Source organism: Staurois parvus, unplaced genomic scaffold (assembly GCF_062004578.1).
Source record: "Staurois parvus isolate SC_StPar_1 unplaced genomic scaffold, SC_StPar_1.0 ptg000018l, whole genome shotgun sequence".
Classification (NCBI taxonomy): Eukaryota; Metazoa; Chordata; class Amphibia; order Anura; family Ranidae; genus Staurois; species Staurois parvus.
This window is the reverse complement of record NW_028317814.1, coordinates 6,513,262-6,801,619: the sequence shown is the minus strand read 5'-3', so window position 1 is coordinate 6,801,619 and position 288,358 is coordinate 6,513,262. Positions and strand designations below refer to the sequence as shown.

The 288,358-nt window shown below is 42.8% G+C and overlaps 3 protein-coding genes across 7 annotated transcripts; 2 read left to right on the top strand and 1 right to left on the bottom strand.

The window, feature by feature from the left end:
• The first annotated feature begins 87,469 nt into the window (after positions 1–87,469).
• Positions 87,470–104,841, top strand: PSMG3 (proteasome assembly chaperone 3). 3 transcript variants are annotated; one of them, XM_089682346.1, is made up of 4 exons: positions 87,470–87,535; positions 92,482–92,704; positions 96,510–96,653; positions 104,618–104,841. In XM_089682346.1, the coding sequence occupies exons 2-4, from the start codon at positions 92,489–92,491 to the stop codon at positions 104,708–104,710; spliced, it is 453 nt and encodes a 150-aa protein (XP_089538472.1). In that variant the 5' UTR covers positions 87,470–87,535; positions 92,482–92,488; the 3' UTR covers positions 104,711–104,841. The 3 variants fall into 3 exon arrangements, with proteins under 3 accessions (XP_089538472.1, XP_089538481.1, XP_089538490.1); XM_089682355.1 differs by having other exon boundaries at positions 104,571–104,841; XM_089682364.1 differs by lacking the exon at positions 104,618–104,841 and having other exon boundaries at positions 96,510–96,773.
• A 24,828-nt stretch (positions 104,842–129,669) lies between these two features.
• On the top strand, positions 129,670–216,172 carry TMEM184A (transmembrane protein 184A). Its single transcript, XM_089682335.1, has 9 exons — positions 129,670–129,885; positions 178,075–178,340; positions 186,715–186,880; positions 188,983–189,073; positions 193,642–193,717; positions 205,282–205,373; positions 211,677–211,846; positions 213,174–213,371; positions 213,634–216,172. Exons 1-9 carry the CDS (start codon positions 129,813–129,815, stop codon positions 213,879–213,881), a joined length of 1,380 nt encoding a protein of 459 aa, XP_089538461.1. The 5' UTR covers positions 129,670–129,812; the 3' UTR covers positions 213,882–216,172.
• Positions 216,173–230,085: 13,913 nt separating this feature from the next.
• MAFK (MAF bZIP transcription factor K) lies at positions 230,086–287,638 on the bottom strand. 3 transcript variants are annotated; one of them, XM_089682318.1, is made up of 3 exons: positions 287,516–287,637; positions 247,065–247,144; positions 230,086–241,987 (listed from the first exon to the last, which is right to left on the bottom strand). In XM_089682318.1, exons 2-3 carry the CDS (start codon positions 247,098–247,100, stop codon positions 241,553–241,555), a joined length of 471 nt encoding a protein of 156 aa, XP_089538444.1. In that variant the 5' UTR covers positions 247,101–247,144; positions 287,516–287,637; the 3' UTR covers positions 230,086–241,552. The 3 variants fall into 3 exon arrangements, 2 of the variants coding, with proteins under 2 accessions (XP_089538444.1, XP_089538434.1); XM_089682308.1 differs by lacking the exon at positions 287,516–287,637 and adding an exon at positions 249,496–249,639; XR_016313463.1 differs by lacking the exons at positions 230,086–241,987; positions 247,065–247,144 and adding an exon at positions 284,489–285,074 and having other exon boundaries at positions 287,516–287,638.
• Positions 287,639–288,358: the final 720 nt, after the last annotated feature.

Below are 288,358 nucleotides of genomic sequence, written 5' to 3'. Positions count from 1 at the left end.
GGTTTGAAGTAATTGAAAGGGGTGCATGGGGCGTCATGGTGTTTTGAAAGAACCAGACCGGTATAGTACACATGGGGTACAGAAGTAAGATTATTACAGAGGGTTAACTCGGCAGAAGAGTTGAAGAAAGAGAACAGTTTCGATGGGTAACCAAGTACAGCAGCCAGTCAGTCAGCGTGGTACCTGGCATAGGTAACGGATCCTCCAGTATGGAGGGGGTCGGTGTTCTAGATCCCTACCTAGTGGTTGGTTCCCCCAAATGTGTTTGGGACCAAACCTGCGGTACAAAAACCCCAGGTGTCCAACCGCATGGTATGGGAGAGTAGAAGAAGCTAAATTTAGGTGCATGCATGAGGTCCTCGTTAGTGCACGGCAGGACTTTTATTCTATCTCTGGGAGTGAGGTGGCAAAGATAAGCTGGTGGAGACAGCATAGGCTCAGTGGTGTCCCTATTAAATGCGACAATTCACAGGCAGGGTTTGTAGTTATATGCAGGGGCGGACTGACAACTCATGGGGCCCCCGGGCAATAGGGGATCATGGGGCCCCTGTGTCCTTGCCCAAACTCAAAAAAGCCTATGAAAAAGGTACCAGGGGCATCTCATGGGGCCCCCTACTGACCCCGGGCCCTCGGGCAGTGCCCGAGTTTCCAAATGGTCAGTCCGCCCCTGGTTATATGGGAAAGCACATTTTACAGAGAGACTGCACATATTACTAGTGCACATGGTGTACGGCTCATCTCTAAGCCGGGGTACCGCCATAATATTGACTTTCACATGAACACGGCCCACTTGGTCCCGGGAATTGATAAGCACACATGAGAAAGGTACCCCCATGTGCAGGATGAGCAGGCCCCGCCCACAAGCGAACCAAATTTTCTCTTTGCAAAAGGTATTTTTCACTTAGCTTAGTGAATTAATTGAGATGTGCTGATTCAATCATTCAATAAAGTGCCAGTAATGTTTTTTTTCTAATTGCTTTTGCATAGTATTCTTTATGAAGTGAATTTTCACTTTTTTTTCCTCTTTCACTAAGATTAGTAAAAGTTAACTTTAAAAGATAAAATGTTCTACTTCTTTTGTAAATCATGGTCACCGTGTAGCGCTACCAAGCACAGTCTGCGTGTATGAGTTGTACAGAAGTGATGGAGGATAAGGAAAAACATTCAGAGATACACTTTTAGTGCCCCATCATTAAGTATCTCAATTCAAATTGTTTTATTCATAAGAAATCTGTGGATGAAGCAGAGCTTCTGGGTTTGCCAATCTCCTGGTTGCCTTGCATTGTTAAGTGGTTTCTTCCGTACTGAGTAATGATGTGGAGGTCAGAGGAAGGAACCACTAAACACTGCAAGTTATTGACACTCCTGGAAGTGTCAGTTTTCCTTTGGAACATAGCCACAAATTTCTTGTGAATGGAACAGTATTCTGGCAGAATGGACAGCAAGAAAGGTAGATGCAGTATTTACTTGCTTCGTCCCAGGTATGTCTACTTTATATTGAATTGATACTTATAGTGTATTTTAAGGCAAACCTGTTCTTTTTTTTAGTTTTGGTTACAGAGGGGAGGAGTCAGACCCTTTTAGAGATTTTATTGTCATCTGTATCCCCACGGAGACATTCACCCCTCTATTTGTACTGGTGACCATTATTCCAAGAAAGAAATTGAGGGGAAATTTTAAATTTTAGAGTTGCCCCAGAACAAGTGGAAAGGGGAAATTTTCTCATGTGAACATCTGTTCCAGGGACAGCTGTCTAAGATTGGAGTTCCCCTCACTGTGAGATTTCCACTACTGGATCGTTGTGTCTCTGGAAACGTAAGTTAAGGAAAATTTCCTCAATGATACACAGATAACAGAAAAATAACCTGGCAGGGGTGTTGAAGGTTAAGTTCACCTTTGGGAATAAGTTACATGTTTTTAGGGTGAAACATGTAACATGTCCCCAATGTTTCAGCTGCTGCTCGATCCCCCCCTTCAGCTTATCCCCGTACTAACTATCACTGTTTAAAAACAGCGCAGAGTTCTTTGAATGAATGAACTACAAGTCCCAACAGCCTTAGCAGCTATTGGCTTGCAGTTCTCAATGAATTTACAGGTGCTGTGGAGTGCCGTAGTAATTCATTGATTCCTCCTGTCAGTGTATCTGCTTGCCTGTATGGGCCAGGGGCGGACTGACCATTTGGAAACTCAGGCACTGCCCGAGGGCTTGGGGTCAGTAGGGGGCACCATGAAATGCCCCTGGTACCTTTTTTATAGGCTTTTTTGAGTTTGGGCAAGGACACAGGGGCCCCATGATCCCCTATTGCCCAGGGGCCCCATGAGTTGTCAGTCCGCCCCTGGTATGGGCGCACAGATACACCAACAGGTCTGCAGGAAACCTGCATGGTATCTGCGATTTGTTGATTGCTAGTGAAATGCTTTACAGACTCTTGCAACAAAAAATAAGAAATGCACATTTTTTTACTTTTGTCAAAAGGCAAACTTATCCTTTATCTCCTCTGGAGAAGGAAGACAGCTGATCGGTAAGGTAAGTGTCTGTGCCGTGCAGCTGGGATCTGGGCAGAGAAGATGGTGCTGCTGCAGCCAGATATGCTGGCTGTTGATGGGAGAGGGAGGGAGCCCGGGCTGGAGCAGGGGTCAGCAATGTAAGCATCATTGGTGTCAGTGGGAGTAATAGTGCCCCATCATTAGTGTCAGTGTGGGAGGAATAGTGTCCCATCATTGGTGTCACTGGCACCAATGATGGGGCACTAGTCCTCCCACTGACACCAATGATGGGGCATTATTCCTCCCACTGACACCAGCGATGGGGCACTATGCCTCCCACTGACACCAATGATGGAACACTAGTCCTCCCACTGAAACCAATGATGGGGCACTATTCATCCCCCTCACACCAGTGATGGGGCACTATTCCTCCCACTGACACCAATGATAGGGAACTATTCCTCTCACACTGACACCAATGATGGGGCATTATTCCTCCCACTGACACCAATGATGGGACACTATTCCTCCTACTGACACCAATGATGGGGCACTATTCCTCCCACACTGACACCAATGATGGGGCATTATTCCTCCCACTGACACTAATGATGGGACACTATTCCTCCCAATGACACCAATGATGAGGCACTATTCCTCCCTCACTAACACTAATGATGGGGCACTATTCCTCCCACTGACGGCAATGATGGGGCACTATTCCTCCCACTGACGGCAATGATGGGGCACTATTCCTCCCACACTGACACTAATGATGGAGCACTATTCCTTCCACTGACACCAATGAAGGGGAACTATTGCTCTCACTGACACCAATGATGGGACACTATTTCTCCCACACTGACACCAATGATGGGGCACTATTCCTCCCACACTGACACCAATGATGGGGCACTATTCCTCCCACACTGACACTAATAATGGGGCACTATTCTTCCCACTGACACCAATCATGGGGCACTATTCTTCTCACTGACAACAATGAAGGGGAACTATTAATCCCACTGACAACCAATGATGGGGCACTATTCCTCCCACACTTACACCAATGATGGGGCACTATTCCTCCCACACTGAAACCAATGATGGGACACTATACCTCCCACTGACACCAGTGATGGGGCACTATTCCTTTCACACTGACACCAGTGATGGGGCACTATTCCTCCCACTGACTCCAGTGATGGGGCACTATTCCTCCCACACTGACACCAATGATGGTGCACTATTCCTCCCACACTGACACCAATGGTGGGGCACTATTCCTCACACACTGTCACTAATAATGGGGCACTATTCTTCCACTGACACCAATGATTGGGCACTATACGTCCCACTGACACCAATGAAGGAGAACTATTGCTCCCACTGACACCAATGATGGGGCACTATTCCTTCCACACTGACACCAATGATGGGGCACTATTCTACCCACACTGACACCAATGCTAGGGCACTATTCTACCCACACTGACACCAATGGTGGGGCACTATTCCTCCCACTGACACCAATGATGGGGCTCTATTCCTCCCACTTACACCAATGAAGGGGAACTATTGCTCCCACTGACACCAATGATGGGGCACTATTTCTCCTACACTGACACCAATGGTGGGGCACTATTCCTCCCACTGACACCAGTGATAGAACAGTATTCCTCCCACTGACACCAGTGATGGGGCACTATTCCTTCCACTGACACCAGTGATAGGGCACTATTGCTCCCACTGACACCAGTGATGAGGCACTATTCCTCCCACTGACACCAATGATGGGACATTATTCTTCCACTGACACCAATGATGGAGCACTATTTCTCCCACACTGACACCAATGGTGGGGCACTATTCCTCCCACTGACACCAGTGATAGAACACTATTCCTCCCACTGACACCAATGATGGGACATTATTCTTCCACTGACACCAATGATGGAGCACTATTTCTCCAAATGACACTGGCATTTTCTGCTGGCTGATCACCAAAAAGAGTGGGAAATTTGAAAACATTTTACTTTTGAGGGCTGGTGATTTCTGGTCCTTGTAGTTGTTTTATTTTCTTCTTTGGGTCTTGCTAAAAGCTTTTACTTTTTTTAATCCCTTTTTCTGTCACTAGCATTTTTTTTTCTTCCTTTCTTTGTCTTCCTTCAGTCTGCTGACTAGGGGAGGGGTTAATTGGTTAAAGGTGATACAGGTCCTATATAACTTGCTGTAGAGATCACTCTGAGCTTGCTCATTTTTGAGCTTGCCTGTATTTTGCTTGCCGGACCTTTGACTAAGTGGACCTTTCATAAGTGGAGTTAAAAAAAACGGAGTGGAAAACAAGAGATTATAACAGGAGTCTACTAACCTGTAAGTGACAACTGATATTTCCTGTTAATATTGTAACTGGGATATGAGTGCTAGAAAGGGTTGAAGGTTTTGTGCAGTGCCCATTATGCCATATGTATGCAGCAATGGAGCAATAGCTCCATTGCTGGACACTGCTGCGACAGATGTGAGCGGCTTGCCCTTCTGGAATCTCGAATTGGAGATCTGGAGGAGCAACACTGGGCAGAACTGACAACCTTGAAAGGGTTCTTCTGCTCTCTTACCATGTAGCTAATGGGATTGATGTGGAGGGCGGATGAGCTAATCAGGATTATCAGGTAGGAAGATGGGTTACTGTAACAAGAAGGAGTGGTAGGGGCTCACAGAAAAGGAAGGCTGGCCCTGGGTTTGAGCACCCAAACAGATTTGCCAAGTTGGGTGAAGATGTGGGAGTGGCAAGCTCAGGGGTGGCAGCCCTGGATGTCACTGCTATCCCTAACAGCCGGGAGGGCAGACCATCTGGGAGGGGTGGTGAGGGTAGTGCAGGAAGGCCTAGACAGCTGTTGGTAGTAGGGAATTCTATGATCAAAAGGACTGATAGAATAATTTGCCGCAAGGATCGCCTCAACCGAATGGTTTGCTGTCCCCCTGGTGGCAGGGTTAAGCATGTGGTGGACCGGGTTGATAAATTACTGGGAGGGGCTGGGCATGACCCAGCTGTTTTGGTTCATGTTGGAACCAATGACAGAATACATGGAAGGTGGAGGCTCCTTAAGAATCAATTTAAAGAACTAGGCTGCAAGTTGAAGGGAAGGAACTCCAAGGTGACATTCTCTGAAATATTACCTGTGCTATGAACAACTCAGGAAAGACGGGGAGATTAGAGAACTCAATGCATGGCTGAAGACCTGGTGTAAGAGGGAAGGATTTGGGTTTCTAGAGCAATGGGCTGACTTTTCATTGGGGTGCAACCTATATGCTAGAGATGGTTGGCACCTAAATGGAAGGGGGTCTGCTGTGCTGGGGGAGAGGTTTATGGGAAGGCTGGAGGAGTATTTAAACTAGGATCGAGGGGGGAGGGAAAATTAGATTACAACGGGGTAGACAGATCAGACAAAGGTCAGTACTTATTGGTGGGTGGAATGGGGAAAGATGGGGGGAAGGCTATGACAGATGATTAGAAGGTTCCCATGTTGCAAACAACCAATGGAATTGGTACCATTTGTATGAAAATAAAAAAAATATGCAAAATACAGTACGTGTGAACAAGGTGTCAATGTATTAAAGTGTTTGTTCAACAGAAGTCTGCCAAGCAAAATAGGTGAGTTGGAAGCATTGGTCCATGAAGAGAATTATGATTTAACTGGTATTGCTGAATCTTGGCTTCATTCTTTGCATGACTGGGCCATTAATATTCCTGGCTATGTTCTCTTTCGGAGAGACAGAATAAATAGGAAAAGTGGTGGTGTCTGTCTCTATGTGAGAAGTGATCTCAGACCGAGTGTGAAAGAAGACCTAGTTGATTGAGAGTGTGATGAGGCTGAAGTATTATGGGTGGAACTGCACATGGGGGTGCGTACTACAAAGATAATCATTGGAATTTGTTATAGGCCTCCCAGTGTTAATGAGGAGGTGGAAACTCAGCTCCTTGCACAGATCAAAAGGGCTGCAAGGGCTGGGACAGTGATAATAATGTGGGATTTTAACTACTCAGAAATTGACTGGAGTAATGGTACTGCAGGAACAGTTAAAGGGCAAAAAGTTTTAAACCTACTACAAGACAATATTATGGTACAGTTCATAGAGGCCCCTACTAGGAATGATGCTCTGCTGGACCTGGTAATCTCAAACCATGCAGATCTTATTATGAATGTCTATATAAAAGAACATCTGGGTAGCAGTGACCATAACATGATTTCATTTATTGTTAGCTGTAAACAGCAAGCACATACGGGAAAAATAAAAATGCTCAATTTCAAGATAGCTAATTTTCCAAGGCTGAGAGCTGCTCTCTAAGACTTAGACTGGGAGGGAATATTGGCATCGATAAACACAACACAGAAATGGGAGTTCTTCAAAAAGACTGTATGTGAACACACTGCAAAATATATTCCCATGGCCAACAAGTTTAAAAGGCTAAAAATCAAACCTATGTGGCTTACGGCCAAAGTTAAAAAGGCTATAGATAATAAGAAAAGAACTTTTATTAAATATAAAAATGAAGGAACGCTATCATCGGTTAAACATTACAAAGAAAATAACAGTGTCACAGCTGCTTCCCCCTCTCAGCCCTCTTGCTCTGTCCCTGCTCCCTCTGCCGTCTCTCATTCATGCCCCTCTCACCTCCTGCAGAGATGAAAGGCATTCCTAAGACAGGCTGGAGCCTTGCCAGTTTAAGAAGCTAATGCCCGGCGCTCCCGGAGATTTCACCACTGTGTAGCCACTGAAAGGAGCCCGAGCTGCGGTCATCAAGCCTTCACTGTTGTTTGATAACTTAAGCTGCCCATACACTGAGCAAATGTTTCCAAGTTTGTAATGAATCAACCAAAATTCGAGCAGTGGGTGGTCCTGTTGGTACCACTTCAGCCAACATCCTTCAACAGAAAAATTGAAGGACCTGGGTGGAAATTGTTGGCTGAACATTGCTAGCGCACATTTACAGAATACAACAGCCACAGCGGGATATTCATTCATCTGTTTAGCATGGGTAGAGAAATCTATGAGTGTATGGCCAACTTTATCAAGGACATCTCCTCACACCCCTTTACTTGGACTCTCTAGTGTTTATATGGTGGTAATAGTGCCTTAGTTGAATAAATGGTTGGCGCTAAAAATACCTTAGTTGAAAAGCTAGGTTCAACCTGTCGTGATTATGGCAAGGGTAGGAAGAAATCTTCTTCTTCGCACAGCTCCCAGCAAGTTGTTGAACACTGCCCCACCCCAATCAAAGTGGAGAAATATTATGTAAGCAACTTATTTTGTATACTGCTACACGTATGCAAAATTTGGTATATGATTTTAGCACCAGAGGTGAGGTTCAGCTGGTTAAGAAGATTCATGTGACACATACAGAAACAAAAAAGTCCAGTGACACATACAAAAAGAAGTCCAGTGCCCCACACAAAAAAACTTATTTTCATTAAGAATCTTCAGTGCCAATAGTGATCCTTCCACCATCCACCAGTGCAAAACCAACATGAACCGCACTCACCAGATATTTGGTGAGTATAACGCCTTTCAGGATTAATTAGGGTTCCTGGACCCCCTTTGTGACCTCCAACTATTGCCACCTCAAAGATATTGATATTCCTCCAATTGCTCCCCTCGCCAACTCCACTGGATTCCAGAAAGAAAAAATTTTTTATAGGTAATAAGCAGCATGTATTGAAGATAAAAATGAATTCCACAATTCCTGTAGCAAGACCTCACAGCCTTGTACACAGCAGGATGACAGACCTCAAAGAAAACCTCCCCCACTGAGCAAAAATGGCCACTTGGAACGCACCGCTCGGCGTGCGTTCCACTCACCGGAAATGACGCAGGACGTTGGGACGGCCAGCCGGAAGTACGTCAACGCGTTTCGCCCCACCCACAGGGAGAACGCCGTCCCAAGGCTGTGAGGTCTTGCTACAGGAATTGTGGAATTTGTTTTTATCTTCAACAAATGCTGGTTATTACCTTCTTAGATTCTTAATGAAAATACGTTTTTTTGTGTGGGGCACTGGACTTCTTTTTGTATGTGTCACTGGACTTTTTTGTTTTTGTATGTGTCACTGGACTTTTTGTTTTAATATATATTTTTTTTTTTTGTGACACTTATACTAAATTGCAATGTTTTTTATTAATATTATTTAATGAATACGTTATTTATTATTGTTCACAAATATTGATTGGTGTGAGGTAGTTTGTGTTCTGCGCTGTTTTTTAAGTTGATAATTTTGTGGTCTCTATACCTGTGCACAGCGGCATTTCACTTAAAGAGTGTGTTAGGAAGGTGGTCCTGGGCGCTGTGGTTCTTTTTTGTATTCAATTAAGAAGATTCATGTGAATGAAACAGTTAACATGCTGCACTTCTACTATTCCACAATCAACAAGTCTGTCCAAATCAGAATGGAGGAAAGGTCAGTTTATCTAATTGCCTGAATAAATCTCTCTTCGTCAGCATCACACAGAGGAAAGGGGTCTCCCTCCATATGGAGACACTGTCACTCTGATGGAGACGATTTCATAAACACTAATTTGAGACCCATATTTGTGAAATGACACTTAGCAAAGCCTGGCACACATCGGGAAGAGACGTCCAATTAAATTAACCTCCAACTGATCAACACAACTAAACAAATTATGCCGAAGCCTGAACAAGATTAAGGAGGTTGGAGCGGACCAGGATCATTTGGCGGGAAGGTTAATTCTTTATAACAAGTTTTAACCCAATCTCTTGCAAGCTTCTGCTCTCAGGCCAAATTCTAGCCAGAGTTTCTTCTGCTTCCCAGCGGAGGAGGGACTCTCTGCATTATGGAAAACAGCAAAGCCTACAAAAGAAAGCACAAAAGTATATAATTATACACAGCCAGGAAAATAATTTTTATGTAGAGGAGAGAAAGAGGAGACGTCAGCTAGTGATCTAAGGAGCAGCCAGATGGGATGTGATATCCAATCAAACTCCAGCGGTTCAGCGTCGTGTAACGCACCTCGCATTGCAATATCCAGGTGCGCCCTGAGAATGTTTAACATTCATTATGGCAAACTTTTCAGATGCATTTACTGAAGCACAGAGGAATGTGTACAGCAATCATTTGTTCCAGTAAATTAACATTTGCTTGACTGTCGCTTCCATTATCCAGAAAGAAAAAGATTTCTAAAGCAATGTTGAAAAAAACGGTTGCGCTACAGGATGCAAAGGGGCAACAGTTCTCAGCATGCTCTAGCATCTGAGAGCCACATATTGGGGACCTGCTTTACAAACAACTCTAGACAGCAAGTAAAACCAATCAGCAGACTGATTATTCTGTAATAATCTGCTCAATTTACCACTGACATGAGATTTATATTACCCATTGTAGATGGATTTAGCAGGTTTTTCCCAGTACTTCTTTGGAAATTCAACCTCCTGCCTTCTGTGCTATGCAACTTCCAAAAGGTCATACTCACAACTAGGTAACACAAAGGTCACATGCAAAATTAGGTTGTGTGTGTATGTAAGCAGGTCCCTGATTGGCCACCAGCAACAGCCATGCTGATCTAGGGCACCTGCCTTTGTCATAAGGTAACTTGAATAGTCTAGGTTTACCAAACATCTGCTTTTGGAGAAGATCCACCATTTTGACTACTCACACAGTCCCAGCCAGAGGCCCACAGGATATCTCCAAATCAGTTCCAATAAACGATTGTCCAAAAAATCAGCCTTTTAGGATGCTTTACTTAAAAATTGTTAACATGGCACAAAGCTGCTCCATCACATTTTGGGGACATACAGTATCTCTCCATAAATATTCTGCAAATTCTATTGCAAAAGGGGTTCTTCCAGCTCTTCCTCCCTCTCCTTCCCATGGGATCTCCCCAACTCACATATGTTTCTCCCAAATATGTGTGGGGCCTACCCTAAAAAGGTAGATTCTCAAGGTTTCCTGTGACTCCCATTTGGCTAGTTGCAGGTCGATACTTCCCATAAAGACTTTCAACTCCCACATCCCCACATTGCACTGACATTATATAGAGAGAAGACCCAACCCTCAACCACTCCCAGGGGTAGGGCTTCCCATAAAAGGGGTATTAACCTCTGCTTACATGTATGTCTCTTTCACAGAACATAATGAGAAATCCTGTAGCGTAGAGGTAAGGGGAATAATCTTCTAATGGAGACACCTACCTATGCTGGTGACAACTGTCTAAGAGAGGAATTCCTCTCACCTTGAAGAGATTTTCTCATGCATCCTGTTGTCTTCAAAACAGGAAGTAAAAGGAAATCCCAATGGGACAATGAAATCGAAAAATAAAATGGACAGGGGCTTTTTTCCTTTCTCTCTCTCCAAAATGTAGCCACCGTAAAATACATTTTTGTGTTTATTGATGGAATTAAGCAAGATACTTCCATTTGCTGGAAAAATAGTCACTGAACACATAGAAAACTGAAGATCAGCACCCTTGAGGCTCGAATCCGTCCTACCAGCTCTGTTGGAACAAGCAGTTGAAGGAGAAAACTACGTCATAAAAGATGGGGGAGCTTTGTCCCTTAATTGTTCCTAGACTTGGAGAAAAGGATTTTACGGTGAGTACAAAAATCCTATTTTATTCATTGTCATACACAGCTTGATGATAATTAAGCAACCAAGGGACACCCTAAAGCAGTCCAAATAGAGTGGCAAGCACACCAAAACAAACACAGGCAAACCAACCCAACAAGAGAAAATCAAGGCAAAAGAGAAACCAATAGCATTAAACAGGCACTTGCAGAATCTTTCAAATAAAATTAGCACCTGCTGAGGCAGACACACTGAACTTATGCTGGCCATACACTAGTCGAAAAATCGTTTGACCGTGTTTTTGAATATTGAACACTTGGTCGTGAGAGCATACGATAGTGCCATCATGTAATGACCAAATTTCGAATGATAAATCGTTGAATGGACATAAGTGAATCCACTTTTAGTTTGTTTTGTCACCTATACGCAGTACGAACAGTTTGATTTTTAATGGGTGGAAACACACTGACCTTTCAATTTATTGTCCATTCTACGGAAGTTTTCCAAACTTTCCTTCGATTTTTTACCTCAAAAACGTCAAAGCCGATTATTGATGTGTGCCTATTAACTGGATGAAAAATGAATGAACTGTCTAAATGACAGATTTTCAAATGATTTTCCGTATAATGTATGGGCACCATTAGAGAACGTATGTACAGAAGACAAGGTTGCAACTATACAGATCTGAGACACTAAGGTGTCTTATCCCATCAGAATGAGATAAAGAAAAAATACAAAAAAACAAGAACAACACACTGCAATAGTGGAGTGGGCTTTAACAGGAAAAGGAGGTACTTTACCACGCAATTCATAGGCCTGCACAATAACCTGTCCAATCCACTAAGAAATAGATCTGGAAGCCCAAGAATCTCTTTTAGGACATTCTGGAATGATAAATAGGGAATGTGTCTGTCTAAAAAGAGCAGCAGCTGCAGAGATCTCCTTGGGGTTAACCAGTGCCAGAGTGCCAGACACAGGTAAGATAACACTCCTTAACCAGTTACTGACCACACTATAGTCAAATGACGGCTACAGAGTGGTCGTCCAGTTCTGGGGGGGCGTCATATGATATAATGTCATATTGCCGATCATTGGCAGTACTTTCCTCACGCTGTCACAGCGATAACCAGAAAGTTTGAAAGGAGACATCTACATTGATAATCAGGGCATTGATTATCAGTACAGCCCCAACAGTGCCCATCAGTGCTGACTATCAATGCCAATCAGGGTCCATGAGTGCTGCCAATAAGTGCCCATCAGTGCTGCCAATCAGTGCCCATCAGTGCTGCCAGTCAATGCTACCTATCAGTGCTGACTATCAATGCCAATCAGGGTCCATGAGTGCTGCCAATAAGTGCCCATCAGTGCTGCCAATCAGTGCCCATCAGTGCTGCCAGTCAATGCTACCTATCAGTGCTGACTATCAATGCCAATCAGGGTCCATGAGTGCTGCCAATAAGTACCCATCAGTGCTGCCTATCAATGCCCATCAGTACTGCCTATCAGTGCCCATCATTGCAGCCTATCGGTGCCCATCAGCGCTGCCTATCAGTGCCCATCATTGCCGCCTCATCAATGCCCACCAGTGCTGCCTCATCAGTGCCACCTCATCAGTGCAGCCTCATCAGTGCCCATCAGTGCTGCCTATCAGTGCCCATTTACCTGATGAGAGAGATAAGAGACAGAAGAATGTCCAATACCTCACATTTCATTCTGATGGTTTTCAAAGGACAGACAGCGCTCATTCCTGCTACTGCTGTACCAGTGCTCTTTTGAGCTGGCTATAGAGGGTTCGAATCTTGGTCACTTCAGAAGGGACCAGCTGAGGGTCAAACCATCTATGGGTAAGCTGATTGTACAGATTGCACGGAAAGAGGGAAAGGAGGGCCCTGCTCCTTGGAGCTTACAATCTAGGAGCTAATCCATGCTAGGTAATCCAGTCTCAGTGGCTGGGTCAACAGATCTGTGGAACAATACCCACATGGTAAGAACAGGTTTACAGCAAGTTATACCTCTAAGTACAGGGATTCTGTGCATTTGTCTTTGTCCCCTGCATGACATGGGTGCAGAACAGATTTAGTTATACACATTTACATTATTTGTGAAAGATCAAGCAACCCAATCTTTGCAGGTCTTTTGAACTCTAGAGCAGTGGAGACGCATCCTCTGGAGTGACTAATCGCACTTCTCTGTCTGGCAATCTGATAGACATGTCTGGGTTTGCCGGTTGCCAGGAGAAAGGTACTTGCCTGACTGCATTGTGCCAAGTGTAAAGTTTGGTGGAGGGGGGATTATGGTGTGAGGTTGTTTTTCAGGGGCTGGGCTTGGCCCCTTAGTTCCAATGAAGGGAACTCTTAAGCCGTCAGCATACCAAGGCATATTGGACAATTCAATGCTCCCAACTTTGTGGGAACAGTTTGGGGATGGCCCCTTCCTGTTCCAACATGACTGCACACCAGTGCACAAAGCAAGGTCCATAAAGACATGGATGAGCTAGTTTGGGGTGGAGGAACTTGACTGGCCTGCACAGAGTCCTGACCTCAACCCTACAAAACACCTTTGGGATGAATTAGAGCAGAGACAGTGAGCCAGACCTTCTCGTCCAACATTAGTACCTGACCTGTGCTTCTGACAGAATGGTCAAACATTCCCATAGACACACTCCTAAACCTTGTGGACAGCCTTCCCAGAAGAGTTGAAGCTGTTATAGCTTAAAGGGTGGGCCAACTCAATATTAAACCCTACGGACTAAGACTGGGATGCCATTAAATGTTCATGTGCGTGTAAAGGCAGACGTCCTAATACTTTTGGCAATATAGTGTCTATGTGGCCCCACTGAACTGGGCTTTTTTTTCTGAGGTCGCACATATTGTACGTATCTGTGTTCATGCTGGGAGCATGCTGCAGACCGCATTCCCAGCTCAGAGACTGGGTTCTCACCGGGACGCCCGGTTCCCATACTGATTGGGACACAGGATTTCCAGTTCTGGGTAATCTGATTGCTGTGATAGCCTCTGATTGGCTATCACAGTGATCAGTCAATATACAGCCTGCCCCTGTGTTTACTTTCTCTCTAGATATACATTGTGTGTTAAAAAAAAAATTACAAAAATAAAACAAAAATAAAGAAAAAATAGCTAGATCAAGGTTTGACCTAGGTCAGTGCCAGGGTTAGTGTTTGGGTCAAGTAAGGGTCAAAAGTCATTGTCATGGTCAAAGGTCATGGTCAATATTTTTTGGGCAGGATTTTTCTTTTTAAAAAGCATTTTTTAAGTTAGTATCCATTTCAGTTAGTGTCAGTGTGTTTTAGGTAGGATAAAAAAAAAGCAAAATGTGCATTATTTTGTCTGGGCTGTACTATGGGTACAAACAACAAATAATATGCACATATGTAGTATCTCTGCGATTGTCAAGAGCAGGAAGAGATAAGGGGGAGGGGACACCGCTCAGGACCAGCCCCAGGAGTCCAATGTGCATGTGTAGAGTAGCCTCAGAACCCCACTAGCCATGCCCACTGATGAGTTTCACCCCGCCCATCGGGTCTTGGTCACAGGCGCGTCTGCATAGATGTGAGCCTTCCTCACTTCCACATCCGCTTCCTAAGTATGGATCAATAAATCACTTACACCCCGGTCACACCAGGGGCGACTTGCCATGCAATTTGCCATGCCATACGAGTTGCAAATCGCATGGCAAGTTGCACCCTATAGTCTGCAGTTAAAGAGGTCATATCAGTGAGATTCCGACTTGTTCGGAGCTGCACCGATTTCTAAAGTAGTGCATGCACTACTTCAGGTGCGACTTACAGAGACATCTGTGTCTTGCAAGCTGCAGATGTCTTGCAAGTCACACCTCAAGTTGGAATGACATTCAACTTTGAAATTGTGTGACTTCACTGGATGTCACATGATTTCAAAGTCGGATCCGTGTGACCGGGGTGTAAAGTGTCATAAAAAAACAGTGTTTTATTGTTTCATCGTGAAGAAGCAAAATTATCTATGAAACACGGTGAAGTAGGAGGACGCTCCTCCAGTGGTTATGACCCCCATTTGTGTTTGAGTAATATAGTGATATAAAAGTTGTGGAAACTCATTGGGTTATTGTTGGAGTCAGGCGTTCCTCCCTTTTGGATTGGATTTTCCTTATTAGCCGATGTACACTGATGTTGAGAAATAGTGTGCCATTTTGGGATCCATACATTTTTTTCATCTTGCTAGCAAATAATGGAAATTGATTTTAACACAAAATTGTTGTCTCTTCATGGTACTTTTAAAGTCCATATTTTCTTTGTTTGACTTGGATTTATAAATAACTAAAATATTTGGTTCTAAGTAAATCCACCTCACTATCACAGCCTATCCATTGTCACTTGACAGGAGCTCAACATCTACTTTTTAATAACAAAATGGTTTTTGGACAATCATATAGTTGCTGTATATTATGACATCAGATACAGTTGTGTTCAAAATAATAGCAGTGTGTTGCAAAAAGTGAATAAAGCTGAAATCCTTCTAATAGCTTTTATTTCCATACACACAAATGCATTGGGAACACTACACATTCTATTCCAAATCAAAACATGAAGAAAAATATATCAAATTTGCATTGTTCCTCTAAAAAAATTGAAGAAAAGTGAATATTAGACTGTTCAAAAAAATAGAAGTGTTTGTATTCTTCTTTACAAACTCAAACATTCACTATATAAACTGAAAAATGTTTGAAGATTTTGCTTTCCTTTGAATCACTTAATGAATATTTCGTTGTATAAGCACTGTTTCTGAGAACTGCTGTATATCTGTGTTGCATGGAGTCAACCAACTTCTGTCACCTGTGAACAGATATTCCAGCCCAGAATGATTGGACTACATTCCATAGTTCTTCTCTATTTCTTGGTTTTGCCTCAGAAATTGCATTTTTGATGTCACCCCACAAGTTTTCTATTGGATTAAGATCCGGGGATTGGGCTGGCCCAGGGGTGGGCAAACTTTTTGACTTGAGGGCCGCAATGGGTTCATATATTGGACCCGGGGGCCGGACCAAGAGTAAATGAATGATGTGTATGTGTCATCCATAGTAAGTATAGTAATATTCCCCCATAGTAAGCATAGTAATTAATCCCCCATATAGTAATTCATCCCCCATAGTAATTCATCCCCCATATAGTAATTCATCCCCCATAGTAATTCATCCCCCATATAGCAATTCATTCCCCATATAGCAATTCATCCCCCATAGTAATTCATCCCCCATAGTAATTCATCCCCCATATAGTAATTCATCCCCCCATAGTAATTCATCCCCTATAGTAATTAATCCCCCATAGTAATTCATCCCCCATATAGTAATTCATCCCCCATAGTAATTCATCCCCCATAGTAATTCATCCCCCATAGTAATTCATCCCCCATATAGTAATTCATCCCCCATAGTAATTCATCCCCCATAGTAATTCATCCCCCATAGTAATTCATCCCCCATATAGTAATTCATCCCCCCCTATAGTAATTCATCCCCCATAGTAATTCATCCCCCATATAGTAATTCATTCCCCATATTAATTCATCCCCCATATTAAGTCCCCAAGTCCCCCCTGTGTCAATTCACTTACCTTTGCTCAGCGCGTTCCTCTCGCCGTGTTCCCGCGCCGTTCCGGTGTAGCATGAAAATCTGTCTCCTATGAGGATCTGTCCCCCTCGACGTATCTGCGCATGTGCCAGTTTCAGGCTTTAGCAGCCGATCGGCGATCTCCGGCACATATACGTCGAGGGGGATAGATCCTCATAGGAGACAGATTTTCATGCTACACCAGTCTTCAGGGCGGACTGTGAGAGGAGCCTAGCTCCGCAGGCCGGATTAAAAGGTCCGCCGGGCCGTAGTTTGCCCATTGCTGGGCTGGCCACTCCATAACGTCAATCTTGTTGGTCTGGAACCAAGATGTTGCACGTTTACTGGTGTGTTTGGGGTCATTGTCTTACTGGAACACCCATTTCAAGGGCATTTCCTCTTCAGCATAAGGCAGCATGACCTCTTCAAGTATTCTGATGTATTCAAACTGATCCATGATCCCTGGTATGCGATAAATAGGCCAACACCGTAGTATGAGAAACATCCCCATATCATGATGCTTGCGCAACCATGCTTCACTGTCTTCACAGTGTACTGTGGCTTGAATTCAGTGTTTGGGGTCGTCTGACAAACTGTCTCCAGCCACTAGACCCAAAAAGAACAATCTTACTTTCATCAGTCCACAAAATGTTGCACCATTTCTCTTTAGGCCAGTCAATGTGCTCTTTGGCAAATTGTAACCTCTTCAGCACATGTCTTTTTTTCAACGGTGGGACTTTGCGGGGGCTTCTTGCAGATAGCTTGGCTTCACATAGGCGTCTTCTAATTGTCACAGTACTCACAGGTAACTTTAGACCTTCTTTGATCTTCCTGGAGCTGATTGTTGGCTGAGTCCTTGCCATTTTGGCTATTCTTCTATCCATTTGAATAGTAGTTTTTCGCTTTCTTCCGCGTCTTTCAGGTTTTGGTTGCCATTTTAAAGTATTTGCGATCATTTTAGCTGAGCAGCATATAATTTTCTGCACTTTTTTATATGTTTTCCCCTCTCCAATCAACTTTTTAATCAAGGTACGCTGTTCTTCTGAACAATGTTTAGAACGACACATTTTCCTCAGAATTTCAGAGAGAAATGCACTGTAACCAGCATGTACAACATTTGCTGCCTTCCTTCCTTAAATAAGGGCAATAATTGCCATCTGTTTTTCAAAGAATGAATGACCTCACTAATAGAACTCCACACTGCTATTATTTTGAACACGCCCCTTTCAATTAGTGATTCAATTACACAGAATCAGCAGCATGCATGTCATGACTGTTGGGTCTGTTGGATTTCTATTACTCTACTACACCTGCTAGTAAATTATTTGCCATGTAGAAATATCATTTCTACCAAAAACAGTGATTGATCAGGTTAGTGATGTCTGACTGCTATTATTTTGAACACAACTGTATGTGTTCAGGCAGAAGCAGAGCTCCACCCAAAAAGGGGAAGTTCCGCTTTAAGCCTTTGTCCCCCGCTTCACGTTAAGGATTGGCACCTTTGGGGAGCAGGTGCCCACCCACACTAAAGATGCCAGCGCCAGGGAGAGAAGACGGCCGGTGAAACCAGCGGTGGTGAGGACACCGCTGGACCGAGGGGCAGGTAAGTGGCTGTATTTTAAAAGTCAGCTGCTACAGTTTTTTTAACTGCTGACTTTTATTTTTTTTTTTATTCAACTGGAACTCCACTTTCAGTTACTGAACTTTAATAAAGTAAAATGTAAGGAAAATGACATTGTGTGTTGTACTACTCTTTTGTTTTCAGCAAAGATACAAGTCTGGTGCAGGCATAGGGGGAGATTTACTAAAACTGGAGCACACAGAATCTGGTGCAGCTGTGCATAGTAACCAATCAGCTTCTAACTTCAGTTTATTCAATTAAGCTTTGGCAATAAAACCTGGAAGCTGATTGGTTTCTATGCACAGCTGTACCAGATTCTGTGTGCACCCGTTTTGGTAAATCACATCCATAGGGGTTCATTTACTAAAGGCAAATAGACTGTGCACTTTTGCAAGTACAGTTGATCCAGTAAATGATGGGACTTCCATCATCCAATAGTGTGCATGAAAAAAGGCTGTTTATGTTCCTTGCATGTGATTGGGTATTCTTTGAAAGGTGAAACTTCCCGTCATTTACTAAGTTTTGGAGCAGAGTGCACAGTCTATTTGCCTTTAGTGAATCAACCCCACAGTGTTTTATCTCTAAAGAGATCAGTTTGGTGCTGGAGGTTCTCTGCCGATGTGAACTACATTTCTGAGGAATACAGTCCTCCTTTATCAGGGTTGTAAAATATGCATGTTAACAAAAACCACACAGCGAAATGTTTATGTTCTTAGAAAAGACGTAAAATAATTCTAGAAAGGGATCGATCTTTCAATAAAAAGAATAAAAGCATAAACTGTTTACAAACATACATATAAAACATTTTCTATCCTTGCAAACATGCCTTTTCTTGGATCTAGCATTAATAATTTTAAATATATGATGTTCTGGAAGTAGTACAGCATTGGAAGATCTACTTTGACAGATGGTGGGCCGCAGGAACACCAATCCCTATTAGTGGTGGTCCAGGTTCTGGCACCCCCCTCCACACAAGAAAATGGGTGCAGCTTCAAAGGAAATGAAGTCTCAGAGGACAGTTCATGGGCAATTCTGACCTTGTTCTACAATATGCAAAGGAGCGTATACAGCCTTTGTTATGAATGGGATAATGAGACACTTCATTTTATGTCTGTGTGTCAATGGAAACCCTCCCTAAGGCTAGGTTCACACCTATGCAGGTTGCGTTTGAGCCATTTCTGTATTGCGTTTTGCACTTGCATTTTTGCTGCGTTTTGCATTTTTTTAAAAAAAAATTATTTTTCTTGTTGTTAGGCAGATTTAAAATGCAAAAGGCATCAAAAACGCTGCAAACACTCAGCAAAAACACAATACATACTTTTCTGCAGCATTTCCGTTGAAGTCTATAGAAACAAAAACGCAAATTTTTGCTTTGAAAAAAATCCTCCACCCTTTCCAAAAAATTCACCAGGTGAAAACACACAGGCATGAACATGTCCCATAGGAAATCATGTTAAATGGACTGTACTGCATCTCTGCAAAATGCTGCAGAAAACGCTTAGGTGTAAACGTAGGGTAACTTAAACCTTTGCCCCTTTTTAGTGTTTGCCTTTGCTGAATTCTCTTTTGGCAGATGCTAGTTCCCTGGCTATCAAGGTTACCCCTTTTCCTAAATTATGAGTCACTGACCCAAGAGAAGCATTCAGATAAGGACTTTACTCTGATTTTTCCAATCTGCATACTTGTGCCAGGTCAGTGACTATGTAAGTACTGAAGCCGGATGGTCAACATTACAACTATGGAACAAGTACTTTCAGGAGGAAGTCAGCAATGGCAGCATGCACAAGGCAAATGCAAAGGCAAATTATTATTATTTTTTTGTTCTGGATGGTCTGGGGGAAGGGTTAACATTTATTCTTGCTATTTGTGTCCCCCATGGGGACATTCTCATTGAGATGATTCTGGGATTATTCCAAATTAATTTATGCGTGTGTTTGACTTGCTTTTGGTCTTCTTTTTGACCTGCAGTAATTGGGTTTTGCATCTCCATTGAGATGTAACACTGTATGTACAGTACATGGACATGCTAAACTGTACAAATTAACACACAAGATGGCTTAAAATAGAACATATTTTATTGGACATTATATGCCCGATGACTTACCCACTTGTCCTCCAGAAGATTTACCCCCCTTCCTGACCAGGCCATTTTTTGCATTACGGCGCTGCATTGCTTTGACTGACAATTGCGCAGTCATGCAACGCTACACCCAAATGACATTTATGTGCTTTTTTCCCACAAATAGAGCTGTCTTTCATTGGTATTTGATTGCCTGTGCATTTTGTAAATGTGCAAATGTAAACACGTATGTAGAGTAAATAATAATACATTTAAGAATAAAGAAAAAAAATAACTAGATCATTGATCTAGATCTAGGTCAGTACCAGGGTTAGTGTTAGGGTCAGTGCCAAAGGTCAAGGTCAGGGTCAGTATATTTTGGGTAGGATTTTTTTTTCCTTACTTTTTTAAATGAGTATCAGTTTCTTTCTGTTTTGAATAGGATTAATAAAATGGCAAAATGATCACTATTGTTTCTGAGCCCTACTATGGGTACAGACAACAATACACATATGTGGTATCGCCGCAATTGTTAGGAGCAGGAGGATTTGTTTTGGCTTTCTGGTGGTAAGTTATGGTAATAACAAGAAATATACAGCTACATTTGTAAAAACAAACTATTTCGGTTTTAATTTGATTAACCACTTCCTGTCCGGCCCATGTATATAAATGGCCGGACAGGAGCAGTGCAGGCTGCCATTCATAAAAGGCACCCGCCATTGTAGCCTGTGCGTGCTCCCTGGGAGAATGTGGCACCGCAATCTGGTGCCCGCTGTGACCTCCGGACACAACGGAATACCGATCGCTGTATGTCCCGTGACTATGGTGACACTGTACTGCTAAGGTGACAGTATGTTAAAAAAAACATAAATAATAATATAAAAAAAAAATGTAAAAATATTTTTTAAAAATTATAATTTTTGGTTATAAACTAATTTGGGTTATTTTTTTTTACTAAAAAGATAACTGAATAAATTTTGGCCAAGATTTATGCAGAAAGATTATTTATTTGCAAAATTTTATAAGAAAAACACATTTTTACCAAATATTTGGACTTTTTTATTTATATAGCAAAAAAAATAAAAATCCCAGTGGTGAATAAATACCACCAAAATAAAGTTTTATCTGTCTCAAAAAATGCAAAAAAATTCATATGGGTACAGTGTTGCATGACCGCGCAATTGTCATTCAAAATGTGACAGCACTGAAAGCTGAAAATTGGCCTGGACAGGAAGGGAGTGAAAGTGTCCAGACTTGAAGTGGTTAAAAAGGGGATACCATTTACTAACAAAGGAAAGCTCAATTTGTCCTGAAAAAACGTGGTATAATCCACCTGGATACATGAAGTAGTTGTGATGATATGTACAGTTTTACTAACACATGTCAAAGTTGCAAAATTGTGTTCAGACATTAACATTTGTTTTACTCTCAGTCACCAAGGGGTTAAAGCCCCCACCCCCAAACATACATGAATATACAAATATAAACACGTATGTCGAGCGTGCAAAACAAAAACAGTGACTGTCACAAATATTCAATATCACCGGTCATTTCAGAGTGAGAGCGATAATTCTACAGCCATCATTTATGGTTAACTCTAAACTGAAGAACACCAAAAGTACGGCTCCAGGCGGGTCCACCCTTGTCTTCCGGGACTATCAGATGCTAGTCCAGCTTATGCCTGAAGAACACATAGAACATGGATGGATGACTGCCATCCGATAAAACCATTTCTTTATTATGACAGATCCATAAAGACAAAACTGCTGACCTACAAAAGGCTTTATAGCATCACCTATGGGCAATTTCTGTGTCAAAGTTTGTTGCCATTTCAGGTTTATGGCTTCACATGTTGGGTATCTAATTCATCCAAACCTTACATTTTATATTTTACCAAAAAATTCTATTTTTTGTGTTTGTACACATCAAAATTAACTTTACTGTATTTGTTTTAATTAAAAATATGGGGTTTATTGAACTGCTGCGCTAATATGTTGACACATAAAATATTGTAACTACCATCATTGTATTCTCCAGAGTCTCTGCTTTTGGAAAATATATAATTTATTGGGGATGTAAAGTAATTTTCAGCCCCAAATTGTGCAGTTTAGCCGGTGGGCAAGAAAATGAAGAGTCTCCAGCAGTGAAAGGGTGGGTCAGGTGACCTCCAACTGTCACTTCCTCGGGTACCGGACAGGAAGCGCTCACTCTGCTTTGAGAGGTTGGAGAGGAAGGAAGCAGGGAGACTTGGCTAGTGATTTCTATTCACATCTAAAGCGATTGTTGAGCGATTTTGATTCAGAGAAGACCAGAGGTGACTACTCAACGCCCACAGAGAATGAGTATGTGTTATTTAATAGATTTTAAACCGTTGCTATGGTTACCATTTCTCTTTGTTTTGATGGGCCTGTCCCCAGCAGTGTCCCTGGGAATCTGAATGACTGGGTCCCACCAGTAATCCCAATAACAGTGCTAGCCCCACCTACCAGGCTTACCCCTCCTCTAGAGGACCAGTTATTCTACCCGTGGGTGGGGTTTGGTGTGATAGGCCTGCCCTCTGGTCCCCAGACCCCTCCTATATGCCATAATGTAGGATGTATTGATGGTGCTGAGGCTGGAGTCTGTGCAGACTACAAGTCCCAGCATCCCTTTGGGTATCAGGGCTGTGTGTTATGTACAGCCTGCCATCATCCCTATGCAGCATTCACTGAGAGCTCAGTCTGGGGATGATGTAGAACAAGTGTGCTGTGACAGAAATGTCCTGTTGCCCCTAGCAACCAGTCAGCTTTTAGCTGTCAGTGCTGCACCAGGCTGTGAAAATCAATGAATTCTGATTGGCTGCTAAGAGATGGAGTGATATATATATATATATATATATATATATATACACACACACACACACACAGCTTTCTTTCTGGCTGTACTAACTAGGACTGGGTTCTGTAGTGCCGACCAATGGCTGCAGCAGCTCTGCCAGTCCCCAGCAGAGAGATCTGTGAAGCTGCTCTCTCCCTGTATGGGATTGGCCAAAGCCTTGATGTTTATTTGCACAGTGCTTCTGAGATTACTTTGGTAAGTGTTGTATTTTTCAAATGCTTGAAGATAACTGAAGAACGGAAGATACAGCTGTCACTTTAAAAATAAATTGCTGCCACCCATTTAGCCAATAAAGAGACACATGAAAGGCCTGGGTATGGACCTCCCGGGACATACTGAGGCCAATAGTTAGATCCCAGTGATGCAGTTGAAAAAGTCCCTCCGCAATGTCCAGCTAAACGAAGCTAAATGAAGCCGGACATAGCAGACATTTAGCTGGAGATTGCAGAATTGGCTCTGTGGACCTTCTCAGTTGCACCACTGGGATCTAACTATTGGTGGCTTCATGGGAGCTCTATACCCAGGCCTTTGATGTGGCTCCTTATTGGCTAAATGGGCGGCAGTAATTTTTTTTTAAGTGACGGCTGTATCTTCAGTTCTGCTTTATGGCAGCCCATAGGATACCCTTTATATCATACACCCCTGAAGAAGGAAGCTATTTCTACAACTTGTCAGGCAACCTCATGTTAACAATACAATGTGGAAGATTATTCATTTTTAACAGGGAATGAGGGGTTTTGCTGTATTAATATACTGTAATAATGTGCAATCTTACAAGAATGACACAGCCATAGTGTTTCTTTAAATATACTGTATATATTTTTTTTTTTTTACTGATATGCACAAATAAAGATTTATTATGTGTTTATTTTATTGTATATTGCCTATACAGCCCCATTATGGGGGTAGTCTCTTATTGTAGTTACTGGGATACAGGGATGTTGGCAATAAATAGGTTCTGAATCATGGCCGGATCTAGGGGGGTGCTGTGGTGGGCTGTGCCCCCCAGATTTCAGTTGCACCCCCCCAAGGCCCCCCAAGGGGACCCTGATGTAAGGAGGGGGGCTCTTGGGACCCTGACTGTAAGAAGAATATTGAGCCTAAAGTAAAGGGGGACTCTGGGAACCAGATGTAACTAGGGAAACCTTGGGGACCCTCCTTTGAGGCAGTGACTCTAGGGATCCTGATGTATGTAAAGAGGGGGTTTTCTGGGGACTCTGATGTGAGAGTGGGTGACACTAGGGACCAGAGTCTTTACGGCAGGCTCAGACAGACAAGGTGGTCACTTTTTTTGTGTAGAAAAGCATATGTGATGGAAACATTTAAATGTTTAAAAATGATCTTTCCTTCTAATTTTTATGTGTATCTGTGAGACTGTCACTTGTGACATAGTAAGTAGGAGTATTTTCTGGGTACAAGAACTGATTGTGCAAGTGTATACAGCAACTAGGCACAGATTCTGTTTAATCATCCCTCCTTAACCGCTTACCCGCCGCCATATAGTAGATATACTGCTACACAGCAGCATGGGTGCGCAAAATCACGTACCCACGCCACCATTCGCGGCTGTGGATGTCAATCACCGGGTCCCGGACGATGATTATCCACCAGGGCCAGGTGACTACCGACAGTCACCGACGGGGAGGAAGACTGGTTAGTTTACAAACAGTCTTCCTCCCTGTCAACTCGGGCATACTGCTCGGGTGGCTGTGCACACGCCGCCTAGTAAAACACTCCCTACACACAGTAAACCCTTTGATCGCCCCTCACATTAACCCCTTCCAGCCCAGTGTCATTAGTACAGTGTCAGTGCTGTTTTTTAGTACTGATCACTGAATTGGTGTCACTGGGGATGTCAGTGACACCAAGTTAGTTCCCCTCCAGTGTCAGAATGCTTGCCCCAGTCCCGCTAAAAGTCGCTGATCGCCGCCATTACTAGTGGGAAAAAAAAATCCCAGTATCTATACCGCCATTTGTAAACACTATAACTTTCACGTAAACCAATTAATTTACACATTTTTGGATTTTTTTAAAAAGACATGTAGCAGAATACATTTTGGCCTAAATTTATGCACAAAAAATAAAAAATGCACAGGTGATCAAATACCACCGAAAGAAGCTCAATTTGTGGGAAAAAAAAGGACGTAAATTTTATCTGGGTGCGGTGTTGCATGACCACGCAAATGTCAGTTAAAGTAACGTGGCGCCGTAACTCAAAAAATGGCCTGGTCAGGAAGGGGGGTAAATCCTCTGGAGGGCATGTGGTTAATCTTCTCCCACTGTTAGGCAAAATCTGTCCTCCTCTGCATCACTTACTACTGACCCAGGAACTCTGCCTCATCTACTACTGATCCTGTCCTCCGCCCTGCTAATTCTTATCTGTAACATAGTATTTAGCAAGCAAAGGATGTCATAGCTGTACTTCTTCTCAATGATGTCCAGATGTGACAATTGCGTAGGGCGGGACTTTGGTCGATGATGTGACTTCTGCTCAGGTTGGAATGCCCGCTGGCTCCATGTGATTAGCAGAGCAACGGGGAACCTTACAGCTTTTGCATGCTTCTCTTTCCGGGTGCCGGATCATACACGGGGCAATGTGAATACATATGCTTATGTTTTTATGTGTGTTTTAAAAATAATAAAAAGGATGCTGATTCTTCCTGGTCTGTGTCTTCACATGGACTTTATGGGGTGAAGGTTTGGTGGCCTGCTCTGTGTGTCTAATGCTTAAAGAAAAGGAGAAGACCCCTTGGTGGTACAGATATTGATACCTTCCGATGGTGGAGAGGAGCAAGGTAAAGTGAAACACCAGGACAGTGTGGAGATTACTGTATATCCAAAAGTGCCTTCAAATCTTATTATTATTAAAGTGGTTCTAAAGGCTGAATGTTTTTTTTACCTTCATGCATTCTAAAAAAAACTTTGCGTGTGCAGCTCCACCCCCAACATTTACCTGAGCCCAATCTTAATCCAGCAACGTGCACAACAGCAGCTGCTTTCCCATCCCTCCCTCTCCTCATTAGCTCAGAGACAGCACCAGGAGACATTGGCTCCCACTGCTGCCAATCACACTCAGTTAGTAGGGAGCTGGGGGGTGGAGATGAGCTGCGCTCTGTGTGTCTATGGACACACAGAGCCAGCTTGGGAGCGAGCATACATGAGTGCCTCCATAGCAAGTGGTTTGCTATGGGGGTACCCAGCCAGGGCTGTCTTTAATGCGGGGCAGAAGGGGCAGCTGCCCTGGGCCCAGTCATAGTTGTGGGGCCCAAAGCTACTGCCCCTTGAGCCCCTTGTCTTGGAGGGTCCCGGTGACGGCTGGAGCAGGGAAAGGCAAGCATCGAGGGCAGCTAGGTTTGAGAGCCTGTGAGCGGGAAGACTTCCACTGACACCCAGAGAGGCGAGCAGCAGTGGGCCCAGCATCCCCGACGGCGGAGCTTCCCAGAGCATGGACTCCTCTAACCTCCCAGCTCGTGGCTCCAACAACTGGAGGACAGGCTGACCAGGGGCCTGGAGGACAAGGACGGGCAGGAGCACAGATAGTCAGGGACCGCAGTGCAGAGGAAGGAGCAGATCAACCAGAATGAAAACGGACTCAGCCCGCTGCTGTCATGCCAGGCACCAAGCATCACATACACCTACTGGCAGACAGGGACAGGGAGGCACAGGAGGAACTGCAGACAGGGCTAGGGGTGTCTCTCTCACACACTTCTCCTCCCCTTCTCCCCCCCACCTCTCTAAGTCAACCCTTTCTCACCGTCCCCCACCCCTCTCTCTCTCAACCCCCACCCCTCTCTCTCAACCCCCACCCCTCTCTCCCCCCCTTTTCCTCTTCTCTCACTCCCTCCCCCCCTCACCCCCCTACTCCTCTCTCGACCCTTGCCCCCCCTCCTCTCTTTCACTTCCTTGTATCCCCCCACCCCTCTCTCACCGTCTCTCTCTTACCCCCACTCCTCTCTCCCCCTTCCCCCCCATCTGTCTACCTCACTCCCCTCTCCCCCCCACATCTCTCTCTCACACCCCTCTATCACCCCCTTCTTTCCTCTCTCTCACCACCCTCTCTCTCTCTCACCCCTTTCTTCCCCCTCTCCCCCCTCTCTCTCTCTCACCCCCTTCTCTCTCTCACCCTCCTCTCACACACCCCTTTCTCTTCTTCTTCTCCCCTCTCTCACTCTCATTTCTCCCCACCTCCCTCACCCCCTTCTCCTCTCTCTCTTCCTCTTCTATCTCACCCCCCTCACTCCCCACCTCTCTCATCCCTTTCTCAACTCCCTCTTTCTCTCTCTCACCCCCTCTCTCACCTCCCCCTTCTGTATCTCACCCCCCTTTCTCTAAACCCCCCACTCTCTCTCACCGCCCTCTCTCACACACCCCCTCTTTCTTTCTCTTACCCTTCCCATACAGTCAGGGAGAACTGAGTGGACACTAACTGGCAGATGACAGCAAATTAGTGTTGCTGATCCCATCCCCCCAAGCACTACCACTGATCCCATCCCTCCACTAGCACTGCCTTTCATCCCACCTCCCCCCCTTCAGCACTGCCACTGATTCCATCAACCCCCCAGCACTGTCATTGATCACACTCTCCCCAGCACTGCCACTCATCCCATCCCCCCAGCACTGCCACTCATCCCATTTACACCCCCCACCACCACCATTGCCACTGATCACACTCTACCCCCCCTAGTCCCAGCAACCAATGGGTGAGTGGTAAAGATGTGCAGTAACCTCTAGCAACTGATCAGCAAGCAGAAATTATGTGCTGTAACCTCTAGCAACTAATAATCAGTGAGCAGTAATGATATGCTGTAACCTCTGGCAACCAATCGCAATCACTGCCTCATCTGCTGCAGTAAACTGATTTTCAGTCTAGCTACTATTTATTGTATGTCTCAGGGTAGGTAGAGAGCAAAATTGCATGTAGGGGGGGAAGGAAAATGTTTGCCCAGGGTCCAATCAATATTAAAGACGGCCCAGCAACCAGCAGGGGGGAAGAGCTAGGAGTTCCAGCAGGGGACCCAGAGAAGAGGGGGATCGGAGCTACTCTGTGCAAAACTAATATTGGTAATTTAAAAGAAAAATACCTTTAGCATCACTTTAAAGGGTAAAAACAGTCTGGTGAGTGAGCAATTTATTAGAGAATAAGCACCAAACAAGTTTGTTTTGTTTTTTTTTAAAAGAATTCTGAGCTGAATATAAGCAGCACCGCCTTTGTCAGAACTTGTTTTATTTGGATATGTAAATGAACTTGAAGTTTTTTTGGCACAGTGTGGTGTTTTGTGCTTTATTAATTATTTGCGGAAATATAAGAGGCCCATATTGATACACTTTTTGAAGGGAGCCTTACATATTATTAATTGTTGATTAATTTTCACATTAACAGTTGGACTTTTTCGTCCATTTTTGCACATCATTAAGGTTATACTGACCATATATGGTCTGTACTTTATTTCAATATTATATAAATATAACATTCATAGCAAAGTAGCGATGCATGTACTAATATTTTAGTTAATGTATCTTCTTCAGCTTCAACAAGCCGCTCTTCAAAGGACCCGCCTACTTTGCAACGCCAGCAGGATCATCGAAGGAAGTCAAAGAAGAGACCAGCTGGTGAAGACAGTCAGCCGCAAACATCGAGGAAGAAGGCCAAAACACTTGACCCTACTGCAGCCTGGATCCCAGAATTTGGACTTAGCATGAAGGACAAGGCTGCCATTGAAAATGGTCAGCCTGCCAGCATTGCTGTTGCTAAGGCTGTGATCGCAGTACTGAGGAATCAGTTCAAAATTATGCGACTGAGAATGGTTGGCAAACATGTAACACCTGTGGTAAGACCAACTATTCAGTTGCACCTTGACTTTCAGGAAAAACATGCTTTTGTAACTGCTTGTGATGGTAAACGTGTGTTATTGGCAGACAGTCAACTCGACAGTAAAATAGATTATACATCAGCTGCCTTTAAACAAATTGAGAAAAGCTATAAAGTTCTTCTTCAGGATCCTCTAAAACACATAAAATTTGTAAAAGTGGACCAGCAGGCAGCAAAGGATAAAAGCTGTGTTATGTACTCAGCTGCAAATTTGGTTGAGCTTTTGACTCCTGGAGGTAATCTAAAGTGTACATATGTCAAAAAGCTCCTAAGGCCTCACTTTATTCAGTGCCTAGAAAATAAAACATTTACACCATTTCCCAAGAAACACTAGCATCCATCAGCACCACTCAGACCCACAAAAACATCATTTTGGTTGGACCATCCAATCAATATTTTTTTCTCATATTCGGTCTGCAACAAACCATCTCCTGGATATGGTAAGTTAACCGCATAAGGACCGCACACAGAACATTTACTGCTGCAGCACACAATTACAATTAGAACACTAGGACACATTAAACCCCTTGATCGCCCCCCCCCCCCAGTTAACCCCTTCACTTCCCAGTCACCAGTGTCATTAGTACAGTGTACAGGTTTTTTGCTGATCACTGTATTAGTGTCACTGGCGACTTAGCGTCAGTTAGCGCCCCTCCCAGATAGAGTTAGATTGCCCGTACACCACTAATTACATTTAACCCCTTGATTGCCAGGAACATGCTCACATACACAATAAACCTCCATTGATAGTATGGTGTCTGAATGGATCAATATCTTTGATCAGATCAGCACTATACCAGCGTTCAGCGTATAGTGTCCCCAAAAACGCAGCTTTGGCGGGATCAGTCACCTACCATCACCTGCATTTAGCCCCTATTTTTACCCCCCCTTCTCCCCCAGCAAGTGCAGTGTCAGTAGGTCACTGTCACTTGATACATTGCACACAAATCCACAGTGTTCTCAGAATCAGGCCTGATCTCTGGTAGCACTTGCCGGTACATTTTTTGTAGTGGTTCAAGCAGTCCCTGACAGCCAGGTGCTCTTTTTCCCATGGGTCGCACTAGGTACCTATAAATTTAGTGGCCAAAATGTCCAACAAATGGTACACTAGTGAAGAGGCCTACAGGAATCTGAGCATGTCAGGTGAGAGCGAAGGGGAAGCCTCACTGACAGAAACCAGCTCAGAATGCGAACCTGTAGACAGCAGCGGCACCTTGGCAGATAGCTCAGATGATGGAGAAGAGGTCCCTGCTAAGATCAAGCATACCCAACCCCATTCCCAGGTTGCTGAGATGTTACAAACACATGATGACTCTCATATGCAGCAGAGTGCCAGTACTAGTGCAGCTCTACCTTTTGGTGAACTGGTGAGAACCAGCGGCCTAGTATGTCCTGATCTTTCAGATAACAGCACTGCAGTATCACTTGGTGATGTGGCGAGTCCCATATGTGCAGTACAAGCTGGTGCAGTGGTGAGCACAAGTAGTGTCCCGCAGCCACCAAGAATTCGCACACAGGCCCGTAGAGCCCCTAGTGTCCTTCTGGATGTGCTTGCAAATCCCAATTGGCAGCCCACAAATTCTGCAGCACCCATAGTTCCCTCATTCACTGCCCAACCCGGAAACCAGGTGGAAACAGCAAATTTAAATACTCCCCTTGATTTTTTGGAGCTGTTTTTCATGGAAGATCTATATGCATTGATTGTGGATCAAAGCAATTTATACGCACAACAGTTTATAACTGCCAACCTAGATTCAAACCTTGCCAGACCATTGCAATTTCCGAATTTAACGTTTTTTTGGGCCTAACTCTCAACATGGGCATTACTAGAAAAAGTCAATTGTGGTAGTATTGGTCCACAGACCCAATTCATCATATGCCCGTGTTCTCTGCTGCCATGGCCAGGCATAGATATGAGAGTATAATGCGTTTTATGCATTTCAACGAAAACACACTCTGTCATCCTCAGGGTTGAATTTGACCCTGGATTTGACCGGCTCCACAAATTCAGCCCCTCGTAAATCTCCTTAACCAAAAATTTGCAGATGTCTATACTCCCCAGCAAAACATCTGCTTTGATGAGTCCCTCATTAATTTTTCTGGCCGCCTTGCATTCAAACAATTTCTCCCCTGCAAGCGTGCCAGATATGGGGTCAAGGTGTATAAGACCTGTGAGAGGACAACAGGTAATACATATAAGTTTCAGATTTACAAGGGAAAAGATAGTCACGTGGAGCCCCCCAGATGCGCAGACTACATGGGGAGCAGTAGCAAGACAGTTTGGGACTTGGTGTCATCCTTTTCCAATATGGGGTACCAATTATATGTGGACAATTTTTATTCAAGCGTGCCACTATTTAGATACATTATTTGTACAATCTTGGAATTGCCGCAAGTGCCACCATGCAACCTACTTGCCGGGGCTTCCCCAATTGCTTGTAAATACCCGTCTTAGAAAGTGGGAAAAAGCCTGCTTGAGAAATGAGGAATTGCTCGCAGTGAAGTGGAAGGATAAACGGGATGTTTTAGTCCTGTCTTCCATTCACACAGATACGACCATCCAAATTACCATGGCAGCTGGTGTTGTTGGTGTTGTTTTCCCCATGCCATTCCTGGTACCCTAACCCAAAAGGCACCCCAAAAAAGATGTTGTGTCTGTAGCAGACATGGAATTAGGCATGACACGCGCTTTTTTTGTTCCTCCTTTCCTGACCAACCTGGTCTCTGCCTCAAGGACTGCTTCTATCACTACCACACACTAGTGGAGTATTAGTATAGAGTACAGCATGGCACAGTTCAGGTACATAATTACACAGGGTCTCGAAAGATGTTAGGTAGTCAGGAAACTGGCTATCGCATTTGGAGAGACCCTACAATTTGTTTTAAAAAGTAAAAATAAAAAAGTACAAATAAAAATCCCAAAAAAAACTTAAAATTTAAAAAAACAAAAATAGTTATAGTTTTTTTTTGTTGTTGTCGCTGTTTTATTGTTAACCATTGCTGTTTTCTTTGCAGGAATGCTTTCAGCTGCAGCACCGACCTGTTTATTCTGACAGCAACAGGAACTTACTCTCAGAATATACATACGTCAGTGTGTGCAGTGCTGTTGGATGATATTTTTCATCCGCAGTTAAAAAAGAGCATATATGCCGAAGCATGGGGGCCTGGGGTGGCCAGTGGGTGGATGGCCCCTGTGCTTTGGCATATATATTTTATATTTGTTGGCACATTTCATGTGTGCCCATTAGAAGTGGGTGGATGCAGGGTGGTATATTCTAATGGTGGGCATACCACACACTTTTCTGGCAGGCTTCTCTTTTTTTCATTCAGCCCACAGGCTGCATAAAAAAAAAACATAGCATATACACCCAATAAGGACCAGCGACGTACTGATACATCACTGGACTTTGAATGGTTATACCAGGATGATGCCTGCAGCTGCAGGCATCATCCTGGTATCGTTTTTTTTAGCCAGTGATGGGCTTTCATGGTGTTGTTGAGAAGCCCCTCTGTGTCGACTATAACCTTAACATGGGAGGGGTGAACTTCAATGACTAGATGATGAAGCCGTACTTCGTTTCCTGAAAAGCCAGACACTGGTACAAAAAAGTGTCTGTTTATTTATTTTATTTGGCTCTATATAACGCTTTTGTGCATTACAAAGCAACTAGACGAAGTGGGTCCTTCATAAAATTCCAGAAAGAGATCATCATGGCCCTTTTGTATCCAGAAGGTGCTATGCCCCAAACCCCCAACCCAGATGCAGTTAGCCGGCTTCATGAGAGGCATTTTCCCAATGTCATTCCTGGTACCCTAACCCAAAAGGCACCCCAAAAAAGATGTCGTGTCTGTAGCAGACATGGAATTAGGCGTGACACGCGCTTCTTTGTTCCTCCTTTCCTGACCAACCTGGTCTCTGCCTCAAGGACTGCTTCCATCACTACCACACACTAGTGGAGTATTAGTATAGAGTACAGCATGGCACAGTTCAGGTACATAATTGCACAGGGTCTCGAAAGATGTTAGGTAGTCAGGAAACTGGCTATCGCATTTGGAGAGACCCTACAATTTGTTTTAAAAAGTAAAAATTAAAAAAAAAAAGTAAAAATAACTATCCCAAAAAAAACTTAAAATTTAAAAAACAAAAATAGTTATAGTTTTTTTTTTGTTGTTGTCACTGTTTTATTGTTAACCATTGCTGTTTTCTTTGCAGGAATGCTTTCAGCTGCAGCCCCGACCTGTTTATTCTGACAGCAACAGGAACTTGCTCTCAGAATATACATACGTCAGTGTGTGCAGTGCTGTTGGATGATATTTTTCATCCGCAGTTAAAAAAGAGCATATATGCCGAAGCATGGGGGCCTGGGGTGGCCAGTGGGTGGATGGCCCCTATGCTTCGGCATATATATTTTATATTTGTTGGCACATTTCATGTGTGCCCACCATTAGAAGTGGGTGGATGCAGGGCGGTATATTCTAATGGTGGGCATACCACACACTTTTCTGGCAGAGACTTCTCTTTTTTTCATTCAGCCCACAGGCTGCATAAAAAAAAAAGAACATAGCATATACACCCAAGGACCAGTGACGTACTGGTACATCACTGGACTTTGAATGGTTATACCAGGATGATGCCTGCAGAATTTCATCTCATTTCTTCAGTTTCACAGGATATAAACTGCTCCATTTGTAAATTGGGAAAGTATCTGATCACACCTATCTTGGTGAGATTAGATAATGTAAGGGCAGAGGAGATAGCTAGAGTCTGATAGACCCCAGATTTCTCCAAAAAAAATATGGCAATGCCCATTAAAGTTATAGGGGATATTTGCATTCCTCGTGATAGCATTAGAAGTGATAAAAAAAATGAAAGAAACAGTGTAAAAATAATTAAAAAATCAAAATAACTTAAAAAATAATAAAAAAAAGTGCCCTCCCCTCCCGTGCACGCACTCACCTGCGTGCTCGAGCATTGATGCCTTGTCAGTATGTAAACAGCAGTTGCACCATGGATGTGAGGTATCCCCAGGAACATCAGATCAATGGCAGTAATTCTAGTACTAAACCTCCTCTGTAAATCTAAAATGGTAGCTTGTAAAGGCTGTTAAAGCATTGCCTATGGATATTAAAAATGTATGCAGTTTTTTGCCATTGCACGGGGCATGCCCAGTTTTAAGGCATGTCATGTTTGGTATCTATTTACTCGGCATAGCATCATTGTTTATAAATTACCAAATAATTTGCCAATATATTGTGTTTTTGTGCATTAAAATTGAAAAAAGTGTATTTTTTTTTTTTAAATGCCTTTGAAAAGTAGCTGCGCAAATACTGTGTGACAAAAAATTGCAGCACCCACCACCTGCTTGCTCAAGCGTTGACCCCTTGCCAGTATGTAAACAGCGGTTGCACCATGCATGTGAGGTATCCCCACAAATGGCAGATCAAAGGCAGTAATTCTAGCACTAGACCTCCTCTGTAAATCTAAAATGGTAGCTTGTAAATGCTGTTAAAACGTTGCCTATGGTTATTAAAAAATTTATATATATATAAACTTTTCTTTTACACAAAATTGTCACTTAAATAATTTATTGCTCACACATTCCATGGGTATATGTGGAATTACTCCCCAAAATACATTCTGCTACTTCTCCTGAGTATGGGGATACCATATGTGAGAGACTTTTTTGCAGTCTAGCCAAAAATCCAATAAGCACCTTCAGGCTTTTAAAGGTACTTTTTTCCTCATTACACTTCCATACTACCTATCACAGCTTTGGAGGCCTTGAAATGCCAGGATAGCACCAAACCCTCCCCAAATGACCCAATTTTTGGAAAGTAGACACCCCAAGTTATTTGATAAGAAACATTGTGAGTATTTTGCAGAAGTTACAAACTTTCAGATTTTCAAAGTGGTCATTGGATTTCAGGCTCCTGTATGTGGCTAGGCTCCCAAATAGTCTCATACATGTATTATCCCCACACTCGGTAGAAGTAGCAGAATGTATTTTAGGGTGTAATTCCACGTATACCCATGGCTTTTGTGAGCAATATATAATTTAAGAGACAACTTTGTGTAAAAAAAAAATGTCTTTGTCATTTTCCAAAAACTTGTGGGGAAAAAAAGAAATCTTCCATGGATTCAATATGCCTCTCAGCAGATAGCTTAGGGTGTCTACTTTCTGAAAAGGGGTAATTTGGGGGTGTTTGTACATTCCTGTTATTTTAGCACCTCATGAATGTGTTAGGCAGTCAGAAAGTAAAAACTGTGTAAATTCCATTATCTATACCAAGGGTGGGCAACTGTGGCCCTCCAACTGTTGGTGAACTACAAGTCCCATCATGCCTCTGCCTTTGGGAGTCATGCTTGTAACTGTCAGTTTTGCAATGCCTCATGGGACTTGTAGTTCTATAACAGCTGGAGGGCCACAGTTGCCCACCCCTGATCTATACCATAGTTTGTAGACGCTATAACTTTCACACAAAGCAATCAATATACACTTATTGGGATTTTTTTTCCAAAAACGTAGTAGAATACATCTTTGCCAAAATGTATGATGAAATATGTGTTTTTTGGATATTTTTTATGACAGAAATGAAAAAATATTGTTTTTTTCATCGTTTTCGATCTTTTTTTGTATATAGCGCAAAAAATGAAAAGCGCACTGGTGATGAAATACCCCCAAAAGAAAGCTCTAAAAAGGACATAAATTTAATTTATGTACTGCATTGCATGACTGCGCAATTGTCAGTTAAACTAGTACAGCGCTGTATAGCAAAAAATGGCATAAATTGCAGTATCTTTACCATACTTTGTAGATACTATAACTTTCACATAAAGCAATCAATATACACTTATTGGGATTTTTTACCAAAAACATGTAGCAGAATACATTTTGGCCTAAATGTATGACTACCTTTGAGTTTACTATATATTTTTTATAGCCGAAAGTAAAAAATAATGTTTTTTTTTAAATTTTAGGTCTTTTTTTGTTTATAGCGCAAAAAATAAAAAGCGTACAGGTGATCAAATACCACCAAAAGAAAGCTCTATTTTTGTGAAAAAGGACATACATTTAGATTAGGTACAGCATTGCATTGCATAGCAATTACCAGTTGAAATAGTGCAGCGCCCAATAGCAAAAAAAAGGCCTGGTCATTAAGGGGGGCTAAAACCTCAGGATGGCAAGTGGATAAGATGTGATAGTGTAGAATAGAGTAGCAGCAGAGTCGGGTAAAGTAGAGCAGCAGTAGAGTTGAGTAGGAGTAAAGTAGAAGAGAAGAAGAAATTGAGTAGTAGAAGTATAGTAGAAATATGAGTAGAGTAGGAGAGGAATAAAGTGGGAGTAGAATTACAGTAGAGCAGGAGTAGAGCAGAGATGGAGTAGAGTAGAATAAAGTAGAAATATAGTAGAGCAGACTAGAGTCGGAATAGTGTAATACAAATTAATGATAAATAAGTTACAAAAAAGAAGAAGAATAGAATAGACTAGAGGAAGAATGGAGTAGAGTAGGGCTTGGCCACAGAGGGGATATTTTCATGTAGTGGCCAGCCTAAAAAAAGTATTGCAATTCATGCAAACTAAAAATTCCTGGTTTTATGCAATATTTGCTAGAACGGGTGTACAACACTATGCAGAGGGTTCAGTTGATTTTAGAACAGAGTAGGAGTAGAGTAGAGTAGCAGCAGGGAAGGAGTAGGAGAGGAGTAGAGTTGGAGTAGAGTAGATTTGGAGTAGAGAAGACTAAACTAAGAATAGAGTAGACTACAGTAGAGTAAAGCAGACTAAAGAAGGCTTAGACTAGAGTAGGAATAGAGAAATACAAAATTAAAAATGGCTCAATTTGATCATTTGTTTCAAATCTATAATGCTGTTTTAATTGTTAATTTAAAGTAATGTATGCTAGGTATACTAAGTCATCTTTATGTTGCCAAGTGTATTTTTTGTATTTGTGGGCTCTACCTTATACTTAAAAAATTGTAAATTCTTATAATAAAATATGCTAAAAAAAATAAATAAAATTAAAAAAAGATGAGAGTACACTAAAGTAGAAATAGAGTAGAATAGAGTAGAGTAGACTAGAGCACACTAGACTAGACAAGAGTAAAGTACAGCAGTTTAGCAGAAGACTAGGAGTAGGAATTGAAGTACAGCAGACTAGTGCAGAGAAGACTAGACAAGAGTAGAGTAGAGTAGCGCAGACTAGAGTAGAATAGAACAGGAGAAGACTAGGAGTATAAATCGAAGTAAAGCAGACTAGAGTTGGAGTAAGGTAGAAGTAGAGAATAGTATAGTAGGAGTAGAGTAGAGTAGAACAGGAGTAAAGTAGGAGTAGAGAAAATTTGAAGTAGAGTAGAATAGAGGAGGCATAGAGTGGGAGAAGAGTAATGTAGGAATAGAGTAGAGAAGTTAAAGAGCAGAGTAGGGGTAGGGTAGGGAAGAATAGGCATAAATTAGGAGTTGAGTAAAGTAGGGTAGATTAAAAGTAGAGTAGTGTAGGGCCTGGCCAGAGAGGGATTACTTTGACACAGTTGGCCAGTTTAAACATGTATTGCAATATATGTGAACTAAAAATCTTTGTTTTTATGCAAAGTTTGCCAGAAAGGCTGTATAGCAGTGTGCAGGGTGTTTGTGCAGAATGTTGTTTAGTGCTAACATATGGCCATGCCCTTTTAACACCTGATACATTTTATAATATATATATATATATATATATATATATATATATATATATATGTATTTGAGCAAAGGTATATTTGATTTCTATTGCAAAGTGCAGATCAGTGACCAGACCTGAACCTGTAGTTCCCCTACAACTGGTGTCTATTTGCCCCATATTGGCACTATATCCACAGAAGTATGCTATAAGCAAATAAGAATTTGCATTTTGCAGAGTGGAGCAGGGATTGGCCAGAGAGGGATTACCTGGATGCAGTTGGCCAGCTTAAACATGTATTGCAATAAATGTGAACTAGAAATCCCTACTTTTATACAAAGTTTGCTAGGAAGAGTATACAGCAGTGTGCAGTGGGTTCATTACGAATTTTTAGTTTACGCACTTGGGGGCATTTATGTTCATGTATGCGTGTACATGTACCCCTACTCATTCACTTGAGGGCTAAATTTAGAAAAAAATAAACACACCAGATTTTTGAAAAAAAAATGTAAATGCACAAAAACAAAACAAAGTTTTTTGACAATTCTTTTAATTAAAAAAAAATGGTTATAATGATGTAATCCATCATCAATCACAGTGTCCAGTGTTCTCCAAGTGATGCCAACTCGTCGAAATACAGAAAAACCCAACGCCCACCGACCCGTCCGCACCCGCTGAGCACTCACTGCAATATGACAGGTCTGACAATTGCCAGTCAGATGTAAAAAATTGCCTAGCAGAGTACCCCTTACTCATTCAGGGGAGGGAGGCAGCGTCAGGTTGACCCTTTATTTAAAGGGGTACCCTGATGCTAATGAGCTCCCCTGCGCACAAACCCACCCCCATAGCCACTGGGCCAGGGTTTTGGGGAAGAGGCCCTTGTCCTCATCGGCATAGAAACACAGAGGGCACGTGGTCTGGTAAGCAGTGGGGGGTGCTTGATCGTCCCCTCCCTTTCCTGCCCTGCCAGGTCTGTGCTTAGCTCAAGGATTTGGTAAGAATTTAGGGGGGACCCCACTTTTTTCCCCCATTTTTGGGGGGTGGGGTTCCTCTAAATGTCCTACCAGGTCTAAAGGGCCTGGTAGGACTTTTAGGGGTAACCCCATGCACTTTTTTTTTTGTACTGTGGGGTCCCTCCTAGCCTTCCTACCAGATCTAAAGGGCCTGGTAAGGATTGGGGGGGCGACCCACACTGTTTCTTTTTGTAATATATTTTTTGGGGTGTTTTATTTGTTTTTGGGTTTTTTTTTGTGGAGAGTATTCTCCCCTCTGTGTTTGGCAGTGTCCAGCAACACACTGCACAAGGCTGAAGTGTAAGCAGCCTTATATAGTGTGAGGTGTGGACTTAGCTGTGTGCCATGATTGGCCAAAGTCACCGTGATTTTGGCCAATCAATGGCTCTCACAGTGCATTGTGCTGTGATTGGCCAAAGCATTGCACCTGACCTCATAGCTCTCAAAATGCACTGAGAGAGCGCAGTGCATTGTGGGGAGCTAGGCAGGCGAACAGCCCCCCAAACACCCTAACCATTCATGTGTTCGGTGACTACACGAACGGCCAATGTTCGAGTCGAACATCGAGCCCAACATTAGCTATCCACAATAAAGGATTATGGACTTTTGACATCATGCCCTGTCTTTTCAATTTACGTGGAATTCTCAATTTGGGTAGCTCCTATGAGATTAACCCTCTGTGTTGTGTGTTTGAGCATCTGAAATGAAGTCATTAAGCTTTACTACTGTCTTTTACCTGATGAGAGAGATAAGAGACAGAAGAGTGTCCATTACCTCACATTTCATACTGATGGTTTTCAAAGGACAGACAGCGCTCATTCCTGCTACTGCTGTACCAGTGCTCTTCTAAGCTGGCTATAGAGGGTTCGAATCTTGGTTAGTTCAGTAGGGACCAGCTGAGAGTCAAACCATCTATGGGTTGGCTGATTGTACAGAAATAAATTGTTGTAAAATTTGGGTACAACCAGCTTGTCAGATTTTTCATGCGATTATTGCCAGCACGGGGAGAACATAATAGCTCTGCAGAAATGATTCCCCCATCAATACTGACTATCACAGTCACGATGAAGGACAATTGCATCGTCTATGGCCTGCCTTGTCTTCACTTTCCAGGCAATATACTGTATGTAGGACATCATTCACTTCTTAATCCATGCTAGGTAATCCAGTGTCAGTGGCTGGGTCAACAAATCTGTAGAACAAAACCCACATGGTAAGAACAGGATTACAGCAAGTTATACCTCTAAATACAGGGATTGTATGCATATGTCTTTGTCCTTTGCATGACACGGGTGCAGAACAGATTTAGTTATACACATTTATGTTATTTGTGAAAGATCAAGCAACCCAATCTTTGCAGGTCTGATTGGATAAAAACAGACAATCATCATGCAAGAATATTTCTTCATAGTTATAGTATACTAGAGATTTGTTGCATATATGTTCCAAACATTTAACCATGTATGGAAAAAACTATGTTAATATGTAAAACAATAAATCATTTTTACTTTGCTATTTGAACAGATGCTTATTTTCATTGTTTATATGTTAAGCTCATGACTAAATAAAAAAAAATTACAAATATTATATATTTATACAAATATTGCATATTAATATTTTCATTTTGTAAGCCGGCAGGTAAGGTTCCATACTCCTGGTAAAAATGATCTACAGTATATGAAATCAGAAATAAAAAATGAGTATATGAAAAAATTATATATATGCACATACAGGTTAAAACCATATAAACTTTAAAAAAAACAACTAAAATAAAACTGTCCTAAATCCATTATAGCTATAAAAACTATGAAACCATGTCAATCCCAGTATAGAAATTTAATGAGTGTGAGTTCAAACTTTTCTTGGTATGTATGTAACCCTCCAGACATTGTTGGGCTGTAAGTCCTATCACCCTTGGGATGGTAGGTCATGTAACTCAGCAATGGCCAGGGGCAAAATGTTGGCTTCTTTTTCAGCTACATATGAATAGTGAATATAAAAGACATTGATCCACATGCTGTGCCACTGGCAGTCCTTTGTAATGGAAACTGTACATATAGGCAGACAGGGCCTTCCTGGAACTTGTCCCCAGTCATTTTCCAGGATGCTAACCAATGTGTGATATGTTTTATTCAATACAATGCATACATTTGTGATAGAGTAGATACAGCAGGGTTCCACCTGTGGGAGGGCCAGATGAGAGCCATCTACCCAGTCAGAAGAAAGAAAAAAACAGCTTTTTTCAGAAATAATGAGAAATTTGTATATTTCTGGTACTAACTAAATAGCATTATAAATTCATGATGGTGCAATTTCTTTTACGTTACAGGTAACCTATGTTCTTTTATATTCTTTAGATACATATATGCTTTTATTTATATTTTTCTAAAGGATTTCATCTGGCATTTTTGTATATCTCTTTTCATTATCAATTATTTAATATATTTTAAATATTCTTTAAAAGTGACTCTTTGGAGAGTGTTCTAGACTTAAAGGGTAACTCCACTTTTGTTAAAAAAAAAATTATTGTATAAAAAGAAATAATATAGCGCAGGGCTTAGAATGTCAAGTCCTGAGCTTCTAGCCAGGCCTTAAGAGTTACTCGCCACCAACAAACACACACAGAGACACCTGTACACACACACAGACATGTACATACACATACATGTACATACACACACAGAGACACATGTACACACACGTACACATACAGACACATGTATACACACACAGGCACATACAGACACGCATACGCACAGATACATGTACATACACAGAAATACACACACACAGACCACAGACACATGTACACAGACACATGTACATACATACACAGATACATGTACATCATTGGTGTCAGTGTGGGGGGGGGGAATAGTACCGCATCATTGGTGTCAATGGGGGGGAATAGTGACCCATCATTGGTGTCAGTGGGGGGTTGGAATAGTGACCCATCATTGGTGTCAGTGGGGGGGGGGAATAGTGCCCCATCATTGGTGTCAGTGGTGGGGGGAATAGTGCCCCATCATTGATGTCAGTGGGGGGAGGAATAGTGCCCCATCATTGGTGTCAGTGGGGGGTTGGAATAGTGACCCATCATTGATGTCAGTGGGGGGAGGAATAGTGCCCCATCATTGGTGTCAGTGGTGGGGGGAATAGTGCCCCATCATTGGTGTCAGTGTGGGGAGAAGGGATAGTGCCCCATCATTGGTGTCAGTGGGGGGGGAATAGTGTCCCATAATTGGTGTCAGTGGGGAGAGGAATACTACCCCATCGTTGGAGTCAGTGGGGGGAGGAATAGTTCCCCATCGTTGGTGTCAGTGGGGGGAGGAATAGTGCCCCATCATTGATGTCAGTGGGGGGAGGAATAGTGCCCCATCATTGGTGTCAGTGGGGGGAAATAGTGCCCCATCATTGGTGTTAGTGGGAGGAATAGTGCCCCATCATTGGTATCAGTGACACCAATGATGTGGCACTATTCCTCCCACTGACACCAATGATACTTACCTTACTGACTCCTGCTCCAGCCTGAGCTCGCTCCCTCCCTCTCCCATCCACAGCCAGCATACCTGGCTGCAGCAGCAGCACCATCTGCACGGCACAGACACTTACCGGTCAGCTGTCTTCCTTATCCGGCCGCTCTCCTCTTTACTTGCGCCAACTGCTCCCTCACTTCTTTGATCTTGGCGCTGCTGCTCGGCTCCTCCTCTCCAAGCTCCACCTCCTCGCAGGTGATTGGCCGCTTGTATGCCTTTCCTGAGCTACAGTTCTGGCGGGCAATCTGGCAAGATGACAGGGGCGGCATGTTGTCCCGCCCACACATCACGATCCAGGGAAATGAAGACACCGAACCAGCTGACAACCTCTCTACCCCTCCTCCAGCAGCGCCTCGTGGACCGGATCGACGTTGGACTGGGACACGGAGTTGCGGACCCAGGTAAGACACAGCAGCCCGTCCCTTCCATGGGAAAGAGGGGGGCGGGGTTGCCGCTGCGCCGCCCCCCTAAAACGTGCCACCCTAGGCAAATGCCTTGTTTGCCTCGCGGCAAATACGCCCCTGGGGGACACACTTGTCCCCACCATAATTTCCACTCGCTATTGGTGAGTAGGCAAGTGGAAATTTCAAGGCCTGATATAGCGTATACAATTGCAACTCAAGCCATATTGTATCTGAATGTTGTTAAAAATTACTTTTCCTCTTCAATCTGCATTGCTGTAATTTTCTGTAAAATACAATACAATATGGAAACCTGGAGGAGTTTTGTACACAGATGGTGCACAGAACGCTCCCTAAAAATGTCATTTCATGCTTGTGTGATAGGCTTATCGATTTTACCAGAAATCTGCACTAAGATTTTTGGCATCCCCTGAAACAAAAATTTAATTTTTGATGAGATATTCCCAAAGAGAAATCATGTCTAAACGAATGCAGGCCTTTGACAATTTCCTAATTAGAGCCCTGCAGGTGCTGCAGCTGATTAATAATTTAACCACGTCATGTACGGACACTTTTACCCCCTTCCTGCCCAGGCCAATTTTCAGCTTTCAGCGCTGTCACACTTTGAATGACAATTGCGCGGTAATGCAACACTGTACCCATATGAATTTTCTAGCATTTTTTTGAGACAGATAAAACATTACTTTGGTGGTATTTATTCACCGCTGGGATTTATTTTTTTTTGCTATATAAATGAAAAAGTCCAAACATTTTGAAAAAAAGTGTTTTTCTTATAAAATTTTGCAAATAAATTATCTTTCTTCATAAATCTTGGCCACAATTTATTCAGTTATCTTTTTATTAAAAAAAAAATAACCCAAATTAGTTTATAACCAAAAATCATTATTTATGTTTTTTGGGGGTTTTTTTAACATACTGTCAACCTAGCAGTACAGTGTTGCCATAGTCATAGTAGACACTGTACTTGTTGTGGGGGGTGATGGAGATTTTTTTTTTACTCTGATTGCTCTTACACCCATAAAGGTTGTAAAGACAATAATTTTGCTTTCTCTCTGGCTGCATTCTTGCAGCTATTGAGAAATACTGTGTGAGCTGTGAGTGGTCACAGCTTGTCACATGGTACAAGGCTGTTGTAAATAGCCTTGTACCATGTGATCTCTGTAATCATTCACAGATTTCACACATAGTAAGCAATGATGTCAGAAGTGACATCTTGCTTACTACTATTCATGTGATCACTGATTGGCCAATCAGTGCTCACATGATCGGGACCCCATACAGAGGTCCCGTACAGCGATCTGTGTTCCGCTGTGTCCGGAGGAGTGCACACAGTCCAAAATGGCGGGCACCATTTATGAACGGCAACCCGCTCCTGCACTACCCCCTTCCGGCCATTTATATACATGGGCCAGAAGGGAAGTGTTTAAAAAAACATTCCCATACAGATTCACCCTACACATGGACATGGACAAACAAACTTCTATTTCTTCAGACTAACAAAAGTTTGTTAAAGGTTAAGTTTACCTTTTCACAAAAAATCATAAATGCACATTTTTTTGCTGGGAAAAAAATGTGCATTTGCTATATTTTGTTACAGGAAAGCCTTGCACCGGGGATCAGCATATCACTAATGCCATGCAGGACTCCTGCAGACCTGTCAATATATCTGTTTGCCCGTACAATACAATTAAGCAGGTACACTGACAGGAAGACTCAATGAACTACCATGGCGCTCAACAGTGCCACGGTAGTTCATAGAGAACTCCAAGCCGACAGCTGCAAAGGCTGTCAGAACTTGCAGTTTTCCCTTTCACAGAATACCGTGAATGAGTGACACAACCGGGTGGGCGGAGCCCTGCACGGCCATGTTTTTTTTAACCACTTCCTGACCGGCCGTTGTATATAAACGGCCGGACGGTGGCACTGCAGGGTCGGGTGACCGTTTATAAATGACCTCTCCGCACCTTGCTTGTGCGCGCTCCCTGCCCGCTGTGTCCTCCGAATACAGTGAAACACCAATCATCGGACGGGACCTCTGTACGAGGTCCCGATCACATGCAGAGTAGTAAGCAAGATGTCACTTGTGACATCATTGCTTACTACGTGTGAAATCTGTGAATGATCACAGAGGTCACATGGTACAAGGCTATTCACAACAGCCTTGTACCATGTGACAAGCTGTGACCAATCACAGCTCACTCAGTAGTTCTCAATGGTTGCAAGAATGCAGACAGAGAGAAAGAGAAATGATTGCTTTTACATCCTATATGGGTGTAAAAGCAATCAGTGTAAAAAAAAAAATCTTCATCACCCCCCAAAAGTAGTACAGTGTCACCATGGTGACACTGTACTGCTAGGGTGACAGTATGTAAAAACGAAATAAAAAATAAATAATAATATAAAAACAAAATGTAAAAAAAATGTTTAAAAATTATAATTTTTGGTTATAAACTAATTTGGCTTATTTTCTTTTTAACTAAAAAGATAACGGAATAAATTTTGGCCAAGATTTATAATGAAATATTATTTATTTGCAAAATTATATAAGAAAAACACTTTTTTTTCAAAATTTGTGGATATTTTCATTTACATACAAAAAAAAATAAAAATCCCAGCGGTGAATAAATACCACCAAAATAAAGCTTTATCTATCTCAAAAAAATGGTAAAAAATTAATATGGGTACAGTGTTGCATGACCGCACAATTGTCATTCAAAGTGTGATAGCGCTGAAAGCTGAAAATTGCCCTGGTCAGGAAGGTAAAAGTGTCCGGACTGGAAGTGGTTAAAATTGAGACAGTTATCTTGGGGAGAAGATCCCCCCCTAGCTGTCACAACAGGAAACTGCAAAGGGGGGGAGGTCAGGGGCCAGCACTACAGTAACATGTTACACCCTGAATATGGGTGTAACATAGCATGTTACAAAAAGTAAACTTATCCTTTAAAATCCTAGCAATGTACATAGAGGGGAATGTTTGGGGTTTTTTTGCAACAAAAGTGGAGTTATTCTTTAAGTTCCTGATCTGTACAGTCCCTAAGGCCATTATGAGAGGTTCCACTCTCCATGATGGATTTTGTATGCATTATACACTCACCGGCCACTTTATAATCTGCCAATCACATGGCAGCAACTCAATGCATTTATGCATCTAGATGTGGTGAAGACGACTTGCTGATAATGGATGTGTTTGGATTTTTACGGAACATGAGGATATTGTTTAGTGTCACTTTAGTTGAACACGTACACTCACCGGCCATTTTATTAGGTACACCTGTTCAATTGCTTGGTAACACAAATTGCTAATCAGCCAATCACATGGCAGCAACTCAATGCATTTAGGCATTTAGACGTGGTGAAGACGATTTGCTGAAGTTCAAACGGAGCATCAGAATGGGGAACAAAGGGCATTTAAGTGAATTTGAACGTGGCTTGGTTGTTGATGCCAGACGGGCTGACCTGAATATTTCAAAAACTGCTGATCTACTGGGCTTTTCACGCACAACCACCTTTAGGGTTTACAGAAAATGGTCTGAAAAAGAGAAAATATCCCGTGAGCGGCACTTGTGTGGAGGAAAATGTCTTCTTGATGTCAGAGGTCAGAGGAGAATGGGCAGACTGGTTCGAGATGATAGAAAGGCAACAGTAAGTCAAAAAAACACTCGTTACAACCAAGGTATGCAGAATACGTTTTCTGAATGCACAACAAGTCAAACCTTGAAGCAGATGGGCTACAGCAGCAGAAGATTACACCAGGTGCCAGTCCTGTCAGCTAACAACAGGAAACAGAGGCTACAATTCGCACAGGGTCACCAAAATTGGACAATAAAACATTAGAAAAACATTGCCTGGTCTGATGAGTCTCAATTTCAGCTGCGACATTCAGATGGTAGGGTGAAAACTAGGCGTAAACAACATGAAAGCATGGATCCATCCTGCCTTGTATCAAAGGTTCATGGATGTGCAGCCAACAAATATGCAGCAACTGCGTGATGCTATCATGTCAATATGCACCAAAATCTCTGAGGAAGGTTTAACCACTTGCCTACAGGGCACTTATACCCCCTTCCTGCCCAGGCCAATTTTCAGCTTTCAGCACTGTCACACTTTGAATGACAATTGCACGGTCATGCAACATTGTACCCATATTACATTTTTATCATTTTTTGAGACAGATAGAGCTTTCTTTTTGGTGGTATTTAATCACCTCGGGGTTTTTTATTTTTTGTTAAACAAACCAAAAACAACTGAAAAAAAAGTTTTGTTATAAAATTTTGTAAATAAGTGATTTTTCTCCTTCCCTGATGTGCGCTAATGAGGCTGCAGTGATGGGCACTGATAGGTGGCACTGATGAGGAGGCACTGGTAGGTGGCACTGATGGGCACTGATGAGGAGGCACTGGTAGGTGGCACTGATGGGCATTGATAGGCATCATTAATGGGCACTGAAAGGCAGCACTCATATATGCCAATGATAGGTGGCACTGATAGGCAGCACTGACTGGCACTGATAGGTAGCACTGACTGGCACTGTTAAGCAGCACTGATAAGCAGCACTGATGCGCACTGATAGGCGGCACTGATAAGTGGCACTGACTGGCACTGATAGGCAGCACTGATTGGCAGCATTGATAGGTAGCACTGACTGGCATTGATAGGTGACACTTAAAGGGAGCTCAGATCGGCACTGATATTTGGCATTGATGTGCACTGGTAGGCACTGATATGTGGCACTAATGTGGCACTGATGGGCACTGGCAGGTGGCATTGATGAGCACTGACAGCTGGCATTGATGGACACTGACAAGTGGCACTGTTGGGGCTAGACTAATCATCAGGGCACACTGATCATCAGTGGCCTGATGATCAGTGTACATGTCCCCTCTCAGGAATGACGATTACCAGCTCTCCTCTCGAGCTGTCAGTGTGACAGCTCACGAGGAGAGAAATGCCGATAACCAGCATTTCCTTATTTACATGCGATCAGCAGTGATTGGATACAGCTGATCACATGACCGAGCCGACGTCTTCGGCTCTTTCCATTGATCGGTGATCCGCTGTGTCCAACCCTACCGATCGCTGCGCTGCATTCCCGTGGAGCCACAAATGCACGGTTAGAGTGGGAGGACGTCATATGACGTCCTCCCAGAACGAGAGAACCGCCTTGCGTCCGTCATTTCCTTATATGGCGGGCGGGAGGCGGTTAAAACATCTTTTTGAATCCATGCCACAAAGAATTAAGACAGTTCTGAAGGCAAAAGGGGGTCCAACCCGGTACTAGCAAGGTGTACCTGAGAAAGTGGCTGGTGAGTGTATATTATGGTAAATTGAACAGAAAGTTCTGGGGAAACACAGCGAAGAGACTCCAGTGGGTGTGTTTGGTGATTGGGTGGACCAGTGCACTACAGCAATTTCTGGATGAAAGATCATAATATTGAGCAGGTATACTGTGCCTCCCATATGTATCACTTTTAGTTCTGACCAGAGGCGGACTGACAACTCATGGAGCCCCCGGGCAATAGGGGATCATGGGGCCCCTGTTTCCTTGCCCACACTCAAAAAGCCTATAAAAAAGGTACCAGGGGCATTTCATGGGGCCCCCTACTGACCCCGGGCCCTCAGGCAGTGCCCGAGTGCTCGAATAGTCAGTCCGCCTCTGGTTCTGACTTAAGTGTACCTTAACCACTTCCCATCCAGCCCATGTACATAAATGGCCGGATGGGAGTAGTGCAGGAGCGGGTTGGCGTTCATAAACGGAGCCCGCATTTACAGCCTGTCTGTGCAGCACCGCGATCTGACGCCGATCGCCACTGATCCGGCGCCATCCAAACACCGATCGCTGTACAGAACCTCTGTGTGAGGTCTCGATCATGTGATCGATCACATGAATAGTAGTAAACAAGAATGTTGTGAATAGCCTTGTACCATGTGACAAGCTGTGACCAATCACAGCTCTCACAGTATTTCTTAATGGCTGCAAGAATGCAGTCAGAGAGAAGGGGAAATGATTGCTTTTACAGCCTTTATCGGTGTAAAAGCAATCAGTTAAAAAATGTTTTAAAAAATCTTCATCACCCCCCACATGTAGTACAGTGCCACTGTACTGCTACGGTGACAGTATGTTAAAAAAAAAACCATAAATAATAATATAAAAAGAAAAGAAAAATTATAATTTTTGGTTATAAACTAATTTGGGTTATTTTTTTTTTACTAAAAAGATAACTGAATAAATGTTGGCCAAGATTTATGAAGAAAGATTATTTATTTGCAAAATTTTATAAGAAAAACACTTTTTTCAAAATTTTTGGATCTTTTCATTTATATAGCAAAAAAAATAAAAATCCCAGTGGTTAATAAATATGACCTCGCAATTGTCATTCAAAGTGTGACAGCACTGAAAGCTGAAAATTGGCCTGGACTGGAAGGGGGTAAAAGTGTCCGGACTTGAAGTGGTTAAGGCTCTAATCACATCTATGCTTTGTACTTACATGCATTTTATGGCATGTTACTGCAGCACTTGGAAAGAAATGGAACGTGATGTGTTGTAATATTCCTTTTAAATGACACCCTTAATGCAGCCTTTCTCAACCTTTAAAAATGGAGGAACCCTGGAAATAATTTTCAGGTCTCGTGGAACCCCTCCCTATATTTATTACGTCTACAGCTAATGGTACGTTAGAATGAAGTCATGTGGTGTGTGGAGGATACGCGTGGTGACGTCAGCGGGGTGACGTCAGCGCTCCAACGCTGATCTGACAGGCAGGGTTTTATTCTTCACTGATTGCCTCTGTTGTTGTTTTATGGCATTTTTTTATTGGTTACCATGTGAGTGTATATGTCTATATAAATTACATGCCATTTTAAAAAAGCATACTGCACTATGGTCTTCTTCGTGGTTGTCTAGCTTTACCCACAGAGCCGGCTGTACTGAAATCAGGTGCCATTTGGAATGTTCATCAGTGATTCATAAGGGGAAGATTGCCCACAGAGGAGCAAGTTATGTGTTACCCCCACTTATAGGGGAGATGCTTTTCTGACCTGTGTTCACATACAGGTCCATGTGAGAAGGGATCATGATGGGATCCATAGTGAATACAACCAGAAAAGACAGGTCATCTCAACACATACTGCTCTCTGCTTCTGCTCTCTCTATTTCGCTCAAAATGTCTGAAATAGTTAATTTTTACTGTTTTTTAGTGCATTCTGGGCATTTGGGAAGCCCAAACGCACATAAACGCGGTATGCAAACGTGGCTAAACAGACATTTTTTAACCTACGTTTTCCAGCAGTCAGTTTCCATCGTTCAGAAGTGTTTTCCAAACGTCTTGTGTACATGTAGCCTTAGTGCTAATCAGGGGAGGACTGACCATTTGGAAACTCGGGCACTGCCCGAGGGCCCAGGGTCAGTAGGGGGCCCCATGAGATTCCTTTGGTACCTTTTTCATAGGCTTTTTGAGTTTGGGCAAGTACACAGGGGCCCCATGATCCCCTATTGCCCCGGGGCCCCATGAGTTGTCAGTCCAGCCCTGCTGCTCATCACTTTTCATATAATCGATCAAATGAAATGAACTGGTTTTTTTTATTGTTATGCTGTCATATGTACAATTTACCAACAGGTGCATCTACAGTGTATATCTGTATAAGAAACATGACCATGTAAGTATGTCTCAGAAAGCATGTACACATTAAAATAACTGTAAAAATGACTGCAGGTAGAGTCTGCAACTATAACAATTTGGATAAATGCTGAAAATGCAATAGATCTTTAAGAAATTCTAGGTAGAAACCTGCAAATTGCTTCCTCTATGTCCCTGTACACTAACTGTGCTTCCCAAAACATCTGCTCTATAACAATAGAACAGACATAAATGATGAAAAAAAAAAAACAGGAGATAAAAATTGTCAGCAGGTCCTCACCTTCCTACAAATTGTTTTACTGACATGTCAATTGTTGCTTTGAAAATATCTTGGTAAAACAACCAGTCGCCCAGAAGGAACGAGAGATCAGATCTGGTGTCAATCATCCATTGAACACACCACACACACAAGCCTTATCATAAAGAAGTGCCAACAGGAACACCCAGATTACCTGTCCACTCTGATCAGATAAGAAGTAAATAGAAAATATAACCTACAAATCATAAGACACCTAGTGACACAATATACAGCAGAGTTGTCAATATTTGAATATTGCACCTAGGATAATGAGGATCAACCTGGGTTCACACTGATGCGGTCCAGAACTTGCAGCGTTTTCAGTGTGAAATCCGCACCGCATCTGAATCGTACCCCATTCATGCGATCTGCTGCGTGTCTGTATGTTAATAAGTTAACAACACCCCGAAATCGGTCTGCAAAACGCGGTGCAATGTGCAGAATCTAATCGCATAGGCGTGAATACCCATGTGATCCGATTCTAGAGCGGACCCAAAAAAGGGTCCTGCACCTTTTTGGTGCGGGTGCGAGCCATACATAATGTATGACTCCAATCGCACCGCACACAAATTGCATGTGATTTGCACAGGAATGCGGTGCGGTTCGTGTGCGAATCACATGCTATGTACCACACCGCATTAGTGTGAACCCAGCCTAAAGATGAATGACAATAAATCCAGGGCTCTTATTTATTTATTTCAGGTACTTATATAGCGTTGTCAATTTACACAGCGCTTTACATATATATTGTACGTTCACATCAGACCCTAACCCTCAAGGGGTGTACAATCTAAGGTCCCTAACTCACATGCATACATACACATACAATTTAGACAGGAGCCAATTAACCTACCTGCATGTCTTTGGGAGGAAACCAGAGTACCTAGAGGAAACCCACGCAGGCACAGGGAGAACATGCAAACTCCAGGCAGGTGGTGCTATGGTTGGGATTCGAAGCAACAACCCTAGTACTGTCAGATGGAAGTGCTAACCACTAACCCACTGTGCCGCCCCAAAGGAACATGGGCTTTGCCCATTTGGAGCACACACGCCTAGCAGGATTTAATTACATTTCATTTGTGCCTTTATTTTTTGACATATCATACGAATAATGGAGCTCGAGTTAAAGCGGAGCACACAGCTAAATTTACTATTTTAAACACATATATGGGCAGCACAGTGGCTAAATGGTTAGCACTTCCACCTGGCAGTACTAGGATTGTTGGTTCAAATCCCAGCCACGGCACCACCTGCGTGGAGTTTGCATGTTCTCCCTGTGCCTGCCTGGGTTTCCTCCGGGTACTCCAGTTTCCTCACACACTCCAAAGACATGCTGGTAGGTGAATTGGATCCTGTCTAAATTGTCCCTAGTATGTGTATGTATGAATGTGAGTTAGGGACCTTAGATTGTACACCCCTTGAGGGTTAGGGACTGATGTGAATGTACAATATATATGTAAAGCACTGCTTAAATTGACGGCGCTATATAAGTACCTGAAATAAATAATAAATAAATATACAACCCCTGGCAAAAAGTATGGAATCACCACTCTTGGAAAATGTTCATTCAATTGTTTAATTGTACAGAAAAAAAAACAATCACAGACATGGCTCAAAACTAGTTTCATTTCATATTCCAACCTTCTGGCTTTAAGAAACACTTAAAAAAAATAAAAAAGAAAGAAAACTGTAGTCAGTTGTAAGGTTTTTGCAGATCAAGCAAAGGAAACAAATATGGAATCACTCAATTCTGAGGAAAATATTATGGAATCACCATGTATTTTGCACTTCTAAAAAAAACATCTGCATTAGATTACATCTGCGAATTATGCCCCGTACACACGATAAGAAAATCACCCGAAAAATTTTGTGGAGCCACTGATGGAACGATTTTCTCTTTGTTGATGAGCAGGATGTTTTAACCGATAACGATATTGTGAACGAAAAAATCCAGTTGAACAACAGTGAAAAATGTCGTTTCACATACGAACGACCGATTTTCTATGAAGTGGTATGACGGTCGTACGAAAACAAATCAATCAAGCGCTATCATGCATGAGCGGAAACGGAAGTTGACTCGGATGTTTATGTCCAAGGAATCTTCATAAACACGAACGAAAAATCTAAATGTTAAAAGTAGATTGGCCTAATGAGATAATGAAAGCAGAATTCTGCAGATTATATTTTATGTATCACTATTTATGTATATAGGTCATGTAATAAACTATATTATACTCATTGCTGGGAATTGTTGTGTATATCGCTCGTTCTGGCCGGAAGGGCGTGGCTACAAAGTCACACACACACCGCATCACTTCCACTTGTACGGAAGACGTCAACGCTACGTATTGCGATTTTTTTAGATTGGTTAATGTGGGCCACGATTTCAACCAACGAACGAACCCCTCTCGGTCGTTGGATGACCAATCAGTCGATTTTCTAATCGTGTATTCCCACCTTTAGTCTGCAGTTACAACAAGAGTGCTTGCACACCTCGCTGAACTGTTGCACCAAGCTGATTGACATGAATCATGGCTGCAACACCAGAGATGTCAGCTGAAACAAAGGATAGGATTATTAGTCCTCATGCACACTGGACGTGTTGATAACATTGGTAACGTTAGCTGTGTAAAGTCATGTTAAAAACGTGAGTTTTTCAGCTTTTTTTAGCATTTTTGCATTAGCCTTTAGCTGCGTTTTGCTGCAATTAGCAGCGTTTTCCTGCGTTTTTCCATGTTTGAATTTTTAGCTTTTTTTTACCCCAAAAAAATTGGGGGGTGGTCGAAAAAACATCCAAAAATGCTGGTTTGCGGCGTTTTACCGCGATTTTCAGCGTTAGAGCGTTTTTACAGCAAAAACAACTCTAGAAAGCCACCAGTCCTGAGTTTTTTTCCCAGTCAAAAAAAGTCCCAGTCAAAAAATGTTGATTACAGTCTATGTGTGCATGGACGCATAGGGTAACAAGCTGAAGTTGTAGAAAAAAACGTCAAAAGCCAAAAACAGCAGCTGTAAAAACGTCCCATGTGCATGAGGACTAAGGCTCATTGCACACGGGGTGCTTTGATAACGCTGGTAATGTTAGCTGTGTAAAGTCACGTTAAAAACGTTCGTTTTTCAGCTTTTTTTAGCATTTTTGCATTAGCGTTTAGTGGCAGTTTCCCACATTTACGTTTTTAGCATTTTTTTGGGGTCAGAAAAAGTCCAAAAAAGCCAGTTTGCTGAGTTTTACCGAGTTTTTCAGCGTTAGAGTGCTTTTACAGCTAAAAAACTCCTCTAGAAACCCACTAGTCCTGGGGGGTTTTTTTCCAGCCAAAAAACGTTGAGTAAAGTCTATGTGTGCGTTTATTTTACCGTGTTTTGCTGAGTTTTTCAGTGCTAGAGCGTTTTTACAGCTAAAAATCTCTAAAAACCCACTAGTCCTGAGTTGTTTTTTTCAGCCCAAAAACGTTGATTATAGTCTATGTGTGCATGGACATATAGGTTGACATGCTGGAGCTGTAGAAAAAACATCAAAAGCCAAAAACAGCAGCTGTAAAAATGTCCAGTGTGCATGAGGATTAAGGCTCCATGCACATGGGGTCCTGACGAAGTCACGAGACAGGTGACGTAACGCGTAGATACGCCGTGAAGCAGCTTCTGGTTGGCCTGAGGTGACGCACATCCGGTGCGGCAGCCATCTTCATACACCCACCAAGCCAGAACTCATGCAGTGCACCCAGGCATGAGGTTATTTCCTATTGTAGTGGGACATCTGTGAATGTGAATGTGCATTTCTTATCTATTAAATTTCAAATTTTATACAAGAATACTGCACTATGGAAGTTTTTCTTCTTCACTCATCATGGCTATGATGAGTGATATTCCCAGTTGAAAGCAGTACACAGAGGGTCCTGAATACCTACCTATCAGTGAGGGGTCCATTGGAGTGTCCACAAGAGCGTAGTTGAGGGATCCACCGTTGGATAAAGATCCTTAGTGATCTTAAAGGCTTGACAGCCCTTTGGGTCGCAGATTTAAACTGATGGGGCAATCTAGCCACAGGAGGAGCGTGCTAACACCATCACTTGAGTGCACATGCGTTATTGCCACATGCATGTTTCTTTTCATTCAAGTCAAGCACGAGTGTTTATATGAACTATCAGAAAAGGATTGTTGTTTTTCACTTTAATCACTGACAAGATTCACCAATCAAGTCGTTTGAATGATTATGAGATTTATAGTAAATAATACTCACTATCACGCATGTTAGAGTTGGCACAGGATTGTAGACCATTCATTCTGTTGCATGTTTATCTTTGAGCACATGTGACGTATTTCTTTGTATTGCTTGTATTTTTTACTATTGTGGGATCTTACTAGCGCTACACCATATGAATTAATTCATGCACACGGGGTGTTTTGATAACCCTGGTAACGTTAGCTGTGTAAAGTCACGTTAAAAATGTGAGTTTTTCAGTTTTTTTGCATTTTTGCATTAGCGTTTAGTGGCGTTTTCCCACGTTTGCTTTTCGTAGCTTTTTTTGGGGTCACAAAAAGTCCAAAACACTGGTTTGCGGCGTTTTACCAAGTTTTTCAGCGTTAGAGCATTTTTACAGCTAAAAAACTCCTCTAGATACCCACTAGTCCTCGTTTTTTTTTCCAGCCAAAAAAGTCCCAGCCAAAAAACGTTGATTACAGTCTGTGTGTGCACGGACACATAGGATAACATGCTGGGGGGTTTACTGGCTGTAGAAAAAAACATCAAAAGTCAAAAACAGCTGCTGTAAAAATGTCCTGTGTGCATGAGGACTAAAACTTTTCCAAGAAGGTAAGTCATCACGGAATGTTGCAATAGATGTTGGTTGTTCCCAGTCAGCAATGTCTAAAATCTGGACCAAGTACAAATCAAATGGGAAGGCTGTAAAAGGGAAGTGTACTGGAAGACCAAGGAAGACATCAAAACGTAAACCGAAAACTTAAAGCAAAATGCCTTGAAAACAGAAAATGCCCAACAAAACAAAGGAGGAACAAATGAGCAGAAACTGGAGTCCATGTCTGTGACCGAACCAGGGGCGGACTGACCATTTGGAAACTCAGGCACTGCCCGAGGGCCCGGGGTTAGTAGGGGGCCCCATGAGATGCCCCTGGTGCCTTTTTTCATAGGCTTTTTTGAGTTTGGGCAAGGACACAGGGGCCCCATGATCCCCTATTGCCCGGGGGCCCCATTAATTGTCAGTCCACCCCTGGACCGAACTGTAAGACTTCGTCTAAAGGAAATGGGATTTACATACAGACAAGCCAAATGAAACCCATCATTACACCTAAACTGGAAAAAAAAAAGGTTACCTCGGGCTAAAGAAAAGCACTCATGGACTGCGGATGACTAGATGAAAGTGATATGCAGTGATGAATCACGAATCTGCATTGGGCAGGGTGATGATGCTGGAACTTTTATTTGGTACCACTCCAATGAAATGTATAAAGACGACTGCTTGAAGAAAACATGCAAATTTCCACAATCATTGATGATATGGGGTTGCATGTCAGGTAAAGGTACGGGGTCATTAAATCTTCAATAAATGCACACGTTTATATTGAGCTTTTGGACACTTTTCTTATTCCATCAATTAAAAGGATGTTTGGTGATGATGACATCCTTTATCAGGATGATAATACATCTTGGCATAGGGCAAAAGCCGTGAAAACCTTCCTTCAAGAAAGACTTCAAATGTCAATGGCATGGCCTGCAAATAGTCAGGACCTCGATCCAATTGAAAATCTATGGTGGAAATTAAAGAAAATGGTCCATGACAAGACTCCAACCTACAAAGCTGATCTGGCACCTGCAATAAGAGAACGTTGGAGCCGGATGGATGAAGAATACTGTTTGTCTATAGTTAAATCCATGCCTCAGAGAATTCAAGCTGGTTTAAAAGCCAGAGGTGGTGCAAACAAGTACTGGTGGTCAGGGGTGGACTGACAACTCATGGGGCCCCTGGGCAATAGGGGATCATGGGGCCCGTGTCCTTGCCCAAACTCAAAAAAGCCTATGAAAAAGGTACCAGGGGCATCTCATGGGGCCCCCTACTGACCCCGGGCCCTCGGGCAGTGCCCGAGTTTCCAAATGGTCAGTCCGCCCCTGCTAGTGGTATACTGTAGTAGGTTTTTGTTCCATGATTCCATAATATTTTCCTCAGAATTGAGTGATTCCATATTTTTCCCACTGCTTGATCTGTAAAAACAGTTGCAACTGACTACAGTGTTCTTTTTTTATTATTTTTTTAAGTGTTTCTTAAAGCCAGAAGGTTGGAATGTTAACCACTTCCTGCCCAGTCCATGTACATAAACGGCCAGAGGGGAGCAGAGCAGGAGCGGGTTGCCGTTTATAAATGGCTCCTGCATTCACAGCCTGTGTGCACTCCCTGGGAGCATGAGGCACCAATATCTGTGTGAGGTCCCGATCATGTGATCACTGATTGGTCAATCAGTGATCAGATAAATAGTAGTAAGCAAGATGTCACTTCTGACATCATTGCTTACTACTTGTGAAATATGTGAATGATCACAGAGGTCACATGGTACAGGGCTATTCACAACAGCCTTGTACCATGTGACAAACTGTGACCAATTACAGCTCTCATAGTATTTCTCAATGGCTGCAAGAATGCAGTCAGAGAGAAGGAGAAATTATTTGGCAGCACAGTGGCTAAATGGCTAGCACTTCTGCCTGGCAGTACTCAGCTCATTGGTTTGAATCCCAGCCATGGCACCTCTGGCCTGGAGTTTACATGTTCTCCCTGTGCCTGCGTGGGTTTCCTCCCACACTCCAAAGACATGCTGGTAGTTTAATTGGATCCTATCTAAATTGGCCCTTGTATATGAATGTGAGTTAGGGACCTTAGATTGTATACCCCTTGAGGGTTAGGGATTGATGGGAATGTACAATATATATGTAAAGTGCTGTGTAAATTGACGGCGCTATATAAGTACCTGAAATAAATAAATATTGCTTTTACAGCCTTTATGGGTATAAAAGCAATCAGTGTAAATTAAAAAAAAAATCTTCATAACCCCCACAAGTAGTACAGTGTCACTATGGTGACACTGTACTGCTAGGGTGACAGTATGTTAAAAAAAAAGACATAAATAATAATATTAAAAAAATAAAATAAAAATGTAAAAAACATTTTTTAAAAACTATCATTTTTGGTTATAAACTAATTTGGGTTATTTTTGTTTTACTATAAAGATAACTGAATAAATTCTGGCCAAGATTTATGAAGAAAGATTATTTATTTGCAAAATTTTATAAGAAAAACACCTTTTTTCAAAATGTTTGGACTTTTTCATTTATATAGCAAAAAATAAAAATCCCAGCTGTGAATAAATACCACCAAAATAAAGTTTTATCTGTCTCAAAAAAATGCTAAAAAATTCTAATGAGTACAGTGTTGCATGACCGCGCAGTTGTCATTCAAAGTGTGATAGCGCTGAAAGCTGAAAATTGGCCTGGGCAGGAAGGGGGTGAAAGTGTCCGGACTTGAAGTGGTTAAGCACCTTCCCACTGTCCTCCATGTGTTATTTGATACTTTTAATTAACCAAATAATAATGGTGCCATTTTCCTTGGTCTCCATGTGCCTTTACTCCATGTACCAATCAACTGGCCCTGCCCACATGCAGCCATAGCACAGAATGTTGCTGCATCCCTAGGCAGTGTTTAGCCACCTCTGAATGCAGCAAACTCTCCATCTCTGGTGGGTGAATGTAGCCTTATATCTTGGTTCAGTAATGACGTTTCCTGTGTATTGAATATAAACATTTATAGGTAATAACTCCGGGGGGTAGTTGATCCAGGGAATATCCAATTGCCTCCCGGGGAATCAAAAAGAAATATCTTTCCTGTGCTGGAACAGATTTGATCATGCTTTATTGGGGGGTTGCCATCCTCTGAATCAATTGTTGAGTATAGGATTCTGTATATAGTGGTTTTCTGTTTACTTGTTTTTGTTGAACTAGATGGATTTGAGAAAAAGAGGATATATATATATATTGTATACAGGAAGACTAGGCAGGGAAAAATAAGGGAGAATTAGGTATAGAGGCAGAGACAGATTCCTGAAAAGGAGGTATAGCGCAGGCCTCAGACTACCTCTCAGAAGGGTCTGTGGAGGAAGAAAGGACATATTTCAGACACCTAGGGGTTTATTTACTAAAGCTGGAGAGTCCAAAATCAGACTCCCTTCTGCATAGAAACCAATCAGCTTCTAACCTCAGCTTGTTCAATGAAGCTTTGGCAATGAAACCTGGAAGCTGATTGGTTTCTATGCAGAAGGGAGTCTGATTTTGGACTCTCCAGCTTTAGTAAATAAACCCCCTAGTGTCTCACCTGTATGGTGAGAGAGACTCAACATAACATTTGAACCGTGGGAAATCACCCTTTTCTAGGAAGGTCACATAGAAGGCATTTTGTGTTGTAACTTGTAATATTAAAGTAGTTGTAAGCCCTTTCATATACCTAGTAAAGTGACTGGCCTCAGGTGATTTACAGAGATGAAAAAAATCCTTCTGCATGAGTTGTACCTGTTTATCTGCAGCCATTTGTCCTGTACAACCTTGTAAACCTCAGAGATTAACCTCCCTAGCGGTATGATTATTTCAGATTTTTGGTGCTGAAAGCGGTACCATTATTTTGCATGGAAATATGTAGTTTTTTTATTGCAGGCTGTAATTTAGGAATAACTCACTGAAATCTGTCCGAACAAGAGTCTAGTAAACATCCCGGGTAGGATAAAATTTGAAACACAAAATCATAAATTATAATTTAATAAATAGTCATAAAAAATAATAATATAATAATAATACAATTCAATAATATAATCAAACCAAAAACACTGAAATTTGAAATAGAGCGCCAAGTTCGCACATTGCTGAGCAAAGTCGCAAAATCGTTTTCAGTGTCTGATGACAAATTTCCCCACAAATCATTATCACTCAATTCTGCAAGTGGTTCTGATTTACTATCGCTGTTCTCTAGCTGATCTAAACCCGCTTTTGACCTAAAGGGACACTTTTTGGACGCCATGGACGTTTCTCTGTTTCCAGGCAGAAAGAACAGTCAAAATGCAGGCAGGGCACAGGACAAAGCACTCGGGACAAAATGTATGTGAAATGGGTTGAAACAGCAATGTTTTACTATGTAAAATTTGTTTGGAAAAAATGAAATTTTTTAAAATTTTCAAATTTCCCGCCGGCGGTGCCCGTACATCCCGACGTCACAGGGACCGGAACACAGAAGCCGGATGCCGGCATCGGCCGGAGGAGATGGCCGGGGACGCTGCAGGGGACACATCGCGGGAGCGCAGGACAAGGTAAGCTCTGCAGGGAATCCCTATGCAGCGCCGCATGGTAAGACATTTTACCCCGAGCTACACTCGGGCATACCGCCAGGGAGGTTAAAAGGATTTTTCACAGATTCAAAAAGCAGGGGGTGGGGAGCTGCAGTTACACACTGTAAAAGAACTCTGAGAGCTGATTGAATGGAAGGAACATCCCCCCCTTTCATGCAGCACACAGAGACAGAGTTGAACAAACAAGAGATCCCTGTGCTCAAATCCCAACAGCTAGTGCATGCATTTATCCATCAGGTGCTAAAGGGGTGTAACCACATATTAACACTAGAAATTCTGCTGCTTGAAAGGGTATATACCAGTGTGCAGAGGGTCCTTCAGAATTTCTAGAGACAGAGTTGAGGCTGTCAATCAGCTGGAGATCCCTCTCCTGTCACCTTTTTAGCTCTTGGTGTCAAGAAAACGATACCAAGGAATGAGGCAGCAGACAGAAATGTCAGTGCTTTGGGCAGAGGCAAGTGCACACTATAGAAATATGTGTTTTGTTCCAGGTTTAATGTTTGAAGTTTACGACCACTTTAACCACTTCCGCGCCGGCACCCAGTGATTGCCAAGTATTTCCGACGGGGGAGAGATCTGTGTATGAACAACACAGATCTCTACCCTGTCAGCTTCTGCACACTGCTTTGTATGGCTCTGCTTAGCAGTGTGCTTACAGAGGAACACAGACACAGCCCACTTAGTAAAACAGCACTCAACACAGTTAACCCTTTGATTGCCCCACATGTGCAGTGATGCATGACCGTGCAATTTTCAGTTAAAATAACGCAGCGCCGTATCGCAAAAAATGGCCTGGACAGGAAGGGGGGTAAATCCTCTGGAGGGCAAGTGGATAAACACTTTTAGAGGTAGTGTTGTCATAATCCGAAAAGGTTCTTTGTTTTCTTAATAGTTATTTAGATCTACATGCATTACCTTCTCCTCACTACCTGCAATAGTAGCAGATCTTTTTATTATTTACTGAATTCCTGGGTGTCAGTTTAAACAAAATCAGTACACTAGATCTCACAAAACAACTACTAGGGTGCCAAGCCACATACAGAAAGTACTGAGTACCTGATTGGATGAAGGTCCCTCATAAAAGAGACTTCATAAAGGAGAATTTGATGGTTTCCTGAAGCATGAGGAGAAGTGAAGTTCAATGTATTAAAGTGTAATAAAGTGGCCTGATGTACTGCAGTGTGTTAAAGATGAATGCCAGGTATGGCAATTTTTAACCAGTTACATAGGTCCGGCTTGAACCATGTAAGTTGAATGTACGTTTAGCACTACCCCCTTAGGAGTCGCTGAGTTTTTGGTTCCCCTATAGTTCTGCACAGCTAAGCAACACACATTTTCTTCCTCTACACATGCACATGGGAGACAGTAGCCAGTCCTTAGGCTTGTTTTGTAGTTTTATTAAGGGGTATTGAACTTGGATAGGGTTGATGGATTCATGGGATGCCCAAGGAACTGTGAACTGTGAGGACAACTACCCAGTAATTATGTACATGACGAAAAGAATGTCTCTTCTCTGAGAGCACTCTAGCTCTCTGGTGTACCTCCTCAGACCCCAGATGAATCCTCTTCTTCACCCAGCTGTATTGAGGGAATCCCTGGGCAAGGGGACCCAGAAGCTACCACTTTAGTAAAGCAGGTCCAGATGAGGAGTTAGTTGGGTTTGCCACCTGACTGCCCTCTTCTCTTATCCAGCTCAGGGGGTGTGGGATTACTCACTCAGTCCTCTCCTATGAGATTGTGGCTTGGTGGCTGTCTTCAGGCCTTACACTGGGCTGGCTCCTTCCCTGCTTCCCAGGCTGTCCTCTCTCAGGGAATGGTTGAGGCTGAGAGATCCTCCTTCCCAGCTCCTGCCTGCAGGTAGGCCCCTCTCCTGGGCCCCCTACCAGCCTCCGCACTCCAGCCTTCTCACATCATCTTCCATATGACACTGACTCACTCCTCCCAGGCTCTCCTATACTTAAGGGCTGCCCTGACCCCATACCAAGCCTCCTGCTTGGAGATTGGTCAGAGTCCCTTGAGCATGCAGATCAGCCCCTCCTCATCCCCACCCAGTGCCTTCTAGAAACTTCTCAAGCTTCTAGAGCAGGGGGAGGTATCAGGGAACTGACCTGCAGAGTCCTCAGCCCTGACCTCAAGTTACCTGGCTGACTCGTCCCAGGCTGCAAGCCAGCCTCTAACTAAACAAATCTAGCTAGCACCCCCTGGCTAACTAGAGAGGCGCTACATAAGTATGTTTGTGCCATACCTGTGGGATCCCTGCAAAAGATGGAAATCACAGCTACTACAATGTTCTCTAGCTTCTGCTGCCTGTGCTGACCAGCTGCCCTGCTCCATTGTGGACACAGGAGGTTGTCCTCCAGGAGCTGGAGCCATTCATGAACACTTTACATGTAAAACATTTCTGATTAGATGAGTGGAAAGGTGGGGCAGTGAAGTAAAAATCTCCACCTCATCCAATCAGAAAACACTTTGCATGCAAAGAGAAAATGGGAAATATTTTTTGAATGGTTTCCGTACCAAACGGGTGACCTCCTGTGTTCAGTAAACAGAAGTGCAGCATGGGGCCCAGAAGCTAGTTGTGATTACTGTGTGACTACTACCATTACAGGATAATGGTCAGCCTGACCCAACCTCTTCCCTTCTTTTGAGTATACCATCTGCCCCTACTGACTCTAAACACAGCACACATGAATTTAAATCCTGATCCATTTAAACCAAGCAATGCAATGAACTGGATCTTTCATTCTATCCCCATTTCTTTTTTCCTTTTTCCTCTCTTTGGTTTCCTTTTTTTTTCTTTTCTACATGGATCATTTTGTTCTCTTTTACTAGTTTTTTTCTTTTTTTAGTTTATTCCTTAAGATATACTCCTTTTTGTATTTTCTATATATTTTTTTATTTTTAGTTCTTTGTTATTATTTTTTTCTTTTTTTATTTATTGTATTTGTTTCCTTTTCTTTTCCACCCTTTTTCCTCTTTTTGCTTTTCTTTATTCATTTGTTTTTTCCTCTCTCTTCCATTATCACACCCCTTTACCATACACCTGTTCTCATTTGTGGCCAATGATGCACAATATTAGCTCAGAGGGCCTGTTGTCCTGCACTCTTCTGTGATCAAGCCCCTGTGGGCAAGGCGAAATGCATCAGAGGGTGTGGCCAGCATGGCGGCTGAGGCCATCCTCTACACATGGGACTGCACAGGAGGTGAGAGCTGTGTCTTTTCTTCTCTCTCCATGTAAGTGACTGGACTGACACTGGGGCACCGCTCCCCTTTTTCTAGTGGTGAGGTGATTCCTTTGACATTCAGCTTCCGGGCGGTGCCACTACGTCTCATGTTTCAGATCTAGATCTTCTATTTGAAAAACCCATTGACACTTAACTTATTCATTCATTCAAAAGTGCAGTTATCCATTAAAGTATAAATAAATACTTTTTTTTTTTTGTAGTTTTACAGTTCTGTCTGTAAAATTAAAAAGGAAAAAAAAAGTTCCGACTATAGATTCTCTTTAAAAGACTCCAGGAACATTGCTTCAGGAAGAAATGCAAATACAAGCAGTCCTTCAGTACATCTTCTAGTTATTTAGGACCCAATTAGAGCGTGGATCATGTCCCTACCCTGCCCCAGGCTGGTTCCATCACTTGGGAAGTACGCATGAAAGTTTTTCATGGTGCGTCACTGCCATCTTGTGGCTATTTAATGATCTGCATTCAAACAAGAACTTTACTGATTAAATACTTTCTCAAATTAGAGGTAAAACTTTATTTTCATTTTGGAAACACTAAAGGAGATTTATAATCCCTGCCCGTTTCTTTTTTTGCCATTATGGGGAGATTTTCCTTCGCTTCCTGTCTCAAAGGCAAAACAGCAAGTAAAAGGAAATTTCTCCAAAGTGTTACCAGGGTCACAGAACTGTCCCCATTGGAAGATTTCCCCACTTTTCCTGTTCTCATGACTAATAAAAATGTGGGGTTTTATTTCACTTTTGGTGATAATGGTTGCCAGGACAGATAGAGAGGATGACCCTCCTTAACCACTTGCCTACAGGGCACTTATACCCCCTTCCTGCCCAGGCCAATTTTCAGCTTTCAGCGCTGTTGCACTTTGAATGACAATTGCGCAGTCATGCAACACTGTACCCATATGAAATTTTTTAAAAAACATTTCACACAAATAGAGCTTTTGGTGGTATTTAGAAGCCACTGGGTATTTTATTTTTTTGCACTATAAACAAAAAAAGAACAAAAAATGTGGAAAAAAAGTTTCTTTGTTTCTACCTTTAAAATTTTGCAAACAGGTAATGTTCTAATAGGCAGCACTTATGGGCATGGATAAGCAGCACTGATGGGCACTGATAGGCTGCACTGATGTAATGGCACTGAAGAGGCGGCACTGGTGGGCATTGATGAGGAGGAACTGATGATGATGCACTGATATGCAGCAATTATGATCACTGATAAGTGTCACTGATGGGCAACGCTGACTGACAGCACTGACTGGCAGCACTGACTGATGGCACTGATGGGCGGCACTGATGGGTGGCAGTGCTGGGGGGGGCAGTGATGGGTGGCACTGTTGGGCACTGGTGGGAGGCACTGCTGGGCACTAGTGGGAGGCACTGGTGGGTGACACTGCTGGGCAACACTGCAGGGCACTGATCATCCGGGCAATGATCATCAGTGCCCTGATAATCATTGCTGATCTGCTCTGTGACAGCGTGAGGAAAGTGCTGCCGATAAACGGGAAGTAGTTAAAGCTTTGTTTACCAAACAGCCTGCAATAAAGATAGCCATGGCTGGACTGGGTGATGATCCAGAGTTTATGGGGCAGTATATGATAGTCATGAATGAGTGTTCTCAGGCAGAAAAGCAGTTAAGTAGGTTAAAAAACCTTGACCAATCAATTGTTGTTTTTCCTGATGTCAGGACTGCCCCTGCACAACTTCCTTTGTAACATGTCTTTGTTAACAATATGTTAAACTGGGGGAAGCACAAACTCTTACATTTGTATGACAAAATTGTGGTTCTAGCTCTCCTTCTTGGCTTTCATATAAGTAACATGGATCCCAGTAATGTTTTCAGCTACCTGTAAGGGGACATTCTTTCAATGGATCACCAGTCTAAGGGGAACTTTCTGTCTATATATATATTGTGGGGTTAGCTCAGGTGGGGGATCACCTTCCCTGGGAAAAAGGTAGACCGCACTGCAGGTTTTCTTAAAATCTGACGGGTTGTCAGCTTTATTTAAAAGGTTTGCAACATATCAAAAATAAACAAACATCAAAATAAACCCTTGCCATCCAGGCACTAACTAAACAGGAGACGTTTCCTCTCTCAGAGGTGAAGGGCTTCTCCCTGCCACCCGAAAACCAAACAAAAGCAAACCTTTTCTTGTAGGTATAGTGCATACACACAGCTCTCTCAGAAAATCTCTGACTCCCAGGCCACGAGCAACTCCTTGCTCCAGCCCTGCCTCCTTTATACCACCTGTTGGTGGTCATCAGTGGAGCACAAACTCCGGTCCGGAACCACCTCTGCCATTGTGGCCCCGAAAACCCAGAGTGGACTCCACCTTACACCTCACAGTATGACCTCATGCGAGGTGACACATATCGTCCATCCATCACTTTGCCGTTCATACTGTCACTATATATATATATATATATATATATACCACCATACTGATTTTCTTAAAGTACAACCAGGGGCGGCCTGACAACTCATGGGGCCCCCGGGAAATAGGGGATCATGGGGTCCCTGTGTCCTTGCCCACACTCAAAGCACACCCAAAAAGCCTATAAAAGGTACCAGGAGCATTTCATGGGGCCCCTTACCAGGGGCGGACTGACCACTTGGAAACTCGGGCACTGCCCGAGGGCCTGGGGTCAGTGGGGTGCCCCATGAGATGCCCCTGGTACCTTTTCATAGGCTTTTTTGAGTTTGGGCAAGGACACAGGGACCCCATGATCCCCTATTGCCCGGGGGCCCCATGAGTTGTCAGTCCGCCCCTCCCCCTTACTGACCCCGGCCCTCGGGCAGTGCCCGAGCGCCTGAATGGTCAGTCCAGCCCTGAGTACAACTTAATGCAATTAATTCATTTTTTGCCATCTGTATCTCATTGATTTCCCTTCATTTCCTGTCCCATAGCCAAAACAGAAAGTGGAGGAAATCCCTCCAAATTGAGAGGATCACTAGAGTCACCAGAATTAGTATGTCCTTTGGAAGATTCCCCCCCCCCCTGTTCCTGTTCTGGCTTCAACCCAAAATGTGGAATTTTCTTTTATTTTCACTTTTGATGATAACGGTAAATAGGATAAATGGAGAGGGTGGATCTCCCTAACAGGATCACAGAAGGCAATAAGAAGTAACAGGGGTTCTAAACCCTCTCCAATCTATCCAAAACTAAAAAAACACATTACCATGCATTGTGGCATGCCTGTTTCAAAAATAGTACATGAACCTTTTTTGTTAAGCAGTCCATTTAAATTGGAGTTTGCTCTACTGATATCTGTAAACAAAGGGCTGATTACAACAGAGTAAAACGTTACCTGCTGACTTCCGACCCGACGTGCGGAACTTCTGCACACCAGATCCCAAGCCAACATCTTCATCTGTGATGTCATCAGGAGGTCGGCTATCTCTCCTGGTTTCCTATAGTTACATACTGCTTATATACTTGTATATCTCTGTATGGCTTGTGTAAGATTGTATTGTGCGTTTCCTTGACTTTCTAGCATTTTCATTCAGACACAAGAGGGAGCCTGTGCCTTGTAAATCAGAAGTATATAAAACAAAACCTTAAAGTGTTACTAAACCCAGGACCAGGGGCGGACTGACCATTTGGAAACTCGGCACTGCCCGAGGGCCTGGGGTCAGTAGGGGGCCCCATGAGATGCCCCTGGTACCTTTTTCATAGGCTTTTTTGAGTTTGGGAAAGGACACAGGGGCCTCATGATCCCCTATTGCCCGAGGGCCCCATGAGTTGTCAGTCTGCCCCTGCCCAGGACCCTGCATTCACTCTATCTGGTCTCCCACAGTACACAGAATATGGAAGTGCAATTATTTTAGTAAATATAAACTGCTAAATACCTTTTCTCATCAGAAGTTAGAGCAGTCGTGTGACTTCAATCAGTGTCCAGCTGAGCACTGGTCAAAATGTTACTAAACCCAGGACCCTGCATCCACTATACTTGGTCTCCCACAGTACACAGAATATGGAAGTGCAATTATTTTAGGAAACATAAACTGCTAAATACCGTTTCTCATCAGAAGTTAGAGCAGTCTTGTGATTTCTATCAGTGTTCAGCTAATCACTACCTAAAGCTTGAAGGAGGAGTTTTCCTTCTGCTCTAGGAGGATGCAAAACCCCTGACCTCTGCCTGATCACATGCACTCTCCCAAGAAAAAAAAAAAACCTCTCTAGCAATACACACCAAATGTACAAAATATATGAAACAAAAAGGTTCAGCGCTAAAATCAAATAGATTACAATGCAAAGTTCCTGTCACTAATAGCGACAATTAATTACAAGTCCCAAAGATGACAGAAAGTCCACATGAAGATCAGATGTGATTGTGAAGCTTGATCCGAAGTAGTGATAAAAAAGTAAATAAATAAATCGCGCACTCACCAGAGGTGCGTAAAAAATACGCCTTAGAGATATGCCTGTCTCATTCAGGTGTGTGCGGGGTCATCTGCTTCACAATCACATCTGATCTATTTGATTTTAGTGCTGCACTTTTTTGTTTCATATGTTTTATTGAAGGTGTTGTTTGGTTACCTTTTGTGTTCTAGCTGCTACTACACATTCTTGATAGCGCTCATATACCTACTCTTTCATCAAATGTACAAAATGCCTACCGCTCAGTCTCTCTTATCAGGAGATAAGAGGTGGTCACTTAAACAAGGGGAGGAACAGAGCAATCTGGATCAACCTGCCTTTTTACACAATGCAGAGGGTTAACCCCTTAGGTTCCATAGTGAATATAACAAGCATGCTGTACAAGCATGATTTTACTGTTGTGGGCTTTAAAGGCTTACATAAAATCGAAATACATGCAACAAATTAAATACAGATGCTCAGCCTGCAAATCACTTCAGTCCTGTGCAGTGCATATTTTTGCATAGTGCAAAGGTATTTTAATTATAACCAAGTTACTGCATTGTTAAAGTGAAGAACCACAAACCAAAAACGCTTTAGTTCATTTTTATTACTCAAACCAAACTCCCCCATTCATCCATGTCTCCATGCTTTATTTTGTTGAGAAAACGGAAAACTTTATCAACTACTTTTCCTCATTTTCTTTTTCTATTGCTATCCATAGCAGCCTACATGAGGAAGTAGCCCTGCCTACTTCTGCCCACAGGACCAGTGCATAGCTATAAAGAGCTGACAACCACACTACAGTCCATTCCCTGTACATCACTAGGAACAAACTGGATGGGTTCAGTATGCTGCCATGGATTGGTGCCAGGAAAGGAAAATTATACATTTTCCTTGTTCCTTGCGTCAACATGGCAGCATGCATGTGGTAGGCCAATAACTAGCCCCAGGGTGGAAAGCTTAGGCAAATCTTATAAGAAGTTGAATTCCTGCTAAATTGAACTGTAGTGAGGACTACTGAGCTCACCAGTAGTGCTGAAGGAACAAGCCACAAAACCATCTGTTTGGCTGACCTGCCTCTCATGTCGGTTGACATCTCTGTGTAAGGTGCCCATTGCAAGGTGACTATGTGTTGGCTACCTAAACAACTGTTGTTTCCAAGTGTGCTATCATTGATTTAGATGTATTAAGGGAGTACTTAACCTTAGGCTGGTCAAAGCAATACAACTGTGAGATAGGAAAACAACCACCCACAGACTCATGATGCAATTACAACAGCGAAGCTGTAAACATGCTCAAGGGTTCTTATACCAGAAGCTGGTTTCAGATGAGGCCAAATGTCCACCTGGTAGAAAAACAATTAAGCACCATCCATGATACCATCCCCATAAGCACCAGCATCCATATCTACAGGATAAGCTCCCTGGGGTGCACCCCCTCCTTCAAGGGAGAACACCCAGAAATACTGCTCTAAAAACCCAAATGCCTGTGCAAACAGAAAGGACGCCACAGACTGCACCAACTGCTTCTGTTGCTAGGGCAGTAATACAGCTTCAATCATCTCAAGCCTCTGGTAGAACTTAGAAAAAGTGAAGCCTAGGTGGCAGTCTTGCAGATCTGAAAGACAGTGGTGTGCAGCCAAAGCTCAGGAAACATTCATAAATTTAGTAACGTGCATCCTGTCAGGAGTGGATGGAACCTAAACCCTAAACTATGGGGTTGGATGATGGTCTGCTGAATCAACTCAACATAGTGGAACTAGAAATTGAAGCAACAGCACAGGAACCTTCTTGTAAAACAAGGAAAACAAGAAAAGTAGAAGGATCATGTCAGGTTGCTTGACAGAGCCCAAGCCAACTGTTCCCCTAACAGGGGGTCATCTAATGATCCCACCATAAGAATGTTTCAGGTAGGCAGAATGGCTAGTATTGGCTCCAGCATTCTAATACACAAGGTGCTAATGAGAGGATGAGGAGCAGGACCCCAGATTGGTAGTGCATGGGTCCTATCACAAGGCACAGAAATTGCTGAAGGGATAGGAACATTAGTTATCTTTGATGCCAGCAAAGGTCAGAAAGTCTCCCAGGTAAAGGGAGGCAATGCAAATTTTGTATTTTCCTATGGAAAACTAGCATCTGAACACAGCCCTTTATTGCTTTGAAATGCAGGACAGGCAATCCCCACCATGAGCTTTTGGACAATTAACTGGTTGCCACCACAACTTCAGCAAAACACCTTGACACAGAAAAAAGACATGTCCTAACAATTAGAGGGAGAAAAACACCTTACAATCTATATTCTAGGCTCCTTCTGCTGGTAATGACAGGTGTTCAACCTCAGCTGCATCTCTGATTATGTGACCATGAGTTGTCTCAGAGACACTGTCCCTGGAAGGCCATGTAGGAAATGCTGTTGCAAGTTTCTTACCAAGAGCCTCCTCTGGTTTCTAACCTGGCTCCCCTGGTTTTTCTCAACTCCTGGTAAACTTACCTGCCTGAAAGAAAAATGGCCTGATCTTTGCTGTGTTAGGCTTTATGCAATTGGTAGCAACAGTACTAGAATGCAACTTGAGTTATTCACTTTAACCTGCTATGGTGACTTCACCCAGGGCTAAGAGCAATCCTTTGCGGCTATGAATAGTGGGCAGCAGAGATTCTGTGTACTCCTTTAAGGCAGTCTTGACATACTTTAGTATTTACCTTGTAAAGGCAGCTTCACCCAGGATTCACAGCAATTCTTTGCACTAAGCGTAATAGGCAGGAGAGCTTCTGTCTGGCTGTCCTGAAACACTTTTCAAGCCATAGTGCTGGAATTTGCAGTATGGAGGATTGTAAGATTTTCTATATTTTGAACTGAATTTCCAGCGCTCCTTTCACATTCACTATATAGTCAAAAGTATTGGTACGTCTGCCTTTACACGCACATGAACTTTATTGGCATCCCAGTCTTAAACAGTAGGGTTCAATATTGGTTGGCCCCGCCCTTTACAGCTATAACAGCTTCAACTCTTCTGGGAAGTCTGTCCACAAGGTTTAGAAGTGTGTCTATGGGAATGTTTGACCATTCTTCCAGAAGCGTATTTGTGAGGTCAGCCACTGATGTCAGACAAGAAGGCCTGGCTCACAGTCTCCGCTCTAATTCATCCCAAATGTATTGAGGTCAGGACTCGGTGCAGGCCAGTCAAGTTCCTTCACCCCAAACTCGCTCATCCATGTCTTTATGGACTTTGCTTTGTGCACTGGTGCGCAGTCATGTTGGAGCAGGAAGGGAATGAAAGAACAACCGCTCCAAGTGAGTGCATGGACAGACAGCCCCTCCACACTTCAGTTGGTGCCGGCCCAATCCATAAATGTAGAAATGATGAGCGAACAAATGGGTTGGCCACACTTCAACAGGGTGTTGGATAAAAATTCATTTATTTAAATCTTCATAAAATATACAGTGCAGACACAGCAACTTCCATATAGGACAAAGAACAGTAGACATGTTTCACACAGATACTTGCTTAGTCATTACTAAAGTTCATCTGTCAAAGAACAACCTTAAATAGTGAATACCCAGCTGGTTAAAATCAATTATCTCTCCACAAACCGATGCTGGAAGAATCAATCAGTAGTGAAAATACTGGGTTGATTTGTTAAAACCAAATTATCCATAAACGAAAATGAAAAAGAAAAAGAAATAAATCAAATTAAAGTAAAAAAACTTTAGAAAAAAACATGAACATAAATGTCCCCAAGTGCGTAAGCTAAAAATTCAAATGAACCCACTGCACACTGCTATATTCTCTTCCTAACAAACTATGCATAAAACAGGGAATTCTAGTTCACATATATTGCAATATATGTTTAAGCTGGCCAACTACCTACTCTACTCTGCAAAATGCAAATACTCACTTGCTTATAGCATACTTCTGTGGATATAGTGCCAATATGGGCAAATACAGTTATGTCCATAAATATTGGGACATGGACACAATCCTAACATTTTTGGCTCTATACACCACCACAATGGATTTGAAATGAAACAAACAAGATGTGCTTTAACTGCAGACTGTCAGCTTTAATTTGAGGGTATTTACATCCAAATCAGGTGAACTGTGTAGGAATTACAACAGTTTTCATATGTGCCTCCCACTTGTTAAGGGACCAAAAGTAATGGGACAATTGGCTTCTCAGCTGTTCCAAGGCCAGGTGTGTGTTATTCCCTCATTATCCCAATTACAATGAGCAGATAAAAGGTCCAGAGTTCATTTTAAGTGTGCTATTTGCATTTGGAATCTGTTGCTGTTAACTCTCAAGATGAGATCCAAAGAGCTGTCACTATCAGTGAAGCAAGCCATCATTATGCTGAAAAAACAAAACAAACCCATCAGAGAGATAGCAAAAACATTAGGCGTGGCCAAAACAACTGTTTGGAACATTCTTAAAAAGAAGGAACGCACCGGTGAGCTCAGCGACACCAAAAGACCCGGAAGGCCACGGAAAACAACTGTGGTGGATGACCAAAGAATTCTTTCCCTGGTGAAGAAAACACCCTTCACAACACTTGGCCAGATCAAGAACACTCTCCAGGAGGTAGGTGTATGTGTGCCAAAGTCAACAAACAAGAGAAGACTTCACCAGAGTGAATACAGAGGGTTCACCACAAGATGGAAACCATTGGTGAGCCTCAAAAACAGGAAGGCCAGATTAGAGTTTGCCAAACGACATCTAAAAAAGCCTTCACAGTTCTGGAACAACATCCTATGGACAGATGAGACCAAGATCAACTTGTACCAGAGTGATGGGAAGAGAAGAGTATGGAGAAGGAAAGGAACTGCTCATGATCCTAAGCATACCACCTCATCAGTGAAGCATGGTGGTGGTAGTGTCATGGCGTGGGCATGTATGGCTGCCAATGGAACTGCTTCTCTTGTATTTATTGATGATGTGACTGCTGACAAAAGCAGCAGGATGAATTCTGAAGTGTTTCGGGCAATATTATCTGCTCATATTTAGCCAAATGCTTCACAACTCATTGGACGCCGCTTCACAGTGCAGATGGACAATGACCCAAAGCATACTGCAAAAGCAACCAAAGAGTTTTTTAAGGGAAAGAAGTGGAATGTTATGCAATGGCCAAGTCAATCTCCTGACCTGAATCCGATTGGGCATGCATTTCACTTGCTGAAGACAAAACTGAAGGGAAAATGCCCCAAGAACAAGCAGGAACTGAAGACAGTTGCAGTAGAGGCCTGGCAGAGCATCACCAGGGATGAAACCCAGCGTCTGGTGATGTCTATGCGTTCCAGAATTCAGGCTGTAATTGACTGCAAAGGATTTGCAACCAAGTATTAAAAAGTGAAAGTTTGATTTATGATTATTATTCTGTCCCATTACTTTTGGTCCTTTAACAAGTGGGAGGCACATATGCAAACTGTTGTAATTCCTACACCGTTCACCTGATTTGGATGTAAATACCCTCAAATTAAAGCTGGCAGTCTGCAGTTAAAGCACATCTTGTTCGCTTCATTTCAAAGCCATTGTGGTGGTGTATAGAGCCAAAAATTTTAGAATTGTGTCCATGTCCCAATATTTATGGACCTGACTGTATACACAAGTTTTAGGACAGCTACAGGTTCAGGTCTGGCCACTGACCTTAATTATGCAATAGAAATATACCTTTGCTCAAATGCAAATATATATATATATATATATATATATATATATATATATCTAATGCATCGGATGTTAAAGAAACCCCTGCACACTGCTATGCCTCCTTTCTAGTTAACATATATTGCAATACATGTTAAGCTGGCAGCTGCGTCAAAGTTATCCCTCTCTGGCCAGGCCCTACTTTACTTCTATTCTACCCTACTTTACTCTTATTCTTCTCTTACTCTACTCTACTCCTAGTTACACCTATTCTACTCTACTCCTACTCTACTGTACTGCACTCTTACTGTACTCTACTCCTACTCCACTCTACTCCACTCTACTACACTTCTACTGTACTCCCACTCTACTCTACTTCTGTGCTACCCTACTTTACTTTACTCTTATTCTACTCTTACTCTACTCTACTCCTAGTTACACCTATTCTACTCTACTCTACTCCTACTCTACTGTACTGCACTCTTACTGTACTCTACTCCACTCTACTCCTACTCCACTCTACTCCTACTCTACTACACTTCTACTGTACTCCCACTCTATTCTACTTCTGTGCTACCCTACTTTACTTTACTCTTACTCTACTCCTACTCTACTCTTCTACTTTATACCTATTCTCTACTCTACTCTTACTCTACTGTACTCCACTTCTACTGTACTCTACTCCTACTCCATTCTACTCTACTCCTACTCTACTCTGTTCCTACTCTTTTCTATCCTACCCTACTTCTACTCTACTCTATTACTTCTCTAGTTTAATCTAATCTACTCTGCACTAGTTAACTCTAGTCTGCTCTACTTCTGCTCCTACTCTTCTCCTAAACTGCTGTACTTTACTCTTATTTAGTCTAGTCTAGTCTGCTCTACTCTACTTTTTTAGTATTTTTTTATTAAGATTTTCGTTATTTACAATTTACAAACAAGAGAAAGGGACAGGCCTTAAGGATGAGGTAGAACTCATAAATGTAAAAAAAATACACTTACCATCATAAATATGGCTTTTGGTATACTCCCATGCATGAGTAGCGCTGTGCTTCCTGAATGGTGTCACGTGTCCCAAAAGACTACTAGGCGATCGGATAAGTTACCACCAAAGAGCAACCCAAAATAAATCCTCCTGCTCCTGACGATATGTGTATTGTTGTCTGTACCCGTAGTAGGGCTCAGAAACAATAATGCACATTTTGCCTTTTTAGTAACCCTACCCAAAACACACTGACACTAACAGTGATTTTAAAAAATAATAAAAAAAAAATCCTGCTACATGACTACTGTGATCTTGACCTTTGACCCTGGCCCTAACACTATGGGGGTTATTTACTAAAGCTGAAGTGTGCAAAACCTAGTGCAAGTCTGCCAATCAGCTTCCAGGTTTTATTGCCAAAGATTAATTGAACAAATTATGGTTAGAAACTGATGGAGTACCATGCACAGCTGCACCAGATTTTGAGTATACCTGTAAATCTCTCCCTAACCCTGGTACTGACCTAGATCAAATCTTGATCTAGTTATTTTTTTCTTTATTTTTTTAAATATATTAATATTTTTTTACACACTTTTGTTTGTTTACATTTTATCTCCTGCAGAAGAAAAAGAAAACACAAGGGCGGGCTGCACAGTGACTGATCACTATGATAGCCAATCAGAGAGCAATCAGATAACTGGTACCTGGGCATAACGGGTCCCGATCGTTGGACAAGACCCGGGGTTCTCGGTGAGAATCCAGTCTCTGTGCTGGGGGGCCCGCTGTGCGACACACTCCTAGCAGAAACACAGGTATGCAGATATGTGGCCTCACAGATAAAGACCCACTTCCGTATTGTCACATATCTAAGTACAGGCGGTGCCAAGGGGTTAACCAATTTTCCCCGGTCATCTTTCAAGACGACTTACGAGAGAAGCTCCTCCCACTTAAAACAGGAAACACATGATCCACAATAATATAAAAAGCCTGGGCACACTCTACATACGTGATTACATTTTTATATATGTGTGTGTGGGAGTGGGGAGCTTTAAATAATTTATTGGGTTTTTTAATAATTTTGTCTTTAATTTTATGAAAACTTTATTAACTGCCACTGGTATCTAATAAATTTAGATATCTGGTCCCACGATGGGTGCTGTGGTTCCTCCTGCTGACTGCTGCGACAGCAGAGAACACAGTAGTCATATAGCAGCCAGTGGGATGAACCACAGCAGCCAGCAGGGTCACAATTTCCAACACACATCAGAATAATGTTGGATAGCAGCATCCATAGCTATTCAAAACCTTTGTCTCCCTGCCTTCTGAGAAGGCAGGCATTAAAGCGGAGTTCCACTCACCCTGTCAAAAAATAAAAGTCAGCAGCTTCAAGAACTGTCGCTGCTGACTTAAAAAAACAGTCACTTACCTGTGCCTCGATCCTGCGGTGTGTCCCCGGCAGCCCGTTTCACCGGCTGTCCTCTGTTCCAGGCACCAGCATCTTCAGTGTGGGCACCCGGCTGTGACAGCTTGCGGCTTCGCAGCCGGGTACCCACTGCGCATGCGTGAGTAGCGCTGCGCTTCCTGAATGGTCCTGTAGTCTTCTGGGAGCTGTCACGTGTCCCAAAAGACTACTAGGCGATCGGATCGGAAGTGGGAGCGGGTACCTGTCAAATTCAGGTACCCGCACCCCAAAGGTGCCAATCCTTAATGGGGAGCGGGAGAGCAGTCCTTAAAGCAGAACTCCTCCTTCTGGCTGGAGCTCTGCTTTAAATTAAAGCATTCAGAAACACTGATCTTGGTGTTTTGAATGCTTTTAAGTGCAGAATACACTTTGGCCTACATTTATGAAGAAACATTATTTATTTGCAAAATTTTATAACAAAAACTGAGCAAAAAATAAAAAACCCAGTGGTGATCAAATACCACCAAACAAAAGCTCCATCTGTCTCAAAAAAATTATAAAAATATCATATGGGTACACTGTTGCATGACTGCACAATTGTCACTCAAAGTGATAGTGCTGAAAGCTGAAAATTGAGAAGGACTGGAAGGGGGTGAAAGTGTCTGATCTTGAAGTGGTTCAGGCAAATATATGTTTATTAATTTTCAAAAAGCATTAAAAACAGTCTGTAATCAATAGAAACAAAGTATAGTCAGGAAAGTATCAAGGTACATGTGTCGCATCATATCCTTTCAAGGTAACAATACCACAAAATGAAATATAAGGCATCACAGAAACAGTGAACCATGACAGTGACACAATAAGCAAAGAGATGGCATAATACGCCAAAAAGATTATTAACCACTTGCCGCCCAGCCACCGCATATAAACGGTGGCAGGGCGGCACTCGTAGGCAAAAGCACGTTTTAAAACGGCTGCCTTCAAAACAGGTAGGGGGTGTGCGCCTCACTGTCCCGCGGGTGTCAACAGCGGGTGTCAGCTGACGGGTCACGGCCGGTTTTCCCACGATTGACGGTGATCGCTGACACAGAGCAGGGCTGCATTGTTTACACACAGTCCTGTTCTGTGTCAGTTCTCTGACAGCTTGTAAGAAGCTGCAGAGTTTCTCTCCCTCGATCAGCTCCCCCCTCCCTCCCTCCCTCCCCCCCTCCAGTACACACCCCCGCCCCCTAGTAAAACACTCCCCTTACACTGCAAATTCTAAGAAGTGTTAACCCCTTCCTCCCCAGTGACATTAGTACAGTTTCAGTGGTTTTTTTTCACTGATCACTGTATTGGTGTCACTGGGGATGTCAGTGACCCCAAGTCAGTTCCCCCCCCCAGTGTCAAAATGTCCGCCGCAGTCCTGCCATAAGTCGCTGGTCGCCACTATATGTCGCTGATTGCCGCCAAAAGTCGCTGATCGGCGCCATTATTAGTATAAATAAAAATTAAAAATCCCAGTATCTTTCCCGCCATTTGTAAACACTATAACTTTCACGTAAACCAATTAATTTACACGTATTGGGATTTTTTTTAGCAAAGACATGTCGCAGAATGCATTTTGGCAGAAATTTATGACTAAATTTGATTTTTGCATTTTTTTTTTACTGGACATGTTTTATAGCAAAAAGTCCAAAATATTGGTTTTTTTCCTCAAAATTGTCAGTCTTTTTTTTTATAGTGCAAAAAATAAAAAATAAAAACCGCACAGGCGATCAAATACCACCGAAAGAAAGCTCAATTTGTGGGGAAAAAAAGAATGTAAATTTCATTTATGTACCGTATTGCATGACCGCGCAATTGTCCGTTAAACTAGCGCAGCGCTGTATAGCAGAAAAATGGCGTAAATTGCAGTATTTATACCATAGTTTGTAGACGCTATAACTTCCACACAAAGCAATCAATATACACTTATTGGGATTTTTTTTACCAAAAACATGTAGCAAAATACATTTTGGCCTAAATTTATAACCAACTTTGAGTTTACTATATATTTTTTATAGCTGAAAGTAAAAAATATTGTTTTTCTTTAAAATTTTTGGCCTTTTTTTGTTTATAGCGTGAAAAATAAAAAGCGCACAGGTGATCAAATTACACCGAAAGAAAGCTGTATTTGTGTGAAAAAAAGGACGTAAATTTTGTTTGGGTGCAGCATTGCATGACCGCGCAATTATCAGTTGAATTAGTGCAGCTCCGAGTAGCAAAAAGAGGCCTGGTCATTAAGGGGGGTAAATCCTCAGGAGCTCAAGTGGTTAAAACATCACAAACAATGCTAGTATGATACCACATCTGATTTAGTTGGTCATAGTCAAAGAAGATAGATAAAAAAAATAATAAAATAGATTAAAAAAATAATAAAATAGATAAAAATAATAAACTAGATAAAAAACATATTTCTCACTAAATAGGTGCACTGTCACTTTAATTCTCCTTCCCTGATGATGACTGTGTGGTGGAAACACGTTGGGCAGAGTCTAGGCTTGTGGCATCATTTTGGTTTCTGCGTACAGTGATTTTCCTAATGTGAGTGGATTACTGCACATTTTTTATGATTTTAAAATTTGCTGAACTACGAGTTTGCCTTTTTTTCTGTCTTTACGTCATATGCCATATGAATGGAGCCTTAGCAGAGCTGTTGGAGATATTGTGGCTGGGTCACCACAAGGCACATTTGATCTCTAAAAATTGCGGTCTTTCGATCTGTCTGGAGCCATATCAAACCAGAATTGCCGCTAGTGATATTGTGGCTATATTACAGCAAAGCGCACTTAATCTCTGTTTCCTGAGATCTCTCCATCTGGCAAGGAGTGTGTGAGCACTGGTGTCATTCACTTGGAGAGCACTTAACATTCAGATTGATTCACAGTTCGTTTTTATCAACTTTGGAACTTTTTGTACTCTATTTCACATATATGGACTTTTTATTGATCTTTGATTGTTTTTATGCTTAATTATCTTCTTATTTTTTAACTGATTTTGTTAATATTACATTTTTGTTTTATCAACGTTCCTGTGAATAAAACCTTACAGTGACAGCGCACCTATTTAGTGAGTGTATGTACTTTAGTAAGTATGTTGTGATCTCTAGTATTTGGATATTTCAGTGTTGCTGTTGTCACTTATCTTTAATTTGTACACTAAGTGCAGGAATTTATTTTTTATTTTGCAAGATAGAAAAAAAAACAGGTTCTGAGGCCCTAGGGAACAGAAGAGGAGAAAGAAAAGGAAGTGGATCAGAGTGGAGAAAGGAAAAGAGAATTAGGTCAAGGCTAAGAACAAACGTATAAATGAAAGGACCTGGATATGGTTACAGGTACTCCAGGGGAGTTTGTCATATTTACGAGGTAAAAGAGAAAAGTAAAATAAAGAAGGGATCTATATAAAAATAATGTAGATGGGCTGAACATCGGCACCAAACTAGGGTATCCAAATGTCTATTGTTCAACCACAGGGAAACAGGGTCGCTGAAGGGAAGTAGAAGATGTACGGGTGGTATGGCCCTTTAACCCCTTAGTGACTGAGAATAAAACAAAAGTTAATGCCTGAACACAATCTTGCAAATTTGACATGTTTTAGTAAAAACGCACATATCATCGCAGCTTTGCATCGTACATATCATTGCAACTTTGTGCATCCAATTGGATTATATCTTGGTTTTTTTTTTGGACAAACTGGCCCAAAATAGTAAAAAAATTAATTTTTGTTTTTAAATGTAGCTGTATATTTCTTGCTACTACAATAATAACAAAAAAATAAATTATCCAGCTCTTGACGATCACAGAGATACCACATATGTGTATATTATTTGTTGTTTGTGCCTCTAGTACAGCCCAGACAAAATAATGCTCATTTTGCTTTTTTTTATCCTAACTAAAACACACTGACACTGACATTAACTGACACTGATACTGACTTCAAACGTGCTTTTTAACCACTTGACCTCCAGAGGATTTACCCCCCTTAATGACCAGGCCTCTTTTTGCTACTCGGCGCTGCACTAATTCAACTGATAATTACGCTGTCATGCAATGCTGCACCCAAACGAAATTTACGTCCTTTTTTTTAAACAAATAGAGCTTTCTTACGGTGGTATTTGATCACCTGTGCGCTTTTTATTTTTCACGCTATAAACAAAAAAAGGCCAAAAATTTTAAAGAAAAACAATATTTTTTACTTTCAGCTATAAAAAATATATAGTAAACTCAAAGTTGGTTATAAATTTAGGCCAAAATGTATTCTGCTACATGTTTTTGGTAAAAAAAAATCCCAATAAGTGTATATCGATTGCTTTGTGTGAAAGTTATAGCGTCTACAAACTATGGTATAGATACTGCAATGTACGCCATTTTTTTGCTATACAGCGCTGCACTAGTTTAACGGACAATTGCGCGGTCATGCAATACGGTACATAAATGAAATTTACATCCTTTTTTTCCCACAAATTGAGCTTTCTTTCGGTAGTATTTGATCGCCTGTGCGGTTTTTATTTTTTGCGCTATACAAAGACTGACAATTTTGAGGAAAAAAACCAATATTTTGGACTTTTTGCTATAAAACATGTCCAGTAAAAAAAAATTTAAAAATCAAATTTAGTCATAAATTTCTGCCAAAATGCATTCTGCAACATGTCTTTCCTAAAAAAAAAAACCCAATACGTGTAAATTAATTGGTTTACATGAAAGTTATAGCGTTTACAAATGGCGGGAAAGATACTGGGATTTTTAGGGGTTTTTTTATACTAATAATGGCGGCGATCAGCGACTTATGGCAGCGATCAGTGACTTATGGCGGCGATCAGCGACTTATGGTGGGACTGCAGGACTGCGGCGGACATTCTGACATTGGGGGGTACTGACTTGGGGTCACTGACATTCCCAGTGACACCAATACAGTGATCAGTGCAAAAAAAAAACACTGACACTGTACTAATGGCACTGGGGAGGAAGGGGTTAAGTTTATTATTCAGGGAAAGGGTTAACTGTGTGAGGGGAGTGTTTTACTAGGGGGCGGGGGTGTGTACTGCAGGGAACACCGCTGATCGGGAGAGAGAAACTCTTCTGTCCCGATCAGCTTGTCCTGGAGCTGTCAGGGAACTGACAGAAAGCACAGCTACTGCAGCCCTGCTCTCTGTCAGCGATTGCCGCCGATCGCCGGGACATAGCCGGTAACGACCGGCTGTGACCCGGCGACTGACATCCGCGGCTGTGATCGGCGGGACAGGTAGGGCGGCGACGCGCCTCGCGCGCGCCCTCTACCTGTTTTCAAAACACATGTTTTAAAACGTGCTTTTGCCCAGCCGTGCCGCCCTGCCACCGTATTTCTACAGTGGCTGGGCGGCATGTGGTTAAAAAGAAAAATTCTGCCCAAAAATATTGACCCTGACCTTGACTTTTACTAGACCCAAACACTAACCCTGGCACTGACCTAGATCAAACCTTGTTCTAGCTATTTTTTCTTTATTTTTTTGTTTTATTCTTGGAATTTTGTTAACACACAATGTATCTCCATTTATAGAGAAAGTAAACACAGAGGCAGGCTGTACAGTGACTGATCATTGTGATAGCCAATCAGAGGCTATCACAGCAATCAGGTGACCTGAAACTGGGATTGTTAGTAGTTAGGTGAGAGCCCAGTCTCTGTGCTGGGAATGTGCTCTGCGGAATGCTCCCAGCACAAAGACAGATACAATATATGCGGCTCCACAAAAAAAAGCCCAGTTCGGTGGGGTAGCATATACACTATATTGCCAAAACTATCAGTATTCCTGCTTTTACACGCACATGACTTTTAATGGCATCCCAGTCTTAGTCTGTAGGGTTCAATATTGAGTTGGCCCGCCCTTTACAGCTATAACAGCTTCAACTCTTCTGGGAAGGCTGTCCAAAAGGTTTAGGAGTGTGTCTATGGGAATGTTTGACCATTCTTCCAGAAGCACATTTGTGAGGCCAGGGACTGATGTTGGGTGAGAAGACCTGGTTCGCAGTCTCTGCTCTAATTCATTCCAAAGGTGTTCTGTTGGGTTGAGGTCAGGACTCTGTGCAGGTCAGTCAGGTTCCTCCACCCCCAAACTCGCCCATCCATGTCTTTATGGACCTTGCTTTGTGCACTGGTGTGCAGTCATGTTGGAATAAGAAGGAGCCATCCCCAAACTGTTCCCACCAAGTTGGGAGCATGAAATTGTGTTTGTATGCTGACTCCTTAAGAGTTCCCCTCACTGGAACTAAGGGGCCAAGCCCAACCCCTGAAAAACAACCCCACACCATAATCCCCCCTCCACCAAGCTTTACGCTTGGCACAATGCAGTCAGGCAAGTACCGTTCTCCTGGCAACTGCCAAACCCAGACACGTCCATCATATTGCCAGATAGAGAAGCAAGATTCATCACTCCAGAGAACAAGTCTCCACTGCTCTAGAGTCCAGTACCGGCGTGCTTTACACCACTGCATCCAATGCTTTGCATTGCACCCCTTCTATGAAGCTCTCTATGCACTGTTGTTATGGTAATCTGAAGGCTACACAAAGTTTGGAGGTCTGTAGCTATTGACTCTGCAGACAGTTGATGACTTCTGCGCACTGTGTGCTTCAGCATGTGCTGACCCCGCTCTGTCATTTTACGTTGTCTACCACTTCATGACTGAGTTGCTGTTGTTCCCAGTTGCTTCCACTTTATTATAATACCACTAACAGTTGACCGTGGAATATTTAGTAGCAAGGAAATTTCACAGATGGACTTATTGCACAGGTGGCAGCCTATCACGGTACCACGCTTAAATTCACTGAGCTCCTGAGAGCGACCCATTCTTTCACAAATGTTTGTAGAAGCAGTCTGCATGCCTAGGTGCGTGATTTTATACACATTGTGGCCATGAAGGTGATTGGAACACCTGAATCCAATGATTTGGAGATGTGTCTCAATACTTTTGGCAATATAGTGAATGTGTACGTTTGGCGGGAAAGAGTTAAAGTGGTCTCTGCCGACCATTTCTGTAGCTTTCCTGATACCTGCGGCAAATTCTGGTAGTTCTTAGTAGTGCCACTTTTACAATTACGGAGCCAAATTCAAAAGTACCTTCAGTTCCTAGATAAGTAAAATGGAGATAACTATGACCAACTGTAAGTTGATGTACAGAGTCAGGCTGTGGAGCAAATTGCATGTTTGCCACCGCTACCCCCTGCCTCACCACTTGTCACTGGTTGTTAAGGATGCACAGCTGACAGCCTCCTAGCAACCAGGGACACTGACAGTGGGCAAAGCCTGATGGGGGAAGATGAGGGACTACTTCCCCATAAGGTCTACTCTCTCCTTGTGATTGACAAAAGGAAGATTCTATTGCTAACAGCAGGCTTTGTATTGACTATGCATCCTCCCATTGCCTGCTGTCAATCATAAGGGCAGAGGACCTGATGGGGAACTAGTGTCTCTGAGTACCAATCAGGTTCCACCCACCCAGCTATAAAAAAAAACTCAGCCATTGTGCTATCTGTGCGATAGCTGCAGCAGCAGGAGTGAGTTCGGCTCAGCTGAGTATGGGGTGTTCATATGGGCACTCCAGCTCTTAATGTGCTCCCCAAATTCATGTCCACTGGCCCATCTATCTCCTCCTTTATATATCCATGCAATTTTATATAGACACATATGCCTTCAGCTATGGCTATTATTAGCCACTATAGAAGATTGTGAAATGACACTGTACATTGCATTATATAGTATGACACGTCACGGAGGATCATGTGAGCAGGTCAGTTATGGTAATCCATGTGATTTGTGATTCTTTATGGTATCTTATTCTATTTTATTCTATTTATTCTATTTTAATGGTTTGTTGCATTGTACTATTCCTTAATTCATTTATTTGCATATTACCATGTATTGTGCTATATAGTATTTGTGGGTCTCACCCTCTCCGTCATCAGGTGGTCTGCTGTTCCCACCCACGGGCGGGCTCCAGCATCATCCAAACCAACTCCCCCCCCCCCCCACATTAATAGCTCATTTAAGAGAGGACACAGGCAGTGTAAACTTGGCTCTGAGGAAGAGGATCTGCCTCGAAACGCGTCAGCCATTTGGAGGACTACAGTCCCGCAATAGCCACCATCTAGGGAGATTGGACCATGCTGTCTTTTTTGTGTTGTGCCTTTGATTTTATTCTTTTGTGAGTATACTACTTTTTATTCACTCAATCTCATTTTTAGAAGGTAATGCACTAGGCCCATGCGCCCTCAGCTCCTTTGGATTTCCCTGGTTTGTTGAGGGCAGCAAGGTTGGAACTCATCATCCAGCTCTAGCGTTTCAGCATTCATTTGTGTTGGTAGCTCATTTATATTGAATAGACTGCTTTAATGTATTCCTTACATGCGAATGGGCCCTTAATGTTCTGTCGCCAAGTGTGACGAGCACAAAAAACAAAAAACACAGCTTTCAGGTCAAACTTGAAAAATGACAGCGAATTGGGTACCACGAGCAACACTGATACCTTCACGGTAAGGTCCAATGATGTTTTGCAGCAATTTTATTCTAGAGCTGTGCACGATGGAAAAATGTGTTTCTTTTAATTTTGAATTCGTTTAGTTAAGTTATTCATTTCATCATATTTGTTATTTTAGAATGGCCTGTTTTTGGAATTTGTTTCATATATTAATTTTTTTTCAAATCAATTTGAAATTGAAAATTCGAATTTTGGAAGATGGCTATATTTGTTATATTTTATTCTATTTTAATCTTTTTTCTATTCTATTCTTTTCAATTATTTTCTATTCCATTCTTTTATATTTTATTCTATTCTGTTCTTTTACTTTCTATTCTATTATTTACAGTTATATTTTATTCTATTCTGTTCTTTTACTTTCTATTCTATTCTTTACAGTTATATTTTATTCTATTCTGTTCTTTTACTTTCTATTCTGTTCTTTACGATTATATTTTATTCTATTCTTTTCTTTTTATTCTATTCTGTTCTATTCTATGCTTTTATATTCTATTTTATTATGTTTTATGTTATGCTATTATTTTCTCTTCTATTCTATTCCTTTATTTATAATTTTTTTTCTATTTTCTTTTTTTAAATTATTTTCTATTCTATTCTGTTTTATTCTTTTCTGTTTTATTCTATTCTATTCTATTCTATAAAGCAGCCGGAGTAGGAATCATCATCTTATTTCACTTTTATATCTTACTGTATTTACTGCAATATGTCTACTTTATTCTTTGTCCTCAGTAGCAGTCAGCATCTTGCTCCTCTCCACCACACAAAGGGACTTTGATGTCCTGCAGGAGGTACAGGGGGCATTCCTGGAGATAGTCACCAGTCTTTGACAAGCAACACTTCATACCATCCAAATTAATTCTTTTCACCATGTCAGTCACCCAGTTGGTGTTCAGCTCTCTGGTCCAATTACCTGCATGCGCTGCACTGTGGAGGTGCCACAGGTCTGTTACAGTCACACAGACAGGTCAGTACAAACTGGAAGAGGCCTGCATGTTCACATCTTCTATGGGGAGCATCCTTTTGGTATAAGGCAAGCTTGCTGTGTATGGGCAGCTCTGGCAGTTGCTCATTTCAGGTGCCCGGGTTATGTAGTCTTAGGCCAGATCCAGCACATTCACCTCCACTTCCCAATCCAAGCACCATTTCCAATACACAAGACACAAGTGACTCTGTATCATGGATCTCTTCCATGTGACCTTTTCTTAGCCAGTCAGTGAAAACGTTTATCACAGCCTTCCTGGGGAATCCGTCAGTGACCTAACATAACATGTTCATTAGGGTTCTGTAAAGAAAAGAAAAGTAATTTCATGGGCAGCACAGTGGCTAAATGGTTAGCACCTCCACCTGGCAGCACTAGGGTCATTGGTTCAAATCCCAATCATGGCACCACCTACATGGAGTTTGCATATTTTCCCTGTGCTTGCGTGGGTTTCCTCCGGGTACTCCGGTATCTTCCTACACTCCAAAGACATGCTGGTAGGTGAATTGGATCCTGTCTAAATTGTCCCTAATATGTGTATGTATGAATGTAAGTTAGGGACCTTAGATTGTACGCCCCTTGAGGGTTAGGGACTGATGTGGATCTACTATATATATGTAAAGCGCTGCGTAAATTGACGGCGCTATATACTGTAAGTACCAGAAATAAAAACATTATTCAAGAGTTTTCAGATAAGTAAATGGGTGCAGTTCATGAACAGAATATTGGGGGTGTACACGTTTTTTCAGTGTAGTCATTTTGGCAGAGGAGGAGGGTAGTGGAGGACATCGGAGACCAATATGAAGCCAGAGAGACTGAAGAATGCTCAGCAGTAGGAAGATGGAGGAGAACAGTCACCGACAATAGAACTGTTTTTGCTGGATTCACTGACAGTTTATTGTAACATAAAATATTCTTCATATTCCCACCAAGTCATTTATCAAAAAAAAACAAAAAATAAAAAACCTTCTTTTTCTGCAATTGTGGCAAACGCAGTGCTCGAAGCTTGCCGCTCAAAAGAAGCACCTTTTTGACAATCTTTGCGTATTGTGGTTTGCCGCAAGATTTATCACGCAACGATCATGGCAAAACCGCACCACATTTAGGTGGCATTGAAAATGAATGGCAGCCAAACAGGCGTTTTGCAATATTGTAGTGCAAGTTGGGATCGAGGGCTGAATCGCAGCGCCCAAGATCACAAATCGCCAGATGTAAATGGGGCCTGATAGCTAATCAGAGGTTATTGTCACAATAACGTGATCAGGAATGGCACCTCCTGATTTCTGATGGTTAGTACAAGAACCGGAGCTCTCTCAGAGAGCTTGCTGGGAATTGTAGTTCTTTAAAGTGGCTGTATTCCCAGTGAAGTGACTGGTTATACACAGAGATTTAAAAAATCCTCCTACATAAGTGGTACCTGTTTATCTGGAGTCTTCTCTACATTTGCCCAAAGTCCAGAATTTTAAAGCTTGTCTGAGCGATCAGAAAAAAGGGGGTGGACAGCAGAAATTACACAATGCAGAGCTTAGTAAGGCAAACTCTGAGAGCTGATTGAAGTGAAGGGACACAAGCCCCTTCACACAGCTCACAGCAACAGATCTGAGACTGTCAATCACAGACTGTGTGCTGGAGCTCCCTGCCATCACCTTTTTTCTCTTTGTGTCAGGAAAACTTGTGATTCATGCTGATAGCTGAGGACTGAAGCAGCGGACAGTAATGACACTTAGTGCTCTGGACTGAGACAAGTACACACTATAGAGGGATATGCTTTGTTCATGGTCCATATCTGAGTTTTACAACCACTCAGGGGCGGACTGACCATTTGGAAACTCGGGCACTGCCCGAGGGCCCGGGGTCAGTAGGGGGCCCCATGAGATGCCCCTGGTACCTTTATCATAGGCTTTTTTGAGTTTGGGCAAGGACACAGGGGCCCCATGATCCCCTATTGCCCGGGGGCCCAATGAGTTGTCAGTCCGACCCTGCAACCACTTTAACACATTCCTGCTGAGCATACGCAGATATACAGCTTCATGGAAATGAGTCTTTATACGTGCTGTCACATATACGCCCCACTTTGTTTCCTCTCTGTCTTTCTTTTCTCTCCTTGCACCAATGACAGTCCGGGCTAGTGGTTAATAAACCAACCCCAACATGTGCTGTGCTATACACTGTATTGTAGATACTGGCAGAACTACAATGGGTGAATCTACCAGCAGGTGGCGCTGGTATGTTTCTTGTTCCTGTCCATGCTGTTCTGTACACTGTTTGTCATTACTAATAAAGTTGGAATGTTGTCAGCGCAGAGTCTGCTGGGAGTCGTAGTTTTCCTTCTCTGGGTTCTTCCTGTGTTTGAGGAGAGGCTGTGCATGTGGTGAGTAGAAGCTGAGCCCTGCAGGGTGAGTGCAGAGAGGAGGATAAGGAGCTGGCCACCAGAGCACATGGCTGTGTTGAATGTATACGTCAGGGGTCTCTAAACTTCCTAAGCAAAGGGCCAGTTTATCGTCCTTCAGACTTTTTTTTTGGGGGGGGGGGCAGACTGTGCTCAGTGTAAGTGAACAATGTCCCATTTTGTTTCTCCATCGTTCGTGTCAGTAGGAGGAATATTGCCGGATTGCTGGTGTCAGTAGGAATGATAGTGCCCCGTCGTTGATGTCGGCGGCAGGTATTATGCCCCGTCGTTGATGTCGGCGGAATGTATTATGCCCCGTCGTTTATGTCGGCGGCATGTATTATGCCCCGTCGTTGATGTCGGCGGCATGTATTATGCCCCGTCGTTGATGTCGGCGGCATGTATTATGCCCCGTCGTTGATGTCGGCGGAATGTATTATGCCCCGTCGTTGATGTCGGCGGAATGTATTATGCCCCGTCGTTGATGTCGGCGGCGGGTATTATGCCCCGTCGTTGATGTCGGCGGCATGTATTATGCCCCGTCGTTGATGTCGGCGGCATGTATTATGCCCCGTCGTTGATGTCGGCGGCATGTATTATGCCCCGTCGTTGATGTCGGCGGCATGTATTGTGCCCCGTCGTTGATGTCGGCGGCGGGTATTGTGCCCCGTCGTTGATGTCGGCGGCGGGTATTGTGCCCCGTCGTTGGTGTCGGCGGCGGGTATTGTGCCCCGTCGTTGGTGTCGGCGGCGGGTATTGTGCCCCGTCGTTGGTGTCGGCGGCGGGTATTGTGCCCCGTCGTTGATGTCGGCGGCGGGTATTGTGCCCCGTCGTTGATGTCGGCGGCGGGTATTATGCCCCGTCGTTGGCGGCGGCGGGAATTCTGCCCCGTCGTTGATGACGGCGGCGGGAATTCTGCCCCGTCGTTGATGACGGCGGCGGGAATTCTGCCCCGTCGTTGATGACGGCGGCGGGAATTCTGCCCCGTCGTTGATGACGGCGGCGGGAATTCTGCCCCGTCGTTGATGACGGCGGCGGGAATTCTGCCCCGTCGTTGATGACGGCGGCGGGAATTCTGCCCCGTCTTCGATGACGGCGGCGGGAATTCTGCCCAGTCTTCGATGACGGCGACAGGAAAAATGCCTCATGGGCCAGATATAGGCAAGCAGAGGGCCACAGTTTGGAAACCACTGATATACAGGTGAAACTCGAAAAATTAGAATATCGTGCAAAAGTTCATTTATTTCAGTAATGCAACTTAAAAGGTGAAACTAATATATGAGACAAATCACGGCTTGAACTATCTTGCTTCTCATATATTAGTTTCACCTTTTAAGTTGCATTACTGAAATAAATGAACTTTTGCACGATATTCTAATTTTTCGAGTTTCACCTGTACATCATCCTCAGGAAGGTTCCCATCTCCAGCTCAGGCTGACTGAGGATCTCCTCCTGATTGCTGGGAGTTGTAGTTCAGTAAAGAGGACCCCCCCCCCAGTGAGGGACAGTGTACCCGTGTGTGCTGATCACTTCTCATAGGTCAGAGCCCAGGCAGGACAGCAGACTGTTATGTTCTATTAGTGGTGAGGTCTGTCTGCCATTTCCATACATTTTATATACTGTACTGGTATAGCAGGACCTGCACCATTCACATATAGAGATAAAGACCCCTGCGTTCATTTAAGGGCCCCAGGAGCGCACTGTACCCTTTATCCTTGGCTATAGGGCCTGTTCATATTGTAAAACGTCACCTCCGGGCCCTGGGGTCACTGTTGCCAGCCAGCATGGCCGGGGAAGAAGCTAATGGAACACAATCTGTGTTCTATTAGCTTTACTGGAGGACAGGTGAGAGATATGGGGCTCTTTAAGACCCCTGATGTCTCTTTAAAGAGGTCCTGTCACCAAAAAAATGCATCATATAGGGGACTTTTTGTTCTCTACCTGATTAAACAAAAGTTTAAAGGATAAGTTCACTTTTTAGAAAAAAATAACAAATGCACATTCTTTTGCAGGTAAAAAAATGTGCATTTATTATTTTTGTCTACAGGAGCCTGAAGAGCATTGCGCCAGCGATCAGTAGGATTGCCACCTCTTCCCTTTAAAACTGAATACATATTAATTACACAGGTTCTGTTGCTAATTTATTGCAGATAAGGCTCTAAGTGAGTTTAATTACCACCTTCATCAGCCTCAGAACCTGCGTAATTATTGTGTTCAGTTTTAAAGGGATGAGGTGGCAACCATAGGACACAGTGGTCACTGCACATGCCGCACTGCCAAAGTAGATCGCTGGTGCCATGCAGGTCTCCTGCAGACCTGTCAGATTGTCCATATGGGATGTATGAGTAAGCAGATATTCTAACAGGAAGCTTCAAAGAACTACTGCGGGGCTCCACAGCACTGTGGTAGTTCATTGAAAACTACAAGCCCACAGCCGCTAAGGCTGCTGGGACTTGCAGTTTATTCATTTACAGAAGTCTGTGAATGAGTGATGCGACTGTGGGGGCGGAGCCCCACACAGCCACACTGTTTTCAAATTTGACAGGTGGTATGGGGAGACTTCGCACCATACTATCTGTCAGAGGGAGAGGGTTGGAGCGGTGGCTGCAGCTATGGGTACATGTTACATGTTCCACCCTAAAAACGGGTGGAACATGTAACATTTTCCGAAAGGTGAACTTATCCTTTAACCCTAACCCTTATCCTAACCCTAACATGTGGCTTTGGACACATTAAGGTTCCTGCATTACTTTGCTGCTACTTGAGTGCCAGAGAGTGTAAATTCGTATCAAAGTCACATCAAAGGTAAACTTATCCTTTGATAAATTAATTTAAAGTTTAAAAAAAAAAAGTAAGGTCTCATGCACACAGGACATTTTTGCAGCCACTTTTAAGGGCGTCAGATTATATTTTTTTTTTCTTACTGCTTCCGAATGCTCCTGTTATCCTGTGTGTCCACTTTTAGTAGCGGGGGCGTTTATCAACAGGAGAAAAAACCCAGGGCCACTGCGTCCAGGAGCAGCAACAGAAAATGCTTGACTCATCTAAACTAGTGGTGCACCGAAATGAAGATTCTGGTACTGAAACCGAAAATTCAGGATTCACTTGGCCGGAAACTAAAACCGAAACAGACCGTTTTTCAAATTTTTTTTTTATTATTATTATTTAACCACTTGCCTACCAGGCACTTATACCCCCTTCCTTACCAGGCCAATTTTCAGCTTTCAGCGCTGCCGCACTTTGATTGACAATTGCGCGGTCATGCAACATTGTACCCATATGAAATTTTGATCATTTTTTTCTCACAAATAGAGCTTTCTTTTGGTGGTATTTAATCGCCACTGGGCGCTTTACTTTTTGCGCTATAAATTTAAAAAAGTGCAAAAAATTTGAAAAAAAAAAAAAGTTTATTTGTTTCTTTTATAAAATTTTTCAAACAGGTATTTTTTCTCCTTCACTGATTTGCGTTGATGAGGCGGCACTGATGGGCACTGATAGGCGGCACTGATGGGCACTGATAGGCAGCACTAAAGGGCACTGATAGGCAGTACTAATGAGGTGGCACGGATAGGCGGCACTGATAGACAGCACTAATTAGGGGTCACGGATAGGCGGCACTGATATGCAGCACTGATAGGCGGCACTGATAGGTGACACTGATGATGGGCACTGATAGACGGCACTGACTGGCATCACTTCTGGGCACTGACTGGCGGCACTGACTGGCACAACCCCTGGGCACTGACTGGCAGCACTGCTGGGCTGCACTGGTGGGTGGCACTGGTGGGTGGGCACAGGTGGGTGGCACTGGTGGGCACAGGTGGGTGGCATGGTGGGCAGAGGTGGGTGGCACTGGTGGGCACAGGTGGGTGGCACTGCTGGGCACATGTAGGTGGCACTGCAGAGTGGCACAGGTGGGGGCACTGCAGAGTGGCACAGGTGGGGGCACTGCTGGGCACAGGTGGGGGCACTGCTGGGCACGGGTGGGCGGAGCTAGTGGGCGCACTGCTGGGCGGAACTTGCGGGTGTCACTGCTGGGCACCGATCATCAGGGCACTGATCATCAGTGCCCTGATGATCGGTGCCGATCCCCGCTCTGACAACTGCCGGTTCTCGGCAGTACTTTCCTCACGATCTGACAGCGTGAGGAAAGTGCAGCCGAGAACCGGCACTTGCATTTCCCTGTGATCAGCATGTCATTGGACACCGCTGATCACGTGGTAAAAGGCCGGTGGGATCGGCCTTTCATCACATCACGTGATCAGCTGTGTCCGTAGGACACAGCGATCACGAAGATCGCCGGGTGCGCGCCCCCTGGGGCGCGCAGGAGAGCGCGTTCTGGGAGGACGTCATATGACGTCCACTCAGAACTGGCCGGCCGCGGTGAAGCCGTCATTCGGCTATGCGCGGTCGGCAAGAGGTTAAGCAAATAACATATGCTGGAATGTTATTGTTTCAGTTGAATAAATCTATTTAAATTGTTATTATTAAGGTAATGATTATTTTTCTCCTTCCTAAGTACAACAGAAAAGTTGTCCAAATATGAATGATTAACCTATTAAACTGGGGATAAAAAAACTAATATGAAAAGTTGTTATTCTAAAAATCTTCATCTACTTGCATATTAAAGTTATACCAGCAAGAATTAGTCTTTATGTAGAAAACTAGGATTTAAATCAAGCCTTACTGACTAGTGATTTAAATCGTGATTTAAATCAGTTTGATTTAAATCAAATCCACCCTGACCAAAATCTTGTTGAATCTATGCCACAAAAAATGAAGGCAGTTCTGAAGGCAAAAGGGGGTCCAGCCCATTACTAGCAAGGTGTACCTAATAAAGTGGCTGGTGAATGTATTTAGTACAGCACACTCGGGTGGCTCCAGCAGGATGTGAAATTAATATTGTTTCCATTTATTGTCATTGATAGAGTAAGTATGGAAGGACAGCCTGTGGTTACCACCAAGCAAGCTGAAGAGGTAATTAATGGGTGTACTACCCAAGTGGTCTGCTCTGCCTTCACAGATCATATTCTGGTTGTGGTGACACAGTACGGGAAGTTGGGCACACTGGTCTATGTGACTCCTAACTCAGTAACTGGAGACTTGGGCAATCCCACCCTTACCACCAAAGTCCTTCTAGGATGTGATGAGGTAAGCATGACATTTTGTATCATTTTATTCTGAAAGTATGAGGTATAGGCACAGTGGTTAGCACTTCTGCGTTGTAGTGCTGGGGTCCTCAGGTCAAATCTCGACCAGAACAGTATCTGCATCAAGTTTTCATGTTCTCCCTGTACTTGCTTGGGTCTCTCTGGGTACTCTGTTATCCTCCTAAACGTCTAACATGCTGTTAGGTTAAATGGCTGTTGTCTAAATTGGCCATAATATGTGTGTACAGGTCAAACAATCCCAGCTGTGGCCTCTTATGGCTGACCCTGGTAACACTCCCTTGAGTACACATCTCAGGCTTAAAGCCACAAATGAATTAGGGTTCCGAAGTTAGAAGTGCACCAAAGATCATAACACAACGATGGCATTAGAGAAGGGAACTTGAAGGTATATTTGTAATTTACAACCTTTTCATAAAACTTGTTGTTCTGCATAGTATGTGTATGGGCTATTGCACTCCAAGCAACAATCATCAGTTTAAAGATCAGTCCTTAAGTAATGGGCAGATGATACTACTCATAGCACTTGGTGCACCTCTGCATCCTCAACACCTTTCACTTCCTGCTGACATTACAGCTGGGCATTACTTTCTCTTTGGGATGCACGATTATCCCACCACTGCACTATCAATTTTTAGGTGGACTGACCTTCTGGCCTCAAATTATACTATAGAGAAGCAAGGCCTGGCTTGGATGTGGGACTCTGCAATCTGACTTTGCATATAGAACACAAGGTTTGGCACACCATGCCCCAAAGCAAAATGGGACCTGTTTATGGAAGACTGAACTTTTAAAGCAAATCTGTTATGTATAAAGTGAAGACACCTAAAGGTGCCTGAACATGCTTTCACCAGCCTCATATTCCTGCTGTTATGCATTCTGCCAACGCTCCCTACACAAAGCCAAGCCAATTATGGTGATGAAGCAATAGAAATGAGTGGGAGGGAGCAGGCAAGCTTCGACACTACCGGGAAGTAGTTCACTCATAGGTACCTGCACTGTATACCCTTGGGATTAATAAAGTATTCTAAATCAATTTTGTTTTTGTATCCTTAACCACTTTCCATCCGGCCCATGTATATAAACGGCCAGACGGGAGCAGTGCAGGGGCGGATGGCCATTTATAAACATCCTCCCTGCTTGTGCACTCCCTGGGACTGCGCAGCACCGCGATTCGGAGGACTCAGCAGAACACCGATCGTTGTACGGGACCTCTGTGTGAAGTCCCGTTCATGCGATCACTGATTGGCCAATCAGTGATCACATGAAGAGTAGTAAGCAAGATGCCACTTCTGACATCATTGCTTACTACGTCTGACATCTGTGAATGATCACAGAGGTCACATGGTACAATGCTATTCACAACAGCCTTGTACCATGTGACATGCTGTGACCAATCACAGCTCACACAGTATTTCTCGATGGCTGCAGGAATGCAGCCAGAGAGAAGGAGAAATTATTCCTTTTACAGCCTTTATGGGTGTAAAAGCAATCAGTGTAAAAAAAAAAAAAAAAAAATCTACATCACCCCCCACAAGTAGTGGTGACACTGTACTGCTAGGGTGACGGTATGAAAAAAAAAACAAAACATAAATAACAATATAAAATAAAAATGTAAAAATTTTAAAAAATTTATCAATTTTGATTATAAACTAATTTGGGTTATTTATTTTCACTAAAAAGATAACTGAATATATTTTGGCCAAGGTTTATGAAGAAAGAATATTTATTTGCAATATTTTATAAGAAAAACTTTTTTTTGAAATTTTTGGACTTTTTCATTTATATAGCAAAAAAAATAAGAATCCCAGTGGTGAATAAAGTTTTATCTGTATAAAAAAAAAAAGATAAAAAATTCATATGGGTACAGTGTTGCATGACTGCGCAATTGTCATTCAAAGTGTGATAGCACGGAAATCTGAAAATTGGCCTGGACAGGAAGGGGGTAAAAGTGTCCGGACTGGAAGTGGTTAATGTGTGCACCATGTTCTAATTCATCGTATTGTAGACCTTCTATTAAAATAATAGAACAGAACAAGATCTATGTGTGATGCAGTTCTTATGCCAGCACAGTAAGCAAAACGTGCTGCTGTTCTTTGTTTTTTGCCAGCCTAATGTAGCAAAATATCTCCCAGTACTATGTATACCTAAAATAATAAAAATAAGGCTACCAGATCTGGAGTATCCTGGAAACCTTACTAGATCCACAGTCATCTCCTTTACCCTCCTTACTACAGGGACTGCCATAGGCTAAATATCCACAACAATTGGGTTGATTTTCTAAAGGAAAATAGGCTGTTCACTTTGCAAGAGAATTTTCCTCAGAGCCTAGTAAATGTGGTGTCACTTGGCAACGAATGCCTGATCACGTGCAAGAAAAATAAATCCATTTTTGCTTGTACGTGATTGGATGATGGAGGTCAGCAGAGGCTCGCCTCATTCATTATGGTCTGAGGAAATTTCCCTTGCAAACTGAACCATCTATTTGCCATTAGGAAATCAACCCCAGTACGTTTTGGTCTATTGTAATCCTCATAGGGGGGAGAGTATAGAAGGTGACCATACAATAATCTCACCATCCACTAATGACTGACAGCTTAAATTCCAATGTGTTTTTGACAACACCACCGCTGAGGTATATATACTGTAAATGGGCATTTTTTTCCAGTGTCTTTAACCTCCAGGTGTTGTTTGCAGGCAGCCCATTAAAGACGATTTGGATGCAGTGGCTGCATGGACACATTAGGACAAGCGGCAAGTCTAGGAGGCTGAAACATTGCCCAGTTTGCGGTATATGGGCTTCAGTGCCCAAGTAAACAAGTTACTAAAACTGGCCTGTAAAGCAGTCAGTAAGTTTTGGTTAGGGATCCTCCCCACTGATGCAGTGCGATTTTCCTGCACCACGGGTGCAGCGCAAAGTACCCGTGGGTTTCGTAAGATTTATCTATGGTTTGCCATAGACTTCTATTGCATTGGGGAGTTTTGATGGGTTTTCTTAAAGCGGAGCTCCACCCAAAAGGGGAAGTTTTCAGGACTGGTCCCCCGCTCCCCATTAAGGATTGGCACCTTTTGGGGGGCAGGGGAACAGGTACCCGAATTTGACAGGTCCCACTTCCGGTCCGATCGCCTAGGCGATCGTTAACGGAAGGTGTCCTCCCTCCCTCTCTCCCTATAGTCTTTTGGGACATGTGACAGGTCCTAGAAGACTACAGGACCATTCACGAAGTGCAGCGCTACTCGAGCATGCGCATTGGGTACCCGGCTGTGAAGCCGCAAGCTATCACAGCCAGATGCCCACAGGGAAGATGCCGGCCTCCTGGAATACAGGACGGCCGGTGAAACGGGCTGCAGGGGACACACCACGGCACCGAGGGACAGGTAAGTGGCTGTTTTTTAAAAGTCAGCTACAGTTTTTGTAGCTGCTGACTTTTATTTTTTGATAGGTCGAGTGGAACTCATCTTTAAAATGCACCAAAATTACTGCATACAAGACTTTTGTTACGCTTTCAGAAAATGCCCCAAAACCTCCCAGTGCAATAGAAGTCTATGGCAAAGTTCAGGAAACCCGCAGGTACACTGCGCTGCACTCACAGTGCAGGAATACCACACTACGTCAGTGTGAAGGCAACCTTAGTGACGATAAACATGGAAGGTTCGAATGTGTCTGATGCACGAAGCAACTATTCACATCCACCTGACATTTTCCTATTAATGGTACGGAAATAGAAGTCCATCTGTGCAATTCAATTCCTTTTTATTAATAATTTTCTTTGTTTGTATTTCTCCAGCCTCTCGTTCATGTCTGCGCCAAGAATTTGGTTAGCTTTGTATCTCAAGAATCGAAGAACAAGCCAGTACTTCTAGGCATTGCACTAAAGGACCAAAGTCCGGATTGTATGACTGCACTGAAAGCCCTGATAAAGAGCTGTCAGGTTTGGTGATGGACTGAATACCTTTCTTAGGGTTCATTGCTGTAAATGATTGTTGAATACATTTAGAATGTGTACATTGGATGTTTCATTAACTTTGTATTACAAACATTTTATACATAAGCTTCACTGCTTAGGCTCTGATTTTTCTTTGTGTTATATGAGCAAGAAATGTGTTTTTATTCTGAACAGTTTGAACGCCCAACTAACAACCATACCTCTGGGACATTAAAACATTGTAGGAGATTTTGGGGTTGCAACCAACAACGGCCAGTATTCCATAAGTAATATTTGCTGTTTTACTTCATGAGACAATCAACCAAGATTTCTACGAGAAAGAGGATCTGATTTGAAAAAGAGGATCTGCATGTCATCAGCTGATTGACTCATTAAAGAAAAGAGCAAAGATTAATTGTGGCCACCTGGCCTCTTGTAGGTGCACCATGTGAGGAGGTCATATTCTCCCCCATACCGGCAAGGAATGTATATTATGTGGCAAAATGCTTTAGTAATAGTGATATGTGATAAAGGACATGAGAGAAACATGTTGGTTTTCATAGCTGTCCTCTTCTTCTGGAAATGCTAGTTGCCTGGCTGCCAAATATGCTGAGCCACCAATCTGGAACAAGTATGTATATTGGGTATTGAGTCTTTAATTGCTGGTGACTCTGCCAAGTAACTAGTATTTTTAGAAGGAGGTCAGCAGTAGCAGCCTCTATATTTACCTCATGGAAAAAGCCAAACGTAAACCTTCCCTACGAGTAGTGCAGGCTGCCATTGCCGACCTATTTCTTAAAATGCCATTTGCTTGGCTGTAATGCTGAAACTTTCTGTCTGGTCTGAGTCACAAACTGGAACAAGCATTCGTATAGGTGAGAAGTTACAAACCCTTATCTACATACTTTTTCTGGGTCAGTAACGTCAACCCAAAGCCAGAGGGTCAGTTTACAGCCTGGCAACTAGCATTTGTGGAATGAGAACTCGGCAATGACAGCCTCTTTGTCTCTTGCAGGAAACATTTCCTTTAAAGCAGAAATCTGAGGGAAAAAAATTCTCGTCTCGTGCAGTGGGGCTGTGCTGGCACTGCATGGGTCAAATGCTTGTCTTATTCTAAGGGGTGAGGACACTGAAGATATACTCACCTGACCCACTGATCCTTCCCACACATTTTGTAAATGGACTGTTCCTGACGGCAGAACACTCAAGGCGTGCTCCACAGACAGGAACAGTCCACAGCTGGACCGTGGGGGAGTGCAGTTTTCTGTAGGATTAGCGGGTCAGATGAGTATGAGCTTAGTCCTCACCCCTAGAAAAAACGAGCAGCCGATCCATGCAGTGGGGGCACAGACCCACTGCATGCTAATTTTTTTTGCATGCTTTAATGCCTATTTTAACCCAAGAACTAAAATGCAATATATTGCAGCTTAACAGTCCTGCAATGCGGTGGCTGCCTTGGGTTTTTTCAAGCGTTTTTTTTTTTTTTTTCACCTGGTGATCCTGCCAGTAACACACTTCCTGTCCTAGTTTGATAGCACTCACTCACTGTACTGTAAATAGGAAGAGGTATTGTGGACCACATCAAGACCGATGCAGGCTCTGAAAGGGGGAGGGGCCTGAGTATGGCGCCGTGAGCCTAAGGAGCTCCAGACGCCAAGGAAGAGGATCCGCTGCTGTCTTCTAAGAGGAATATCCCTCAGACCTTACCTTGTGGCCAGGCATCAGTCTCTTCTCCGGATCCGGATTGGAAGGTTGTGAGAGGGGAGGAGAGGTGTCGATTTCCCACCGCGGTGGAGCGGAGGTGCAGCGGTGGAAGGAGCCGGCAGGTGCCCAAGTGACAGGGTAGGAGGAATCCTGGGGAGGTCCCCCTGTAGTGCTGGGGATGGAACGCCGGGGCTGCCTGTGTGTAAGACAGGCTACAGAGTGACAGGTGAAGTCACTAATGAGTCACTGTAGAGTGATAGTTCTGGATATCCTGGAGGATAGGAGTGAGCCCTGTAGGTATCGAGTGGCTGTAGCTCTCTGCCTAGTGGTCCTGGAGAGGAGGGTTGTTCCCTGGAGATACAGGAGGAAATAAAGATTGTATTTTGGAAGATCCTTGAGGAATCGCTGTGTCCTGTGACTAGGAGGAAAAGACCTTGAAACACCTGATAAAGGGAATTGGAATTGACCGACTTCCCGATCAAAACATCCATCCACAAGGAGGCAGAGAGTTGTGCCAACAAGGACTGGGTGAGTTGGTTGCCGTGGACAACAGTTTAATACATATATCAATAGTGCCTGATTGTCGTTGTAGGAAATTGGACATTTGTGTCGGGTGTTCTCAGTAGGTCAAGTGTAAGCCAGAGAAGCAGGAAAACGTGACCATACCCTATTCCCTTGTGAACATATTTAAATCTGCATATATGATTCGGACTAACTTTCTCTATATTATGTGCAAATAATTCCATTTATCTTGAGGAACAGAGACACCAAAGGAGGAGGGGCCCTCAATCAAATAATAATTTGAGTACCATTAAGAGATATATGCCAATACAAGAAAAGAGCCCTGAGAGACAAGGTCCTGAGAATCAAAAGGAAACAAAGAGAAAGTCGGAGGGAGAACACACTAGAATGTCATTTGAAATGCAAGGTGGAGATCAACCAGATGAATCTATAATTAATGAGAGTATAATAGAACAAAGTACGAGGTATTGTACTCTATGTATGAAAGTGTTGCCATCCTAAGACCGGTCTACAGAACACCTCCTTCTCTGCTTATCTCCATAACATGGGTGGGGTATGTGTTTGCAGTTCATAGAGGTGTTAACACACTGCTTGAGATTAAAATTCAGAATACGTAGAACCGCATTGAATTTCTGGCAGGATCTACAGATATTTTTTGCACTTATTGAACAGAACAAAACACTTCCAGTGTTAAGTCATCCAAAGCCGAACGTCACCACTCCAGGCTGAAGCCTCTCCTCCACTGTGGATACTCCAAGTTCTGGCAAAAGATCCCAACCTCTCGTAATCCCAAAGGAGAATATATTACACAAGGCGCACACCGGAACATTCAATTCCTTTAAGCGCCTTCATTTGCCTGCATCAGACTGGCTGTACAGTAAAGGCCCATACACACGAACAGAAAACCGTACTAAAATACCACTTTCAAAGCAATCGTATGATTATCTGATCTGATAGCACACAGCTTCCGAGAACAGATCAAGACAGGTCTTCCGAAATTATCTGATGGGACAAGCACAAAAAATTTTCTTGTACAATACCAGATTGTATGAGTTCCATTTTAATCAGTTCAGTTTTTGACCGAAAAATACAATACATTACATCACGTCCAAATTTTTATTCTGTCATATGAATTTTTCGTAACTTTTGTAACCTCTTTATTTTCGATGAGCATGCAAGAAAAAAAAAATGACGATCATTTGTCCAATAATCTCATCGTGTGTACCAGGCCTAAGTCTGTGATCAATTTAATATACTTGGAATCTATTCACAGTGTATTTTGGGGTGAGTTCCATTGGGTTTTCATGTGTATTTCAGGGCAAAATAAGAAAAAAAACATATGCAGTACATCTGTGTCATACATGCACATCTCCTCATGTTGTATTTCTTTAAAGACCCTGTAAATACACAACAATACCCACTGACCTTCCTGCTGGGCCAGCAACACACAGCATTTCGGTGGCCTGAATGGTGTCAGCCCTGCCCATTGTGTTTTGCCAAACTACACAAAACTTTGCACTCTCCTCTTCTCTACAACATAAAGAGGAATTATTTTGTAGTCCACAATAAGGCCCCTTTCAGACGGGGCGGATCTGTCAGTATGATCCGCCTGCTCAGTGGGAGATCTCTCCGCTGAGCAGGCGGATGACAGGTCTCTGTCCGCTCTGCTACTGCAGAGCAGACACAGACATTGCCCGCTGATTTCAATGGGATGGTTAGATGGAAACGGACTGCCTGGATGGATGGGAAACAGATCCCCATCTGTCTGTTTTTGACGTACAGGATCGAATCGGATGCCGGCCAATCAGGTCCATTTGAAAAACGGAAAGATGTACGCCATCGGTCCGCTCGTGTTAAAGGGGCCTAAGAGCTAGGAGAGCTAATTTGACTCCTTGAGATAACACTGGAAGAGTGCACAGGACAGCTCTGAATTTCTGGCAGGATCAACAAGTATTTTCTTTGCACAAACAAATATACAGTTGAAAGTGTTTTGTTACATCTAACAAACTGAAAGGGAACAAATAAGAGAAGTTCATTGTTAGGGTTTATATACATGTTAAATAAGAAACTGCTACAATATAGAGTGATTGTACAAGACACACTGCTGATGAAAGACAGACCAATGAACTGTTTGCAGAATAAAGCAAATACTGCAGTCTATGACACTGTACCCTGGGTCAGAGAGAAGAACAAACAGATTGTAAAGCTTACTGCAGGAGAATGTGTTTTCCTAAGTGACAGCTGTGAGTAGAGGAGGTGACCATCAGCCTTGATGTATTGGCCTGTTCTCACTGACAGCTGGAGCTACTTACAGCCTGGCCTGGAAGACATCTGATTGATGGTTGTGGGAAAGTTACTCTAGTTCTACATATGAATTCAGCCATACATTGCGCTGCTGCTCATTACTTATATGACAGTGATACAAGATTTCGGCATTCTGCAACCACATCTGAATTCATTTGTGTTTGCACTTTTATATCTTACTGTTAGGAATTAAAGGCTTATTTGGGTATGGTCTGGGACCCAGCTGAGAAAATGTCACATTTTTGTATTTATTCAAGTATATCCAGCCCTAAGAACAGAACAAAAGCATTCAAAACTGATGGACTTTATCAGTATCCACAAACTTAAAACAGATATCAAAGCATCCAAAATGTATTTCAACAACACAAATAACAAAAAAAGAAATCCAAAACGTGTGCTTATACCCAAGAACAGAAATGTTACCAGTACTTGGATGTGGTGGCTGCATTTGTTTTAATTTTTGGTAGCTTTTGTTGTTTGTTTTCTGGTGATTCTGCCCTAGGGTGACAACACTCCCTCACTGTACTGTATCCTAGAAGCAGTGTTGTCACTCTAGGAAAGGAATATGGAACTCCCTCCCTTCTCTTCTTCTCCATAACCTAGAGGGAGATGTTTACTAGTCCACAGAGAAAACTGGGATCAATACTAACTGATAAAGAGCGCAGCACAACTGCTTAGATAATTTCTACTAGGAACAAAAAAAGCGCTTTTAAATGATGAGCTGCTGGCAAGGTTATCGTGACGCTTACATGTTCTGTAGCACTCTTTTTTTGTTTCTGTCTATGGGTATTTCCTCTCCCAATGCATTGTTCATAAAATACATTTTAATGTTAAAAAGTAATATATTGCATCTTGCCAGTCCTTAGATGTGGTGGCTGTTTTGTTTTTTCTCTTTTTTTCACCTGGTGACCTGAAAATCTCAACTGGTATTTTCTGTACTTGCTGATAATATTTTAGACTGAAAGAAAGTAACTACTACAGCAACCACATCTGAGGACTGTTAAGTTGAAAAGTGTTCTGTGCTTTCAGGGCTCATTCACACTTTTCAATTCCTGTGCAATAGGTTAAGACGTGTGTCCTGTCACGCGTTGTGTGTTCATTTAAAAAAGCCAATAAATATGAATGGTCTATGCACAAGAACAGAGCCTTGTGGCATACAAATTCCAGGGATTTCCTGCATCGAGGAGCTGTGGTGCTACATGCAGCCACCCAGAGAAGTGAATAGCTGTATGCAGCCGGCCGTCTTGTTACTACAGCTTCTATGATTAAAACATGATCTATGAATGGAGTGGGTGGACCTATCAATCATCCACCACTCCTCCATTCGTAGATCCTGTTTCATTAATAGAAGCTGTAGTTATGCTTCTATAAATGGAGCAGCTGGGTAGAAGGGGTGGGAATAGTCAGGCACTCTTGGGGGGATAAACTGTGTAAGAGTGTGTCTATGGAAATGTTTGACCATTCTTCCAGAAGCGCATTTGTGAGGTCAGGCACTGATGTCGGACGAAAAGGCCTGGCTCGTAGTTGAGGCTTGGGTTGAGGTCAGGACTCTGTGTAGGCCAGTCAAGTTCTTGCACCCTAAACTCGCTCATCCATGTCATTATAGACCTTGCTTTGTTCCCTGGTGCGCAGTCATGTTGGAACAGGAAGGGGCCATCCTCCAACTGTTTCCACAAAGTTGAGAGCATGAAATTGTCCAAAATGTCTTGGTATGCTGATGCCTTAAGAGTTCCCTTCACTGGAACTAAGGGGCCAAGTCCAAACCTTGAAAAAGAACCCCACACCATAATCCCCCCTCCACCAAACTTTACACTCGTTACAATGCAGTCAGGCAAGTACTGTTCTCCTGGCAACTGCCAAACCCCAACAAGTCTTTCGGATTGCCAAACAGAGAAGCATGATTCGAGAACATGTCTCCACTGCTGTAGAGTCCAGTGACGGCATGCTTTTCACCACTGCATCTGACGCTTTGCATTGCACTTGGTGATGTAAACCTTGAATGCAGCTGCTCGGCCATGGAAACCCATTCCATGAAGCTCTCTATGCACTGTTGCTGTGCTAATCTGAAGGCCACACGAAGTTTGGAGGTCTTTAGCTATTGACTCTGCAGACAGTTGGTGACTTCTGCGCACTGTGCACTTCAGCATGCTCTGACCCCACTCTCATTTTACGTGGCCTACCACTTGGTGGCTGAGTTGCTGCTGTTCCCAGTTGCTTCCACTTTGTTATAATACCACTAACAGTTGATGTGGAATATTTAGTAGCGAGGAAATTTCATGGATGGACTTATTGCACAGGTGGCAACCTATCACAGTACCTCACTTGAATTCGCTGAGCTCCTGAGATCGACCCATTCTTTCACAGATGTTTGTAGAAGCCGTCTGCTTGCCTAGGTGCTTGATTTTATACACCTGTGGCCATGGATGTGATTGAAACACCTGAATCCAATGTTTTGTAGAGGTGTCCCAATACTTTTGGCAATATAATGTATATAGATTCTTCTATTTTCCAAGGAGTTCCTTTGGAACCCCAAGGTCTGCACACCTGCTGCAGTCAACACCAGGGAGAAAGCAGCAGAAGGACAAACACCGCTTGCAGTAGAAATGAGACTCCCAAGGTGGGTGGGAACAGGGCCAGAAACAACGGGTAGAAGTGACTCAACCTGTGAACTTAATCTATAGCTAAATATCACTTTTATTGGTTCAAACTAGTAACCAAAACCCTCAGAGATGTGTGTACTCCCCCAACATTTTCTGTAAGCAGCCATTCTCAATCTTTTAACCCCAGATGAATCTTTGAAAAAATTTTCAGGTCTTAGGGATCACCTGAAAAATTAGTCCATCAAGATCATTGAGAATATGTTTCTTACACTTTTGCTTGTGTGGAAAGTGCCACTTACATTGGTGGTCAGTGGGAGGAATGTCTCCCTTACAGCTGTGTTTAGTGGGAAAAATTCCCCCTTTACAGCAGTGGTCAGAATATCACCCTTACCACCAGATGAAAAAAAATCATTAGTGTCATGCTATGGCTCTTCCAAACGGTGTTGGACCTGGAACTATGCAGGCAACTATAGGTGAGAGGTCAATTAGCCACAGCTCAAGGAACCACCAGCAACCTCTGAAGGAACCCTTGAGTTCCACAGGACCACACAATGGGTGCTGTAAGCTGAAGGACATCCTTGCTAAAAGCAGCAATTCAGAAAAAGGAAGAACATTATTATTTTCATTTGTTGTTGAGGTGTTTTGTTTTTTTTTAACGTTATTGCTGTTGAGCAAATTACAATTCCAGAAATTGTTTTGTAATTTTATTCTTCCAAAGATTACAAATGTATTCAACTGATCAATACCAATACATGGTGAATAAATCAGAAAATAACATTTTATTTGCTTCCAGACAATAACACCCATGTGTTTGTTTCTTGTCCATACAACAAATGACAGACGCAAGCCAAACAACGAATCAAATCAATGAAAATTACATCAGCAAAAAAGAGTAATGAACTGAAAGGAAAACTTCTCCAAGTAATGATGTAAAAACCTGGTGATTGGTGACAGCAATGTAGTATAAGTGACTTCCAGAAGAATATGTACAATTCAATAAAAATGTATTCGCCTTCTAGCAACCTATTTTATTAAAAACATTAATAAACTGTTCAAACATAAAACCTGTGCATTAAACTTGATTCAGAGGACACAGTACCTGCCAAAAGGCTTTAAAGTACAGCTGTCATGATCCTACAGGGGAAACAGTTTTTTAGAAACAAAATCCAGGAAGTCTGCCTCTGATCCTCTAGTACCCGTCTTGGAGGATTGGGATCCCCAAATCATGGGTCCTTTTTAATTGTAATTGTGACCTGAACCAAACCTAAGCCTGCCTGTTCTTTTTCTCTCTGTTGGCCTGACAGTACAGAACCATCTGGAAAGTGTGTTATGGTGCCCCCTGGTAGATTCACCCAAGGCTCATAGTGTAATTGGTCTTTACCAGAACTCTTGATGGTAGAGATAACTGGAAAGCTTAGTGATCTCGGTTTTCTTTGTTGCAACTGGCACTAGGTCATGTTCCTCAGGACTGCAACAGTAGGGGGTGACTGCAACAGAAAAGCTTTGGAGACTGTTTACAGGACTATAGACTAGAACATAGGTTAGGTAGAGATCTTGACAGGCGAGAGAGTAGTCAGTTCCTGGCGGAGGTTGAGATAGACAGAGTATTCAGGTCCAGACAGGTGTCAAGACAGACCAGAGAGTAGTCAGGTCCAGGCTGGGGTCATGGGAGGCAAGAGAGTAGTCAGGCCTTGGCAGGGGTCAAGGCAGGAGAGAGAGTAGTCAGGTCAAGGCAGGCAGCAGGTGAGAGAGTACTTGGGTCAATACGGTTCAGTGACAAACAGGGAACTGGCAGGTATGTATTTTAGCACTCAGGTAGCTGACAATAAGACTCAGCCTTAGCCTCTTCAAAGACTGGTGCTTAAATACCCTTCTGTCCAGAGGATACTCCCAGCATTCTTACTGGTAACTCTGGAAATTGTGGATGTCCTAGGAATTCTGGAAATCCCAGCAGGAATTTATCTGCAAGTACTGTAACAAAGTGCCTTAAAGTGAACCTGTCCTTTGTCTGTGCAGAGCAAAGCAACAGGTTCGTGTTACCATCACTCATGTGACAACACTGGTTCACTCACAAAGTACCAGTGTTGTCACATGCAGCGAGTCATATACTCCTCCCTACCCACGGGGCATTTGCATTATTGCTGGAGGTAGAACAAAGGATAGGCGAGTATGGGTTGCTTCGAATAGGGGTCATTAAAGTGAACCTGTTGGTTTGTCCTACGTGGCCACAGTATAGGTTTACTTAAAGACTCTTGCCACATGTTTCAGTTCAGTGAGAAGCACGCATAGCCTTAGCTCAAGTCACAATTCACATTTAGTCACTTCCCGACTGCCCTATAATAGAAATACTGTTACGGGCTGGCATGGGTGCGCAAATGTACATAATTATACATGATCTGGAATTTCCGGATAGGGGACGCGCACCCTACCCGCGCCGCCATTCGCGGCCGTCAATTACCGAGGATCTCCGATGGGGAGGAGAACTGTTTTGTTTACTAACAGTTCTCCTCCCTGTCAGCTTGGGCCCACTGCTGCTTACTGTGAAGCACATAGACACAACCCCATAGTAAAACACCCAGCACACAGTTACCCCTTTGATCGCCCCTCATGTTAACCCCTTTCTGCCCAGTGCCATTAGTACAGTGTCAGTGCTTTTTTTTTTTTTTTTTTTAGCACTGATCACTGTATTGGTGTCACTGGGGATGTCAATGACACCAAGCCAGTTCCCCACAGTGTCAGAATGTCCTGCAGTCCCACTATAAGTCGCTGAATGCCACCATTACTAGTAAAAATTAAAAAAATCCCGGTATACAGGTGAAACTCGAAAAATTAGAATATTGTGCAAAAGTTAATTTATTTCAGTAATGCAACTTAAAAGGTGAAACTAATATATGAGATAGACTCATTACATGCAAAGCAAGATAGTTCAAGCCGTGATTTGTCATAATTGTGATGATTATGGCTTACAGCTCATGAAAACCCCAAATCCACAATCTCAGAAAATTAGAATATTGTGAAAAGGTGCAATATTCTAGGCTCAAAGTGTCCCACTCTAATCAGCTAATTAAGCCATAACACCTGCAAAGGGTTCCTGAGCCTTTAAATGATCTCTCAGTCTGGTTCAGTAGGAATCACAATCATGGGAAAGACTGCTGACCTGACAGTTGTGCAGAAAACCATCATTGACACCCTCCATAAGGAGGGAAAGCCTCAAAAGGTAATTGCAAAAGAAGTTGGATGTTCCTGTCAGGGCAGGAGCTGAGGAACGGACAGGCAGGCCTAACAATGTAACGCACTGGCTGACGACAACCACCACCCACAGACCGAAGTCCCTCAGGGCGCGGAGTCTAAGTCCCAGGCTGCCCTTCACCAGGGCCCCTGATGGTGGGGATGGACTTGACGCAGCCAGGAACCAGGTCGCGGCCCCCGAGATACCTCAGCTGCGGTAATGGCCGCCGCCAATGGCGTGTAACTGGTGGAAGAGACAAAAGACTAGTCAGACAAGCCGGGGTCAACAACAACAGGACAAAACGGTACAGGACAGCAGACGAGAATCACAGGTCACGAGCCGGGTTCAGCAACAGAGGGTCAGATCAAAGGAGAATACAAAGAATAGTCAAGTCACAAGCCGAATCAGAATACCAGGAGAGTCACAAGAGTCAGAACAGAGTAATAGCAACACAAAGACACAAGTGCAAAGAGCATGTGCGGGCCACAGGCTTATATGTCATCAGCCACACCCCTCTGGGGGATGGACCACAGAAACCTGAAGGCATAAAAGGATTCCCATCATGCACAGCAGAATCCAAGATGGACGCCAGCACATGGAGTAACATAACCTCAGGGAAAAGGTAGGACCTTGACAGTACCTCCTCCTCAAGGGCCCCTCCCCCTCCGCGGCTCAACAAAAGGTTTCTGAGGAAAGCGGGTATGAAAAGCGCGGAGGAGGGCAGGAGCATGGACATCCGCAGAAGGAACCCAGGAACGCTCCTCGGGACCATAACCGCGCCAATGAACCAGGAACTGTAATCGACCGCGCACCAATCGAGAGTCCAGGATCCGGCTCACCTCATACTCCTCATGACCGTCAACCCGGACAGGACGGGGCCGAGGCAGAGAGGTAGTGAAACGATTGCAGATCAGAGGTTTCAACAGGGAAACATGAAAGATATTGGAGATCCGCATCCCAGACGGAAGGGCAAGGGCATAGGCCACCGGATTCACTTTGCGGAGAATGCGGAAAGGACCGACAAAACGGGGAGCTAGTTTGGGTGTGGGCACCCGAAGATTGAGGTTTGCGAGTAGACAACCACACCCGATCGCCGACCTGGTAAGAAGGAGCGGGCAACCGTCTGCGATCAGCCTGGAACTTCTGGCATTGAGCTGAGTCCCTCAAGGCCCTCTGGATCTGCCCCCAGGAAGACCGCAGGGCAGCAAGATGGTTCTCCACAGCCGGAATGTCCTGTGGTGAGAACCTCTCAGGTAATACCGCGGGTTGGAACCCATAGTTGGCCATGAAGGGAGACATCCCGGAGGAGGAGTTGACCGCCGAGTTCCTGGCAAACTCTGCCCACGGCAGGAGATCGGCCCAATCGTCCTGATGGTCTGAAATATAACACCGAAGGAATTGTTCTAAGGCCTGATTGGAATGCTCCGCAGCCCCATTGGACTGCGGGTGGTAGGCTGAAGAAAAGGAGAGACTAATACCCAACTGGGAGCAGAAGGCGCGCCAGAATCTGGACACGAACTGACTCCCGCGGTCTGAGACAATCACCTTAGGTAACCCATGCAGGCGAAAAACCTCCCTGGAAAAGACCGTGGCCAGTTCTTGCGCTGTGGGTAATTTCCTGAGTGGAATGCAATGGCACATCTTGGAAAACCGATCGACGATCATGAGGATGACCGTATGACCCCGAGACAGCGGGAGGTCTACAATAAAGTCCATCCCTAGATGTGACCAAGGACGCTCCCCATTGGGAATGGGTTGCAGAAGACCCAAAGGGAGATGCCGTGGAGACTTATTCTGGGCACAGATCGAACATGCCGCTACATAAGAGGCAATGTCAGCACGGAGGGTTGGCCACCAGAATAAGCGAGAGACGACCCAACACAGCTGGTTCTTCCCCGGATGCCCGGCAGTTTTGGCGTTATGGTAGGTACGCAGCAGGCGGGTGCGCAGTCCCTCGGGTACGAAACATCTACCCTCCGGCTTCCCGGGAGGAGCATCAGTTTGAGCCGCCAAAATCTGTTCGCCAAGGGGAGAGGTCAGACTGGTGCGAATGGCAGCCAGGATCTGATCTGGAGGTATAAGTGAGATTGGCTCAGAGTCCTCCCCGGACAACTCAGAGTATTGGCGTGATAACGCATCAGCCCTGACATTCTTGGAACCAGGCAAATATGAAACCACATAGTTGAAGCGTGACAAGAACAGAGCCCATCTGGCCTGGCGGGGTGTCAATCTCTTGGCCTCCGAAAGATAGGTCAGGTTCTTGTGATCGGTAAGAATGAGGACCGGAACCGCGGAACCCTCGAGCAGGTGCCTCCATTCCTTGAGAGCCAGAATGATTGCCAACAACTCCCTATCTCCAATCTGGTAGTTGCACTCAGCCGAGGAAAGCTTCCTGGAGTAGAACCCGCAGGGAAGTAGGGGTCCATCGGGTGACCGACGCTGAGACAGGAGCACCCCTACTCCCGTCTCGGAAGCATCAACTTCGAGGACGAAGGGCAACCCAGGATTGGGATGCGAAAGAATCGGAGCCGAAGCAAAGGCAGCTTTCAGAGCCTCGAAAGCTATGATGGCCTCGGATGGCCACTCGTGAGGGTTACTCCCCTTCTTGGTTAGGTCAGAGAGAGGCTTTGCCAGTGTGGAGAAGTTCCTGATGAACTTCCGATAGTAGTTGGCAAAACCCAGAAAGCGCTGAATGGGCCGAAGACCATTGGGACGAGGCCACTGCAGAACCGCCGCAACCTTCTGAGGGTCCATGGAAAATCCCTCCGCGGAAATTATGTAGCCCAAAAAGGCAACCTGGGATCAATGGAACTCGCACTTCTCGAGTTTACAAAAGAGTCCGTTCTCACGCAATCGTTGCAGCACCTGCCTGACATCCTGGACATGGGACTCCATGGAGGCAGAGTAAACCAAGATGTCATCCAGGTAAACCACAACGCACTGCTGCAACAAATCACGAAGGACATCGTTTATGAATTCCTGAAAAACCACGGGCGCGTTACACAATCCGAAGGGCATCACCAGGTATTCGTAGTGCCCAGTTCTGGTGTTAAACGCGGTCTTCCACTCATCCCCCTGTCTGATCCGTACGAGGTTGTACGCCGCCCTAAGGTCGAGTTTGGTAAAGACTGTTGCTCCCTTAAGGCGGTCGAACAACTCAGAAATCAAAGGAATTGGATATGCATTTTTAATGGTAATCCGATTGAGACCCCTATAATCGATGCAGGGCCTCAATTCCCCACCTTTCTTCTTTACGAAAAAAAAACCCGCTCCTGCTGGGGAAGTAGACTTACGAATGTGCCCCCGGGAAAGCGCATCCACAACGTACTCCTCCATGGCCTTATTCTCCGCAACCGAGAGAGGGTACACCCTGCCACGTGGAGGAGTGGCCCCGGGTTGCAAGGATATGGCGCAGTCATAAGGACGATGCGGTTGTAAGGTACCAGCGCGTACCTTATCAAACACGTCCCAGTACTCCCCATAGTCGGTGGGCAACGCAGAGTCCGAGGAGGCACACAATACCTTAACCGGCCCCCGGATGCACCCGGCCCCACACTGTGGAGACCATGAGAGAATCTCGGCTGTTTGCCAATTGAAGGTTGGATTGTGCCTCTGGAGCCAGGGATACCCCAAAACCACCGAATAGTGTGGGGAAGAAATCACCTGAAAACAGGCCAACTCCCTGTGAACAGCCCCAATGGCTACCTCTATTGGCAGAGTCTCATGGGTAACCTGCAGCGGTTGCAGGGGCCTGCCATCTATTGCTTCGAGAACCAATGGGGCAGCACGAGCCTGCAGGGGAATGGAGTGCTGTGCAGCAAACGAGCTGTCCAAGAACAACCCACCGGCCCCAGAGTCTACCAACGCCTGGGCCGTCACCGAGCCCCCCCGTCCAAGAAAGGACCACGGTGATCAGTGGCTTATCCTTGCGGAACGCCGGGGACGAGGAAACTCCACCCAAGATCTGTCCCCGACATGATCTCAGGTGCGAGCGTTTCCCGGACGGACCGGACAAGACTGCCGAAAGTGACCACCGAGGCCACAGTACAGGCAGCGACCCTCCCGACGCCGAGCGGCCCGCTCCCCCTCGGAAAGGCGAGCAAACCCCAGCTGCATGGGTTCCCCACCAGACAAGCTATCCCCAGGAGGCGTGGGAGGAGAGGGAGGAACGGGTGGGACAGAAAACGCAGGTGCCAGTCGATTGGAAGGCCTCCGCAGGCGTTCCTTGAGTGAAGGCCTCTCCCTGAGCCTGGTGTCAATCAGGATCAGGAAAGAGATGAGCTCCTCCAACACCACAGGCAGTTCCTTAGCTGCAATCTCGTCCTTCAATGTGTCAGAAAGACCATGGGAAAACGCAGCCACCAGAGCCTCATTGTTCCAACCGACCTCTGCCGCCAGGGTACGAAACTCTATAGCGTACTCGGCCACGGTCCGTGAACCCTGATGCATGGTCATGAGCAGCTTGGCCGCCGAGGCGGAACGAGCCGGTACGTCGAATACCCTACAGGAGGCATCGACAAAACTGGAAAAATCTTGAATCACCGGGTCGTTCCTCTCCCATAAGGGATTTGCCCAGGCCAAGGCCTTGTCTGAGAGTAGTGAAATTAGGAACCCAACCTTTGACCTCTCAGACGGGAAGGCGTGGGGTATTAATTCAAAATAAATACCCACCTGGTTGAGGAACCCATGACACTGACTCGGCTCACCCCCAAAGCGCTGTGGAAGAGGGGCAGAACCAGTCATACCTCTGGGCGCCGCTGATGCAGCCGTCGAGGTGGTGGACGCAATAGGCGGAGAAGCAGCGGGAGAGACCACCGGAGCGACTACCGGCCTAATAGCACCAGGAGCAAGGTGTGCAGTGCGTGCAAGCAGAGTTTGCAACGCCTGAGCGAACTGATCCAACAGGTGATCCTGTTGATCGAGTCTGGCGACTAGTGTTGGGAGCGAAGGCGTGCCTGCACCGTCAGGGTTCATGGCACTTGTGTAATGTCAGGGCAGGAGCTGAGGAATGGACAGGCAGGCCTAACAATGTAACGCACTGGCTGACGACAACCACCACCCACAGACCGAAGTCCCTCAGGGTGCGGAGTCTAAGTCCCAGGCTGCCCTTCACCAGGGCCCCTGATGGTGGGGATGGACTTGACGCAGCCAGGAACCAGGTCGCGGCCCCCGAGACACCTCAGCTGCGGTAATGGCCGCCGCCAATGGCGTGTAACTGGTGGAAGAGACAAAAGAGTAGTCAGACAAGCCGGGGTCAACAACAACAGGACAAAACGGTACAGGACAGCAGACGAGAATCACAGGTCACGAGCCGGGTTCAGCAACAGAGGGTCAGATCAAAGGAGAATACAAAGAATAGTCAAGTCACAAGCCGAATCAGAATACCAGGAGAGTCACAAGAGTCAGAACAGAGTAATAGCAACACAAAGACACAAGTGCAAAGAGCATGTGCGGGCCACAGGCTTATATGTCATCAGCCACACCCCTCTGGGGGATGGACCACAGAAACCTGAAGGCATAAAAGGATTCCCATCATGCACAGCAGAATCCAAGATGGACGCCAGCACATGGAGTAACATAACCTCAGGGAAAAGGTAGGACCTTGACAGTACCTCCTCCTCAAGGGCCCCTCCCCCTCCGCGGCTCAACAAAAGGTTTCTGAGGAAAGCGGGTATGAAAAGCGCGGAGGAGGGCAGGAGCATGGACATCCGCGGAAGGAACCCAGGAACGCTCCTCGGGACCATAACCGCGCCAATGAACCAGGAACTGTAATCGACCGCGCACCAATTGAGAGTCCAGGATCCGGCTCACCTCATACTCCTCATGACCGTCAACCCGGACAGGACGGGGCCGAGGCAGAGAGGTAGTGAAACGATTGCAGATCAGAGGTTTCAACAGGGAAACATGAAAGAGTCACAAGAGTCAGAACAGAGTAATAGCAACACAAAGACACAAGACACAAGTGCAAAGAGCATGTGCGGGCCACAGGCTTATATGTCATCAGCCACACCCCTCTGGGGGATGGACCACAGAAACCTGAAGGCATAAAAGGATTCCCATCATGCACAGCAGAATCCAAGATGGATGCCAGCACATGGAGTAACATAACCTCAGGGAAAAGGTAGGACCTTGACAGTTCCCAAAGTGCTGTATCAAAGCACATTAATAGAAAGTTATGTGGAAGGGAAAAGTGTGGAAGAAAAAGGTGCACAAGCAGCAGGGATGACCTCGGCCTGGAGAGGATTGTCAGGAAAAGGCCATTCAAAAGTGTTTGGGACTGAGGCTGGAGTCAGTGCATCAAGAGCCACCACACACAGGCGGATCCTGGACATGGGCTTCAAATGTCCTCTTGTCAAGCCGCTCCTGAACAACAAACAACGTCAGAAGGGTCTTACCTGGGCTAAAGAAAAACAGACCTGGTCTTTTGCTCAGTGGTCCAAAGTCCTCTTTACTGATGAGAGCAACTTTTGCATCTCATTTGGAAACCAAGGACCCAGAGTATGGAGGAAGAATGGAGAGGCACACTGCAGGATGCTTGAAGTCCAGTGTGAAGTTTCCACAGTCTGTGTTGATTTGCGGAGCCATGTCATCTGCTGGTGTTGGTCCACTGTGCTTCATTAAGTCCAGGGTCAACGCAGCCGTCTACCAGGAGATTTTGGAGCAGTTCATGCTTCCTTCCACAGACAAGCTTTATGGGGATGCTGACTTTATTTTCCAGCAGGACTTGGCACCTGCCCACACTGCAAAAAGCACCAAAACCTGGTTCAATGACCGTTGGATTACTGTGCTTGATTGTCCAGCAAACTTGCCTGACCTGAACCCCATAGAGAATCTATGGGGCATTGCCAAGAGAAAGATGAGAGACATGAGACCGAACAATGCAGAAGAGCTGAAGGCCGCTATTGAAGCATCCTGGTCTTCCATAACACCTCAGCAGTGCCACAGGCTGATAGCTTCCATGCCACGCCGCATTGAGGCAGTAATTGCTGCAAAAGGGTCCCAAACCAAGTACTGAGTACATATGCATGCTTATACTTTTCAGAGGTCCGATATTGTTCTATGTACAATCCTTATTTTATTGATTGCATGTAATCTAATTTTCTGAGATTGTGGATTTGGTGTTTTCATGAGCTGTAAGCCATAATCATCACAATTATGACAAATCATGGCTTGAACTATCTTGCTTTACATGTAATGAGTCTATCTCATATATTAGTTTCACCTTTTAAGTTGCATTACTGAAATAAATTAACTTTTGCACGATATTCAAATTTTTCGAGTTTCACCTGTATATACTGCGATTTGTAAACGCTATAACTTTCACGTAAACCAATTAGTTTACACGTATTGGGATTTTTTTTTAGCAAAGACGTAGCAGAATACATTTTGGCTTAAATTTATGATGAAATTAGTTTTTTTTTTTAAATTTTTACTGGACATGTTTAATAGAAAGTCAAAAATATTGTTTTTTTCTCAAAATTGTCTGTCTTTTTCTATAGCGCAAAAAATAAAAACCGCACAGGCAATCAAATACCACTGAAAGAAAGCTCAATTTGTGGGAAGAAAAGGACGTAAATTTAATTTGGGTGCAGCATTGCATGACCGCGCAATTTGCAGTTAAAGTAACACAGCGCCATATCGCAAAAAATGGTCTGGTCAGGAAGGGGGGTAAATCTTCTGCAGGGCAAGTGGTTAATAAGCACTCTGGGTTTAGGGTTCCTGACCCTATAAGACAGCCTTTCTCAACCTTTTGAACACAGAGAATTCCTTGAATTAACTTTCTGGTCTCAGGGAACCCCTGCTAAAAAATACTATAACTACAACTCATGATGCATTAGTGTGATGGTCAGTGGGAAGAATGCTCCTTACACTTGTGGTCATTGGGAAGAATTACCCCCTTACAGATAGCTAAAAAGACCATTGGTGTCAGTGGGAAGTTATCTGAGAGGCAGAAATGGCTCATTGCTCAAGAAACTCCAAGCAACCTCTGGAGGAATCCTAGTTGAGAAACCCTGCTCTAAGAAGAGAACCAGAGGTACTGAATGTGTTGACTGTTAGCATTGTGTAGGAGATAGTTCAGAAGGTGTTGTCTCCTCTGAGTTCATTTAGTGTAAAACATTCATGTTTGAACACAGCTTATAATTGTTTGTTTTAAGGTCCACCCAGAAACAATGTGAGAAGCAGGCTGAACCTAGACACAATAGATAATACAAAAGTCAGATGAATCCATAAAGGAGGTGATATTTTTCTGATGTTTCTGAATTTAGAAAGGTTCACTCTGCAGCTTATGTGCGCCAGGCACTGGTCTCCTTTACACTTATTTTGCTGCAGTGGAAGCAGGGTGGATTTGATTTAAATCAACCTGATTTAAATCACGATTTAAATCACTAGTCAGTAAGGCTTGATTTAAATCCTAGTTTTCTACATAAAGACTAATTCTTGCTGGTATAACTTTAATATGCAAGTAGATGAAGATTTTTAGAATAACAACTTTTCATATTAGTTTTTTTATCCCCAGTTTAATAGGTTAATCATTCGTATTTGGACAACTTTTCTGTTGTACTTAGGAAGGAGAAAAATAATCATTACCTTAATAATAACAATTTAAATAGATTTATTCAACTGAAACAATAACATTCCAGCATATGTTATTTGCTTAAACAAACATCCATGTTTGTTAACTAATTTGGCTAAACAAAATATATATATTTTAAGAAACTTAGACTGTCGGCCCCTTCCTCCTCACACTTAGTTTCACTTTCTTCTTGTACAGATCTATTCCACTCCAAACAATCAGAAAAATATTGTTTCTATTCTATTCACTGAACTTCTTGAAATTTAGCACTGAAGGGGTTGATTCTGTATTCATAGGTTTGTAGAAGTTAGGATGAAGGTCTTTTTCTTAACTCTGTTCATGTTATAACATTTTTGCTGTGAAGAAGAGGCATGTGATCTCCGCTGAGTCAAATTCAGTTTTGAGAACTGCAAAAGTAAACCGAGCATCTGTGATAATATCTTGTAGGGAGAGAAACTGCCCAATAATCTTACAAAAACCTCTGGAAGAGCATGACATTGTGAATGGATTAATGGAATTTATTTACCAAAAAAATTAAACATATACAGCCTTATTCTACATAATTAAAAACTAATCTTTATTTCATGATGGAATAACCTTTGGATGTTAATATATTTTCCTCAAAAGCATTTTATTTAAAAAAATCTGATTTAAATGAAAAAAATCCAAATTTAAATTTAAAAAATCCGATTTTTTTTATTTTTTTTTTTTTAAATCATTGATTTTTATCCACCCTGAGTGGAAGCAGTACTGCATTCTTTCCTCTGCAGACTTATCAAGATCTAATGTTTCAATTGAAAAAATTACATTTTCGTCTGCAATAGAGTTGGCGGTAACTCCAAGGCTTCACTCAATTTGTTCTCCTTTTGTTTTCTTTAAAGAGGAAATTTAGGCTACACCACACCCTTGCTTTTGAAAGGTCACCCCCCTCATTGCCCTTCATACATTTTATCATAAATCACAACACTTTTTTTTTCCTTGTTTTTTTATGGGGCCACGTGACCGCAAAGCTGGTAGCATGCGACTGGTGGGAGAGAACTCTTCCTCTCCGACAACCCCCAGAGCAGTGGATGCTGGTGTGTGACATCACTGCTCTTTGGAACGCACCCCGTTATTAGCCCTGCACATTACACAGAGCTCGCCAGTCCCATGACCACATAGGAAGACAAGGAAAAAGGACATTTAAATTCCAATTTATGTAAAAATGTTTGAAGACCAATGAGGAAGCAGCATTTAGAAGGTATTGTATTCTATGGCCAAAACTTCTACTTTAAATAAACCTCCATCTTCCATTTTGCCCAAACATGTACATATGCCATATTTATGCATATGTATTACCAGCCTGTTCCACTTTTCTTTTAGCTTTCCTCTAGCTGTCCAGTCATAGGTGGTGGGAAATCAGAAAACAATACAGCTGTTAAAAAGGAAGGTTTTGGTTTCTTGTTGCAGTGTACGGCACGAGTCACAAATGTGGTAATGTACCCTGCCAAGTGAAGGGAAGCCAATGATGAGCCAAATACATGGGAAAGCTGGCCATAGATGGGTAAAAGTTTCAATAAAAATTCTCATGGCAAGAATGTTGTAAGAAAGTTTGTTCTTTTTTTTTAAATCTTTCTGAATTTGAAGGAGCAGGATAGAAATGTTTTCTTGAATGAACATATTTCTAACAGTGTATGTGGTTTTAATTCATTTCTAATTCAGTTGTTACAAGCAACAAAATCTTTCGAACGACATTTGAATGTTCTAAGAATTTTCCTGAGAATTTTCGTTCGAAATTCCATCCATCTATGGCCAGCTAAACAGGCAAGAGTGGTAATGCGGGGACTGAGAATCCTAAAATCTATCCTGTGATCAACTTATATACAGTCAGGGCTAAAAATATTGCACCCCTGCATTTCTGTCAGATAATGCACCACTTCGCCCAGAAAATTGTTACAATTACAAATGTTTAGGCATTCTTATGTTTATTTTTTTTGTTTGTATTGGTATGACACAAAAAAGTGGAAAAACAAAAAGACAAATCTGATACATTTCACGCAAAACCCCAAAAATGGACTGGACAAAATTATTGGCATCCTCAATTTAATATTTGGTAGAATACACCTTGGAAAAAATAACTGAAATCAATAGCTTCCTGTAACCATCAATGAGTTTCTTCCACCTCTCTACTGGAATTTCAGTCCACTCTTCTTTAACCAACTGCTCCAGGTCTCTCAGATTGGAAGGGTTCCTTTTCACAATTGCTGTTTTTGATCTCTTCATAGGTGCTTTATGGAACTGAGATCTTGTCTTAAACCATTTTGGGGTGCTTTTTGACGCGTGCTTTGGGTCATTGTCCTGCTGTAAGACCCATGACCTCTGACAGAGACCCAACTTTCTGGCACTGGGCCCTATATTGCACCTCAGAATTCTTTGGTAGTCTTCAGATTTCATAATGCCATGCACACGGTCAAGACATCCAGTGCCTGAAGCAGCAAAGCAACCCTAAAGCATCAGTGAACCTCCACCATGTTTGACTGTAGGGACTGTATTCTTTTCGTTAAAGGCCTCCTTTCTTTTTCTGAAAACAGTAGATTGATGGGCTTTACCAAAAGCTGTCATTTTGTTTTGTCTGTCCACAGCACATTCTCCCAAAAGGGTTTAGGCTTTCTCAGGTAAATTTTGGCAAACTTCAATCTGGCTTTTTTATGTTTTGGTGTCAGCAGTGTGGTCCTCCTGGGTCTCCTACCATAGCGTCCCTTTTCATTCAGATGACGACATATAGGGCGAGCTGACACAGTTGTACCCTGTGCCTGAAGGTCAGCTTGAATTTGTCTGGAAGTTGATCGAGGTTCTTAATCCACCATTCAAACAATCCTTCGTTGCAATCTTTGATCAAGTTTTTCTCTTTTGTCCACATCTAGGGAGATTAGCTACCGTGCCATGGGCTTTAAACGTCTTGACAATGTTGTGCACAGTGGATACAGGAACATTAAGATTTGTTAATTGATACAGGCGAGTTTATTTATTATTTATATAATTGGCCATGGCTCTACTATGTCTGCACTGGGGGGGCTTCATTGTTTGAAAGTCAGTACAATAGGCAACTTCTCTCTTTACATGCAAAAAGCTTTATTTGTTTGTTACTTTAGTAATTTACTAATTCAAAACAGACTAAACCAACAAAATGTTCCCTTTATTTCCAAAGTGAAAAGATAACTTTCAATTATGTTATGTTAATATCTGTTTTTTTTGGGGGGGGGGGCTTTAAGTGAACACGCGTTAAGCGGGCCATACATGGATTGAAATTCAGCTGGTTCAGCAGGGACCAGTCCAATTTCGATCCATTAAAATTATAAATACTCCACAGCGTAAATAAATTATATGTGAAAATTAAAAATACTATAAATAAAAGTCCAAAAAAAAATCTAAAGTCCACACAAAAAATATATATAAATTGTGCTCAATCCAAAAAAAAAAAAAGTGCTCCAAAAATTCTTCAAACAAATGTGCTCACACCATCCGTGATTAATGCTCTATCCCCACTCACCAGATGGAGTGGACTCCTTGCTGGTATGGCAAAAGAGTCAAACAAGCTTTAAGTGACTGGGCATGTCCTCCCAGATAACTCTACTCAATATCCTCCAGAAATGACTCCCAGGATTAGATGACAATGGAAAACAAAACAAAAAACAACAAATAGTGCAATACTGTAAAAAAGCTTTAATTTTTTAAAAAAAGGCTGCCTTCTATGCACTCACATGTTTAAAATAGTATTCAGGCTTTCATAATAGGCACAAAGGCTCATATTATAAGGCTTGTATCATTTGCAGAAGTGGACTGGCAAAGATAAACCGAAATCCCTTTCCAAATAGCAGGAAATCACTCTGGAACACCGCAAACCAGGGTGTGTTCCACTCACCGGAAGTGACGTCACCGCAAGTGACGTCACCGCGCAACCACCGGAACCGGAAATATGTTGATGCGTTTTGCCCTCCTCCAGGGTGTTATCCAAGACATCATTTTCAGGCTCCTAGCTTCTATTTATACCTCTCAACTACTCCTCCCCCTTCTCCATTCAGCCAAATCCATCTTGTGACGGGAGTGACTTTTGGGGGTGGGGGGACCGCTTGGTCAGCTCATGTCCCCCTCATTATGTTTAAGGCACCCTGTGCCTGTTAAGGGTTACAGGGTGTGTATGTGAATGTCTGAGTTCTGTGTATAGTGTGTTGTCCATTGTCTGTTTACCATGTGCTACCCCCCATTGTGCTGTGTCTCCCTGTCCAGCCAACTATTATGGGATGTACTGTTTGTGTATTGGTGTGGGGGTTGGGCAATGTCCTTTGCCACATGGTTGCATCCCATTGTTCTGTGTCTGGTTGGATGGGGAGGGGTGATGATGTGTTTCCTGTCCCTGGTTGTCTTTCCCCGCCCTCTGTATAAAACATGTTTTGTGTAAAATAAAGAGGAGTTGGCTTCCTGTTTTAGTAGGAGCTGGTTGTCTGTCTATTTTCCTGAGGGATTCCGAGGGTGTGGTCCGTGGATGGTGTTCGGACAGGGGAAGTTGTGCTATAACGGAAAAACTCAGTGCGGTCTGGGTTCCGGTTCCGTTACATTGGTGGCAAGCGGTGGGATTGTGCTTCCAGCTGTAAACACATCCAAACCACCACCGGGATTCAAGAGCAGGAAAAGACGTCAGTCACCCCAGTGGAGCTATGGACCTGGCATCAGAGTTCCCAGGGCTGCTGCAGATCATCCTTGCAACATACCCCAGGACTGTGTCTACGGATCAGTACCTGGAGCTCAGGCAGCGGATTTGGGAGGTGCTTTGGAGAGGAGCGGTCCAGGCTGCTGGTATGGACAAAGGCAAGTGCTATCCAACCCCAGGGGAACGGGTCAGGGACCATTGGAAGTTACGGATGCCATTTCTGGGAGAGCAACCTCAGGAGCATTTGTTGGCTGAGTTGGACAGATTGGTTCAGCAGGAGATAGAACTGGACAATCGATATCGGGCTCTGCGGTGGTACGCAGAGCAGGAATATTTAGGGGTGTCAACAGAGTGCTCTCCTGAGGGACTTGACTTTGGTGGGCCTGGATTGTTGTGGGAGAGCCTTACAGACCTTTTTCTGTTTGGCGATAGAGGAGAACCTACTCTGGAGGAGTTGCGGGAAGGCAGAGAGGCTATGTTCGGTCTCACAGGGGTCTCAGAACTTAAACCAGATCTGGAATACCTGCTGAAGAAAGAACTGGATCTGGAAAGAGCATACAGGCAGCTGCTAGGACATGTTCGGCAGCATGCCCAAGAATCAGCAGTGGAAATTCCAGAGACTGGGGATCTGATAGACCTCTCAGCCGAGGAGGAACCAGCAGTAGACCGGGCAACAGGGCCAAACAATACTGAACTCTGCCCAGCACTGGTAATGTCTCCTGAGTTCCACGGACAGGAGATGGTGAGCCCCGATTCCCAAACCCCAGTTCCAGAGGCTGGGGATTTGATTGATTTTTTTTCTGAGGAGGAACCAGCCGGGGAGCCGCCAGCTGAAGTGCTGACAACCGGACAGAGGGTCCAGGACCTCTGCCCCATGCCTGTGGTAGTTTCAGAGGCCCAGGGTGAGAAGGGAGAGGAGGTTGTTGTCCTCTCTCCCCCACAGTCAGCCAGAGTGGAGGAAACTGTTTCCCCTCCCAAGCCAGGATCTGTGCACCAGGGGGACAGTGACAGCGGAATTCCATCCCAGCAGCAGATCCACAGTCTGGGAGGGGAGGAAGCCGGCCTCCCTCCCCTACGGTTAGCCGGAGCAGATGTGGGGTCCCCAGCAGAAGTGCTGGCAACAGGGCAGAGCGCCGCTGGCCTCTGCCTAGCAACTACAGCCACCACCTGGACACCCCAGGGATGCTGGGCAGTCGGCCCAGATCCCCCACAGAGGGATGAAGGAGGCCCAGCCACCCTGTCTTCTCTCCAGCGGCTGAGAGGATTTCCGGGAGAAGGACCAGTCCGTACTTCTCCCCAGCGGCGGGTATGTTCTACGGGAGAGGCAGAGGTTGGCTGGGTGAGTAATGCTTGGTGTGGGACAATTTGCATGCGGTACTATGTGGGTGCTGGCATTGAGAGACTGGAGGTGCAGAGTAACTTCAGAGTACATCCGTCTGGGATCTACTCCTGTGTTACTCTCCTACCGAAAGGGGAGATATGTGACGGGAGTGACTTTTGGGGGTGGGGGGACCGCTTGGTCAGCTCATGTCCCCCTCATTATGTTTAAGGCACCCTGTGCCTGTTAAGGGTTACAGGGTGTGTATGTGAATGTCTGAGTTCTGTGTATAGTGTGTTGTCCATTGTCTGTTTACCATGTGCTACCCCCCATTGTGCTGTGTCTCCCTGTCCAGCCAACTATTATGGGATGTACTGTTTGTGTATTGGTGTGGGGGTTGGGCAATGTCCTTTGCCACATGGTTGCATCCCATTGTTCTGTGTCTGGTTGGATGGGGAGGGGTGATGATGTGTTTCCTGTCCCTGGTTGTCTTTCCCCGCCCTCTGTATAAAACATGTTTTGTGTAAAATAAAGAGGAGTTGGCTTCCTGTTTTAGTAGGAGCTGGTTGTCTGTCTATTTTCCTGAGGGATTCCAAGGGTGTGGTCCGTGGATGGTGTTCGGACAGGGGAAGTTGTGCTATAACGGAAAAACTCAGTGCGGTCTGGGTTCCGGTTCCGTTACACATCTCATTAACCCTCTAACACCTTATCCCACCAATCCACTTCCCAATTACAATCTCCAAGCCCACATACACATAACAATATTGATATTAAAACAACAATCACTTAAATTTTACTCCAATTTAATTAAATACATGAAAGAAATATTTCAATCCATGTATGGGCTAGCTGGTTGTATACAAGTCGATCTATCAATCATCTTGTGTGCAACCAGCCTGTTAGGTTTTCCTGAACGATCAGTGCTGCAGGCTAGAAACACTGATCATTGTATTCTGATCCCTGCCAGCAGAACACTATAGCGCTGCAGGAAGGATTCCTCCTTCAGCACTGATTGTGTTGATGGGGGAACTGACACAAATTTTTGGTTCAATGGAATAAAATGTATAATGTATGGCCAGCCTTTGGTACTTACCCAATCCAGAACTAGTAGTATTTATGGATGCCCATACACAGGATTTATCCACACTCTGAGTAAGTGTTTTACCACTGGCTAGTGCAATGAATGGTAATGCAGGGGTGGACTGACCATTTGGAAACTCGGGCACTGCCCGAGGGCCCGGGGTCAGTAGGGGGCCCCATGAGATGCCCCTGGTACCTTTTTCATAGGCTTTTTTGAGTTTGGGCAAGGACACAGGGGCCCCATGATCCCCTATTGCCCGGGGGGGTCAGTAGGGGGCCCCATGAGATGCCCCTGGAACTTTTTTCATAGGCTTTTTTGAGTTTGGACAAGGACACAGGGGCCCCATGATCCCCTATTGCCAGGGGGCCCCATGAGTTGTCAGTCTGCCCCTGTGGTAATGCTATGTGGTACAGCATGATAGATTAGTGCAGGGTCTGCAGACTATGGCCCGCGGGCCACACACAGCCCCCTATAATTTTTATCTGACCTGCAGCTCCAGTTGGTGGTGTATCCTCAATGTGCACAGATTTAAGAATTAGGGTCAGCAGGGGCAGCCAATGGTCTCTGACTCAGACACCCCCCACCCCCACCCTCAACCTGGATTCTGTAAGGGAGACACTGTTAGGAACCCTTATGTAAGGGGGACTATGATGGGGACATGATGTAATGAGTGACTCTAATGTAAGGGGGGAATTTGATGGGGATTCAGATGTAAGGGGGACTCTAAAGGGGACTCGGATTTAAGGGGGAACTCTAATGAGTACTTGGAAGTAAGGGGGTACTCTGATGGGGACCCTGACATAAGTAGGGACTCTGATGTGGTCCCAAACATAAGGGGAGGGCTCTGATGGGGACCCTGACATAAATAGAGCCTCAAATGGGAACCCTGACATAAGGAGGGACTGTTAGGTAGAAGGGTTCTGATGAAGTTTGTTTTGGCCACCAAATATTTGTAAAATATACAATGTGACCCTTCATCTTGAATGGCACCCCAACGCACCTTTTCAGTGCACCGCACAAGTATAGTATGATAAAATTCTAATCCTTTTTGAATTTGCAACCATTGGCCAAGAACTTCCCCTAATATGTACCCAAATTGTGATTAAAGTGACACTAACCTTCTGTTGCTCTCAACCTCCTCCAAATTCCTTTTTGTTTTGTTTTTTGATCTGACTTCCAGTTAGAAGATGACTACATTCGTTCTCCATAGTCTCACTGTAAGTAGGAATGTAGCCACCCTCATGGACTATGGGGTGTGTAGTGTTCATAGCACAGTGTACATGACCACAGCTAACATTCGTTCCAAATTAACAGAAGTGAAGGGAAAAGGAGAGGTTCGGGTGCTTTCGGAGAACTTTACAAGGAGGCAGAGAAACACAAATTTCATGAAGAACAGATTACAGGGCCATTAAGTAATGGATGTGTATGGATTATTCTGGAGAATAAGGAGAGTGTCACTTTAACCTCTTACCCCCCATGAAACACATATGTATTGGTGGCAGATAGTGAGCTTTAACTCCCGCACTCTGCGCATATGTGTCCATGGACTGCAAGGTTTCTGCTCTGAGAGACCATGTGAGCACAGCGACCAACAACTCCTGGTCTCTAGTAATGGTCCAGAACCAGCAGGATCGACTCCTGATCATGTGATCATTGTAACAGCCAACCACAGTGTTTACTCAATCAGGCCCCCCACGGTTAACCCACACCCAATAAAACCCACCTAAAGGGATGCCAAGGCTGGGGGGGAGGGGATCTTATTATGCTAAATGTGACATTTATTATTTTTTTTATTACAAATACTTATATAGCGCCGTCAATTTGTACAGTGCTTTATTTATATATATATATATATATATATATATATATATATATATATATACACACAGTGCCTTGAAAAAGTATTCATACCCCTTGAAATTTTCCACATTTTGTCATGTTACAACCAACAATGTAGATGTATTTTATTGGAATTTATGTGATAGACCAACACAAAGTAGCACATAATTGTGAAGTGGAAGAAAAATGATAAATCGTTTTCTAAATTCTTTACAAATAAACATCTGAAAAGTGTGGTGTGCATTTGTATTCAGCCCCCCTGAGTCAATACTTTGTAGGACCCCCTTTCGCTACAATTACAGCTGCAAGTCTTTGTGGGGATGTCTCTACCAGCTTTCCACATCTAGGAAGTGAACTTTTTGTCCATTCTTCTTTGCACAATAGCTCAAGCTCTGTCATATTGGATGGAGAGCGTCTGTGAACAGTGATTTTCAAGTCTTGCCACAGATTCTCAAGTGGATTTAGGTCTGGACTTTGACTGGGCCATTCTAACACATGAATATGCTTTGATCTAAACCATTCCATTGTAGCTCTGGCTGGATGTTTCGGGTCGTTGTCCTGCTGGAAGGTGAACCTCCGTCCCGGTCTCAAGTCTTTTGCAGACTCTAACAGGTTTTCTTCTAAGATTGCCCTGCATTTGCCTCCATACATCTTCCCATCAACTCTGACCAGCTTCCCTGTCCCTGTTGAAGAAAAGCATCCCCACAACATGATGCTGCCACCACCATGTTTCACGGTGGGGATGGTGTGTTCAGGGTGATATGCAGTGTTAGTTTTTCTTATAGGCAAAAAAGTTTAATTTTGGTCTCATCTGACCGGAGCACCTTCTTCCACATGTTTGCTGTGTCCCCACACGGCTTTCTCACAAACTGCAAATGGGACTTCTTATGGCTTTCTTTCAACAATGGCTTTCTTCTTACCACTCTTCCATAAAGGCCAGATTTATGGAGTGCACATCTAATAGTTGTCCTGTGGACAGATTCTCCCACCTGAGTTGTGGATCTCTGCAGCTCCTCCAGAGTTACCATGGGCCTCTTGGCTGACTCTCTGATGAATGCCCTCCTTGCCCGAACTGTCAGTTTAGGTGGATGACCATGTCTTGGTAGGTTTGCAGTTGTGCCATACTCTCTCCATTTTCGGATGATGGATTGAACAGTGCTCCGTGAGATGTTCAATGCTTGGCATATTTTTTTTTATAACCTAACACTGCTTTAAACTTCTCCACAACTTCATCCTTGACCTGTCTGGTGTGTTCCTTGGCCTTCATGATCCAGTTTGTTCACTAATGTTCTCTAACAAACCTCTGAGCTTGGGTTCACACTGCTGTGTGGAATTTGCAGCGGTTTCTGTGCAAATTCTGCACTGCATCACATTCGCACCCTGTTCATGCTGTGGGTGCATGTTAGGTTAACAACACCCTGAAATCAGTTTGCAAAATGCAGTGCGATGTGCAGAATCGGATGGCGTGGGTGTGAATACCCATGTGATTTGATTCTGGTACTGACCAAAAAAAGGGTCTTGCACCTTTTTGGTGCAGATGCTGTGAGATTTGAGCCATACAAAATGTATGGCTCAAATCGAACCGCCCAGAATTTGCATGGGATTTGCACAGGAATGCGGTACGGTTCCTGTGCAAATCACATGAGATATGCCGCACCGCATATGTGTGAACCTGGGCTGAGGGCTTCACAGAACAGCTGAATTTATACTGAGATTAAATTACACACAGGTGGGCTCTATTTGCTAATTAGGTGACTTCTGAAGGCAATTAGTTCCACTAGATTTTAGTTAGGGGTATCAGTGTAAAGGGGGCTGAATACAAATGCACTCCACACTTTTCATATATTTATGCATTCTCCCTCTACAAATCTACCTTCCTCACCTACACCTCCTCCCTCCACGCCGCCAAGCAGGCCTACTTCGTTAACCTGATTAACACCCTCTCCACCTGCCCTCGCCGACTCTTCTCCACCTTCAACTCCCTGCTCTCTCCCCCCCCTCCTCCACTCAGTACCTCACTTACCGCCCACGAGATTGCCACTCATCTCCACAACAAGATTGACGCAATCCGCAAGGACATAGTCAACTTGCAATCTACCTCCCCATCTAGCCTCCCCCCTTCCATCACCCCCTCATCTCTCCCCTCCTCTGACCTCGCAACGGCACTGCCCCCCACCACACCCAAGGCCCTGCCTACCGTAACCCCCCCATCACTGCACTCCTTCAGCCCTACTACCACTGAGGAAGTCAGCAGAGTCTTCTCAGAAGCCCGCCTCACTACCTGCCCCCTGGACCCTGTCCCCTCTCAACTCCTCCGGTCACCCCCCTCTTCCCTCATCCGCTCCCTTACCCACATCTTCAATCTCTCCCTCTCTACTGGCGTCTTCCCCTCCCCCCTAAAACATGCGCACATCACCCCCATACTCAAAAAGCCCTCCCTGGACCCCACTGACCTCAACAACCTCAGACCAATTTCGCTGCTGCCACTGACTTCCAAGCTCCTTGAGCGCTTGGTCTTCGATCGCCTAAGCGCCCACCTGACTGACAGCAACTTCCTTGACCCACTACAGTCCGGCTTCCGTCCCCTACACTCCACCGAAACTGCCCTCCTCAAAATCACCAACGATCTACTAACCGCCAAAGCCAAAGGCGACTACTCTGTCCTCCTCCTCCTAGACCTCTCCGCGGCCTTTGACACAGTCGACCACCCCCTCCTCCTTAATAAACTACTCTCCCTTGGCATCAGAGACACCGCTCTCTCTTGGTTCTCGTCCTATCTATCCCAACGCTCCTTCAGCGTTTCCTACAACGATACCACCTCCTCTTCCCTCCCCCTCTCTGTTGGGGTCCCCCAGGGCTCTGTCCTTGGACCCCTTCTCTTCTCCATCTACACCTCCTCCCTTGGCAAACTCATACACTCCCACGGCTTCAACTACCACCTCTACGCTGATGATACTCAAATCTACCTATCCACCCCTCACCTCACCCCCACATTCTCCGCCCGCATCACTCACCTCCTAAACAACATCTCTGACTGGATGTCGCTCCATTTCCTGAAGCTCAACCTCTCCAAAACCGAGCTTCTCGTCTTCCCCCCAGCCCGCGCCCCCCCCCATCCTTTCCATCACTACCAACAACACCACCATCAATCCCGCCCAGCAAGCCAAGGTCCTTGGCGTCATTCTGGACTCAAACCTTTCCTTTCAACCTCATATCAAATCTCTCACAAACACATGCAGGCTCCACCTCCGGAACATCGCCAAGATACGCTCCTTCCTTACCCCAGACACCACTAAACTACTCGTACACTCCCTGATTATCTCACGCCTTGACTACTGCAACTCCCTCCTCACCGGCCTACCCCAGTGCAGGCTCTCCCCGCTTCAGACCATCCTGAACTCAGCGGCCAGACTCATCCACCTCACCAGCCGCTCCACCTCTGCCACCCCCCTCTGCCTCTCCCTCCACTGGCTCCCCATTGCCCAACGCATTAAATTCAAATTGCTCACCCTGACCTATAAGGCCATTCACAACACTGCCCCTAACTACCTCACCGACCTGATTCCCATGTACCACCCTACCCGTACCCTTCGCTCTTCACAGGACCTCCTTCTATCTTGCTCCCTGGTCTCCTCCTCCCACGCACGACTGCAAGACTTCTCCAGGTCCTCCCCCATCCTCTGGAACTCACTACCCCAATCCATCAGACTGTCACCTTCCCTCCTCACCTTCAGGCGCTCCCTGAAAACCCACCTCTTCAGGGAAGCCTACCCCACCCTCACCTAACAGCCGCTGCCCTTCCCTCCTCCTACCACTCCATCCCCCACAGCCGTTTCCTCCTGTGCCTCTACCCCCTCCCTCCTAGATTGTAAGCTCGAAAGAGTAGGGCCCTCTTACCCCTTGTGTACTGTTTGATGTTACTGTTCTGTTTCATGTATTGTCCCCCTCTATTGTACAGCGCTGAGCAAACCCTTTGGCGCTATATAAACTCGATAAATAAATAAATAAAATTTGTAAACATTTTCGAAAACCATTTATTATTTTCCTTCCACTTCACAATTATGTGCTACTTTGTGTTGGTCTATCGCATAAAATCCCAATAACATACATTTATGTTTTTGGTTGTAACATCACAAAATGTAAAACATTTCAAGGGGTATGAATACTTTTTCAATGCACTATATATATATATATATATATATATATATATATATATATATATATATATATATATATATATATTGTACATTCACATCAGTCATGCTACAGTTCAGATTTGTAAATTAAAAAGTAAAAATAAATACAAGCACATCCCTTTTTTTTACTACCTTTGATGTGTATCGAAGGTAGTAAAAAAAGGGTGTATTTGTATTCAGCTACACGGCTGTCCCTACAACCAGCAATCACAATATGATTGAATCTGGTTGGATTTCATGGGATGATGGAGTGTGTCCAAAGAAGATCACAAACATCATTGATTATGAATGAAGAGATGTCATGGGATGATGATCTATGGACTGGGAAGCGCAGCTCCTCAGTGTCAGCAGAAGGGAGAGGCGGGGTTGGCAGAGAGTGGGCGTGACGTCTATGTACAGGTGAGAGCAGCTCTCGGTGTAAGGAGTAGAGAGGGGCGGGGATTGCAAAGAGTGGGCGTGACGTCTTTGTACAGGTGAGAGCGGCTCTTGGTGTAAGGAGTAGAGAGGGGCGGGGAGTGCAGAGTGGGCGTGACGTCTGTACAGTTGAGAGCGGCTCGCGAGGAGTGCAGAGAGTGGGCGTGACGTCTGTACAGGTGAGCTGCTCTCGGTGTAAGAAGTAGAGAGGGGCGGGGAGTGCAGAGAGTGGGCGTGACGTCTGTACAGGTGAGAGCCGCTCTCGGTGTAAGCAGTAGAGGGGGGCGGGGATTGCAGAGAGTGGGTATGGCATCTATGTACAGGAAACACCGCTCTCAGTGTCAGCAGAAGGGAGAGGCGGGGGTGGCATCTAACTATATACAGGTGAGAACAGCGCTCAGCGTCAGCAGCAGGGAGGAGCTAGATTTGCATAGAGTGGGCGGAGTATCTATGTACAGGGAAATACGGCGGCTCTGAGTAGGAGAGAGGGGCGGGGTTTGCTTACAGGGGGCGGGTCCTCCCCGGGCAGGTGAGCAGTACGGGCGGCAGGTGAAGTCCTGCAGAGCCGGTCAGACACAATAGGAGGGCAGAGACAGTGTGAGTGGGAGGCGGGTACAGAACACACAGGAAGAGCCGCGGAGAGATCGGCCAGATCTCGGTGTCCCTCCGCCAGGGATCGCTCGGGTTATTTGTTGGATGGTGTGTGCCAATGAAGGAGATCGCTGTGCCAGTCTAGTCCCGGGATCCGGAGGGCAGCCCTTGCACCCAGGTACAGTCCTACATCCAGAAGTGAGATCCCCTGTCCTGTCATCACCTACCTCCAGGCCAGGGGCGGACTGACAACTCATGGGGCCCCCGGGCAATAGGGGATAATGGGGCCCCTCTGTCCTTGCCCAAACTCAAAAAAGCCTATGAAAAAGGTACCAGGGGCATCTAATGGGGCCCCCTACTGACCCTGGGCCCATCGGGCAGCGCCCGAGTTTCCAAATGGTTAGTCCGCCCCTGCTCCAGGCTACGGTTGGGGGGGGGGGCAGTCCACCCAGAAGTGGTGAGTAAATTTAGTTGTAGGTGGAGCCCAGTGGGGTGAGTCAGGTCTTGCTTTCTTCTATGTCTTGGATGGCAGATGGGTGAGATCTGATGTCACCACTCCTGACCCTACTCCTGTCCACCTTCCCATGGCCCTGCTTGTCTCTGTAAAATAAAACATCCAACAACAAGAGCCCCATCAGAAGGGCTGCACACCCGGATCCTACTGGACATGGGAAAATCTGCCGATTACCAAAAAACAGCACATTTCACAATTTTCACACCGCTCCAAGGAAATCGCCATGTTGGCTGCAAAGTATCCTCATTATGTTAGGTGACAAAACCAGCATGAGGGAAAATCATTATAGCCAAGTGTATAATAGGAAGGTGCTTGCTGCTGGTATTCATAATGGACAGGTATAGGAGGAGACATTGAGTTGTGACATTTAAAGAATCAGGTGTATATAGTAGTGTATAATATGCAGAGAGTGGTGGAGGTATACAGAGAGGGTTGGACGAATGTGCCTCTGGTAGGATATGTCAGACAGATGTTTCAAGAGTGGTGGAGGAGGTATGTAGAGAGTGGTGGTGGTATACAGAGAGTAGTGGAGGTGCATAGAGAGTGGTGGTGGTATACAGAAAGTGGTGGAGGTATGTGCCTCCAGTAGGACATGTCAAACAGATGTTTTGGAAGTGGTGGAGGTACACAGAGAGAGTAGTGGACGTGTACAGAGAGTGGTGGAGGTATGTGCCTCTAGTAGGATATGTCTCATAGAGGGGCGGTCTGACAATTCATGAGGCCCCCGGGCAATAGGGGATCATGGGGCCCCTGTGTCCTTGCCCAAACTCAAAAAAGCCTATGAAAAAGGTACCAGGGGCATCTCATGGGGCCCCCTACTGACCCAGGTTCCTCGGGCAGTGGCTGAGTTTCCAAATGGTCAGTCTGCCCCTGGTCCGACAGATGTTTTTCGGAAGTGGCAGAGGTAGACAGAGATTGGTGGAGGTGCACCAAAAGTGGTGGAGGTATGCAGAGTGGTGGAGAATGTTTCAGAAGAAGTGGAGGTAGATGGAGAGAGTGTTGGAGTTGTGTAGAGAGTGGTGGAGGTATTTGCCTCTGGTAGAATGTGTCAGATGTTTCTGAAGTGGTGGAGGCATATAGAGAGTGCTGGAGGTGTGCAGAGATTGGTGGACAATGTTTCAGACGTAATGGAGGTGCATAGAGAGTGTTGGAGGTATGTAGTGAGTGGTGGAGGTATGTGCCTCTGGTAGAATGTGTCAGATGATTCTGAAGTGGTCGAAGTATATAGCATGCACTGGGGGTTGCCCAGAGTTGGGCTTTAAAGTGACACTAAACTATATCCTTATTCTCCAATAAACCATACACATCCACTACTGGCCCTTTAATCTGTTGTTCATAAAATTGTTTCTTACTGTGTTTTTCTGCTTCCTTGTAACATTTTCCAAGAGCTCCTAAACCTCTTCTTTTCCCCATTACTGCCATTTGTTTGGAACAAGCAGTGTAGTGCATGTTAGTTTTGGTCATCTACACTACACATCCCATAGTCAGCAGTGAGCAGAAGAGGCTGGCTATGTTCCTACATACAGTGGATGGGACCATGGGGAATGAAGTCGGGTCACAGCAGCAAAAAATAAAAAGACGTTTGTAGATTTGGAGGAGACTGGGAGCAGAAAGAGAATTTTCTGCGTTAAGAATACATACTTGAATACATTTTTTTTTTAAACCAGAGTTTGGTGTTCTATCACAGTACCTAACCTAGCATCATCCCAACAGATTCCACCTTGTACATCCCTGTATTTAGTAATGAATGATGGATCAGCTAGTAAGTAATGTCTAGTCCTCTTTATACAGGGTAATCCCCAGGATGCCAGGATTGTAAAGTAATGGGCAGGGAGAGGTCGGTGCTGGCTGGGTGTTAGTGATTGATGTTAAATCTTCTGCTGTTCATTGTGCATTATTGGGGAAGGTTGGCTTTGAAGTGTGCTTGTGTTTTGTGTAGGGCGATTTGGGAGGCATCCTGCGTTTATATTACTGGTAAAGGCAGCGGGTGTGACTTCTTGAGTTATACGACTGTAGACTGACATTTGATGAGATGGCTTGTATCGTCATATAAACTTTATACACGTCTTTTCATTGTATCTCATGTGTACACTAATACAGGTTTACCTACTGAGGCATTGCATATCCCTTCCATGTACAAAGTGTAGCAATCCAATGACCAATCAGGATGAACTAATCTGACTTCGGCAAACTCACATCTGAAGGTATTCAAATTATTGAATTAAAAAGTAAAGGGATTTATTTTCCAGGTTCCATATTATTACAGGCACTTATATAGTGCTGTGAATTTACACACACACACACACACACACACACACACACACACAGAACACACACAGAACACACACAGAGAACACGCACACACACGAACTATAATCAGTCTCTAACCCTCAAGGAGCGTACAAGGTCCCTAACTTACATTCATACACACATACTAGAGCCAATTTAGACAGGATCCAATTACGCTACCAGCAGGTCTTTGCAGTGTGGGAGAAAACCGGAGTACCCGGAGGAAATCCATGCAGGCACAGGGAGAACATACAAACTCCAGGCAGGTGGTGCCGTGGTTGGGATTCAAACTAATTACCCTAGTGCTGCCAGGTGGAAGTGCTAACCATTAGCCACTGTACTGCCTGCAGTTTACTATCACTGTCACCTCCACAGATGTCTGTCTATGAAGGCAAGACTAAGGCCAGCCATAGACGAGGTGAAAACCGAGCAATCTGTCAATCAAAAAACGAAACGGGCGCATACAATTGTGTCATTAAGTGTTCTTCCATGGCAAGACCACTTACTGTTATCTCAGATATATATTCTTATTATTATGGCCAAATTTACCACCCTAACTCCTCCCACAGTTTTTACACTACATAGACAGTGATATACTGAAACGTGTGGATTGTTCCCGATTGGTGTGCTATTACTTTGTGGAACGTTTCGCCGAATGGTTCACGAAATATCAGCGTTTTTGTGGTGAAATTGGTCCCATAGGAATGAATGGCGGAATGTTCAAAACTAGAGTGGGAACTGACAAAAGCTAGAGTGTGAGCTGAAAAATCAGGACATGATATCTAAACAGCCACCACTCCCTCATTTTTAAGCCCACCTACACAAATCTTATATCAAAACGTTCAGCTATCCCTGCTGCCACTAAAAATGTCCACGGCTAAGCCATAGTACTGATAGTTTTCACAATATGACCATTTGTTTGCAACTCACGCCACCCATTGACATTCATTGAAACTCCACTCTAGCCACCTCAAATTTGAAGGGCAATTTCTAAACTGCGACTGTGCCTTCATTTTAAATATTTCAGAGACATACTATGCATCAAAATGTAGGTCTGGGTATTGTGATTCTCACAATATAAAGCTCTTCAGTGTAGGATTTATAATTTTTTTAAAACTACAAACATTTGAAGATGGCAACCGCCAGTGAAGTGAGCAAGTTGGAGCAGTTTGTTTTTAACCGCTCTTCTCTGCCCTTGCTGTAGAGTGAGTTGCCATAGGAACCAGGTGTGTGAGCAGGCAGCAGAGTGACAAAAGCTAGAGTGTGAGCTATCAAGCTTGGCATGTGCACTTTTTAAATTTAATCAATTGGTTAGAGTAATTGGTTAGTGGTCAGACAAGAAAAAACAGTCCTCACTTCCAGATAGTGATGGGCTGAACATCCCCCTGTTCGGTTCACAGCTGAACATCCGAACCTACCAAAAGTTCAACCATGAGTATGCGGTAAGATACCGCTCAGTTACTAAAATACCGAATGAGTTATATTATTAATGCATGCTGTATTTTAGTAGTGTGCTGCCTTGTAGCAGTAATTCTGCTATAGGGCTATCGGGAAGCGGTTAATCTGTACCAGAATGATGGGAAGAATAAAGTATGGAGAAGGCTTGGAACAGCTCATGATCCAAAACGCACCATGTCATCTGTAAAACATGGTGGGGGCAGTGTGATGGCATGGTCATGCATGGCTTCCAGTGCCACTGGGTCATTGGTGTTTATTGATGATGTGACAGAAACAGCCTGAAGCAGTACTGAATTCTGCAGTATTTATAGATATACTGTCAATCCAGATTCAGCCAAGTGCAGCAAAGTTGATTGGACGGCACTTCACATTACAGATGGACAATGATCCAAAACACACTGCAAAAGCAACCCAGAAGCTTTTGAAGGAAAAGAAGTGGAATATTCTGCAATGGCCGAGTCAGTCACCTGATCTCAACCCAATTGAGCATGCATTTCACTTGCTGAAGGCAAAACTAAAGGCAGAAAGACCCACAAACAAAGAACAACTGAAGACAGCTGCAGTTAGAGCCTGTCAAAGAAAGGAGGAAACCCATTCTTTGGTAATGTCCATGAGTTCCAGACTTCAGGCAGTCATTACCAGTAAATGATTCTCAACAAAATAATAAAAATGAACATTTTATTTATGATTATAATTCAATTGTCCAATTACTTTTGGTCCCTTGAAAAAGGAGGGATGGCTACTCTTAAGAGCTGTATTTCCTAAACCCTTCCTCCAATTTAAATGTACATACCTTCAAATTACACCTGAGAGTGTGCACATTCAGCCCATATCCATTATAAAACTATAGCTTTAGTATGTTTTGGTAAATACCTGAGAAAAATAAAATTGTGCCTGTGCCCTAATATACATGGACCTAACTGTATTTATATCCCTGTGTCGCTGAAAATGAACGAATCTGCAGCTGCTGATCCATTTATTGTTTTCTAATTCACAAACTCTCGATCTCTCTTGCCCCTGTGGGGAAGGGAGGGAGAAACCCTGTAAAGATTACCATGTGATCGCTGTAATGACCAATCACGTGGTACCTTGCCCCTTCGATTGGTTCGGGGGGGTGTCTGTATACTAAGCCGTTTAATGACAGCTCAGTTCACTGCAGATCAGCCGCCCAACAGCTATTTATTGTGTGCCATTTATGAACAGCACTGTGGTAAAATAGTGGATCGGAGGCCCTATATATTAAAATACTTATCCTGATAGAAAAGGGGTTAAACTGGCCGTACATGGCTTGATTTCTATTGTTCAGTCCATGTTGAGAACAAGAGAAAATCAACCCATTCCCCAATCCATGATAACAGCATAGATGAAGGAATCATCACTGCCCGTTATTGTATCCAGCCAATGTATTACACTTCCATTGGGATGGCTTTATTGTTTTCCCCGATGCCTGAGATTACCCTCAGGATCTCCTAAGAGTCTAATAGTGATTTCTGCCATATTTTCTCTACTCTGATGAAAGGGCATTTTCTGGCCACTGAAACGCGTTGCCTTCTGCTTGTCTTCCTGTTATCAAATATTTACTTACAAAGTATTGGTGCTCTATTCCTAATTTTTACTTGGATTCGTCAATCCAGGGGGCCCCTTTTCTTTAAAGGACCCTTCACCTTGTTGTAGAGCTGCCAAGGTTATTTTACCAAATCTTACTACTATAGTTCATTGGATGAATGATAGAAGGGAGTCCAGCGCTTTATACTTCTTTCTCTTGGCTATTGTAGTCGAGCAGCCATGGCATCTGCGGCTGTCTGAGTACAGTGGTGCTGCCCAACGGTGACTGCATCTGGGAGATAATTTTCCACCCAGCGCATTTCTTTTGTTGAGCCAGTTGGTGCTTAGAGGGCCACCCATGGCTTGAATTTTGGCCGATTCAGCAGGAATTCGCCACAATATTAGTGGTGTATGGCCAGCTTTACTTGACTATACAGGGTCTGAGAGCTTTTTATGTTTCTTTTCAGTACAATGTCTATATGCAAACATGCCATGTGTTAGAAGAGTGATCCAGCTCTTGATATCCTATCTCTGCCTAATGTTAGCCAAACAGTTCTATTTGCAGTCTGCGCTCACTTTTCACATAAGGATCTACTGTGTATATTGTGGACATGCTCACTGGAGCATTTTGGTGAAAACCATTTTTCACTCTTCAGCCTCTTATGTGGAATGGTGACGGAGGCGAGCAATGTCACACGCTTATGTGGAAATGTGTTCAAAACCCACTGCAAATATTGTCCTATGCTGTACATGGACAAATAACATAAGTTAAGTAAGCAACATTGGACTTCCGTTATCACAGGGCTTTCTGTGCTCCAGCCAATCAGATGATTCCTTTCATGTTTCCTGGATGGATAAAAAAATGAAAGGGGGAATTAAATTATTTCCTTTGGGTGCTCATGCACTTGGCTCTCTTGGCAACTCCTTCCCTTTTTTTTTTTTTTTTCTTTTTTCCTCCTTGCAGTCTACAGGAATATAAGTGCATGCTATATAAGGGCTAAATAAAATTTGCTATATTGTGCTTTTTTTAATCATTCTACATTGATTTGTAGATTCAACAGAAACAAATTCCATATACACACATACTAAAATGATGTGGTGTTATGTGTTGTTTTTTTTTTGTTTGTTTTTTTACCTTTGGTGCCAGACACTTTCAACCTTTTATAGACCATCCGTTTTCTTTTGGTGGTATTTTAATCAACTTTGGGTTTTTTTTCATTGGTATATAAAGAAAAAAATACAGAAATTTGAATAATGAAAACCCACTTTTTTCTTCATTTCTGTTATAAAATTTTGCAAATACATAAATTTAGGCCAAAATTTATTCTCCTACATTCCTTTGGTAAAAATATCCCGATTCAGTGTACATTATGTAGTCGGTGTGAAAGTTAGTATTTACCATCCATGGGATATATATTTGAAAATTTGATCAATCACGATGTACTGACGGCCAATCTCATTTCTTGAGGCTCTAAAATGTCAGAACAGTACAAATACCACCCCCAAATGATCCCTTTTTGAAAAGTAGACCGTCCAAGATATTAAGTAAGAGGCATGATGAGTTTTTCTTGGAATATGAAGAAATTAAATACATTTTTTTCACAGTTTCTTTGTTTTTTTTACATACTGTCACCAGTACAGTAACAGTATCATCAGAAAAGAAAAATGTTATTAATTTTTTTTTTTTCCTTTTTTGTGATTATTTATTGCATATGACGTTCTCCCGGATCTAGGAAGCTTCCACTCAGTCATCAATTAATAGGCCGGACGGGAAGTGGTTGAAAACGTAGGGAATTGTAGAGCTGTTCCTCCTGTGAAACTGCGTACATTCATTCTGTACAAATGGGGCTAAAATCAAATGTTGTTAGGATAGCTGCTCTCCAGATCGAATGTTATTAATTCAATGCAAAATAGAATGAATCAGGAAACTACCACATATGGCCACTGGATGGAGCAGATGATCCTAAATAAATTTTGTATTTAGTGTGATCATCAGCTCTGTCTAGTGTCAATAATGCAGTATTTTCTTGATTCACTCTATTCTGTATGATTGATTAACACCAGAGTGGAGTAATACTGCTCTGCCCAATGTATAGTGGTGTCTGCTCTTCTTTCTTTCTTCTTTTTTTTTTTTTTCTTTTTCTAAAATCAGCCCCTCAATCTTTTACAAAAAAAATTCTTTCTGAGGTTAACACATGTAGAGTAATCCACTGTATATTGCTTTTCAGAGACCAATTCAAGTGTAAATCAGTCCTTAGACTAAAAATAAAAAGCCAAAAAATGTATAACCTACATCTATAGTCTCCGTTCTTTAATTAAAAATTAACTTCTGTTAGACCTTCCCTTTTGGCTACAAGTACAAAACATGTATGCTAGAAAGTCGATATAACTCAGGTGGAGGGGAAGTAGGTGAGCAAGAGACCTGTTTGGAATGCTGGAATGTATTGATGTTGAGTTACTCAATATTTGGTCTTCCTTCTTAACTGTAAAATGCCTTTCTCATCTGAGATCAATACATTCCTAATGAATGTTAAAGGCAAAGCAAGTGGCATGAAAGCAACTAAATGCAGTAAGAAATGGGTGTCTTGTTGAGTTATTGGAATATCAATGTACAAATATGGCCTCCCATGAAAACAAATTATATATTTACACAGGGTTTGGACAAAAAATGGAAATGCTACATGATTTGCAGGTATGAAAGTGACAACATGTTTCGCATTGAAAGTGGAAGTGATGTAACATTCTTTTGCTTCCGCTGTGTGATGAGACACCTAGCTAACAGGTGGGAAGCCGCACTTTCGTCATTCACTGTGTGCGCTGCTAGTAATATGGAGTCATGTCAGAGCTTACTGAGCTTCAAGGAGGGCAAAGTGTTGGTGGTGATTTAGCTGGTGCCTCTGTGACTGAAGTTGCCGTATCAAATGTTATGATGGAATATACAGTTTCTTTGGAGAACGTCGTCTGATAAGCAGAAGCGCGGTCGACATGGTCAACTGACCAAAAGAGACAAAAGGACATTGGGCAGGATTGTGACCCGGAATAAGAAAACAACTGATGCAAAAGTGACTGCAAAGCTTAATCTCAGTCCCGTGAAGACTGAGTCTCTTGAAGACTGAGATTGAGCTCTGTCTTGAGTCCTGAGCAGCAGTAAATCTTTAGGCCATCAGTAGATCAGAGCAACTGAGCATGTGCAGAGCAGGGTGAGACAGCGTATTACTGGATATTAAACAGTATAGGCACCCATTTATAATGTTTTACATAGCTGTACCTGCAAAAGGGGCCAGCAAGTGATCTAGAAGGGCTTAATTTTCTGACTAAAGTTCCACTTTAGGGAGGAATTCAAGACTGGTTAGATTTTTTTTTTGTTTTTTCTTTTTCAGGGTGCTGTATAGGCACAATTAACATTTTTAGATGTTCCCGATACCCTAGCAATTCTTCACTTTTTGAGTTCAGGCCCATGTTAACCACTTGCCTGCTGGGCACTTTTATCCCCTTCCTGCCCAGGCCAATTTTCAACTGTCAGTGCTGTCACACTTTGACAATTGTGCCGGTTATGCAACACTGTACCCAAACAAAATTTGTATCTCTTTTTTTAAAATAGAGCTTTCTTTTGGTGGTATTTAATCACCACTGGGTTTTTTTTGTTTTTTTCTTCATTTTTGTGAAACAAATTGAAAAAAACTGAAAATTAAAAAAAGTCTTAGTTTTGTTATAAAATTTTGTAAATAAGTTTTTGGTTTTTTTTTTTTGTTTTTTGTTTTTTTTTGTTTTTTCTTTCTTTCCTTTCTTTCCTTTCTTTTCTTTCTTTCTTTTCTTTCTTTCTTTCTTTCTTTCCTTTCTTTGCTTTCTTTCTTTTCTTTCTTTCTTTCCTTTCTTTCCTTTCTTTCCTTTCTTTCCTTTCTTTCCTTTCTTTCCTTTCTTTCCTTTCTTTCCTTTCTTTCCTTTCTTTCCTTTCTTTCCTTTCTTTCTTTCCTTTCTTTCCTTTCTTTCCTTATGTGCTCTAATTGAGGCTGCAGTGATGGGCTCTGATAGGCAGCACTGATGGATGGCACTGAAGAGGAGGCACTGATAAGTGGCATTGATGGGTACTGATAGGTAGCACTGATGAGGCATTGACAGGCAACACTCATATATGGCACTAATGGCCACTGTTAAGCAGCCCTGATTGGCAGCACAGAAAGGCAACTCTGATGGGCACTAACAGGCGGCAATTATGGGCACTGAAATGCAGAACTGATGGGGTTGCACTGATGATCAGTGCCCTGATTATTAGTGTAGATGTCACCTCTGAGAAATGCTGCTTACCGGTCCTCCTCTCCTCACGTGCTGTCAGCATGACGAAAGAGAGCCGATAACCGGCTTTTCCTATTTACATGTGATCAGCTGTGGTTGGACACAGCAGATCACATGACAGAGCCTGTGTCATCGACTCTTTACTGCGATCAGTGATCCACTGTGTCCCAGGGACACAGCGCATCACCGATCACCGCACGCCCCAGGGGGTGTGCATGTGTAGCTAGAGCGGGAGGTCATCATATGAAATTGCCCGAGAACGAGAGAGCCACCGCCCGCCTGTCATTTCCTAATATGGAAGGCGGTTAAAGTGTAACTACTTTCATTGGGAAAATATTAAAACGGACAAAAAATATATATATACAATTGCTACACAAGCCATATTCTGATTGAAAAGGAAAGGTCATTTTTAATAACATTCAATCTGCAGCTCTGAAAGTTTCTGTAATATTTAATGCAATATGTCAACCTGGAGGCGTCCTGTACTCAGTGTATTGAACACCCCCCAGAAATATCAGTTCCGGTTTGTGTGATTGGCTCACTGATTTTCCTAGATGTCTACACTAAGATACAAGTCAGATTTAAGGCATCCTCTGCAACAAAAATTTCAGTTTTGGTGAGATTCTCCCAAAGGGTTAATTATGTCTATAGGAAATTAAAACCCTGCAACTTTCCTTATTAGAACACAGAAGGTGCATCAGCTGACTGATAATGAAAACGTTACACTCATTCAGATTTACTTTACACATTTACATGGAAAAACAGCTATTTCTTAGAGCAAAAAAGGTAGCAATCTAGAACAGTTTATTAACCGCTACTTACCCCCTTCCTGCCCAGGGCAATTTTCAGTTTTCAGCGCTCTTACACTTTGACAATTGTGCAGTCATAAAACATTGTACCCAAACTAAAATTTTATCATTTTCTTCACACAATTAGAGCTTTCTTTTGGTGGTATTTAGTCATCACTGGGGTTTTTATTTTTTGCTAAATTAACAAAAAAATACCAAAAATTTGGGGGAAAAAACACGTTTTTCTTTGTTTCTGTTATAAAAGTTTGCAAATAAATGCTTTTTCTTCATAAATTTAGGCCAAAATGTATTCTGCTACATTTCATTGGTGAAAATAACCCAAATTAGGATGTGTTATTTAGTCTGTAGGAAAGTTATAGAGTTCAGAAACTATGGTATAGATCTGAAAATTGATCAATCCTGAAGTACTGACAGCCAATCTAATTTCTTGAGGTCCAAGAATGTCAGAACAGTACAGATATCCCCCAAATTCCCCCTTTTTGCAGAGTAGACAGTCTGACGTATTTCATAACGGGCATGGCGAGTTTTTTGAAGTTGTAATTTTTCAGAAATGAAGAAATTAAAAAAATGGTTTTCACTTTTTTCTTTTTTTTTTTTTTTTTTTACATACGGTCACCAGTGCAGTACAGCGTCATCATATAACTGGCATGGCAGTGATCAGGGACACTGACTGGTGACAGTACGAAAAAAAAATTGCTAATTTTTTTTTTAAATTATATTTATTACATTTTTTTTTTCTTTTTTAAGATTTTTGTTTCATATTTCACTATGACCAAAGTAGTATAATGTTACTATGGTAACATTGTACTACTTTGAGGACGTGATCAGTATTTTGTTTTTTTGTTTGCTCCCAATTTGCTTATAGTAAAGAATTGCTTTGCTATAAGCAAGCATTTACCTGAATGAAATTGATTTCATTCAGGGGTTTTCTTTTTTGTGTGGTGTTTTTTTTTTTTTTTTTTTTTTTTTTTTTTTTCTTTGCTGTGATTTGGCCACAGCTAATCACATGACACAGCTGGGCTGTGATTGGGCCAGCTTGTGCATGTGATCTCTGTGACCATTCACAGCTAGACACACTTGTATACAATGGATGGCATGAAAGGAAGCCATCCATTGTGTACAACTGTCATGTGACCTGCTGTGATTGGTCACAGCAGGTCACATGGTACTCGCAACAGGGCCGGTACACAGATCTGTCATCGGCCATGTCCGAGGTACACGGCCGGTGACAGATCGCGCTACTGCGTGGCCCTGCGGGCAGGCGCAATGCGCATGCCTGGAAGGACGCCATGTGGCATCCACCTGCAGGGACGAGCTGTTCGCCTGGCCGCCATCTGGCTATAGGCCGGGCTGCAACTGGTTAAAATCCCTGCAATGTGCATTGATCACCCAGAGGGGATTTTTTTTTTTCTCTAACAAAGTGGAGTTATTCTTTAGGTTAATGTACTCCCTGGAGTCAGCCAACATATGTTTCCTGGTTGCTATAGGTTACTGCACTTTGCACATCATGGCTGCTCTATGCTGCTCTCCTCACTCTGGCGTGAAGTGGAGTTCTGGGAAGGACCATTCCAAATCCTGAGCAAGCACACATTTACTATGACATTACATACATTGAAAAAGGTGACACTGGACAATAGAAGCAGCTGTTGCCTTCATCGGCCTTGGTCAAAACGATAGAAGATGAGTTACAGACGTAAGGCATTCAATTATTTAAGAGGCCAACTACAAAGGAACTGTTTTTCAAACATTAATGAAGCTTATCTTTACAGTTTAGTACCAGAGATGACAGTGAACAAGCTGGCCCTTCACTTGAATCTGTATACAAGGTGTTGTGTACTTGTAAGGTGACTTTGCTGATTTTTTTTAAACATATCGGTACATTGGTCCTCATCAAGAGTTTGAACAACTTTTCTTTTGATTTACAGTGGAGAAAATAATTATTTGATCCTTTGCAGATTTTTTAAGTTTGCCCACTTATGAAGGGTCTATAATTTTTATCATGGGTGTATTTTAAATGATAAAGACAGAATATCAACCAAAGATCCAGAAAAAACACGATTCAAATGTTATAAATTGAGTTGCATTTCAGTGAGTAAAATAAGTATTTGATCCCCTACCAACCAACAATAATTCTGGCTCCCACAGACTGGCCATGTGCTCATGTGGTACACAGATTAGTCCTGTCAATTTAAGAAGGTGCTCCTAACGACAACTCATTATGTAAAGACACCTGTCCACAGAATCTTTCTTCCATTCAAACCTCACCTCCATTGGCAAGAGAAAAAAGAAAAAGAGCTGGCAAAGAACTTCAGGTACAAGATCACAAGGCTGGAATGGGCTATCGGCAAGAAGCTTGGTGAGAAGAAAACTGTTGAGTGATTATCCGCAATTGGAAGAATTACAAAATAACCATCAATCGCCCTTGGTCTGTAGCTCCATGCAAGCTTTCGCCTCATGGGGTAAGGATGATCATGACAAAAGTGAGGGATCAGCCCAGAACTACATGGGAGGAGCTTATGAATTATCTCAATGCAGTTGGGACCACAGTCGGCAAACAAACCATTGGTAATACAATACGCTGCCACAGACTAAAATCCTGCGGCACCCCAAGGTCCCTCTCCTCAAGGAGGCACATGTACAGGGCCATGTATTGTAAAATTGGATGAAAACCTTCTTCCCTCAGCCAGAACACCTGAAGATGGATGGTGGCTGGCCTTTCAGCATGACAATGACCCAAAACATACCACCAAGGCAACAAAGGTGTGGCCTGAAGGAGAAGCACATTAAAGTCATGGGGCGGCCTAGCCAGTCTCCAGACCTTAATCCTATAGAAAATGTATGGAGGGAGCTGAAATGTTGAGTTGCCAAGCAACAGCCAAGAAACCTTAAGGATTTAAATAAGATCTGTAAAAGTGGACCAAAATCCCTCCTGAGATGTGTACAAACCTGGTAACCAACTTCAAGAAATGTCTTGCCTCTGTGCTTGCTAACAAAGGGTTTTTCCACCAAGTACTGTCATGTTTTGTTTGTGAATGATCCCAAGGCAGTTGGCACCACAGTCGCCAACTGCCAATATGCTGCCATGGATTGAAATCCTGCAGCGCCCACAAGGTCCCCCTCCTCAGGAAGGCTCATGTACAGGCTTGTCTGAAGTTTGCCAATGAACATCTAAATAATTCAGAGAAGGATTGGGACAAGGTGCTGTGGTCCAAAGAGACCAAAATTGAGCTCTTTGGCATTAGCTTAATTTGCTGTGTTTGGAGGAAGAAAAAATACTGACTATGACCCCAAGAACACCATCCCTACAATCAAGCATGGAGGTGGAAACATTATGCTTTAGGGCTGTTTCTCTGCTAAAGGTACAGGCCGACTTTGCAGTATTGAAGGGCCAATGGACAGGGCCACATATTGTAAAATCTTGGATGAGAACCTTCTTCTCAGCCAGAACACTATGGATGGGTCTTCCAGCAAGACAATGACACAAAACATACCACCAAGTCAACAAAGGAGTGGCTCAACAAGAAGCAGATTACAGTCAAGGAGAGGCCTAGCCAGTCTCCAGACCTTAATCCTATAGAAAATTTAAGGAGGGAGCTGAAACTCCGAGTTGCCAAGAAACCTTAAGGATTTAGAGAAGACCTGTAAAGCAGAGTGGACCAAGCTCCCTCCTGAGATGTGTGCAAACCTGGCAACCAACTAGAAGAAATGTCTTCTTCATGCTTGCCAACAAGGGTTTCTCCACCAAGTACTTCATGTTTTGGGGATCAAATACTTATTTTACTCACTGAACTGCAACTCAATTTATAACTTTTGTATCCTGTGTTTTTTCTGGATTTTGGTTGATATTCTGTCTTTCACATTTAAAATACAATTGATAAAAATTATAGACCCTTCATTTCTTTGTAAGTGAGCAAACGTACAAAATCTGCAGATCAAATAATTATTTTCCCCACTGTACAGTATATACTAATTTACTGGAGAGCAACATTTTTTTTTCCAAATTTTCATTGGCTTTTAATTATACTTAAAGATTGAATATTTATACTCTTTTGTACACGCTTTGCCACTTGTCACATTATTAGTAAAACTTAATACTGGATTGTGCTATTGTAGAAAGCATGCTGCTTGATTTACATCCATGGCAACCTTTTAACTGTACGGAGAAAGCTGGTTTTACATTGGTGACGGCATATTTGTGTGACCCATTTATTTCTACTTGAGAAGCGGCACATCTATGCTGGGATGCCCTCCTGGACTTGCACCTGATGGGAGCTGGACTTACAGTCAAGGAGGACAATTTGGAGCTGCATAGCTACTATTGATTCCAAATTTAGGATTCCAAATATTTGGGATGGAAAAATTGTTGATCATAAATTCAGTTACTGCAGACCAGAAGGGCCTTATTTTGCCACAGCTCCAGACCATCTGCAAAAAGTCCCCTTCTTATTGGTATTTGTGATCAAATTTGCCCATTTTAAATAGGCAGTGCAGTGTAAAATATACACTGTTATGATATGACTGTAAAGTAATAGTTCTTAGTAGTAAGAATTAGAAAGGTTTGCCTGCACCTCTATAATTCAAGTTTTACTAGTAATACAAGTTTTGCAAGTACCTGGTTGTAAAAAAAAAAAAAAAAAAAAAAAAGTTTGCTGCTCAAGAAAGTGTATCCAATAGAATGAACAGATCCTGTGTATGTTGGATTGCAATACATATGGGTCAGTTCAACCAAATTGGATTTTCTTAGTTTTTGCTAGACCAGATCATTTCCCATATCTCTCTGGGACTTTGTTCGTAAGAGATATGTGTCTGAGTTTTTGGGTTCTGCATGCCTGCTGTGGCCATTATGAGGGGTTCCTACTTTCTGTTGATGTTTTTGTATTCTTTATTTTTTTTATTTTATTTTTTTTACAGAGCTCTGCGGTGCTGTGAAATTTAAAGCCCATAGAAGAAAATTGTGCATGAGGGTATAGTTTGACCTTGGAAGGGGAAGGGTCTCAATCCCTGAACCTCCTGGGGCACAAGGCTCCTGACAGGAGCAAGGCACTCTGTTATAGTTAGGACAAAGCCAGGTGGACCTGCTCCTTAGGGACCTGCCGAAGCTGGTCCTCCCAAGTTCTTGGTGAGAGCTTTCCCAAAGAGAGACACCTGGTTGGGGGGGGGGAGACCTGAGATCCTCACCCCAACATCAGAGCAGGCCTAAAAAAAAAAACTGCACCTCCTAAGTAAAAAGCAACAACATAAGTGTCCATGATCAATATATACATAAGTAAATGAAAAGTACCATTACATAAGGCCAGCCATTTATTTTACACCATGAGGAATACAACAGGAGATGGCTGGAGCAAACAGTTTCAAGGAATACCCAAAACTTCCAGGAAGGCAGGGATAGACAAGAATTAGGACAGAGAGATCATACTTTTGGGATATTCAAGGCATGATGATAATGGATGGCTGGGGATGATGGGGATCGGCTTTGAATAGCAGGCTACACCTATCGTTAAAAACTTTGGGTAGCCTGATAGGGAGTAGAGTGCTTATGTAGTGACGTCTCTTGACTTTACTATATAGGCAGACCCTGGGTTCTGAACAACATAGATTCTTAAGTTGAATTTGTATGTAAATTGGAACAAGTAAATATTTTGTGGTTTTTTTTGTTTGTTTTTTTTCTGGTTTTTAAGTTTAACTCCAACCAAAAAAATTGTTTAAGTTTTGGATAGCATAGGGAAGGGTTAACTGGTCATGCAGTGATGTGGGATTGCTGACAGGTCCACTGGACAGTGAGTGGCAGCAAGCGGTGAGCAGCAAGATGGCTGTCCAGTGATTTCTGGGACCAGCATGAGGTCACGCTGCCTCCGTCCTTAAGTGCAAGTCAGATGTTTGTAACTCAGGGACTGCTTGTATTTGCAGTGGCTCTACGGAAGTAGTGTTAGCAGTTCGTTTTTAGAATTGTATCAAATCTTACAAGGAACAGAGAGGGGAAAAAACAATAAATCGAAATCTATCTATCTGTCCTAGCTATCCTTTTTTTTTTTTTTTAAATTGCGAATACAAGCGCTAAATATTTCAGCATTTAAAATAGCTGCCCAAACAACTAGCAGTAACAAACCTTTTAACATATAAGGCCTCAGGCACGCAGGAGGTTTTTTTTTTGTTTTTTTTTTTCCTCCCCTTCATCCTGCCTTAAACAAAACATACCTAAAGTGCAGCAAGGTAAAAAAAACCTTCTGCATGCAGCTTCCCTCCAGCCCCCCTAAATACATTCCTGAGCCCGACCTCAGTCCAGCGTTGTGCAAACCTGCAGAGGCTCTTTCTGCTCTCTCCCTCCTTATTGGCTCAGACATATCAGCAGGAGCCGTTAGCTCCCACTGCTGTCAATCAGAGCCAGGAGCAGGTGGCGGGGCTGAGCCCAGTTCTGTGTGTCCTATGGAGGGCTTGGGAGAGAGCAGGAGTAGGTAGGTTTTATGGCAGAATAAACTCTGTATGTCTTTTTTGCCATAGAATGTCTTTCCCTCCCTGCAATGCCTTATGGCAGGGGTCTCCAAACTTTCTAAACAGAGCCAGTTTACTGTCCTTCAGTCTTTAGGGTGGGCCAGACTATGGCCAATGGGAATACAAAATGTCCCAGCATCAGTGGGAGTAAACTATTCACTATCGTGTGACAGTGGGAGGAATTGTGCATCATCATTGGTGTCATTGGGAGGTATTGTGCCCCTTGGTGTAATTGGACCCCATTGTTGGTGTCATTGGCGGGAACTATGCCCTATCCTTTATCTCATTGGTAGGAATTTGCCCATCATTGGTGTCATTGGGAGGTATTGTGCCCCTTCATTGGTGTCATTGGACCCCGTTGTTGGTGTCATTGGTGCCCCATTTATCTCATTTTTAGGAATTTGCCCATCATTGGTGTCATTAGGAGGAATTATGCCTTTAATTGGTGTCAGTGAATTAAATCGTGTCCCAAGGGCCAGATAAAAGCAAGAAAAGGGTGACCCATCTTATCGGCAGACAATTTTTTCCACTGGCTTTTAATTTTCAGATCAAAGGATGTTAGGCAGGAAGGTGCCAACGGCGCCACCCACATTGCAAATTTCAGCTGCTGCATCAGGAACCAGTTGAATTTTACTCAGTGTATGGCTAGCTTTAGACTTGCATTGTAATGTGGAGCAATAAAGTACAATCGTGGTGTGAAAAGCAGGAAGCAAAGACTGAATATGTAATGAGCAAATATGGCCTGTACATATACAAGTGAAAGCTATTCAATGAATGAAGGTTTTGAAAACATTAGCACACATTGATGTTTTTTAAACTTGCATTGTAGTGCGAAGCAGTAATGCACAATCGTGGTATGAAAAGAAGAAAGCAAAGACTGACTATGTAATGAGCAAAAATGGCCTGTATATACTGTATACTAGTAAAAGCTATTCAATGAAAGAAGGTTTTTAAAACATTGCACATTTTTTTTTTTTTTTTTTTCTTCATCAAGCTGATATCTTTAACGTGTATATCTAAAAATAAAAAAAAAGTAGCCTGTAAAGAGTACCTCCTCTTACCTGTGTGTTTGCTGGTTTGCAGAAACATTGCTCTGTAGCAAAGCTCATGGCGTGAAAAGAAGGAAGCAAAGACTGAGTATGTAATGAGCAAAAATGACCTGTGTATACTAGTAAAAGCTATTCAATGAATGAAGGTTTTTAAAACATTGCAAATTTTTTTTTTTTTTCATCAAGCTAAAATCTTTAATGTGTATATCTAAAAATAAAAAAAAATAATTCTAAAAGAGTGGCCTGTAAAGAATACTGCTTCTTACCTGTGCATCTGCTGGTTTGCAGAAACATCGCTCTGTAGCAAAGCTCATGGCGTGAAAAGAAGGAAGCAAAGACTGAGTATGTAATGAGCAAAAATGGCCTGTATATACTTTATACTAGTAACAGCTATTTAATGAATGAAGGTTTTTAAAACATTGCACTTCTTCTCTTTTTTTTTTTTTTTCCATCAAGCTAATATCTTTAATGTGTATATCTAAACATAAAAAAAAATTCTAAGAGTAGCCTGTAGAGAGTACCGCCTCTTTCTTGTGTGTCTGCTGGTTTGCAGAAACCTCGCTCTGTAGCAAAGCTCATGGCGTGAAAAGGAAGCAAAGACTGAGTATGTAATGAGCAAAAATGGACTGTGTATACTGGTAAAAGCTATTCAATGAATGAAGGTTTTTAAAACATTGCACGTGTTGGCTTTTTTTTTTTTTTTTTTTTTTTTTTCAATCAAGCTAATATCTTTAACGTGCATATCTAAAAATAAAAATAATTCAAAGAGTAGCCTGTAAAGAATACCGCTTCTTACCTGTACGTCTGCTGGTTTGCAGAAACATCGCTCTGTAGCAAAGCTCATGGCTCCAATCCTATCCTGCCCATCACTGGTCGCTGTGGTTCCTCCCGCAGACCCCTATGTCTCTAGTGTGTCCTGCAGTGCCTAGGGGTCAGCAGGAGGAACTACAGAAGCCAGTGGTGGGACCCGCCCTTTGAGCATCCCCAGGAGTTGAATAGGATCAGTGGCGAGAGCTCTGCTTCAGATCTAGATTTCATCAAACCGGCTGATGGGACAGGTAGGTATGAAGCTGTTTTCTTTACTGGGGAATTTCTTTGAAGTTTTTCTGGCCCCAACAGGTTCAACGCAGGTGATGAAGGTGTGTGTCACACAGAGGTAAAGAAGAAAGCTGAAGCACCAGTGGAGCAGCATTGAGCGTACGTACTACCTGTGGAATCTGCTATTGTTCGGAAATTATATGCTTCAGATGGCAAATTAAAATAGGTCAATATTGACCCAGCTCTAGAATGACATGATTAGGCTGCTTTGCATGCTGCTGGAGGAAACATGCTTTTCCTTTTGAGTTTATTTTCCTAAGCATTTGTTTGTTTTTCTTCCTTTTTAATATTCAAGAAATCCCAATTTCGGAAATCTTATTGTTGAACTCCGTTGCCACCATAGGAGGCAGCTTGAAGTAGTGATCTGATCCTTAGCTGCTGATTCAGCAAGCACTGAACCCAACTGCTCTGGGGGAAAGAAGAAGAATGTTCTTGACGTTTTTGATTTGTGGTTGTACATGTCAGCTGAGTAATGCTGGATATAAATGTAACAAAGGGTATATTTATAAAAATATTTGTAGAGCTAATTGTTCTTTGAAACTGCATTTACATTTGTATAAATGCAAATGGGGGCAAAATCTGTTGATATTAGCCTATTTTCCCTCCAGGTCAAAATGTGAATCAGGAAAATACCACTTTATGGCCATTAGATGGAGCTGGTGATTACAGGATAAAGATTAAGTTCAGCTTTTGGAAAAACATAATAAATGCAAATTTTTTTGCGGGTAAAAAAACATGCATTTATTATTTTTGTCCTGGAATGCACCAGCAATCAGTAGATCGCTGGTGCCATGCAGGTTTCCTGCAGACCTGTCTGAATATCTGCTTGCCGTGTGGTACTGACCAGAAGCTTCAATGAACTTCCACAGCGCCGTGGTAGGTCATTGAAAACTGCAGGCCAACAGCCACTAAGGCTACCGGGACTTGTAGGCACTCATTCACAGAACTCTGTGAATGAGTGACGCAGCTGTGTTGGCGGAGCCCTGCATGGTCATACTGTTATCAAATCTGACAGATGGTACGGGGAGAAGTTCCCTCATACTATGTTAGAGGGAGGGTGGGGGGCGGCGGCTACAGCGGAAGCTATGGGAACATGGGTGGAACATGTAACATGTTCCAAAGGTGAATTCATTCTTTAAATACTTCTTTACTTTGATCGCCAGCTCTATCTAGTGGCCAAAATGCTGTATTTTCCTGATTCACACTTGACCTGGAGAAAAAAATGGCCTAACATTCTATTTGGTCCCCTTCATAAAGAATGAATGCACATGCAATTTTACAGGACAAATAGCTCTGCAGATTTTTTTAAATGTAAATACACCGCTAAATGTTTGATCACAGATTCAGTCTTTTTAATCCTTTCCTCGAAAACGACAATGGATAGACTTATGAATCTCAGAGGTAGGGATGTTTGGATCCTAGACTGAACCTGTCTGAGCTACCCTGCCAGGAGCTGTCATTGAGGTCCAGGCATTCCCCGCCCCACGACTGTGCTTTTACACACACCTTGTATAGGTGTGACTGCGGGCCGGGGAATGCTTCGGCCGATCATGATTGGCAGTCCGCAGTGACAGCTTTGTGGCAGAATAGATCAGGTAGGTTTGGACTAGGATCGGAAACCGCCTGAGCTCATCCCTACTCATAAGAGCTGGATATTGCACTTGCCGATGCCGACTATCGATGCCGATAGTGCCGTGCCGATGCTTTTCCAGGTCAATCAATAGGTTGAATTTGAAAGTGGTATTAAAGGATCGGCTTTAAAAAAAAATATATATATACAAACAATTGGTAAACCGAGGCATTATTTTTAATGGATTTTCATTCACAAACCCAAAATTACATTAACCGAGACGTTTGTAAACCAAGGTACACGTGTGTGGGTGTGTAAGTAATATATACAAACATGTTATAGTTACCTGCTGTGTGCAGTGGTTTTGCACAGAGCAGCCCTGATCCTCCTCTTCTCAGGTCCTCCTCTGGCACTTCTGGCTCCTCCTCCCTGCTGAGTGCCCCCAGAGCAAGCCAATTGTTATGGTGGCACAAGTGCGTGCTCGCTCCCGAGCCTAGCTCTGTGCTTGCATAAGCGTGGCTCGGCCCTGCCTCTCTCCTCATTGGCTGTGATTGACAGCAGAGGGAGCCAATGGCTCCCTCTGCTGTCTCAGCCAATGAGGAGAGGGAGTCCTGGGAGAGCCAAGGCTCTTGTGCATATTGCTGGATGGAGAGGGGGCTAAGGTCAGTATTGGGGGGGACTGTATGGGGCGCAGCCAGGGGCGAGCTGACAACTCATGGGGCCCCTGGGCAATAGGGAATCATGGGGCCCCTGTGTCCTTGCCCAAACTCAAAAAAGCCTATGAAAAAGGTACCAGGGGCATCTCATGGGCCCCCTACTGACCCCGGTCCATCGGGCAGTGCCCGAGTTTCCAAATGGTCAGTCCGCCCCTGAGAGCACCACACCAAAGGTTTTTTTACCTTCATGCATAGAATACATGAAGGGAAAAACTTTTGCCTCCTAGAACCACTTTAATGTCTCCTCCTGCAGATGCTTATACCTGCTTTCCCTTCACTTCCCTGCTGCTCCATTTGTCCACAAGAGCAAGGAGAAAAAGCCTGGTGTAGGCTCCAAAATGCCTGGGGGGTGTACATAGGGCTGGGGACTGAGCCTTATGCTCCCCCATATGTGGAAGTACCAGTGAGGTCAATGCACTTCCCTGGCAAATGGAGAGGTAGGTGTAAGTAGCTGGGGTGCCTGGTATTGAGCGAGTCTGTTGATTTTCACAATCTAAGTCTAGAAGTTGTCTGACTCCATGAAAACCATGCTATTTGTGGGTTATTGAATAAGGGCCGGTGCACACCGGAACGCGCACAATCCCACGTGTTTCTGTTTTGACAGCCATTCATCTGAAAGGGCTGCTAAATGCACTGGAACATAAAAAAAAAAAATAGTGCAAGCGGTATGTTTTCAGAACGCACTGCACCGTACTGCAGTCCCAGGCAATTTGGTGGATGCAAACGCAACGCAAGATGCATTTGGGATGCAATTACCAATTCAAATGTGAATTGCAAGGGCAGCGTGTTCACCTGCTGTGTGGGAAATATGCGCGGGACACGCCTTTCTCGCACCGTGTTTCAGTGTGAACGGGCCCTAAGACTGATGGAAAATGTTGGTCTGCTAGCATGTTTACACTTTTCATTGAAGGATCATTCCACCTAACCCTAGGTTCACACCTAAGCATTTTCCGCAGCATGTTGCCTTTTGCAGAAACGCAACACAGTCCATTTTAACATGATTTTCTATGGGACACATTCACATCTCCGTGTTTTCAACCAGTGCGTTTTTTGGAAAGGGACTTTTTTGAACGTAAAAAGTTGCATTTTGGTTCTATAGACTTCAATGACAACGCTGCAGAAAAGCATGTTGTGTGTGTTTGCTGAGTTTTTTTTTTTTTTTTTTTTCTTTTTCTTTTTTTAATCTGCCTAGCAACAAGAAATGAAGAAAAAATGCAAAACGCAATGCAGAAACAGGTCACGGGTCAAACGCAAACTGCATAGGTGTGAACCTAGGGTAAAAGAAGATTTCAGATATAGCTGGAGTCTGGTGACCTCAGACTCATTTTGTCTTCTTGTACCTCTTTGGGTCTCCAGCAGCAAGAGCATCATGCTGTAGCTTGTGATTTCTTTCCAACCCACAACTTTGGTGGTTCCACTCCACCTGCTACATTCTCCATATGTAATCTAAAAGTCCAAGAGGACAATTGGGTACCCCTATATTGCTTTCAGCAGGGGAGCATACCTGGAACTTTTAATGCAGACTCTTTTTTGGGGGGGATTCCCCAATTGAAGGAAGCATTAGGTTGAAAGTATGTGTATGTAAACCCAATGCCTGTTTGTCAGTATCTGTTGCACTGGCATCACACCTCACTGTAAACAGCAATTTTTTAATTTTTGTGAATCTGTTGCAATGTCCCTTACCTTGAGTTCCTGCCAGTTTTCAGGCTGACAATGCTAGAGCACTGCCTTGGAATTAGTAGCAACTAGTCAGCCTGCCATGCATAGTCCTTCAGTTGACCATTAGGCTAATTATTAGGTCTGCAGCAAGCATGCACAGACCAGATAAGCCCAAGGGCCAGCTGAAGAAGCTTGTATGACAGGCTGACAACTCTGCCATTAATTGCAAGGCTGCGGCTTAGTGTTGTCAGCCTCAAACAAGAAGTGTTGTTACTGCTAGCAGCTTCTCTAAACAAGAAACTTTGCAGTAGATTCACAATTTTTTTTTTTTTTTTTTTTACTGAATCTTTATACAGTGAGGCATGTTGCCAAACACGATAAAAGGCACTATCCAGCATCTCAAAAAGGGGTGAATGCCAGGGAGTCCAATGAGTTGATAGCATATGGATAAACTCTTGGTGGTACAGCCCTCCTCAGACTGGGAAATCATTAAATACTGGAAAGGAAGCACAGAAGTGGCGCAAACACCTAGTGCATTATCCAAGGTTTATTAAAAATAAAAAAGACAAAAAACATACTCGCAAAACGAAGTACATGAATAGCTGAACAGTTCAGCTCTGAGGAAAGGGATACGTCCCCAAAACGCGTCCCAAAACACACCACCAGTCAGACACTCTGCCATGGAGTGAAGCAAAAAGAGCGCACTAACCGTGCGTATTACCTCCAGTAAATCTGTAATTTTATTAAATAAAATTTTTTATATATATATATATATATATATATATATATATATATATATATATTCACAAACAAGGAAGTATGTGAGTCACGTCATGAAGGTGGACTCTCAAAGTGAGCTGACGCGTTTCAAGGGGGACTGCTGAAGAGTCTCCCTTCGAAATGTGTCAGCCTCACTTTGAGAGTCTACCTTCGTGACGTGACTCACACTGGCTCTACACTCCCTAGTTCCTTTGAGGATCTGTAATGCTTGTTATGTAATGCATCTTGTACTCCCTTGTTTGTGAGTGTATATATGTTTTATTTAATAAAATCACAGATTTACTGAGGTAATGCGCAAGGTTGGTGCACGCCTTTTTCTTTTTGCTTCACTTCACAGTATCGGTCAGGCTTCCCCAGCCTTGTTCTAGAGCTGCACAACCTTCCATGCACTGTTGCAATTGTTTTGAGGTTTCTTTGACCCTTCTACCCCTGGTTTGAATCCTAGAGTGCAGGAGGTGTTGTTTCTGAAGACACTCTGCCATCATTGTGACTTTACAGGCTTTTGCATGTACTTCATTTGAGTATGTGGTTTTTTCTTTTCATTTTTAATAAACCTTGGATAAAGCACTAGGTGTTTGTGCCACCTGTGTGCTTCCTTTCCATGATGCCAAATGCACTGAAATAAGAATTTGGGTTTACATATAATAAATCTCTAGTATCTAGTAGATACTAAAATGAGTTAAATATAAGTGTACTGAGTGTTAACTGATATGTAGAAAATTCAAATCAGAGTTTCCACTTTAGTATGAGGTGACCAAGCTGAACTTCACCCTAAGGAAAACGTAAATCTTTGAAAAATTGATGTGAAACGTCTTTAATATGCTCAATGTGTTCAGTTGCCCAAGTGACAGTGTATATAGTATTTTTTCCCCATCTTCCTATGTCTAAGGCTAGTTGTGAGGTCAGACAGGGCACTCCTCCTTGCTTCATGACTCTCCGACAACTCGGCTAGCAAGGAGAAGGCTGACATCTCCTTCTAGCTGCGTTGTCGGAGCCATGGAGGGAGGAGGAGCGCCCTGTTCGAACTCACAGCTAGCCTTCAACATAGGAAGATGAGACAAGTACTAAATCTACTGTATGAGAAACAGAACACATTAAAGTGTTACTAAACCCAGGACCCTGCATTCACTATATCTAGTCTCCCACAGTACACACAACATAGAAATGCAATTATTTTAGTGAATATAAACTGCTAAATACCTTTTCTCATCAGCAGTTAGAGCAGTCTTGTAACAGTCCAGCAGAGCAGTGGTTAAAGCATGTAGGAGTTTCCCTTCTCCCCTGATTGTCCTATGAGGTTGCATGACCCCTGACTTTGTCTGTACAGTGCTGATTGGCCCTGTGGTGATTACATGAAATCTCTCTAGCAATACACCTCAAACTGAGCATGTGCAGATTGCCCACAAGGCTCTGTGGAAGAAGGGGAGGATCAGAGAAGTCAGGATCAAACAGCCTTTTTACACAATGTAGAGGATTAACCCCTTAGATTCCACAGTGAGTATACCTGCTTTACAGCATATACAGACTGGTTTTACTGTTGTGGGTTTAGCAACACATTTAACACAGATTGAAGTGAGACTTTTTCTTTGATCATGGTGATCTGATCACTGTGCAAAGTGTTGCACATGGACATAAATGGTAAACAGCAGATGTCAGGTAATTCCCCATCTGTTTCTGTTAATGTCACTGACCCAGCAAGGGGTTCCTCGTTGCTTAGGGAAGCCCAAGCAGGCCTTGGTAACTCCTTTATACTGCATTTTGTCTGTTTGTTTTTCTTTGTGTGATTTGTATAGCAGAGTAACTTCATTACAAAGAGCTGTCATTCTCCACACTTCATAATTTTCAGAGACACATTTCATTGTCTGCAGGAGCCTTCAAGGTGTTAGGTAATGTGTTCACTCTAGGGCAGACTGTGGACATTGGTTAAATATTCATAGAAAAGTTCCTGCCAACAGCTTCCACCTTATTTACAGGTATTGTTTGTACTGTACATCTGTTAAATGAGCTGTCAGCCTCACATTAAAGGGACCTTGTATAAAAGTGAGACCAATTTTTTCTTTTTTTTTTTCTTGACATATAGAGCTTTCTTTTGGTGGTATTTAATCACTAAGTTTTTATTGTTTGCTAAACAAACTATAATAAACTGAAAATTTTGAAAAAAAGCTTTTTCTTTTTCTGTTATAAAATTTAGTAAATAAGTAATTTTTATCCTTCACTGATGTGCGCTAATGAGGCTGCAGTGATGGGCGGCACTGGTGGGCCTTGATGGCGTCACTGGTAGGCACTGAAAGGCAGCACTCATATATGGCACTGACTGGTGCTGATGGTTAGCACTGACAGGTGGCATTGATGGGCACTGACAGGTGGCATTGATGGGCACTGGCAGTTGGCACTTATGGGGCTACACTGATCATCAGTGCCCTGATGATCAGTGTAGATGTCCCCTCTGAGGAATGCCCTTTTCCGGCTCTCCTCTCCTCGCACGCTATCAACGTGAGGAGAGGACTGCTGCTAACCGGCATTTCATGTTTACATGTGATCAGCTGTGATTGGACACAGCTGATCACATGACAGAGCCTGTGTCATCGACTTTTTACTGTGATTGGTGATCCGCTGTGTCCCAGGAACACAGTGCACCTCCGATTTGCCGCGCTCCCCCCATGGGCGCACATGCGCAGTTAGAGTGGGGTGAACGTCATATGATGTCCTCCCAGAAAGAGAGAGCCACCACACGTCTATCCCTATATGGTGGGCGGAAGGCAGTTAAATTTCAATCTTTTTACTGAAAAGACCAAATGTACAAAATGATGAGATATTCAGCTCTCAGGACAATATTAATGTGTGAACATGGGCATTATACAGAAAGATTGTGGAAACGAACATTGCATACATATGTTGGACCAAGGAGTCCCTCTGGTGTAACCCACAGATAAAAAGGGTAAACAGCTACAATGAACAGAGTTCTAGTACATATTTCACTATGGAAAATGATTAATATTGAGCATGCCCAAACAGCAGTCAGGTACTAAAGTCGGATACATCAAAAAGTAATAAAGGACACAAGTATGAAGAAAGAATAAGGGAGGAAATGAGAAAAAAAAAAGGAATAAGAGTGAAGTAAAAAAAGGGTCAGCCAATGTCCCGCTAAGGGACGTAAAGGTACTGAATCCACAGATCCCAACTTCTGTCAGACTTCGATGTATTGTTATTGAGAATGCAGGCAAGTTTGTCATTAGCCATGAACCAATTCAGTTAATTTTTAAATGGTCAAGTAATATCACTGATTGCTTCCAATGTTTAGTAATAGTGATCCTTGCAGTCACGCTCATATAAAGCAGAGGTTTTCAAAGGGCCAGTATACTGTTCTTCAGACTTTAGGAGGGCTGGATTAGGGCCAGCGAGGAAAGAAAATGTTCTCGCCCCAGCATCAGTGAGAATAAACATGGCCGCAGATTGATGGTCAATAGGAGGCGTAGTGCCCCATCATAGGGATTAGTAGGATCAGTGAGAATAAACATGGCCACAGGTTGATGGTCAATAGGAGGAGGATTGCCCCATCATTTGGATTAGTGATATCCGTGAGAATAAACATGGCAGAGGGTTGATGGTCAATAGGAGGAGTAGTGCCCCATCATTGGGATTAGTGGCATCGGTGAGAATAAACATGGCCGCAGGTTGATGGTCAATAGGAGGAGTAGTGCCCCATTATTGGTATTTGTGGGATTATTGGTATCAGTGAGAATAAACATGGTCGCTGGTTGATGGTCAATAGGAGGAGTAGTGCCCCATCATTGGGATTAGTGGCATCGGTGAGAATAAACATGGCCGCAGGTTGATGGTCAATAGGAGGAGTAGTGCCCCATTATTGGTATTTGTGGGATTATTGGTATCAGTGAGAATAAACATGGTCGCTGGTTGATGGTCAATAGGAGGAGTAGTGCCCCATCATTGGTATTAGTGGGATTATTGGTATCCGTGAAAACAAACATGGTCGCTGGTTGATGATCCGTAGGAGGAGTAATACCCCATCATTGGTTTAAATGGAAGAAGTACTGCTCCATTGTCTGTCTCAGTAGGACGAGTAGTAGGAGGATAAAGGGTAGTAAAGGGCAATATCCAGCCCTCCGGCCGCAGTTTGAAGACCCCTGATATAAAGAATCAATTTGATATTTTTGGGGATTCCTGAAGGCAACAAAAAGGCTGCCTCTGGGGACCTATGGATATTAACTCCTGTCGCTGAGTAAATAAAATGAAACGATCGGATCCAAAATCTAGGCACCAAAGGGCACTGCCACATGGTTCCCACTTGCCCACAGTGCCGAAAATAGGAAGGCAATGCGGTAATACAGATTATTTAACATGTTTACAATTTCTAAGCAATTGTGTATTGTCATTTCTTGTTCCCTATAATCATACCTGGGAACTTTTCAATGGCTGTAAACCTGGAATTGGTCTGAGGCAAGGGGAGGAGCTAATAGAATGACGAGTAATATAGGGGCAAAGTAGCAGCGGCATGCTTTGGTAGCTGCAGTAAATGGATAGGTTTAAAAGCTGCACACTTGTATGTGTGTATTTGTAGTGTATTTTTACCAGTAAACGCCTATGTGTAACGGAACCAACCCCAGACTGTGCTTGGGTACTTCTGTTAGACTACCGCTTCCCTGTCCGAACACCGACAACCGACACCACAGCAGACCATACAAGACTAGATGACACCAATCTTGAAGTAATTCAGAAGGTAGACTAGTTTATTTTAACATAGATACAAGATATATACACTCAAGGGAACAATCCCCCCTCCCTGCATAATGACGCGGGGCAATCTACATTTAGTAACAAGAGACACACCAACAGACAGTCCCATCAGGAGGGAGGGCTGCTGGAGACACCCCCGCCCCCCAATCCAATACACATAAACACATACATCCCATAATAGTTTCCTCCCAAGCAAGACTCCCAATAGAACAATGGGATGCAATTACATGGCATTAAACAATCAACAACCCCCCCACCCCAATATTAGGACAGATCACCCTGTACCCCTAACAGGCACAGGGTGATTTACACATAAGAGGGATATGGGGAGCTAAGACGGGTCTCCCCACTTCTCCAAAGTGAGCTGGGTTCCATGGGCCCCCCCACTCAAAATGTGCAAGAACACAAGCTAATATGGACGGGCATTTAGAGGTAGAAAAAAACCCCGTAAAACACCCTTAAAAGTGTTGTTTTCCACGCCCAGTGTACATGAGGCCTTAATAGGCTTCTTCTCACTCCTTCAAAGGAATAGAGTAGTAGAAGAGCTAAAGGAAAGCAAGTATAATCAACTACAGGGGTTGGGAATAAAGTGAACCTGTTGCTTTACAATGCATGGGCAAAGTACAGGTTCACTATAGCGTAGGGTAGGGTTAGGGCCGGTTCACTCTATAGTAACGCAGTCCAGATGCGTTCCGGATGCATTTTTGCATGCGTGTTTTTGGTGCATTCCGGTGCATTTTTGATGCGTTTGAGGTGTTCCAGTGCGTATTCTTTTTATGGATTCCAGTTAATTTTTTTCCCCCTCTTTTTCTTCAGTTTAAATAGGAACAACATGTGCGTTTTTGGTGCATTTTTTTTTATGTGTTTTACCGTGTTCCAGTACAGTTTGCAGAGAAAATGCAAAAAAATTGTTTGTTTTTTTTTTCCCTGCAACCGGAACGCACTGGAACTGCAAGCACTGATGTGAACTGTGACATTGACAACCATATAACCTACATTCTGTGAGTTTTGGATGCAGAAAAAAGCAACTGAAATGCATGTAGTGTGAACTGGCCCTTAGTATAAGGGTTAAAGGGGCATGGACATTTTAGGCTTGGTTCACATCTGTGCAGGTGGTGTCGCTGCGGGAGCCACACAAATACTTGCAGCCGTACCACCTGCACAGAAGAATGTGGACCCGTGGGCGGGTGCCATTACTTCTAATGGCACGTCGTCCGCACTGGAAACCGCAACCATACTCTGTTCCCGTGCAGGTTGCGATTTCTGAAGAAGTGCAGGGACTTCTTCCATGCGTGTCCCGGGGCAGGGAGTCCATTCAAATGAATGGGCTCTCGTACAAGTGCAAAACATGGCCCGCACGACCACACAGATGTGAACCAGGCCTTAGTGTAAGCCTGTCTACACTGAAAAATAGCAGTGCCAGCTCCCAGCATTGAGTTGTAACATCCTAATCCTGGTTTCACCATCTAGTGAGCTATGTCCTGGAATAGTTCCAGGATGGGAATTTGGGATTTTCAGATTTCACTGGCTGCATGCTTATTACAGATTAGTATCTCACTAAGTAGTGCAGCCAGGTTTGGGATGACAACTTTAAAGCCTGCTCTGTTATAAAATGCATATATTTTATATCTTGACAGGTTCTCTTTGGAGCACACATCAGACTAGCTGAACGAGTTATATCCACTATGTGTTGTTTAGAATAGAGTTTGCTTCTGATGGGCTATCCCTGCAAACCTGTTAGACCAGTGAGACATTTCTGAACGTTTGTTAGAGATGCAAACCTTTAAATCCTCTTCAAGACCATTATGTAGTAGACAGCGTGTCAAAATCCAGGTCTTCTACCATGTGGGCTTCCCCGTCAAAACCTTGAAATACATTTATAATTTCAGCACAGAAGTATTATGAATCTCAATATATTCCTGCAACTGAAGATTACATTTAGTAACTAAAGATAACTGATAAGGAAAGCAAAGTGCTAAAAGTTAGTGAAAAAAAATCCAGACTGTAAATTGTGTGTAAAAGATATAATGCATCTACATAAATGGTTGTTGAATCGAATATTTAAAGCAGAACTCCAGGGATCTTTTATTTCATATTCACATTGGCCCAGCTTGGCTCACCATAAGTAGCCGTATCAGATATACATATTCCATATTCATAGTCCATACTACGTACAGTGATAGCCGTGATCTTGTGGGCGCTGATTGTGCAACTTCTGTACACAGTATACAGGGAGTCGCTAACTTGGCACCAGGGCGGACTGACTATTTGGAAACTCGGGCACGGCCTGAGGGCCCGGGGTCGGTAGGGGGCCCCATGAGATGCCTCTGGTACCTTTTTCATAGGCTTTTTTGAGTTTGGGCAAGGACACGGGCCCCATGATCCCCCTATTGCCCGGGGGCCCCATGAGTTGTCAGTCCGCCCCTGGCTGCTCCCCATACAGTCCCCCTTCTAGTGTGTAACAGGGACATGTAGACTTTTTATATCCACTGTGCTATAATGTCAGGTTTCTGTAATGTAAAAAAATGAGACAAAACTAAATCATTTCAGAACTTTTCCCACCATTAACCAGTTCCCTACCGCGCTATAGCCGAAGGACGGCTACAGCACGGTTGTCTGGTTCTGGGACGAAGTCCATGGACGTCGTTCCAAAACACGCCTCCTGCGCGCACCCGGTGCCACAGGTGATCGCTGTGTCGTAAGGACACAGCTGAACATGTGATAGAGTAAACGGCCAATCATGGCGGCCTTTTACCATGTGATCAGCTGTGGCCAATGACACAGCAGATCACTGGGTAAATACAGTTGCCTGTTATTGGCTGCACTTTCCTCACGCTGTCACAGCATGAGGAAAGTACTGCTGATAACTGGCAATTGTTATTGGCACTACTGATCAGTGCCCTGATGATCAGTTCCGCCCACCTGTGCCCTTCAGTTCCGCCCACCTGTGCCCTTCAGTTCCACCCACCTGTGCCCAGCAGTGCCGCCTATCAGTGAAGCATCATTAGTCCCACCTATCCCTTACTCCTATCAGTGCCCATCAGTGCTGCCTATCCGTGCCACCTCATCATTGCCCATCAGTGCTGCCTATCCATGCCACCTCATCATTGCCCATCAGTGCTGCCTATCCGTGCCACCTCATCATTGCCCATCAGTGCTGCCTATCCGTGCCACCTCATCATTGCCCATCAGTGCTGCTTATCCGTGCCACCTCATCAATGCGTCGTCAACGCACATCAGTGAAGGAGAAAAACTACTTGTTTGCAAAATGTTATAATAGAAACAAAGAAAAACTTCTTTTTTTTTTTTCAATTTATTTGCTCTTTTTTTGTTTTATTTTTTGTGTTATAAGCAAAAAAAAAAACAAAACACCCATTGGCTAATAAAAACCACCAAGAAAAGCTCTATTTGTGTGAAAAAAATGCTAAAAATTTCATATGGGTACAGTGTTGCATGACCGCGCAATTGTCATTCATAGTGTGACAGCGCTGAAAACTGAAATTGTCCTGGGCAGGAAGAGGTATAAGTGCCCTGTATGGCAGTGGCTAATGTAACCTATAAATTGTGTTGAACAACAAACAGAAATCTTTTAGGTGGAGGGAAGTAAAAATAAAAAACTAGAATATGGTTGCATAAGTGTGCACACCCTTAACCTAATACTTTGTTGAAGCACCTTTTGATTTTATTCCAGCACTCAGTCTTTTTGGGTATGAATCTATCAGCATGGCACATCTTGACTTGGCAATATTTCCCCACTCTTCATTGCAAAAACACTCCAAATCTGTCAGATTGCGAGGGCATCTCCTGTGCACAGCCCTCTTCAGATCACCCCACAGATTTTCGATCGGATTCAGGTCTGGGCTCTGGCTGGGCCATTCCAAAACTTTAATCTTCTGGTGAAGCCATTCCTTTGTTGATTTGGATGTGTGCTTTGGGCCGTTGTCATACTGAAAGATTAAGTTCCTCTTCATGTTCAGCTTTCTAGCAGAAGCCTGAAGGTTTTGTGCCAATATTGACTAGTTTTTGGAACTGTTCACAATTCCCTCTATCTTGACTAAGGCCCCAGTTCCAGCTGAAGAAAAACAGCCCCAAAGCATGATGCTGCCACCACCATGCTTCACTGTGGGTATGATGATGTTTTGGTGATGTGCAGTGTTGTTTTTGCACCAAACATAACTTTTGGAATTATGGCCAAAAAGTTTCACCTTGGTTTGATCAGACCATAACACATTTTCCCCACATGCTTTTGGGAGACGTCAGATGTGTTTTTGCAAAATTTAGCCGGGTTTGGATGTTTTTTTCCGGACGAAAATCCTTCCGTCTTGCCACTCTACCCCATAGTCCAGACATATGAAGAATACAGGAGATCATTGTTACATGTACCACACAGCCAGTACTTGCCAGATATTCCTGCAGCTCCTTTGGTGTTGCTGTAGGCCTCTTGGCAGCCTCCCAGACCAATTTTCTTCTTGTCTTTTCATCAATTTTGGAGGGACATCCAGTTCTTGGTAATGTCAGTGTTGCACCATATTTTCTCCACTTAATGATGACTGTCTTCACTGTGTTCCATGGTGTATCTAATGCCTTGGAAATTCTTTTGTACCTTTCTCCTGACTGATACCTTTTTAACAATGAGATCCCTCTGATGCTTTGGAAGCTTTTGTTGTAGGATGCGACTAAGAAAATGTTAGGGAAAAAAAAGCCTACTAGAACATCTGAACTTTAATTGGGATTAATCAGAGGCACTTTAAATGATGGCAGGTGTGTACTGACTCCTATTTAACATGATTTTGAATGTGATTGTTAATTCTGAACACAGCTACATCCCCAGTTATAAGAGGGTGTGCACACTTATGCAACCACATTATTTTATTTTTTTTATGTTTACTTCACCCCATCAAAAAAAAAAAAAGATTTCAGTCTATTTTTCAATTGAGTTGTATAGTTTATAGGTCACATTTTAAAGGTGGAAAAAAGTTCTGAAATTATTTATATTTGCCTCATTTTTTACATCACAGAAACCTGTCATTTTAACAGGACTATGTAGACTTTTTATATCCACTGAGGTGGGGAGGTGACCAGGCTGTGTTGCTTAAATGCAGCAGAAATGTCAGGTCACCAGTCTGGGTGTGCAGTCTGGCGGGGTTGTGTAACTCTTAGGAGGGAATGAACAGAAATAAAAATCTGTTCCCGTGTATGCATTTCATAGTTTTAGAGCTGCATTTATATTACAGTAGCATGTGAATGTTCCAAAAATCGCAAAAGTTTGCACACGGTTACAAAGTACATGTCATGTACAAAGGATGCGTGTTTCACCAGCGATGCCATGTATTGTTAAACACTGCAAGCATGAAGCGTGACAAATGCTACATGCTACATGCTACACTCCACTTAAAAACCTGTAAATTGCAAAGATAATTGAGCTTAAATCTACTTTTACTCTGAAGTCTGATCCATGTTCAGATCGGACTTCAGAGTATACTGACAGGTGGTGAGGAAACAATTTGTCGCCTCCTCTTCGCCTCTTTTATCCCCACTTTTTCCAGCAAACACGCCGCAAACACATGCATTGCACGCGGTTACAGGACTTTTGCAGCGCCTCCGCATGTACTTGAAAGCTTCTCATTCGCCGGGCTTGCGCTCTGCCGATTGCTACATGTTGGTTTAACTTTGCTGCAGGCATGAAGCGAAGTATATAAACATCCCATCTGCTGCCTGTTGTATCTTAAAGCAGTTGTAAAGCAGGGTGGATAAAAATCGATGATTTAAAAAAGTAAAATGAAAAAAAATTGGATTTTTTTAAAATTTTGAATATGATTATTTTTTTTTTTTTTTTTTTTTAATTTAAATTGGATTTTTTTTTTTATTTTATCAAATTTATTTGAATGCTTTTGGAGTAAAAATCTCTCTAAAGATATATAGTTTTCTATTTCAGATACATTTAATAATTTAGTTTATGCAGCATGAAATGGAGCTTCATTATGTAGCATGAGGCTGTATATTCTGCAATATTTACATTATTGGTAAACTCATTCAATGAATCCAAACTCTGCAAGCTGAGATAACATGCACTGCATTGATGCATTCACACAATTCAACAGTAACCATGAGAAGAAACCTGAAATAAAAGAATTTGAATAGTTCTCCAACTATGTGTGATTAACCTAAAATTGGTTCTGATTCTGTCATTTTAGATCCATCATGGCAGCGCCTGTTAGCGGGCATCCACTCCCCTGCTGCCACCACATCCCTCACCTTATTGTGTCCCCGCCACATCACCAGCCGTCCCATTAAAGTGAATAGGACTGTTGGTGAGTCAACAGCAGGTCTGAGGAGGAGCTTCTGCGTGACAGATGACGATGATGATTAAAAATTATGATTTAAATCAGGGTGGATTTGATTTAAATCAAACTGATTTAAATCACGATATAAAACACGATTTAAATCACTAGTCAGTAAGGCTTGATTTAAATCCTAGTTTTCTACATAGACTAATTCTTGCTGGTATAACTTTAATATGCAAGTAGATGAAGATTTTTAGAATAACAACTTTTCATATTAGTTTTTTTATCCCCAGTTTAATAGGTTAATCATTCATATTTGGACAACATTTCTGTTGTACTTAGGAAGGAGAAAAATAATCATTACCTTAATAATAACAATTTAAATAGATTTATTCAACTGAAACAACAACATTCCAGCATATGTTATTTGCTTAAACAAACATCCATGTTTGTTAATTAATTTGGCTAAACAAAATCTATATATTGTAAGAAACTTAGACTGTCAGCCCCTTCCTCCTCACACTTAGCTTCACTTTCTTCTTGTGCAGATCTATGCCACTCCAAACAATCAGAAAAATATTGTTTCTATTCTATTCACTGAACTTCTTGAAACTTAGCACTGAAGGGGTTGATTCTGTATTCATAGGTTTGTAGAAGTTAGGATGAAGGTCTTTTTCTTAACTCTGTTCATGTTATAACATTTTTGCTGTGAAGAAGAGGCATGTGATCTCCGCTGAGTCAAATTCAGTTTTGAGAACTGCAAAAGTAAACCAAGCATCTGTGATAATATCTTGTAGGCAGAGAAACTGCCCAATAATCTTACAAAAACCTCTGGAAGAGCATGACATTGTGAATGGATTAATGGAATTTATTTACCAAAAAAATTAAACATCCTTATTCTACATAATTAAAAAACGAATCTTTCTTTCATGATGGAATAACCTTTGGATGGTAATATATTTTCCTCAAAAAGCATTTTATTTAAAAAAATCCGATTTAAATTAAAAAAAAATCCGATTTAAATAAAAAAATGATTTTTTTTTTTTTTTTTTTAATCATTGACTTTTATCCACCCTGATTTAAATCGAGCTTTTTCCCTAGTGATTTAAATTGTGATTTAAATCAACTTGATTTAAATCAAATTCAGCATGTTGTAAAGGCTCAAGGCTTTTCACCTTCATGCATCTACTGCTTCTGTGCATGAAGGTAAAAAAACCTTCTCTGTGCAGAAGCCCCCTCAGGCCAAGCCGCGGCCCTGTGTGTGAATGGACACATGGAGACATGGGTGCGGAACAAGAATATATTTGAAATATATTTAAAAAATATTTTTCCCAAATATTTTGACATATTTCAGATGCTACAATTTTTGGCCACATTCAAAATATATACTGTATGTTGAAATTTTTATTACAAAATATTTCAAATATACTGTTTGTCTTTAAAAATACAAATCTACATTTTTGGAATGCATTTAAAAATATATGTTAAAATTACTTTTTTATATGTTTAAAAATATTTTTCATATATTTTGTAATATAAAATGGCCAAAATTTGTAGCATTTCAAATATGTCAATATATTTGGGAAGAATGTTTTAAATATATTTCACATATATTTCTCTTCCATGTGGGCCCCCATAGCAAGCTGCTTGTTTGGAGGCACCTGACAGGAGGGAGCGGCTAGGAGATCCTGTGGGAGACCCCGAGAAGAGGTAAGCCTTTGTTATCGCTTTAAAGGGAGGCGGTTGGCAGGTGGCAAAAGTGTGGCTCAACCTCTCATTTTTTTCTGCCCCAACCCACAGGTCCAAATAAAGCCTAACACAGACCAAGAATTGATATTCATGCAGTTTAACCCTTTTATGGCTTGAACTGCACGATGAACACCTTTTGTGGTTAGAGCAAAATTTGCATTTATACAGTGTTCTGATTCAAACAGGTGTAGGGTTATAGGTAGAGTGACCTATTTGCTAACCAATGGGGGAGGGGGAGAAGTAAGGAGTTCCACCCCCCTTTTTATGTTTAAAGGATCCCTCCTCTGTCCACGTTGATGGTTTGGCTGGAATAACCAGGGTTGAAGAGTGTCTTAAAGCAGATCTTCGGCTATACAAAAAGTCTATCAGCCTCAGTTCTTTGTGCCATTTTTTAGAAAACAGCTTTGAGCTCTGTAAATAGCTTTATTCTTGCCCTGACTTTGAAGTTACATGACTGTTCTACCTGCTGTCTCTGACCAGACCCTGGATGGTAGGCATTGATCGGACATCCCTGCCTAAGGGTATTACTGGGTGGGTAGTGGAGGACGTAAACCTGCTACTAGTCACACCCACTGCCAGCGACTTTGGTGTCATTACATCAGACTTGTAATCCTGACAACTACAGGGGGTGTGTTTATGACAACCAGAGGCGGCAGGAAAAGGCTGGATGATGCTGGGTGTCATGCAGCTGGAAGTCTGCCATTAGCTCTTTGGAAAGTGAAGAGAATCCCTGCAAGACCACCTCCGAAAATAAAGAAGACAAGATTGGATACCCTCCACTAATGTTCAGGTTAAGATAAAAAAAAAAAAAAAAAGTTCCTCTTTAAGTCGGGGGCAGGAAGGGGTTTTCACATATGTGCTGGAAGCAGAAACTCTCCTACTGCCTTCTAAAAAAACCTACCATTACTTTATAATGGCAAGGAAGTTCAGATCTCTAAAGCTGGCCATAGATGGATCCATCCATCTGTCAGGAGGCTGGTTGTTCTGAAGTTGATCCAACAACTGACTTCAATACAACCAGCCTGTTGGATTTTTTTCACGTGATCATTGTTGGCAGCTATAGTCACCAGCAGTGATCATTGTGTTCTGCCAGCAGTGAAGACTCCCCACCGGCAGAATACAATAGCTCTGCTGGAGGGATTGCCCCATCAACACTGTGTTGGTTGGGGAATCAAGCAATTTTCTTGGTGGAATGAAAGAAAATTGCATAGTCTTTGGGCTGCCTAAAGTGGAGCTCCAGTCTGATGGAAAAAAAAAAACTGTAGCTGCAGACTTTTAAAACAAGCAATCACCTGTCCTAGAATCTAGTGGTGTCCTCACCGCAGCTTGCGGCTTCACAGTCGGGTGCCCACTGCGCATTGACAATGGTCCCACAGTCCTCTGGGACCTGCCATGTGTCCCAAGAATCTGAGGGTGGAGGAAATCTTCCACTTGCAATTGCCTAGGCAATCACAGCAGAAGTGGGAGTGGGTACCTGTCAAAATCGGAACCTGCTCCCCAAAGGTGCCAATCCTTAATGGGGTGTGGGGGATGAGTCCTTAAAGTGGAACTTCCCCTTTTGGGTGGAGCTCCGCTTTAAGGGGGGCAATCCATGATTTTTTTTTTATTTTTTTTAAACGTTCAACCACCAGGCTGGAGGAGGATAGAGGAATCCTCCCGCTGTGCTATTGAATTAAGAATACAATCCGTGTTGCTGGCTATAGATGGCGGCAACGATTGTTCAGTAAAAACCAGGCAGGCTGCTTGTACAGAAGCCGATTGATAGATCAATGTGTGTACAACCAGCCAGCCCTTGGATCAAAGTTTATCCAGTCCCTGCTGAACTGACCAAAATCCAGAAAAAAATACACAATACAAATGTTATAAATTGAGTTGCAGTTCAGTGAGTAAAATAGGAAAGTGCAGCCAATAACCGGCAATTGCATTTCTCGGTGATCAGTGTGTGATTGGACACTGCTGATCACATGGTAAAAGGCCGCTGTGATTGGTCTTTTACCATATCACGCAACCAGCTGTGTCTTCAGGAGAGCATGTTCTGGGAGGATGTCATATGATGTCCACCCAGAACTGGCTGGCCGCAGTGAAGCCATCATTCGGCTATCTGTGGTCGGCAAGAGGTTAAAACCTTTGGCCCCATATTGGTGATCCTCGGTGTGCTGGTGACATTCTCCCTTGATGATTCTGTTCGGTTCCAGCCAACTTTTGGACCCATATTGATGATAGTTGGTGTGCTGGTGACATTCTCCCTTGCTGATTCTGTTCTGTTCCAGCCGACTTTTGGACCCATATTGATGATCCTCGGTGTGCTGGTAACATTCTTCCTTCCCTGCCAACAGAACACAGTGATCACTGTTGGCAGCTATAGGAGCTGGCAGAACACAGTGATCACTGTTGGCAGCTATAGGAGCTGGCAGAACACAGTGATCACTGTTGGCAGCTATAGGAGCTGGCAGAACACAGTGATCACTGTTGGCAGCTATAGGAGCTGGCAGAACACAGTGATCACTGTTGGCAGCTATAGGAGCTGGCAGAACACAGTGATCACTGTTGGCAGCTATAGGAGCTGGCAGAACACAGTGATCACTGTTGGCAGCTATAGGAGCTGGCAGAACACAGTGATCACTGTTGGCAGCTATAGGAGCTGGCAGAACACAGTGATCACTGTTGGCGGCTATAGGAGCTGGCAGAACACAGTGATCACTGTTAGCGGCTATAGCTGCTGGCAGTGATCGCATGGAAATGCAATGTACAACAAGCCTGCCCATAGATGGATTGAATCTCGGCTGGGCACTGCTGAACTGGCTGAGATTTAATCCATCTATGGCAGGGTTAAGCCACACAGCTAGAATAATGCCCCTATGCTCTACCTACTCTAAAATCAATGGGGATCATTAGCGGTGCCTTTCCCAATACCCTCCACTGACCGCTAAGACAATTTTAGGAGTGGCCCCAATGGCTCTTCATTTTTAGAGTTCTTCAATGTGTGTATGACTGTTGGAGGTATAGATACTCCATAAATAATGTGTTTTTCCCCAATTGATTCGCAGTAACTACACTTGGGTTTAGTTATTTGGACAGTTTGGATATAAAAGAATGTCCTTCTTTTTTTTTTTTTTTCCTGTAAACTACCAGGACTAATATGTAAAGGTTGGAGAATGAGGAAGCCGATGTCTTGAATATATTGGCCATGTTTCATTTCCCCAGATCCGGTTGCAGAATTTGTATGGCCATTAGTAAGAACTGGTTGGATGTGTACTCCAGGGTTTCTAGCCGCTGAAAATCCTGTAGGCTATAGGCAAGTAGTGTGAAGATTATGCAGATAATTACAGGTGTTAATAATTTCCCAAAGGCCAGGAGTGCTGAATAAACAGTGGAATACATTAATGCTATTTACATAAAGGTTAATAATATGCTGCAAGAAATCCAAACCACCTCAGTGTGGCATATGGCCATTTTCACAAATGAGTTTACTTTGGACACACTTTAAAGGGCAATACCCTAGCTTAATGCGGATCTCCTAAATAAACATTTGTTACCAGCTCTGAATTTGTGAGTGGTTTTAAAGAGGAACCCCAGCCTAGATTTGTGGGGTCATCTGGACAGGAATTGGGGGGAAATGGACCCAGTGACACATACAGTATTAGGCTCCATTCGTTCGGGATGCACAGGTGTTCAATGCAGGCGGACTGCGTTCTGATCCGTCCTTGCAGTCGCCCAACTGTCATTGATGCGTCAGGCTGCCTAAAGGCGGCTACACAGAATACCTGTGCATCTTGCACAGAAGATGGCCCTTCACATGGTTTTACAGATTGCTACACCCATGTGAATGAGGTCTTAAAGTACAACTCTAAAGTCAAAAAATCCCAATCCCCCCCCTTTCAATCTTGAACCCCTTAGTACTTCTATTACCACAACTAAATGTCCTCAGCCTGTCAGCCTAGGCATCGTAGCACCACACCCATCCTGTGATTGGACAGTGAAGGGGAAGGAGCCCAGTGATGAGCTCATCTCTCTGTCACTTTGCTTTCTACTGCTATCAGCATGTCCCTTGGCGGCACATGAACAGATTTGACTTTTTTTTTCTGCTTTTTCCTCTCCCAGTCTGAGCTCCCGCTGAAGTCAAATTCAGGTATTTACACTGCTTGTATTTGAGTAATACATTTTAGGTGTGTATAAATGAAAACACATTTTTTTTCTTAGTTTTGGATATTGGTGAAGTGTTAGGCTCCATGTACACGGGACACTTCTGAACGATAGAAACTGACTGCTGGAAAACGTAGGTTAAAAAACTGTCTGTTTAGCCGTGTTTGCATACAGGGGTTTATGCGCGTTTTATGAGCATTTGCGTTTAGAAGTGTTTTTTAAAGATAACATCAGGAGACCTTCCAAAATGCCCAGAATGCACTGAAAAACAGTAAAGAAAATTAACTATTTCAGACATTTTGAGAGAAATAGAAAAGAGCAGAAGAGAGAGCAGTATTTGCTGAGATTAGCTGTCTTCTTTTTTTGTTTTGTTTTTTTTGTGGTGTTTGGATGTGTTCCAACTCATTTCTGTGCAGAAATGATTGCAGCAGTGTCTATCATATTTTCTTTCATGCGAAACCTCAAAGTATGGTGTACCAGGTCCATTTGAATACTGGGAAAACATTTGCATGCATTTTTCATGATGAAAAAAGGCTCTGGACAGCATCTGGAAATCGAAGAGTTAAATTTTCCAAACGCTTATAAACGCGTTTACACGTGTTTACTGGCATTTGAAACGCTGGTAAAATCTACTCCTGAGTGCAAGTTTGTTACAGTCAAAAAAAGACTGTAAACTCAACTGCCTGTAAACAACTGTAAATGACAGTGTACATGGATACATAGGGAAACATTAGGGAGAGTTCAGGGGCTGCTGAAAAAAATGCAGAAAAGCTCCTAAACATGAGTTTATCAGCTGCAGTGTACATGGAGCCTTAAACCCTCTGTCCAATTTTTTTTGCTGTCTCTGTCCCCACTGGGGAGATTCACCTCTCATTTTCTCTAGGTGACCAATGTCACTGTGACAAAGTAAATGGAGATCCTTAATTTTAGAATTGTCATGGGAGCAAATGATGAGGGGAAATCTTCCATTGGGTACACATGTTCTAGTGACAGATATCTTAAGGAAAGAATTCCTCATTGGGGAGATTTCATCTCATTTCCTGTTGCATCTCCAAGACTGGAAGCAAAGGGAAATCTCCCTAACAGGGCATAGACAACAAAAATTGTCATGATAGGGGAGTTAACCCTTCCCTGCTCTATCCAAATCTAAAGCAAAACATTTTGGTTATACATACACAATGTTGTGATGAAGAGAGTTACATTCATGTGTGTCATTTTACACCCACTAGCCACTTTATTGGATACACCGGTTCAATTGCTTGGTAACAGAAATTGTTAATCAGCCAATCACATGGCAGCAACTCAATGCATTTAGGCATGTAGATATGGTGGAGATGACTTGCTGAAGTTCAAGTTGAGCATCAGAATGGGATAGAAAAGGGATTTAAATTGTTAAACCCATGACCCTGCATTCACTATATCTTGTCCCACACAGAACACAGAAATTCAATTATTTTAGTAAATATAAACTGTTAATACCGTTTCTCATGAGCAGTTAGAGCAGTCGTGTGACTTCTGTAAGTGTCCAGCAGAGCACTGGTTAAAGCATGTAGGAGGAGTTTTCATTCTCCCCTGATTGTCCTATGAGGCTGCATGACCTCTGACCTTCTGTCTGGACAGTGCTGATCACATGCAATCTCTCAAGGGAAAAAAAAAACTCTAGCAATACATACCAAACTGAGCATGTGCAGCTTGCCCCCAAGGCTGTGTTCTATCAGCAGATGGATGGGGGACTGTGGAAGAAGGGAAGGATCAGAGAAATCAGGATCAGACCGGCTTTTTTTCACAATGCAGGGGATTAACCCCTTATGTTCCTTAGTGAGTATAACAAGCATTCTTTACTGCATATACAGACTGATTTTAAATCATGTTAAAGCTTGTAGGAGTTTTCGTTCTGCTCTAGGAAGATGCATGACCCTTGACTTCTGTCTGGACAGTGATGATTGGCCCTGTGCTGATCACATGCACACTCCCCAGCAAAAAAAAAAGCCTCTCTAGCAATACACACCAAACTGAGCATGTGCAGAGTGACTCCGCTTGATATGTTTTATCAGGGGATAAGAGGGAACACTGGAAGAAGGGGAGGATCAGAGAAGTCAAGGTCAAACAGCATGTTTACGCAATGCAGAAGATTAACCCCTTAGGTTCCACAGTGAGTATAACAAGCATGCTTTACTGCACATACAGACTGATTTTACTGTTGTGGGTTTAGTAACACTTTAAGTGACTTTGAACGTGGCATGCTTGTTGGTATCAGGCGGACTGGTCAGAGTATTTTAAAAAACTGCTAATCTACTGGGATTTTCATGCACAACTATCTTTAGGGTTTACAGAGAATGGTCCAAAAAAGAGAAAATATCCAGTGAGTGGCAGTTGTCTGGATGAAAATGCATTGTTGATGTCAGAGGAGAATGGGCATTCGAATACAGCTGTGACATTCAGATAGTAGGTTCAGAATTTTGGTGTAAACATGAAAGCATGGATCCATCCTGTCTTGTATCAACGGTCCAGACTGGTGGTGGTGTAATGGTGTAGGAGATATGTCCTTGGCTCCAGCAAGGTGTACCTAATAAAGTGGTTGGTGACTGTATATCTGCTTTGAGTTCAGTTTAAAAAATCCTGACAGGGATTCACACCTACAATCTACAACTTTTTTTTCTTTTCGAGGTCTTCCATTCTTTTTCAGATGAAAACCTCTTCCCCACCCAAAGCTTTGAAGGCTCACCTCTCCCTAATCCCCAAACCAGATAAAGATTACTCCCTCAGTTCAAATTATCGCCCGCTCTCCCTCGTAGGAGTCGACCTTAAACTTTTTTACAAAATAATAGCCAACCAACTGCAACCAAATCTTCCACAAACAATCCACCAGGACCAAGTGAGGCTTTGTGCAGGGATGAGAAGCATGTGATAATACCCTGAAAACAATTTTTTGTAATCCATGCACAAACATTCCACACACCCTCATGCCTGCTCTCAGTATCAGCGCAGAAAGCCTTTCTTCATTATTGGATTGAAGGGTTTTGGTTCATTTAGCAATTTCATAGGGAGTTGCTCCAAATCAGAAGTTTGACTGTATCCTTATCACCCCAACAAGACACTCTTCCAGAATTTCATCTTTAAAAAAATGTCCACACTTCCTATATTACTTTAGGGTCCATATACTGTAGATCTCACCCAGGGCCATGGATAAGGGGGTACCACCAGTCCTCCTGTATGGGGTCCAGGCAGCTGGGTGAATCGGATGTGGGCAGGGAGGGTGATCGGTATGGTGGTAGGGGCAGTTACTGGAACTGATCCCCTGTATGGCTCTCCCTGCAGCAGCTGAAATCTGGCTTCTTCTAATTTCCTTTCTGCTTGCTTTCAGCTGCTGCAGAGTAAGCCATACAGGGGATCAGTTCCAGTAATTGCACCTGCACCCATCATCCTACCTGTGCACCATACTTTTCACCCTGCCAGTTTCCCCTTTGTGTCCCCCAACCTTGCAGTGGTTCTGACCAGGGGCGGACTGACCATTTGGAAACTCGGGCACTGCCCGAGGGCCCGGGGTCAGTAGGGGGCCCCATGAGATGCCCCTGGTACCTTTTTCATAGGCTTTTTTGAGTTTGGGCAAGGACATAGGGGCCCCATGATCCCCTATTGCCCGGGGGCCCCATGAGTTGTCAGTCCGCCCCTGCTTCCGACTTCCCTCCTCTCCTTACCACCAGCAGCTGCAAGCACATAATAGGATCCTTCAGGGGTGGGGGAAGGGTCTGGTAAATAAGTCACATTTACCAGCCTGAAGGAACACAATGACCGATCACTCACTGTGTTAAATCATAAATTTAAAGCATAGTAAACAGTTTTTCTTGGAGTGGAGGGCCCTGTTAAGTTGGCTGTATGGGGCCCTGTGGTTTCTAACAACAGCCCTGATCTCACCCAGCTATATGTTCTATACTACCCACCTTGCCTACAAAAACGCATACCTTAAGAATTATGATCACTTGCCTTAGGAATCACACAAGGTTTCTATACACGTTCCAAATTATGCCAATTCCTTCTTTCTACCAGACACTGCAAAAAAGCTTTTAATGACCTTCTATATGGGGCTTATTATTTGTGTACCCAGACTATGCTGTACGTAAATTTAAAGGTGGGGACGGTATCCAGATATCACCCCTCTAATATGCTGCATCTGTCTTATCCAGATTGCTAGACTGGTTCCATAAACCAATCTTCCAAACCATTGGTTCATATTTATGAAACTCTCAATCCCTTTGACCTCAAAGCCCTTTTTGGTTAGAAAAATATAGGCGCCCCTGACCTTTCTTAGTCAACACTTAAGCCTTGTGCACACTTTTTTTTTTATCTTCATTTAATCCAGCGGGACGAACGAAAAAATACTGAGGAATCGTTGTGTTAACGAAGCAATGTTAGTGTAGCGATCTCTCCCGCTCTGCTATTGTGTTCTGAAAGGGGTACGCCCCAACCCCTATCCCCCCTGCCGGACCACACCAACCAGCGCTGGCAGCCAATGACTGCCAGCACTGATCAGATGATGGTTTTCTGGCATGGTCCTTTGACAAAAGCTGGTCCTTAGACCAGCTTGTGTTGGAAAGACAGCTGTATGCATGGTCCAGATGGTAGCTGGTTGCTGCTGAACTGGTCGATATTTGGACCATGTGTACCCAGCTTTGGTGTTTGGGATGTTGGTTTGGTGTGAACTAGAAAATAAACCCGTAATACAATAAACACTTCTGTTCTAATGCACACACACCATGTCGATGGCATAATCTTGCTTTTTCGAGTATCAGATTCTAGACAACATGATCACGTCTCTTCAATTGTGATGAGAAGAGTTACTTGGTTTACAGATTTACTAAAGCATAAAAAAGGTGGGAATACACGATTAGAAAAACGACCGATCGGTCATCCGACAACCGAGAGGCATTTGTTCGTTGGTCAAAATCGTGGCCCACATTAACCAATCTAAAAAAAATCGTTCGTCGAGCAATATGTAGTGTTGATGTCGTCCGTACACGTGGAAGTGATGCGGTGTGTGTGTGACCTTGTAGCCACGCCCTTCCGGCCAGAACAAGCGATATACACAACAATTCCCAGCAATGAGTATAATATAGTTTATTACATGACCTATATACATAAATAGTGATACATAAAATATAATCTGCAGAATTCCGGTTTCATGATCTCATTAGGCCAATCTACTTTTAACATTTGGATTTTTTGTTCGTGTTTTACGAAGATTTCTTGGACATAAATATCTGGGGCACCTTCTGTTTCCGCTCATGCATGTTAGCGCTTGATAGATTTTTTTCGTACGACATACCACCGCATAGAAAATCGGTCGTTCGTATGTGAAACAACAAAATTGTTCACCGGATTTTTTCGTTCACAATATTATCGGTTAAAACATCCTGCTCATCAACGAAGAGAAAATCGTTCGATCAGTGGTTCCGCTAAATTTTTCGTATCGTGTATACGGGGCTTTGGTCTGCATTTTAGATTTAACTTTAGTTAAGAGTTGTTATCCCTGAAGGTTCTGGAGATGCATACAAAAAGATATTGATAATTCAGAATCCATAGAGTCCATAAAAAGTCAACAAAAATTGGGCAAAGCCTGAGATATAAAACATATTAGGAAAGACTGGAGGAATTTAATGGGCTTGATATAATAAGGGCAAATAAGTTGCTCACTTTGCAAGGCGATTTGCATTCTGTAAGGAAATGTTCCCTCACCTTCGTGAATGAGAGGAAGCTTTGCTGACTTTCATCATCCAATCATGTGCAAGCTAAAATGCTGTTTGTGTTTTTTGTTTTTTTGTTTTTTCCTTTTTTATTTATTTATTTTTTTCCTTGCACATGATTGAGTATTCTTTAAAAACTGGATTTCCATGTGAAAATTACCTAAAGCTATTCATAGATGGATTGAAGTTCAGTGGGATCAGCAGGGACCAGCCAAATTTCAATCCATGTGTGGCCATCCCTACTAAACAAAAGTCGATCGTTACAGGTATGTTGGAAAATTTCTGTGAATGTTTAAACAAAAAAGACCGACAATGTTGAAAAACAAAACCTATTTTTTACTTTTTCTTATAAAACATATCCAGTAAAAAAAAAATTTAACTTTCTTCATAAATTTAGGCCAAAATGTATTCTGCTACACGTCTTTGCTAAAAAAAAAAATCCCAATAAGTGTATAATAATAATAATTAGTTTAGGTGAACGTTATAGCACCTACAAATGGCTGTGTATATATATACACTGGAATTTTTTTTTTTTTACATTTTAATACTAGTAATGGCGGCGATCAGTGACTTATAGCGGGTCTGCAGGACTGCGGCGGGCATTCTGACACTGAGTGGGAACTAACTGCCACTGACATCCCCAGTGACATTAATACAATGATCAAGGCTAATAAGAAGCACTGACGCTGTACTAATGACACTGGGCAGGAAGGGGTTAACATCTGGGGCAATCAAAGGGTTAACTGTGTGCTGTGCGTGTTTTATAATATGTGCTGTGTTTTACTATGGAGACATAATGCTTTGTATTTCTCTGCTGTGCATAATGTCCTTGCTGACAGGAGAGAGACCTGGGCTGTTTACACAATGTTGGCTGCAGCCACCGATCAGTGTAGCCTGACAATGGAGATTCCCTCTGTTGGAATATAATGACCTGGAGGGGAGGATTCCTCCATCCACCTTGTTTTTGTGGATGGAGGAATCATTTTTTTTTTTTTTATGTTTAGCCCGCTTGGAATAAACAGATCTATTCTCAAAAAGTAAAAAAAAAATGCTATTGATGCTGCTTATTAATATACCTGTCAGTGTCATTTGACCATGAAAGACTAAAATTATTTCAAAGTGTGTTTTATGTCATTATTATATTTACTGATTTCAACAGCTCTTTAATAGCGTTCTATGGATTTTCTTGGGGCCAGAATTCTTTTTTTAGTTTTTTTTTGTTTTTGTTTTTTAGTGTACTTTGGGTTAATGCTGATGCATACTATATATATCATACAGTAGGTTGTATTACTGACGGAATATCCTATTAATCTTCTGATTCCAATAACTCCTCCCCATGTGTGAGATGATCACAGTATATATAATCCTCTCCAGCTACTATCCTGAGCGCCTGGCGAAGCCTGACTTTACCTTTGCTCCCTGACAGGCTCTGCACAGATGAATAACAGCATGGCTGAACAATTCTCCACGATGGATCCGAACGTGTCCTATTCTACTCTGAATCCTACGACGGATCAAACTACGCCTGTCAGATCGCTGGATATATTTAGTATGGACAGTGAGACTGCTGCTCAGCTTCGGACAGCTTCCAATACCACCATCGATGGAGATCAGTTATTCCTCACAACAGCGGCCGCACAGGGCATCTCGGGGTTGTTCGTGTGGACTGCTCTGCTGCTGACCTGCCACCAGGTAAGGAGTCGTTCAAATGCTGAATAATGATGGTTCTAGAAGAGATGGGAGTCAGAAACTCTACAAACATGGGCCTCAACTTCTATCTAAAACTGAACAATGTATTTCTCTTGTTTGGTCTGATAAATATACCACTGAAAGTGACGATTCGGAGAGCCGGCTACTCCTCTTCCCAGTTGTTTAACCACTTGCCTACCGGGGACTTTTACCCCCTTCCTGCCCGGGCTAATTTTCAGCTTTCAGCGCTGTCTCACTCTGAATGACAGTTGCGCGGTCATGCAACACTGCACCCAAAAATAAATATTTTTTTTGAGACGTAGTTTCTTTTGGTGGTATTGAATCACCACTGGGTTTTTTATTTTTTTTTTTTCTAAACAAACTAAAAAAGACTGTATTTTAGAAGTAAAAAAAAGTTTTCTTACTTTGTTATAAAATGTTGTAAATTAGTGCGCTAATGAGGCTGCTGTGATGGGCACTGATAGGCTGCACTGTTAGGTGTCACTGGTGGGCATTGATTGGTGTCACTGGTGGGCACTGACAGGTGGCACTGATGGGCAGCACTGACTGGCACTGATAGTTGGCAGTGAAAGGCAGCTCTGATGGGCACTGATATGTGGCATTGATGTGCACTGGTAGGCTCTGATATGTGGCATTGATGGGTGCTGGGATGTGGCATTGATGGGTGCTGGGATGTGGCATTGATGGGTGCTGGGATGTGGCATTGATGGGCACTGGTAAGCACTGATATGTGGCATTGATGGGCACTGATATGTGGCATTGATGGGCACTGATATGTGGCATTGATGGGCACTGATATGTGGCATTGATGGGCACTGGTAGGCACTGATACGTGGCATTGATGGGCACTGATGCGTGGCATTGATGGGCACTGGTAGGCACTGATACGTGGCATTGATGGGCACTGATACGTGGCATTGATGGTTCTACACTGATCATCAGTGCCCTGATGATCAGTGTAGATGTCCCCTCTGAGGAATGCCGCTTACTGGCTCTCCTCATGTGCTGTCAGCATGAGGAGAGGACTGCCTATAACCGACATTTCATGTTTTACATGCAATCAGCTGTGATTGGACACAGCTGATCACTTGACAGAGCCTGTGTCATCGTCTCTTTACTGTGATAGGTGATTCGCTGTGTCCTGGGGACACAGCGCACCACCGATTGCCGCACGCCCCAGGGGATGTGCATGTGCAGTTACAGTGGGAGGACGTCATATGAACGGAACGAGAGAGCCGCCGCCCTCCTGTCATTTCCTTATATGGCGTGTGGGAGGCGGTTAACTTTGAGTGAGTAAGATGTACAGGTAAAAAAGCTTACAGCAATATAACTGCAAGCCATCAATCCTATGGCTATGATTCAGGCTTATTGCTGAAACGCGTAAGTACTTTACCTGTTCATCTTACTTGCTCAATAAAGTTAAACAATTGGGAAGATGAGTAGCTGGCTCTCCGAATCTTCATTTTCAAGTTGTGCCAGAGCACCGCCAGCCCACCTCTGTGGGGAATATATCTAGGCATAGCACCTTTCTTTTTATACCACTGAAAGTGTTTTGTTATATCTGGTTGGTAAGTGTAAAACAAAATACCTGTTGAACCTGCCAGAAGTCCTGTGTCATCCCATAGACTGTGTGGTAAATCAAGAAATGTTACCAGACCAACCCAGGTCTTCTCTCTGGCCCACACAATGCCCCTATGTTATGGAGATGTAGAGAGTAGGAGGTGTTCTGTAGTCCTTACACACTTCCTCTCCAAAGGTGCTTAACCTGCTACCCAATAGATAAAGTTTTTAGTGAGTGATCATTGTCACTCTAGGACAAGAAGTGTGTTGTGCTTGCAGGATCACTAGTTGAAAATGGAAAACGGAAATAATGCAGCTACCACATATAAAGAAAGCTGTAATATATTCCATTTCTTGGGTTATTTATTTATTTATTGCAGGTACTTATATAGCCTCGTCAATTTACGCAGCACTTTACATATATATTGTACATTCACATCAGTCCCTAACCCTCAAGGGGTGTACAATCTAAGGTCCCTAACTCACATTCATATATACTAGGGCCAATTTAGACAGGATCCAATTAACCTACCTGCATGTCTTTGGTGTGTGGGAGGAAACCCATGCAGGCACAGGGAGAACATGCAAACTCCAGGCAGGTGGTGCCGTGGTTGGGATTCGAACCAACGACCCTAGTACTGCCAGGTGGAAGTGCTTACCACTAAGCCACTGTGCAATTCATATATACTTCCAGTTGGCCATGCACTGGAACAAAACTATGATTTCATTCAGCTTCAAATTTGGCCATCCATGATCAAGCCCAAACCTGGAACAATTTCTCAATGGCCATTTCTTTTGGCATGATTGTACAAAGTTGCATCCATCTGCAGTGATCAACATCTGAATGGACTGAATGTCAACCCAAAAGTAGAAGGCAGTCTGTACCGGCAGTTTAAATGACTTTTCTTGGTTGGTAATGGTCCATAGAAGGTGTAACCTATATTGTTCACAGCCAAGGCAGTCCGTTTATAGCTGGGAGCACAGGCCTACACCCCCCTAGTACATGGGTAGACATAGGCTCTCCAGCAAGGAAATAAGGGGAATCCTCCATAAAGGTGCCTAAGCCAATGACGTATTGGATAGGAGTGGGTCATGACTGCATCTACTTATTCATGATGTCTTTGAGAAATGAAAAAGGTCTTCGTTACCTATGACCTGTTTATGTCCAGATTCAAATACAAACTCTAATATTCTGTGAGCCCACGTTCTCATCGGTGTGACATTGCAGAAGAGGAATCCTATCGTTTCCTATGGTGCACATTCCCTTTTTTGCAATTTTATTTTAGGCTCCATGCATATTAGTGTTTTTTTTTTTTTGTTTTTTTTTTTAAGCTCAAAAAACGCTGGTAATAGCATTTTAGGAGCATTTAGCAGTGTTAACATTTTATTAGCATTTTACAGTTTATGTAGAGAGAAAACAATCTAGAAAAAAGCTGTTAGGAGCGTTTTAGTAGTGCTTAACGTATGCAAATTAGCAGTCCCACTGGACTGGGCTTTTTTTCCGTGGGGCCGCCAATTTGCCTACCTGTCTTTGTGCGGCACGCTCCCAGCACAAAGATCTGGGTGTCGGTGAGAGCCGTTCTAACAATCAGGACCTGGAACTCCGGTTTCCGTGTCACATGATCGCTGTGAAAGCCTCTGATTGGATATCACAGTGATCAGTCACTGTGAAGCCCACCCCCCTTGTTTTCTCTCTCTGAATGGAGGAGAGAGATACATTGTATCTTTGTCCTTTCAGAGAGAAAGAAGTGTTTGTAAAAAGAATTATTATTATACAGTATTTATATAGCACCAACAGTTTGCTCAGCGCTGTACATTATAATGGGAGACAGTATACGAGACAGTACAATACACGAGGGGTTTGAGGGCCCTGCTCCTTGGAGCTTACAATCTAGGAGGGAGGGGATAGTGGTACAGGAGGAAATAGCTGTGGGGGATGGAGTGATAAGAAGAGTGAAAGAGATCAGCAGTTAGCTGAGGGCGGGTAAGCTTCCCTGAAGAGGTGGGTTTTCAGGGTGCGCCTAAAGGTGAGGAAAGTAGGTGACAGTCTGATGGATTGGGGTAGTGAGCTCCAGAGGATGGGGGAAGCCCTGGAGAAGTCCTGGAGACGGGCATGGGAGGAGGAGACCAGGGAATAATAAAAAAAATAAAAATACCTAGACCAAGGTTTGATATAGGTCAGTACCAAGGTTAGTGTTTTGGATCAAGGTCAGGGTCAGTATACTTTTTTTTTTTTTTTTTTTGTCAAGATTTTTTTTTTTGGCATTACAGCACTGCGTTACTTTGACTGACAATTGTGCAGTCATGCAACACTGCACCCAAATGAGATTTGTCCTTTTTTTCCCATAAATTGAGCTTTCTTTTGGTGGTATTTGATCGCCTGTGCGTTTTTTTTTTTTTTTTTGCGCTATAAAAAAACACACAATTTTGAAAAAAAACTATTTTTTACTGTTTGCTATTAAACATGTCCACTAAATAAATTTAAATCAAATTTCGTCATAAATGTACGACAAAATATATTCTGCTACATGTCTCTTTGATAACAAAAATCCCAATACGTGTAAATTAATTGGTTTACATGAAAGTTATAGCGTTTACAAATGGCGGAATAGATACTGGAATTGGCGGCAATCAGCAACTTATAGTGTGACTGCGGTGGCATTCTGACACTGGGGGGAACTGACTTAATGTCACTGACATCCCCAGTGACACCAATACAGTGATCAGTGCTAAAAAAAAAAAAAAAAAAAAACCCAAAAAACTGTACTAATGGCACTGGGCAGGAAAGGGTTAACATGAGGGGCGATCAAAGGGTTAACTGTTTGCTGTGAGTGTTTTACTAGGGGGCGGTGTGTTGGTGCTTTACTGTAAACACACTGCTCTGTATGTTGTGCACAGCCATCCAGAGCAGTGTGCCCGAGCCGACAGGAAGGAGGACTGTTAGTAAACAAAGCAGTCCTCCTCCCCGTCAGAAATGCTTGGTAATAATCAGTTGGGATCAGGTGATTGACAGCCATGGCCGCCTCGCGTGCCCCCTACCCAGAGATACAAAGTCACTTGTGTATATATACGTGATTTTGCGCACCCCTGCCATCCTGTAGCAATATATCTGCTATAGGGTGGTCGGGATTTGGTTAAAAAAAGTTAGTTTTTTGGGGTTTTTTTTACTACTTTTTGGGTTAGTTTTACCTTTTGATAATTAAAAAAAAATCAGGAGATATCCATTACCATTTATCACAAAACGAAAGCCCAATTTTAATTCACCTGGATGCACAAAGTAGTTGTGATGATATGTACAGTTCTGCTAACATGTCAAAGTTGCAAAATTCTGCTTCGGCTTTAAGATTTGTTACCATTAGGCGTGAAGGGGCTAACAGTGTTTAGGAGCGTTTCACATATTTTTCTGCTGGGGAAAAAAGCTCCAAAAAAACTCTACAAAAACTTTTTTTTTTTTCTGCTCCTAGATGCTGAAGCTCAAAAAATGCTAATAGTCCAAAGTAGTTTGTATGGACACATAGGATAATACTATTTAGCTTCAAGGAGCATAAAAAATATGCTGATAACAGCTACTAGGAGCTTAATGCTAGTGTGCATGGAGCCTAAATCTGTTTTTGAAAATTCTGCATTTTATTTTTTTGGTGTGATATGGTGCAATTTTGCCCCATAGACTTCACTGGAATCTCATAAAAAAAATGCATGTACATGCATCTGAGAAACATTTTTGGTGTGTTTTTTTGCCATTGCAGGCTCCTTCCCTTGATCCTTTCCCTAGGAGCCTTCATTCGCCTGGTCAGAGTGAGGCCATTGTGGCATGATTCCTTCCACCACCATCAAGTTCAGCGCAAGCTGTGGCATTTGAGGAAATTGCTCATAAAGTTTTTAATGGTTGGGATACCTTACCCTCTGGGATAGTTGGTAACACTTCGGAGATAACTCTGGGAACATCAAAATTTGGACAACTTATTTACAGAGTTTGGTGTCCCATGTCCTCTGCTTACTGTATCTACATCAGTGTATTTAAGTGTTCTTTTATCAATGCACTATTTGTATTAAAACACTTGTTTTTTGAAGTTCCTTGTAAGAGAACCATAGGCTTTGAATGTATTACAATATAAAAGCCGTAGTCAGGGGCGGACTGACAACTCATGGGGCCCCCGGGCAATAGGGGATCATGGGGCCCCTGTGTCCTTGCCAAAACTCAAAAAAGCCTATGAAAAAGGTACCAGGGGCATCTCATGGGGCCCCCTACTGACCCCGGGCCCTCGAGCAGTGCCTGAGTTTCCAAATGGTCAGTCCGCCCCTGGCTGTAGTAGGAAACCACAAACTTCTAGATTGGTGAACGAAGCATTCCATGATCAAAGGGCAAATTGTTCCTGGAAATAATTCTAGATTGTTGGCAACTGTGTTCTGTGAATTTAATTCATCGTATCATTGAATTCTTCATTTCCTTGTCTCGCTTACTATTTTTATCTAGTCCTATTTTCCTTTCCATGATGCTCCTATTCTGCTGGTGTGGGAAAAATAAAGTATATGAGATAATGGGTGATTGTAGCACGAGGCACTGAGTCAGAGCTGTCCGGCTGTTAAATTTCATTTGCACTAAGTCACTTGTGAGCTTCTGTAATCGTCTAACCATTTTATCAGCAGCTGTACATGTGTAATAGGGCAGAATGGCTCAGATCACATGCTTTTATTGCTGATTTCTCCAGTGTTGTCATACCTACAGCGATATCTCTGGTTGCCACTGGCTGCTCGTATGTTTGATCAGGGAAGTGACCCTTGCTCTACATGTACTGACATCTCAGGGTCTACCCGGCCTTCTCTTCCTGTTAGCTGTGTGCTCACCTATTGATTGGCATTGCTTTCTGATAACGTATTCGGATTCCTCATGGCCATTTCTAACACTCCTCTTTCATTGGGTTGTGTGAGCTAAGTGAGATATTATTACTGTCTACACCCAGTAACAACAATGTAATAGATTGCAGCATACCAGACCTTTGATATGGTGACTGCATTTGTTTTCTTATTTTTCTGCAAGTACAGGAAAATACTTATTGATACGGCCAGAAATCCAAGTTTCTTTGTATCTTACGAGACTTAAGAAAAACTCCAAACAATGCTATCGGCCTTCTTGGGCTGGTTAGCTGCAATATCTTACATTTTTATGACGTGACGTGTGTATGTGGTTTTTTTGTTTTTTTTTTACACATACAGATCACTTTACAGAGTATATATCTATATACCCTTTCCCACTCCACAAACAGCAAAAAAAAAGTTTGTCTTTAAAGTGAACTCGTTCCTTCTTTTACTCCTTTTTTTTCTTTTCTTTCTTTTCTTTTTCTTTCTCTTTTTCTTTTTCTTTTTCTTTCTCTTTTTCTTTTTCTTTCTCTTTTTCTTTTTCTCTTTCTTTTTCTTTTTTCTTTGTCTTTCTTTTTTCTTTGTCTTTCTTTTTTCTTTGTCTTTCTTTCTTTTTTCTTTTTTTTCTTTTTTTTTAAAAAAAGTGGTATCCACCCCCTTAAAGTGTTACTAAATCTGCAACAGTAAAATCAGTCTCTATATGCAAAAAAGCATGCTTGTTTTACCCAATGTGGAACCAAAGGGATTAATCCTCTGCATTGTGTAAAAAGGCTGTTTGATCCTGTTTTCTCTGCCCCTCCTCTTGTTCAAATGTCAAACTGATAAGACAGACTGAACCGTAGTCACATGCACGTGCTCAGGTGGTGTGTACTGCTAGAGAGGTATTTTTATTTCTTGGGAGAGTGCATGTGATTAGCACAGGGCCAATCAGCACTGTCCAGACAGAGGTCAGGTGTTTCCTCCTAGAGAAGAAAGAAAACTCCCCCTACAAGCATTAGCCAGTGCTCTTCTGAAGTCACAAAACTGCTCTAACTTCTGATTACTAAAATAATTGCATTTCTTTGTTCTGTGTACTGTGGGAGACCAGATAGAGAGAATGCAGGGTTCTGGGTTTAGTGACACTTTAACTAGCCACCCACAAATAATGGACTTTGTTGGCATAACACAGGACACATAATTGAAACTCAGCCAGTTTATTACAATACATTAAAACATGAACAACGCATTAAAAATACTGGGAATGTAACCCCTGCATAATTTTTAAAGCACATGCAATACCCACTACTGGACTGGAAAGCATATAACCTAAGGTACTAAATGTGTATGATATGAAGGTAAACTTCTCCAAATCCAGATGTTCTTTTCTTCCTTCTTTCCTTCTCCATATCCCTTCCTTCGTTTCTTCCTTCTTTCCTTCTCTCTATTTCTTCCTTCTTTCTTTCCTGTCCTTCGTTTCTTCCTTCTTTCCTTCTCTCTATTTCTTCCTTCTTTCTTTCCTGTCCTTCGTTTCTTCCTTCTTTCCTTTTCTCTATCCTTCCTTCTTTTCATCCTTCTTGTCGTCCTTTTTTCCCCTCCTTTCTTCATTCCCTCTATCCTTCTATCCATTTTTGGGGGGTTTACCATCAGTTTTGTTTTTGGCGTTTGTGTTCTATGGTAGAGATTTTTCTTCACTTCCTGTACCATCAACACCACAGGAATTGAGGGGAAATCCACTTGTAGACCGATATCACCAATGATCTGTGACTATTTTTTTTTCCTCTCACTTTTAGTCTAACGGCCACCAGTATAAATAGTGGGTACATCTTCCCAGGAAGACACGGGCAAAAAATGACCGAGATTCTAACCCTTCATCCAGTCTAAATTTAAAATGAAATAGTTTTGGCTTTAGAAACACCTTAAGTAAGTCCATTCTACTACTAATGCTTTTTTGTTCTTACAGATCTACGTTCACCTCAGAAATTACACTATCCCAAATGAGCAACGCTACATCATTCGGATCTTGTTCATTGTCCCCATCTATTCCTTTGACTCGTGGCTGAGCCTCTTACTCATTGCCAATGACCAGTACTATGTGTACTTTGACTCGGTGAGGGATTGCTATGAAGGTGAGGGAATTATATGTCACTCTAACCGCATTAAGCTTGACTAAAGCTGGCCATAGATGGATCAAATCTATGTGTGGGCAATCTAACGATCAAATGTTGGAAAACATTTTTCGATCAGCAGCTGCAGCCAATGGCCTGCAACCACTGATCAGGATATTTTGACAACTGAGAGTCCCCAGGTCAGAATACAATATCTTAGCAGTGTTTTTGTGTATACAATGTCTTAGCACCGTGTTTGTGGGAAAGGAAGAACACATTATATATATATATATATATATATATATATATATATATATATATATATATATATATATTTATTTTTTTATTTTTTTTTAGTTCAGCCTGCTGGCTGAATGAAAGAAAAACAATCCATCTATGGCCAGCTTTAGGGAGCCAGCTGTTTTAAAGGGAAATTTTTATTGATTTTTTTTTTTTAAATGTTTATACTTTTTAAATCTGAAAATGTTATATCTGTTTTGTGTTATACAAGTTTTGTCTTTCAAAAAAAATGTAATACATGACAGAGTTCCCAGAACACTGTAAATTATCTAAGGAGACAACACAGCAGTAATCTCATTTTTTCAGGGATACTGGCTATCACCTACTGAAATGTTGGATAAAGTCATCTAGTAAGGGAGGGGTCACTGTGACAAGTTATTTCAGTTATTTGTGTAATTTTCAATAGCTTAAGTTCACTGTTTAAGAAAAAAAAATGAAAATCTGAGCTAACATCCTATACCCTCACCATTCACCCACTTTGACTAGACATTGAAAGGAGTAGCAGCAGACTGATGAGCTCATCTCTTTGTCACTCTGCTCTCTCCTTCTATTAGCATGTGCAAAGCAGCTACTTTTGCTACGTCTCCGTCTGAGCACTGATGTATAAGAGATTGCAAATGGCTGATCCCAAGTCAAGTTTGGATACTTACTCTGTTTGCATTTGAAAATGACACCTAATTATCTTTTAATAAAAACAGAGCAGCATTAAGCTGTGTCTTTTTTAGACCCAGAGCTCAGCTTTGTTTGAATATATACAGTGAAGGAAATAAGTATTTGATCCCCTGTTGATTTTGAATGTTTGCCCACTCACAAAGACATGGTCAGTCTAAAAATCGAATGGTATGGGTTTGGTAGCCCAGTCCAGCCCTGTGTAGGTCTACTATCTTGTCCCTGACATCCTTGGGCAGCTCTTTGGTCTTTGCCATGGTGGAGAGTTTTGAATCTAATTGTTTGATTGCTCCTGTGAACAGGTGTTTTTTATACAGTTAACAAAATGAGATTAGCAGCACTCCCTTTAAGAGACAGCTTCTAATCGCAGCTTGTTACCTGTGTGAAAGACACCTGGTAGCCAGAAATCCTGCTGAATGATAGGGCAGCACAGTGGCTAAATGGTTAGCACTTCCGCCTGGCAGTACCAGGGTCGTTGGTTTGAATCCCAGCCACGGCACCATCTGCCTGGAGTTTGCATGTTCTCCCTGTGCCTGCGTGGGTTTCCTCCGGGTACTTCGGTTTCCTCCCACACTCCAAGGACATGCTGGTAGGTTAATTGGATCCTGTCTAAAAAATTGCCCTTATATATGTATGTATGAATGTAAGTTAGGGACCTTAGATTGTACGCTCCTTGAGGGTTAGGGACTGATGTGAATGTACAATATATATGTGTAAAGCGCTACGTCAATTGGCAGCGCTATATAAGAACCTGAAATAAATAAATAATGATAGTAGATTAAATACTTATTTCACTCATTAACATGCAAATCAGTGCATCTTTTGTTAGACATGCATTCCTTTTGAATTTTTTGTTGCTATTCTGTCTCTCAGTGTTACAATACACCTACCTTTCGATTTTTAGACTGATCATTTCTTTGTGAGTGGGCAAACATTCAAAATCAGCAGAGGATCAAATACTTATTTCCTTCACTGTACTAATATATTCCAAGCTTCTCTTGGAAACTGTCTTCATAATGGTGTTAGGATGTCTAAATGTAGTGAGATTGGTTTCATAGATTTAAAATAACATTTTGATTGATTTTGTTGCTTGGTGTGTTATATTACTTCTTATCTTGTTTTATCTCACTACTTATATTTATTCTTTCCAACAGCATTTGTCATCTACAGCTTCCTCAGCCTTTGCTTTGAGTACCTTGGTGGGGAGAGTTCGATTATGGCGGAGATTCGTGGGAAGCCAGTAAAGTGAGAGGGATTTCATTTGTTTATGGGGGAGCATCCTATTGGAATACATAATATCACAATGTTCTCTGCACAGGGGGGCTTACTGTACAGTGTCCCCAATGTAGGCTTACACGCAAGCCTTTTGTTCAGTAATGTTTGGCAAAGTAGTAAAGCGGTCTTTTGCTGGCCATAGATTGAATGAATCTCGGCCAGTTCAGCGCGGATACATTATTATTATTATACAGGATTTATATAGTGCCAACAGTTTGCGCATACATCTACATACAGGTCGATTTGTACCAAAGTCGAAACATTGATTTGACTTTGGTACGACCAGCCTGTCAAATTTTTGCATTTGATTACTGCCCGTGGCCGCTAGCAGTAATCATTGTATTCTGTTGGCTGGGAAAGCTCCATGTGCACAACACCACCAGCAAAATACAATAACACTGCAGTAGGCATTCCCCATCCATGGGCAGACAGACCATTCCAACACTCAGGCACTGCCCGAGGGCCCGGGTCAGTAGGGGGCCCCATGAGATGCCCCTGGTACCTTTCATTGGCTTTTTCACAGGCTTTTTTGGGTGTTGGTGAGGACACGGGGGCTCTATGATCCCCTGTTGCCCGGGAGCCCCATGAGTTGTCAGTCCACCTCTGCCCCCATTAACACTGAATGTGTTGATGGGGGATTCTAACATCCTTGGTTGAAAGAGAGAAAATAAATTCATCTTTGGCTTGCCTTTGTCATTTGCCAACATGAGGCCCACAGTGGGGTTCCTTGTTGTGTGTGCCTACTGTGATTAGTGCCACTTGCTAACCATTCGCTAACACTGACGGTTTAAGCCAGCCTTTCTCTGCTAGGGTTTCTCCAGAGGTTGCTTAGCCTGGGTTCACATATATGCAGTGCAGTATATCGCATGTAATTCGCAAAGGATTCCTGTGCAAATCACATGTGATTTGTGTGCAGTGCAGTTGGAGCCATACATTTTATATGGCTCTAATCGCACCGCACCCGCACCAAAAAAACCTGCAGGACCCTTTTTTTGGTCCACACTAGAATCGGATCGCATGGGTATTCACACCTATGCGATCTGATTCTGCACATCGCACCGCGTTTTGTGGACCGCTTTCGGGGTGTTGTTAACTTAACATACACACCCGCAGCGGTTCACATGAACTGGGTGCGGTGCTGAATTCCGCACCGCATCAGTGTGAACCGGGGCTAAGAGTTCCTTGAGCAATAAAACTTCTGCCTTCTTATATGAGTATCTACTGACACCAGGGATCTTTTTAACGATCTGTAAAGGGGGATTCTTCCTACTGACCCTAAATATAAAGAACATTCTTACTTTTGACCATCACACTGTTGAAACACTGAGCTGTGGATAAAATAATTATCAGGGGTTCCCTGAGACCAGACAGATATTTCAAGGGTTCCTCCATGCTAGAAAGGTTGAGAAAGGCTGGTGTAAGTTCTCGACATCTAGAAGACAGGTTGCCTCCTCACAAGAGGGATTAAGTAATGGTTGACAGTCATGGCTGAATCACATTACTTGCAAAACTGTATTCTGGTTTCTAAGATTTACTCTAGGTTCACACCTAAGCGGTTTCTGCAGCGTTTTTCAGAAACGCACTACAGTCCATTTAACATGATTTCCTATGAGACTTTTTTGAACACAAAAAGTAGCATTTTTGGTTCTATAGACTTCAATGGAAACGCTGCAGAAAAGCATGTAGTTTGTTTTTGCCACGTTTTTGATATGTTTGCGTTTTAATTCTGGCTAGCAACAAGAAAAAGAAACAAACGCATAAAAAACGCAACGCAGAAACGGGTCAAACGCAAACTGTATAGGTGTGAACATAGGGTTAAAGTGGATCCACACTCAAATGTAACGAGGGAATGAACTCTGCAAACTGTGCCTAAATACAAAAGGCTAGAAGGACTAGTCGCCAGTATTGCCTCTGGTCTTCCTGCAGCTGATCTTTACCCCATTGCTGACTGTAGCTTGTTCAGCACTCTGTCTCTTTATGGAGGCAGCCATCTTCCTAGAGGTAGGATTTTGCTTCATCATGCAAGAGCCTCCAGGAAGGAGAATACTAAGGAGCACAGTAGTGACATCACCAAATCTTACTCTAAACCTGAGACTTGAGTGGGAGGCAGCAGTGCCTTAGATCTCACACAGCAGATATACAACTATGAGGCTGCAGGCACACTCCCAAACCAGCAAGTGCCATTTTTAAGTTGGAATTAAAAACAAAGGGTATTTTTCTTTTTTTTCATAGGGTACTGCTTAGGTATTAACACTTCTAAATGTTCCTTAAAAGGTTCTGAATGCCCAGGGGGAAAGAAGGATTGGCAATCATGTGACCACTGTGATTGACTGTTAGAGTGGTCACATGATTGGGTGCTGGTCCCACCAGCTAGCAGTTGTTAGTGGGAGCCGAGAGCTGACAGTTTGGCCTCTGTGAGTGTGCTTTCTGCACGGAAACATCATTTACCCAGTGATGCATATTTATTTCAGGTACTTCTATTTAAATTTAAAAAGCGCTAACCCTCAAGGGGCGTACAATCTAAGGTCCCTAACTTACATTCATACATACACATGCGAGGGCCAATTTAGACAGGAGCCAATAACCTACCAGCATGTCTTTGGAGTGTGGGAGAAAAACCACGCAGGGACAGGGAGAACATGCAAACTCCAGGCAGGTGGTGCCGTGGTTGGGATTCGAACCAACCCTAGTACTGCCAGACGGAAGGGCTAACCATTTAGCCACTGTACTGCCCCATATGTGCTGCATGTGGGCATTAAAAGTCCAACCTTTTGCTACAGCACATATGTGTCACACGTGTGGCAACAAGTACACATAAAATATTACCAGTCTTTGTGGGATGCATAAACAGAGTAATAAATAGGACGAAATACTATTTCCTGGAGACCGTGCTGCTTCAAGCTACCCTCGGTGCTGCTCACCTGTCTGAAGGCCTGCATGTTTAGTCATACACACACAATTTTAAAGAGGGGATTAGCTATTCTTAACTCTCATCTCACCCTTCAGAGATCACATGATCAATTTAAAAAGAAAAAGCACCTCTACGTGCAGTAAAAGGACATTTATTTGAGGAACAATAGAATAATAAAACTCACATGGTGAAAGTTTAAAAAGGCTCATCCATGATTAAGTGTCAGGAGAAGTCCTCGCTGGGTGGGCCGCGATCCTCGTTTACGGAGACTGTGGATGGAGGGAGCCGGTTGGCTTGTGTGTCTCTCTCTCAGTAGATGGGCGATGGAACGCACCTTAGTGCGCAACATCTTCATCAGCGTGATGACGTGGAGAGGACCAGTATGCAATGCAAAGCGCTTCGGAGCATGCGCAAAGTCAATGGACAGCAAGCGCACTCCCTTCTCAAGCATAGGCGTAGAGACTCTTTTTTTTTTTTTTTTTTTTTTTCTTTTTCATTGTGTCTTACCCAGAGCCTGCTACAGCTACAAGAGCATATCCTAGTGCTATGTGAACTCACATACATTGAACTTTAATATGTGCCTTTATTTTTCTCTCTGGCACTTTGATTCTGGGGAATTATTTGCACTGATTTTTCTGTTCTTTGTTTTTAATCACATGATCAATTGCCTAGGCCTTCAGACAGGAATATTTAAAAAGAAGCAGTTGACCTTTACATGGGGCTATGTGTATAAAGCTCACTCTTTAGCTTGTCAATGATTTGTCTAAAGGGCAACATATGCAGCACAATTTTACAGTATTTGCTAAGTTCTCTCCATTCAGCTCCAGTTTAGAGATGTTAAACACAGATCTTGATGGATTGTCAATTTAAACAACTCTCTAGCAGGATTTCACTGCTCAAATTTAAGTTCATTCCTGTGATACGGTTGAAATTCAAGTCATGAGTGGCCCTGCTGACACTATGCAGCTAGTAAAACTTGATGGAGCTGGATGGAAAAAATGCTGGCCAAATAGTGACTGTAGCCAATCAGCTGCAGCCAATGTTCAGGCATTCTGACAGCTGTGAGTGCCAACTGTCAGAATCCATTAGCTGGCAGCGGGACCAGGGGCGGACTGACCATTTGGAAACTCTGTCACGGCCTGGGGTCAGTAGAGGGTTCATTGAGATGCCCCTGGTACCTTTTTCATAGGCTTTTTTGTTTGGGCAAGGACACAGGGGCCCCATGATCCCCTATTGCCCAGGGGCCCCATGAGTTGTCAGTCCGCCCCTGAGCGGGACGTTTGTCCAGCCATGCTGTGTAGCATAGATGGGGGAATCTATGGACTCATTATGTATTGCCCACTTAAGATTCATCTATTCTTGAAACTTGTTTAAAGGGCGTTAGCCATTTGTTTAAAGTGACATTCAACATTTCCATTAAAATCTGTATTCAGCATCCCAAAACTGGAACTGAAGAGCGCTCTAATGTATTCGAAAAAAAATCTGCTGCTCCTAGTGGAAATTGAATATAGGTCCCTCCTTTTAAATGTATATGAACCAAAATAACATATTTCTAATTTAATGTGCTCAATATAATGCAATCAGTTCTTTCGCATGATTTCATCTTATAATGTTTTTCCCTTTTCAGATCCAGCTGTTTCTATGGAACGTGCTGTCTGCAGGGGATGTCCTATTCCATTGGCTTTCTCCGTTTCTGTAAGCAGGTAAGTGGCATAGTCTTTAGAACTCTTAGGATAAGGAGCATTTAAATGAATATGGTGTGAATACATACACTGTGATATTAACAGACTCCACTACATACTTTTAAAAAGGAGATCTAATCCAATGCCATCATGATTTTAAAAAGATTTCAAACATTTCTGTGGAACCGAATCATACTTTATTCATGCCACCATGGATCTGAGAGATACATGTGAAAAAATTTAAATTTCTCTTGGTAAGTGTCTGCCCCATCCCATATGAGCTCCCTTACTAGATTTTGTCTACTGAGCCAACAGAAGTAGCAGTACAGCGGTTATGTTGTTCCAGGCAGGAGTTATGACACAGAAGGATCCTGAGTCTAATTAGAGTGATGCTGCTTTCAGGGCTGTGCTGCTTATGAGGGCAAGTTAAATAGTTACATAGTTGGATACAGTTACACCCACAGTTGATCCAGAGGAAGGCAAAAAAACCAGCAAAGCATAATCCAATTTGCTCCTGCAAAAAAAAAATTCCTTCCTAATCCCCTGAGAGGCAATCGAATATTCCCTGGATCAACTTTACCTATAAATGTTAGTATCCAGTTATATTCTGTGTACCTAAGAAAGAATCCAGGCCTTTTTAACGCAATCCACTGAGCTGAACCAACTCTTGAGGGAGTCTATTCCACATTTTCACAGCTCTTTTACTGTGAAGAAACCTTTCCATGACTGGAGATTTAAACTTCTTTTCCTCCAGATGTAAATAGTGCCCCCTTGTCCTCTGTGATGACCTCAAGGTGAATAACTACACCAAGTTCACTATATGAACCACTGATGTATTTATACATGTTGATCATATCCCCCCTTAATCTCCTCTTCTCAAGAGAGAATAAATTCAGTTCCTCTAATCTTTCCTCATGGCTGATCTCCTCCATGCCTCGTATCAGTTTGGTTGCCCTTCTCTGTACTTTCTCCAGTTCCCCAATGTTCTTTTTGTGAATTGGTGCCCAAAACTGAACTGCATATTCCAGATGAGGTATTACTAATGATTTGTACCGGGGTAATATGATATCTCTCTCTCTGACGTCTATACCTCTTTTAATACAAAAGAGGATTTTGCTCGCTTTTTAGAAACCACAGCTTGGCATTGCATGCCATTATTAAGCTTGTGATTTACCAGAACCCCCAGATCCTTCTCCACCATTGATTTCCCCAGTTGTACCCCCCCTAGTATGTATGATGCTTGCATATTCTTAGCCCCCAAGTGCATAACCTTACATTTATCACATTAAACCTCATTTGCCACATAGTTGCCCAATTAAACAGTGCATTGAGGTCGGCTTGTAAGTTGAAGACATCCTGTAAGGACGTTATTCCACTGGACAGCTTGGTGTCATCTGCAAAGACTGAAATGGTATTTTTAATCCCAGACCCTATATTGTTTATAAATATATTAAAAAGTAAGGGTCCCAACACTGAACCTTGGGGTACACCACTGTCAACCCTAGACCATTCAGAGTATGACTCATTAACCACTACTCTCTGAATACCATCTTTTAGCCAGTTTTCTATCCATTTACATACGGATTTTTCCAAGCCTGTAGAGTTTACCTTGTACATTAGCCGTGTGTGGGGAACTGTGTCAAATGCTTTTGCAAAATCCAAGTATATCACGTCCACAGCCACCCCTCTGTCCAAGGTTTTGCTCACCTCCTCATGAAAAGAAATCAGATTTGTTTCATGAATCCATGCTGTCTGTTGCTTAAAACATTTTTTACCAGCAATAACTCATCTATGTGGTCTTTTATTAAACTCTCCAGTATCTTCCCAACTATAGAAGTTAAACTAACTGGTCCATAATTACTTGGTAAAGATTTTGACCCCTTTTTAAATATTGGCACCACATTGGCCTTACGCCAATCCAGTGGTACTATGCCAGTCATTAAAGAGTCCCTAAAAATTCGAAAACAATGGCTTTGAAATGACAGAGCTCAATTCTTTAAGGACCTATGGGTGTATGCCATACTGTCCAGGTGCTTTATTCACCTTTATTCTGTCTCAATATTTATGGGCCATATTAATTGTGAGCCAATGTGGATCATCTGGGGCTGTGTCAATACCATGCCCATTATGGACAAAAGCTCCCCCATGCTCCTTAGTATACACAGAGCTGAAGAAGGTATTTAATAAATTTGCCTTCTCTTTGTCCCCAGTCACCCTCTCTAGATTATTTTGTAAAGGGCCTACATGCTCGGGCTGGACCTTCTTACTATTAATGTATTTGAAGAATTTTTGTGGGTTTGTCCTGCTATCTTGTGCAATCTGTCCTTTTTTTTTTTTTTCAATTTTTGCGGCCTTTATTTCCTTTTAGCATATTATGTTATATTCTTTGTAATGTTTAAACGATGATAGCGTTCCTTCATTTTTATATTTAAAAAAAGCTCTTTTCTTATTATCTATAGCTTTTGTAACTTTGGCTGTAAGCCACATAGGTTTGATTTTTAGCCTTTTAAACTATTGCCCATGGCAATATACTTTGCAGAGTGTTCACATACAGTCTTTTTGAAGAACTTCTACTTCTGTGTTGTGTTCATTGATGCCGATATTCCCTCCTAGTCTAAGTCCTGGAGAACAGCTCTCAGCCTTGGAAAATCAGCTCTCTTAAAATTGAGCGTTTTTATATTTCCCAAGTTAAGTGGGCAGCACTCATGGAGGCACAGTGGGGAATGTGCACTGAAGCTGGAGTGTCCAAATCGGACACCCCATCCCCAATGCATGTTCAGCCCTGTGTATGGTCAGCCAGCCCCTGGGCATTACAGTTTCATTGGTTGTTTTGGTGCAGGTGCACCAAAAAATGGCTGCCTCAGGTGGCATCTGCACCCCCCCTTTCCCCCATGGCCCTGTCTGATTTGTAAAGGTACATGCCAATCAAAACTTTAAATCATTTGTGCTACCTTTTTACACATCTGGTGGGAATTCCCTAAGCTGTGTCCATTCTGCATAGACATTAGAACCCAAATCAAAGTAACAGGACCGTCTTAATAGCATCATAGACCCCTGGGCAAAGTAATGCACTGGGCCCCTAGCAGCCTGCCCCATTTTACACACCTACTCTCAAGAGGTAAAGTATAAGTAGTTGATAGAATTAAGCATATATTTATTAGTACTCAATACATATGATTTTAAACAATAAGAAAACATGCCACAAATCAAAGAGTTATCAACACAGAGGGCACAGTACAGGGAAAGTCAGGAGGGCACAGTACAGGTTCTGTGACATTGTCCAGGCCATCTTGGGACAGGTTAGTAAAAAGCGTGACTGTCCCGACAAGGTTTTTATGGGGCCCCTATGCACCTGGGGCCCCTGGGCACTACCCAGGGGTGCCAAGCATTAAGACAGCTCTGCAAAGTAATACTAGATATCGATGTCCCAGACTCCCCGATACATTTTTTTTTTTTTTTTTGTGTGTGTCTCATCGCCTCATTCCTCTTAACCAATTTAAAAAATGTAAAAGTAAAGTGCAGCGCTAAAGAAAACAAAAAACAAAATAAAATAAACGCACATAAAGTCAATAAAAATGAGTCCGCAAAAATATGAGGGAGGGGGGAAGGGGAAGGCCCTAGGCCAAAAAAGTCTCAAAAAAAGAAGGACGACTTCAAATGCCCATATACACTGATCAAAGATGTATATACTGCGGTAGAGATGGAGTTTGAAGATGTAGTCAGGGAACAGAGGTAGATGCAATCCCCGGATCAGTGAAGATCCCCAGATCAAGGAAGCAATCGTTCCACAAGACAACAAGGAAGCAGTCACAGCTCCACCAAAGAGAAACACCACTCCTTCACTTCATATCAGCGGCATCTAGGAGGAGATACTCCTCATAAAAAGAAAAGCCCATGGTGAGGTACATTTAAAAAGCATTTATTAAATAAAACAGGATGCATCCAGAGAATATGTGAAAATGCACACCGCTAGTGAATAAACATGAAAACTAGCAATAGAGGCGGAACAGGACTAACCGTCCTGTCAGATGTAGTGGCCGCCGGAGCTCCCCAGTGCTCCGACGGCGTGGCGTCAAGGCGTGCGCAGGTTCCTCCTTACGCGTTACGTGCCAAGCACATCCTCAGAGGAAAGAACCGGTGTACGCCGTGGCGTGCCAATCAGAGCTAAATAGGCCAAAAGGCGCATGCGCAGTAGCCAGGCGCCATTTTGTCGTAGCTCTCAGAAGTATATGCGTCAATCCGGGATTAACAGGAGGGACAACGGGTAATACAACAATAGAACCGATACATCATTAATACAAAAAGATATGTCATATCATTAGTAAATGATGGAACAGGTAAAAGGGGAAGGTATAATGCAACCAAGGACAATATCATGAAAATATGCCAGATAAAAGGACGCATTATCGTCGTAGTAAAGTGCCAATACACTCATAGTTCCAATAGCAGCAAAATGAGTTAATTATACTAACAATATGGTATTGGTAAAACGAAAAAATTGTATTGAAGAATCAGAAATAAATAAAAGATCCCGCTAAAAAGGAGCAAAACGGAGCAAAAAAAGGGGGATCACACATGAAGAATAGGTTATGGAAAAAATAATAATAATAATAATAGCAATGATCATGACATGGGCCAGTGACTACATGTACCACAACAAAGTTATACATAGTATGAACCATAATCACATAAAACAGAAAATTGCATAAAAAACATAAAAGACATAAGATGGGGAAAAAAGGAGGGGGGGGGGGGGAGAGGGGTTGACCCCTTTGAGTTCAGCTATTGTCAATAAAGCAGTTTACGTCTAGTTCGACGTTTAGGCCACGTGGATGTAAAGTATCTAGCTGGCAGATGTACCTAGTCTCTAGCTGCGACACAGCCCGGGTTTTATGAGTGCCCCTCCAATGGGGGACAACAATGTCGATTCCAATGAATTTCAAAAGGGAGGGGTCTCTCCCATGCTGACGTCTAAAATGTAATGAGAGAGAATGGTCTTTAAAACCCTTTTTAATGTTATTGATGTGCTCCCTGAGCCGATCACGTAGCCTTCTTGTGGTGCGGCCTACATACTGCTTGGAGCAGGGGCATTCAAGCAAGTATACTACATGTTTGCTATTACAACATATAAATTTGTCAATGTCATAGGTGTTGTTATTAGAACTAGATCGAAAGGCAGTAATTTTCTTTTTCCTAGTGCCATCTGCTTTGCAAGCTATGCATTTATTGCACGGATAAAAACCTTTAAAGTTAAAAAGTGCTAGCGGTTTAATAGGGGGATTAATCACATTGGGAGATATAATATCTCTAAGAGTAGATGGCTTACGGAAAATGACCTCTGGTGAGTGAGGTAAGATTTTGCTAAGGATGGGATCAGCTCTCAGAATTTGCCAATTCTTCTTAATGATGTGACGGATAGATCTATGTTGGATGGAGAAGGTGGTAATGAAGGGGCATACTAAATTCTTGGGGGGTTTGGGGTTAGATGTAAGCAATTGTTCCCTTCCCATATCTGCAACCATATTGATGGTGCCATCAAGCGTGGACGTATTATAGCCTTTTTCAATGAATCTATCCTTCAGAATTAAAGCTTGTGAATGGTAATCTTTCAGATCGGTACAGTTCCTCCTGATCCTCTGGAACTGGCTTTTAGGGATGTTAGAAAGCCAGTTTGGGTGGTGACAGCTATCAAGAGGAATATAACTATTCCGATCGGAAGGTTTGAAGTAAGATTTGGTGACAATCCTACCTCCAACGTTCATAAGAACCAGATCAAGATAATTGACTTCCATCATGCTATAGGTGTATGTTAAATTGATGTTACTAGTATTGTGATTCAGTGTTCCAAAAAAATTAATGAGAGATTGTTCACTGCCATTCCATAATAGCAGGACATCATCAATATACCTCTTGTAGAAGGATAATTCAGGCCACTCCCTAGCATAAATGACCTCCTCCTCCCAGTAGGACATAAAGAGGTTAGCGAGGCTGGGGGCAAACTTAGCCCCCATAGCCACACCTTTAATCTGCAGATAAAAATTACCATTGAACCACATATAGTTCTTTTTCATAGCAAAATCCAACAGTTCAAGGATAAAACTCGTATGTGGTGTAGTTAGGGAGCTATGATTTGTTAAATAATATTCAACTGCCTGTAACCCTTCGTGGTGGCTGATACTACTGTACAGAGCTTCCACATCTGCAGTAACCAAGTAAGTGGTGGTGTTAGTGGCCACATCTTGTATGGTGTTTAATACTTGCTTAGTATCCTTTAAGTAGGATGGTGTAAGAGCAACTATAGGTTGAAGGAAATGATCTATGTAAGCTCCAATCTTGGAGCACAGGGAATTGATCCCACTTACAATAGGCCTTCCTGGAGGGTGTACAGCATCCTTATGGAATGGCAGTGAACAATCTCTCATTAATTTTTTTGGAACACTGAATCACAATACTAGTAACATCAATTTAACATACACCTATAGCATGATGGAAGTCAATTATCTTGATCTGGTTCTTATGAACGTTGGAGGTAGGATTGTCACCAAATCTTACTTCAAACCTTCCGATCGGAATAGTTATATTCCTCTTGATAGCTGTCACCACCCAAACTGGCTTTCTAACATCCCTAAAAGCCAGTTCCAGAGGATCAGGAGGAACTGTACCGATCTGAAAGATTACCATTCACAAGCTTTAATTCTGAAGGATAGATTCATTGAAAAAGGCTATAATACGTCCACGCTTGATGGCACCATCAATATGGTTGCAGATATGGGAAGGGAACAATTGCTTACATCTAACCCCAAACCCCCCAAGAATTTAGTATGCCCCTTCATTACCACCTTCTCCATCCAACATAGATCTATCCGTCACATCATTAAGAAGAATTGGCAAATTCTGAGAGCTGATCCCATCCTTAGCAAAATCTTACCTCACTCACCAGAGGTCATTTTCCGTAAGCCATCTACTCTTAGAGATATTATATCTCCCAATGTGATTAATCCCCCTATTAAACCGCTAGCACTTTTTAACTTTAAAGGTTTTTATCCGTGCAATAAATGCATAGCTTGCAAAGCAGATGGCACTAGGAAAAAGAAAATTACTGCCTTTCGATCTAGTTCTAATAACAACACCTATGACATTGACAAATTTATATGTTGTAATAGCAAACATGTAGTATACTTGCTTGAATGCCCCTGCTCCAAGCAGTATGTAGGCCGCACCACAAGAAGGCTACGTGATCGGCTCAGGGAGCACATCAATAACATTAAAAAGGGTTTTAAAGACCATTCTCTCTCATTACATTTTAGACGTCAGCATGGGAGAGACCCCTCCCTTTTGAAATTCATTGGAATCGACATTGTTGTCCCCCATTGGAGGGGCACTCATAAAACCCGGGCTGTGTCGCAGCTAGAGACTAGGTACATCTGCCAGCTAGATACTTTACATCCACGTGGCCTAAACGTCGAACTAGACGTAAACTGCTTTATTGACAATAGCTGAACTCAAAGGGGTCAACCCCTCTCCCCCCCCCCCCCCCTCCTTTTTTCCCCATCTTATGTCTTTTATGTTTTTTATGCAATTTTCTGTTTTATGTGATTATGGTTCATACTATGTATAACTTTGTTGTGGTACATGTAGTCACTGGCCCATGTCATGATCATTGCTATTATTATTATTATTATTTTTTCCATAACCTATTCTTCATGTGTGATCCCCCTTTTTTTGCTCCGTTTTGCTCCTTTTTAGCGGGATCTTTTATTTATTTCTGATTCTTCAATACAATTTTTTCGTTTTACCAATACCATATTGTTAGTATAATTAACTCATTTTGCTGCTATTGGAACTATGAGTGTATTGGCACTTTACTACGACGATAATGCGTCCTTTTATCTGGCATATTTTCATGATATTGTCCTTGGTTGCATTATACCTTCCCCTTTTACCTGTTCCATCATTTACTAATGATATGACATATCTTTTTGTATTAATGATGTATCGGTTCTATTGTTGTATTACCCGTTGTCCCTCCTGTTAATCCCGGATTGACGCATATACTTCTGAGAGCTACGACAAAATGGCGCCTGGCTACTGCGCATGCGCCTTTTGGCCTATTTAGCTCTGATTGGCACGCCACGGCGTACACCGGTTCTTTCCTCTGAGGATGTGCTTGGCACGTAACGCGTAAGGAGGAACCTGCGCACGCCTTGACGCCACGCCGTCGGAGCACTGGGGAGCTCCGGCGGCCACTACATCTGACAGGACGGTTAGTCCTGTTCCGCCTCTATTGCTAGTTTTCATGTTTATTCACTAGCGGTGTGCATTTTCACATATTCTCTGGATGCATCCTGTTTTATTTAATAAATGCTTTTTAAATGTACCTCACCATGGGCTTTTCTTTTTATGAGGAGTATCTCCTCCTAGATGCCGCTGATATGAAGTGAAGGAGTGGTGTTTCTCTTTGGTGGAGCTGTGACTGCTTCCTTGTTGTCTTGTGGAACGATTGCTTCCTTGATCTGGGGATCTTCACTGATCCGGGGATTGCATCTACCTCTGTTCCCTGACTACATCTTCAAACTCCATCTCTACCGCAGTATATACATCTTTGATCAGTGTATATGGGCATTTGAAGTCGTCCTTCTTTTTTTGAGACTTTTTTGGCCTAGGGCCTTCCCCTTCCCCCCTCCCTCATATTTTTGCGGACTCATTTTTATTGACTTTATGTGCGTTTATTTTATTTTGTTTTTTGTTTTCTTTAGCGCTGCACTTTACTTTTATATTTATGTGAGGAATATTTTGGTTGTCCTATGTGTTTCAGCTGCTCGTCCTTTAAAGCGCTCACTTATTTTCTTTGATTTACAAATTTAAAAAATGTGTTTTGCCACACCTTCTGAACTCTGCATGACTTCTAATCCTGGTTTATTGGCCAAAATCTCAGGTTCCTAGTTGCTTGGACTGGGTACAGCTGGTGACTAATATAATGGAAGCAGAGGAATGGATGGCTGCGTGTAAAGACAAATACGAAAAGTTCTAATTTATCTGAGCCACATGGAACCACTATAGTTCACACGCTTTGGGGACCCAGACACCCACTTTACATGTACCCTCACCCCCTCCACCAGGTGCTAACCATGCCATATCTGCCCTTACGCAGGCCTTACTGTCAAAGATTCTCACTTTTGGTAGAGATGACTTTTGCAACATAGGTTGCTCACTGAAGTATTCAATCTGCATCATACTTGCACGTGTTTTTGTTTGTATTCTTTTTGTAAATTTTATTTTTTGTGGTATACTACTGAACTTGGCAAGTAGGTGGACGGAACCTTGTCACATAGAAAACTGACGTTCTAGAGTTAACACTGAGACTGAATGGTACACCTGGCTCTCTCGGGAGTCTCTCCGTATTGAAGACCCACAACTGTGTGGTGGGGGTTCACACTCCCCACCCCAGTATGTCCCAATGAGTATTGGCCATGAAGAAATATTTGTGGTGCATAGCTTGTGTAACATCTCTGCTGTGCATGGACAAGTTACCCTGTTTGCAAAATGCTGCTTGAGAAAATTCTTACAACTTCCAATGTTTTGGAGACCAGTGCTGCAGTTGGCTTTTCTGGATCTGCCCTATATGCAGTAAGCTACTTTGTTTGATCTTCAGCTCTTTTATAGGATCCTCCTTTTTTTTCCTATTATAAATCTGGTCCAAATGTTTTCAAATACCTTTCCAAGGCTTTAAGCACAGCCCTTGCACCAATCTTCCCCTATATAGTTATTGGTGAATTTCCCATCCCTGTGCCTTGTGGCGATCTCAGTGGCCTTGGCGATCTTGCGCTTATCCTGGTGGTAGTCTCAGAAGCAGCTTGAATCCTTGTTTTTAATGCACTTATGCGGTCAGACCAAAAAGTATAATTATTCGGAATATACTACAGACAGCTATTGCATTCCTGTAGAAGAGCAGTCTGTTGCTCTTGAAACGCGTCAGATCCCTGACTACAATATACTATACTGCATGTATCATCTTGTATACAATTACATGCAATCATGACCACAAAATTGTCAGCAAATTTGTTCTTTTAATAGATTTCCAATAAACTATCATGGTCTTTACTTTGTGCTTCGATTTTTTGACTTGTTGATCGGTGCTGCCCTTAAGTCCCACCCATAGGGGATAGTTTTTTCTGTGGTCGTTCCAGTGGATAATGGCAGCTTCAGACCTTCCTCACCGCACCACTGCAACTTTAATGAAGGAGAGGAATTCCCAAACAGAACAATTTGTCTTTGTTGTCAAACATACAAACAGCCTAATGTAAAGAAATTAAAAAAAAGTTGTTTCTCTCAGCTGCTAATTAGTTTTGAACCTTTTAGAAGTTTGAATGTGATTGGCAATACATGAAATGAAGAAGAGAAGCTACATAGTACAGGTTTTAGAAAATACACACCCAGCAACCCTGTAGAGATATCTCTGGATTTTTGCTCTAGTGGATTACACACAACTAGAATTAAGTTAAACTAAATGAATTTGCCAAATGGCATTAGTATTAAGGACTCACAGGGATGGGGCAGAAAAACATTTATAGTACATCTCAATAAATGTACATTTTTGTTTCTTAAAAATTTCTGAAGGTAAAGAAAAATATGCCTAAGAGCAAACAAATATACATAGGGACTTTTAAAATATGCACCCCAATAAAATATTAATTTGACACAAAAAGGATATTTTCATATAAAATCATAGTGTTCTATTACAATATTATTACAATCAAATATTAACAAAATAAAATATATATAAAATTGCAAAGTATCCTTATGAAAGCTAAAAAAACAACTCATCAATGTACTGATTATTAGCCAGTCTACGCATTTCATGGATTGTCTGCTTCTTCAGGACTGGGGACATGCTTTCATGTACACCTTAACAATAAAACTATTTAATCTAACAAGATAAATAGTTTCAAATCAACAATCCAACAACTGTTATAATAATATTAATATTATTAATCATAAAATAACAAAATTATATATACACATACAGTGTATAACAAAACATTTTTGATGCATGCTTATTTTTGTTAATATTGGATTTTAATAATATTGTAGCTAAAGAATAAGATTTTATATGGAATAATTTTTGTATCAAATTAACATTTTTTTCTGGGGATACAAATTTTAAAGTCCCTATTTATATTTGTTTGCATTTTGGCTTTGTCTAGTTGGATGATGCCACCATGAATTGTTGTGTATTTATGATGAACAGACTCCACATACATTCTGATCGCTTTGTTTACCTAAAGAAAACTGCCCTCTGATTCTTCCAGAAATCCAGCAAGATTCTAACTGACTGTAGTGAGCTGTCAATGCTGCCTGTACTGCTTTGAAATCCCAAGTGGGGCTGTCATCCCTGCTTGAGTTCTCCCCTGCTGGACTACAGAACACCTGATAGTGTCCTGATCAGAGACTAGTCTGGTTGGATTGTTGCTGTGCATAAAATACAATCTGTTCTGTAGCCACTTGTGATCACAGTGCCCACTGTCTCATTGTACTCTAGGAGATAAGATTAGAAACATTTCTAATGACTTTTCCTTTCTTCACAGGCAACCCTGCAGTTCTGCATAGTGAAGCCCATCATGGCTGTTGTGACGATAATTTTGCAAGCATTCGGGAAATACCATGATGGAGATTTTAAGTAAGATTTCACTTTATAATATATTATCACTCTATGCCACATCTGGATAATGCATGGAAGCCGCTCAAACAAAAAAAAACATGTCAGACTTTACTGACCTGAAAAGGAGCACATAATTGTTATCATAAAATATCAAGGTTTATTCCATAATATTAATGAGTTTCTATAAATGTTGAGTAGAAAAACAGTAAAACAAGCATTGTATCTACTATATATAACACAACTGCAAAGTAGCTGCTCATATGATGTTTAGTATGTGTGGTCAGCTACATTGCCCAAATATTAAAATACATTTGTCATTCCTCATGGGTCAGTGAGGTCAGCCTGTTCACACCACAACACTGCAATTAGGTGGGTTGTGATGCCTATACAGTGAGGAACAGAAGTATATGAAAACCCTGCGATTTTGCAAGTTCCCCCACTTAGAAATCATGGAGGGGTCTGAAATTCACATTGTAGGTGCATTCCCACTCTGAGAGACAGAATGTTTAAAAAAAATTCAGGAAATCACATTGTATGATTTTTAAAGAATTTAAAATTTGTCATGCACTGCTGAACATAAGTATTTGAACATCTAAGAAACAGCAAGAATTCTGGTTCTCAAAGACCTATTACTGTGCCTTTAAAAAGTCCACCTCTACTCCACTCATTAATATAACTTAGTAGCACCTGTCTGAGCTCTATAAAGACACCTGTCCACCCCACAGTCAGTCAGACGCCAACTACTACCATGTGCAAGACCAAAAAGCTGTCAAAAGACACCAGAGACAAAATTGTGGACCTCCACAAGGCTGGAAAGGGCTACGTGGCAATTGCCAAGCAGCTTGGTGAAAATAGATCAACTGTTGGAGCAATTGTTAGAAAATGGAAGAGGCTAAAGACAACTGTCAGTCTCCCTCGGACTGGGGCTCCATGCAAGATTTCACCTCGTGGGGTATCACTGATAAGAAAGGTGAGGAATCAGCCCAGAACTACAAGGGAGGAGCTGGTCAATGACATGAAGAGAGCTGGGACCACAGTTTCAAAGGTCACTGTCGGTAGAACACTATGCCGTCATGGTTTCAAATCATGCATTGCACGGAAGGTTCCCCTGCTCAAGTTATCACATGTCCAGGCCCGTCTGGATCATTCAGATGGTCAAAGTAATGTGGTCAGATGAGACCAAAGTAGAACTTTTTAGTCTAAACTTCACTCGTCGTGTTTTGAGGAAAAAGGGTGAGTTGCATCCCAAGAACACCATCCCTACTGTGAAGCATGGGGGGTGGTAACATCCTGCTTTGGGGGTGCTTTTCTGCAAAGGGAACAGGACAACTGCACTGTATTAAGGACAGGATGAATGGGGCCATTTATTGTGAGATTTTGAGCAACATTCTCCTTCCCTCAGTCAGAGCATTGAGGATGGGTCGTGGCTGGGTCTTCCAACATGACAACGACCCGAAGCACACAGCCAGGATAACCAAGGAGTGGCTCCATAAGAAGCATATCAAGGTTCTGGAGTGGCCTAGCCAGTCTCCAGACCTAAATCCAATAGAACCTCTTTGGAGGGAGCTGAAACTTCGTGTTGCTCAGCGACAGCCCCGAAACCTGACAGATCTAGAGGAGATCTGTGTGGAGGAGTGGGCCAAAATACCTGCTGCAGTGTGTGCAAACCTGGTCAAGAACAGGAAACGTTTGACCTCTGTAATTGCAAACAAAGGCTTCTGTACCAAAAATTAACACTGATTTTCTCAGGTGTTCAAATACTTATGTTCAGCAGTGCAAGACAAATAAATTCTTTAAAAATCATACAATGTGATTTCCTGAATTTTTTTTTTTAATTCTGTCTGAGTGGGAATGCACCTACAATGTAAATTTCAGACCCCTCCATGATTTCTAAGTGGGAGAACTTGCAAAATCGCAGGGTGTTCAAATACTTCTGTTCCTCACTGTATATGTAGGCACACATACAGTCAGGTTCATAAATATTGGGACATCGACACAATTCTAACATTTTTGGCTCTATACACCACCACAATGGATTTGAAATGAAAGGAACAAGATGTGCTTTAACTGCAGACTGTCAGCTTTAATTTGAGGGTATTTACATCCAAATCAGGTGAACAGTGTTGGAATTACAACACTTTGCATATGTGCCTCCCATTTCTTAAGGGACCAAAAGTAATGGGACAGAAAAATAATCATAAATCAAACTTTCACTTTTTAATACTTGGTTGCAAATCCTTTGCAGTCAATTACAGCCTGAAGTCTGGAACGCATAGACATCACCAGACGCTGGGTTTCATCCCTGGTGATGCTCTGCTAGGCCTCTACTGCAACTGTCTTCAGTTCCTGCTTGTTCTTGGGGCATTTTCCCTTCAGTTTGGTCTTCAGCAAGTGAAATGCATGCTCAATCGGATTCAGGTCAGGTGATTGACTTGGCCATTGCATAACATTCCACTTCTTTCCCTTAAAAAACTCTTTGGTTGCTTTTGCAGTATGCTTTGGGTCATTGTCCATCTGCACTGTGAAGCGGCATCCAATGAGTTCTAAAGCATTTGGCTGAATATGAGCAGATAATATTGCCCGAAACACTTCAGAATTCATCCTGCTGCTTTTGTCAGCAGTCACATCATCAATAAATACAAGAGAACCAGTTCCATTGGCAGCCATACATGCCCACGCCATGACACTACCACCACCATGCTTCACTGATGAGGTGGTATGCTTAGAATCATGAGCAGTTCCTTTCCTTCTCCATACTCTTCTCTTCCCATCACTCTGGTACAAGTTGATCTTGGTCTCATCTGTCCATAGGATGTTGTTCCAGAACTGTGAAGGCTTTTTTAGATGTCGTTTGGCAAACTCTAATCTGGCCTTCCTGTTTTTGAGGCTCACCAATGGTTTCCATCTTGTGGTGAACCCTCTGTATTCACTCTGGTGAAGTCTTCTCTTGATTGTTGACTTTGACACACATACACCTACCTCCTGGAGAGTGTTCCTGATCTGGCCAACTGTTGTGAAGGGTGTTTTCTTCATCAGGGAAAGAATTCTTCGGTCATCCACCACAGTTGTTTTCCGTGGTCTTCCGGGTCTTTTGGTGTTGCTGAGCTCACTGGTGCGTTCCTTCTTTTTAAGAATGTTCCAAACAGTTGTTTTGGCCACGCCTAATGTTTTTGCTATCTATCTGATGGGTTTGTTTTGTTTTTTCAGCTTAATGATGGCTTGCTTCACTGATGGTGACAGCACTTTGGATCTCATCTTGAGAGTTGACAGCAACAGATTCCAAATGCAAATAGCACACTTGAAATGAACTCTGGACCTTTTATCTGCTCATTGTAATTGGGATAATGAGGGAATAACACACACCTGGCCATGGAACAACTAAGAAGCCAATTGTCCCATTACTTTTGGTCCCTTAAAAAGTGGGAGGCACATATGCAAACTGTTGTAATTCCTACACCGTTCACCTGATTTGGATGTAAATACCCTCAAATTAAAGCTGACAGTCTGCAGTTAAATTACATCTTGTTCGTTTAATTTCAAATCCATTGTGGTGATGTATAGAGCCAAAAATGTTAGAATTGTGTCGATGTCCCAATATTTATGGACCTGACTGTATTTATGCTAAAATGGGCCATTGTGGTGCTCAGGCAGGTGTGAACGAGCCCTTAGTGCTGTACACTTTAGTATTTCATTTAAAAAATATATATATATATTTTGGCTTGAATTTTTGAACACTTGAGCTGTGGAAGTGTTAAAACCTTTGTCATATTTTCTTAGCTGCCTGTTAACCTGCAGTACCCCCTCCAGGAAATAAAAGCTAGAAAAATAGCATGGTGTACTTTTTGCCTGCTGTCTATCCAATGAGGTTATATGTATGCATTGAATGTATCGCTGGACCACCTATCTACAGAGACCACCAGTTCTCTAGTCAATCCCATTTTTGATCCCATTACTTCTCCTATGGCTGTGACCTAAAGCAGGCAATATACTTTGAGTATAATCTTATACTTTGGCTATTTTGGCTATTTATTTTATTTATTTATTTATTGGCTATTCATTAGCACAAGTTAATGTGATTGTGCATTTCAGTAAAAAATTGTTTTCCTTTACCATAAAATTCCTGATAAGAGGCAGCAGAGCTTTTCTGCACATGTTCTAAGGCTCAAAGCTGCCTATCAGTATGCTGACTTCATCGGAGGCATATCCTGCCCACTGCTGCCTCTGATTGTTGGATTACAATGATGGTGTCCTCATGGATCAGGGTTTAAGGCAGGCCATACACTATTCAACTTTCTTTCTTTCAACCACAGGTTGAAGGAAAGAAAATGACTCTATTTCCCCCCATCAACACTGTTTTTGAATCCCTCCTGCAACGCTATTACAGTGGGGAAAATAATTACTTGATCCCCTGCAGATTTTGTAAGCTTTCCCACTTACAAAGAAATTAAGGATCTATAATTTTTATCATAGGTGTATTTTAAATGATTGAGACAAAATATCAACCAAAAATCCAGAAAAAACACCTGATACAAATGTTAGAAATTAAGTTGCAGTTTAGTGAGTAAAATAAAAAAATAAGTATGTGGTACACACATTAGTCCTGTCAATTTAAGAAGGTGCTCCTAACGACAGCTCGTTATGTGTATAAAAGAAATCTGTCCACAGAGTCTTTCTTCCATTGAAACCTCACCACAATGGACAAGACCAAAGAGCTGTCAAAGGACATCAGTGATTAGATTGTAGACCTGCACAAGGTTGGAATGGGCTACAAGACCATCTGCAAGAAGCTTGGTGAGAAGGAGACAACTGTTGGATCTATTATTCACTAATGGAAGAAATACAAAATAACCAACATCTGCCCTCGGTCTGGCGCTCCATGCAAGAATTCGCCTCATGGGGTAAGGATGATCATGAGAAAAATGAGGGATCCACCCAGAACTACACGGGAGGAGCTTCTGAATGATCTCAGTGCAGTTGGGTCCACAGTCACCAAACAAACCATTGGTAATACAATATGCTGCCATTGAATGAAATCCTGCAGCACCCACAAAGTCCCTGTCCTCAAGGAGGCACATGTACAGGCCCATCTGAAGTTTGCCAATGAACATCTAAACGATTCAGAGAAGGATCGGGAGAGTGTTGTGGTCAGATGAGACCAAAATTTAGCTCTTTGGCATTAACTCAACCCGCTGTTTTTGGAGGAAGAAAAATGCTCACTATGACCCTAAGACGACCATCCCTACAGTCAAGCACAGAGGTGGAAACATTATGCTTCAGAGTGATTTCTCTGCTAAAGGTACAGGGCCATGTATTGTAAAATTGGATGAGAATCTTCTTCCCTCAGCCAAAACACCTGAAGATGGGTTGCGGATAGGTCTTCCAGCATGACAATGACCCAAAACATACCACCAAGGCAACAAAGGTGTGGCCTCAAGAAGAAGCACATTAAAGTCATGGGGTGGCCCAGCCAGTCTCCAGACCTTAATCCTATAGAAAATGTATGGAGGGAGCTGAAATGTTGAGTTGCCAAGCGACAGCCAAGAACCTTTAAAGATTTAAAGAAGATCTGTAAAAAAAAGTGGACCAAAATCCCTTCTGAGATGTGTGCAAACCTGGTAACCAACTTCAAGAAACATCTTGCCTCTGTGCTTGCAATAAAGGGTTTCTCCATCAAGTACTAAGTCATGTTTTGCTTGGGGAACAAATACTTATATATTGAGTTGCAGTTCAGTGCGTAAAATAACATTTTGTAGCATGTGTTTTTTCAGGATTTTTGTTGATCTTCTGTCTCTATCATTTAAAATACACCTATGAGAAAAATTATAGACCCTTCATTTCTTTGTAAGTGGGAAAACTTACAAAATCTGTAGGGGAGCAAATATTTTTCCCACTGTATATTCTGCCGGAAGGGAGCGTGGGGAGCTTTCCCTGCCTGTAGAATAAAATGATCACTGCTGGCGGCTAAGCTTCTGGCAGTTATTCAGCAAAAAAACCCCAAAATGCTCACTATTACAGATTATGGTATATGTAGTTATCTATGGGGATACATTTAAAGTTTTTTTGCTGTCAAGAAGATGGGAAACCCCTTTGTGAAGTTAACATGGCCTGGCCTATCCTTATTCATTCAGTTCCTGCTGAAGTGGATGAATTTTGATCCATTTATGGCTGACCTAATTGCCATATTGTGCACTACTAGTCTTGCACCATGTGAAGGATATAGCTGCCTACCCTCCTCTACTGCTCAATTGAATTAAGTAGAATTCTTCTTTAGCTTGTTTTATGATGTCCATGTTTATTATATTATATTCTCTTTCCTTGCAGTGCTCAAAGTGGCTACCTATACATCACAATCATCTACAACATATCAGTCAGTCTGGCTCTCTATGCCCTGTTTCTCTTTTATTTTGCAACCAAGGAGCTGCTTCACCCTTTTGAACCTGTGCTGAAGTTTCTAACCATAAAGGCAGTCATCTTTTTATCATTCTGGCAAGGTGGGTGCTATTGTTGATTGTTCACTATTACAGATTATGGTATATGTAGTTATCTATGGGGATACATTTAAAGTTTTTTTTTGCTGTCAAGAAGATAGGCAACCCCTTTGTGAAGTTAACATGGCCTGGCCTATCCTTATGGAAAACCAACTCTGCAGCATAACTGAAAGCTAGATACCCTTGGTGCCTGAACGTTCCTTTTTAGTATGTTCCCAAGATCCCTAGGAACCCCAAAATCTGTTTCTCTGTTATGCAAATCTTAACTTCGGCAAGGTAGGTTGAGTATTTGTACACCCTCTGCCATCTCTCATGCCACCACTGGTCCTTCAGTTTGATGAGCATTCCTAGTGACCAAAAGCGAGGTGCGAGAAGGCATGCCAGTGCTTGACTTTCTATGCTATAGCTGAGATATGCATAAAAGAGTGGCCCAACTTTGATTGTATACATAGTTTTTGGTTTTTTTTTTCCACTAATGCTGGGTACTTAATATCAGCCAAAATCAGCCAGGACAGTAGAAGCCGGCCAACTTTTAGCTCATGTACATAGCTCCCTGTCTGACTGAAGCCAGTCGTGAGACAGGCTTCTGTCAAACAGGCATGCTGGAAAACCAGCAACTGATCAGCACTGACCACCAATGGCTGCAAACGCTGACCTGTGTGTTCTAGCAGGGGGTGGTCTCCCTGTCAGAGCACAAGAACACAGCAAGGGAGATTGCTGTACTAACATCACGTGTGTTAGTACAGCGATCCGTCAGGTTTTTTATTTTTTCAGCTCGCTGGGTTGAAAGAAAAAACTTATTGTGTGTACCCGGCTTAAGGACAAGTGTACTTTAAAGTAAAACTGCAGTGAAGACTTTTTTAGTGTTGGATAAAGTGGGAAAGGGTTAGAATCTCCATTAGGATATTATTGCTCTCTGTGTCTTTATCAGGAAGATGCCCCTTCACTTCTAATCTTGGAGACAAAGCAGGAAGTGAGTCGAAATTTTGGAGTAAATGGAAATCCTATCTTTGTCCCTTGAACATGTCCTTTTTTGGACAATTTCCCCTGTACTCCCATTTCCAGTTGCACATTTCCAGTTCTCATTCAGTTTTTGTCCTGTTGTTACCAGTAAAAATAGTGAGGATTGTTTTCTCTGACACGGACATAGACCACATTGAAAACCTGATAGGTTCTAACCCTTTCACAGTCTTTCCAAAAGTAGGAAAGTTTTATATAAACCTGTATTTAGAAATGACAGAATCTTAGGTGTTATGGGAAATGCAGACACTTCTCTGCCATTCTCTTTGAGAATACGTCTTCACTTTATCTCTGGTTATCTATTTAACAGGAATGCTCCTGGCCATACTGGAAAGAGGAGGGGCCATTCCAGAAGTCCAGATTATCAACGGCAAACAAGTCGGGGCGGGCACAGTGGCTGCTGGGTATCAGAACTTCATCATTTGTATTGAGATGCTGTTTGCTGCCATTGCTTTACGTTATGCCTTCACCTGCCAGGTCTACAGAGAGAAAAAGGAAAGCTCGACAGGTACATGTATAAGATCCCAAATCTTAGTCAAAGTAAGTGTCTAATGGAAGCAACTACTCTCTTGACTTCTTGGCTGCATATTCGTTCTGGGGCAGTGACAAATAGGTTCAGCTTCACTGCCTGGAACTAGTCAGTTGTCCATAAACTGGAAGTGGCTGCATTTATCAGAGGCTTTTAAACAGGTATTGTTTACCATGACAAAAATCCATAAAAATGTGTATAATTCGTATCAAGCACTAAACATTTTTTTCTTCTCTTACAGCAACTGTGGCACCTATGCAGAGCATCTCAAGTGGCTTGAAAGAGACGATGAGCCCACATGACATTGTCCAAGATGCAATCCACAACTTCTCCCCCACATACCAGCAATACACCCAGCAATCCATGCAGGACTCTCAGCAAAAATCACAGGAACAAAACGGGAACACCCCAAAGACCAATGGACACTCGAGCAAGAAAAAGAAGCAGAATGAGAAAATGATGCTTATTATTTCAGATGACGAGCTGTAAGACTGGAAACCACTAGCTGTGATCGCCTAGATGGAACTGTATAACTGGAAACCTCTAGCTGTGATCACTAGATGGAACTATAAGACTGGAAACCACTAGCTGTGATCGCTAGATGGAACTGTATAACTGGAAACCTCTAGCTGTGATCGCTAAACAGAACTATAAGACTGGAAACCTCTAACTGTGATCGCTAGATGGAACTACAGGACTGGAAACCACTAGCTGTGATCGCTAGATGGAACTGTATAACTGGAAACCTCTAGCTGCGATCACTAGACGGAGCTATAAGACTGGAAACCACTAGCTGTGATCACTAGACGGAGCTATAAGACTGGAAACCTCTAGCTGTGAATGCTAGATGGAACTATCTGTGCCCATTTACTGCAGCTGGTTTGGTTTACTTACATTTCAGGCAAAAGGACCTTCTAAAGGACCCATGTTCAACAAAGGACCATACAAGAATTGCTGTACAGCATTCAGCAGCCCCTTGGAATTTTGCCTTGACCAGTGAAACTTTATTGCATGGCTACACCTGTCAAAAAAACCAAAGATCTTTTTAAAAAAAAAAAAACCACTGAAAAAAATCTTTTTTTTTTTTCGGTGCAGCCAGTTATTGGTGGTCTTGGTGTTCCATTGCTATACACTGCTTAAGCTCGAAGAGCATGACCCTTTTTGTTTGTACCTAAAGCTTGTTTACCGATGTCATGGCTCCACCTCTTTGATAAATGACTGACGTCCGTGTGCTGGGGGACATTCCAGTGCCTGAAAAACCTGGACACTGTAGATGGGAGTTTGTTCTTCACTCCTGCTACCTACCTCTTTTCTCTCTTCAGCTGCGATGTAGGCCATCCTACAATGAGCCTGGGGTTAAAATCAGTTGGTGGGCCAGTAATTCAAAATTAAGAAGAATTTAGTGAATCTCTAAAGAGTTATGGTGGTATATACTGATAATTACTGGTTTTGAAAGCAAACACAGACAAGGGAACATTCACCAGGAAGGTAACCCCAAACCCCCAAAAAAGTCCTTCCAATAAGAATAATAAGTTGCAGTAATGCAGGATAAAGTTAAAAGCGAGTGTTGACACTGGCATCCATATGAGATGCTTTAGGGATCATTCAGAATTTGACAGGTCCATTTGACCTTGTTATCTTTTGCTGACATGCTTAGAGTGGGTATTGCATTCTAAAACCAGTTTAAAGCCAATAAAAGGCAGTCGACTCAGACTATTAATCATTCAGGCTGTATCTTCTTGATTTCTATCAATAGGAAGACACAGGGAGAGTAGCTTGATCACAGCCAGAATGCCATTCAAACACCTAAATGCTTCGGGCACCTGTATAAAGGGCCCTTTTTACCCCTGGTTCACATATATGCAGCCGTGAGGGCCGTGTTTTGCGCGGGCACGAGAGCCCATTCATTTGAATGGACTCCCGTGCCCCGTGACACGCAGAGAAGTCCCTGCACTTCTGAAAACACAGCCTGCACGGGAAACTCTGTTCCCAGTATGGTTGCGTTTTCCAGTGTGGGCGACGTGCCATTAGAATATTAGAGCCTGCATTCCTCTGTGTGGGTGGTACGGCTGAACGGATTTGCGTGCAGATCCGCAGCCGCACCACCCGCACATATGTGAACCTAGCCTTATTGTCTATGCACAGATCGAATTTGAGTGGTCCTGCTAACACCATCAGTCTTGACCAGCTTTGATTGAGACATTGAAGGAGCTGGGCAGAAAAAAGTTGGGCAAACTTTGATTGCAGACAATCAGATGAGTGCTGGCGGTCAAAATACAATAGCCGGAAAGGGAGCTTCAAGGGGGGAATCGAATGCCATTCTGTCACTCAGCCCATGCAATGCATGGCCAGTTTTAGAGAAGCGGTTTTACAAAAAAATCTGTTTAGTCCATTTTTTAATGAGTAGTCTATATATTCAGGCTAAGCGTTTTACATTTGCCTGGAGTCCTTTAATAATTACCTATTGCCAAATAATTTTTTGACATTTAATGTATTTTGCAAAGTGGATTGTTGTCATTTTTATGTTTTTGTGTTTTTAATAATTTTCTAATAATGCCAAATATTTGTTTAGTCTATTTGTGTAGCTATTTGGTTTAATTTCTCTTGTGCAAACCCAATGCAAATGTATATAGTGGAATCCTTTCATGAATCTACTTCCAAAGTTATTTAAACTCAGGAGATTGTCATTAACATTTGACACCAACATTCTTCATGATGGCAAATGTAGAATAATGTTTCTCATATCAACTTTTCTGGAATACAGAGAGCAACTTACTGTATCTTGGGTGCTTTCTCCACCATTGTAGAGTGATATCATTCTCATGGTCAATTTTATTGTATCTTTAAAGAAAAACCACACTATTCAATATTTGCACTTTAAATAGCTTGTTTATAATTTTTGAAAAACTGCACCCCCATTGTGTGACACCATTTTTACTTTTCTGTGTTTGGGGCCTCCATTCACTAAAGCATATTGCATGAGGTATTTAGGTGATTTGACACATTTTTCCCCACATATCACAAGTGGTAATGGAAATGTCAATTCACTGTCCCTTTTTGTGGTATTAGGCTAGGTTCGCATCCATGTAGATTGTGCTTGATGCATTTTCAGGCTGCATTTTGTTTGTTCATACTTGTTTTTAATGCATTTTGTGCTTTGTGTGACTTTAGGTGGTTTTTGAGGAGCAGGTAGCTGCTGGCATATTGTTAACTGGTTGTTAAGGATGCTGGTGGCTGCCCACTCCTTAACAACCAGCTTACAGTCACAAAGAACACAACACACAAATTGCATAAATGCATACAAAACACATAAAAAAATGCAATACTTGCGTCTTTGATGCGGTGCCCTTGAAGTCTATTACACGCAAAGCACAGAAGAAAAAGGTCCCCAAGCCTTTTAAAAAAAAATCCGCACTGGCCCAGGATGCACAGATGTGAACTAGATCCATAGGAAATCATGTTAAATGAACTGTAGTGCATTTCTGCAAACTGGAAAACTCCCTGAAATCTGCATAAGTGTGAACCTAGGGTTAGGAATGGACAAGTATTCTTACAAACGTGTGGAACTGTTAGGAGAAGGGTGTCATCAATTTGAAGGTTCGACTGATGGATACCAGAGTGACACTTTTAAGAACAGCAGAGAATGACAATGGCTATTCTCTAACAAGACAAAACAGACCTGTCCGATGATATAGCAATGTCTTCCCAACTATCACAGCAAAAATGACTTTAAAGTGGTTGTAAAGGCTTGAGTTTTTTTTTACCTTCGTGAACCTATGATTGGCTGTCAATTTTGACAGCTTCCCAGCAGGATAGCTCAGTCTCATCCCTTGTTGTCACAGTGGCAACCCAGACAGGAAGTGAGGGAAATTCTGCAACTGAGACTCAGACAGGAATATAAATCTCACCAGGGTTGTAGTCTTCTCCTACTCTGCTACAGAAAAGCTATTTCTCTCTGTTTTGCTGTCGATTTTCTCTCACTACCTGTCTGATTAAACTGTTATAGGGTGGGAGGAAATCTTTTAAATAGAGACCTGGATAACAGTAACCCCTGGTTCACATATATGCGGCTGCGCTTTGCGTGGGCATGAGAGCCTATTCATTTGAATGGACTCCCGTGCCCCGTGACACGCAGGGAAGAATTCCCTGCACTTCTTCTGAAAACGCACCACTGGCACAGAGGGGCAAGGTTCCACTGAGCACGGGCACGGAGGGGCAAGGTTCCACTGAGCACGGGCACGGAGGGGCAAGGTTCCACTGAGCATGGGCACGGAGGGGCAAGGTTCCACTGAGCACGGGCACGGAGGGGCAAGGTTCCACTGAGCACCGGCACGGAGGGGCAAGATTCCTAATGCTGCAGATTTAAATGCCAGGGGGACAGCACAACATTAAAAGAATGTCAGTCTCCATTAAATATGTATAAAAAAATCACGAGTGGCTAGGGAGGTAGTCGCGGCTCGTGCCGTTATTGGCTGGTTCCGTGAACACGCGTGCGTGGGACCCGATGCTTGGCTGCAGGGCAGTAGTGGGGTGACTTGGGTTTGGTGGGTGTTTTTAAGAGTAGTTATAGTTCATTTTCTTCCACTATAAATGTACCCAATCTAAACAAACCATATATGTATACAGACCCCTTGCATACTTGTGTCTGTGGGACAAGGACGTAGAATGCCTCCACCACCTATGATTGGCTGTCAATGTTGACAGCTTCCCAGCAGGATAGCTCAGGCTCATCCCTTGCTGTCACAGTGGCAACCCAGACAGGAACTGAGGGAAATTCCGCAACAGAGACACAGACAGGAATATAAATCTCACCATGGTTGTAGTCTTCTCCTACTCTGCTACAGAAAAGCTATTTATCTCTGTTTTGCTGTTGATTTTCCCTCACTACCTGTCTGATTAAACTGTTATCATAGGGTGGGAGGAAATCTTTTAAATAGAGACCTGGATAACAGTTCCCCTGGTTCACATATATGTGGGCCGCGTTTTGCAAGGGCACAAGAGCCTAGGCTATTCATTTGAATGGACTCCAGTGCCCCGTGACACGCAGAGAAGAAGTCCCTGCACTTCTTCTGAAAACGCAGCCTGCACAGGAACCTCGGCTCCCAGTATGGTTGCGTTTTCCAGTGCGAGCAGCGTGCCATTAGAACTAAAGGCACCCACCCACGGGTCCTCATTCCTCTGTGCGGGTGGTGCGGATGCACGGATTTTCGTGTGGATCCGCAGCCGTACCACCCCCACAGATGTGAACCTAGCCTAAAGACACTTTCACACAGTCACAGAGAACCATACACTGTAAAGGAAAAACCAAGCATGTTTTTGCCTGCACAAATCAATGACAGATGTGAGATTACCCACTGGTAACAGCCTGAGTGTTTACTTGCATACAGGAACAAGTGTAGATGTGCAGTTGCCACTATACAGCCACAGCTGGCTCGTGATGTCATCGCCCGGCGCCACCACCGCACATCTGTGGGACCTGATGCTCGGCTGCAGGGCAGTAGTGGGGCGACTTGTCTCGTGTGCCGGCAACGTGGGCTTCGCGTGCCCGCCGCAGCATGCGTGCCATATGTTCGCCACCACGACTCTAGGGCCTCAATTTTAAAACATACATATATATATATATATATATATATATATATATATATATAATGATTGAAGGCTCTAGGTTTTCTAGCACAAAATACATTTTAAAAAGTGGCAGAAATGGCTTGGGCCTAAAGCGGGTGTTTATTTACTACAGCATGGGATTTTGGTTTTTCTTCCTGCCTTGATGTGATATATCTTGAATCCGACCATGGATGGATGAGTTACTGGAGGCTGTTTGAAGGACTGCTGCAGATTTCCAACCCAGTGTGGCTGGGAAAGCACTTATGACCTTACTTGAGTGTGGGTCAGACTGGGAGGTGAGAGGCTGAAGTGTGCGGTGGTGGGCAGTGCAGTGGTGGGCACTGCGGTGGAGCACAGACTGCTATATATTGTGGATCACATATGAAAGAATTTTATGAATAGCAAGGAGTCAGAAACCTGTAACATGTGAAATGAGACTTTTTGAGATTAATATATGAACTTAGCCTTATAGACAGTTAGTCTAGTTTTAATAAACATTGGGAGAGATGTACTAAAACTGGAGCGTTCAAAATCTGGTGCAGCTGTGCATGGTAGTCAATCAGCTGCTAACTTCAGCTTGTTCATTTCAGCTGTGCCAATAAAACCTGGAAGCTGATTGGTTTCTATGCAGAGCTGCACCAGATTTTGCACTCTCCTGTTTTAGTAAATAGCCCCCATAGAGTATGCCAGCATTATTTATGTTCCCAGCTCATCACTGCCATCTGCTGTTAGAAGCCTGTATTGCGTGTATCATCGGGTCTTGTTCATGATTGTCACACCGGTCCAGTATTTAAATTGTTATGGAAAGTCATGTTTATTTTCATATAGATTGTGTTTGATCTAGAATGTCTGTTGGGTTTTTATTTCTGCCTTTTTCCCCAGTGTGGAAGATTCACCCTCACTATTGGTTCAGATGACGATTGTCCAATACCATCGGTTTGAAGATATCTTCTTTTACATGTACTTTTTCCTGTTTCTCTGTGACAGGAAATGCAGTGTAATCTCCTCAATGGAACACAGTCCTCTAAAACAAAAACAAAAAAACTTAACATAGTGCACAGACGACATTATACCCCTGATGTCTCCTTAAAACGAACCTGTCACTTGCAATATGCTATCACATTGGGGGGCTTATCAGCCTTGTGATAGCAAGATAACAAATGTAAGTTCAAAAGGTAATGTTTACTAAAATTAAATGAACTCCCCACCACCACACCTGTACAAAAAGATTATGCCACGCAAATTAGGTATTGCTGCGGAGGTTAAAGTGACAGCAATAAATCTAGGGCCATCATTCATCATTAACTCTAACAGTGTTGCCTATTATAAGGCTGGGTCAGGATCTTAATTTGCTGAAATAAGCTGGAGTTTTAATCTTCTGAGGTGTGCGGTGCTCCTTCTTCATTCTTTGCATGCCAAATTTAAAAGGCTCACACCAAGAAAAATTGGAGAAAAAATGTTATCACAATAAAATTGATAACTCCCAAATCCTCTGCTTATAAAACTGTTTAGTGTGCTACACCCTATGGATTGTGTTATTAAAAGCCAGGAACTAATGCTAAGACCGAGGGAAACCCTGTTATACCTTATCAATGATGTTGCGCCTTATAGAGGTTCAGGCTTCACCCATCATAGTGGGCACATCCCCGGGAGGGCTCTTCAGGGTCAGGGAACCATGGCTCTGGACTTGTATAGGACCTTGCAGCTTACTACACACATAGAACTATGTGGCAAGTGAGTGCCCAAAGCAGGATCCAGTGCCCAAAGCAAACATTACAGGTTGTCCCCACATAGTGGGGACCAAGTATGTACTCAAGGTACGAACCTAGTATAACTGCTAGATAGCCCAGGTCAAAAAGCAGTCATGTTAAAAACAAATATGTAAAGGTCCATCATCAAGGGACACTAGCAAAAAACTGGAGTCTCAAGGAATGGGTGGGGTTATGAGTGTGCACAATCACCTGGAGGTAGTCTCCATAATTGTTATTGGCATAATAAAATGTCCTTTATTCTGTACTGTATGATTAACATACAGTGTATGTGTGTGTGTGTATATATATATATATATATATTTGATAAACTGTATTACAATCGTGTGACAAACAAATTGCAGCTGTCACCATTGGGAGAGTGATTCTGCGCTTGCAGAGCTGCATTATACACAGTGTTTGTTCATGCTTTCATCTACCTATTCAACGTGAGTGCATATTTTATCTGCTTTTCAATAAAATATTTTTTTTTAGCAGTAAGCACTATCAAATATTATTTTCTTTTGAGCCTCTGGTACACACATGGGGGCAGCCTTTTTCAACCAGGGTGCCCAGACACCCTGAGGTTGCCTTCAGGTTTCTTCAGAGGTGCCGTGGCAAAATGCTGTAAAATTGTATAAGCCTTGGTTCACATATATGCGGCTGTGCGGGTATGAAAGCCCATTCATTTGAATGGACTCCCTTGCCCCGTGACATGCAGGGAAGAAGTCCCTGCACTTCTTTGGAAAACGCAGCCCACACAGGAACTTCGGTTCCCAGTACGGTTGCGTTTTCCAGTGCAGGCAGCGTGCCCAGGGGCGGACTGACCATTTGGAAACTCTGGCACTGCCTGAGGGCCTGGGGTCAGTAGGGGGCCCCATGAGATGCCCCTGGTACCTTTTTCATAGGCTTTTTTTAGTTTGGGTAAGGACACAGGGGCCCCATGATCCCCTATTGCCCGGGGGCCCCATGCGTTGTCAGTCCGCCCCTGGGGTGTGCCATTAGAACTAATGGTATCCGCCCGCGGGTCTGCATTTCTCTGTGCGGCTGCACAGATTTTTGTGCGGATCCACAGCGGCAACACCCGCACAGATGTGAACCTAGCCTTAGCAGCCAGCAGTAGATCAAGCCTGCCTTTTAGTTACACAAAAGCATCATTATAACCCTCCAGCTGCTGGCATCCTAACAACCAATAACATCATTGGTTGATAAGGAAGATGCACAGCATCTTGTTTACCCCTACTCTGCCCCTCTCCGTCAGTACTGGGGTCATATTAGCTGAGTAAAGGAGAGAAACATTGGTATACTAGTCAGTACCAGTGTACAAAGGTGTATTTGCTTTGGAAGAATAAATCAACTCCAATGCTAGGTGTCCTACGTGTGTGGCTGTTGATACATTCTGTAAAAAACTATTAATTTCGTTTTTACTTTTTTGAATGAAGTGCCCTCAGATTGTGCAGAATTTTAAAGGGTACCCCGACTGAAATAAGGTTGAGAAAAACTGTATGGGGGATTTACTAAAACTGGAGCGTGCTAAATGTGGTGCAGTGTTGAGCTGCCTAGAAACCAAACCGCTTCTAGGTTTTATTGTCAAAGTTTAATTGAACAAGCTGAAACTAGAAGCTGATTGGCTACCATGCACAGCTGTACCAGATGCTGAGTGTTCAGTTTTAGTAAATCTCCTTCACAGTGTGGTAGAGATGAGAAGTTTATTTTCGGTGGTTGATTAACCCAATAGTGGGAGAGAGCCTTCATTATCTTTGGGAGTGTCCAAGATGGAGTTAACCTGGATATCTTGAGTGTTCGAGAAGTAGTTGGATATCTCTGATCATGTTTTTTTTTACCTTTTGCAATGGAGGTCAAACCATAAGGTGAGAGCCCACCCTGGGCTGATTGCTGGTGGAGGTGTCACCTTAGCTGAATTGTTTCACAATTAATATGGCATATTTGCAGCTTATTTTGTGACTTTATCACATATATACTATTTCTAGTTGTTTTATTTGGAATATATGACCGACATCGCCAGTGGTATATCGCTACATAGTTATGGTTGCACTTGTTAGTGACAGGCTATTCAGCTCTATAGTGTGGACTTTATCACAAATTGTTTTAGACATTATTCATGATACATTGTAATATCGCACATGTAAACCACAGTTTTGTGTTTCATTTTCAGTTGCTGTACACTGCATATATATTTTTATTTTCTTGGCCAGTTCAGTACTTTACACATTGATATATTGATTGGTTACTTTTTGGTGCATGCTGCTCGATTTTGAAGACTTGTGCGCAGAATTGTTGGGGTTTTTTTTATCCCACAGAGATAGTCTCTCTTAGACCCCATTAACAGTTGGGAATGTGGCCGTTTACAGTTATCCATGAGAGACTCAGCAGAGTTCCCTGCAAGTAGCTGTGGGTGGTAAGCTCCATTGAAAACAATGGGAGCCTGACAGGGGCCACAGCCATTTACAGCTGTTTGCATATAATTGCTCATGCAGTGATTACCTACGGATGATCGATCCTGGGTGCAGACTTAAAATGAAACCTTTACACTTTGTTGGCTCCCTCTGCTGCCTCCATGTCAAGGGAGGAGAGAGAGGGAGACGCTGCTCTTAGGCACAGAGCTGCGTCAAGATCGGACAAGGTAAGTATAAGGGGGGCGGTTGCTGCACACAGAAGGTTTTTAACTTAATGCAGAGGATACATTATCTACTTCAATACCAGACACTTTCACCCCCTTCCTGCCCAGGCCAATTGTCCGCTTTCAGTGCTGTCACACTTTGAATGACAATTGCTCAGTCATGCAACACTGTACCCAAATGAAACTTCTAGCACTTTTTTAGATAGTGATAGTATTCAATCACCACTCTATACCACTTCTTCTGACAGTTGTGTCCTCTCTCCTGAAAATCTCTTTCCTTCACCCCTCTTCTCCACCACACAGCTTACATATATCACCCTCACTTCTGCCCTCTCCCTATTACTGCACTCACCAACTCCTGCTAATTCTAAATCCACATGCTAATAAAACCTCCAGGAGACTGAGGCTTGTCCCTTCATACAAATTGCACTCCCATATTACCTCCATCATCGTTCTGCTTCTCTTAACCTCTGAGGATATATCCCAAAACCCTGGGCCTCCATCATTTAACTGTACCCATCACCCTGCACGCTCTGGCGGCAGCAGCAGTAGCAATCCACACAATTTAGTTTCCATTCCTCTTCTTCCCAAGACCAGACTCCCCTTCTCTTGCACCCATTGGAATGAAACTCTGTAATAAACTCACTTCTCTCCACAACCTCTTTATCACTAACTCGTTTAATCTACTTGCCATTACTGAATCCTGGCTTCAAGAATCCGACAATACTTCTCCTACTGCCCTCTCTCATGGTGGCCTTCTCTGGACTCACTCCCCCAGACCCAGTAGGTGGAGCAGGAATCCTCCTAGCCCCGCATAGCACCTTTCAGGTACTTCACCCACCTCCCTCTGTCACTTTCATTTGAGACACATTGCATTCTTCTTTTCTCTGAGTTTCTCTACGGATAGCTGTGATCTACTGGCCCCCTGGATCGGTATCAGTCTTTCTTGATGACTTCCCTGCCTGGCTACACTACTTTTTTACTCCTGAAATCTCCACAATCATTCTTGGTGATTTCAATAGCCCTGTTAATACTAACACTTCTGCTACTTCTAAACTTCTCAATCTCCAGTGTTGATCTACCGGCCCCCTGGACCAGTATCAGTCTTTCTTGATGACTTCCCTGCCTGGCTACACTACTTTCTCTCTTCTGAAGTCCCCACATTCTCGGTGACTTCAACATCCCTGTTAATACAAACACTCCTGCTACTTACAGTTGTGTTCAAAATAATAGCAGTGTGTTGAAAAAAGTGAATAAAGCTCAAAATCCTTCTAATAGCTTTTATTTCCATACACACAAATGCATTGGGAACACTACACATTCTATTCCAAATCAAAACACGAAGAAAAATATATCAAATTTGTGTTGTTCCTCTAACAACATTGAAGAAAAGTGAATATTAGACTGTTCAAAAATATAGCAGTGTTTGTATTCTTCTTTACAAACTCAAACATTCACTATATAAACTGAAAAATGTTTGAAGATTTTGCTTTCCTTTGAATCACTTAATGAATATTTAGTTGTATAAGCACTGTTTCTGAGAACTGCTGTACATCTGTGTTGCATGGAGTCAACCAAATTCTGGTACCTGTGAACAGGTATTCCAGCCCAGGATGATTGGACTACATTCCACAGTTCTTCTCTATTTCTTGGTTTTGCCTCAGAAACTGCATTTTTGATGTCACCCAACAAGTTTTCTATTGGATTAAGATCCGGGGATTGGGCTGGCCACTCCACAACGTCAATCTTGTTAGTCTGGAACCAAGATGTTGCACGTTTACTGGTGTGTTTGGGGTCGTTGTCTTGTTGGAACACCCATTTCAAGGGCATTTCCTCTTCAGCATAAGGCAGCATGACCTCAAGTATTCAAGTATTCTGATGTATTCAAACTGATCCATGATCCCTCATATGCGATAAATAGGCCCAACACCGTAGTATGAGAAACATCCCCATATCATGATGCTTGCGCAACCATGCTTCACTGTCTTCACAGTGTACTGTGGCTTGAATTCAGTGTTTGGGGGTCGTCTGACAAACTGTCTCCGGCCACTAGACCCAAAAAAACCAATCGTATTTTCATCAGTCCACAAAATGTTGCGCCATTTCTCTTTAGGCCAATCAATGTGCTCTTTGGCAAATTGTAACCTCTTCAGCACATGTCTTTTTTTCAACAGTGGGACTTTGCGGGGGCTTCTTGCAGATAGCTTGGCTTCACATAGGCGTCTTCTAATTGTAACAGTACTCACAGGTAACTTTAGACCTTCTTTGATCTTCCTGGAGCTGATTGTTGGCTGAGTCCTTGCCATTTTGGCTATTCTTCTATCTATTTGAATGGTAGTTTTTCGCTTTCTTCCATGTCTTTCAGGATTTGGTTACCATTTTAAAGCATTTGCGATCATTTTAGCTGAGCAGCCTATCATTTTCTGCACTTCTTTATATGTTTCCCCTCTCCAATCAACTTTTTAATCAAGGTACGCTGTTCTGCTGAACAATGTCTGGAACAACCCATTTTCCTCAGAATTTCAGAGAGAAATGCACTGTAACCAGCATGTACAACATTTGCTGCCTTCCTTCCTTAAATAAGGGCAATAATTGCCATCTGTTTTTCAAAGAATGAATGACCTCACTAATAGAACTCCACACTGCTATTATTTTGAACATGCCCCTTTCAATTAGTGATTCAATTACACAGAATCAGCAGCATGCATGTCATGACTGTTGGGTCTGTTGTATTTCTATTACTCTACTACACCTGCTAGTAAATTATTTGCCATGTAGTAATATCATTTCTACCAAAAACAGTGATTGATCAGGTTAGTGATGTCTGACTGCTATTATTTTTAACACAACTGTATTTAAAATTGTTGTTTTTTTTTTTACATTCTGTCACCAGAGCAGTGCAGTGTTATAGGAGCACTGCACTACTCCACGGAAGTGATTGGATTTTTTTTTTTACACTATCATTGCTTAAAATGGTCATGATGGCAGAGTAAGCAATAATTTCTGTAAGTTCTCGGATGCATTCATGCAACTATTGAGAACTACTGTGGTAGCGGTGATTGGCTACAGCTATCACATTGTGCCGCGAGGCAGTGTGTGGCCCTGTACAATGTGATCACTGTGACCAATCAGAGATCACAGTAGTTCTCAATGTCTGTATGAATGGCAGACATATTTACTACTGGACATGTGATCACTGCGATTGGTCACAGCAATCACATTGTACCAGGGCAGAGTACCGCCACTCAGTACTCAGGTCGTGATCTGCTGTGTCCACAGGACCGAAGCGTACATGAGGCACAATACAGGGAGAACATACAGGTACGTCCTCTCAGATCGGCACTTTTCCTGCCTGGCAGGACGGGAAGTAGTGAAGGTGTTAGAAAAATAAAACTTTCTACCTTTAGAACCACTTTTAAGCTGGAAATCGAATGCAGGGATGCAGAAGCAAGTCATTGAGTTCTCGGTGGAAATGGTGCAGATGCACCTACACTGCTCAAGGTGAAGAGACAGACATCAGTCCATTATAGGTGGTGTATGAAATTTCTTCCAGAGAGGGCAAAAAAAAATGAGGTAAAGGAGACTTAAGGGATCAAAGTTTGTCCAGTTCAGCGATTATTTGATCGATATCTGTCAGAGGGTCATATGCTGGGAAACTCTTCCCAATCAGCTGCAGCAAAATATTAAGAAATCACAAAGAAGAATGCAATCCCCAAAATTCCCCACTATACTCACCAGCTACACACACTGTCAAGGTCACTTTGAAAAGTGTGGTCCCTAACTCAAGCAATTCAAGCTCTTAAAAGTGTACAAACATCCAGTATGTATCTGTACCAAATCCACCAGGGAATTAAAAAAAAATAATATTGTATAATATTAAAGTGGTGAAGTTTAGAACCCCCCCCCCGCCCCAAAAAAAAAAATAAATAAAAGGCTTGATGGAGTTAGGCTTTAAATTGTGTTTCATACCAACAGATTCCATTTAGATACTTATCCCATCACATGGTAGAATATTGTCCTGAATGTGGAAATCTCCATATGGCTGTGTTTGCTGACTCATCCGTCTTATTGTCTGTTGCAAAAGATCTGACAGTGGGTTGTGAAATCCCAAGTAACTCTGATTTCCTGGTAAGTGGATAGCCATGCTGAGTGACCGTCAACTGTAATGCAAAGCATACTGGAGGGATTACAGCAGTTATGAAATAAGGAACAAAATTTTCATGGTAAGCAATGAACTATATCTGAAAACACTGCTTCTCTGTGTACGTATGTTTTCAGGACTATACAGGCATTCATTATATACAAAATATACAAAGCAAACAGGCTCTCGGTACCCACATTAAATGACAGTTTTTGCCAAACATGGAAATCAGGAGCCAAAAATTATTCTGTAGGGCTTTTCTACTTTGGCTGTAGCTTTATATGTTCTCTTAACATTCTATGTCTCACAAGACAAGGAAGTCCATTGTCTCATTCATTCCTGCTTCTTGGTGGGCAGGCAGCTGGTCACTTCTGCCTTCATCTTTTGTAACACTTATGAGTAAAGAACAAAATCAGGCAAAGGGGGTGTATGTGTTCCCAATGGGAAACTGTTTGCTCATAATCAGAATTTTATTAGTCACAGAGGAACATTCAACGTTTTGAGGACCTAAAATGGTTCTTTCCTTATGCAACAGTGATGACACTACTGTCACCGCCTGAGAAAAGAGCCAGATTAGGGCTTCAAAATATCACATTTTTTTCAAAGACTAACAAAAGACTCATGAGTAAAAAAAAAAACTCTAAACCCAGCCATACAGTGGATATAAAAAGTCTACACACCCGTTAAAATGTCAGGTTTCTGTGATGTAAAAAGAAATGAGACAAAGATAAATCATTTCAGAACTTTTTCCACCTTTAATGTAACCTATAAACTGTACAACTCAGTTGAGGGAAGTAAGAATAAAAAACTAAAATAATATGGTTGCATAAGTGTGCACACCCTTAAACTAATACTTTGTTGAAGCACCTTTTGATTTTATTCCAGCAGTCATTCTTTTTGGGTATGAGTCTATCAGCATGGCACATCTTGACTTGGCAATATTTGTCCACTCTTCCTTGCAAAAACACTCAAAATCTGTCAAATTGCGAGGGCATCTCCTGTGCACAGCCCTCTTCAGATCACCCCACAGATTTTCAATTGGATTCAGGTCTGGACTCTGGCTGGGCCATTCCAAAACTTTATTCTTCTTCTGGTGAAGCCATTCCTTTGTTGATTTGGATGTATGCTTTGGGTCATTGTCATGCTGAAACATGGAATTCCTCTTCATGTTCAGCATTCTAGCAGAAGCCTGAAGGTTTTGTGCCAATATGGATTGGTATTTGGAACTGTTCATAATTCCCTCTACCTTGACTAAGGCCCCAGTTCCAGCTGAAGAAAAACAGCCCCAAAGCATGATGCTGCCACCGCAATGCATCACTATGGGTAGGATGATCTTTTGGTGATGTGCAGTGTTGTTTTTGTGCCAAACATATCTTTTGGAATTATGGCCAGAGTTCAACCTTGGTTTCATCAGACCATAACAAATTTTCCCACGTGCTGTTGGGAGACTTCAGATGTGTTTTTGCCAAATTTAGACGCGCTTGGATGTTTTTCTTCATAAGAAAAGGCTTGCGTCTTGCCACTCTACCCCATAGCCTAAACATATGAGGAATACGGGAGATTGATGTCACATGTAACACAAAGCCAGTACTTGCCAGATGTTCCTGCAGCTCCTTTGGTGTTGCTGTAGACCTCTTGGCAGCCTCCCAGACCAGTTTTATTTTTGTCTTTTCATCAATTGTGGAGGTTCAGTTCTTGGTAATGTCACTGTTGCACCATATTTTCTCCACTTGATGATGACCTGTGTTCACTGTGTTCCATGGTGTATCTAATGCCTTGGACATTCTTTTGTAGCCTTCTTCTGACTGATACCTTTTAACAGTGAGATCCCTCTGATGCTTTGGAAGCTCTCTTTCAGTTTGTTTTTCAATTGAGTTGTACAGTTTGTGGGTCACATTAAAGGTGGAGAAAGTTCTGAAATTATGTATCTTTGTCTTTTTTTTTTTTTACATCACAGAAACCTGACATTTTAACAGGGATGTAAAGACTTTTTATATCCACTGTAGATGGATCGAATCTCGGACCGTTTAGCAGGGACAGGCCAAGATTTGATCCATCTATGGGCAGGCTGGTTGTACCCAGATAGATTCTACCACTTGGATACAACCAGCCTGCTGGATTTTTCATGATTGCTGCTGGTGGCTATACCCGCTAGCAGTAATCGTTGTGTTCTGCCAGCCAGAAAGGTTCCCTGGCAGCAGAACATAATAGCACTGACTGTGTTCATGGGGCAATCGAGCGATTTTCTTTCTTGCAACCCATGGTTGCAGGAAAGAAAATTGTAATATCTATGCCTTGCCTTAGATGTACTAACAATGGAACATTTAATTGTATGTCACTTCAGCACTCACTTCTAAAAAAAAGAGCCTGCAAAGGTTTGGAGTGCACCTTTTTATGCCTAATAGAAAGTCTGACTCAAATTCCACCCCTTCCCTACAATATGTAGTCCTGTCTAACTACAGAAGTGGAACATTTGACCTTCAAATTCAGAAATCTAAAAATTCACAGCAATTTGCAGCTTTAGAGAACAGAGAACTCACAGCAATTCACAGAGACTTCAATGAGAACTCTTTATTGGAAAGGTACAAAACCAGTCACAGCAGTATTATATACAGCAATAAATTACTTTGTGGCTGTCAGATAAGGAGAAATCGGTGCACAAGTACAGTACACAGGATTACGGTCTTGACATACAAACATAAATCCACAATTACTTGGATATATCCCAATAATTTATTATTTATATAATGTATAAAAAAAGCAGCACGGGAAAAAAATAATAAATATTGAAATTAAGCCTACTGAATAATCACATAGATAAAATCAGGAGGCGATGAAGTCTAAACAAAAACAAAACAAAAAAAAAAAACACACGATCTCTATTTTTAATAATGTAAAAGCAAGGTAATTGCCCTTGTGGTGTGTCTAGGATACAATCTAAAACAGAAATGATATGCAACATAAGGAGAAATTAAAAAAACAAAAAAACAAACTTTATGAAAGAAACAGTGGGGTATAACAGAAGGTGATGTGATGGTTCTATCCAGTAGTGATGTAAAATTTTACACTGCTGGACAAGTTTAGATAATCAAATTAAAAAAAACGATTGGGGGGTGAAAGCAAATATAAGACATAGAACGCACTCACTCGTACAAATATGTGCAATATAACATCGTAGATGCTCTTCCACCATACAATCACTTGTTCACTTCAAATCACATACTTAATATATTGATGATAAACAAACCAGAAGCCAATGCGAAGGAAGTTTGATGGCAAAAAAAAAATCGATTTTTTTTCAGCTACTCTGCTCAGATTTAGGAGTGTATTAGTCCACAGCATGGAAGGACAAGTCACATTGAAATTTTGTAATTATATTATTCTAGTCATGAACTCACGGGTCATGGACAACAAAGCTAAAAAAATAAAATTAAAAAAAATAAGACCTAGGAAAAGATTTAGCTCAATGCAGACCTGGTATCTAAGCCCACCACTAACATTTGCCTACATTTCTGCCAAGGTGACGGAGATCTGACTGTCACTATAGCTACAGAAGAACTTCAATGCAATGGCATAATATGGGTTCGAAAAACAGCAACTTCAATCACTAATGGTTTTTTGGAAGCGATATTTGGATTTAAACACCCAACAAGAGGAAGAATATTAGAAAATGGTCAATCTAAAGCCAGCTCCAGCTCTTGCTGCAATACTTGCCCTTTTCATGTGATTGTCCCTTGCAGATGATCTGCGATCCAGCACCTGTCCTCTACAGAGTTGGATGACACCCAGGGGTTTATTTACTAAAGCTAGAGAGTCCAAAATCAGACTCCCTTCTGCATAGAAACCAATCAGCTTCTAACCTCAGCTTGTTCAATGAAGCTTTGGCAATGAAACCTGGAAGCTGATTGGTTTCTATGCAGAAGGGAGTCTGATTTTGGACTCTCCAGCTTTAGTAAATAAACCCCCCAGTGTCTTTAATCTGTTTCCTGTGAGTACAGGGAGTCAAGGACCCACCCCTGGGGGTGCATCATCAAGCCTAACTGGACTCATCAGAGAATGCTAGAGGGAACAGCACCAAACCATTGCATGGCACAAATCTCTACAGCACTCTGGGATCACACACCACCTAAGACAGAACAGGAGGAAGAGGACCGGTGATATAACATGTCCAGATTGGAGGCCCCTAAAAATGGGCATGTGTATAAAGGGTGTGGATGGTAGTATCAAAGGGGAAGGAGGGTTAACCTGTAACTGAACAATGAAACTGAAGTCTGGTCACAAAAACTTATTTAATATGAAAGAAAAAAGAAAGCTTTACATCCACTTTTTGCATGCCAAATTCCTTTACATCTACAAGGTAGTATCTGGGTTTGCAGTGGTGATATCACTATGCTGTATACAGTCTGTGGAGAGGGGGGAGCTGTGCGTGGGACTAAGCAGGTCCACCTACTGTAGGCAACCTGCAGAAACCAAGGGGGTTCACCTAGCCAAAAAAATTGCATATCTTTTTGCAGGTAAATAAAATGTATTTATTTTATTATTATTATTAGGAGCTTAGCAGATTGTGGGTGCAATACCAGGCTCCTGCATACTGTCAGTGCAGCTGTGTGCCAGTAACTCATATGGGCAGGTAGTTACTGAATGACAGGACTAGAGCGCTCACCAGCGCCCTGGCAGTTCATTGAGAGCTGCAAGCCGTCAGATGAAATGGCTGTAGTTCCTCATTCAAAAAACTGTATGAATGAATGATGCGGTGGGGTGGGTGGACCCCGCTGTTATTCGGGGGCTGGAGGGATGTGAGGGCTGCTGAATCAGTAGCAAGTTACACTCTAAGACTATAGGCTCAATTCATTTAAGTGGTTGCAAAGGTTCAAGGTTTTTTACCTTCATGCATTCTATGCATGAAGGTAAAAACCTTCTGTGTGCAGCAGCTCCCCCAGCCCCCTCAATACTTACCTGAGCCCCATCGCAATTCAGCGATGTGAATAAAAGCCTTCGCCTGTCCTGGGTCTCTGCCTCCTCATTGCCTGAGAGAGCAAGCAAGAGCAAGTGACCCCCACTGCTGCCAATCACAGCTAGTCAGCCAATGAGGAGAGAGGAGGTGGGGCCAAGCCGCGGCTCCGTGTGTGGATGGACACACAGAGCAGCGGGTGCCCCCATTGCAAGCTGCTTGCTGTGGGGGCACCCGACAGATGGGAGGAGCCAGGAGAGCCTGCGTGGGACCCGTGAAAAGGAGGATCCAGGCTGCTCTGTGCAAAACCACTGCACACAGTAGAGAAGTATAGACATGTTTGCTATTTTACAAACAAAAAATAAACCTTTAGAATTGCTATAAGTCAACATTTTCCATAACAATCATTACCGTGAGGAAAGAGCTGAAAATAAGTCACATGAAAAGAAAAAAAGAAAGACTGTTGTCAAAGAAAACAGGTGCTATAATTGAGAGACTTCCTTTTCTCTTGTCAGATGTTTGAATGTAATGTCATCATGTGACAGTGACTACACTGCATCCAAATCAGTGCTTTATTTTAATGCCCTATATTGAAGTTCTAATGTAACGGTCTGCTATGTAGAACACGACCAGAAGTCAGTATTTTAGAGCAACTAAAATCTGCAGCACAAAAACTTTTCACTGAAGTACAAAACTTAAAAACTACTGTCCATGTTCAGAAATACACCTTGCACGGGAAGAACAACTGTACAAATAGCCGGCTCCCAACATTGGGGGAAAAAAACATGAATCTGCAGGAACGTAATGATCATTGAATGAATGACGGACTGTGAAAATTTTATGCTGGAGGAATGAAATGTTAGTAAATGTCTATCAACACTAAAAACTAAGCTGGTGAAATGTATGGAATTTTGTTCAGAAACTACAGTAAGTCTCTTTAGAAAAAAAAAGAAGCCCCTCCTACATATTCACAGTGGCTTCTGACCGTTTACCAAAAATGCACCAACAACTACAATGAAACAGCAACTGGGTACGTTGGTTGAATATGTACTTGAAGATTAAGGCGAATGCACAATTTAATAGCTGTGTTAAGTGATATTAGCTCAGACTATATTCAATAGCTTACTGGCTGTTCTGTGGCATTAAAGTCAGAGATATAAAATATGACTTGACAATAGTTCATTTTTTTTTTTTTTTAACTTGAAATCCACAATTCAGACACTATACAGAATTCAGCATACTGGTAGCATATGATGCTTGCAGAACATTGTGGGGAAAGTAAATGAAGTGCGATTCTATAGGGGTCGCGATATGATGTCCTATATAGAAGATATAACCACATGACAGAATCTGAAGGCTTCATTGGAGATACATTTATCAGAAATACCTGGAAAACCTCAACGATCGGCTATTAAGAAGAAAATGCAGCATTTTACTTGGAGACAGACGTTACAGACGGACATAACTTTAATTCACAAGTTTTCAAAACGAAAGAAGTACACACAGGGCCTAAGGACAAAGCTTACTGTCGATATGGTGTGGCACGGTCACAGGAATGCGAAACAGTGAAGCGGGAACCTTTAAAAAAAAAATACGCGTTTCGATCAGCAAGGTTTAATGGAGTTGGAATTTAAGGGCGTCTTTTCTCTTATACCTCTGATCTATTACAACAAGTTAATTTGTAATGCATGCATTTAAGGCAACCTTTGGCTTACTACTGAGTGTGCAACTGATTGGACTCTTAAGGTGAATACGTTTATTACCTTTTCCAGCCTTCTCATTATACCACTAGGCAAAGGCTTGGTAATTGTTTGTTGCCCTTTGTATTTTTTTTTTTTAAAGTATGCCTGATGATGTAAAAGGAAATGTGTCAAAGGAAGCCACAAAAACAAAATCAGCCAAATTTAGCAGGCTGTTGGCATAGTCAGAGGGTTTACAGATGCATGTACAGATTTTAAACCTAATCTTCCAGAAGTTGTCCCAAAAGCAACTCCTGATACTCAACAGCCTGGATGGTCGATGTAGCTGGGTATATCTGTCGCTGCATATGTGATCCGTGATGGCAATCAAAAAGGCCCCTTCACATGATCAACCCTATGGCTAACTTTGGAGGAATAAATTCAACCCATTGGCATCAATCACATATGATCATATCCGATATAACATACATTACCATTATATTAACCATTGAAAGACCAGGACTGCTCAGCTAATTACATAAATTTATGGGCCTCACTGAAAGCAATATCCATTAAAGTGGTTGTAAATCCTCACATATACCTAATAAAGTGACTAGCCTCATGTGATACACAAAAAAGAAACACATCCTCCTACATAAGATGCACCTGTTTATCTGCCGCTGTCTTTCTCCTACATTTATTCAAAGTGCAGAATTTACACAGGATCTCTCAGCTCTGAAAAACAGGGAGTGGGGAGCTGAAGTTACATCAGTGAGGAGAGCTGACTGGAGGAAAGGGACACACACCCTTCACACAGCTCACAGGACAAGAGCTGAGGTTGTCATTCACAGGCTGTGCTCTCCTGTCACCATTTTTCTCTTGGTGTCAGGAAAACTTGCCAGAAGTGACTCATAATTATAGTAGAAGAACAAGGCAGCAGACAGAAATGACAGTTAGAGGTTCATTTACTAAAACTGGAGAGCGCAAAATCTGGTGCAGCTCTAAACAGAAACCAATCAGCGCACCAACCTTGCGCATTACACCTCAGTAACCAAAATTTATTTAGTAAAAAAATGGTACTCACAAACAGCGAATAAAAACAGGCATGTAAGTCCTCAAAGGGACTTTAAAGGCAAGATGCCAATGCGAATCCCATCATGGAGGTAGCCACTCAGTACAGCTGACGCGTTTCGAAGGACATGCCTTCTTCCTCAGAGCTGAGGACTTACATGCCTGTTTTTATTCGCTGTTTGTGAGTACCATTCTTTTACTAAATAAATTTTGGTTACTGAGGTAATGCGCAAGGTTGGTGCGCTTCTTTTTGTTGTTCTACTTCACAGTTCTGTTCGGGCTTCCCCAGCCTTGGTGTGGAGCTGCACGACCTTGTCTATTCCGGTGGTTCCTTCCTTTTTTGGAGTTTGATTCCATCTACTCACCACCGGTCTGGGTCCCGGAGCGCAGGGGATATCGCATTTAGAAACCAATCAGCTTCAAGGTTTTTTTTTTTTTTTTCAAAGCTTAATTGAACAAGCTGAAGTTAGAAGCTGAATGCCTACCATGCCCAGCTGCACCAGATTTTGCACTCTCCAGTTTTACTAAACCAGCCCCTGGATTGAAACAAGCAGGGATGTGCTTTGTTCATATGTCTGAGGTTTACAACCACTTTGTGTCACAGCAACCAAAATATTCCCTGGTCTGGCAGCAGCAAATTGCAATCTGACTGGTTGCTATGACATAACAGATTTTTTTTATATGCCCGTATATGTCACTCAAAGGGCCAAAGGTTTTGTACTGCCACCACCATGTGTGAAATTGGTTATGACATCCAATCAGCTTAATGGTTTTTGAGAACCAACATATAGTCCTCAAACTTATTGACTTTTTGCAGGGAGGCATATACCTCTGATCAGAATAAAACAAGGGAAAACAATTCAAAATAAATATCTGTGCAACAATTTCATGCCTTCCAAATAGGTCACACTTGACACAACAGAAAACACTTGGAGGAAAAAGTTGGCAGGAGGTCTTGAGAAGACAATATAATAATACGACATGAAAACACACAGAAATGAAAATTGAAAAAAAACATTTCCAAAGAGAATCACATATAAAATAATAACCCAAAGACAAAATACAGTAATACAGCAAAAGACAGGAAGGAAAATGAACCACGTACATGCTGCAAAATGCCCATAGACTTGAACACTGATGCAGCGCGTCAATGGTCAAAATACAATTTTTCAAGATATTTTGTGTTCCAGAAGTCAAATCAAGCTGGCTTATAGAGATCAAGAGGGAGGACTATTCCTCTCACCCCAAAATATCTTCACAGTAACCCATATATTTGCATTATCTTCCAATAAAGAACTGCATTATTATTAAAATGTGAAACAGAAAAGGTTAGATTTACTTTTTTTTTCTTCCACTTAAAGAAAAAAAAACTCTGTAAGATAAAACTTTGTTTTAATCTCTCTTTAAATATTTCCATATGTTCCTTATGGATATCCAATATGGATTACCTACCATTTCCATGGTATCAACAGCATTATAACGCCCAGGTCCCTGTTCTCCCTTTTAGGTTTTGTTTTGTTCAGCTTATCCACCCCTCCACTAGGGCAGGAGGTAAGGAGTAACTGTTTTGGGCTAGTACTTTCGTAGCCAAAATCGTATGGCACACGTCAAATAAATATAGGATTTAATAAAATTAAGAACGACAACAAAAATCTCAGTGCAGCTGATTGCTGCCATATATTTTGTGTTCCTAACTGTGTATAAAGAATAGTTAAATTTCCTAAAACTATTCAACCTTGTGTGGTGCCCCTATAACCCTAGGGAGGATAGGATTGGCTCCGCAACACAAGCTCCTACACAGACTGGACTCGTTAGAGGCAGAAGATAATTGGCTTTACAGACGAAAGTGTTCAAAGGAAGAAATGCTTTTGGTGCTGAAAGCAACAAATAATTCTCCAAGTGCATGATGGGAGAATAAGGAAGCTTTGAGCAGCAAGAACAGCTCTTCAAAAGGACCACTAAACCTTCCATAAAGAAAGTTATGCTATGTGAAAGAGCTACTAATAACATTTATAACTACCTGTAAAACAGAGAAGACGGCGACACAACTATATTACATACATGCCAAACATCTCAATTTGACAGCTGTGTAACCATGCTGTGCAGCTGTCACATTTGGCAATAAAAGGCACCAAAATGACAGCAAAGTTTTCTTCTATGGATTATTGAGAGGAAGAAGTGAGCTGTGTATCTGAAACATGCTCCCCATTAAACTTTTTTTTTTTTAATATCTCCTGTTCTGATAACCTCCTGAAAACATTTATTCACTTGTGAATGTTATTAAAGCTTCTTTTACATAAAATAACTTGCAATTCATGTTTAGTGGCCCTTTACGAAAGTGAGGAATAAGGCCCACTGTGGTTCTGCAGTTACGACCGCATTTTACAGTTCACAACTCCTCTTCTGTTAGTCCTTCGCCAGGGAATTTGACTTGTATGGAATGGACAGCTCAGACACCTTCAAAAACAAGAGTAAAGCTGAACGACATGCTCAGAATGGGGAAATTTATGAAAAATCTGAACAGCAGTATGCACAACCGCTGAAACGATACCGGAAATTTTTACAATGTCAGACGTGCAGGTGACATTATTTCTTTTGTGATCAGGAGCTGACAATCACTCTTCACTCTGGATAAAGAACATACATTGCGGCAATTTAAGAGCCACTATCAGTATACATGCTGTGATGATTGCAATTAAGGGTCTGATGTCAATTCCGTAAATCCCATATCAGATGAATGATTAAAAGGGACAAAAGCAACAAATGCTGCAAAAGATATGTTAGCAAGCCTATGTCATAGCATCATGCCAACAGCAGTGATTTACAGCTGGTGCTATTGAAATTTCAGCAGCAGGCCAGTCAGATCAAAAAAAGCATACCTTCATTGGTTGCTATGAGTTACTGCACTTTGTCTTCCTGAACCTTAGAGGCTCAATCACAAAATTAAAAGACAAACTCCGAGTTTCTCTTACCTAGCAGCAGAAGTCTGCTTATGTATGTATGACATGAATATTGCAGAGAAGAAGCTGAAAGTCAGATCAGCATTGTTCTTTCTCCAGAGGAATCAGCATGATCATTTGCCTGCCTAATAACCTTCAGTGTACAAGGTTGTATAGATGAGATATGAAATGGCTATTAATGAACAGCAAGATGATCACAAACAGGTTTTGCCGGTGGATCTGAAGCTTAATGTTAAAAATGATTTCTTTTTTTATTAACTGTTGGATACTCTACAAAACGAGCACAGACTCCTCACAACTAGTACATCACCAAATCCATAGCAATCAAAGCACAAAAACACTGCCACATGTCTTAAACACATTCTGGAACTTCGATATGACTTGTCTGTTCAACAGCCCTTTAGTCAGATGCTAAGCCCTTCCACAAAACAGAACACCAACATATCAAACTGACTTGGAAAGCAATCTGGGACTATACCTGTAACTAAAGCAATTGCAGCAAACCCATTCTGCTTAATTGGAACTGAACATTAAGAGTGAACATCTGGTATGTCATAGGGAACATCTAGAAATGTTCATTGTGCCTACGAAGTACCCTGATCCATGCTACTTTTTGTCTTGTCCTCCTGAAAAAAAGCAGTGCACTACCTGGCAAATGAGGGTGCCTTGGCACTTCTGTTCTGTAGCCCCATAGATATATATCTGCAGTGTGAGATCTAAGGCAATGCGAACTGCTAGTTTTAGGAGATTTTGAGCAAGATTTGGCAACGTCACTACTGTACTGTTTTCCATGCTGGATCCAGGCTCTGACATGAGGATGTAGGGTCCTGTGCTCTACCACCTAGGCAGTCTTCACAGAGTGCAGTGTAATAGCAAAAGATAGGCTACAGGGGGGACACAGGCAAATATGGTAGCTAGTTCCTTGCCCTCTCAGTGCCTTTTTTTTGGGTACAGCTTCCAGAGTTCATTTTCTCTTTAATAAAGGTGTCAGGTAAAATGATTTCTTTTTAATGTAAAGCACATATTTGCACTGCCTACATTTTACTAGATCCAGGAACCTTTTAAAGTGAAATTTGATATTGCAACCCAGCCTTTTAAATCTATGTAACACTTCTGGATTACCCTAGGGACTAAAGCCGGCCATAGATGGTTCAAATGTCGGACAGTTCAGCAGGGACTGGCTGAGGTTTGAATCATGTATGGGTAGATTGAATGTACCCAAGTTGATCTATTGATCAACTTGGGTACAATCAGGTTGCCGGATTTTACATGCGATTATTGCTAGGGGCTATTACAGCATTACAGCCATCAGCAGTAATCACTGTGTTTTCCCAGTGGGGGTAGATCCCCCCCGCTGGGAGAACACAATGGCTCCGCTCGAGAAATTCCCCTATCAACACTGGCTATGTTGATGGGAAATTGAGCGATTTTCTTTCCTGGAATGCATGGTTGCTGGAAAGAAAATAGCTTCATCTTTGGCCGGCTTAAATGTTGATTTCTTTTTTACACTTCCCTGTTTAGGTCTTCCTTTGAATACATTTCTAAGCTTTTCTATAATCCTCCACTCTCTCCATTCCATTCTCTTCTATAGTTATCCATTACGGTAAAGGGTGAAGGAATAATCATATGAGTGATCTCTATTCCAAAAATCTATTTTATGTTCTTAAATCAAAACAAGATATATCTTTTAAATACGATTTTGAAACAAAAAGGTTTTAGTCATCAAGGGCCTATTCACACCTATGCATTTTAACTTGCACCCTTTTGTGAACATAAATACATTTGCATAGGTTTTCCATTGTTGTAATTCGTGCCAATTCACATCTGTGCAATTGAGGTGAGTTGGCCACAAAAGTTCATGCCTGTTATCTGATATGTTAATGTACACTATAGAGGATTTTCATGGATATGTCAGAGCATGTCAACGCACCTGCTCAAAGCAATATAAAAAGGGCAGGAAATACGCACATGCATAGGTGTGAAACCAGCCTTAACATACCTTTTTGACACTGCTAGATTACAAAATTTGCAAAAATAGTCTTGGTCATTTGGACATTGAAAAAAAGAAAAAAAGATTTGATCAGCTCTGCCCTGCCAGTACAGCAGTGGTCAATCCAAGTCAAGACATGCCACAGTAAAAATAGGTTTACTGCCACCTACAAAGTGCCAAGTCAAAGAATCTCAAAAAGATCTTTTGCTTAGGAAACCAGCCCATAATACTTTCAAGAACGTTCTTTTTAAAATTCCTCTGTGAAACACAATTTTACCAATAACTTTCTTAGATACTCAATTAAAACACTACTGATTTCATTAGTCATACAAAGCTTATAAAAAAGTATAAAACTACAGGTCAACTTACAGAAGGATACATACCTTTAAACTTAAACATATTTGTCAAACACTTACAGGGACCACCACAAAACCTTCCTTTGCGTTCTCTACAATAGGTAATTCCATATATACCTAAACCAACAAGACCTTAAGTTATAAAAACTAACTTTCCTTCCCAATTTTCCAGTCACAATATTGATTGTTCTGAACCAGGTCAAAAAGTTGAGCAGTCAGTGAAAACAGCATAACTGAAAGCCACATGGGAAGCCCCAAACTTTCTTCTGTCGGAAATGGAAATTGAATTAAACTGTATAAAATAGTCTCACTGGCCTAACAGCTGAACGATAAGATGATCGATTGCATTTGACCATCTTTAACTAGTCAATCACATAACTCCATAATCAACTCTTTCATACAGGTGCTCCTCACTGCACCTATAAGATATGTGTTTATGCAAACTGGGAGTTGTACTGATGGGTACTAAATGGGACAGTAGCACAGTACATTTTGCCATTAAAGAAATCCTGAGTTTTGTTTGAAAGGCCATTTTGAAACCACTTTAATCACAGTTAAAACTGCTCCGAGGAACGCTAGGCGACATGCTGATACAAAGTGTACCATCAAAAATGAGATGGTTACACATATGGAGTACAACATATATTTCTTTGCGTTAAGAGGCAGTCAGTAGATTTTCTAAATACGTAAATATAAATAAATAAATTATGGTGGGGTGAAATCTCCACTGCTTTCCTAAGCTTGTTTATGAAGGGTCTGTGAAGGTCCAATAAACATGCACATGAAGTTCTATCATTTGAAATTAAGACAGTTAACCTTATCCAATGCAACGAGCCAAATTCCCTGGCACAATAACATCAAGGCCTTAGCGCTGTTATCATCATGTTGGGATGGGCAAAGGAATAAAAGGCAACGCCTAACGTGTGGATAGGCTGGGAAGAAACCGAGAAACAATGTAAGTGAATCCCATTAAGTCCCTTTTAGAACAGGCAGCTAGTTCTCTCCTTCTGTAGATACTAGGATGCTGCAGAAAATGGTATGGATGCTGATGATATGTCAGCAGACTTCACAATGGTGATGACACTGGTGGTGGCAACCTTGGTCGGGGTAATAGGTCCCCTGGCAACTGTGCGGGCGAAGGTCTGGAGGGCTTCGTACTTAGAACGTAGAGCATCCAACTCAAGCTTCATACTGGAGTTCTCCCGTGCCAACTTATCCACTTCTTGCTGTAACTCGACTCGCTGCCTCTCTAATTCCTCTTTCTGAGTGACACGCTTTACTCGACAGCTGGCAGCGTAGCCACGGTTCTTTAGGGTGCGCCTACGCTGCTTTAGGCGGATGATATCTTCTTTTGAGAGACCACGTAGGTGCTGGTTTAGCTCCCGTACAGACATTGACACGAGTTCATCGTCACTCAGTGCTGGGGCGTTCTCTCCCGCCTCCTTCTTTACCTGCAGGAGGTAGACCACAAGTTAGTACAATGCCCATACATTGTAAAAGATGCTGATGTTTAAAAAAAAAAAAAAAAATCATTTGTCAAATCTGGGACAATTGGCAATAATAACAGTGGACTCCAATTCCAAAAATCCCAAATAACTAACAATTAAGCATCCTTACAGAGCTTCAAAGCAGTTATCTTTTTCTATCTAAATAGCCCTTGTAGTTCTCACTCGCTATAGATGGTGCGAATCTCGGCCGGTTCAGCAGGGAGCATTCGAGATTCGAACCATCTATACCAGGCTGATTATACCCCATTCGACTGTAGTATGACTTGGGTACAAACAGCCTATCGGATTTGTCATGCAATGCATGTCCTCTCAGCAGGGATGGCTTCCGCCCGTGCCTCTCCACTGGGAGAACACAATAGCTCCGCACTGTGTTGATGGGGGAATCGAGCAATTGCATCATCTATGGCTGAGACTTGACTCTGCAATGAGCCCTATTGTCATTCTGGGTTCCTGTGCAGTAGAACAAGCAATATGTGGGTGCATCTAGTGATAAAGTTAACATAAAAATAAAAGATAAAGATGCCACAATGACTAATACTCCACAATACACTAGGAGCCAAATTAAAAAGACAAAGTTCAAGAAAAGGTCATTTCATGGGTTTCATTTCCTGACTGGTGGAAACAGATCATTTGGAAAATATGTTATTTTTACCAAGGCCAAGAAAATATTAACACGTTGTAACAAAAAAATAGACTTTACATTTCACATTGAAATAAGCATTTGCCAATACAGACCAATTAAAAAGGAATATTAAAGCTCACCTCCAGGCAAAGAGCTAAACACACAAGTAAAATACGAAAACGTTCTACCTGCCAAGTGATTTATAATTCTGTTCAACTGGTTCTGTGACTTAAAGTGGAGTTCCAGTGAAAAAAATAAAATAAAAGTCAGCAGCTACAAAAACTGTAGCTGCTGACTTTTAAAAAACGGACACTTTCCTGTCCCTCGATCCCGTGGTGTCCCCCCCGCAGCCAGTTTCACCTGCCGCCCTGTGTTCCCGGCGCCGGCATCTTCAGTGTGGGCACCCGGCTATGACAGCTCACTGTGCATGTGCGAGTAGTGATGCGCTTTGTGAATGGTCCAGTAGTTTCCTGGGACCTGTCACATGTCCCAGAAGACTACGGAGTGGGGGGGGTCGTTGGTGGACAACTTCCGCTTCCGATTGCCTAGGCGATCGCAGCGGAAGAGGGAGCGGGTACCTGTCAATTTCGGGTATCCACTCCCCCCTGTTCCCTAAAAGGTGCCAATCCTTAATGGGGAGCGGGGGACTAATCCTTTTGGGTGGAGCTCCGCTTTAATTAGGTCTAACACACAGCACAACCCTGTCTGGCAGGGCAGGAGACCCGATTTTCCTTTGCTGCAGTTCAGCGACGCTTATAGGTCTCATCACCACCCCCAGCCTGTTACTGGACAGTAAAAAGAGAAGCCGCAAATTGATGAGCTCATCTCTCAGTCATTCTGCATGCTCCTTGCACAGCAATACAATTAATTTGCTTCTTGTTCGGATTCTCCCTTCCCCAGTCTGTGCTCTGCTGTACAGGGGAATACAAAATTTGAGTTGCCACTATCACAGGAATAGAGGCGCAATCTACCACGGAAGACAACTGTTACAGTGACAACTGCCTAAAAACCTCATTTCTCCCACTTCAGGGAGATTATCTTGTTGTGTAAATGGGTTAGGAAATAAATCTCGCCAATGAAAAATGGAGGCAAAAAAACCCTAAGGTATTTTAACCCTTTCCTACACTAAGAATTGCTTCACACAACCCCGTTGTGGTCCCGCTGCGCTTTGGGCAAAGCGCTGTTAATCCATGGGTTTTGTGCTTTCCCATAGACTTCTATAATGTCCCGTGATTTTGGTGCAGTTTCAGAAGATGCAACATGCATGAGTTTTGGTGCGCTTTCAGAAACTGCACCAAAATCACAGGACCTCATAGAAGTCTATGGGAAAGAGCAGTTAACCCGCTCAAAAACCACAAAGCAGTGTGAATCTGCCCTAAAATTAAAAAAAAAAAAAAAAAAAAAAAATTTTAGTTTCAAAGTGTAAACATTGCTGCTTACACCTTTTGATTGCTCTTTTCTAAAAACTCCAAAACTGAAGTTATCCCCTGCTATCCAGGGCGGCTGGGAGTTAACATTTACCATAATTAACCCTGTCAGTGGTGTGTCTGTCTTAACAAAGGGTTAAAAGATCTGGAAGCTGGGCTTCTGCATTGTGTGCTAATGAGGGCATAAATTGTGGGAGTCCCTCATTGTCAGTGTGGACAAATTGCGTTTCTTTTCTTTTTACATTTAGGGTGACTTGCAGTCAGCATGAGGCCTGATCCAAACCAACACCCAGTTAGGTAAGAAATATTAAAAAAAAAAAAAAAATTTTAGCCCTGGTTCACACCAGTGCAACTTGTCATGTGATTTGACAGTTTCAAATCGCATGACAAGTCGCACCCTATTGTTGGCAATGGAACCGGTCAAAACGGTACAATTCTGACTTTGCCAGAGTTGCACCGATTTGAAAGTTGTTCCTGCACTACTTTTTGCGATTCAGGTGCGACTTGCATAGACATCTGTGTATGAAGTTGGACAGATGTCATCAAAGTCACACCTGAAGTCACAGTGACGGGTCTTTGAAATCGTGCGACTTCACTTAAAGTTGCACGATTTCAAAGTCGGATCCAGTGTGAACCGGGCTTAGATATACTGTGTAAAAAGAAACAGAAACAATATTTTTTTTTTCTAAAATTTGACTGCAAAAGTAGAAATACACTTTAAATATATACGCCAATGATGAATTTCAGGTATGGATATTTTTACATAGTTACAATGGTCCACTTTGTTCTGCTTAGTGAACACAAGATTGCTCATTCTGCACGAGCGCCACTCAGAGAATATTTTGCATTTTTTCAATTTATGTAAAGCATTTTCTGAATGTATGAGGTGAAAAGATGGGTGATTAGATCACAGTCTTCACCTCATCCAAAGCGAATGGTATGCTTTAATCTTCCATATCCCCATCCCCCAGAAAACCCTAAACTTTCACTTGCTCCCCTAATGAGGAGGGCAGATTCAGTAACCAAAAGGAAATACCCAGGCTTGTGCCACCAATGCGGCAAATTGAGGTGGCCACATCAGGCTGTCTCATGCAGGCACAGTGGGGGGGGGGGGGGGTGACACAAAGGCCAGAGTGTTCATACCAGATACTTTGTCCTTACTGCATTTTCAGCCCTGTGTATGTCCAGGCCCCAAGCTGCACATCATCATTGGTCGTTAAGATATAGGAAGAACAGCAAAAATGACTGCCTCTAGTGGTATCCTCCCCTGCACGGCCCCGCAAATACCTATTTCTTCTGAGTATGGAGGAATATGGGACTCACACCATGTTACAGTGCTGAATATCATAGGAAGTCCACAGCTATGAGCAAACTAAAACTCTAGCAATTCATAGCTTACAAAAGGAATCTCTACATTCTCTACAGTTGAACAAAACGGCGTTGCAGCATAGGTGAGCTAAGAATGGGTACACACTAAAAGTTCTACCGCTGGGATGAACGATGAAAAAAAAAAAAAAAAAATCCTGAGAGATTACCGTACTAACACAAGCGATGTCAGTGCGGCGATCTCCCCGGCTGTGCTATTGTATTCTGCACGCCCCTGCCAGAGCAAACTGCTCAGCACAGTCATTGTTTGCAGTCACTGATTGGATGCAGGTCAGATGCTGGTTTTCCCGCATACTCATTCAATAGAAGCCAGTCATAAGACCGGCTTCTGTAGAAGAGACAGCTATATACATGGGCCCGAAAGTTGGCCAGTTCCTGCCATACTGACCATTTTAGGCCCATGTGTACCCAGCTTTAGTATTTGCAGCTAGCAGTCAAGGGTTGTATAAAGGTGCTGGGCAGAGCCAAGGTTCAAGGTTGCCTTTCTGCTCAGATTCTCGAATACATAACTACAAATTATTTTATAATAATATAATAAATAATATAATAATAATAAATAATATAATAAATAATCAAATTTAAACTTCAAACCCTGACCTACAAAGCCGTTCACAACACTGCCCCTGACTACCTCACAAACCTGATCCCCAAGTACCGCCCTACCCGTACCCTTCGCTCCTCACTGGACCTCCTTCTATCCTGCTCCCTAGTCTCCTCCTCCCATGCACAACTGCAGGACTTCTCCAGGTCCTCCCCTATCCTCTGGAACTCACTGCCCCAATCCATCAGACTGTCGCCTTCCCTCTTCACACTCAGGCGCTCCCTCAAAACCCATCTCTTCAGGGAAGCCTACCCCACCCTCACTTAACGGCCATTCTCCCTCTTTCCTCCCACCCCTCATTCCCCTCATCCACTTCCTACTGTACCTTTACCCCCTCCCTCCTAGATTGTAAGCTCGAAAGAGTAGGGCCCTCTTACCCCTCGTACGTTGTTTGTTTTTGTTGTACTGTACCATGTATTGTCCCCTCTATTGTACAGCGCTGAGCAAACCATTTGGCGCTATATAAACTCGATGTAATAATAATAATAATAATAATTTTATCACATATATATTTATTTCGTAATAGTTTGAATCTTCTGCTCTGCCCATTTTTACAATCATAAGTATATCACAAGTGGCTGAAACAAGATGGTGGACCGAGGATCTGAGTACACAGACCTTACCACCAAGGTCTTACAATAAATCTGAAGATGCTGGGTGACTCCCTTTGCAGTTATATACCCACAACAAACATCATTTTTACATACTGGTCCTTTAATTGTTGCCTTACAACACTGTGCCTATAAGCCCTATGAAGCACACAGATGCTGCCAGCTCCCTCAAGAACACATGATTACAAAGGAACTGATCCCATGACTGAGCATGTATCAGCTAATCACCTGATTTTTCTTGGTAAAACGCACACTTTTCATTTTTCATGACAAAAAATAAAAAATGATCCTGTCCGAACTGAATGAGATCTACACTTTTACAATGCTTAGCAAATACACCACAATTGGGAACTAGATGGGAGTAGCATCTTACCTTTAATGCCTTGTTTGGTTTAAGATTAGTCGTCATAACCTGTAAACAATCACCAGGACAGAACGGTGCAGAAAAAGCAACTGTAAAAGAAAACAACAATTTCAGATGGACTGAATTCTTTGCATTCCCTAAAACACTGTACAGATACACAGCAGCAACGTGCTATGACACAACAATCTAAAGTGAATCCCAATATCAGAGTTAGGGGAACTTACCATGAAAGTACCCAAAATACACACAGCAAAAACACACCTTGGGAAAATGGTTGTCAACCAAGAGCTGCAAACAGAAAGAACTGAGATTCAGCTAAACTGGCCACTAAGCAAAATATGAAATTAAAGCCAGCAGCTGATTAGCGTAAATGCCAATGAGACCCTACAGAGATGAAGAAATTAATGGTCGAGAATCACCTCTCGGCAATATGAAAAAAAAACACACCGGAAACTGGTTCATGCGTGTTCACAATATGACAATGTCACACACACACGGCTTATTACAAACCCGGCATTTAAATCATTGATGAAAAGAAAATGTAGCTGAGACACTACAGATTTCCCAAGGATGGTCACCATGGAAACCATCAAAAACCAGCCAACTTGGAGACTGTAACCATGGAGACAAAAAGGAGGAGGAAAAAAAAAAAAAAAAAGGGGGTCCAAGTGTGCGAATGACTTGAGGGCAAGTCCAACAAAGGAAGGAAAGAAAAAGCGCAAACAGCCTCATTGATGGCAAAGAGTGGGGTGTTTTGGGAAGCAGAGCGCTCATAAGATGAAAGGATGACTCCCGCATGCTTGTGATGTGGGAATAAACATCAGAGAGGGTCAGAAAATGATCATAAGGGAAAGCAAGACTGAAGCAGGAAAAAAAAAACAGTATGTGGTTACTATTTTGCTGATTAAGGTTTGCTCTTTTATGTCACTGACTTTAACGGACAGGTTTTTGTTGCAGCTTGAATGTGTTAAATCCTAAGCATTAGCCCTATACAGAATTGTGTTTATTTCTTTAGCTGTAGTAGAAATTCACAAAGTAAAAGAGAAGGGACTTTAAAGACAAGATGAAGAAAAGTCATTACTAAGCACTTGCAATGTTGTCAGCTGGCTAGCCGGCTCAGCTCTCATAATGAAAGGAAAAGTGCCACAAGCATGATCATAACAAACCAGGCTCACTTTAATTAATGGCAGGATTAACATGCCTTCTATTAGCAGAGGAAGGCATCTCATCTGGCTAATCTCCTACATTCCCTGCAACCTCATTCTGATCAAGTATCACGTTGGAATAAACAAAATACTTTTCTACAAAAAAATGTTGACTTTTCAAATCCAAACTGTCTAGCAGCAACATGTCCGCAAGTCTCTGACTTCCAGATTGTTTTGCAAAATCAAGGGCGATCTAATTAGTGTGGACTAAGAAACACAACTCTTTCCAAGAAGGGAAATCCCGAAACTGCAACCTGTAAGGGGGGTTCTGTAGTACTAAATGCCAGTTATGTGAAGTTTTAATAACAGACATCCATATATTCCTTTACAACACATGAGCTGCCAATTTCAGAAAAACATAAATATGGGGATTCAGAATCCCAAGAATTGGAATACGACTATGAAAGGGGACAGGGTACTGCTCCATAAAAAAAACATATTTCCACATCTTCATTATTCTGTGTGATGACTACAGAAGCAATGTCACATGAAAGGCTTGCATCACAAAGATGATCAGCAATTTCCTGGAATCTGCTAAATTCGCAGTCTATGGTAACATTTATTTTGCTGACCAAACACAAATCTTCAAGCAATATCGTTTCTAAAAATAAACAAGCATGTCTACTCATAATGACAATGGAAATAGAAGCTGCAACCTCTGTAGAATCCTCTCCCGTCCAGCACACATCACAGGTTAATAGTTACCATAAATCTGCATTTGATTTTGAATGGATGACTGGAAAAAAAGAGGAAAGGTTTGCATATCCATTCAGGCAACTTCAGATAAAGAAGGAGGGTCCCTGCGAGATGCAGCATTTTCCTTTTTTAGGACCACAAGCACATTTTGAGGGTAAGCTTTTGAAAACCACTTCACCAGGTCAAGCAGTACTCATGTCATACTTGACCTAATAAAGAGGATATAGTTCTCAAAGCATATCCTAAAAAGGAGGACTATCTGCACAAATCTAAAAGAAAGGCACGGCTGAATATCGCCCCTATAACCTTCTATATGACCGGACCAATAAAGCACAAATTAATGTTCATCTAATACAAATCAAATAAGAAGCAGTCTCTAAAAAAAGCACAGAAGCATAAAAACACTACAAAACAGAAGGCCGACGTTTGTGATCCTCTTCTGACCACCCTCCCTTGATTCTAGGAAGAATAAGAACATTTAAAGCAAGCCTAAAATCCACAAGACACCCCTAAGCCCTGCAGCAGTTTGGGGTCCTCACCTGGTGCAGAGACGGCGACCTGGAACGACGCTTAAAGCGTAAATACGCTGGAGGAGGCCCTGTTCCCTGTAAAGACATTGCCTGAGTACACCCACTCGCTTACACAGAAGGAAGCCACACTGAGGGAGGCCCTCCAATCACTGTGACATAGCAATGCTGTGACTCATCGGCTGTTTACAGGCTTTGCAGAGCTCACATTCCCACAGAGCAGAGCAACACTCCCGTCTTCCCACGTGCTTACGGCTGCAAGCTATAGTAACACATAAGGAAGTTCTGCAACCCCCTCCATTTATTCAAACTTGGCAGAATGGAAATATGGACATAGCTAGAGTTCTGGGTTTAAAACAATTTAAAGCGGTATTGAACCCAAAACCAAAAATGTAAAGTGGATAAATGTGAGCACACAAAGGAAGGAAGAGCAGCTGTGCACAAGGGAACCAAACGCACCCCTTTTAAAATATAGTATAAAAATGATGTGCAGAGCTAAAAGTAATAATAAAACCAAATATTAAAATTCAATGCGATATAAAAAAAAACAAAAAACTTATAATGTAAATCACAATAATATAGTTACAAGATTAGCATAAATAGTCCATATGAAGATTGGAGGTGCTCAAATATTCCTATAACTTTCTGAGGGTGAGTGATGTGCCTATAGGTGTGTAAAGAATGCGCACTCACAGAACGCGCAAATAAATGAGCGTTTGTATATTATATCCCAATGTCATCTAATGGTCATCACAGGGTATGGCAGGAATACCCTGCCATACCCTGTGATGGGTATGGCAGGGTATTCTACCCTCAAGGGAGTCTACCTTGATTCCTGCCAGGGTATGGCAGGAATCAAGGTAGACTCCCTCTGGTGGTCCTGGGATTCAGTAGAGGGGCATCAGGGATATCCTGAATCCCCCTTAAAGGGTGGGTGGGTGCAGCTCTCTGGGTGTGGTGGAGGTTCCCTTTCTGGTGGTCAGGTGGTAAGTAGCTGAAAAGTGATACTCCGCACAGGAGTCAATATAAGAACATATCCATAGTGTAGTATGTTCAGGGTTTTATTAAGGTATGCAAGTATCCAGGAAATGATATCCATAACAGAGTGATAAAAAGCATGGACTAACCGTCCAGGATAAAAAGATGGCCACCAGAGCTCCACGTTGCTCCAGCGGCGTGACATCACTGGTTCCCTCTTACGCGTTTCGTGCACCTGCACGTCATCTGAGGGGACTACCAGGCGACGTGTGGGTCCACGAAACACGTAAGAAGGAACTGGAAACCCAATAACGGCACGCTGCTGGAGCAACGTGGAGCGGTTTTGAGGCAGTTGATAGGCGTTTGCCAAGCGATAAAACCTCACCACAAACGCCTATAAATGGTATTAACGCTCCACAACCGCCTCACAAGGGCACCACTGCCATACAACTTGAATGGGAGGCTTGAATGGGAGGCTTCAACTCCTCCTGACTGGACACGAGGCGTCAGTTATGCCGCGACGCTAACGCTTCAGTGTGAACAGCACTGTGTGCTGCCATGTGCAGAATTTTCATAGGCGTTTGAGAAGCATTAAGAACACTTCCCAAACGCCTGTCTGACGCCTGCTGACAAAGATAGTGTGAACTGAGCCTTAAGAGTGTCATCACTGGATAAAGGAGCAACAGAAACACCTTTGGACAGCAACATTGTCAGTCTGGGTTTGAGGGGGGGGATGTTAGGCAGGGTATACACGTAGAGTTTTTTTCTTTCAACCAGAGGGTTGGGAAAAAAAAACCCCTCAGATCCCCACATCCACACAAATGTGGATGCAGGGAACTCTCCCACTGAGCTATTGTATTCTGACAGCGAGGACTCCCATCCCAAATACACAAATCAGCTTTGCAGCCATTGGCTGCAAGAGCTGACCGATTGCTTCTTTTACAGCAGGACCCTTCAACAGAAGCCACTTGATAGACTGGCTACTGAATAGACAGGGGTACACAAGTACTGAAATTCAGTAAAACATTTAAGCCAAACTCCAGCTAACACTTTTTACGTAGTTTGAGCAGTTTTTTTCCTTTTGGGATAAAGGTTTTAGGTAAATAATTTAAAGCTGATCATTGTAAGCACCCGTCAGTATTAAATATTTTGTCCCAAACCTGTAACTGCTACATCTATAGTACAGTGTGATCTGTTGAAGAAACAACATAGACTTACTGAGCAGATCACTAGGAGAAAAAAAAAAAGAAAACTAATGCAGCCACCATATCTTAGAAAGGGTAAGTTGCAATGTAATAAATGTTTGCTTTTGGGTTTAATACTGCGGTGGCTGCATTAGTTTTCCTTTCTGTCAGCCCCCCCTTATGTTAACCTGGTAATCCTGCCAGTAACACTGTCCTAGGGTGGCAAAACTCACTGTATCTATAACAGAGTTGCATTGTCACTCTGGGTTTCTCTTCTGAGCTACCAACATCTCCCCATTACTTCATCTACATTATATGATTGAGGGGGGGGGGGATTTTGAAATTCACAGAACATAGCTGAAAAAGCTAATAAAGTTGTTTGAGATTTCCACATAGTACACAGGAAATGACAAGCACACTGGATTTCTGACATAATCGACTGGTATTTTTCTGTACTTGACTTCTTGCTTCCCACATATTGCATATGCGCAGTGGCAAAGAGGGTGGCCCTTAATGATAATACAAATGGCCAAGGTCTCTGTGCTGAAAGTGTGTCATGATCGAGAACTGGCAGAATGGGATCCTGATCATATGACCACTGTGACAGCCAATCACAGTTGCCACATCATTGGAACGTCCACCCTGCCCCTGGGTGTAAAGATGCAGTTAATGGGATTCTGGGACTGTGTGGGAAGGGGTAAAGCAACTGTATTTAGCCTGAGAAAGAAAACAAATGCAGCCACCACATCCAATGACTGATAAGCATGCAATAAATTACATTTTTCTCCTCAGGTTAGTAGCAGATTCCTTTGGTTCAGTAAGATGTGAGGTGAGGCTTCCATGGATCAGACTTGTTTTCCTAGCAATTTCCGCAGATGCTCGATTGGATAGAGATCTGGAGATTTTGAAGGCCAAGTCATCACCTTGAACCAGATATTGTGTTCCTCAAACTATTCTTGAACCATTTTGCAGTGTGACAGGGTGCATTATCCTGCTGAAAGAGGCCACTGCTATCAGTGAATACTGTTTCCATGAAGGGAAGGGGTGTACCTAAACAATGTTTAGGTAGGTGGTATGTGTCAAGTAACATCCACATTATGTCAGGACCCAAAGTTTCCCAGCAGAACATTTCCCAAAGCATCACATTGCCCCCACCAGCTTGTCTTCTTCCCATAGTGCATCCTTGTACCAGCTCTTCCCCAAGTAAGCAATGCACATGCATCAGACCTTCCACAGGATGCAAAAGAAAATGTGATTAATCAGACCAGGCCACCTTCTTCCATTGCTCTGTGGTCCAGTTCTGATGCTCATGTGCCCATTGTAGGCCCAGTTGGCTGTGAAAATGTGTGAGCATGGGCATCCTGACCAGTCTTCAGCTATGCAGCCCCCCACCGATCAGCGACTGCTGCCCCTCTCTGCCAATCCCTTCACTGGCTTCCACTAACCCAACGTATAAAATTCAAAATACTAACCACAGCTTACAAAGCCATCCACAACACTGCCCCTAGCTACATCACCAACCTCATCCACAGATATAGTCCAAATTGCCAACTCCGCTCCTCCAATGATATCCTCCTTTCTAGCTCCCTCATCACCTCCTCCCACGCTCACCTCCAGGACTTCTCCAGAGCCTCTCCCATCCTCTGGAACTCCCTACCACAGCATGTCCGGTCAGCCCCCACCCTGTCTGCCTTTAGGTGATCTTTCAAAACTCACTTCTTCAGGGAAGCCTACCCCACCTCCACCTAAGTACTGTACTTGAATCACCTCCGCCAGATCATCCTCTGAAGTTATCACCTTTTGTATCACCTCCCCCTTCCTTTAGATTGTAAGCTCCACGAGCCGGGCCCTCCTATTCCTTCTGTACTGAAATATATTGTAATTGTATTGTCTCCCATTATATTGTAAAGTGCTGCGCAAACTGTTGGTGCTATATAAATCCTGTATAATAATAATAATACACAACAAACTGTGATGCCAATTTTTTCTGCTTTCAACACATCAACTTCAGGGACAACATGTTTACATGCTCCCTAATATATATCCTTCTGACTTTCAAATGCCACAGTAACAAGATAATCAATGTTAATCACTTTACTGGTCAGTGGTCAAAGTTATGGCTGATCAGTGTGTGCGCGCATGTATATACAGTATATATTAATATTTATATACAGTGTGTACATATTTATTAACCAGCCTGGAGAGAAAGTAAAGCGTTATTTTAACTGCACGCTCTTTTGGCCACTTCAGAACAGATTTGAGATCCCACGCTACAACCATAAAACCACTGAGGTTTTGGAAACATTTATACAAAAATTGGTACATTCCAAGCGTGCCTGACTTTGGGGAATTTTAGAGTTTGGTAGATACATGGAAACCACATAGAGAAATTCTGCAAGTCATGTTTCCTTGTTTTTCTGAGGAAAGAAATAAATCCAACTGAATGAGGTTTTTGTATAAACAAGACTCACATGATCAAAATGGTAATTAAGGATATAAAACAAGTAATGTATTCTTTATAGTAATTTATTTTATGTATCACAGATTTTCATACAGCGCTGACATTAAAATCAGTCCCTACCCTCAAGGAGCCTACAATCCAAGGTCCCTCAAGCCAGCCATACATGGGTCGAATTATGAAAGAAAATATTTTCTAAGAATTTTCAAATTTTGCACTATATATGAGGCTACAGCAACAGTCAATTTTTGAGCGATCATCGAATTTGAGTGGTCTGGCATGTTGAAAATTTTTTGAAAAATGAATGAATTTCTAATAAATGAAGGGAGAATTGTGCGAGAAATGTAAATGAAAAAGAAATGAGAATGAGCTGTGATCTGGAAAGAAAAGAAAATTCTTGGTCATGAAAATTCTATTCTGTAGCAACATGAGGTGAAATTAAAGGCTTGGTTGGTCAAATTTCTAAATCAATGGTAGCACCATTAGATTACAAAAAGCACAAAATTTCCAATTTTCTAAAGAAAATTTGTTCGGAATTCAACACATGTATGGCCTGCTTAACTCACGTACACCGGACTCTTTATTAAGTACACCTGTTCAATTGCTTGGCAACACAAATTGCTATTCAGCCAATCACATGGCAGCAACTCAATGCATTTAGGCATCAACATGTGGTAAAGATGACATGCTGAAATTCAAACCGATCATCAGAATGGGGAAGAAAGGGGATTTAAGTGACTTTCAACGTGACATGGTTGTTGGTGCCAAATGGTTTGGCCTGAGTATCTAAAAACTGCTGATCTACTGGGATTTTCACGCACAAACATCTCTAGGGTTTACAGAGAATGGTCCGAAAAAGAGAAAATATCCAGTGAGCGGCAGTTGTGTGGACAAAAATGCCTTATTGATGTCAGAGGAGAATGGGAACACAGGTTTGAGATGATATAAAGACAACAGTAACCTATGTCAATATGGACCAAAATCTCCGAAGAATGTTTCCAAAATCTTGTTGAACCTATGCCATGAAGAAGTAAGGCAGTTCTGAAGGCAAAAGGGGGTCCAAGCAGGTACTAGCAAGGTGTACCTAAGAAAATTGCTGGTGAGTGTACATACATACAAACATGGAGGCCAATCTATACAGGAGCCAATTAACCTACCAAAATATATGTGTAGTGTGGGAGAAAACCAGAGTACCTGAGGGATCAACAAATATGTGAGTAGTCGATTTCCCTAAAGGAGACCCAACCACAACACTACCTGCATGGAGTTAGCATGTTCTCCCTGAGCTACATGCAAACTCCATGCATGTAGTGTTCTGGTTGGGTTTCCTTTAGGGAAATCGACTACTCACATACTGGTTGATCCCTGTATAGAAAAACATTTACAGGACACAAACAACAGAATTTAGTTCTTTCCTTCTAATCGGTTTCTTTGAGTGCATTAGAAGACAAAAGGATTCAGGTATTCTGAGCAAATAGGCTTAAACTTCCACCTTCATGAGGAATTGGACACTTCAATCACACTCCCATCAGCAGACGCGGGATCGGCATGGTGGGTGCTGCCAGGTAGAAGGGAGATCACCGCACATCCATTCGCTGATCTCCCCTTCCTGCGAATGATCTGGAAGCGACTTTTGTAATGACACTCCCAGGACCTGGGACCACATTCCCCAGCCAACATGGCCAGGATTGAAGCTAATGGAGAGAGCTCCATTAGCTTCACTGGAGGGCAGGTGAGACATCAGGGATCTTTTAGACCCTTGATGCCTCCCTAAAAAGAATTTGTTAACAACATAATCATCACATGGGGACTTTTTGTCCCCTATGTGATAAAAAAAAAAAAAAGTGTAAAAAATTAAAGCTACACCCAAGCACCTACCCCCCCCCCAATATCCCCAACAGTTTTAAAGGGCAGTATTAGAGGTGCTAAAGTAAAACCCCTGAACCCGTTACTAGAATGAGAGTTTTCTAGTTTGTAAAACAGCTTTTCCATAGACCTGGAAGTTTTGGGGGCTAGGCTTGCAATTGTACTAGTCTTCATTTTTGAGTATGGCCTTGAAGGTTATAACCTGGGAGCATCAAAAAGTTCCAGTAGGGAGTGTACTAGAAAAGTTTTGGATAGTTTGAGGTCTTTTAGGGATCCCGTATTAATAAGAACTGATATGGTATCTTCAAGCCTGGAAGCTATGGCAGCTGTCTGTGGCTCCTCAGGAACAAAATCTTCCATCAAGGATTTGTGAGACTCTTCTTCAGTCAAAGGTTTAGCAACAAAAGGCTCAGAGGCCACTACAGCTGCAGGTATATCTGAGAACATATTCCTGAGAAGAAGTACACTTACAGCCTCTGAATTCTGTGTTAACAAAGTTGCAATGTAGGCAATAAAATTAGGCATAGCTGCAGAAAGGCCCTCCCTGGATAAGGCATAGGAGGGGGCTTTATCCTGAAGAGCTACGGAAAAAACAGGATTATATGGACTCAAGCAAGGATCAACAAATCAGGCTGTTGGTATTAGTGCCCAAACGTCACATTCCAGGCTGGCCAAGCAACTTTCAGTTCAGTAGGGTCTGGTTACGGCCACCAAAGCTATTGCAGAGGATATACTGATCCAGATAGCTGTATAAAGCACAGCAACATGGATCAAGTCATGACTGAAGAAATATAGCCTTGAAAAAGGACAAAATGGCTAGAAAAAATGGTTAAACTTTTCTCAACCAAAAAAAACCCCCATCATAATAGAATGGAAAGGGGTCATACCAATTTTGAACAAATATCTTTTTACACTTAGGTTTTCAGCACCTAAAGTGGTACTCCAAGCACTTACCTGTCCAGGGATCCTGCGATGTCCTCACCCAAGTCGATTTTTTACTTGGCTTCGGGTGCAGGTGCCGGAATCTTCAGTAAAGGAAGCCAGCAGTGAAGCCTTGCAGCTTCATACCTGGTTTCCTACTGAGAATGCGCAAACGTTTTGTGTGTGAAGTATCCCAGAAGGCTGCAGGGGAAGGAAGTGTCCGGGAAGGCTGACTGGAAGTGGGTGCGAGTACCTGTCAAAATTATGTACCTGCTCCACCCTGAAAAAAAATGCCAACTGAAGCCGTGGGGATGGAGGTGGGGGGGGGGGTACACACAAACAAGAGTAACTACCCATCTTGGGTGAACTTCTGTTTTAAGATTTGGGGGAAATAGGGTTGGAGGACCCCAATACTGTACAATTGGCTGATATAAGAAGAGCTATTCAGCTTATTTAGGAAGAGGAATTCTGACAGCTCCGGAGGAAACACTGTGACATACTTCTCATCTGACTCATTGCTGGACTCTGCCAATAATTATAAGCTTGCTGCAGCAAAAGAGGCATAGAAGGGAAAATACTGGAATATAGTGAAAAGATTTCATGTGGAAGATGATTTCATACAAAAAAGATTTTTTTTTTTGGAAAGGGGGGGGGGGGGGTCCAGACACTAAAAACACAAAATTACACAATTTCTACACAAATCAGTAAAAGGCCAGTTCAGTATAAAGAGCTTTGCTCAAATGTGACTATAATTACACATTATTCCATTTTGCAAATTGTGGTTTGTGATGTAAAGTTGATAAGCTAAAGTAATATACTGTATAAACTGTTTGCATGCTAGACTTTTTTCCTGCTCAGTAAAGTTAGTGATACACACATCCTACATTATTTAGTCTGACAGAAGCAGCAGTATTCAGGTTTCAGGTATCATGGTCCCACATTCAGCCAGCTCATTGGACTATGAATTACCATAACAGAGCATTGAGCCTACAGTGGAGATCGAAAGTTTGGGCACCCCAGCTAAAAATTTGTATTAATGTGCATAAAGAAGCCAAAGGAAAGATGGTAAAATCTCCAAAAGGCATCAAATTACAGATTAGACATTCTTATAATATGTCAACAAAAGTTAGATTTTATTTCCATCATTTACACTTTCAAAATAACAGAAAACAAAAAAATGGCGTCTGCAAAAGTTTAGACACCCTGCAGAATTTATAGCATGCACTGCCCCCTTTGCAAAGCTGAGACCTGCCAGTGTCATGGATTGTTCTCAATCATCGTCTGGGAAGACCAGGTGATGTCAATCTCAAAGGTTTTAAATGCCCGGACTCATCTGACCTTGCCCCAACAATCAGCACCATGGGTTCTTCTAAGCAGTTGTCTAGAAAACAGAAACTGAAAATAGTTGACGCTCACAAAGCTGGAGAAGGCTATAAGAAGATAGCAAAGCGTTTTCAGATGTCAATATCCTCTGTTCGGAATGTAATTAAGAAATGGCAGTCATCAGGAACTTTTGTTGACATATTATAAGAATGTCTAATCTGTAATTTGATGCCTTTTGGAGATTTTTCCATCTTTCCTTGGCTTCTTTATGCACACTGATACAAATTTTTAGCTGGGGTGCCCAAACTTTCGATCCCCTCTGTAAGCTCCTCACATTTGCTGTGCAAGATGTGTTGTCGATCTTAGAGCTTGGCTCAGAGAGCTCAGAAGTCAATGTCATCTACTGTCCCCATGATATGGTGAGAAGAGAATGATCACTTGACAGTCTGTTACTTCTGTCTGACTAATGTCACTGGTCTCTCTACTAAAAATATATAAATGAATTGAATACCCAAATCTGCCTTTAGCCACGTGACCAGTACCACATGATAATCTGCCAGTACTGAAGCTACTGGAGAAATGTAGCTTAGATAAAACCGACAATGACGCTGCAATGCACCAACCAGGGACAGTGATCTCAAAACAGTCAGAACTGAACAATCTGGTCAGCAATTAGACAATTACTCCAAATCTCACTGCTCCTAACTTGCGTGTTCTCCCTTAGTCTCATGGAACAGCCGGGTGCTAGAGCCCAGGACCCCACTCTTGCTCCATACAACTCTCCAATACCAACAGGGTCTGGACACCTATGACGAAGAGCCAGCTGGATTTGGTGAACAATCAGAAAGCACTACATCCTTCCACCCGAGGTCACTGCTGTGATTCACTTGTATCAGGACCTACTCCAAGAGATTAGGTCAGGGACAAAATCAAGAGCAAAACTGCTGGGTTCAAGACTGCAAACATGGTGTTTGCTATTACTAGAATGAATATTTCTGTCTTCCAAAGCCACCAAGATGATTTATTTGTGCCCAGGTTGACAACCTTGTTTTCTGTATGGACATTGATGGTTTATTCACAGGTTGAAAAGCATGAACTGCTAGAATGGATTTTCTATTTATTCATCAGTGTTAAGCCTCAAGGCAGACTTGTTACACAATGGCAATGCAAACCCTTCAATAACTGATCGTTATACTGCACACGTGAAAGAACCGTACAAAAACATTGGAACTGTTGTTGAACCAAATCCAGATCAGACATACCAAATACTATTGTTACATATACAAGGATGTGCAGGGATTGCATTACATTAAATAGAAATGGCCACTCCAAAAGATTAAGCAAGATTAAGGAAGGGATTTTGTTGGTCCACAGATCACATAAGTCATCACCAACAAGTGGTTCTTAAATCAGCAAGAAAAAAAATTGCCTGGAAGGAAACTTAGGGATTTTGCTAAGACCTTTCTTGGATAACAGCACAGTGGCTAGGTGGTTAGCACTTCTGCCTAGCACTAGGGTCATAGCTTTGAATCCCAACGACGGCACTACCTGGCCAGAGTTTGCATATTCTGTGCCTGTGTGGGTTTCCTCCCACATTCCAAAGACATGCTGGTAGGTTGTTTCCTGTCTAAATTGGCCCTAATATGTATGAATGTGAGTTAGCAACCTTAGATTGTAAGCTCCTTGAGGGCAGAGACTGATGTAAATGTACAAAATATATGTAAAGCACTGCTTAAATTGACAGCGCTATATAAGTACCTGTCATAAATAAAATAAACTACAGATCACTAATCTACATTCGGCTGGCTGACAAACTTCCTACAGCATACAAGACCATAAAGGGCCATAAATGTCAAGGAACATTCACCTAGTCACTGACTGCACCTAGTTTTTTGGAAAAGTCTAACATGGTGAAAGGTTTCACCAGGTGATTGCCACAATGGGAAAGCCAAAAACCGTATCAAGGTAACTGGAATCCATCAGTGTTGGCTGACTATTGTTGAACACCGCAGGGAGATGCACGGGACACTGAGTAGAAGCGAAAATCAACAGCAAAACATTAAAAGTTAATTTCATATTTCTCAAGATTCCTATGTGATACATTCATCCTGAAATTATTTTTGCGTTCAGTATGAAGGGATCTACCTTAATTTGCTTCCTGAAAAACTGTTGAAAATGTATTTTCCTGAGATTTCAATCAATATGTGATGGGGAGCCACACTGCAAATGTAGAATTTGTTTAATTCCCAGATTTCAGGCTTTAATACACTGTAGTACCTATGCCATCATCACCATTACTACAAGCACTGTGCTAACCAAAATTCTCACCGATATGAACCCCTTGATCCAAATTTATTTAAAGCTGATCTCCATGTTTTAGTGAAGGTTGGTTTGTTTGGACCAAGCTGGTCCACACAAACTATTCCCTTTCTAGTAGATGTGCCCACCGTGAGTGCTACATAACCTCTCTGCCCGGCTCAGTCAGAGAAAGCTTTGTATTCATTCATAGAATACGAAGTGCCCTGTGAGTGCCACTCAGCCTGACTTGATTTAGTTCCTGGAGTGGGATGGGCAGTTCCTATACCGCTGCTAGAACACAGCGCTGTATACTGTATGTAGTTGGGGCTACATACGGTTTAATCAGCGCATATAGTGGGCACTTCTATTAGTGACGGTAACACTGTGGTTTGTTTGGAGCAGCTAGATCCAAACAAAATATTTAACCTTCATTAAAACCGGGAGGTCAACTTTATTTAATCAATCTGGTTGGAATAATCTGGTTACAGAAATCGAAGGGTCAAAAACAATTACCATTAAAAAAAATAATAGTATTCTACAGACTTTTTTCTTTTTTGACACACTACTCATTTGTTCAAACAAAATACTGGTGTGCAAATGGCATGATGATGAATCATTGCTTAGGCACTTTAAAGGGGAATTAAAGTGCCAATTTTAAAGACTGCAGGCGGGCAGGCTCTTTATTGAACAGACATTCAATGACTCTTCTGCAAAGAAATAAACCTACCTGACTGCTTTATGAAGGCCATAGATGGGTCGTTTATCGGCCGAATTTTCATTTGACCGAAAAATCGGCCAATATTCACACAGTTAGTGGGGCAATGCCGTTGGCCGTTTTTCGAGAATCTTCTCGTTTCTTTTTATCAGTCATGCTTGGAAAAATCCACGAAAAATGGCAGTTTTACGTAAGTATTGGTGGCAGCATCCATGGCAGCAACGACTGATTTTCCGTTTATCGGCCGACAATTTGGCCAATAAACAGCCCGTCTATGGCCAGCCTTAGTCTCCTATGGAATGTACACTGAGCTGCTTAGTGTACTTTGATAACCAAATCCCTTCAAATGTGCATTGGTGACCAATGAAGACGGACGCTGCCTAGCACCTGGAAGAAGTCCGGTAGAAGATGCTGGAACTAGGCATGAAACACCGTATCGTTAAAAAAAAAGGTAAGTATTGGGACTTTAGTTCCACTTAAGATCTGCTTAAACCCTATTCCAAACACATCCAAAACAAGACTCCTCAGGTCTCCAGAAGAAAAGATTACTTATCTTATTATCATTTCTCTATTCATAGTATGGACCAGGGGCGGACTGACAACTCATGGGGCCCCCGGGCAACAGGGGATCATGGGGCCCCTGTGTCCTAGCCTACACCCAAAAAAGCCTATGAAAAAGCCAATTAAAGGTACCAGGGGCATCTCATGGGGCCCCCTACTTACCCCGGGCCCTTGGGCAGTGCCCTAGTGCTCACATGGTCAGTCCGCCCCTGGTATGGACAGCAAGTTCTATGCATGATAAATAGGTCAAGTGATATTTTCCAAAACAATTTTATTTGGTGGACCCTTTTGGGCGATTGAGGTTCTTTAAGTCTGTTTTGGACTCTCAAGTTGAGAAGTCAACTGCCCCCACTTTTACAAAACCAACCAGCATATAGCACATCATCTTCTGCATTCTCTATTCATGAGTGACACCAGCTATGTAAACATCACTGAATGGCAATGAAGCTTGCAAATACAGATGCTACTTGGAGGTCCTGGGACACTAGACGATTCAATATGCCAATATCCACCCAAAACCAAAACATTTTTGAGTAGATATAAATTAAATAGTCATAAGCAGAAGGAAAATATTTACACAAAAAATGACTGTTCCAACCATTTTTCTGAATACATTAATGAGCTAGTAAGGAAAACAGTTATAAGTCAACATGGCACCGAACTATTTAGTACTGCAGTAGTCTCAGAGAATGTAAACGTTCGGTCAGCACACTACTAAATCTGCGTGTTATGCTTCAGAGGCAGTAAGATAATGAGACAATAAAATACAATTGCCAGACATTCCCTTTAAGGACTACACAAATCCAACCACGAAGTAATGGCATGGCTTATACTTTAACCCAAGTGGTCACACTAAGTTTATAGCTGAATAGTATTTGGTTCTTAAGACAGTAGAACACTGCTGGTTACCATGTTGTATCTCAGGTCATATAGACAGGATTATTAGCAGGTGCAAGATCTCTCTATCTTAAAGTGGTAGTAAAGGCTAAAGGTTTTTTACCTTCATGCATTCTATGCATGAAGGTAAAAAACCTGCTGTGTGCAGCAACTCCCCCAGCCCCCTCAATACTTCCCTGAGCCTCATCGCGATCCAGCGATGTGACTGACAGCATTTGGTGCACCGGGTCTCTGCCTCCTCATTGACTGAGACAGCAAGCGGGAACCATTGGCTCATGCTGTTGTCAATCACAGCCAGTCAGCCAATGAGGAGAGGGGGGCAAGCCGCGGCTCCGTGTGTGAATGGACACACGTAATAGCGGGTGCCCCCATAGCAAGCTGCTTGCTATGGGGACATCCGACAGACAGGAGTAGCCAGAAGAGGAGGATCCAGGAAAACCACTGCACACAGTAGGCAAGTATAGACATGTTTGATATTTAAAAAAAAAATTATAAAAATTAACCTTTAGAATCGCTAATATTAGGTTCACACTGTTGCGGGACCACATGTAAATCAGACACATTCCTGCACCCACAGCAAGAACGCGCTCCCACAAGGTGCCATTAATTCCTAATAGCACCACCACATTTTGGAAAACATGGTGTGGAATTTGGCTTTGGCACTTCAGGTGTTTTTTTTAAAGAAAAAAAACAGTCAGATACTCTTTCCTTGCGGGAAACACAGGTGCAATTCTGTATCCGAGCAAATGTGCGATTCATTACCTACAAAGCTGTGAATTTAGACTAAAAGTGTGTGTTAACTTAAATATTTTTATGTGTGTGTTCACATATCTGTAATTTTATAAATCACAGTTTATCATTTGCATATACTTCTTCCATCTGAAGTACCTGGTTGATTCTGGCAGTCACCTTTCTACCTTGTCATAAGCTGACCACACAAAGCACAGAACCTGAGCTATGTTAGTGTGGTCAGTTTCCATCCTTTGGCTGACCATTCAGAGGTAAAGGACACTGTGCAGACACCCAGCATGCCTGTATTTGATAGTCTGTTCAGCCACCATGCCCCCCTCCCAATCAGAGCCTGCCTTTGGCACAAGCCTCCCTCCCAATAAGAGCCTGACTCTTCAACACGCCCCTGCTCAAGCACAGTGTGTAGTAGTATTTCTCAAACTTTGTTTTCAGTTAAGGCACCCTTTAAAATTATGCACAATCTTAAGGCACCTCAATATAAAAACTAAACTAATAGTTTTACATAATGCATCAACATTCACACACATAGGACACCCAGGGTGCATCAACATTCACCCAAACATGCCTTTGCACACTGGTACCGATTAGTATTCCAATATTTCTCTTCTCCCTCAGTTTCTCTCCCTCACTCAGCTAATGTGACTCTAGTGCTAATGGAGAGGGACAAACAAGGATGCTGTGCCTGATGTCCTCCTTATCAACCAATGAAGACATTGGTTGTTAGGACACCAGTGGCTAGGAGGCTGTCATGGTGCACAATGAAAATCTGTGGCTTTGTGTAACTAAAAGGCAGGCTTGATCCACCTGCTGGCTAATATTCAATTTTTGGGCAATTTTTAGGCATTTTGCCAACGCATCCTGGTTGAAAAACGCTCAGGCTGATTTGCCTATGGAGTATAGGCACACCATCTGTCTGCATTGTGCTGTAACCCCGCCCCCCACTATCAGGAAGAAGAGATGCATGGTCACATGATGGAACTTTTTAGCCTTGTAAAAAAAAGGCAAGAAAAAACATTTCTGAATCTAAGAAAAAGCAGTTATGGTACCGGCACAGTTATAACTATATTAGAAAGTGTCTATAGCATTGAATGTTACCAACTACTTTAACCACTTCCCATCTGGCCCATGTACATAAACGGCCAGACGAGAGCAGTGCAGGAGCAGGTTGCCATTCATAAACAGCGCCCGCATTTTCAGCCTGTGCACGCTCCCTGGGAGCGCACGGCACCGCGATCCAATGCCCGCTGTGTTGGAACACCGATCGCTGTACGGGACACCTCTGTGTGAGGTCCCGATCATGTGATCACTGATTGGCTAATCAGTGATCACATGAATAGTAGTAAGCAAGATGTCACTTCTGACATCATTACATACTACTTGTGAAATCTGTGAATGATCAGAGATCACATGGAACAAGGCTATTCACAACAGCCTTGTACCATGTGACAAACTGTGACCAATCACAGCTTTCACAGTATTTCTCAATGGCTGCAAGAATGCAGTCAGAGAGGAGAAAGTATTGGTTTTACAGCCTTTATGGGTGTAAAAGCAACCAGTGTAGAAAAAAAAAATAATCTTCATCAACCCCCCACAAGTATCACTATGGTGACACTGGACTGTTAGGGTGACAGTATGTTAGGAAAAAACAAAGCAAATAATAATATAAAAAAATAAAATAAAAATGTAAAGCAAAAACTTTGAAAAATTATAATTTTTGGTTAAAAACTAATTTGGGTTATTTTTTTAACTAAACAGATAGATGAATAAAGATTTATGAAGAAAAATTATTTATTTGCAAAATTTTATAAGAAAAACACTTTTTTCAAAATGTTTGGACTTTTTCATTTATAAAGCAAAAAAAAAAATTAAAATCCCAGTGGTGAATAAATACCACCAAAATAAAGTTTTATCTGTCTCAAACAAATGCTAAAAAAATCATATGGGTACAGTGTTGCATGACCACGCAATTGTCAAAGTGTGACAGCTGAAAGCTGAAAATTGGCCTGGACAGGAAGGGGGTAAAAGTGTCCGGACTTGAAGTGGTTAAAGACTCAGAAGCTCAAATTTACAGCCAGACAAACTTGGAGGATTTATATAATCTGGATTTTTTTTTTTTCTAGAAACTAGCTTTGTTCCCAAGCAAATCCAGACTTTAGTGTTGCCTAATGTTTCAAATTGATATGGAAACTATTCTATTCATCCAGTTATGGACAAGCAATCAACAATGGAAAATTAGCAATTTGAGCTTCATTACTATTACAAAGCTGAATGCAGGAAAGAGCTCTCACTAACGCTGTATGCGTGGCCACAGAAGATACCTGTACAAAATGATTGCCATTTCACAACCTTTAATAATCCTTTATTTAACCACTTGCACTCCAGAATGAAATGTATGTCCTTTTTCCACAAATAGAGCTTTCTTTCGCTGGTATTAGATCACCTCTGCGTTTTTATTTTTTGCGCTATAAAAAAAAACAAAAAAAACCAACATTTTTGACTTTTTGCTATAAAAAAAAAATCAAACTTAGTAATAAATTTAGGCCAAAATGTATTCTGCTACGTCTTTGCTTAAAAAATTCCCAATATGTGTAAATTAAATTGATTTACGTGAAAGTTATAGCGTCTACAAATGGCGGTATATATACTGGACTTTTTATATTTTTTTAATAATAGTAATGATGGCAATCAGCGACTTATAGCAAGACTGCAGCGGGCATTCTGACACTGGGAGGGGGCAACAGACCAACATCCACTGACTTCCCCAACGACACTAATACAATGATCAGTGCTAATAAAAAGCACTGACACTGTACTATTAACACTGGGCAGGAAGGGGTTAACTTTTGGGCAAAGGATTAACTGTGTGCAGTTTACTATGAGTGCGGTTTTACTACAGAGACATGCAGCTTTGTATTTTGCTGCTGTGCGGAGAAATACAAAGCAGCATGTCCTTGCTGGCAGGAGAGAGACCTGTGTTGTTTACACACAGGTCTCTCCTCTGTCAGCTTTACAGGGCGATTGCCAGGTGCCGACGGGGAATCTCTGGCTGGGACCCGGTGATTGACATCCCTAGCCGCCCCCTACCCGGAATTGTAAATCACGCATATATACGTGATTTTGCGCAGCCCTGCCGCCCTGTAGCAGCACTTCTACGATAGGGCAGCGGGCAGACAGTTAAAGGAGATCTGTAGTAAGTATAGATCAGCAATGGGCAAACTACGGCCCGCGGACCTTTTAATCCGGCCCGCGGAGCTAGGCTCCCGCTAGGCTCCTCTCACAGTCCGCCCTGAAGACCGGGTGTAGCATGAAAATCTGTCTCCTATGAGGATCTGTCCCCCTCGACGTATCTGCGCATGTGCCGGAGATCGCCGATCGGCTGCTAATGCCTGAAACTGGCACATGCGCAGATACGTCGAGGGGGACAGATCCTCATAGGAGACAGATTTTCATGCTACACCGGAACGGCGCGGGAACACGGCGAGAGGAATGCGCGGAGCAAAGGTAAGTGAATTGACACAGGGGGGACTTGGGGACTTAATATGGGGGATGAATTAATATGGGGGATGAATTACTATAGGGGGGATGAATTACTAGGGGGGATGAATTACTATATGGGGGGATGAATTACTATATGGGGGGATGAATTACTATATGGGGGGATGAATTACTATAGGGGGGATGAATTACTATATGGGGGATGAATTACTATATTGGGGGATGAATTACTATAGGGGGGATGAATTACTATAGGGGGGCTGAATTACTATAGGGGGGATGAATTACTATATGGGTGGTGAATTACTATGGGGGATGAATTACTATATGGGGGATGAATTACTATATGGGGGGTGAATTACTATATGGGTGGTGAATTACTATATGGGGGATGAATTACTATATGGGGGATTAATTACTATGCTTACTATGGGGGAATATTACTATACTTACTATGGATGACACATACACATCATTCATCTACTCTTGGTCCGGCCCCCGGGTCCAATATATGAACCCATTGCGGCCCTCAAGTCAAAAAGTTTGCCCACCCCTGGTATAGACGCTGCCATTGCCAACATCTCCTTCCAAAAATCCTTGATAGTCATGCTGATCCAGTGGCTTTGGTAACAAGTGTACAGTCTAAAGTGCATGTAAGCCCTAACAATGAACATCCGTTATTTGAGACCATGGAGCTTTTACCTGCCTGCTTGCACATGTGCAGTTCAGTTTACTGTGGCTGGCCAGATCCCTGTGTGTCAGAATGACGGCCCCCTACATGTGTGCAGGAGTGATATCATCACATACAGTAAAACCAGAGTTTAGTATCACTTTAAAAAGGCTAAAACACAAGAAAATGTGCATTTAATGCAGAGATGTACTGCATGCCATGCCTCCCCCCCCCCACACACACAGGCTTTAATAATCACAAGTAAATTGGGTTGTCTACAATATAGAGGCTGTATCAGGCATTTTATGGACTGTATATCATAACTATCATGGTTCTAGTACTACTGAGTCTAATCCATCTAAGGTGGTATTCTCCATATTCATGGAGGTGACATGTCTAAAGCCGACCATACATGGGTCGAATTCCAAAATAATTTTTGTTCTAATAAAAGAATTTTCGTTCTAATTCCGCACCATTAGTGGGTCACAGAAATGGCCGATTTTCTTGTGACTATCGATTTTGAGTGATCGGGCATGTTGGAAATTTTTTGAAAAACGAACAAATCTTGAATCAATGATGAGAAAATCGTGCGGGAAATATAAACGAAAAAGAAATGAGCATTAACTGTGACCTGGAAAGAAAAGAAAATTCTTGGCCACGAAAATTCTTTTCTGTAGCAACATGAGGTGAAATTGAAGGCTTGGTTGGCCAAATTTCAAAATCAATGGTGGCACCATTGGATTACAAACCGCACGAAAATTCTGATTTTCCAAAGAAAATTTGTTCGGAATTCGATTCATGTATGGCCTGCATTAGACTAAAATCAAACAGCTGTTTCAAATTCTAAAATGAGGAGACCTTCAGGGAGAACTGGTCAAAAGCAAAGATTTTTCTTTCTTGCCCTTTAAATGCATCACACTCCAGGCTGTTTTAGAACTCCAGCTATAAATCCAACTAAAACCAAGGACCCAGGGGCGGACTGACCATTTGGAAACTTGGGCACTGCCCGAGGGCCCAGGGTCAGTAGGGGGCCCCATGAGATGCCCGTGATACCTTTTTCATAGGCTTTTATGAGTTTGGGCAAGGACACGGGGGCCCCATGATCCCCTATTGCCCGAGGGCCCCATGAGTTGTCAGTCCGCCCCTGCAAGGACCCAATATGGTACCACCTTGGTCAGCCAGTAAAACTTTGAATTTCCACTGCCATCTTACAGACACTGTTAAACTAACATTCCCAAAACATATTTAATATTTTATGCAATTTAAACTTTCAACATAATCAACAGCTAAAACAGTACAATACTCTACAGCTAGTATTTTACCCTGGATCTGTCAAACCCCCTACATTTCCTGAAACCGGCTTACAGTTACATGTTCTAAATAGCCCATCACTGCAAATATTGTTATTTTCATGAAAGCATGCCTTTTCATATTATATTCATATTTAATATTCATAAATGTAATAATGTACATTTCCTCTAGTACAATAAGAAGATTACTAGCAAAGAAAAAGCTGACCTTTAAAAATCACCTACACTGCCAACTTTGAGCCCAAAGAAAAAGCATGGGTGTGGTGCAAAAATGTGACTAAGCTTTATATGTGAAAATTGACTCATCAAGACTGTGTCCACACCTCTACAGGAACATTCATAAACACAAAACCAAAAACATATTTGTAAAAAATGAGTCGTACTTCAACAAAGTATCAAGATTAAAAAATATACTGCAATATCCCAAAATGGAAAAATCTACGTACTGTAAGACCACTCACCATTACAGGTCACACTGTCAGCCTCCTACAACTCAACTGGGAAAAAATTATACACATCGATATGGTGAGATTCGGTGATTCAACCCCTGACTAATGAACTATTCCAGTGATGGCGAACCTTTTTGAGCCCGAGTGCCCAAACTGCAACCCAAAACCAACTTATTTCTTTCAAAGTGCCAACACTGCAATGAAACCTGAATATCGAGCTTTTGGTTTAGAAAAAACAACTCGTACAGTAGTGCAAACTAATTAACAGTACAGGGATGACCAGAGACTGCGGACACGGTACAGAGATGACCAGAGACTGCGGACACGGTACAGGGATGACCAGAGACTGCGGACACGGTACAGGGATGACCAGAGACTGCGGACACGGTACAGGGATGACCAGAGACTGCGGACACGGTACAGGGATGACCAGAGACTGCGGACACGGTACAGGGATGACCAGAGACTGCGGACACGGTACAGGGATGACCAGAGACTGCGGACACGGTACAGGGATGACCAGAGACTGCGGACACGGTACAGGGATGACCAGAGACTGCGGACACGGTACAGGGGATGACCAGAGACTGCGGACACAGTACAGGGATGACCAGAGACTGCGGACACAGTACAGGGATGACCAGAGACTGCGGACACAGTACAGGGATGACCAGAGACTGCGGACACAGTACAGGGATGACCAGAGACTGCGGACACAGTACAGGGATGACCAGAGACTGCGGACACAGTACAGGGATGACCAGAGACTGCGGACAGTACAGGAGATGACCAGAGACTGCGGAAAGCACAGGGATGACCAGAGACTGCGGACAGTACAGATGACTGCTGACCTTTGGGGAGGGAGGGGGAGCGGGTACCTGAATTTGACAGGTACCCGCTCTTACTTCCGCAGAGTTTTTTTTTTATCTTACCTGTTCCTTTATCCAGCCGCGCGTTGTCTTCCCGGCTTCTGTAGTGTGGGCGCTCGTCGGACAGCCGGATGCCCAGTGCGCATACGCGAGAAGCGCTGCGCTTTGTGATTGGTCCGGCGGCTTCTGGGATCTGTCATGTGTCCCAGGTACCGCCTTACCATTCACAAAGAGCACTGCTTCTTGCGCATGCGCATTTGGGACCCGGCTATCACAAACACTACAGAAGCCGGGAAGACAGCGCGCCGCTGGATAGAGGGACAGGTACGGTCCCACTGCAGAGCTGAGCGGCCGGCCCAGTATTCTGACACGGCGGCGGTGGAAATACCGGACCGGCCGCTCTATATTCGCTCTATAAGACGCACTGACATTTTCCCCCCTTTTTTGGGGGAAAAAAAGTGCGTCTTATGGAGCGAAAAATACGGTATTCTCCTGGCGTGCCCACAGATAAGGCTCGGCGTGCCGGCTGTGGCACGCGTGCCACGAGTTCGCCATCACTGAACTATTCGCTAGCTTAAATATCACATAACCCTAAAACAAATAAACTAAAAAACAGTTTACTGAATACCCTCTTAGTGTGGAGATCAAATTTCAAGTGCCACTTTAGTTTCCAAAAAAAATTCAAAGCAAAACTTCTTGGGGAGTACAAAGTTTTACTGATACCTGCTCCCACTTTTGCAACCCTTGCCTAGGTGATGGATTACGCAAAGGGGTCGTTGTGGGGGCATTTTATGCCCAGCATTAGAAGTTTATTCCACACATCACTCTTCTAACCACCTGAAGACCAAGCCTTTTCTGACACTTTTTGTTCACATGAAAAAAAAATCAGAATTTTTTGCCAGGAAAGAACTTTGAACCTTCAAACATTATATATATTTTTTTAAAGCAGACACCCTAGTGAATAAAATGGTGGGTGCTGCAATTTGTTATGTCACATTTTTCAAATGCAATTTTTTTTTTAAAAAGTGCACTTTTTTTTACTTATAATGCACAAAAACACAATATATTGGTCAAGAGGATGGTATGCCGAGTAAATAGATACCAAACATGACATGCTTTAACCACTTCCCGTCCGGCCGCTGTTTATAAACGGCAGGACGGGACACCTACAGGAGCGGGTTGCCGTCTCTAAACGGCACCTTGTATCTGAGGCTCGTGCGCGGCTCCTAGAGCGCGCACCCGCGAGCCCGATGATCGCCGAGTCCGACGGACACGGTGGATTACGTGACATGGTATGGGACCAATGAAATCGGTCCCATACCATGTGATCAGCTGTGTCCAATAAGGACACAGCTTAAGTGTAAACAAAAGCCGCATGGTGCGGCTTCCGCCTCCTTCTCCTCTCACGGAGTTGTCTGTGAGAGGAGAAACAGCGAAGAAGAGGGTTGTAGCTAACTGCCCTCCACCTCAGTGACACCTGATCGCCCCTAAAGTGGCCCTGATCGCCCCAACAAGTGGCCCTGATCGCCCCAACAAGTGGCCCTGATCGCCCCCACAAGTGGCCCTGATCGCCCCCACAAGTGGCCCTGATTGCCCCAAGTGGCCCTGATTGCCCCAAGTGGCCCTGATTGCCCCAAGTGGCCCTGATCGCCCACAAGTGGTCCTGATCGCCAACAAGTGGCCCTGATCGCCCCCACATAGTGTCCCTGATTGCCCCCACAAGTGTCCCTGATTGCCCCAAGTGTCCCTGATTGCCCCAAGTGGCCCTGATTGCCCCAAGTGGCCCTGATTGCCCACAAGTGGCCCTGATCGCCCAACAAGTGGCCCAGCAGTGTCCCTGATTGTCAGTGTCCCTGATCACCACATAGTGGCCCAGCAGTGTTCCTGATCACCACAGTGTCCCTGATCGTCACAGTATCCCTGATCGCCGCAGTGGCCAAGCAGTGTCCCTGATCGTCACACAAGTGGCCCAGCAGTATCGTCGCAGTGGCCAAGCAGTGTCCCTGATTGCCACACAAGTGTCCCAGAAGTGTCCCTGATTGCCGCAGTGGCCCAGCAGTGTCCCTGATCACCGCAGTGTCCCTGATTGCCGCACAAGTGGTCCAGCAGTGTCCCTGATCGCCGCAGTGGCCCAGCAGTGTCCCTGATCACCGCAGTGTCCCTGATTGCCGCACAAGTGGTCCAGCAGTGTTCCTGATCGCCACAGTGTCCCTGATTGCCGCACAAGTGGTCCAGCAGTGTCCCTGATTGCCGCAGTGTCCCTGATTGCCGCAGTGGCCCAGCAGTGTCCCTGATCGCCACACAAGTGGCCCAGCAGTGTCCCTGATCGCCGCACAAGTAACCCAGCATTGTCCCCGATTGCCGCACAAGTGGTCCAGCAGTGTCCCTGATCACCACAGTGGTCCAGCAGTGTCCCTGATCACCACAGTGGCCCAGCAGTGTCCCTGATCACCGCAGTGTCCCTGATTGCCGCACAAGTGGTCCAGCAGTGTCCCTGATCGCCGCAGTGGCCCTGATTGCCGCAGTGGCCCAGCAGTGTCCCTGACCACCACACAAGTGGCCCAGCAGTGTCCCTGATCACCACATTGGCCCAGCAGTGTTCCTGATCACCACACAAGTGGCCCAGCAGTGTCCCTGATCACCGCATTGGCCCAGCAGTGTTCCTGATCACCACACAATTGGCCCAGCAGTGTCCCTGATCCCCACATTGGCCCAGCAGTGTTCCTGATCACCACACAAGTGGTCCAGCAGTGTCCCTGATCGCCGGATAAGTGGTCCAGCAGTGCCCCTGATCACCAAAGTGTCCCTGATCACCGCAGTAGTCCAGCAGTGTTTCTGATTGCCACACAAGTGGCCCAGCAGTGTCCTGATCATCGCAGTGGCCCAGCAGTGTCCCTGATCGCCGCAGAAGTGGTCCAGCAGTGTCCCTGATCGCTGCAGTGTCCCAGCAGTGTCCCTGATCACCGCAGTGTCCCCGATTGCTGCACAAGTGGTCCAGCAGTGTCCCTGATCACCGCAGTGTCCCTGATTGCCGCAGTGGCCCAGATCACCACACAAGTGGCCCAGCAGTGTCCCTGATCACCACACAAGTGGCCAGCAGTGTCCCTGATTGCCGGACAAGTGGTCCAGCAGTGCCCCTGATCACCGCAGTGTCCCTGATCACCGCAGTTGCCCAGCAGTGTTTCTGATCGCCACGCAAGTGGCCCAGCAGTGTCCTGATCATCGCAGTGGCCCAGCAGTGTCCATGGTCGCCGCACAAGTGGTCCAGCAGTGTCCCTGATCGCCACAGTGTCCCTGATTGCCACAGTGTCCCTGATCGCCACACAAGTGGCCCAGCAGTGTCCCTGATCACCGCAGTGGCCCAGCAGTGTCCCTGATCACCATACAGTGGCCCAATCAGTGTCCCTGATCACCATACAGTGGCCCAATCAGTGTCCCTGATCACCTTACAGTGTGCCTGTTCATAAAGTGTCCCTGATCTCTGCCACACCAGTGGATCCTGTTCACTGCCATCGTCTGTGAGGAGAGAGATCCAGTACAGCTAACTGTGAGTAATTTTCAGCCTTTGCACAGAGTTTACACACACTCACAAAACATTGCCAGCCACCTCACTGTATCTCTGATTTTTGCCCAACAGTGACTAGTGTGAACCAACTGCAGCCAGATATCTGTCCCTCACTGCAACACCATCCTGATCACTGCCATACCAGTGGGTCCTGATCAGTGTCAAAAATATGGCCAAAAGATCATATACAAGCGAGGAGGCATTTCAAATTCTGAGTATGACAGATGAGAGTGACGGAGAACTTAAAACATACCTTGGGGTGTTTGCTTTCCAAAATGGGGTCTTTTTATGGATAATTCCATTGTCCTGATGCTCCAGGACCTCCAAAACAGCAATAGGTAGCTAAGAAATTAGATGTGCGATCTTTGCCCTTAGAACGCTAACAGGTGCTTATTGGATGTGGAACCCCTCTATGTGGCCAGACTGTGAAAAAGTCTCACACATTTGGTATCACCATATTCAGGAAGAGTTAGAGAATGTGTTTTGGGGTGTAATTTTAAGTATGCCTATGCAGTGTATTAGAAATATCTCATAGATTGACAACTTTGTGTAGAAAAAAAATACATTTTCATTTTCTTTTTGCATTTTCCAAAAACTTGTGGCAAAAAATGAAGTCTTCAGAAGACTCTGCATGCCTCTTAAAACATACCTTGGGGTGTTTGCTTTCCAAAATGGGGTCATTTTGTGGATAATTCCATTGCCCTGATGCTCCAGGACCTCCAAAACGGCAATAGGTAGTCAAGAAATTAGATGTGTAATTTTTGCCCCTAGAACGCCTAAGGGTGCTTATTGGATGTGGGGCCCTTCTATGTAGTTAGGCTGTGAAAAAGTTTTACACATGTGGTATCGCCATACTCAGGATGAGTAGCAGAATGTGTTTTGGGGTGTAATTGCAAGTATGCCTATGCCGTGTGAGAGAAAGAACTTGTTAAATGACAACTTTGTGGGAAAAAAAAAAGAATTTTTTTTACTTTCATCATTTCCTTAAAAAATTGGCAAAAAAATTACAACTTCAAAAAACTCCCCATGCCTCTCATTAAATACCTCAGACTGTCTACTTTCCAAAAAGGGGTCGTTTGGGGGGTATTTGTACTGTCCTGGCATTTTAGGGCCCCAAGAAATTATATAGGTAGTCCGTGCATCAGGATTGATACATTTTCAAATATATCAAATATATATACCGTGGTCTGTGGACTCTATAACTTTCACAAAGACTAAATAATACACACTGATTTGGGTTATGTCTACCAACAAAATGTAGCAAAATGGATTTTGGCCTAAATTTTTGAAGAAAAGTATATTTATTTGCAAAATTTAGTATCAAATACTAAGAAAAACATGTTTTTTTTCAAAATTTTCAGTCTTTTTTCATTTTTCTAGCAAAAAATAAAAACCCCAGTGATGATTAAATACCACCAAATTAAAGCTCTATTTGTTTGAAAAAAATGATAATAATTTCATTTAGATACAGTGTTGTATGCCTGAGTAATTGTCATTCACAATGTGAGAGAGCCGAAAGCTGAAAATTGGCCTGGACAGGAAGGGGGTAAAAGTGTCCGGACAGGAAGTGGTTAAAACTGCGCATGCCCCGTGTAATGGCGACAAACTGCAAAATTTTAAATATCCATAGGCAACGCTTTAAAAGCATTTAAATGCTACCATTTAAGATTTACAGAGGTCTAGTGCTAGAATTACTGCCCTTGATGTGACGTTCACAGCGATACCTCACATGCATGCATGGTTGTGAGGGTTTTTTTTTAAGTTATTTTGTTCTTTTTTAAATTATTTTTACACTGTCCCTTTCATTCTTTTTTTTCTTAATCACTTTTAATGCTATCACGTGGAATGCAAATATCCTCTATAACTTCAATGGGCATTGTCATTTATTATTTTTTGAGAAATCTGGGGTCTATCAGACTCTAGAAATCTCCTCTGCCCTTACATTATCTAATCTCACCAAGCTCAGTGTGATCAGATGCTTTCCTAATTTACAAATGGCGCTGTTTATACCCTGAGACACTGAAGTGGTGAAATGCTCGTCACTTCCGATTCCTTAGACTATAGAGATGATTGGCACCATTCTGGTCTCCGGTCAGCTGGCAGAAACACCGGCTGCATTCTCAGGTTCTTCCGATGGCACGGGACTACCCAAGAAGGCCATGGAAGGCAGCGGGGGAGGGGGCATCTTATACCACTGCTTGAAAAAGCAATCCTGCAGCTAACTAGCCACTAGGATTGTTTTTACATGAAAGCCAATCGCTGGCTGAAAACAACGATACCAGGATGATGCCTGCAGCTGTAGGCATCATCTTGGTATAACCACTCAAAGTCCAGTGATATACCAGTATGTCGCTGGTCCTTGCTGGGTGTATATGCTATGTTCTTTTTAATGCAGCCTGTGGGTTGAATGAAAAAAAGAGAAGAAATCTCTGCCAGAAAAAGTGTGTGGTATGCCCACCATTAGAATATACCACCCTGCATCCACCCACTTCTAATGGTGGGCACACATGAAATGTGCCAAAAAAATATTATAAAATATATATGCCGAAGCATAGGGGCCATCTACCCACTGGCCACCCCAGGCCCCTATGCTTCAGCACATATGCTCTTTTTTTTTTTTTTTTTTTTTTAACTGCGGATGAAAAATCTCATCCAACAGAACTGCACACACCTACTTATGTATATTCTGAGAGAAAGATCCTGTTACTGTCAGAATAAACAAGTCGGTGCTGCAGCTGAATGACATCCTCATTTCTCAGGCAGGCTATTCCCCCCTTTCTAAGATGGGTGTTTACAAGCAGTTGGGCGAAGCCCCAGCAATTAGGTCGCACGGTGCCACATGCGCCAATTCCAAGATCGTACAAATGTCTAAATACTGGCACGCTTAAATAAAAATTGTCCACGTATAAGTGGTACCCCATATGGAAAAAGAATGACACCAAGTGCCAAACTATCTTGCCACTGCTCCCCATGCAGTCCGGGCATCCGGGGGGCTCCACGTGACTATCTTTTCCCTTGTAAATCCAAAACTTATAAGTATAGCCTGTTGCCCTCTCACAGGTCTTATACATCTTGACCCCATATCTGACATGCTTGCTGGGGAGAAAATGTTTGACTGCAAGGCGGCCAGATAAATTAATGAGGGACTCAACGCAGATGTTTTACTGAGTAGCATAGGTATCTGCAAATTTTTGGTTAAGGTGATTTACGTGGGGCTGAATTTTATGGAGCCGGTCAAATTCAGGGTCACCCCAAGGACGACAGAGTGTGTTGTCGTTGAAATGCATTAAACACATTATACTCTCATTATATGCCTGGCCATGGCAGCAGAGAACACGGACATATGATGAATCGGGTCTGTGGACCAATACAACCGCAATTCATTTTTGTTAGTAATGCCCATGCTGAGAGTTAGGCCCAAAAAAACTTTAAATTCAGAAACTGTAATGGGTTTCCATGCGAATGGTCTGGCAAGGTTTGAATTTGGGTTGGCGGCAATAAACTGTTGTGCATATAAATTGCTTTGATCCACAATCAATGCATACAGATCTTTTGTGAAAAACAGCTCCAAAAAATTAAGGGGAGTATGTAAATTTGCTGTTTCCCCGATTTCCGGGTTGGGCAGTGAATGGGGGAAGTACAGGTGCTGCAGAATTTGTGGGCAACCAATCGGGATTTGCAAGCACATCCGGAAGGATACTAGAGGCTCTAAGGGCCTGCGTGATAATTCTTGGTGGCCACGGGACACTACTTGTGCTCGCCACTGCACCAGCTTATACTGCACTTATGGGATTCGCCACGTCACCAAGTGATACTGCAGTGCTGGTATGTGAAAGACAAGGATTTACTAGGCCAATGGTGCTCGCCAGTTCACCAAAAGGTATAACAACACTAGTACTGGCACTCTGCTGCATATGAGAGTCATCATGCGACTGTACTACCTCAGCAACCTGGGGATGGGGTCGGGTACACCTGATCTTAGCAGGGACCTCTTCTCCGTCGTCTGAGCTGTCAGGGTGCCAACGCTGTCTACATGTTCGTATTCTGAGGCTGATTTTGTCAGTGAGTCTTCCCCTTCGCTCTCCCCTGACATGTTCAGAATCCTGTAGGCCACTTCACTAGTGTACCTTTCCATTGACATTTTAGCCACTAAATGTATAAGTACCTAGTGTGACTCATGGGAAAAAAAGCACCTGGCTATCAAGAGACTGCTTGAACTGCTACAAAAAAATTTACCGGCAAGTGCTAACAGAGATCAGTCCTGATTCTGTGAACACTGCGATTTTGTGTGCAATGTATCAAGTGACAGTGACTGGGGGAGAAGGAGAGGTAAGCGTAGGGGCTAAACGCAGGTGCTGGGTCTGATCCCGCTAACGCTGTATTTTTGGGGACACTATACTAATGTGAATGCTGGTATAGTGCTGATCTGATCCAAGATATTGATCCATTCAGACACTATACTAGCAATGGAGGGTTATTGTGTATTGAGCGTGTTCCTGGCAATCAAGGGGTTAAATGTGATTACTGGTGTACTGATGGGCAATCTGAAGCTCTCTGGGAGGGGCACTAATGCTATCTGAAGTTGCCATTGACACTAATACAGTTATCAGCAAAAATATGTACACTGTACTAATGACACCGGTAATAGGGCAGTGAAGGTGTTAACTAGGGGGGCAATCAAGGGGTTAAATGTGTCCTAAAGTGTTCTAACTGTGTAAGTATGCTGTTTTACTCACTGTGTCTTGATTCTTCTCTCTCTGGGACGGAATGTGCCCAGAGAAAGATTTCATCATTTTATGTTACTGTAAACAGAGGTACTGGAAGATCCCTCATAAGACAGGGATCGATCAACCGACTTAGGCTGACCATCACTGGCCTAAATTGGATGCCGCCCTGTAGCAGTACAATAGTACAATAGGGCGGCGCGTAAGTGGTTAAACATGTCAAGTAAAAAAATCAAATTTCATCATAAATTTAGGCCAAAATTTATTCTGCTACATGTCTTCAGAAGGCATCCCCTTGAGGAGGAGCCAGTACGCCGTGACGTCACGCCGCCGGAGCCTCATGAAGGTCCGGCAGCCATCTTGCTCAGTGGATGGTCAGTCCCTTCACTACTATCTTTATAACGTGGATTTAGTTTCTTCATACGTGAATAATAAATCTTTATAATTTTAAATACTACACTATGGGCTATCTTCTGTTTGGCTCCCTGCTAAACTAATTGATTTACAGAGCCCTATCCTGGAAGATAGCTGCAGTTCACCATAGGATCCAGAGGAGGGAGTTTCCATCCCAGGCTGCAAACACCCATCCATCCTTAAAGGGGACCTCTGGCAGGAGCAGTTCCTTTATCACCCAGGAACTACCCGTTGAGCTGTATATCATCCAGAGGGAAGATATTCCGTACCCGGCTTATCTCATCTATCCTTAAAGGGGACCTCTGATTATATATACATTACATGCATATTTACAATACGCATCTGGTGAGTGCGTATTCTTACGACACCTTTGAGCATATCACTGAGTATTGAAGCTACATACAGCTGTGATTGACACCTTAGCACGGACTGTCACTTTATCTTTGTTATATTTATTCATATCTATTTTAATGGACACAAATTAATTTGAGCGCTGCACTTTGATTTTATTTGTAAATTTATTGGTTTATGTGAAAGATATAGCGTTTACAAATGGCGGTATATATACTGGGATTTTTTTTTTCCTAGTTAACATGCCTAAGCAAATGATGTCATATATCCCAGGAGTCATCAAGGAGGAGGGGTTTGCTCAGCTAAGCACACCTTCTATGCCTGAGCTAATGGCAGATGGATATCAGGAAGTAATTGCAACATTAATCATATGGCCTTACTCAAGATAGCCAGAAAAGCTAGGGGCTGTTTTCCTAAGGGATATCTCAGCAAAATAAAGCATGGAGACATGGGTGGTGGAGTTTGCTTTGAATATTAAAAATGAATTAAATAGCTCTTTTGGTTTGTGGTACTCAGATAGAGTATAGTTCCGCTTTAAGAACAGCCAAACAAGCTGGATCGAGATCCCCCTCAGGTGTGTTTAAGGGGGGGGGGGGGGGGGAGTTTGGATGCTAGGGGGAGCTGCATGCAGAAGGTTCTTTCTTTGAATCCATAAAGGTAAAAAAAAAAATTATGCCTTTAGTACCACTTTAAACACTTGTCTGTCAGGGAAATGTTTTAATTTTTCGCACATGTTCAAACCTGTATTTTGCTAGAAATTACTTTAAACCCCTAAACAATTAAACATTTTCTGTAAGCAGAGACCCTGGACAATAAAAAAGTGACAGTTGCAGATGGGGCTGTGTCAAATAGATAGATACCAAGTCAAGATTTAAAACTGAGTGCACACGTTTGCATTAGAGTGTACGGACTTGAAGTTAATTGTTTTCATTTATTTTTTTTAAACACGTTTTTTCATTATTTAACCAACAAGCCCCCTATGTCTCCCCTGCCTTCCACTACAGCTTGAAGCCAGTACATTCCCCTGTATTGAATGTTTAGGAGGCTGAAGTGTGGCAGAAGCTTACCGAGAAGCTGCAGGGGGCCTGTTACAGCACTGGAATGAGGAAGGCATCTTCCTGGCGTTGGACCGTAACCCTTTTAGTGCCACCGATGTATGTCAATCACTGGCAGTGGGATGTTTTACACACACTCCTGGCTGCTATAATAGCCAGGAGTATGTGTATACTCCACAAGCCGACAGCTCGCTAGTCTCATTAAAGAGAACTTGTCACAGTTTATATCACAGAGGACAAAGAGTCCCTTATATGACAAAGTACTAGTGAAAAAAAAGTCATATAAAGTTATACCCAAGCACTTAGAAACCCCAGTTTGGACCAATGTAACTATGTATGTGCCAGAATCCCATGGAAACTAGAAGTCACGGTAGTATCCTTGCTACTACATTGATTGCTGCTGGCTTCTGAGCACATGCCAAGTGGCTGTCCTGCTGCTTAGTTTTTCTAAATAAATGCGAAACATTCTCTGATTAGAGGAGGTGAAGGCTGCGACATCACTGCCCCGCCTCTGCAAATGTCCAATCTGAGGAATCAATGCAATAATGCTAAATGCAAAGTGTTTTCTGAATGGTGCTGATGCAGAGTGAGAAAGCAACCTCCTGTATTCACTAAGCAGCAGGCTCAACATGGAACTGGAAAGCTACGTGTGATCACTGTAGAAGCCCTTATGGCAGGGGTGCTCAACTTTTTGAAGAGCGAGGGCCACTTAAGTGATTTGGTAACCGGTCATGGGCCACAATGAAATTAAACGGTTCAGAATTTCAAATTTTTTATTTTAAATAGCAAAATGAACATTTTCCTTCTGTAGCCGTTGAATGCCGGCGGGAGGGAGAGAAGGAGAAGCTGGCTTTTAGGGGCTGTGAGTGGAAAATGGAGAAGATCGGTTCATGTATATGTCACTCCAGGCACCCTTCCTGTCAAAGTGTAAAACAGAATGCGACAGGGAGGCCACATGGGCCCCATGGAGTATGGAGCGGGGGTCGCCTTTGCAACCCCCAGCGCTGCACCAGTGGTTGGGTGGGTGTGGTAAAAACATGTCTCAACTCTGGGGTTTTAAAGCCCCCCCCAAAATTGCAAATGTAAACAAGCTCTTACTGTCCTGAGAGCCCCTATACGGTTGCTTTCACACTAATGCGCTAAGATTTACCCCCACCGCGGGAGCAGCACAATGCACCTGTGGCTTTCCTGTGGGTTAGCTGTGCTTTGGCATAGATTTCTATTATATCCTGCAAGTACCGTGCACTTTTGGCGCTCTTTCAGGAAGCACACCAAACTTGCAGGATAGGATACAAATTTATGGCTCAGTGCAGCTAACCTGCAGTAAAGCCACAGGTGCATTGTGCTGCACCCGCAAATCAGTGTGAAAGCAGCCTAATAGTTGTTAACCCTTTCATAGGTGCCAACATGCCCATTGTAAAAGCATAGTGTATGCGTTGTTTAATACACCGACCCTTTTTTCCTCTTCTAGCTTCTGCTGGCATCGCTCTCTGTTTCCAGGCTGCTATAGGAAGGTCCTAGGTGGAGTGCACTTGGTATCACTGTGCTTGGGACAGGAGTCGGCACTACATACAGTAGGAAGCATTGACGTATGCGGCTCCTGTTCACTGTGTGGCCACCTGCACCAGCTTGCACTCTGATGCTTTCGGATGGTGGGTCGGCAAGCCCAGATTGTGATCAACGGATAGTCAACTCCAAGCATGTGCTTCCCTGGTCGAAGGTCCTAATCAGAGGGCTCTGAGGGCCACAGGTCGAGCACCCCTGCCCTATGGGGATAGGCTACATATGGACCAATGTAACTATGCAAAGAAAAAAACCCAGGACTGGAATTCATCCTTAATGCCTAGGCAGGGGCGGACAGACAACTCATGGGGCCCCCGGGCAATAGGGGATCATGGGGCCCCTGTGTCCTTGCCCAAACTCAAAAAAGCCTATGAAAAAGGTACCAGGGGCATCTCATGGGGCCCCCTACTGACCCCGGGCCCTCGGGCAGTGCCCGAGTTTCCAAATGGTCAGTCCGCCCCTGTGCCTAGGTTTATTTTTTTTTCTTATAAACCAGCACATAGGACAGTACTTACATTGAATGAGAAGTGTTCATTGTACTGGTGGAAATCATCTGTCCCCTGCCCTCCCCATAATCCCCCCAGTGGTAATCTTCTGGTGCTGTGGGAGTTAAAATGAGCTGCTGGACCTTTCATAATCCTACCCCTCAAAAGTGCCAACTAGTACCACCCTTTACGGACCCCTCCTCCATTTCAAAGAAGCTGTACTTACTATAGCTTCCAGCAATAAAATGTGCACTTTGATTGGAGAAAGAATTCTATGTCTGCCTCCTCCAATCAGACAGTGTTATTTTATTACTGGAATTTATTTAGTACAGCTTTTATGAATGGAGGATACTGTCCTCCAGCTGTGAAGTGACTACAAGTAACAGCATAAGCAGTCCGCTACTGATGCTCACACGAGAGGCTAGTGACCCTATCTGGTCTATGATCTGAATCCAACTAACAATCATCTAAAGCCCTTAGAGTAACAACTGACCGGATGGTATAAAACCCCTGCTCCTTACGTAACTTCAAACCACTGCATTCCAGTGGAGAGCGCTGAAAAAAAGTGCAATATGCAGTACTTTTTTCAGAGCAGCGTTATGCAATCCACCTCATAGCACCATGCTGCAGCCAATACACCTTTCCATAAAGTTTGCACAAAAAAGAAACCCGCTGTTTTTTGGGCTTTGGTGCTGCTGCCTTCCAGTACTGTGCACAATGTTAGTGTGAACAGACTAATTAGCAGGTGTAAACACAAGAAAAAAAGCTTAAAAAAAGAAAACCAACGCAGTCTCCACATAGAAGAACTGGTAAGCCGCAATACATTATATTTTTTGTTTTCTGAGTTTAGCTTTGTTTCATCATACAAACTGTTTTGCTTGAACGCAGCTCGATCATGCCTGCATATCTTACAGTCCTCTTAAAGACATCCAGCTAGGACAGAGATACATATTAGGTTCTCCAATTTCAGTTAAGCACATGCTTGTTCCAAAATTCAAAAATAAGGATAATCAGGGCTGGGTTCTTGAAACCTCAAAACCAAGTCACCAAAGACAGCTCTCACATTCCAAACAGGCTCCTCTAAATCTGTGGGCACTTACAGTATATAGAGACAAGCAAGATAATAGGGATTTGGGATACATACTGGCATTCAAATAACTCCTGCAGGGAAAATTAGCACTTGCAAGTATTCACGATGAGTCACTTTAGAGACAATTTGATGTGGTGAATGGAAATTAACTACAGTATTTGATTTGTTCTAACAGCAACCATAGAGACCATGCAGAGTTCAGGTACTCACCGAAAGGTAAACACCGACTAGGCCTGATTTTTTTGTCATCTGAAGTACCCCTATCCTCTGCAGCTTACTAACCAAGTGCTTTAATCAGAACCACAGTGTCTATCCTAAATGTGCTCAACACACTCATGAAAGATAAACACAGCAATGAACAAATGCATTGGCAAATACATTCCATTAACCTGCCTATAAATGATGGACAAAAGCTAAAGTAAAGATGATGTCTGTAGCAAACAAAGTATCAGCAAAGGCAAAAGTTTTTTTTTTTCTTTTTTTTTAGTTTTGGGTAGAGTGCAGAGGGAATAGAACCCCTGTCAGTTTCTATTGCTGTCTGTGCCCCCATTAAGGAGATTCAACCTCTCTATGTGTCCTGTTTACCATTATCATTGAAACTGAAAGTAAAAGAAAACCCCAAATTTTGGGTTGTTGCCAGAAAAGTAATAGATGGGAAATCTTCCAATGGGGACACTAGTTCTGGTGACCTGGGGTCTCCAATAAATTCCTTTAATTTGCAGGGATTTCCTCCCACTTCCTGTTTAGCTATAGGACAGGAAGTGCGGGAAAATCTCTGCAATGCAAAAAACAATCTGACAGGGGTTATAACCCTCCCTTTCTCTATCCAAAATGAAAGAAGTAGTTTTGCGTTAAGATTCCTGCTGTCATCTTTCAGCCACAAATTAAATATATGTAAGAATCAAACTGGTTGTACAGGCAACATCTCCACTTTTCTTTGTGGTTGACATGAGGCCCTTTCCGTAAGTTTCCTTTACTGTGGGGAAAAAATATAGGAAAGATAAAACAAGAGGCTTTAATATTTCACAAGACTTTAATTAATGAACACAGTTACAAAAAATATATATATCACAAATTGCCTACATACTGTAAAAGTCTGTAAAGCAGCAGTTTTCTTTGGCTTTTCCACTGACAGGATACCTTTTTTAAAATGACATGTCAGTCAAATTACAAACCAAATAAGAGTTTATCTTGATGGCAGTGACAGTGTTTGTCGTGAAATATTTTTTCCTTTAATTTCAAAGAGTAGCCATTCGTTTACACCAGTACCCTGTTGGGTACCACAAGTATGCTTGGGCAGCAAGTATGCTCAAAGTCCTTATGCAAACAAAAGGCAAGAGGCATTAAAAAATGCTGGGCGCAAAAACCCAGTCATTGTCCCACACTCAGGGAGCAACATGTGCCGTGTACAGCCTGCCATACAAATGAATGGCTGTATGAGGTCCCCCTGCTGATTCTGAGTATAACGGCACACAAGTCCTTTAATTGTCTGAATTTTTGGCAGCAGACTGTGGAGGACCAATGTTGGAAATGATCCCTTGGATGTAGATGGACTTGTGTTTGTGTACATCAGGCTACCTCCGATCTGCCACATTTAGGTCTGAAAAAAATGAAAAGGAAGGATGATTTTCTATCTTTTTTTTTCTCCGGACCTGGGTGGACTCTGAGGTAGGTGAATGCCAAGAGTCACAAAATTGTTTACTCATAGGCATGAGGCTTCCAATCCGGTCAGCCTAAAAAAAACAGACGGACCTGATCGGAAAGCTTGTGTGAAAGGGGCTACTGGCAACAGGTCTTAGTGTGCCGCTTCCCTGATCTTGTGCATTTCACATGCACTGCTCAGAAGGGACAGTGCAGGCAGTGGCTTTCCACCCAACTATCTCTTTCTGTGGATGTATGCAGCATCAGTAGGTGTCTTAAAGGTAAACTGCAGTATCTATCTTTGCAACTGTAGATCCCTCTCCCTAAGTCTGGTTAAACCTGACACTAGGGATTCACCGACATTTCGGTTGCCAAATTGTTTCGGCTGAAATAAGCCCAATCGACATTTTACCAATAAAAAACAAACCGATTCAAGTGCCGAAAATGTCTTTGGCTGTTGCAGTAGAGGAGAGAAGATTGAGAGAGTAGGTGCCGCTGCATCTTGGTTCTGCCACTACTACATGGTGAGGGGAGCAGGCTATGCATAAAATGGGTGTCAGGGGGGGGTCGTGACACCCATCCCATGCACACCCATCTCATGACACGGCCGATGACAGATCACTACACCGGCCCGCTGCCCATGTCAGTGTCCATTTTGGTTTCGGTTTTTGGCCAAGTGCATCCTGAAAATTGGCCTGGTAAAGAAGGGGGTATAAGTGCCCGGTAGGCAAGTGGTTAAAGTAGAAAAAAAGTTTTGCCTATAGGACAGAGTAAGGGAGGGTTATAACCTCTATCAGTTTTTGCCATCTGTGTCCCATTGGGGAGATTTACCTTCACTTCCTTTCCCATAGCGAAACAGGAAGTGAGAAAATCACTTGCTATGGGTCACTTGGCAGAGAGGAAGGAGCCAGGAGCACTGGAGGGGGACCTTAGAAGAGGAGGATCTGGGCTGCTCTGTGCAAAACCATTACAGAACAGGCAAGTATAGAATGTTTCCTTTTTTATGCCTTTAGGGCAGGTTCACACCACTCCTGCACATTAACTGCACAGGAACATGCTGTGCATTGCACGTTCAGCCCATTATTTTAAGGGCATTTGATTTTTTTCTGTTCTGCCTTTAAATACCCCTCTATTGTAGCCTATGTGTCCTTACACACCAGCGTTTAGAGGCTGGAAAACCCCAGCACAGTCAGGAAGAGTGTTTTGCTGCAAAAAATGCCCCAAGCGTCTAAAACAGGGCTTGACAAATTTGCTTTGAATCTAGGAGCCAGTTTTTTTTCTAACGTAGTGTGGGTTGTCAGCATTTAGGGCAAGGCAACTTTTGGGGACAAGCTTCACGCGATGCAAATGCCACATGCCTATCACGGCAAAACCACACCATGTTTTAGGTGTCATTGAAAATAATGGCACCTGAACCTGCATTTTGCGATCACAGAGATTCCACTGCAATCCCAAAGTGCGAATAGAGCTGCCCTGGTTCAGACATATGCGATTCTGAATGCATTTTCAAATGCACAGATTCACATGACAGGGTAGATATTTTGTGTTCCTATTGAAGTGGTTCACACAGATGTGATACACACGCATTGCGTTTTGAGTGCTATTACAACAAGGGACCTGTGCGAGTTTGTAGCGGTGTGTTCCAGAGTCGCATGTGATCGAGCAGAGTGCCATGCGGAGATAAGTGTTCACATAGGATTGCTATTGACAGGAGTTTTTGCGTTGAAGTCAATGGGAGGCAGTGCGTGAACCCAGGCGCAAGGATGCAATTTCTAGTTGCCATGGAGACCAGGCGCCTGTGATTTGTTGAGCCCTGGCCTAAAAGCATCTAAGCATGCCTGGATGGATGTGATCAGTGCTTGACCATTCATTCCAATGCCCAGAACAAATTACTATTCTGCCCAGTGAAATGAACGCCCAGACACTGGACCTACCTAAATGTGTTCAAAAAGGCGGCTTTCGGCGCAATTTTAATTCTGCTTTTTCCTACTCTGGAGCAAAGGTGTCCTGGGGAGAACAAAAAGAGTCCTCTGTGTATGAGGCCTAATACTTCACCCATGACTGACCTCCACCATCAGCAGACAGAATGGTCCTCACATATCTCCTACTAGGGCCAGCTGACACACAACCCAGCCAGGAGCTCAGTCATGGCCTCCCAGTATCATCACAGCCATGGAACTACAAATCCCAGCCTCCCCCATCAACCCAGCACATGTTGCCCCTTGCAGCCCCCTTCAGATGATCCAGCTCTGGCTCACCCGTCTGTACTAGGAGGCCTCAACACACCACAGAGGCCTGCACTGTCACAGCTCCCCGGCATTGGCCTCACACACACACACACCGGCTTCCATGACACTCAGCCAGCCCACAGCTCCCCCCACCTCGCTGTACAGCGCTTACCTGCGATGCCACAGGGGCCGTACTGCGTGGTATAGAGACGGGAGGTGTCGGGGGCGCGCTTGGGACTCCTCACCACAACAACAACAATCGCCACCTCCACCGAGTGCACCCCACTTCCGGGAACTGTGTGTCACGGGCGACGTCACGCGGACGTCAGGAGATACTCCGCCCCCCGTGCGTTCCATTCAGTCACAGGGCTTCCCTGACGTCACGTGGCGGGAAAGCGGCGGGGCTAGTCACGTGGTGAGTGCTGGTTTGCGGTCTGCCGGCTCGCTGTGACTCTCTAACTGTTGTAGAGCTCCAGGTCACTTGTGTGTAGACAGAGAATGCTGGGACTTGTGGTTCTACAGCAGCTGGAGAGACACAGGATGAGGTTTAGTTGCTGGGGAAAGTCAGTGTGGTGACAATGTGTGTTATAGACTGAAAATGCTGACCTCGTGTGTTGTTTTACCACCTGTGAATGCAGGCATTTTAGCATATTGTATGTGCATGAAATATGAACAGACATGAAATATGAACAAAGCATTTCCCTCTGTAGTGTGTACTTGTCTAAATGCGGAGTACCATCAGCAGAAGTTATTTCTGATGAGTTTTCCTGACACCAAGAGAAAAATGGTGACAGGGGAGGGCACAACCTGTGATTGACAGCTTCAGCTCCGTTCTGTGTGTTGGGGGTGTGTCTCTTCTCTCCAATCAGCTCCCAGAGCTCTCCCCATTGATGTAACTTCAGCTCCCTGCCTCGTTTTTCAGAGCTGAGAGATCCTGTGTAAATTCTGCACTTTGAATGGATGTTGGGGAAAGATAGTTGCAGATAAACAGGTGCACATTTCCCTAACCCTCTAA

Excerpts from the sequence above, each read along its gene's own strand:
- TMEM184A (XM_089682335.1), top strand. The coding sequence starts at position 129,813 with ATGGTGTGTGCCAATGAAGGAGATCGCTGTGCCAGTCTAGTCCCGGGA. Across the intron at positions 129,886-178,074 it reads AGGGCAGCCCTTGCACCCAG|GCTCTGCACAGATGAATAAC; the intron begins GTACAGTCCTAC and ends GCTCCCTGACAG. Across the intron at positions 178,341-186,714 it reads TGCTGCTGACCTGCCACCAG|ATCTACGTTCACCTCAGAAA; the intron begins GTAAGGAGTCGT and ends TTGTTCTTACAG.
- PSMG3 (XM_089682346.1), top strand. The coding sequence starts at position 92,489 with ATGGAAGGACAGCCTGTGGTTACCACCAAGCAAGCTGAAGAGGTAATT. Across the intron at positions 92,705-96,509 it reads TCCTTCTAGGATGTGATGAG|CCTCTCGTTCATGTCTGCGC; the intron begins GTAAGCATGACA and ends GTATTTCTCCAG. Across the intron at positions 96,654-104,617 it reads CCCTGATAAAGAGCTGTCAG|ACGCAAGCCAAACAACGAAT; the intron begins GTTTGGTGATGG and ends AACAAATGACAG.
- MAFK (XM_089682318.1), bottom strand. The coding sequence starts at position 247,100 with ATGACGACTAATCTTAAACCAAACAAGGCATTAAAG. Across the intron at positions 241,988-247,064 it reads AACCAAACAAGGCATTAAAG|GTAAAGAAGGAGGCGGGAGA; the intron begins GTAAGATGCTAC and ends TACCTCCTGCAG.